The 288,358-nt window shown below is 38.3% G+C and overlaps 1 protein-coding gene and 1 long non-coding RNA gene across 5 annotated transcripts; one reads left to right on the top strand and one right to left on the bottom strand.

Moving 5' to 3' along the window:
* Positions 1-132,183: 132,183 nt before the first annotated feature.
* On the top strand, positions 132,184-285,309 carry COL8A1 (collagen type VIII alpha 1 chain). 4 transcript variants are annotated; one of them, XM_032351181.1, is made up of 5 exons: positions 132,184-132,413; positions 231,295-231,415; positions 278,045-278,375; positions 281,022-282,943; positions 282,975-285,309. In XM_032351181.1, the coding sequence occupies exons 3-4, from the start codon at positions 278,048-278,050 to the stop codon at positions 282,929-282,931; spliced, it is 2,238 nt and encodes a 745-aa protein (XP_032207072.1). In that variant the 5' UTR covers positions 132,184-132,413; positions 231,295-231,415; positions 278,045-278,047; the 3' UTR covers positions 282,932-282,943; positions 282,975-285,309. The 4 variants fall into 4 exon arrangements, with proteins under 4 accessions (XP_032207072.1, XP_032207082.1, XP_032207061.1 ...); XM_032351191.1 differs by adding an exon at positions 207,848-208,022 and having other exon boundaries at positions 281,022-285,309; XM_032351170.1 differs by having other exon boundaries at positions 281,022-285,309.
* Positions 244,742-245,556, bottom strand: LOC116595152. Its single transcript, XR_004287540.1, has 3 exons — positions 245,497-245,556; positions 245,009-245,081; positions 244,742-244,821 (listed from the first exon to the last, which is right to left on the bottom strand). It is a non-coding gene; the product is annotated as an uncharacterized LOC116595152 (long non-coding RNA).
* Positions 285,310-288,358: the final 3,049 nt, after the last annotated feature.

The raw sequence follows: 288,358 nt of genomic DNA, 5'->3' as shown, positions 1-288,358 counted from the left end.
TGATTCAATCTTCTTTACTAGTAAGCAATGTATTCAGATTTTCCATTTCTTTATGATTCAGTTTTGGAAGGTTGTATGTTTCGGGAATTTGTCCATTTTTATTCTAGGTTGCCCAGTTTGTTGTCATATAATTGTTCATAGTATCCATAAAATGCAAAAAAAAAATACTTTTGTGTTTCTGCATTATCAGTATACCTACTGTCTCATTTCTGATTTTATTTGAGGTCTGTCTTTTTTTTTCTTAATGAGTCTAGCTAATATTCATCAATTTTACCTATTCAAAGAACCAGGTCTTAGTTACATGGAGCTTTTCTATTATTCTCTATTTTCTTTTTTTCTGTTCTATTCTTTGTAATTAACTTTTTCTATTAACTTCAGGCCTTGTTTGTTCATATTTTCCAGTTCCTTGACGTATAAGTTTAGTTGCTTATTTGAGACTCTTCATGTTTCTTGAGAAGTCATTTTTCCTCTCAACTTCCCTCTTAAGAACTGCTTTTGCTGCATCCCACTTTTTTTTGGTATGTTGTTTTTCCATTTTCGTCTCAAGAGATTTTTCTTTATTTCATTTTTGATTTTTCATTGATCCGTTAGTTGTTCAATAGCATGTTGGTCTACACATACTTGTGAATTTTTAGTTCTCTTTTTAAAATTTATTTCTAATTTCATAGCATTTTAGTCAGAAAACATGCTTGATATGAATTGGATCTTCTTAAATTGGTTAAGAACTGTTCTGTGGCCTAACATGTAATCTATCCTGGAGAATGCTCCATGCACACTTGAGAAGGATGTGTATTCTCTTGCTTTTGGATGGAATATTCTGGATATATCTGCTTTGTCTTTCAGATCTAACATGTCATTTAAAGCTGATGTTTCCTTCTATATGTCTGTCTGGATGATCTACCCATTGATGTAAGTTGGGTGTTATAATCCCTAATTATTTTGTTACTGTCAATTTCTCCCTTTAGGTCTGTCTTTATTTGCACTATATTTTTAGGTGCTCCTATATTGGGTGCATAAATATATACAAATGTTCTATCTTTAATCTGTAATGTTCTTCTCTGTTTCATATTGCAGTCTGTTTTGAAACTATTTGTCTGATATAATAATTATCTAGGCTTTCTTTTTGTTTCCATTTTCATTGTATATGTTTTTACATCCCTTTACTTTCAGTCAGTGTATGTCCTTAAATCTGAAACCTCTTGTAGGCAGCCTATGGACAGCTCCTATTTGGGTTTTGTTTTGTTTTGATTTTTATCCATTCAGACCCTCTGTGTCTTTTGATTATGGAATATTTTGACATTTAAATTAATTATCAATAGGTATGTATTTATTGACATATTGTTAATGGTTTTCTCACTATTTTGTAGCTCCTTTGTTCCTTTCTTCATCTCTTGCCCCCTTTCTTTGTGGTCTGATGACTGGCTTCCTTTAGTGGTATGCGTCCTCATTATCTTTCATATATTTACCACAGATTGTTGCTTATTGGTTCCATGAGGATTATAAATAACAACTTCTAGCTATAGCATTATATTTTAAGTTGATAACAGCTTAAATTCAAATATATTCTAAGGATCTATACTTTTATTTCCCCTATGTTAATGTTTTTGATGTCACATTTTATTTCTTTTTATCTTTTTTTACAAGATTTTATTTTAAAGTAATCTCTACACCTAACATGGGGCTCAAACTTACAACCCCAAGAGCAAGGGTTGCCTGCTCTCCCAACTGAACAGCCAGACACTTGTCATTTTGTGTTTATCTTTTAGCTAATGATTGTAGTCAGTTATTTTTATGGCTGTTGTCTTTTAACCTTCATACTAGCTCTATAGGTAATTAAGCCACTACTTTTACTATATATTTATTTTTATGTGTGTGTGTGTGTGTGTGTGTGTGTGTGTGTGTGTGTGTGTATTTATTACATATATTATTCTACAGTGATTGAAGAACCAGACTTACTCAAGATAACTCCAAAGGGTTTATAACTTCAAGGAAACTACAGAACTAAGACCAACAGGACAAGTCCTGGTAGGAAAAAATTTCTGACACACCTGCTCAAATATGGAATATATTGGTTTTTAAAGTTAGTAATTTCCTTTCCTTAAAAGAAAGCATTCAGATTATCTCTTATACCCACTGAGCCACCCCAGATTATCTCTTATAAAGAATGTATATAAAGGAGATTTTTAAATGCAATGAGTATAAGTATGAAATAACTGAAGGTCTTATCCAATCTAATGAGTATATTTTTCAGTAATCATGTGATACTTGTTTGAAGTTTCATTTTTCTGAAACTCTGAAAAAAATGGGAGGGATTAACAAATATGCAGAAGGAAATAGGATCAGTAACTACAAAAGAATATTTGGAATCAATTTGGTAATGTTTCCAAGAAGTTGCATTTGAACAGTTTGGGTTGTTTTTGAATTTTGTGTCAAACTGAAAATTAGATTTTAAGATTTTATGAGTTGCAGACATATTAAATTTTTTACATTGTTTCTTACACTTGACATTTATAAGAAATCATAGGCAACTGAAATGAAAGTAATACACAAATATAATGTTAAGTAAGGCAAGATTGTTTTTGATATAGTGGAAACCTTTTAGAGTTTTGGTGAAATTAAAGAGAAAAATGAATATTTGGAAAGGTAATAAAAAGCTTATACTGTATGGTGGGCTCAGTGTTGACAAACATAGTAATAATTCCCAGGATAATCAGTGGGGAATTAAGATGAACAATAATTGTCTTTAATTATATAATAGGCTGCATACAATTAAGATAATAAACTTAAATAGCAAAGGAAAATTTATGGGGATATAACTGAGCAACAGAAACACATAGAACTGCCTGGTAAGGAAATTAAAAACCATCAAAATCTCAACCATAACAATCACTTGCCTTCTCTAAAAGAGGCAAGCACTAAGTACTGATAGGAAATCATCCCAGAATCAGTTTACTCTGGTTTTGTAGAGTTCAATCAATTAAATGGCTAAAGACAATCAATTCAGAAGCTAAGAGGTTCACATATTCTGGGGAGGAAATAATAGTGCCAGATACAAAGAGAAGATAATTAAAAAGTTGAATTAAAATTTTCCAGGCTTTATCTATGATTCTTGGCAACATAATCAACATCATTTAATACAATAGCATGTTGTGTGATATAACAGACATATACATACATATACATATGTCTATATTATAAACATGTGCTATACATATACATATACATATATATATACATATACATATAGTTTTTTTCCTGTCATTCCCTTTTCCTTTCCACTCATCACTCAAGTCTACACTTGAATAAAATATGGGAATAAAAATAGAGAACTTGCTCATATACATGAAAATTTTAAGTAATAGGGTTCATTTATCAGTTTTTAGAGTTTAAATAATATCATGACTAGGATTTTGTAGTCATGCAGGTTACAACATCAATGGTTTCCTACCCAGCAAGGGGAGAAGGAAGAATGGGAGACCCTTAGGTGTCCATCACAATGGTCAAATGAAAGAAGAGAAGTGGGGCAAGAAAGAAAGGGCCCAAGGTGAAGTTGTTAGAAAACACCTTTGACAAACTCTATTTTTCTTCCCACTTTTGCTTCAACAGATCCTGGTTTTCATAATGATCATTCCCAAGTCATCTATCACAATGCAACATGGTAGAGGTGATCTTACTTTAAAAAAAAAAAAATCAAAATAAATTTTAAAAAACCTTTAAACAATGGTTTGAGCTCCTCACTTCAGGTGGTCTTAAGGCACATACTAAAGAAATTCCCTCCTGTTGGATAATTCTTTAGTTTTTAAGAAAACTGCCAAAATTGCCTATTCATCAAAGTACCTGCTATATTATAGAAGTGATTTTGTGTGGCTTTGTATAAAAGATTCTCACAAATAACACCTTCTCCATTAAGCCTTCTCTGATCCCCCAAATCTGCTCCCCAGTCCTCACTGTTCATGTTCCTTTATGGCTCTCTAAGTCCCTCTCTTAGCACTTCCTTAACTCTAATGAATCATTTAGATTCATTACCCCAGTTAGATAGCAAACTTTTACATTCTCAACATGTAGCCCAACACTTGGCACAATGATGACATTGGATAACCCTCTGATATATGAATGACCAAATACCAAAAAACTTTTTACATTCTAAGTGCCTGTTCCTTGATTTTCTCCTTAGACCATGAAAGCTCATTGACAAATACATTTAATTTTAGGATAAGACTGCCCAGCAGTGACATTTTCTTCAAAGTATCTCCCTTGGAATCTATGGAATTATTTTCCCTCATAACTTAGAAATTTTAAAATCTGTTAACTAACCCTTAACAAATAATAGGTGGTAGTCCCGCACCACCAGGAAGATAGATTAGATAACTGATTTAGAGTTTTTCTTCTTCACAAACCATTTCAGAAGCATTAACAAATAAATATTATACTAACTGGCAATTTAGGAGGCAGTTATAATGTCTTCTTTGTCATCACTGCCTTCATTTCATTCTTGTAAAAATGTCAGTGTGTTTGGGGAGGTCCCAGGGAAATGAATCAAACTTTTAAAATCAGAACAACTGACTCCACATCCTCTTAGTCTGCAGACCAACATAGAAACCATTTCCCTCCTGCAAAGGAGCCTACCTTTGCCAAGCCAAACAGCAGGCACAAAAGCAAATGGAGCGGGTTCCCTGGCTTGGCCTCCTACCTTTGATTGGCAATAGGCGTTTTCTCCCTCCTTCTTATGCCTTTTACAGGATGCTCAATGATCACCCCTGGAAATTCCAAGTTCTTTGACAAGTGCTCATGGGGGCCAGATAGATTTCTCTAGAAGGGTTTAAATTTCTCCACCCTATCACCTAGTCATGAAGAAATTCAGAAGTTATGAAAGTTTTGGAATCAATGGCTTCTTTTTTATAAAAGAGAATATCTTACCATGTAACCACTGACCAAAATAGCATATACTTTAAACACCAATGAATGTCAATGTTTACTTTGGGATAGTACTGGATATTTTAAGACCTTGTGGTAGGGCTGAAATGTGTTTGCAACAACTCAGATGTATCCTACACCTTTTGCTATTACCTATAACTTATCTTTCTATAGAACACCTATTAAGGCAAGGAGAAAAACCCCTACTCTTCAAAACTAAATGATTTCCTTGGGTTAATTCAGTAAACTTTAAGTTTCTTACTTCTTTAGGGGTTCCATCAACCCACCTCTACCTTTTGAAAATGGCATCTGGGTACAGGAGAGGCTTCCATATCCTTCTTGCTCTTTTCTTCCCTCTCTAGTATATAGTCTTGCCCCTAGGAATGCTTCCTTGATATCTGTTGAGATTAAATTGATCCCTGGTGTGGCATCAGTTTAGCAACTTTTGCTGATTTCTTGTCCTGATTCAACGCTTAGGTGTCTCCTACCCAAAGTGTACAGAAGTACTTAGATCCCCTAAAGACCATACCAAACCTACAGGTTACCAGCACATCAGGTCTAGCCTATCTGCCTTGACATAGAACTATTTTAAAATGCTTCCTGGATGGAACCATAATGCTTCGGCATTTGTAGAAAGAAATAAATTCTCTAAGGGACTGGCTTCAGTATTGTCTAGAAATAAGGAGTAAGGCCTTTGCACAGGGAGTTTCCCAAAATTATCTACAAATTTCTGCTTCTCTCTTCTAGTTCTTGGGATTTTTCTCCAAAAGAATTAAACTAGGACAATAACACCTGACTTTTTTTGTCTTCCTCCTGTTTCCCAGTCACCATGGGAAAATAAAACAAAACCAAAAACAAAACCTAAGTACCCTAATGGGGACTTTCCTTACAATAGACTCCTGCATTTCTATAAAATGACTTATAATAAAACTCTATGGAAGCACCTGGGTGGCTCATTTGGTTAAGTGTCTGACATTTACTTTCACCAAAGGTCATGACCTTAGGGTTGTGAGATTGAGCCCTGCTTTAGGCTTCATGCTGAAAGGAGCCTCCTTAAGATTCTATCTCTCCCTGACCCTCTGCCCCTCCCACCACCACCACCTCCCCCCTACCCCACTATTGCACATGCATGGTCTCTTTGTAAAACAACAACAACAGCAACAAGTATGCAAAGCTTGTTTTTTTATATTTATAGTGAGGGAGAACTGTAAATTTAAAAAATTCTTTTCTTTAAAAAAAAAATAGTTTCAAAACCAGTCTATTACTGTGGACTTAAAAAGTCATTTTAGAGGGGCGCCTGAATGGCTCAGTGGGTTAAAGCCTCTGCCTTCTGCTCAGGTCATGATCCTGGGATGAAGCCCCATGTTGGGCTCTCTGCTCTGTGGGGAGCCTGCTTCCTCCTCTCTCTCTCTCTGCCTGCCTCTCTGCCTATTTGTGATTTCTCTCTATCTGTCAAATAAATAAAATATTTTTTTAAAAAAGTCATTTTAGAGACTCATTCCAAGGGGTGGGGGGAGAATTACGGTTTAATCTTACAGGAGGGCTTCAGGAAAAGATGGTTTAAAACAGAATACAAAAAATAAACTCAAAATGGATTAAACACCTAAATGTGAGACCTGAAACCATAAAAACCCTTGAAGAAAGCACTGGTAGTAATCTTTCTGACACTGGCTGTAGCAATATTTTTCTAATATGTCTTCTGAGACAAGGGAAACAAAAGCAAAAATAAAGTATAGGGACTACCTCAAAAATAAAGGTTTCTCCACAGCATAGGAAATAATCAACAATATTAAAAGGCAACCAGCCTACTGAATGGGAGAAGACATTTGTAAATGACATATCTAATAAGGGGTTTGTATCCAAAATATATAAAGAAGTGATACAACTCAATCCCCAAAAAACAAATAATCTAATTTAAAATGGGCAGAAGACATGAATAGACATTTCTCCAAAGAAGACATAAAGGTAGTCACTAGACATATGAAAGATGTTCAACATCACTCATCATCATGGAAATAGAAATCAAAACAACAATGAGATATCACCTCATACCTGTCAGAATAGTTAAAATTAAAAAGAAAAAAAAAAAAGAACTAAGAAACAAGTGTTGACGAGAATGTGGATAAAAAAGGAATCCTCTTGCTCTGCTATTGGGAATGCTTATTGGTATAGCCACTGTGGAAAAGAGTATGGAAGTTCCTCAAAAAACTAAAAATCGAACCACCCTAAGGCCCAGTAATTGCACTACTGGGTATTTACCCCCAAAGCTCAAAAACACTAATTCAAAGTGATACATGTACCCCTATGTTCACTGCAGTATTATTTGGGTTACGCAAACTGTCAAAGCAGCCCAAGTGTCTGTTAATAGATGAATGGATAGAGAAGACATGGTACACACACACACACACGGAATATTATTCAGACATAAAAAAGAATGAAATCTTGCCATTTGCAACAACATAGATGAGCTAGAGAGTACAATGTTAAGTGAAAAAAGTCAGACAGAGAAAGATAAGTACCAAATGATTCACTCACATGTGAAATTTAAGAAATAAAGCAAATAAGCAAAAGGAAAAAAAGAGACAAACCAAGAAACACACTCAATTATAGAGAACAAACTGATGATTACTAGAGGGGAGGTAGTGGGGGGTAGTGAGGGAAATAGGGGGTGGGGGTTAAGAGCACACTTATCATGATGAAAAAAATAAAAAGAGAAAGAATGATAAAATACCACTGTTACATATTTTCAAAATATTGACACATATTTTAGATGTCTTCCCAATAAAATAAGAAACCACCAAAGCTTTATATTAAACCACACCTTCATTCTCTACAATGTAGTCTTCTCTAGAGAGTTGATAAATATAAATAATTTCCCTAAAAGCATTTGGATGTGATGTTCTAAAGTAAAACCTACAATTTAAGGAACAAACCCAACTAACATGGGTAGGGTCTGCCATAAGGCACTGGAGATAAAGAAATGAATAAAGATCATAGTCATAATCATAGCCATGTTCATGTTTGTTCTCTGATATTATCTTATCCCTTTTCAACTATCCATCTAATTATCTCATATATACACACAGATATCTATATCTGATAATAATTGCAAAGCAATAATATCCTGTTTTTTAATTCTTATGACAAACACTGTGAAGAGAAGAGGTAGCATTTATAACCTCATATATAGACAATAAAATTGAATAAATAAAATTGAATAAATAAAATTAGGCAATCTGCCTAAAGTCACCCAGCTTATGAATAATAAGTTGAGACTTATTACTAAGTATTTCTCTTCATACTTAGTTTGCTATTTCTTCCACGCACCATTGCGCATCTCTTTAGCGGGAGAATCTCCCCAAAGAAAGGTCTAATTTTCCCCTAAGGGATCAAGAAACACGCATTTCAGAACTCCAGATAACTAAGCTGATGCTAGGATAGTGGGGAATTTAAAAAGGTAAAGCTAGATACCCTCTTCTAGTATATTCTGCATACTGCTGCCTGCCAGGTTGGACACTTCTCCCCTAGTATTCTTTTTTACACTAATAGAACCTCTGAATTTTAGCTGGATGCCTGGCCTCTCCACTCCTGTTTTCTGCAGCAGACTGGGGGAAGTGGAGGAAAGCTGTCATGGATCATGTGGACTGTACCTAGGACTAGTTTTAGGGATGGTGAAGCAGCAGGATAGAAGGGTCATGGAGCTCTCACTCTGTGAATTCAACCTACCAGTAAAGATTGTTTTAAGCCTAGCCTGTCAATAGACTAAGAAATAAAATTTAATCTTCTTTAAGCCATTGTAATTGTTGGTTCTCTTCCACCAGCTAAATCTGCACTTTCACTAATATGCTTGTTTTCCAAAATCACTCTTTAGCATATGTTCATATTTAACCATTAACAGTTCTCTATTTCTTACAGAATGAAATCTGAACCTGGCATTCAAGGGCTTTTACAATTTGGCCCCCACTTACCTTCCCCACATTATTTTCACTATTTCTTTTCATTCCAGCCATATTGATGGACTCACTGTTTCTTGAACATTCTTCCACTATCCCTCCGCCCCAAAGGCTCTTCAAAGAACTCTAATTTCTAAAACTCATCTTATTCTTTCAATGCATTGTGTATAGCCTTTGAACCACAGTATCTTTATGCCTAGAAAATGCTTAATAAAGACTCTTGTTGAAAAAGAGAAGGCAGAGAAGGAGAGCTGAGGAAGGAGGAAGAAAAGTAAAAGGGGGAGTAGAAGAACATAATAATAAAGAGGAGAAACAAAAACAATTGGAAATGGGTGAATCTTTTTTTTGTTAATGTCGATAGTAATGGATGTGATTGGTTCACACCTGTAAAAACTATGAAAGCATGGAAGGAAACCCTGTGGCCATGACCATGTCTTGTACCTTTCATGAACTCTTTATTTGATTGTTTATTATTTATTCCTTGGGAAAACAATTAGGCGAATGAGAAACATTAAGAAATTGGTTTCCATTCATTTACAGAGCTATTTTCTCTTCATACCGAGTAATTTGAATAAACCACAAATTAATTTTCTATCGATGGTGCCAAAATGTCTCAGAGCATTTTAGGATATTCAGAGTGGTTATTTGAAACTGTATTTATTTTTCAGGGCAGTCTTATTGAGAGTAAAAGCCCCAGCATATTGGTATATTTGAAAGGAATGCTATTCTGTTTTCACTTAGGACTCTGTGTTGTTTTCCCTGACATAAAATAACAGCTGTATCTAGGCAGCATCCTAAATAACCCCTATTATGAAAGAAAGTTTATATGAAATATTGAAAAGGAGAATATTGGTAAGGAGAACTAGCAGAAGGTTCCCATGAGAAAGACTAAGTTCAATTAAAGGAAGACTTTGAAGTGATTGTTAACAAAATGCTATGAACTTCATCCACAGTGTAAATAAGACTGAACCTTTGCAATTTTTTTTCTAACTACAAGTTTCCAAGTCCTTATCCCTAGCTTTTATTTCTAAGTATTTTCAATGTTCTTGAAGAGTGTGAGAGTGTACCTTCATGGTGATTCCTATAGGGAAAGAAGTTTCCTCCCATAACCCCCAATAATGTCTCTCCCCTATGATAGCTGGAAGAATTAAGTACTATCTGTCTCTCTACACAAAGAACAGTTTCTCTTGTGAAGCACTGGACTGAAAGCAACTGCTTGTGCAGTCTCCTTTGTACCAGATTTAGCCCAAGGATAAATTTAGCCAGAAGATATTGTAAGCCAACTTGGGGCAGAGCCAGGGAGATCCTCTTGCTCTCAGTGACCAGGAAATGCGCAAGCCCCCTAAAGAGCAAGATTCAAACCATGCATCTTACTGTGTAGATAACAAAGTCTGTCACAATACCTTTAAATTAGGTTGCCTGCATTCCAAGTTTGCTCTAGATTTGTTTTCCAGGCCCACTACATTCTACCATGATTTACTGAGATATAAATCAGAGATACAAATACCTGACACTCCCTACTTCACAAGACTAAAATTATGATTCATGATTTAATACCAACAACTCTTGCTATGTTACACAGGATTCTTTTAGAATAACATCTTACATTTGTATCACATTTTACAGTTTCACATTCATTATTTCAAAATGCAGTGTGTTATTCCTTTGTGATTGCCTTGTTAAACTTTTGGGAAATGTGTCGTTTTGTGTTGCCAATATTTTTATTTAATACACATTTAATTGAACAAGCACTAATTGAGCACCTACTATCTTCCAAGCCTATGTCATACTCTAAACACATTTACTAAAGTTAACCAAACTATTTTTCCATTACAACCTTAGATATGTGGATCCATTATATCATCAATCTCATGTCTACCTCATTAACAAACTATGCTTCCCTATATAACTTTCCAGTCAGAGAAAGGAGGTTAAGAACATTATCAAGATCAATTAAGCTTTGATGACTTTTTTTTTTTTAAATATGGTTCTATAAACTGGGGTAAGTTTATAGGCTCTTTCTGCTTGAAGCAGCTACCCATTTCCAATCACCAAATACATCATAGAAGAGCTCTGATGTCATGTTCAACGTAGATTACCAAAAACTGTATTGCAATAAGGCAAAAGCAACATCGTTTTCTTTTACACAAGGGAGTGTTTTCCTCTGATACTTTGGGTTTGCATAAATCTCTGGATGGTTCTCACAGCCGGAAGCTATCCTTACGTGCCCTCAGTTTTTGTAACTACTTACTACCCACTGTTCTTGTTCCACAGTCACGCTTTCAGGTCTTTTAGCCAATTTTTGTCTCCCAGTTGACCCCTTCCCTGGAATACACCCTAGTCTCGTCTTTTGCTCCCAGATAATCTGCTCTTCTCCATAGACAGTATGTCCAAACAACTCCAATTTGTATTCCATGACCTTTCCAACAACCCACACACCCTCTTAAATGAATGTTTTACTCATATAATCATGATGCTTTTATTTCCCTAGGATTTTCTATATTAGATAGTTTAGAGAGCAGTGTCCTGGTTTTTAAATCATAGGCTTAAGAGCTAAGATTTATTGGATGCTTGCATTGTGCTAGGTGCCATGATAGAAATCTCATTTAAGTTCTATTACAATTTTGGAAGTCCGTATTAACGCCACAAAATGAATGAGAAAACATCCTCAGAGACTTAAATGACTTGCCCAAGCAGATTGCTCATGATGGGTCAAAAGTAGACTTTAACTTACATTTCTCAGATTCAGCATCATTCATGGTACAGCCAGAGGACAAATTCCTGTTCCTGGTAATTGGTTGTTTTTTTTTTTTTAAGATTTTATTTATTTATTTGACAGGCAGAGATCACAAGTAGGCGGAGAGGCAAGCAGAGAGAGAGGAGGAAGCAAGCTCCCTGCTGAGCAGAGAGTTTGATGCGGGGCTCGATCCCAGGACCCTGGGATTGTGACCTGAGCCAAAGGCAGAGGCTTTAACCCACTGAGCCACCCAGGCACCCCATGTTCCTGGTAATTTAATAGAGGGAGTTTTCTTAGGAATATTTGTTACAGAATAATTAGAAGAGCCCAAACAGAAAACACTGAAGGGGAGGCAACCAGGAATTTCTAACTACAAGAGGCTGCAATTATCCCCAGAGTTGGATGGGTAAAGGGATGTGGTGATGTCACCAGAACTCGGGGGCTGAAGACATGCAGAAGCTGGAACCTAGCAGGCTTGGAAAATGGGAGTTGGGGCCATAGAAGAACAAGCTGTCTGGCAGGAGCTGAAGCTTCAGAAGAAAGAGTCCCTATTAAAGATATCCCTGAAGCAGAGAGAGGTGAAGACAAGTATCTTTTGGATTATCCCTTGCTCTATCCCTCCTATTTCTTGCCAGTGCCTACCAGTGCCACCCCTAGGGAGGAGCTGAATGGCAAAGTTTGGGAAATAACAAGGACACCTTCTCCATAATACAGAGGGGGAAGCAGGGGAAGGACAGGAAATGGATTTGAGGATAAACAGGCAACTGATTCCAAAGTCCATTCTAACTTCACTAAGACATAACTGGGGCCCTCTATCATTTGCATCCAATACTGGTAACAGAGTACAGCCTACAGCTGTGACAATCATCCATTAATGCCCATTTCTCATCTTAAGCACTGCCAAGCAACTCACACAGCCGCTAGAACATAGTGGGCACTCAGTGACAAACAGTCTGTTTTCTTCTCTCTCTCAAAAGTGGACTAAGACAATCAAATTATCTACAGCTATCCTAACGTAAACATAAGACTTGGATCTTGAGAGCAACTAAAAAGAGAGGTAATTCTCATGATTCAAGGAAGATAAGAGAACAGAATTTTTTTTTCCCATTTTTGGCCTTAAGTGACATTAGTTTATGAACTTATTGCTAAATCAGTTCCATGGCTCAGGTGACTAGGAGTTTACCATGCAACCCAAAAAGCTATCTAGGTAGCCTGGGAGGCCTTCAGAAAGTTAACTGTCACTTACTAGCTAACCCTAACTTCTCTCCTCTGAAGAGAAGAAAACACCAATTTAAGCTGACAAAAGTCACTTGCTCAGCTTCTTCCTTACACCAGTTGATATTATTGTTGGAATACGTTACTTCTCAAGTGTCCCCTCTTTAATCTATTTCACATTCATAAGAAGTATGTAATCCAAAACCAGCACAGATTCAATTATACTCATTACTTGATCTTAAATGTAATTCCCTAACATATGGAAGAAGGAATATTTGTGGAAAATGTCAATGAGTCTGGAGCATCAGAGTGACAGAGTTCCCAATGTTGCATACTCATCCAAACATATTTAATCCCCTTCATTATAAAAATTACAAGAGAAATTTCATAAGAACCATCTTACTAGCAGAATTCTAGGTATTTCCTGTTCCCAAGGGCAGAGAAATATTGCAAAATCAACATTTTTTTAATGACATTTCAGTACTGTCTCTCTTGGCTGAAAACAGAAAAAGCAAGAGACACATAAAAATGAAAAAGGGAAAAAAAGGTTAATTAAAAAATTTCAGTCCTTAAATAGCTGATTTTTATCTTAAACCTTTAGGCCAATTTGTATTTTATCCAAACGAGCTTGCCTATCTGTGGTGACAACATCATGAATAAATAAAAATAAACGTATATGCCTCCTCTAAGTCTAATTCTTCCATGATAACTATAGTAAGACATGAATATTACTATTTCAGTGTGAAGACTGAGCACCACTTGATTGAATTATTTGGTTACTTGTACACATTAGAACAAACCTCTATCTGTTACTACTCATTTGGAATACAGTCTTAGATTAGCTCATTTGAACTTGTGGCAAAATCTAATGTTTTATTAAAGTCTGTGAAATAAATTCATTGTTGAATATGATCCTTTGGTCTGAAAACCGACTATCAAGCCAGCATAAACTTCAACTCTTCTGGCAAGAAAGTTAAGAATTTCTCTCAACTTCAGACTATCCGCCACCCCCCATCCCTACCCTACAACACACACACACACACACACACACGCACACACGCACACACGCACACACGTACACACACACGTACACACACACACACACACACACCTTTCCTCCATCATATTACCCAGAAGCCTACTACTGCAGGGAGTGTGTTGAGCCTTGGTCTGTTGGTCTCAAATCCATTCATCTCCTTTCCTCTGCACCTTTCTGTAACAAGGAGGTGCTGCCCCCTGCAGGTTACATTCCCTGAGTTTTCAGCTCCCTCTGGCTTCAGCTAAGGAGAGGCAGCTTGTGGGAACATTGGAAAGCAGAAGAAAAGGAAAATCCTGGGCATTTCTACCTCTTTTTCTGCCTCAGGCTGCTTCTCCCACATGGCTTCATGGAAAGAAAAGTCAGTTGCAGTTCTAAATTCCATTTCATGACCGGAACCCTCAGGATTCAGCAAAAATCATATTGCAATAATACATAAATGTATCAAATCAACCCTTGTATGTATACCTTACACTTATACAATGTTATATGTCAGTTATATCTCATTAAAAAAAAACTCTCCCTTTTTTTCTCCTATTGTTGCTTTCTATTTTGCTCCTAATCTCTGGCTTGCCACTCTATCTCCTATTTAGCTTCTCAGATCTTCCATCTTATCTTCAACCAATTCGTCATATTAAATTCCTACTATTTTAAATACTTCTGGTGATTTGTATTTTCCTCGTTAAATATTGACTGATGGGAGCAGTTTAAATTAAAGTTTATAGGGGTTATAACCCACTGTTTTCTATTATCCCTCTCATAGGCTTCATAGAAACCAAAACCCTGAGAGGAAGAATAGAGGAGAAAACAGGGCTGGACAGGAAGGGAAAAGGGAAAGAGAGGAGAAAAGAAGGGAAAACGGAAGAGGAGAGAAGAGAGGAGAGAAGGGGATGACAGGAGTTAACTCTCTTCCCATGTGACTCCATAAAGTTCAGTGTTGTTCTCTGGAGAGATTACTATCTGGCTCTTTTTGTTTCTTCATCACTTATTCCAAAATGGAAACAAGTCTGGCTAATACTGGCCCTAACATCCCCTACCACCACTGTATATTTTCTTTTTTCTTCCTATAATCAGAAAAGTCCAGCCTTCAACACAGTTCCCACAAAATTTCACTTCTCACAGCAAAGAAAGGGACATGGCTGGCTGGTCCATCTGAGGTTTTGTGCTAGAAGCCATGTAGCAAGAATCCTCCATGAATTTCAAGAGAAAGTTCAACTCCATAAAGCTATAGCATGATATCCTGGGAAGTATACCCCCAGGCCTGAGAAGCCCCACTTCTGGCACTGCTAACTCTAAGAACTCCAATATGCCTGCCAAGAGAGCGGCCCCCTGCTTTCTGTCTGCAGGTACAAGACCATTCCTACCTAATTCTGCATCTCACTTTCTAACTGGGTTCCAAGAAATTTCTGCCAGCCAGAATCTTCAAAACTCTCTTAAATAGCCAGTTCTTTGGCACTCCTGCAATAGGAATTGCAAGTAATCCCTGAACCAAATAGAAGCAGACGATCATCCCCTCTGTTCCCCCACTTTACTTGCTTAGCCCTAACAATTCTTGCTCCCCACATCTTCCCCCAAAATGAAAATGACAGGAAATATCAGGAAATGTGAAAGTTCCTTAGTAACAATAAGTAATTGAGAAGGCAGAGGACACCATGAGGTTATTTAAGATCCAGTCTCTGACCTCCACATATTCCTGCATACTGAGAGAGATGAACCTATAATATGAGTGGTAAACACCAACAGGGCTCTATGTACAAAATGCCTTGGGCCAACATGGAAGAATCCAGGCCAGCTGTGGGGGCAGAGAGAGTGGGCCTCTGTTCTTACCCTTTTGCCAGATCACTTATAGTAAACACTGGGGATTCAGAGAATATTAGAATATCTGGAGGCAGGGGTTTCAAGATGGAGGGTTAGAAAGATAGGAGAAACTTATAGAATTATAAGTTAAAATTATAGAATAATTTTCCTCTGAAAAGGATCTGAGAACTAGATAAATAGCATTCCCACAACAGAAGAGATGCAGAGACACAGTCTCCCCAGGCTCTCACCCCAGAGGTGGTGATCCTATAATCAGAAATAATCCCCAAAATATGGAACTCTTCCTTGAGAAGTGAAGGGATTGTGCCACATATCAGACACTCTGACCCTGGGAGCCAGCACTGGAAAGAGAATCCCCCCAAAATGTTTATTTTTGCAAATCAATAGGGATTAAGACCAGGAAAATCCTAGGACTTGAGGGAATAAACATCCCACTCTTAAAGAGTTTGAGAGAAAACCCACTCACTCTGAGATCAAGGTAAAATGCAAGATTGAAAACCATCTAGACCATAAGCAAGGAAGACCCACTTACTATTTTTATACCAACTGCTAGAGAGGTAGGGACTTATAGGGAATTTATCCAGTGAAAAAGCACTATTGGAGTCCATTTTTACATTCTCATCCTAAGTTGCTGGTGACCAAGCCCATGAGCACCATGTTTGGTCCTCTCTTTCTAGCCTGCTAGCACCAGAGGGCATGATCTCCCTACCCCACAACATAGCCAGGATGGGCAAGTGTCCCAAGGGTTATGAACCCACCTATCCCTCAATAGGGCCAAGTAAGATCAAAGTCCCACCCAGCCCACCCAGAGACTGAACTGCAACTGGGACAAGCAAGCATCCCGAGCCCCATCCACTGCAGGCAATAGAAAGACAAAAACGAGTGAAGATCCCACAACCAGGACAGGTGAACACCCCAAGCCCTGCTATCCCCACACAGCAGTCATCTCAAAACTAGACTGGGTACACAATCTGAGCACCACCCAACCTATACAGAAAATGAGCCCCATCCAACCTGCACAGACAGTGAGCTGCAACCCAGATGGGCAAGTAACTTGAGCCCAGTTCTACCCACAATGACAAACCATAACCAGGCCTGAGAAGTGCTTTGCCCAAAACTCCACATATAGCAGACATGGCCCTATCATAACTGGCAAGTATATGCCGCCATATGAGGGGTGAACATAGAGTGGTGGACAGGAGAGATTGTACTGCTGTCACAGACTACAACTGCTATACAAGACCACTTCTTCAAGAGAGGAAGGTGGCTAATTAATCTAACACATATAGACAAACACAGAAAGAGAAGCAAAATGAGGAGACAGAGGAATATAAGCAAACTACCAGAATAATGGTCATAATAAAGCCCACCAGTTTTGGGAGAAGAATGGGTGAACTTTCCCAAAGATAGAAATTATAAGAAAGAACCATACAGAAGTTATAACAAAACTGAAAAATAAGCTAAAAGGGTTTCAATGTCAGAATGTATTAAATAGAATCAGCAAGCTAGAAGACAAGGCAACAGAAAATAACCAGACAGTGCAACAAAACTAAAAAAAAAAAAAAAAAAAAAAAAAGGAATTAAAATAAGTGAGACTATTTTAAGGGACCCCTGGGACATCATTAAGCAGAATAGCATTTGCATTTTAGGGGTCCCAGAAAGAGAAAAGAGAGATAAAGGATAAGAAAAATGACTTGAAGTAATAATAGCCAAAAGCTTTCCTAATATGGAAAGGAAACAGACATCCAAGACCAGGAAGCCCAGAGAATTCTAAATAAGATGAACCCAAAGACAAACACACTGAGATACATTATAATTAAAATGGTAGAAGAACATTCCATCCAAAAACAGCAGAATAGACATTCTTTTCCAGTGCATGAAACATTCTCCAGCATTGATCACACGCTATGCCACAAAACAAGTTTCAATAAGTTCACAAAAATCTTTTGACCACAAGAATGACACAGAAATCAATTAAAAGAAGAGAAATAGAAAAAACACAAAGAACCTAAATAACATGCTATTAATGAACCAATGAATCAATAAGGAAATTAAAGAGAAAATTTTAAAAAATACCTTGAGAAAAATGAAAATGGAAACACAAAGTTTCAAAAATCTTTGGGATGAAGTAAAAGCAGTTCTAAGAGGAAAATTCACAGCAACACAGGTAAATCTCAGGAAACAAAAATCTCAAGTAAGCAATTTAACTTTATATTTAAAGGATCTAGAGAAAAACAAAGCCTTACATTAGTAAAAGGAAGGAAGTAAGAAAGACCAGAACAGAAATAAATGAAATGGAATCTAAAAAGACAGTGGAAAAGATCATTGAAACTATGAGCTGATTCTTTGAAAAATAAACAACTTGACCAAGCTTTATCCAGACTCATCAAGAAAAAAAGGAACCCAAATAAATAAAATCAGAAAGAGGAAAATTACTATTGGTATCACAAGAAAAAAATCATAAGAGAATACTATAAATAATTATATGCCAACAAATTAGATGACCTAGAAGAAATGAAAATATTCCAAAAACACAATCTTCCAAGACTGAATCATGAAGAAATAGAAATCTGAATAGGCCAATTACTACTCATGAAAGAATCAGTAATCAAAAAAACTGCCAACAAGGGATGCCTGAGTGACATAGTTATGCATCCAGCTCGTGGTTTCGGCTCTGGTCAGTGATCTCAGGATGTGGGACTGACCTCAATGTCTGACTCCACGCTCACCATGGAGTCTGCTTGGGATTCTCTCTCCCTCATTCCTACTCATTCTGTCTCTCTCTCTCTCTCTTTATCCCAAATAAATAATCTTTAAAATTAAACAACAAACTGCCAACAAACAAAAGTCCAAGTCCAGATGACTTCACAGGTGAATTCAGCAAACATTTAAAGAAGGGTTAATAACTATTCTCTTCAAATTATTAACCAAAATTCTAGAGTAAGGAACATTTTTTTTTAATTTCTTTTCAGTGTAACAGTATTCATTGTTTTTGCACCACACCCAGGGCTCCATGCAATCCATGCCCTCTCTAATACCCACCACCTGGTTCCTACAACCTCTCACCCCCCACCCCTTCAAAACCCTCAGATTGTTTTTCAGAGTCCATAGTCTCTCATGGTTCATCTCCCCCTCCAATTTCCCTCAACTCCCTTCTCCTCTCCACTCCCCTTGTCCTCTATGCTATTTGTTATGCTCCACAAATAAGTGAAACCATATAATAATTGACTCTCTCTGCTTGACTTATTTCACTCAGCATAATCTCTTCCAGTCCTGTTCATGTTGCTACAAAAGTTGGGCATTCATCCTTTCTGATGGAGGCATAATACTCCATAGTGTATATGGACCACATCTTTCTTATCCATGAGTAAGGAACACTTTCATACTCATTTACTGAGCCCAACATTATGCTGATACCAAAATCAGACAAAAACACTAAAAAAGGGGGGGGGATTAAAGGTCAATATCCTTGATGAAATAATGCAAAAATCCTCAACAGAAGATTAGCAAACCAAATCCAAGGTTACATGAAGAGCATCATACAACTTGACCAAGTGGTATTCATTTCAGGAATGCAAGGACAGTTTAATATTTGCAAATCCATCAACAAGATAGATCACATTAACAAAATGAAGGATAAAAATCATACAGTCATCTGTACGGAGAACAAGCATTTGACAAAATTCAACATTCATTTATGATTAAAAAAAAATCTCAACAAAGTAGGTATAGATGAAAGCTACCTAAACATAATAAAGGCAATATACAAAAAGTCAGTACTTAACAACATATTCATTGGTGAGAAAATTAAAGCTTTTCTTCTAAGATCAGAAACAAGACCAAGATGTCCACTTTAACCTTTGTTACTCAGCATAATATTGAAAATTCTAACCAGAGCAATTAGGCAAGAAAAAGAAACAAAAGGTATCCAAATTGGAAAGGACAACTGTCCAGTTGGAAAGGTACAACTGTCATGATGTGCAGATGATATGATAGTATGTGGAGAAAACCCTAAAGATTCCTACCAAAACCTGTTAGGACTAATACATGAATTCAGTAAATTTACAGGATACGAATTAAATATACACATCAGTTGCATTTCTATACACTAATAACAAACTACTAGAAAGAGAAATTAAGAAATTGATGCTACTTAAAATTGCATCAAAACGAATAAAATACTTAGGAATAAATCTAACCACAGAGGTGAAAGACCTATACATTAAAATCTATAAGACGTTAATGACAGAAATTGAAGTTGGCACAAATAAATGAAAGACGTACTATACTCATAAACTGGAAGAATTAATATTATTAAAATGTCCATACTACTCAAAGCAGTGTATGGAGTCAATGCAATCCCTACCCAAATACTAATGGCATTTTTCACAGAACTAGAACAAGAATCCTAAAATTTGCATGGAACCACACAAGACCCTGAATAGCCAAAGCAATCTTGAGAAGGAATGAAGTTGGAGGTATCACAATCCTAGAATTAAAGACATATTACAAAGCTATAGTAATCAAACAGTATAGCACAAGCACAAAAAGAGACATGTAGATCAATGGAAAAGCATAGAAGGCCCAGAAATACATGCATGCTTATAAGGTCAATTAATCTATGATAAAGGAGGCAAGAATATTCAATGGGGAAAGACAATCTCTTCAATAAAGGGTCCTGGGAAACCTGGGTATGTCCAAAAGAATGAAACTGGACCCTTTCTTACTCTATACACAAAATTTTTAAAGTCTAAATAGATTAAAGACTTAAATGTAAGACCTGCCATTAAACTGTTAGAAGAAAACGTAGTATGCTCTTTGACATTGGTCTTGTCAATATATTTTTGGGTCTATCTCCCAAGGAAGAGGAACAAAAGCAAAACTAAACAAATGAGATCACATCAAACTTAAAAGTATTTGCACAGCAAAGGAAACCATCAACAAAATGAAAGGCAACTTACTAAATAGAAGATCCTTGCCAACAATATATTTTATAAGGAGTTAACATCCAAAAAATATAAAGAACTCATACAACTCAATGACAATAACAGAAAAAAAAAAAAACCTCAATAAAATATATGTGGAGGACCTGAACAGACACTATTCCAAAGATGACATACAGATGGCCAACAGGCATGTGAAAAGATTTTCAACAGCATCAGAGATATGCAAATCAAAGTCACAGTGAGATATCACTTCACACTTATCAGAATGGTTATTATCAAGAGGGCAAGAAATAACAAGTGTAAGCAAGGATATGGAGAAAAGGGAACCCTCATACACTGATGATGGAAATGTATTGATGTAGCCATCATGGAAAACAGTATGGAGCTTCCTCAAAAAGTTAAGAGAAAACTACCATACAATCTAGCAATTTTACTTCTGGTATTTGTCTGAAGAAAATAAAAACACGAATTCAAAAATCTGTATGTACCTCTGGGTTCACTACAGCATTATTTACAATAGCCAAGATATAAATGTTCTCAGTGTCTACTGAAAGATGAATACACACACACAGACACATGTGTACACATGCATGTGCATACACACACACACACACACACACAGAGGCATATTACTCAGCCATAGAAAAGAATAAAATCTTGCCATTTGTGACATCATGGACAAACACACAGTATATTATGCTAAGTGAAATAAGCCAAACAAAGAAACACATAAACTTTATTATTTTAGTTGTATCTGGAATCTAAAAATCAAAAACTTACTCAGAACAAACTGGTGACTGACAAAGAGGAGGAGGGGAGATGGGCAAAATAGGTAAAGGGGATTAAAAGGTATAAACTTCCAGTTAGAAGGTAAATAAGTTATGGGGATATTCTGTACAGCACAGGGAACATAGCTAATAATATGGTAATAAATTTGTATGGTGACAAATGGTAATGAGACCTCTGGAAGTAATCATTTCATAATGTATCAAAATATCAAATCAATATCTTATGTATCTGAAACCAACATAATATTGTATGCCAATTATAATTCAATAAAAATTGTTATAGCTATTAAAAAAAAAAAGCAAGTCTGACATTTATTTAAAAATCTCATTTACTGGGCACCTGGGTGGCTCAGTTAGTTAAGCATCTGCCTTTGGCTCCAGTCATGATCCCAGAGGCCTGGGATTTAGTCCTGCGTCAGGCTCCCAGCTCTGCAGGGAGTCTGCTTCTCCCTCAGCCCCTCTTTCCACTTATTCTCTCAATCTCTCTCTCTCTCTCAAATAAATATATAAAATATATTTTTTTTAAATCTCATCTACTTTAGCCATAGGAATTAAAAGAATTCAATTACTCTTTTATGTTTCTCAGTTCCCTTGGGGTTTTTATTGTCATTATTTTTATTTATTTTTCATAAAACTTGAATTCTATGGGAAAATGCTAAGTCTATTTACTGCACACAGATGTTCTTATTGCCAAAATTTCTTGCTGTGAGAAATACTACAAAGTAGAAGAATCTGGTAAAAGACAAACTAATTCTGGGTTCATGGACCTGATTATATATTTCTATTTTGAGAGGCTTTAATGAAATTCTCTGATTTCCTTTCTTCTGGTGGGTTTTCCTCTATTTTTAATAATAAAGGTGTCAAAATTTATAACTTACTCATGACTGTGTTAATTAAATATAATAGCATGGACATTCAGGTCTTGAATATCCAGTTGGTCCCAGTTTTTGACTAGTCAGTTGATTATTAGATTTAGCACTCACAAACTCCTACCTGTTCTCATCCAATGAATTCTTTCTTGTTATTATTGTTCCCACTGATGCTGTAAAATTCCAATGAAGGCATAATCTTTAACAAACACATAGTTAGAATGCTTTATTCCTTAGCTGCATGAACATTTAGCTTATGAAAAAGAACGATACTCACAGTAATGTGAGGAACTTCCGGAAGGGTCTCTATGAGCCTAGATTTCCATATTAGTCCTTTTTGGGGGGGAAAAAAACAAGTCTAGGTTGCATACTTGAAATGTTTTCAATCGGCAGCTTCACATGCCAAGCTAAATCCGCTTTCTACTTCCCTGGTCAAATCTCTGAGATTTGTAAGGACAGTAGACTTTTTCAACTGGTCAGTCCCTTTATGAGGTCAGATGTTCTTATCCTAAGCTCTCAGTCAGTTTACTAGGACAAAACTGGCCACTTAGACCGTGGACAGCTTTCTGTCTGGTGGGTTTATGTGGGCTCAATCTCTAGCATATAAACTTGGATTGGGGTATTTGAAAAATCATACCAGGGCCTTCTCTGGAACTCTGAGTAAGTCCATTTTTTCATATTAGGACCTGTACTGCAAAAATTATTATGAAAGCTAAAGATTTTAAAAACTAAGACTGACAGTTGCTATTATTAGTAGTAGCAGTATTGCATTTCAAATGGAAAAAATAAATAGATTTCTATTAAATAATAGTACAACTGATAAAATATGCAGATGGGAACATAGAGCAGACAGATCTCTAGGCCCAGGCTTCACCTAGGTACCAGGAGAAATTCTGTGTCCATGCTCTGGAAAGTCTATATAGCCTTCCCTGAAAATGCAAAGAACACACTGTTGGAATGATATACCAAGAATGATCTGCAGTTGAAGATGGTATGAATAACATAACACTTTCAGCCCCCAATCTGATTGAGTACAATAGCAGCTTTTCACTGAATAAGAGAGAAAAGAGTCTTTTCTATTTTAGTGATGGACAGTGTGATGGCTGGCTAGGGTTGGGAAAAGTCCACGGCTTGAAACACAGTGGCGTTCACACTCCAGACTACCTCAAAATCCATGAGTCGGGTTTCACAAGAACAATATTTTGGAAGAACAGTTGTCATCTTGTTATTTAAACAATATTTTGTTTTTATTTGTTTTGGCTGATTTTTAAAGCAACCTTCCTAACTTTACTCATAATTTTTCTTTTCTTATTGATCTTAATGAGTATTCCTATAAACAACTTAACAATTATATGCATAGTCATGGATGCGTCTATTAGATAAGGGTTATAAGTAAGGGAAACACATGTGAAAGTGCTACAACATCCTTGCTCTTTTGGCTCTTCTGACAACTATGCTTATCTTCAAATAGCTTTCCCAGGCACATGGCTCTGAACTCAGTTTAAACTCAATAAAATATTCTGGAACCTCTGCTGAAATTAAGGACACACTCTGCCCTTTTCTAACTGACAACATTACAGTTGTTTTGGAAATTATATTATTTTCCAGTCATCAAATCTTCCCATTATTACAGACCAGACAGGTATATACTAACAAATGCTAGAACCATCCTTCAGCTCCCGGTGTAGGTTCATGTTTGAACACTGTCCGTATAACAGCTTATAATTTGTAGGCAGCAAAAATGACACCATTGAGAAAGATAACCGTAGGCCACAAATAAAACAGTAAATTATTACCCCAGATGTTCCTTCTGAGTTTTCAAGTTTTAAATGAGTCATTTACCCAAGGCTATAAGGTTTATTACAACTACAAAGGTTTCATTTTTAATATATAATGAAAATATTTTTTATGTCTATCAAACCTATAGTATCCTCCAGATGATCCTGAATCATCAAGTTTCCAATGTGTTTGGGCATTTTGCCACATGAACGTGGCATTTACTAGGCCAATCTCTGTCCTATACCAGGAAAGGAGGGGAGGTTGAAATAGAGTTGAAAAAGCCACCAAAATGTCAAACTAAAAATATAATGGCCAGAGTAAAAAACATTCAGGTAGAATTTTTTACCTACATGGTAAAGATCAGTTCAATATTTCAGATATCTACTGAGTAGTTCAGAGCTAAAAACTATGGATAGAAATTCAGGGCCAAGAAATGTCTGTTTATGTATAATGTGACACTTAAGGTCATACCTTAATTACACTTAGAAAACTTAAGGCCAACTGGAAAATGAGCTAGCCTAATGTTCAGTAAAATTGAATGGATATTTTAGGGGAAAATAATGAACAAAACTGTCCCCACTGAATCACTAGCTGTAAACATTTTTACTGAATATTCAGACGTCTTTATGCAGCCACCAAACATATATCTATTTCCATTTTTACATAAATAATTTAGAAAAATTCACCTAACATGACATTCATGACTTGGGACTCAAATCTGTCTCTTATTAAGGTAAGCCCAGAGGAGACTCTACTATTAAATAAGTAGCTTACACCTGCAATTCTGGAAGTTTGATCCATGGTCTTGCAGCATCAGCATCTCCTGGGAACTAGTTAGAAATGCAAACTCTAGGGCCCCACGTTGGACCCATTAAATCAGAAGCTCTGGGGGTGGACTTAACACACTGTGTTAGAAACAACTTAAAAGAGGTGCCTGGGTGGCTCAGTGGGTTAAGCCTCTGTCTTCAGCTTGGGCCATGATCTCAGGGTCCTGGGATCCCCAGATTGGGCTCTCCGCTCAGCGGGAAGCCTGCTTCTGCCTCTCTACCTGCTTGTGATCTCTCTGTCAAATAAATGAATTTTTTTTAAGCAGTTTAACAACCAGTGGTTTGCAGACAGTTAAGATTGCAAAGTAAGTGTACTTCTACTTCTATTTTCTTCTCTGAAACTAGCTGAAAAGAACAATAAGGAAGAAAAAGAAGGAAATTCCATCCTAAATGATAATAGCTACTATAATAACAAACCAAAAACTATGAGGAATACAGTAAGATTTGAATTCAATTGAGCATAATAGATGCATACCTTAACAGACCTAAGGCAGGGCATGGAATTCTACAAAGGAAGGAGACAAAGCCCTGAGGCACCTGACCAGTGATTTCTTGTTTGAATCAGCAAGTGGTGGAAAGTGACAGGCAATGTGGAACCAAATGAAGAATGAGGTAGACCTATCATCTTTGCAACTAGTAGTTTGGCAATACAGCAAAGAGATGGGGACTGACAATCAGTTGCTATTTTATAGTTTCTATTCAAAACTGGAAAAGTAAAATTAATAAATATTACATGAATTCAACTTAAAATTTACACAATATCCCAACACATTGCTTCATTGCAAGATAAACAAACTGAATGGGCATATCCTTACAGAAGTAGACAAAATTCTGTCCTCTAGCAAAAATTTTAGAAAGAGAACTGAGATAGCTTAAGTATAATAAGACTGTCTTCTACCCAGCTTACTCCCCAGTCCTTTCTCGAACTGCTGTTCAGCAAATGGCTAGCCCTGAAGGAGTGACCCCATTTAAAGATGAGAAAAATAGCAGAAAGAGAATATTATAAAACCCACATATAGGGATATATGAAAAAAAATGAAAAATACAAAAACACACAAATATCACACATAGCAATTATTGAAAAAGAGATGATTCCCCCCAAATACTTCTCAGTGACTTTTTAAAAATAAAAGAAAACAGTCTTTTTGAGGAAAAAAATATTTAGAACAAGAAAGAATGGCTCCAAAAAGAAAAGATAAGCCAATAGAAGGATATTAAAAGTGACCTGGCATAATTCAGCAAGGAAATAGAATAAATAAATATGACCTTTAGCCATAAAATCCATTTTAGAAGAGAAATTTTTAAAATGGATACCACCAAAAATACAGACTGATCAGACTTGAGAAAATGAAGTAAAATGAACAGTACAAGAATAAAGATTTATAAAGTATTAGAGAAAACAACTAAGAGCCATTTCAAAGGGTATGGAAGACAAAGAAGTTCCCACATGTACATATATTATATTCTCCATGAAAAAAAAGAAAACAAATAACAACAACAAAAAAGTTATATTAGAGCAAAACATTTCAAAGTCATATTACTAAATAATAAAGTTTGAATTCAGGGCAAAAAGCATGAAATTAGCCTAAGAAAAGGATTTCATAATGAAGAAGTATACAGTCTATAATGAAGATCTAACTATCCTGAATTTATTTTAAAAAACATAGAGGGGTGCCTGGGTGGCTCAGTCAGTTAAGCAGCTGCCTTCGCCCTGGGGTCATGCTCCCAAAGTCCTGGGATTGAGCCCTGCTTCAGGCTCCCTGCACAATGGAGAGCCTGCTTCTCCCTCACCCTCTGCCCACCACTCTGCCTACTTGTGCTCTCTCTCTCTCTCTCTCTCTGTCAAATAAATAAATAAAATCTTTTTTAAAAATACATAAAGCAAAAACTTCTAAAAATTCAAGACATGTGTACTGTACCCACTTCCCAGATGTCCTTGTATCTGCTACTTTCTCTGGAATTGTATTTTCTAATAAATGACATTTGAGAAAAATGAAAAAAAAATTCAAGGAATATACATAAATGAATAGTAATAGAAAACATATATAGTCTCTGACAGATGGTATACATTAAAAATTAGTACCAACACAGAAAACTAAAAGCCATAATAATGTGAATGTGTCACACACACACACCCCTAAATAAAATTTATAAGGCAATATTTAAGGATTCATGGAAAATAAAGTTGGCAGTTTAACAAGCCCTAAATAAAATCTCAAGCTTTCCAAGTGAAATACTTAGGCAATATTTTCTGACTAAAATGCCTTGACATTAGAAATGTATAATAAATGTATAATAAGAATTAATCAATATATTGTATACCTACACCTTACACAATGATATATGTAAATTCTATCTCAATATAATAATAATAAAATTAAGGCTACTGCATCCATAAATGAAACATTCTCCAACAACTCTTGAATCAAACAGGAAATTAAACTGAAATAGCCAGATAAGGAGACCGAGACCTCAAGGATCCTTAGCTCTATTTCCCAGGAAAGGCCACCAGGTAAAAGCCTGGAAATAGTTTCAAAAAGAAAATAAAGAAATAAATGAGATTAGAAATAATAATGTTCATATATAAAATTAATTGCTGTCCCATAATAACAATGAACTTTAAAATACAAGAAAATTTCATTTTCAATAGCAATTTTGTCAGGGCCTAAGTAGCAAAATAGAGTCCTGACATAATTAAATACAGAGAATAAAAGAACTAATTGTGAAGGTATTAGAATTGCTTAAAGAGCAACATGGAAAAGTGTTGCCAAAACATCAGTAATAGCACAAAGTTGCTAATGTCCCTAGTCTGGAAGGCCAATGGGAGGGGATGATATTCCTGGAGTCTAGGACCTGTGCCAAGGAAACTGAACTTGACAGGACTGCCTGTTGGAAGCTATGTCTATGGAAGGAGCTAGAGTCACAGAGGAGACTCAACCAGAGAAATCATCAGGAGTATATGGTTGGGGAGAGCTACCCTAGCCTTTTTCCTGCTTCTTCTTTCGATTGTCTTTCCTATGCCTTCCACTAGTCAAACTGAAATAGAAGACAACTATTAAGGGAACATAGGAATGAAGTTTACATGGTGACCTACTCCATAAATGCAAATTCAGTAGAAAGGAGAGAAATGGATCTGAAAGCAATGGATAAAAAACCAAGCACAGCAACCAAAAGAAAGAAAGAAAGAAAGAAGGAAAGAAAGAAAATTAGGAGAGAAAGTGGAAATTAGCTCTATTTCCCATACTTAAAGACCCTCAATAGGATATATGTGATAGACACTGCACATGTTTATTTAGTTATTTTTAAATATGAAAAAAGCACATTGTATAAAAATGGTATATATAAGAAGTGAGTTTCTCTGTCACCCCATACCTTCAGTATCTATCCACAGAGGTGGCCACTGTTAATTATTTTGTGCATACTTGTGGAAAATTTCCATATATATGTGAATATTTGTAAATGTCCTCAAGCACAATATACATACTATTTTTCCTCAGGTTTCTTTTTCACTTAACAGTTTACATTGGAAACCTCATAATAATTCATTTTTCAAAGTCTCCATTTGATGAATGTTTCTAGTTTTTTGTTATTGTGAACAATATATCATAAGGGTGAGGGAATGCTGATAAAACTGTTCAGCTTTTGACTTTACATGTCAGGTCCCTGAACTGATTCAGTGAGCATGTGTTGGGCCAGAGGCAATACAACTGAAAGTAGAACGTAAGTAGAATATGGGATTTAAAATTAAGTCACTGCAGCATGGAGCTCATTTCATATATATCACACAATCAGTGTTACTTATGAGTCATATCCATATGTAAGAGAGTATTTAGAAGGACATGCAGATGTAACCAATATGTGCATCTTTACTCCCAAGGCATTTACACATACCAATGCTCTTATGCCTCCGAAACTAAATAAAACCTGATCCCCTCTGTATTGGCCACATCAATGCGCTTGCCTCTGAAAATTTTTAGGTTTTTGAGATTGCTTGGCTGGACAAGGCTTTAATTTCTGTGGTCCTGTTTCCTCATGATTAAAACAAGGCTGTCTATTCCAACTCCTAAAATTTCAACAATTCTGCTTTTCCCAGCTCTCACTGTTAACATTTTTAAGAGTAAAGAAGAAATGAAATGCCCTCTCCTTTCTTTTCCCCACTTTTTTTTTTTTTTTTTTTTTTTTTTTTTTTGGATTAAGTTTTAAAGTTAAGGAGAAGAAGTCTTGGGAACTGATTCCCTAATATTTTAGGATTTTTACACTGGCCTCTAACTGTAATCCCTGTATTCTCTCCCTGATCCTTGTGAAGCATTAGAGGTTCTTTAAATCTCCTCTCAGGAAGGAAATTAAAAGAATAAAATGTTGGAGAAAGAGACCATGAGGGTGAAACTTGAACATTACCATAATTTTCTATTGCTGTTGTTTTACAGTCTTCAAAAATTATAATGCAGCCTTAAATAAAAGCTCTATATGCAGTCAACTGCAGTCACATGACAGGTCATGCTGAATTAAGGCAAAAGAAATTGCCAAATTTCAGAAAATATCATAGAAGATTCAAAGTTAAGAGTTTAAGGGAATATATAGGTCTCAACATATTATCAGGCAAATTCTAAGCATCTGGTCATTTAAAGCTCTTAAGAAGTTGTTTAATTTCCAGTGACTTGTAACTCAATTAAGAAAAAAAGCAAAAATTTGAGTTTAACCAAATAGAAAATTAAAATACAATTCTAGTAGCCCTTAACACATTTCAAAATCACTCAATCAATTCTAAAGGTATAACTGCCTAAATTACCAGTATGGATTATGAAAATCCATATCATGACTGCAAGCACTACTACCAAAGATAATCCTATAGAATCTTTAGGAATATGAAAAAAAGCATAGAACAAATTTTAAAATGTTAAAGAAAAGTGGTATGTAGATTTTCCTTTAACAGTTAAATATTCTTAATTTAAAAATTGTGTGTGCATTAACTATAATGTTTTCCCTAGAAAGACTGTATTAAATAAATATTTAAGTTTAGAAGAAATGACAGTTGGCTGAGATATGTTCCAGTGGCATATTACTGAGATAGAAAATCTAAAGAAATACAGTAAGGACATAGAGTTGGCAATCTCAAAGGAGTGATTCATTAATTCAGCTCAGGAGAGTCAAGAAAGTTTCAATATAATATGCCAAATTTTAAATACATTTGGAAGGATGATACATAGATTCCCAGTCATAGAAGAGGGGAAGGGCATTTCAGGAAGAGAAAATGGAAGGTACAAATGCACTGAGAACTGCTTGGAAAAAAAGGGAAAAATTTAGTATAATTTCTACAACATAGTATATGTGTATAGCAGGAAGAGGCAAGGCAAGAATATATGGTAGGACCATAATGTATAGTGGAGTTTGACACACGCTCAAACACCCTTACTTCTTTAATAACAAGCAACCATGCTAAACTATAGACCCATGTGTTTTATCATAGCATTTAATGACCACATGTTAAAAAGGAAGTTGAAAAATAACCATTGGCTATGGCAATGACTCAAACATTCTCTATTTCAGTCTTCAGAGCACCAGCATGCAAGACGACATTTGGGAGTATAATCTCTCTCTCTTTCTCTCTTGCTCTCTCTTTCTCTGTCTCTCTTTTCTTTTTAATTTGAACGTAGTTAGTTAACATGCAGTGTAATATTGGTTTTTGGAGTAGAATTCAGTGGTTCATCAATACATACAACATCCAGTGCTCATCAGAACAAGTACCCTCCTTAATCCCCATCACCTCTCTGGCCCATCTCCCATCCACCTCTCTCCATCAACCCTTAGTTTGTTCTCTATCATTAAAAGTCCCTTATGGCTTGTTTCCCTCTCTCTTTTTTTACCTTTCCCACTTCCCATATGTTCATTCGCTCTCTTACTTAAATTCCACTTATGAGTGAGATTGTATGTATTTGTCTTTCTCCAATTGACTTGTTTCACTTAGTGTAATATATTTTTACCTCCAACCATGTCATTGAAAATGACAAGAGTTCATTCTTTTTGATGGTTGAGTAATATTCCACTGTGTGTGTATGTGTATGACCACACACACACACACACACACACACCCCACATCTTTATCCATTCATCAATCAATGGATACTTGGGTTTTCTCCATGGCTTGGCTATTATTGATAACACTGCTATAAACATCAGGATGCATGTACCCCTTCAAATCTGTATTTTTATAGCATTTGGGTAAATACCTAGTAGTGCAATTGCTGGATTGTAAGGTAGTTCTATTTTTAACTTTTTGAGAAACCTCCAAACTGTTCTCCAGAGTGGCTGTACCAATTTACATTTCCACCAACAGTGCAAAAGTGTTCCCTTTCTCCCCATCCTCGCCAACACCTGTTGTTTCTTGTGTTGTTAATTTTAGCCATTCTGACAGGTGTGAGGTAGTATCTCACTGTGGTTTTGATTTGTATTTCCCTGATAATGAGTGATGTTGAGAATCTTTTCATGTGTCTGTTAGCCATCTCTATGCCTTCATTGGAAAAATGTCTACTCCTGTCATCTGCCCATTTCTTAACTGGATTATTTGGTTTTGGGGTGATGAGTTTGATAAGCTCTTTATACATTTTAGATACAAGCCCTCTATCAGATATGTCATTTGCAAATGTCTTCTGGGAGTATACTTTCTTTACATCATATTAAAATAAGCAAAAGCCCAGCTATTCTAACAAAAGTTAGATTGTAGATTTCCATATCTTTACAATGACTAATGGAACTGCATCCACGAGGTATGTAGATAACACAGTAGTAAAAAATCCCAAAGAAATTAAAATCCCAAAAGAAATTAAAATAGAGCTTCCCTATGACCCTGCAATTGCACTACTGGGTATTTACCCCAAAGAGACAGATGTAGTGAAAAGAAGGGCCATCTGTACCCCAATGTTTATAGCAGTAATGGCCACGGTCACCAAACTGTGGAAAGAACCAAGATGCCCTTCAACGGACGAATGGATAAGGAAGATGTGGTCCATATACACTATGGAGTATTATGCCTCCATCAGAAAGGATGAATATCCAACTTTTGTAGCAACATGGACAGGACTGGAGGAGATTATGCTAAGTGAAATAAGTCAAGCAGAGAGAGTCAATTATATGGTTTCACTTATTTGTGGAGCATAACAAATAGCATGGAGGACAAGGGGAGATGGAGAGAAGGGAGTTGTGGGAAATTGGAAGGGGAGGTGAACCATGAGAGACTGTGGATTCTGAAAAACAATCTGAGGGTTGTGAAGGGGTAGGGGGTGGGAGATTGGGGGAACCAGGTGGTGGGTTTTAGCGAGGGCACAGATTGCATGGAGCACTGGGTGTGGTGCAAAAACAATGAATACTGTTACGCTGAAAAGAAATAAAACATTTTAAAAAAAGACAAAGCAAAAAAAAAAAAAAAATCCCCAAACGCTCATGGTCTCAAGACTTTTGAGCTTCTGACACCAAAAAGTAGCTTTAACTTTTTTTAAGACTCTATGTGTTTTCTCCAGCTATATTCCCCCTTTCCCTAGCCTATTGGTATATTTACTCTTACCCATACATAACCTGGATTTTGCCAAATTCTGTGTTCCTACTATTCTCAAAATCTTCTTTGCCTAATCTATCTGCTCAAATTCTACTGATTCCTCTCCCCTTAGCTTGAACATTACTGAGCATATACAGGAAGCAAGAAATGTGTTTGATGGCATGCGGTGATGGTAAAAAAAGAGGAATGGAACAAATATATACTGAATGCCTAGAACACACCTATCACTGGAAAGAGTTTCAGATCATTAATTTTATGTAATCCTGTGCTAAGAACTATCAGTGCTCTGGAGTCTAGAGCCAAATGCCTGCCAATTTCCCCTTCACTGTTTTAGTCTTATGCAACTCTATCCTCTCCCTCATATCCCTTCTATGATGCTTTCACTAGATTTATTAATATTCTTATGTTCCCTACTTCCTTGATAGCAATTTTTTCTTCAAATACTCCTTATCCTTTAGTGAACTCAAACTTTTCCATGGTAACCTCAAAGCCCTAAAAATATATATCTAAAATTAAGGATTTTTTTTGAAAAAGCATTATTGCTACCATTATAAAAGGTTCCTATGATTCATTTCTGTCACCTAACAAAAGAAGAAATTTTCAGGATCATTTCACTAGCCTTTCTTGGATATTTGGTAGTAAATAAGAATTTTTGGCAAGACAAAGAAATAAAAGGCGTCCAAAACAGAAAGGAATAAAGTTATCACTGTTTTCAGATTATATGATTTTGTGTATAGAAAATCCCAAAGACGTAACCAAGAACAGTTGGAACTTATCAACAATTTCAGTAAATTTGTAGGATGCAAAATCAACATATAGTAGTCAGCTGCATATCTATATACTAACAATGAAACTTCTAAAAAAGAAATAAAGAAAACTAGCCCATATGCAATAGCATAAAAAAAAAAAAAAAGACTCGGGAATGTAACCAAGTGAAAAATCTGTACAATGAAAGCCATAATATTTTGCTGAAAGAAATCAAAGGTACAAACAAATGGAAAGACATCTCATATTCATGAATCAAAATTAATGTGGCTAAAATGTCCAAACTACACAAAGCTATCTATAGATTCGATATAATTCCATCAAAATACTAATGGCATTCTTCACAGAAATAGAAAAAACTATCCTAAAATTTGTGTGGAAACACAAAACCCAAATAGCCAATGCAATCCTGAGGATAAAGAACAAAGTTAGAGGTATTACACTTCCTGATTTCAAACTATGCTACAAAGCTATAGAAATAAAAACGGTATGGTATTGGCATAAAAATAGACAGGGACCAATGGAACAGTATAGAAAGCCCAGAATTAAATCCCAGAAAATATAATCAACTATTATCAGACAAAAGAGCCAAGAATACCCAAAGGGAAAAGGATAGTATTATCAAAAAATGGTGCTACAGGGGCACCTGGGTGGCTCAGTGGGTTAAAGCCTCTGCCTTCGGCTCAGGTCATGATCCCAGGGTCCTGGGATCGAGCCCCGCATCGGGCTCTCTGCTCAGCAGGGAGCCTGCTTCCTCCTCTCTCTCTGCCTGCCTCTCTGCCTACTTGTGATCTCTCTCTGTCAAATAAATAAATAAAATCTTTAAAAAAAAAAAAAAAAAAAAAAATGGTGCTACAGAACTGGAGAAAGACATGTAGAGCAATAAAACTGGATCTCTATCTCACACTATTCACAAAAATTAACTTGAAATGGTTTAAAGGCTTAAACATAAAACCTGATACTGTACTACTCCTAGAAGAGAATGCAGGGAAGAAACTCTTTGCAATTGGATATGACATCAAAAACACAAAGAACAAAAGCAAAAATCAGCAGATGGAACTACATCAAACTTTAAAACTTTTGCACAGTAAAATAAACAATAAAATGAAAGGCAACCTAAAAAATGGGAGAAAAATTTTACAAACCATAGACCAAATAAGGAGCTAACGTCTGAAATACATAACAAAATTCATTCAGCCCAGTAACAACGAAAAAAAAAATCTGCCCTATGACCCAACAATTGCACTATTGGGTATTTACCCTAAAGATACAAACGTAGTGATCCAAAGGGGCACGTGCACCCGAATGTTTATAGCAGCAATGTCCACAATAGCCAAACTATGGAAAGAACCTAGATGTCCATCAACAGATGAATGGATCAAGAAGATGTGGTATATATACACAATGGAATACTATGCAGCCATCAAAAGAAATGAAATCTTGCCATTTGCGACAACATGGATGGAACTAGAGCGTATCATGCTTAGTGAAATAAGTCAAGCAGAGAAAGACAACTATCATATGATCTCCCTGATATGAGGAAGTGGTGATGCAACATGGGAGCTTAAGTGGGTAGAAGAAGAATCAATGAAACAAGATGGAATTGGGAGGGAGACAAACCATAAGTGACTCTTAATCTCACAAAACAAACTGAGGGTTGCTGGGGGGAGGGGGTTTGGGAGAAGGGGGTGGGATTATGGACATTGGGGAGGGTATGTGCTTTGGTGAGTGCTGTGAAGTGTGTAAACCTGGTGATTCACAGACCTGTACCCCTGGGGATAAAAATATATGTTTATAAAAAATAAAAAATTAAAAATTAAAAAAAATAAGCAGAGGAACTAGACATTATTCCAAAGAAGATAAAATGGCCAACAGGTATATGAAAATATACACAATATCATTAAGCATGAGCAAAATGCAAATCAAAACCACAATAAGACATCACATCACATCTGTTAGAATGTCTACCACCAAAAAGACAATAGAGAACAAGTGCTGGTGAGGCTGGAGAGAAAAGGGAAGCCCTGTGCACTATTGGTGAAAAGGTAAATTGGTTCAGACACTATGACATGGAGGTTCATCAAAAAATTAAAAATAGATCCATGATATGATCCAACAATTCCACTTCTGGGGATATACTAAAAAGAAATTAGACAGAATACTAAAGAGATATATGCGCTCCTGTGTTTGTTATAATTTTCACAATAGTCAAGATATGGAAATAATCTAAGGGTTTACCAATGGATGAATAGAAAAAAGAAGATTCTGTATATATCTATACAATTCAATATTACTCAGCCATGAGAAAGGAAGACACTCTGCCATTTGTGACAATATGAATAAATCTGGAGCATATTACACTTAATGAAATATCAGATGGAGGAAGACATACTGTATGTTATCACTTATATGTGGAATCTAAAAAGACCAAAAAAACACAAAAAAACTTTAAAAGCATAAGCTGGTGGTTACCAAGATATGGGGTTGCAGGAGATAGCAAAGATGTTTAAGAGTACAACTTGCAAGGTATAGTACATAAGCCCTAGAGATCTAATGCACAGTGTGGTGAATATAAACAATGATATTATATTATAAACATCCAACTTGCTACAAGACTAGACCTAGTCATTCCAAACACTAAAAAGAAAGGTTCATTATGTAATAGGATAGAGGTACTTATTATCACTACAATGACAATTATATTAATATATATAATTGTATCATATTAACATGCCGTACACCTCAAATTTGCAAGCTATATGTCAAGTATATTTCAATTAAAAAATTAAGAGTTCCCCTAAAGTTCAGTGTAATCAATACATTATGGTCCTGATTTCTTAGAAATGATGACTCAGTCACTTCTTAATGAATTCTGGAAGAGAACACTAGGTATGTAAAGGGTGAGGGCACTCTAATCATGATATTATACTTCAAGGCCAAGATAATCATTCATTCAAGTGTTTCAGACTCCAAGTATTTTCCCTGCTGGGTAAGTCGACAAGCCACAGGGACTCATTCAAATGACAAGTGGGACCCAAAGATATTAAAACTGACATCAAAGATCAGATGGTTAGGGTCAATGGCCTATTGAGTATGAACTTCTGCATTTTGATGATGAGACTGGGCCATTTTGAATTTCAAAATCTGGTGAAGTTAGGTTTTTAAAACAGTAGTGTTTGTCAGACAAAATTTGTTTTAAGGACTTGGTTACAAAATCTTGCCAGAAACCAGAATCTGGTCTCTAGAGAAATAATAAACTCTGTTTATTCTAGAGTCACATGAAAGCATATTCCAGTGGGGGAAAATTAGTATTAGTAAAATCAGGTAATAAATGGTTCTTCAGAGACTGTGGTGTGAATCATATGAGTCTGCAGTATTTCTGCAACACATTATTGGTTGAGACATCTTGTCTCATTTTGGCCATTGCTGTCATGCCCCCTCTATTTTTCTGTCATCTTAGAGACTAAAAAGGTAACTATGAGAATTTTTTCCATGAGAAAACCCCAAACCAAGGAACTATGGAAGTTGAACTTGAATTTTTTAATCAAGTTTGAGGGTTGTTGGGCAACACAAAGGTAAAGCTGACAAAAGCATGTGTTGGAATAGAAGCAAAAATGAAAAGCAAAGTCATTTCCACACTTTCCACAGACTCAAGAAATGAAAGCAGCTGAAATGAGAACAATTCTCCTTGCTTACCCTTCAGAGACAAAGCAGCAGGAAATTGTGAGATTCCTCCCAGAGCCCCACTTGCGAGGAAGCCCATTTAGCAAGTGGTATGAGTTGTGGGATCTGTTGTTATTGGTTTTCTTCCCTGAGAACACAGCACATTGGGGATTCAGCCGTACCACAAAACAGTCTCTAAACCCTCAGACTTGTCAAATGCAGACTGAGAACTACTCCTTATGGGTTTGCAAAGAGCCATAACTCTCCTTTTTGGCTCCTCATTCTTGGCACTCTCGAATTGCTAGAAGAAAGCTTTTGAACCCAACTTGGTATTATGGGCCACCATTAGCTCAGCCTCCTAACATCTGTTCTGTGTTTTTGTTGCATAGGGAACCTGAAGACTTCAAAATGCAAGTGACAAGCCAGGAACTAAGCCAGGGAGATTCTTCAAGGAGAGAAGCCCCCAAATATAGTTTCCATCTTACTACTTACCAAAATTAAGTCACAGTTTTCATACTTGACTGAAGTTCTTCTAAATACCAAAAGGAAACAGGGGCGCCTAGGTGGCTGTCAGTTAAACATCTGCCTGTGGCTCTGGTTATGAGCCCTAGGACTGAGCCCTGCATTGGGCTCCCTGATCAGCCGGAAACCTATTTCTCCCTCTCACTCTGCCCCTCTCCCCAACTTGTATTCTATCTTGCTCTCTCTCTCTCTCTCTCTCAAATAAGTAAATAAAAATCTGAGTGGGGAGGAACACCAAAAGGAAAAAAGAAACTCCAAAATAATTTACTAAAACAGAAATATAAATAAAAGCAATTCCCAAAGGTATATATTTCAGGGGGTGGGGGGGTGGATTTCATTATGTATAACATCTAACATTTATTGTTAGTGCCTGCTATAAACCAAGCACTACTATAAGTATTTTATGGGTATGAACTATGTAATTCCCACAATAAGCCACAATAAATTAGCTGGGTGGATATCGGTATCATCTCCGTTTTACTGGTGAAAGAACTGAGACACATCTCATGTCGAAGGTCCCAAAACTAAAAGTAGCAGAGCTGTGACTTTAACACATGTATAGGCTGGTTCCAATACCCATATTCCTAGCCATTTGACCATACTGTCTTTCCTGCTTACAAAAGCATAGAAAGTCAAAGAAATGAAAATCAAGTTCAAAGGTTTAAAAACCTCCTAATTTTTACATACTGGTAATTACTCCCACAGGAATCTATGAATATCCAATTTCTTTTTTTTTTTTAAAGATTTTATTTATTTATTTGACAGACAGATCACAAGTAGGCAGAGAGGCAGGCAGAGAGAGTGAGAGAGAAGGAAGCAGGCTCCCCGCCTAGGAGAGAGCCCAATGTGGGGCTCGATCCCAGGACCCTGAGATCATGACCTGAGCCGAAGGCAGAGGCTTTAACCCACTGAGCCACCCAGGCGCCCCGAATATCCAATTTCTTTTCAGGACTCCATATATAGATACACAAGCCGACTGAAAGGTACAGAAGGCATCTTTAGGTTCCTTCTCTTTCACAGACGGGGCATTGCTGGACCACAGCAGGCAGTGGTAATTCTCACTGTGCTACCCAGACTTATGTGAGAGCAAAAGCGAAGGGTTAATATGCAGCTGGAGAATCATTCTCTTGTTGATAATAACCATCTCCATTAGGAACTGTGTCTCTTTGGTTCACTCTTTGTACATCAGTGTTCTTTAGAGAAACGGAATTGATAGATTAGATAGATGATAGAAAGATTGATAGATCGATCCTAGTAAATATATGCATACACGGATTATGAGGAATTGGCTCATGGAATTGTTGAGGCTGTTGAGCACAGTCCACCATCTTCATGTTGGAGATCTAGGAAAACCAGTGGTATCATTCCAATCTAAGACAAAACACCCAAGAACCAGGGGAGCAGTGGTGAAAATCCCAGTCCAAGGACAGGGGAAGACAGATATCCCAGTCCAGGCAAACACACAAGAAGCAAAAGGGTTAAATTCCTCCTTCTTCCAGTTTTTTGTCCTATTCAGGTCCTCAACAGATTGGATGATACCCACCCCCACTAGGGAGGTCAAGCTGCTTACTGAATCCACTAATACAAATGCTAAGCTCCTCAAGAAACATCCTCACAGGCATGCCAGATATCATGTTTAATCTATGCACCCTGTGGCACAGTCCAAGTGACACATAAAATTAACCACAACTGCTGTATCCCCAGTGTCCAATACAGTGCTTGATATATAGTAGCCATTCAGTCACTATTTGTTAGGTGAGTGAATCCAATCATGTGTGTATATGTAGCACATGGATGCCCCATAGGGTGATCTGGGATTATATCATGCACCTGTATCTTTAATTTATTATGGAGAGTTTTAGACAATTGTGCATTCACAGAAAATGCAAACATTACACTTGGTGAAATGCCCAAATAGAAGCAGACAAGACTGTGAACATAATATTTTTAAAGGAGAAGGAATGTCTGTTTAGATCTAAGTGAAATGAGCCTGACATAGATCAACAGGAAATGGTAAAATATAGATGCTACCTCATTAAAGCATTTTTAATATAAATTACGGATGCAAAATAAATTAAGAGTCTCTTCTTATAATTTGTATCTGCCAACTGTTTATTAGAAAGATTTAACTTGGAGATATTGTTTTTACCATACCATCTTTACTGCCAACAGTTTTGAAAAATATAGTTGATTAAAGAGGATAATTATTCCTATTGAAGACTGCACCAAAATGGTAAAAAATATATCAGTTGTATGTCATCCAGAACAAAAATAGATTAAATTTACCTCATCCCTGGATGTGGTATTTGGCCCCAATGGCATTTTTGCAGCAGGGTGGAGTTTGAGATCAAAAACACAAGAAATATTATGCATTTAATGAAAGCCAATCTTCTGGCAACTAGGCTAAGCACTCTTTTGTCCTATTTCTGTGGAATTTTGTTCATATTCCAGAGAGCAGATATTCTTTATTCCTACAGAAATATAGCCTGAAGAAAGATGGACACCATATCTGCAGTAATATTTGAAGGCCAGGTTCTTCATTTGTGAAATAAAAGTACATATGAATACTCAAGCAGAAAACATTATACATTTAGCCCTTTCACTTTAAAAATGAACACAGAAGGGGCAACTGGGTGGCTCAGTCGGTTGAGCGTCTGCTTTTGGCTCAGGTCATGATCTCAGGGTTCTGGGATCGAGCCCCGCATCGGGCTCCCTGCTCAGTGGAAAGCCTGCTTCTCCTTCTGCCTGCTGCTCCCCCTGCTTGTGTTTTCTCTCTCTCACTCTCATTCTATCTCAAATACTTACAAATCTTTTAAAAAATGAACATAGAAGTTTTTCCTGAAAGAAAAAGAAAAAGAAAAAGGATCATTATTGCCTGTCAAAACTATAAAACCATTAATATTTTTAGAGCTCAGAGGACCTTGGAAATAATCTAGTCCCATCTCCCATCTCCTTGGAATAATCTAGTTCATAAGCAAAGAAACTGGAGTACTAAAAAGTACAATGATTGATCCATAATCTCAGACCTACTGGACAAAGCTGAGACCAAGATCCAGGCCTTCTATGTATAGTCCAGACATTTTCTATTGTCATATGCTGTCTCCCTGCAGTGCTTTCTGTCCCACCCTCACACGATTGCTAAGTGGCTTGGTATCCCCAGTCTCTAGTAAGAGTTTCAGGACTGCTTCTCATGTCCAGAGACAAGGCAGTGCCCTGGAAACCCGGCACCAAGTATCCTGGGGTCTCTTTAGAGTTGTTGTCAGCACCACCACCAGGACATTGACCAGTATATAGAAGTTTTATTTCCTTACAGTTTCCTTATAATTCTCATTCCTTTGTGAAACCCTGGGTCAGATCCACAACATAACCATGTTTAATTTGTTCTATTTTATGAAAGAAAGAGTTCTTTAAGACAATGACCTAAAAGGCACCTTTCAATTTCAACTTTGTGTGTTGAGTGTGTGTGCGTGTATGTTTTCCTGAATAGCCAAATTTACCCACTGTCTGAAAAGAAACCACTTAACAAACTGCCCTCTGGATAGTTCTTTCACATCTTTTTTTCTTTCTTAATATCTCATTGACTTTTCCTGGAAATCAAATCTATGATAGAGCAGCACATATCGGAGTCAGAAAGACAAAACTCCTGTGCAGCAAAGAAGCTGTAAAGGCTTGAGTTGATTTCCATGGTGCTCTTCATCATATGATTTAAACTGAACCACAATCCCCAAGTCAGGCGGGTTGATCCTCATGGCATCAGGCCACTAAGATCAACTTTGTCCCCACTGACGTTCCTGGTGCTCTAGCCTACAGATGCCCAGTGTTCTACAATGCAGTGATGGCTGGGTAGTAGGCATACTCATGTCCATGTGCATCGAACTACTGACACTCTCATCTAGAAAATAAATTCCTTGTAGAATAAAGAATTAACTGGATCTCCTTTATTCTACAATAACTGGAGATTAATAGAATGGAACAAGGTACAACATATGTGATTATAATGAGGAAAGACCCCCTAGAGCTTAAAGTGAATCCCAACACTGTTTTGTAGTAGTTCGATTTCCTAGAACAGATGTAGGTACAATTTAGAGATGCAAAAAGCTGGAGGCTGTAGTAACCATCAACAACTGCCTCAACCCTTGGTTTTGATTGAGCTCCAGGGCTTCAGTTCTGAGAACTGAGGGACTTAGATTATGATACCAGCCTGGTTTCTCATGTGCCTGCCCACAACAAGCCCCTTCATGGTCACATGGTTTTCATATCTACCAACAGAATATAACATCTGCTTTCTCTCAAAAATCCATGTAAATTTTGAAAATCAGTGGGAAAAACGTCTCTGAAGCATGGCAATGTCAGGATTATTATTGCAAATTCTCAGTTCTACCTATTGGATCTTAACAGAAATTCCAGTTTCATAAAATAAAAATTATTGGTAAGGGAGACTAGAGTGACATTTACAAGTTCTTTCCATAACACTTTATGGTTTTGCACATTATAATTCAGTAATAAGGAGAAAAGAAGAAAAGACTGCATATTTTCTCTCATAACTATTCAGAATCTTCAAAATTCTTATGAGAAATTACCAATTTCTATTTTTATGAAATAACCTTAGCCACAACCCATTCTATAAAGGTAGTATTTAATTAAAAATCATTTCCAAATTACTGTAATTATTGACAATAATGACAAATAATTCTCCAGAATATTCTAGCAGAAAACTGTGGAACTTCATTCTCTTTTTCACATATTTAGCTCTTCATTTACTTTAGTTTTATTCTTATAATTTATAACGCAGAATAGTTATTGTGATTCATTTAATTTTGTGCTTATTTCAATCAAGGTCCACACAAAAGCATTCCCCAAACTTTTTTTTTTGTAATCTTATTTTATTTTTTTCAGTGCTCCCCAAACCTTGTAATTTGTTAATAATTTTCAATTTTTTTTTAAAGATTTTATTTATTTGACAGACAGAGATCACAAGTAGACAGAGAGCAGGCAGAGAAAGAGGAGGAAGCAGGCTCCTGAGGAGCAGAGAGCCCAATGCGGGGCTCGATCCCAGAACCCTGGGATCATGACCTGAGCCGAAGGCAGAGGTTTTAACCCACTGAGCCACCCAGGCGCCCCAATAATTTTCAAATTTTTTAAACTGTTTGCAGGAGGTAATTCACAGGTACAAAAGGAGCACTTACCTTAATATGCAGAAATATCTCAAAAGGGATAGCAGCTAACTTAGCCAACTCAAAATGAATCAAGGTATCTAAACCTGATGTGGATTTGAGGTTGAAGAGGAAGAATCATACTGATTGGGGTGGAGGAGTGTGGTCTTTGTAACTATCAGGAATTCCTCTCATTACTTACTATCGCTATCATTTGTATTATGTGCCAAACTCTGTATCAAGTCCTTCACATGGAATTTCATCACTCAATTTTCACAATAAACTCTATGGAATAGGTTCCCATTTTACTGATGGTGTGCTTAAAGATCTAAGAGGTAAATTGTCCACTAAGCAACAAAGTCAAGAAATGAACCCAAGCTCTCTGAATCCAAGATCAAGATCTTACCTTCTCAGAGTAGGTAAGTCAAGTAAAAAAAGAAGACCCACTCTATCCTTTGACAAAATTTAATTACTAGGAACTGACTGCTACATTATATGTTGATATCTGGGGTGCCTAGGTGGCTCAGGCATTAGGTGGCTGCCTTTGGCTCTTGAGATGTGATCCCAGAGTCCTGGGATCAATCCCCACATCAGCCTTCCTGCTCAACGGGAGGCCTGCTTCTCCCTCTCCCACACCCCCTGCTTGGGCTCCCTCTCTCGCTATGTGTCTCTCTATCAAATAAATAAATAAAATCTTCAAAAAAAAAATCAAAACTAAAAGATGTTGAAAACTTAAATGGTCAGTTTCAAATAGGTAAGTTCTAAAGGTGGTGCAATGACCCTGAATGTGAGAAAAGATGTTGATTCTCTACTAATTAGGACAATGCAAACTGAAACAGCAATGTATTATCTGTTTTTTCATCCATTACTTTTGGATTTAAGAGTTAAAAATGTTAACAATATCTGATTTAGGTGAAGATGCTGGCAAATGGGCTTTTCTTCCCTGTACTATTAATTGTGACTAATGCTAAGTAAGACATTTTTTTAAGAGGAAATTCAACACTTGCCGTTTAGAAAGACATTTAACATTTTGGATGGAAAGAAAAAAATGAAATGTTGATGAAGGATAATATTTCTCAATATTTACCTATTTTCCCTGCATGCTCTTTTACAATTTTTACTCTCCATATTTCTGGTTATCTTACTCTTTTACAGGAAGAATATAGTCATATTAACCTTATGTAATTTAAGACATTTAGACTAAAGAGTAGATCATGAGGGTTCCATCAGCTAAATTGTATCTACTTTTCATTTACCATATTCTTTAATCGCCATTTCCTGTTATTCCTGGGATATCTGGGAGAGATTCCAGCTTCCCCTTTTCCTGACAATCAGAAAAAGTGCTAGTATCAGGGTTCCCTCAGTCTGCTAACACAAAGACCCCCATGGCTAGCCCCTCTATCCGTCCTAAATGGAATGAAGATACTGAAATTGATCTGAGTTGATTTTCTACTGAAATAGACATACATCAGAAGCCCCTAGAAATACCCACTCCTCTGCCATTGTTGCAAGACTGGGTGGGCTTTTAGGCTTTGTAGTGACATGGTATCTGTTCAAGGCTCAGGATGACCAACATGCTCCCAGGAGAGAGCCCTACACCCTGATCAGCAAACACTTACAGGCTGTGACTCTGACTCTAAGGTTACTTCTTTTCTACCTGCCAAGTTCCAGGTTTTAGATGGTTTATTCCTTCCTGTCAAGTGTCTGCTTATTCCTTCCTTCCTTTGGCACTCAATACTGCTATCTAACTTACCTACAGTGCCTACAAGACTCTCCTTCTCACACAAATTCTCCTGGCCACCACTGCCCCTGAGGGCCTGCCAATCCTCATATTCCAGACTTTGGGGCTTCAAGAATCTGTAAATTAAACACAAAAATAAAGTAGAGAATTGGCAGAAGGTGGCCAAAGTACCAAGTTTGCCAGGATTGTAATCAGAACAAGTAATACCATCTATTGTCACCATCATTTTATGGAAGAAAGGCATGCTAAAATGGAAAAAGTTTGTAATCTCAGTAAAATAAAAATCTATCTTAATTACAACAATTAGGTGACTTTGGGGAAAGATCTGAGGTGGTGTAGGGATACACAACAAGAAGCTAGCTTACTGAAAAAATAGCCCAGACTATTTGTCTAGCATAGGGGACCCTCTTGGAACCTAGATGGAAGCCATGGGGAATGCAACACCTCCCCTCACAGCTTAAGGTCAATATCAGTGAGTTCCCCGTGCTAAGTTAAGGAGTCACACTAGTTGCTCTTCTCTCTCAGAAAACTCCATCTGTCCATTATCAGCTGCCTGCAGGCCACACTGGAAAATGTCTAGAAAAAAGAAGCTCACTCATGCCCAGAATTTGCTGCCCCCTTCCCCAATTCAAAGGCAGCTCACAGACTCTTCTTTGTGTTTTACAGCCTGGAATACTTTAAGCCCCCCTTGAAGAGACTCTTGTACAGTTCTTGTCCTGCAAAAGGCTGCAGAGGTATGGAGGAAAAGCCCCAGCAGAAGTACATGGCTGAAACTAGACAGTGGCGCCCCTGCAGTGCTCATTCTTGTAATGGACATGAACCTGTCCATGCAAAAGTTTTTAGGGCAATCACTGATACATGACCACTGTGAGACTCTAAAGTCCAAAATGTACTTACTACGGACATTTTCTTTTTAGGTGAACGCAGTTCTTGAAATGCAGTTCTTTTACATTTAATAAAATCTATTTTAATATTCACCCTGGTAACTCATCACATATTTGTTCTAAAGTCAAAGGCTAAGTGCCAAAGTGGCTTTTTTTTTTTCCTCTCTTTCCTAAAAGCCTAATTTCCAACTACTTTACCTAGATTGCCAGCAGTAGAAATATCCTAACCCTCTCAGGCCTCAGGGAACCATATCCCTGACTTTTTATCAGGAATCTGTGAAAGGGAAGAAAAGGAATGGGGCTAGGCCCAGAGCCAAAAAGGAGTTTCAGTTATGAGATAATTGGTCAATTTCAGTGCACACAAGAGCGTCCACAAAGGACAGATTGCATAGATGCTCCTCACTTCCTTGTACTGCAAGGAGATACTAATGGTCAGTTTTTACAGTGGTTACGGCTTATTTGCTCCAGTAACATTTGGTGGAAGAGGCACTGCCTTCCACCCAGGCTTATTGCTAAATAATACAGAAGCTAGAAGGAAATGCACCAAGAAAGTTGAGAATGTGAAACATGTGGTGAGGTCAGGACACAGACTCCCACATGCCCCCATAACACATGACTTTGCACTTTCCTCTATCACTCTGAACGTGAATGCCATTTCTATCACCATCATTAATTAAAATAAAAGTTCTTAAAACTTGCTGCGCCATTCATCTCTAAAGCTAAGTAGGATTATTCCAGGCTTTCAGCCTGAGTTTTCAAAAAGCCTTGCTGATTGGAAGGCTAAACATTTATATTTTGCCAGCACTGACTACACTGATTGCTAGCAAGTGTTTATGTGATAACCAAGGCCTAGCACAGAGATGCAGAAAAGGACAGTGAGCACAATACGCATATGTAAGGGGTACCCAACAGGAACAGAGCTGACTCCTCTTTGGCAAAGGAAGGAGGTTAATTCACAGACTTTGAGGCACTTTCTAGAGCTAACATTTTCTGGCTCTGATTAACAGCCAACTTTTCAGAAGGCATCTACTGCTGAGTAATAGGAGGTTCAAAATCATTCAAAGGCTGGTTATCAATTCTTAGTGCCCCATATTCTTTTTTTTTTTTTTTTCCTTCCTGCCTTTTCCCATGTACTCATTTCTCCTTGATACTGCTAATTAAAGAGGAAAGAAAGAGTTCTGGTAAGTCAAATCAAATGGAATAGAAAGCTGAAGTTCTGAGGTTACCACAGAGTTCTCTACATACTTAAGTTCTCTGAAAGACCTTTTTCTTCTGTGACATCCAGCAGAAAGAATTAGCTGGGGTTGGGACTCTACCAACGCCTAGAGATTTGTCATAAAAGTACCTCTGAAGGAAAAATCTAGGAGGTAATGCAGTCTACTTCTGCGAGAGACCCCACCACAGCTGGCAACTGGGAAATCCGTGGGGTTTGCGATAAGAATGAAAGCAACCAATAGTCTTTCCTCTAAAAAACAAAACAAACCCTGAAGCAATGACTTGCAAGTTTATAGCAAGCTTATCTCCTTCAGTTCAGGACAATTTGTCTGCCAACTAAGTGTTACTTGTTACAAATACGAAGTTAAATCAACAACTTTCTTGGCATTCATGACACCGGTAGGTAAAAGAACCTGTGATATGTGGAATTAACTTTTCAGGTTCTGAAAGGGATTCATCAATTTTAGAAAAATAAACCATTTGATGAGTGTTTTGCTGGCTCATTTACACTCCATTCCCAGTCATAACTGTTGACTCCCCAAGCAAAGAAACCGAAAGGAAGTGTATTGTGTTCAGAACAGAACTGAGTGCTACTTGGAATAGGGGTTAAACACATATACATTTATTTTTACCATTACTTCCTACTACCATTGTTACTATTATTAACGTTGTACATTAAATAGTTTACCAAGTGCTTTCACATATTTTTCCCATTGGTGCATGACTCTCCCAATCCTGTGATGTAGATAAAATACTTACCTATCTCTAGTAATTTAGCATCTGTCACCATTCCCACCACCACTGGCATCTAGTGACCACTAACTGCATCCCAAGTTGTACACTCAATTTTTTATGTGGATCATCTCATTTAATCCTCACAACGACCTTAAGCAACTGCGAGTATTATCTCTATTTTAAAGATGAAAAAACATGGTTGATTGGGGCCTGGAATCTGGGGCTTAGGAGTCCAAGTCCAGTGTTCTTTTCACATTGTTTTAATAATAGAGTTAAGAAAGAACAAAGAGAATGCTAAAGTTTCCAGTTCATTTCATATCAGTTCCCTTCAGACAGAAATAAAGCAAGAAAGGGACCATGAAAAGAAAGTTAAATTTGTAGCCTCTTCCCAAAATAAATACTTACAAAAATGCAGCAGGCAAAAAGTATTTGCCAAATCTTCTGGAGCTTTTATAAATTGCAGTAATGTTGCAACTCCACTATACTAGCAGCTAAATGCAAAATTCTACTTTTAATTCTCTTCCTGATCAAAATACCAAACAAACAAGAAAGCTATTAAAATAGAAAATAAAGAGGACTTTGTTAAGAAGCCTGACCATATGGGGTGGCCTACCATGACTGATAAAACTCTTGGGTTTTCAAACCACCCCGGTTGCAGCCTGGTTGGTCTTTGACTCTACCAGATTCAATTTCTACTCAGAAGTATTTAACAAGCACCGATCGCATGTGTGGTGTTGTGGGATATAGAGATGAATAAGACACTTATTATTCCTGACTTTTTGGAGGTTATTATGAAAGAAAGACAAAGACAGATAGGAGACTAATTACAGTGTAATAAGTTCCAGAATAAGGGATTTATCCCAGTACTGGGAATTAGAGGAAGCTTCCCTGAAAAAAAGTGGCATTTAGATGAAACCTGAAGGAACACCAGAAGTTAATCTGATGAAGAGGTAGTGTGAAGACTCAGGGGAGAGGGAAGCTGAAAAGCAAGGTATCCTCCACAAACCTGAAAGATAATCTATATCCTCCAGGAGGTGGAGGTTTCCATCATCTACCCCAGAATGTAAGTTCAGAAGAGAGCAGGTTATATAGAGAGTCCATCTTTAAAACATTTCTCTTACTCAGCCAAGAATTCCCATACTCTTAAGGAACTAGCTTGTACCTCCACAGCTCTGAAAGGACTGCAAAGGAAACGCACTGATCGTTTCTCAGCTCATTACAGCAGTACTTTCACGAATGTCAGAAAAAAGGGAGGAGATGAGATAGTCATTTAACAGGAAAGGGGAGGAGGGTGCCTGGGTGGCTCAGTCATTTAAGTGACTGACTCCTGATTTCAGCTGAGGTCATAATCTCAGAGTCTTGAGATCAAGCCCAGTGTCAGGCTCCACACTGGGCATGGAACATGCTTAAGATTCACTCTCTCCTTCTCTCTCTCTCTAAAAAAAAAAAAAAAAAAAAAAAAAAAAGAGAGAGAGACAGAGAAAGAAAAATAATTGGGGTAGGGATGTAGAAAAGGAAGGCATACCCTAAAAGAAATAGACCACAGCAATGAAAAGTTTAAGAATTTAATAAGATGAGCTCTCAGTTACCTACCTCTGGCTTAAAGAACTTATAACACATTATTCCAGATTCATTTATACTGTACTTGGGACCACCAGTGTAGCAGATTTACTTTCCTACTTTCTGCTTAGGTTTGTTAAGCATGTGGATGAGAAGCAACATACTAGAAGCCTTTGTTTCATTCCTTTACTTGGTACATCAGTTCCTTAATTCATTTTAACACTCACACAAGAATTAGTGGTTTGTTTTGCTTTGTTTTTTAATATGAATTGCTAAGGACACCAAATGACAAGATAAGAAAACAGCCCCAGGAGCACTAGGAAAGAAGTAATTCATGTGCTAAATATTCTCCATCTCTCCCTCTAGATACACATATCAATCTTTTCCACCCTGCTCTGTGTTTCAGAGGTTGACCTGCCTCAAGGAGTTCCCGTGAGGTTTCAGTCAGCTGTGGTCAATGGGAGGCACCAATAGGAGATCAGAGAAGAGGGATCCGCGATTTTGAGGTACTTTGCCATCCCTCATTGGTTTCCATTAACCTTGCTCACACCTTGAAATAGCCCCTTCGTTCATCCCTCCTTACTGGCTTAAGTTGCATCTGCCACTTCTCTCCCCAACCCCCCCCCTCAAAATGGAAAAAGACACTTTAGTCACACAGAAGTACAATGCAAGCTCAGGGAAAGCATGATTGGCAAGAAAAAGGTATATTTATGAGAATAGTATGTTAAAGCAAGAAACCCATTTGAAAATGTCTTTGGAGCATATCCATTGAATTCCTCCTCTGTAGCAAGAAGAGAGAAATAACAGTGCATTGGGAGGAGATGAGAAAAGATACAGCCAGAACAATTTTAGACAATGATTCAGGATAACCTCCAAGGGATAGGACACCCAGAGGAAATATTTGGGAGGAATTGATAAGGACACGGGACTTTTCTGAAGCCCCCCAAAATAATAAAACCTTCTAAGTATTCACCTCTGCACATTCCAGAACTCATTTCCCTCTTGGACTAAGGTAACCCTGGCTAAGACAACCTCAGTGGCCTCACTCTAACCCTTCTTTCCAAAAATGAAGATTTTATAAGAATACTTATCAATTCAGCAATGATTTTGTTAAGTTATAGATGTCAGGCTGTTAATAGTATTGTGAGAAAAGAAGAAATTCTTATCTCTTTATTACAACAACTATGGTAAAGTTCTACTGGCTTCCTCTCAATTACATGCATTAAGGAATACAAATTTAGCTAAATGTCAAGTACTAGTCAATCAGTGAATTCCTCTCTAATGGGCTTGAGCCAATCACCAAATATTTATTAACTATCTCTTTTTCTTAGATGAAAAAACACATATTACACTATTCAAGGTAAAGCTGCTCATTTTAATTTCTGCCATCTTCCTGTGCCGTTCCTTAAGTAACAATGACAGCTAAATTATTTTTTCTCAGCCCAAGAGTAATGTGTTGGGCTTCCTTTTTAATGACAACAATCTTTTTGTTGCCAAATGCTTCACGTCTTAAATAATGGCTTGAATCTTGGCTGCAATTATAAGATAAGCTTGTTCTCATAACCTTTTCACAATGGATTTTCATCAGCTCCTTTATAAAGGAAATTAAAATTTGCATTTAACTTCAAGTTCATGTGTCTGAAATTGGACACACCATCAGCACATTCAGACATGGCATTTATAAAGAAATAATAATTGGTTTATATGGTTTTGATTAATATTTTATCTCTCAAGGAAAAGAGAAGGAAAATCTAACTGAAATTAATGAGGAATCAACAGAGGTAGAATGAGAGGGTAACTCAGAAGTGAAGATAATGTATTTCTGTAAATATAATGTGCTAACTTCTAAATACACCTCAAGGAAAATCTATTTACCTTCCAAAATTACTCAGTAACATCTGAGATCCAGACAACATAACCACAAGCAGGTTTGATGTATAACAGAATGTAATTTTGCCAGACAATAAAGGCCACAATAGGTATAAGTTCTATACAGTGAGTGACATGACATCCTCATTGCTCAGGATAGACAGCACGAGAATAGCTATGGTCTAATAAAAGCAAGATGTCCCCAGGAATTAACAAGAAACTCCTTTCAGACAACATTTTCAGCTCATTTTTTCCAGAACCCAAGCTGGGACTTTGCATAACCTGAGAGTAAACATCCCTCATGCCAGGACTTGAGAAATACCAAACTCCAAACTTGTGGAGAAGTATCTATCCATGATCCAGGACTCCAGCTCCCTGGCTTGCCCCAAATGTCTCCTTCCTTTAATGTTGAGCAAGGACTGCCAACTTTGATAGTAGGTGGGATTTGCCCATAATACAGTCTCAAACAGGAGAAAGCATTCAAAACTAAATGAGACAATGGCTAATTCAAAGGCAACATCTGTGGGAAATATGATTGCAGACTAGGAAAGCAAGTTGTCTATCAGGAGACGAGTGATTCATAAATGTTTCTGGCAGGGTCTCACACAGATGGAGTCGTGCACACATGCTATTTTTTTCCTGCTAGGATTTTTGCCCAACAGAGTAAGTGATTGCAGACCTGAGTGACTATGCATTGTGATCGAAAGCAAATGTAATGAACTTTCTGATCAAAGCACCATTGAATCTCTTTCCTTGTGATATTTCCTACTCTGGCTCCTTCCCTTCAGTAGGCAACTTGGGGAGGTTCTTGACTGAAATGTTTGTGCAGATGCAAATGCTGTGACTTCCCTCCTGGCAGGAATTTCAACCCCAAGAGGATACTGCGAAAAGAAAAATCCCAGTATCTACCTCCGCGCAGCTCTGGAAAAAAAATGCCATCAGTCCTGTTTGGGCCAAATGAAGTACAGGAGTTGGTCTCTAGTGCAAAGATACTATGCACACAGAATTTGAGAATGTTAGAATTGGGATCTTAAGGCTCACAGTCCAAACTTCTCATTGTACGGTGACTGAGACCCAAGGAGATCAAAAGGACTTGCCAAATGTCTCCTAACTACTCAATGACAGAACCAGGATTACAACCCAGTTCCTTTGATTCTAAATTTAGTGGGCTTTCCCTCCATTGTGACATAGAAATTTTTTCATTCATTAATTCATTTATACTTCAAAATATTTATTCAGTGCCCACCATATGACAATCAATGTTCTTAGTGCTAGAATAAGAACAAGGAACAAGAGAGAGAAAATCTTTTACCTCAATCAGCTTACATTCTAGCAGGAGAGAATAACAAAATTCAGATAAACAAATAAATATATAATGTTATGTCAGGTAGTGGCAAATGCTTCAGAGAAAATAAAGTTAAGGGGTGGGGTGGGGGCAGCTATTTAAAAAATGGTGCTTGGGGAAACTCTCAGCAGTGATATTTGAGCGGAGTCTGAGTGGAGTTATGGTGTATGCCACACAAATAGCTGAGGGAAGAACTTTCCAGGCAGAGAGAACAGTATCTACAAAGTTCAGGAAGCTGGAATGACCTTAGAGTGCTTGGGTGGTAGGGAGGGGAAGGGGTTTTTGCCTGGACTAAATGAAAGGGAACAGTGGGAGTGAAGTCAGAGAGGCCACTAAAGGGCTTTCAGCAGGGGAACAACTTGATCTTTGATTTTTTTTTTAACAGGTTTGACTGTTACGTGAACAAACTGAAGAGAGGGGAGACAGAAAGGGACCAGAGAGTCCAATAAGAAGACACTTCTGTAAGGCAGAATTTAAGTTCTTGGAGAGCAGAGATTTTTATGTAGCTTGTTCACTGCAAATCAGCACCAAGAATAGTGCCTGGCACATTACTGAGGTGTTGGAGATGCTTGCTAAATGGACGGATGCCTGAGCCGTGAGATAGAGGGAAAATTGACAGTGGCTTGGATTAAGGTAACAGCAGTAGAGACAGTGAGAAATGGGTAGATTTGGTAATATTTTGAAAACAGAAGTAATGAAAAGCTTCAATGTTGGATATGTATACTTAGTAAGAAAGAACTGAAAAGTTGCTCCTAGGTTTTTTGACTTAAGCCTTCCAGGTGAATAGAGGTAAATTCTCAGAGAGAAACAGATTCCTTGGGGAAAATTGAGAATTCTGTCTTGACCATGTTAGATTTGGCCTGTATATTGCTCTTTCAAATGGAAATACTGCGTTGGGTAAGCAGCTGGACTGTCTGGAACTCATGGAAGATATTAATGTTAGAGATATAAGTGGATACCACTTAAAACCACTGAACACAACAATGTCACCAAAAAAATAAGTATTGATGAGGAACGGATAGCGTCCAAGGAGTCCAGAACATCCCAGTGTTTCTGGGTGGGTAGTGGAAGAAGAACCAGCAAAAGCTTTTGGCCTAAGATGAAGTGGTACAGGCAAAAAAAGCCTGACAATAGGAAAACTTTTTGGTTTACATCAATTTTTGTTGAGGTATCCCAGAAGCCAAGCAAGGAAAGACTTTGAGTGATAAATTGTTTCAGTTATTCCTGAAAGGTCAGGGTGAGGTCTGATAGTTAATCATGGTATTTGTCCACACAGGTCATTGGTGACACTAACAACTCTAATTTCACTGGCATGATAGAGACAAAACCCTCACTGGAATGAGTTCAAAAGGAAAGGAGAGAAAAGGAAGGGGATGGTATAAGAATAGATCATCTTCCTCAGTAATTTGCTATAAAACGTATAAAGACATGAGGAATGATTTGGAGAAGATGAGGAAATCAAAGGAAGGTTGGGTTTATTTTTTAGGTGACAGTCATTACAACAAGCTTGTATGCTGATAGGAAGATCCCTTAGAAAGGGACGAGTTCATGGACAGAAACAGGATACATAAAAGAGAGAAGTCCAGGTTAGACAAAAGAAAATGAAATCCACTACACAAGTAGAGACCTTACCTTTAGAACAAGAGCAGGTTTAGTTCATCTGGAAGGGAGGAAAGGCAGAGAACTGGTGAAGGTAGGATTCGGTGGCACCAAAGACAGCAGGTCCCGTTCTGAATGTTGGTTTGTTTTTCTTAGGTTTTTTTTCCCCATGAAATAACAAGGTCATCTACTGAGAACATGGGGAAGGAAGGGGCATCTGAAATTTAAAGAGGAGGAGATGAGGTGGCAGCTGTAGGAGACTGATTCCCAGCAAGATACTCTGTGCAGCACCAGCACAGAATGGAATACCATTAGAGAATATTAACAGTCATCCAGGTTCCAAAAAAAAAAAAAAAAATAGTACCACTGGCAGAACCAGGTGTGGGCAGTTAGGGGAAAGAAATGGCTCCAAGCAAAAAAGACATGTAGAAAGAGGCAGCAGGAGGTGTTTTAAACAATACTGTAGCAGCCTTATAAATTTCAAAGAGAACGTCAAGATGGAATAGATCAATGTTGCTTTTCATGGAGATGCAAATATTAAAGAGTAATAAATCATTTTTTCCAGGAGGAAAACATTTGCTACCTGAAAGCATTAGTTCTTTCATTTATTAACTTGCAGTGAAATAAGACAGAGCCACACTTTGAACCAGCAACCCTGCATACGTATTAGGACATTTAATTATATAATAATATATCCTGTACAGGACAGAAGGTTAATAACTTGTTAAGTTGAAGCAATTATCTAACAATAATAATTGCAACAGTGACAGAATTATATGTTCAGAGTGCTTAAGAGTGTAGGGACTGGAAACACTCATTTAATCTGAAGAGTTCTATTGTTTATTCTCTATGGTAGTTTTTATTTTTAGCTGCCTGCTTTTTTGTGGAAGGTTTTAATTAATCCCTTTTACTGTTTTAAAAATCTCTCTCTTAAGTACAGTTTTAGATAACACTGCAATTCAAATCTTTGAGTAGTTTGAAGGTTTCCTTTTTCCTTCAACACTTTTAAAACACATAAGTTCCACTGTGAGAGATCCAAAAAAAGCAATATAAATAGCTTAACAATTCTGGACCTTCTTTGGGTTAAAGGAACCATAACACTGCCTTTTTTTTAATTGGTTTCTCACCCTACTTTGTGAGGGAGGTATCAAACCACACACACACACATACACACACACACAGTCTTAGTTCTATCGGGCTGTTACAACAAAAATATCATATACTGGGTAGCTTAAACAATAAATACTTAACATTTATTTCTCATAGTTCTGGAGGCTGGGAAGTATCAGGGCAGGGTGCCAGCATGGTTGGGTGTCTGGTTCAGACCGTTGACTTCTTGCTGGGTTTTCATATGGTCGTTGCACATGGTAGAAGAGGTGAAGGAGCTCTCTGGGGCTCTCTTTTATAAAGGTTCAAGTCATGAAAGCTCCATCTTCATGACATAATCACTAATCCTGATTACCTGCCAAAAATCACATATGCTAATATCATCACATTAGAGGGTAGGATTTCAACATATGAATTTGGGGAGACACAAACACTCAGTCCCTAACACACACACAACACACAACACACACACACACACACACACACACACACACACACACACACCCCTTACAGCTTTTTTTCCAAACTCAAATGTATTTAGGGCAAGTAACTGCCTATTCTTTAGATTTCATTGCAAGGAAGTGCCCTCATAATTTACTTTTGTTTTTATTCTGAATTTAAAAATGAACTTTCTATTTGAAACATCTTGTATTGTGCTAACCCAGGTCTTAATAGAATATTTTCAAAATGGTTCAGTATATTCTACTAAGTTGAAATTTTTTTCTTTCAAAAGAAAACCTGTTCTTCATTTCCACTATTAAATGTCTTTCTTTTTCTACTGATCCACTATCACATTGAGTTTCTGGAAGAACATCACTATCACCTTCATAGATCCATCAGATTTCCTTGGATGAAGTAGAAGCCCACTTGTCCCACACAATCAAGACCATGGCTAGGTGACTAACTTTTTGAACGAGCGGATCTCAACAGGACAAAAAACACAAAAGGATTATTGTTCTATGGTGTTCACTTCTGTTGTGATCAATGTCCTCTCTCTGTGCTGCTGTAATCAAGTAAATTGCACAATCTCAGGGCTAACCAGGAATCTGAGAGGACAAAGTGGGGAGGGGGAGGCAAGATAAAGGCTTACAAGTCCAACTTAGTTACAGAAACAGGCCTGGATTGGGGAAATTAGCTAATAACCCAAGGTTACATCATGTTAAAAGGTTAGTGTTTGGCATCGGGCCTATATTCAAGTCCTAGCCATACAGTTTGGTGGATGTTTAACCTTTAAAATGTCATTAATTTTTTCTGACACTAACTGTCAAGTGAAGATAATGGCCTTACCTCAGAGACTTGTGAGAATTTTAAAAAGAAGAAGAAGAAAAAGATGTTTCATGTAAGGAATTAGCATAAAAAGCCTATGTTATGATTTTTTTTGGCGGGGGGCTCAGTTTGTAGAGAATGGATCTCAGCTAATACTCAAAACAGTCCTACAGGTAGACTCTATTATTACCATCTCTGTTTTATAGACAAATAAGTCGAAGTACAGAGAGTGTGAGTAAATTACTGAAGGACACAGAGCTAGTCAGAGTTAGAGACAAAATCTAAACCCAGATACAGAATGGTTCTGGAGTCTGTCTTAACCTCTATAATAAACTGTTCCTCATAGCTCTTTGTTCTGAAAGATCTGTTGAAATAGGAGTTAAAACTGTGATTAGAGTCAGTCAGTTGGTAGAAAACAGTGATAACAGGCAGAAGTGAACTTTAGCACCCAAATAGGCATTATGTGCTATTATGGGTGATATGTACATACAAAAATGGACATCAGACAATAGAATAAAACTTCAAAGCCATGAATACACATGCAGACAATGTTTCAACTGTAGGATATGAGGGAAGAAATCTTCTCTTTATTGCCCTGCACCTTAAGTCTGATTGGTGGAAGAAATGACTTGGTACACATCAGATAGCTACAGACCTCAAAGAAAGAGAATCAAAGTAAGGACGGACACCATCCATAAAATAGCAAGATTTATTGAGACATTTCCCATCAGCAGCATATTTTATATTTTCTTTCCTCTGTTTAGTACTTTATGGTTACAGATGTAGAATATTAGCCTGGATATGCTTGGCTGAGTTTGCTTAACAGCAACATGACTAGTAGTTCCAGATGAGACACAAATGATTATGCTGGCTTGACCTTTTTTATAAACTGCTGAATGCCTATATTCTTTTGTAGAATTTCCACCCTCTCTTCTTAAATTGGACAGTAGCTTGTAACTGCAAAGTTGCAACTAAATTTCCTTTGATTATGGTTCTGACTTCTCAGAAAGTTGTTTCCTTCAGTGGTTGTTAGATACATGGCAAAACAATTCCAGGACCAGGTTGTCCCTGATTTTCCTCGCATAGTCAAGCTGACACTGGAATTCTCTCTTGATTAGCTGCAAAGGGACTAGAAAAAAACAGCTGCTAAACTGAACATCTTTACCCAGTTCATATTTACACCTATGCTATTCCTCTCCATTCCTTTCTTCTCCCCTATTCTCCTCTTCTCTCCTCAGATGTCTCTAGATAAGACTCACCAAGACTACCATCTGATTAACACACACTTCTGTTCCCTGTAGGGCAAACAAGCTGTGGGCAGTCAGCACCAAAACCAGGGACAGCTCCTTTCCCTGGGGCTTCCCAGCCTGGTTCCCAGTTGTGGTTTTACTGCAGGGCTGTAGTTGGTAGCTAAGAGGTTCTCCAATCTCCCACCCTCACTGTGGCTTTTAATATTAGAGTCTGTCTGAACTGTTAAGTTTATCTGCTATAATATTTTCAGAGCTCTCGAGGTCTAGTGATAGATCAGTAGAGTCAGCAGGCAATTACAGGAAATGCTTGATCCAGTCTTAAGTTAGCATTTACAAATCAAAGCTTCTCTACTCCTATTTGTTAATCTAATAAATCTCATATGGTTGCTTGGGTACACTCACAATTATGGAAGGGGTGGGGAAATAATAATTTCTGCATCAGTGTTTCAGAGTCTATCCTGTATGAGTTGAATTTGCTAGGCTGAGCTCCTGGAATACCTACCTCACTGTTTCTAGGGTCTCAACAAGTTCTTCTAATGCTTATATAAACTTTTAAGAGGACAGGAGTTACAGTTCCAGTACTGTCTGGACATAACTTAAAAACTTAAACTGGCAATTCTAGAGTTATCTGAGCATGCATTGGGACATACCCTATGTTTGGGGGGATATTTTAGATAGTCTCTGGCATTCCCATCATCTCAGACTTATATGACAAAACTACAAGTGACTGAGTTGGAATGTGGTTCAGATGCAAGGGATGTTACATCTTGGAGAGTCGGTGTTCCCTGGGGAAGCTTAGGGAGCCACTTAAGACTTCATTGCTACTAGAAGATACTCTAGTTTGGGAACATTAGTTTCTCCAAGTATAACACAGAGTACTGAGTTGTTGCTGAGTAATCACTAGATTCTTCAACCTACCTGCCCTAGCTCATGGATAGCTTTGTGTCCTGTCTTAAGGGGATTTCAAGTATTTATTTATCTTTTTCTATCAGAATAATAAAGCACTTGAAGATTCTTTTTAGAATCTCATGCTTAGGTCTAATACATGGATATATACATATATATATGATATATATATGTTATATGATATGACATACATATAATACACATCATAATATCATATATAAATGAAACTAAGCAGGAGCACACCCAGTATGGACTTCATTGGCTAAAAACAGTTTCTACACCAAATGGCTTTCCCAGATTCAATGTGGTCAGCTGAGACCATGGCAGACAGTGCCAAGTGGGCAGACTGACATTTGCTCTCAAATAATACAGGATTCAGTTACGGTAACATGTTTGAAGGGATTCAGAAAATGAGAAGAAGCTAGATACATCAGCTAAAGGACACTGAGTTTATAGTCACGGATCAAGGACTCAGTGGTATGAGTCCAGCTATAAGAATAAGCCCTGTTTAGGGGCACCTGGGTAATGCCATCAGTTAAATATTCAACCCTTGATCTAGCTTAGTCTTGATCTCAGGGTTTTGAGTTCCAGCCCCACACAGGGCTCCACACTGGCATGGAGCCTACTTAAAAGAAAAGTAAAAAGAAAAAAAGAATGGGCCTTGTTTGACCATATATAGGTTGAGGAGGGAGACACAATTTATCAATCTCAGGAATTCCAAGGAACCTCTAGATCTAGATTCTCCTGGCCAAGGTAAATCTTGATTTAGAAGTATTTACTACTGCTGGTGGATCAAGGCATTTTTCAGGGACAGTATATGTCCAACTATAGGTTACTGTATGCTCCAGAGATCTCAATAGATGGAGAAGGGCCTCCCTTACCATGTACTTTTACTGAAGCAGCATATTCGTATTTGGCTAAGATGTGGCACACTCACAAGTGAGTTTCTTCTGTGAGATATCATGAACTTATTACAAAGTAGGTACTGTACAGCATGGTGATTGTGATCCTAGATTTTTAGGATCTACTCCTAGATAATTCCAGAAATACCACCTAGGGGAAAAAGTTTCTCCTACAGGAATTAGACTAATTGTGTCAATATTTTCCACATACACAATGATAACTTCTTCATATGTCAAAATTACTTGAGGTAATATCTTTGAATGTTTTTACAATTCAGCTGATTCTAACATGAAACCTTCTGTAATCTCAGACATGGTAAGGGAAGGCCGGAACTAGTGAAGGTACATCCATGGAAACTGACTTGACTATAGATGAAGTCTTGGCCAGACAAGCTGAACACATTTATTTTAGAATTATAAGTATAGATACTCTGCCAGACTTGACCTCTGTTTGAAGTCCCTGTGAACCCCAGAAAGAGGAGACACATGGATTTAGAGCTCAAGACTAAAACCAGAGCTCCAATTATATCTTTCATTTCATTGACAAAACAAGGTAAGTTTCCAAAATCTGACAGGGCCAGGAAATGTCTTGAAAAGCATAAGTGGATTTGGAGGGCCTGTCAGTCAGTTAATACTGCAATAAATCTGCATAACAAACCCACAAAACATCACTGACAGAGAACAATAAGCACTTACTTAGCTCATGCAATGCAAGTTGACTGGAAGTTAGCTAATTCAGATTGGACTTGGCTGGAAGTTCTGTTCCGCATGTCTCTCAACATTCTCCTGGGACTAGCATTAGTCTGGGAATGTTCTCATAAATACAGCAGAAGCACAAAAAAGCAACTGGCACACTGGACTTAGCACCCAATGCTATTGCCCAAAACAAGGCTTGTGACCAATCCCAAAGTAAGGGGACAGGGAGGCAAACTGTAGACCTTTAATGGAAGAAACTGAACATAGCAAAGAAGATGAGTACAGGGAAGTTGATCAGCCACAAAGGTGATCAACAAGCATACTGAAAGACAAGGGACCATAATGGGACTTCTGCACAGATGTAAAGATTACCAGCAGACGTGCTTTCCCAAGTCAGAGGTGCCCCTGCAAAATGAATTCCCTTCATGTGATACCTGGCCTCTATTACTACTGACTCTAGAATAAGAAGAATGAATATGGGGCGCCTGGGTGGCTCAGTGGGTTAAACCGCTGCCTTCAGCTCAGGTCATGATCTCAGAGTCCTGGGATCGAGTCCCGCATCGGGCTCTCTGCTCAGCAGAGAGCCTGCTTCCCTCCCTCTGGCTGCCTCTCCGTCTATTTGTGATTTCTCTCTGTCAAATTAATAAAAAATAAAAAAATCTTTAAAAAAAAAAAAAAAAAGAAGAAGAATGAATATGGAGTTAAATTTCCTCTGGCCAAGGCATACCTTCCAAAACAGCTCTTTAAGAATGAAATGGTGTTCGTTGTTCCCCTTAAACATTATTCTTTAAATTCACTTAGCATACAACTAATATGTGAATAAGTAAAAATATTCCAAATACCTTACAAATCCTTTATTATCTGGACTCAGAGTGGTACACACTAGTTATTGTACAATATTTACATGGAAAATAAACAACCACTATGTCTTTGCCAGGCTTTAACAATCTGACCATCTGGGTGTGGACAGAATGAACTTTGAAATTAATCTTCAGGGACGTCCAAATGCATTAAATTCTCAGTAGGCTTGGCAGTAATTGTAGAAATTACTGTGTTATGACTACCAAGTAAGAAATCTAGGTCTATCATTTGGATACAATGAAATTATTATAAAATTAAAAGGAATTCAATAAGGCTTTGGCAACCTAATATCATGTCCTTGAATTCTGAACAGTGTGTGAATCCATGCAAATTGGCCTTCTCTAGTATGATTTTGTAGAATCATAGAGGAATTAAGACAACACTTGACATTTGATTTTTGGACCATACCTTAAAGATTGTTCTGTGTCTTCACAAACTTTCGTACTTGTTTTTCTCTTTTATGTGTCTTGCCAGAATATTTTATCTCAGAATATTTAACCAAGTGCAACTCTGCAGCTGTTCTCAGTTAATATCTTCAGGTTAAATCAGTACACACACTGCAAACTAAACCTGCTTGGGGTGTTTGTTTTTAAAGTCAGCAAGTGCATGCACAGCTTTGAGACTTGTATTTTCCTCCCAGCATTCTCCAAATCAGAATGTTCCAAAGAGATCGAATAGGTCATTGCACCTAGAAGAGTGGGCATATATTTCAAGGACATAATCATCATTAAGGAAAAATATGATGCACATTGTGTTGGTTGCCCAGATTATCAATGATTGTTACTAGAATAAACGGATCTGCCTGTGAAGCCATAAACACATCTAGAGATCATTAAGTTTCATTCTTTAGATAATCCCCTTTATTTTTCTAAACACAGCATGCCACCTAGCCTTAAATAAATATTTAAAAATATTTTCTCTATCATGGCAGCTAACAAATATAAGCTGACCCTATACAGCTAAATTATATGCAGGTTATTTTGACATTTTAATATTTGTTAAAGTAAAAAGTTAGGCCAGCAAAAAATTCCACAGGGCATTTGTGACAGTGCAAGCAGAAGTCACAGTGGTAACAAACTCATCAGTCTATGCACCCACTGGCCTAGAGCAGTAGCTTCCACTCTTTGACTATGACACACTGTAAACGCACATTTAACATCACAACTCAATACATACGTACTCACATTCTCACACACACACATAACTGAAATAATGGTTTTAGGAAATGGTACTTAAACTCACTATATGACGCACACTCATAATTTTGCTTCTCTATTTCATTATGTTTTCAAATGCTGATAGCAATGTACTGAAAATTATTTCATAGCCCCCTAATAGATTGGGACATTTTTTTGAGTTTTGGAGAAGTTGTGCTTTCATGGATGTGAAAGCCCAGGTTTTCTGGAAATCCGACCCCATGGCAAAGCTTTAGTGGTTTGGAAGTTTTATCTCAGGAAGGCAAGAGAGAGGGGAAAAGGAAGAGAGTCAGGGGAAACAGAAGAACACATATAAAATGGTGCCTTACTGAACTGGCTGCAGCTTCATAGGACCGCACAGCTGGTTGTCTTGTCACAGAGGACAGACATCTCCACCAAGTCTGCGTGGACCGATCTGTGGAGCATGAAGGAGGAAGGCCAGCTATTAATGGCTGGCTCACTTCCATGTGTATTCTCTACATGGTCAAAATTTGCTCCATTTCAAAGCCCCCCTCCCCACATTTCTGCATTATGTCACCCAGTTCTTCTGGGGCAGACTCTCTTCCACTAAGGTTAGACCCCAAGCTAAGACTGCTGGGGCACTGCTCTTGGAAGAGATGCTGATATTCAGATCTTGCCCCCAAGGGTGCCTGAGATGAAGGGATGAATATGACAGCTGGTATTTTAAGAACCTGGAGATGCCTCAAGTTGTCATTGTTCTCTAGCCAGGAAGCGGGATGGGTAGCCAAGGTCCAGGAGTCATAGAGGGCTGACCACACCAAAATCAGGGCCACAGTATGTGGAAAAGCACAGATCTTCGAGGTGGAAAACCTAAGTTCATATCCCTCTACCTCCACTTCCCATGTATGTGATATCTATGTTAGTTGCTTTACCTCTTTGATGGATATTAGTACCCTTGCAGAGTTGCTATAAAAACTAGAGATAATGTATAGTTTACTCCAAAAAGACCTTTTATATCTTTTATTAGACTTAGTCCTAAATAGGTTATATTTTTACGCTACTATAAAAAGAATCTTTTTCTTTTCATTAATGCAATTAAATTTATATACAGCAAACTTGCTAAGAATTATTCATTTCAGTTTTTATCTGTAGTTTTCTATTCTCTATACAAAGAATCAATATCTGTTAATGACACTTTTGCTTAGTACTTCGCAATATTAATGTCTTTTTTTCAGTCTTCCAAAATTCATTGTTAATGCATCACACCCAGTGCTCCATGCAATACATGCCCTCCTTAATACCCAATACCAGGCCCACCCAATCCCTACCCACCCTCCCCTCCAAAACCCTCAGTTTGTTTCTCAAAATCCACAGTCTCTCATGTTTTGTCTTCCCCTCTGATTTCCCCCAACTCACTTCTCCTCAGTTCTACTTTCTGTGCTACCTAGAGCCTTCAGTACAACATTGAATAGACACAAAAATAGGCACACTTGTCTTATGCCTAATATGGAAGGGAAAACTTCCAGTATTTCATTTTAAGATTTTATTTATTTGAAAAAGAGAAAATGTGAGAGGGGAGAAGGTCAGAGGGAGAAGCAGACTCCCCATGGAGCTGGGAGTCCGATGCGGGACTTAGTCCCTGGATCCCTCCAGGATCATGACCTGAGCCAAAGGCAGTCACTTAACCAACTGAGCCACGCAGACACTCTCAGTGTTTCATTAAATTTGTTATGTGCTGCACACTTTTAAAAAATTCAATTTAATCCAAGGATGACAAACTCCTTTTCATTTCTAATGTGCTAAGAGGTTTTTATGGGGTTTTTTGGGTGAATGGTTTTTGAGTTCTAAGCAATTATTTTTCAGTAAGCATTGATACATGATTAATTTCTTATCTGTTAATGTGGAGAATAACACTGATTTTTCTCTTTTTTAAAAAATACTCTGCATTTCTAGGATGAACACAACTAAATATCTATACTGTAATTTTTTTAGACATAATTGAATCAGCTTTCCTAATTACTGTATCTATATTCCTGAATGAGATTCACCAGCAATTTTTCTTTCTTCCATTGCCCCTATCAGGTTTGGGGGTTCAAGGTTACATGAGCACCATAAAATGAGTTGGGAAATGTTCCCTCTTTACCCTATTTTGGAACAGTTCCTGTAAAATTGAAAGTATTTTTTCTCTGAATGTTTGGTTGGGCTCCATGGTAAGACCACCTAAGGCCTGAGTTTTCTCTATGGGAAGATCCTCGACTACTTGTCAATTTCATTAGTGGTTAGATGACTTTTCATGTGCTCTATTTCTTCTTGACTCAGTTTCATTAAGTTAAATTTTCCTAGGAATTTATCCATTTCATACAAATTTTCAAATTAACTGGCATAAAGTTGTTCATACTATCCTTTTATTATCTCCTTAATGCTGGCAGTTACAATTACGATCTTCGTATTGTTTAGTTGGAACAGTTCTTTTTTCCTGATCAATCTTGACAAAAATTTGTCAATTTTATTAGACTTTCCAAACAACGAATTTTTTGTTCATCCTTTTTATTAAATGCTTCTTTTCCATTACATTAATTTTGGCCCAGATCTTCATTATTTCCTTTCTTCCAAATTATTTGCATATATTCTGTTCTTCTTTTCCTATCCTCGTAATATACCACTCATTGGGTTTTAATCTGTGTTTTTGTTTTAATATAATCATCGAGAGTTAAAATTTCTAACTGCTGCTTTATCAGCATCTCATAAGTTCTTGAGAGCAACACTTTCACTATCATTCCATCCTAAATGTTTTCTAACCTCATTATGATATTTTCTTTGACTTGTGCTTGATTTACTTAAATGTATTTTTTTTAAACAAGAGGGAGTCGCTCTGCAATAATAGTTTCCTTTTTTTTTTTTTTTTTAAAGAGTATGAGAGGGTGGGGAGGAAGGACAGAGGGAGAGGAAGAGAATTTTAAGCAGGCTCCACATGCAGCTCTGAGCCCCACACAGAGCTTGATCCCACAACTCTGAGATCACAACCTGAGCCAAAATCAAGAATTAGATGCTTAACTATCTGAGCCACCAAGGTGCCCCACTTAAATGTATTTCTTAATTTCTCTCCATATGGAATCTCACTGGTTATCTCTTGGTTATTGATTTCCAGCTTAACTACAGTGTGTTCAAAGAACGATACAGAACTTTGAAAATTATTGAGACTCGCTATATGATCAATTTTTACAAATGTCCTTTGTGTTCTTGTACTGAACGTATATTATGCATTGCGTGGGCATGCTTTTGTAGATGGCCATCAAGACATGATTTTTAATCATATTCTTTACTTTGCTTACTGATTTCCTATCTGTACCATCAGTTTCTGACAGGTATATTAAAACCTTCTACAACTGTGAACTTATTTATTTCTTTATTAGTTCTGTCAATTTTTGTTTTATTCATTTTGCGATATGCCATCAGGTACATACAAATTTTAAATTATTATATTTTCCCAGTGAATTAAATGTCTATTACTAGGGGAAGAGATTAATTATGTTTTATGCTTTAAAACCCATTTTTGTGATATAAAAATAGCTACAGCATCTTTCTTTTGGCTGGACTTTGTCTGATTCATTTTTCCATCTTCCTTTTATCAACCAGTCTAACAATCTTCATATTTTAGCTAAATAATTTATTTCATATAAATTGACATTTTTACTTAATACCTACTATTTTGATAGGTATTTTCTATATATTCTGTTTTTTCCCCCATTCCTTTCCTTCTCATTTATTACCTTTTAAAAAATTGATTATTTTTTTTCTCACTTTTATTTTCCTTTGGTAGCTTGTGTAGTGTTTCTATTTTTTTTAGTGGTCTTCCTAGAAATTATAGCAAATATGCCATCAAAATCAATGTCTTTACTCCTCATATGACACAATTTTAACTTCAGTCACTTCCCTTCCAACTCAAGTTCTATCATTTTCCAATATATTACTTTTGCTATTTCAGTATTTTAGTTTTAACCTACTTCTCATCCTCATCTTTAAGTTCACCATTATCTTTGTTCACTTTTCTCTTACTGAATCTGATTTTCCACCTAGAATCATTTTCATCATTCCTGAAATATATCCTTTAGAAATTACTTTAGGTAATCTTTTGGAAGTAATCTTGATACAGGTTTGCCTGCAAATGTTAGTCTGCCTTTGTTTTTATAGGATACTCTTACTGAGTTAAGAATTTCTAGGGGCGCCTGGGTAGCTTAGTCAGATATAGTCAAAGGGAACTTAAGGCTTCAGGAGAGTCACACAGATATGGCCAGTTTCTAGAGGTAATTTCTGTATATTAAGATCATTCTGGGAACTTATTAAAATGCATATTCTGGGGGTGCATGGGTGGCTCGGTTGGTTAAGCTTCTGTCTTCAGCTCAGGTCAAGATCTCAGGGTCCTGGGATTGATCCCCATGGCAGGATTTCTGATCAAGCAGGGAGCCTGCTTCTCCCTCTTCCTCTGCCTGCCATTCCCACTGCTTGTGCTCTTTCTATCAAATAAATAAATAAAATATTTAAAATAATAGTTTTTAAAAGAATTTATTTTTATTATTATGATGATTATTGTTATATACTACTGAGAACCTGAGTAAATCTCTCGAGAATTATTTTGAATGAAAAGTCTAACCTCAAAAGCTTAAATACTGTGCTATTCCATTTATATGGTATTCTTAAAATGACAAAATTATAGAAATGAAAAACATATTATTGGTTGCTAGGGGTTAAGTAGGAACTGGAATGTGGGAGGAAGTAGGTATAACTATAAAAGGGCAATAGGAGGTATCTTTGCAGAGATGGAAACATTCTTTACCTTGACTTCAATGTCAACATCATGGTCGTTGCTACTCTATATGGTTGTACAGATTTTAATATGTTATCACTGGGATAAACAATGTAAAACATATAAGGGATCTCTCTGTAGTATTTCTCACAACTATTGTTGTGAGATTTGGAAACTACAACCACATGAAAATTAATGTTTAATTGAAAAATGACTTTAAAATGCATGATGTATACTACTACCACTTATAGGAAATTAAATATGTGATTACTAAAAAATAATTCCTCATTGGCAATTATTTCTTCTTGGCAAACTGAAGATACCATTTCACTCGCTTCTGGCTTCCATAACTGCTGTAAGAAATAAGCTGTCAATCATCCCTTTTTAGTGACCCATTTGTTCCTCCTGACTGCCTTACAGATATTTTCTCTTTTGTGTTCTCTGGTTTCAAGCTAATGTGTTTTGGTGAATATTCTTCTTTAATACCTGCTTTGGATTCATTGACTTTATATATCTGAGGATGTATGTCTTTCAATAATTCTGATTCTCCCATTCTTTTTATTGGCTCATTATGAAACTCAAATTAATCTTGTGGCAGATATCTCACTCTCTCCTTTGTGTCTCTTAATATTTTTCATATGCTCTGTGCATTTGTTTTTAAGTAGGGGCTAGCATTTTCCAGTTCCCTTTACATGGAAGGGAGGCAAAGTGCTCCTGTCCCAGCTTTTGGAAAGAAAGTCCTAGTCCTCTGATGGACTTCACATCTGCATTTTGTTTTCTGTCTCATAACTCTAAAAGGAAGCTGAAGCTGAAGGTTACTAGGTTCAATAAATATCCTCGAGACAAAACTAAAATTTAGAGAAAGCTAGCTCTCTGGATTTCTTTTTTCACCTGCCTTAATTTTAGCCTGACAAGTCCTAACTTTATCACCTGCTCAGTGATGCTTTTAAACACCATTATATAGCATTTTTAGTAGTTTTCAGTGGGAGGGTTTCCCTGAGTACCTGGCCTACCATATTAACAGAAACAAAAGGCAAAATTGTTTCTGTAAATTTTCAGGTACAGACAAGGAGTTCAATAAAATTACCTGTATTATTGTTAAACTTGATTCTCCTAGCATGTCTGTTACTTTCTTTCCTTTGTGGAAGCATCATTCATTAAAAAAAATAATAATAATAGATGTTTTTAAATCAGTAAGGAACTAATTCTTCATTGGTTTTCCTATTAATAGAATGCCAAGGCTAAGTTCTGAATTCTAGTAATTTGAACCAGAAAAGTAAAAAACCATAGTTATACATGTGTCCCACGGTTCTCTAATAAGACAGGAAAAAAAAAACCCAGCTCCTTTATTTTAGGTTTGAAAACAATACCTTTGATCATGAAAACACAGTGAAGAGCTGAAAAAAACAAAACAAAATACAAAATATAGACCAAATTATACAGCAAAATTTTTCAAAAAAAAGAAAACAAGAAACCTATTTTTCAAGTCATAAATATTAGTTGGTTAATATAAAGAGGAATGTGTTTTATGAATGTGTGGCTGTATCTGATCAAAACTCCAGTATTTGGTGAATGTTGCTGTCTCTGTCTAGAGGAATGGAAAAGAGGTTTGATGCTGTAATTTCAGAACTTCTAAACCAAACAGGGTCACTGTAAGGATACATGAAAGTCATCATAATCTTAAATCACAAAAGTAAATATGAACATGCCTAAATGCCAATATCTCCTTACTATTATCTCTTGCCAAGTTTCTGCTGACAGAACTAATTAAAGGAAAAGTGACATTTTCCACATTTATCTCATTGGTAAAATATCAACCATATGACTAGCTTTTGAAGTGTCAGGATAATGGTAACATTTAACACTTCTCAAGGGAATATGACAAAGAGAGACCCAAACTGTTACTTAATACTGTTGCCCCTTTTCAGATGCGAAGCTATAATTCCAAGGACAGCAGTACTTCAAGAGTGGCACATCTGTAAAAACAGAATCAATCATGATAGAATAGTTCTTTTATTTGTTTGTTTGGTTTTACCATATTTGTTATATGGATCAAAATGTTATTGAAACCCTAAACTCTTATAGCTCTGAATTATGAAACAGTCATTAGTTATCCTATGGAAGGATATGAAAAGTTATGAACACTTGGATATTTCTTCACAAGTACAGGAACCAAAAGGAAAGAGAAGCTTGGGGTCATGTAAGGTGCATCCCCATTCTCAATGGAGAGATGGCCAGTAAAAGGAGGGGAAGTAAGCCAGTCAGGAGACAGTTTGGAGTTAGTGTGAAGTGTACAGAACCACTTGTTTGCAAGTTCCCAAAACCAGCCCCAGGAGAGGAACTGATAAATGGAACTAGAGGAGATCAAAAGAGTGAGGAGGCAGACTTCAGACACCTGCCTGTCATATGTTTGAACTTTATTCTAGAGAATCAAAATGCAACGGCAGGACCAGGACCACCATGTACAATCTGCAACAGTTATAGGAGGACAAATATTGGTAACTAGATTGAACACCAGTATGAGTCACACTAAGGGAAAAGCACTGGTTATGCATAATTATATTAAATTTTTGAGAAGCAGATATAATTGCAGAGTTTGCTGATTTCTAAACCTGCTCCTACTCTTAAACCTGAATCATAAGCTAATGGGTGGGGCATTTGAATCATGAGCCATAAGGACTCATAGTTTATCCTAGTTCCAGAACCAAAGTAGGAATTCTGTATTTTAAGGGGGGGGGCAACTCATCTTTACCTATAATATAAATTGAAAGTTAAACAAGGAACCAGAAAACATTCTTTAAAGAATGCTTTCCAATGTACATAAAGTCCTTAGCTTTTCACTCTCTAACACTGCGTGCTGTTGAACCAACAGTATTGTAAAAACCATTCAGTTTAGAAGAACAAATAGGAGCTGATACCTAAAGTGTGCCAAGAAGTCTTCACAAGACAGACAAATAAGACATGATCCTTACCACTGGAGAAAACATTCTTTATCAAGAGGCCATAAAGCCTCTTAAAAGGAGCCTTGTACAATTTCTTACTTTTAGTATTTAGTGTTTGTATCCATGTGACTCTAAGACATGTAGTCACAAGGCAGAGGCACCATAAATGTTATCAAATGAAAAAGTACCACTCATTTGGCCTATGTATTAGTTTTCTATAGCCACTGTAACAAATAACCACAAATTCAGCAACTTAAAACAACAGTCACTATCTCACAATTCTGTGGGTCAGAAGTTCAGCATAGTATCTCCCCAGGTATCTCTACTAAGAGATCGTGAGGCAGAAATCAAGGAGTTAGCTGGGCTGGGATTTAATCTAGAAGTTCTAGGGAAGATTCCACTTTGAGGTAATTTCCCTGCTGATGTAGGACTAAGATTCTCATTTCCTTGACATGTGGCCCTTTCGTCTTCAATCCAACAATAGCACCTGAAATCTCTGACTTACTCCTCTGCTAGAAGGCAGAGAAAAATGTCTACTTTTTAGGGTTTATGTGATTATATTAGTCCTGCCCCAAATAATTCAGGATAATCTCCTTATTTTAAGTCTAGCTGATCAGTGACCTTAATTATATTTGTAAAGTCCCTTTTTCTATGTAACATAATATTCATAGGAGTAACATCAGAGAACCAAAATGTTCTGCCTATCACAAATCATTTGATTCCAAGTGATATAAATTATAGTTTAAGCCAAAAGGGAGCTTATTGACTACCTGGGAAGTTAGGAAATGATGCTGCCTTCATCCAGGGCAAAACAATGCCTGAAGATTTAGAACTCTGAATCTATCTCTCAGCTTTGTCCCCTGGTGGGTATGGGGGAAGGGCTTCATTTTCTCCTACTGTAGATGGATTTCCTTCAGTTCCTATTTTCTATGTTCCCAGATTAGTGACCCACAGAAAAAGGGAAATTTTCTATTCTAAAGTCCACTCAGAGCTCCATTTTCTGGACTTTGAATTTAAGCAGAGTATTTCAGTAATGGGAAAGTGGTTGGTGCTCATTTATTCTAATACCATAATAACTCATTTTTATACTGAGACCCACTATATCTCTTGGAGCACTCTGGGTCATGACCTTTCCTGACTCTTACCTTCTTGCCCTCCTATAGTAGATGCTGTGGTACCGCATCTATATCTCTTTTACCAGCTGGTGTATTTACTACACAGACTCTAACAGCTTTATACCTGCAACTTTCTCCAGAATATTGCCCTTGTCTGACTGGGATATCTCATTCAGAAATGCCTGGGAGGGTTCAGTATCCCCCACTCCAAGGCAACCAATGATTGACCGATAGGGAGGCATGAAAGTCCAGTCTAAAATACACACTTCCTAACTAAACACAGACTTTACCTAAGACCACATCCTTGTGTAGCTTTGTTCTTACCTAGACTACTTTCTTCAGTTTCTTACAAGTTTTCCTGAAGAGCAATCCCTCAATAAATCATGGGAACTTCAATCCCCATGTCAGGTTCTGCTTTTAGGGAACCTACCAAAATACTTCCTGACTTTAACTGCCTTGATACCCCACCCAAATTCTCATTTTTGCTCACCTCCCCCAGAGTTCATTTCTATTGCCTAAAATTGAAGAATTCCAACTAATACTCTAAAATAGGGAAAGGGAGGAGAGAGTGCTTCATGACCACACCACCACTAGGGCCACATAAAGTGAAAAAACAGGTTGTGGTGAGAAAGTTAGTTATTTTTGAGTGTCTTAAATCCCTGACTAGTTCGTATGATTCAAGAGAGCAAGAACCATGTGCTAATCACCTTTTATATCTTCCAGAGCATGTAGCACAATGTCTTGAACAAAACAGATGTTTAATAAATATGAGTGGATCAATTTCACAAAGGTAAATTCTCTAAAGTGATTATGGTATCAAAAGATAATGTGGAAACAGGTCTGTTGGAAAGGAATGAAAGTGCTTTTCTTATATGGGTCATATTAATTATAATATTTACCTAGTAAATTATAGTTCACAAAGTTCATCTGCATATATTATTTAATTTACCCATTTCAACAATCATGCAAGTTTGAGTTTTAATAATAGCCCCACTTTACAGATGACCTTCAAGGAAGTAGACTTGCCCAAACAGCATATTTCATAAACATTTAACAAGAATATCTGCCCCCAATCCTGTATTTCTTCTTCTGAGCATGATCTCCCTGGCAAAGCGGGTCACCCACACACACCTACATGGTCTTGTATTTTTCCAGAAAGGACCTAGTGCTTGCTGTTCTTGACACCTGAGATGAAAGAGAGTGACTAGACTGAGGTGATGACAAAGTATGTGGTGCTCTGCAGTCTGTCACTTTTTTTCAAAAAGGAGATTAACAGCAGCAAAAAGTCAAGCCATAGAGGATGCCTAAATTATGTGTGGAAGACAGCAAGGGATGAAGCAATCAGGAGTATATGAAAAAGCAAGGAAAACTTTGCCCCATTCACAGCTTTCAGTCAGATTTTATTATTGCTCTCTTCTCATTCCTGGCATCTATTGTTTCAGCTGGTGAACACTCTGAGTTTCTCCCCCTGCAGAAAAAAGCAAAGCCAATCCAATTTCTCTTCAATTAAAAAGTTTCACTCACATTCTTTAAAACATAATTAATGAGAATGGCGTGTGGCCACTTCCAGACCAGGAGCCAAAACTTTTCCTTTAACCATTAGGAAAACACCTCTCACCCAGAGAGAGAGCTCTCCTTCCTTGTTCTCAATGTCAAAAAGCAGAGAGTGAGAACAGGTCATCTGTCTCAAGTCTATAAGTATCATATGGGCCCCTTGTCTGGTCCTTGGGGTCTTAAAAAACACAGAATTTATCTGAGTAGTTGTTGGAAAATTCTCTGCAAATCTGTTTGAAACTGTCCGCTTGCTGGAGCTTTCACATTCACACTGATGGTGTCTGATTTTCCATCCTTGTTTTTAATAAAACTTTCCAACTAGGGCCACTGATATCAAGCTAGTTGATTCTAGGGCTGTTAGGCTTCATTCCAGCTGAAAAAAACAGGCAAACCTTTCCTGGGTACGACATTTGCCCTGTCAACCCACCATCCACCTAAAGACACCAGAAGTCACTCTGTTCTTGCCTGGCAATGTCCTCAATGTCAGCCAGAAGATCCTACCAAGTATATTCCAAGCATACACAGAAGACAAAAATCATTCTCCTTGATATATTTGTCCTTTGACCTAGAATTTTAAAGCACCTTCCCAAGAACCCAAAAATGAAATCTCCTTCCTAAGATCCCATTTTATTGGCCAGTATTCTTCCAGCCAAAATGGTGTCAGTCACACATTTGCTTACATTCTGATTTAAGGGTCAAAGAAGTTAAGGGGTGTACTCAAAATCATCCAGGGGCTCAGCAGTCAAGGGTAGAGTTTCCTGTCCACACTACCCTTCCTAAGTCTTAGCATGGTTGTTTACAAAGACTATTTTCTTTGAAAGAGCTTGTAAGTTTTTTTCATAAGTCAAACCAATAATCTTAGTGCCAGATTCCAAATATAGGGACACTTCACCACTTTTTTTGTCTTTTATCTTCTCTATTTAAGAAATTACTACTTTTAACTACAAGAACATCTAATGATGTTATTTCATGGAGAGAGGATGTAGGGTTGAGGAAAGGGAAATTAAAATCCATTGGTGGTCCCAGCAAGAAAGTAAAGAGCTACTCAAAGTAGAATAATTCAGAGGGAGGTATTTCAGCAAGATGATTCACTAATGCATGGATTTAGGAGTTACAAAGGTGAGTGCAATAACCTGGGGACAGTGACAGCTGAGGTTTCACCACCAGTGGACCAGAAGAGAAAGGAAAGGAAGCAGTTACCAGAATTCAGCAAAAGAGTTCTGTGTAGTCCACTATCTTGTGAACAATTTTGATGTTATGGTAGAGGGACACAGCCAGGTCTCACAGGGAAGGGGACAAGGAAGTATATCCCTGAGCTATCATCCCCCTCACACAGCTTCCTGCAAGGGCTTCCCTTTGGCCAAACCTGAAAGAAAGCCTGCAGTCTTGGAGAGCCCTGATGACATAGTTCATACAGCTCAGCCTCTCATGGCTGACAATTTTGCTAGGTTATGTGATGATTGCAAACAATAATAACAAAACTGTGTATAGCCTTCCTGATATGTACCAGGTACCCCTACTTTATTTCTTCTAACCCCTCCACCATCCTCTATTACAGGCATTTTATATCAGTCTTAGAGATGTGGAAAGTGAGTTTCAGAGACTTTCAATAACTTGCCCAGTGTTGTTACACAACTGGTAAGTGCCCTTCTGGTTTTGAACTTCATTCTGTCTACCACCAAAAGAACTATTCTCTCTGGTATGTCCCATAGCATGTTAAGTACCCATCATTGTATTTAGTACATAATAAGTTTCAGTAAATGATAGCTTGGCAGATAATACCATTAATGATAACAAAAGAGCTGCCTCTTATCATGCAATCACTATGTGCTATGTGCTGTGCTAAACCCTTTATATATCTCAGTTAATCTTTATAACCACCAATAGATTTTGTCATAGAAAAAAAATTTCACTTATCACTGGAGAGATGCACAAATTTTTAATCATGGGCTGTGTTGGCCATTAAAATATACTTCTCAGATCTCCTTCTTCAGGAGCATAATTGACTAAGAGTCCAGGGCTGCATTCTGAAATCTCACTATCTTTGCTCTGAGGTCACAATTTCCACCAGCTACTCCCAATCAATGACCAAGTGCAATAGGGACACTAAAATCGGACCCTCTCCTGGGAGATGTCAAATTCCTCTGATAAATTACTTTGACTTGAAGACTTCTCCGTGGCCTCACCAAACTCTTCTTAAACTTACAGTTTGGTCTAAGATGTTTCTGGCCAAACTTCATTACAGGTCAGACATGCATTATAGTCTGAAGTTTCTCCCAGGCTTTCCCAGCTTCTTCCCCTTTTTTTGTTCACAGGCATTTTCCCCTAAAATTTGCTTACAAGTTTAATTCTGCCTTGGTATCTATTTTTTTTTTTTTTTTGGCAGATCTGTTTCTTAGCAGACCCTGCTAACACAGTAGTCTCACTGAAATTATAGTCTCAAATATAGTGTTTTATAGACAATTATTGAGTATCTGTTGTTTACAGAGTTGTGTAAAAGATAACTTAATTCAGCACCTATCTACAAGTAGCTTACAGTCTAGCAATACATTTGGTATGTCCAAAAATATGCTGTTGCTGGTTACCTGATATGCCAGAAGGAGAGACCACCGTGGGCGGTCAGATTCCATCCTTTTGTGTTTTGTTCTATTATCAGTGGGAATTCCATGCATGTTCCCTGGCAATGTGTTTCTTTGAAAACTTGGTTCTAAATCCAATATCAAATTGTGGTTTTTTTGAATTATAAGTGGAAATGGCTTGGCAGAAAGAAAAAAATGAACCAGCTGTCCTTGTCCAACTGTTTGAAATATGTATTTTCCAAGTATCCATTCTTTCCACTGTTTTTCTTTTTCCCCCAACAAAGACCCCACAAAATATGTATACACTCAGGAAATCCTCCATTCCTCTGAGGTAAATGAAGGCAGAAACAAAGTCACTGACCTAAAGCGTTCTTTTTATTTATAGAACAGTCTACTATCTATGTGCATCCCACCACCAAAAAAAAAAAAAAAAAAAAAAAATCTTTCCCTGAGATTTTCTTATGTAGATATTTAACCAGTATTCTTTTCTTTCCTCATAAAAAGCTTTGGGATGTATAGATGTATGTAACACACACACACACCAGAAACACACAAAGAGAAAGATAATTCTGGTTGCCTCTCTTTTTGAGTCTGAGAATTTAAAAATGGAATACAATTCCAAATTTCTATAATTTTCTTGCCTTAGGGAAATCATGGGATTTTATTTTCAAAAAAATAGCCATGAAGTCCTAAAAACTAACAAGCACCTTTTTAACAGGCATGAGTCTGTAACAACTGATGAATCATTCTGGAGGCAGGATGAAGGGTGATATAGCTCACTTCAGTAACCTCTAGTTATGCTAAATTAGTTTAGTGATTCAACTGATTTCTCACCTTTGATATGTTATTGAAAAACAAACTCATAAAAATTTAGTCAAACTCAGGGCACCTGGGTGGCTCAGTGGGTTAAATCCTCTGTCTTCAGCTCGGGTCATGATCCCAGGGTCCTGGGATCGAGCCCCCACATCAGGCTCTCTGCTCAGCAGGGAGCCTGTTTCCTCCTCTCTCTCTCTCTGCCTGCCTCTCTGCCTACTTGTGATCTCTGCCTATCAAATAAATAAATAAAAATCTAAAAAAAAAAAATTATTCAAACTACTGAAGGGAAAGAAAGCCTCCAAAACTTTAAGATGTCTTCCCATGGACTGAGGTACCTCTGTTTATACCGAAAACAGCCTACCAAATGTAAGAGGTTAATGGAGAAAGTCTCTGTTTTCTAGGGCTCTTTAAATGATCTGGCCATAGGTCTTCAGTTATATTTGTGGCATCTAGCTGATTCTGAGAATCCCAGCATGAGTTCTGATAAGTACTCAAAGAAACATGGGTCTCAAGTTGTTACCCCTTCAACAACTGAAGGGATCTCAGTGATATCTCACCAGCCTGACCAATCAGAGGTCTCTGTCAGTTGCATGGCATGCAGGACACCTATTCAGCTGAAGGAGCAGAATCTGCTCTATCTTAGGTTTCACTCCAAATAATCACCCTTATTTGAAAATAATTCTTGACAGAAATAGAAGAAAAATAAGAGAGTGTTGAAAACAATGAAATGAGTAAAATTTCATGAACTTTATTAAATCTCAAGAAAAGCCTCTGTCTTTTACAGAACCTTGTCTCCCTTCTCTGCGGTCTATAAACTTTCACGGTCCTAGCACATACAGTAGTTCCCCCATATCTGTGGGGGTAATTTCCAAGACCCCCAGTGGATACCTGAAACCTCAAATAGAATCAAACCCCACATATACTATGAGTTTTCCTATACATACATACTTATGGTAAAGTTTAATTTATAAATTAGGAGTAAGAGATTAATAACAATAACTAATGATAAAAGAATAACTATAGTATACTATAATAAAATGTATGTGGAGTAGTATGAATAAGTAGAGGTAAGAATGACCCATGCATGGACTGACCAAAGCCCACACTCTGCCACATGCCTGTGTCCAGTGCTTATGTCCACTGTTGTCACCACCATGCCCAAGAGAAAGTATGAAGGAGGATGCTAAAGGAGATAGAGCCAAGGGGAAAGATGAGCCACAGAGAAGATCTGCAAACTTATCTCCTAAACCTGTTCCTCCAAAGCCAGAGCCTAAACCTAAAAAGGCCCCTTCAAAGAAGGGAGGGAAGGTACCCAAAGGGAAAAGAGGGAAAGCTGATGCTAGCAAGGGTGGGAAGAACCCCACCAAACAGAGATGCCAAAACAAACCAGACACAGAAGGCTGATGATACTGGAGACACTACGTGAAGCATGTGCAGTTTTGATAACTGTGTACTTCTGATGTCTCTACGTTTGAAATACTATTTTTTATCAAGTTTTATAAAAATGCAGAATATTTTTGGTGGGTTTTTTTAAAAAAGATTTTTTATTATTTATTTATTTGACAGAGAGAGATCACAGGTAGGTAGAGAGGCTGGCAGAGAGAAAGGGAAGCAGGCTCCCTGATGAGCAGAGAGCCCGATGTGGGACTCGATCCCAGGACTCGGAGATCATGACCTGAGCCGAAGGCAGCGGCTTAACCCACTGAGCCACCCAGGCACCCCTGGTGGGTTTTTTTTTTTTTTTTCAAGCTATGTTGTTAGCCCCAGAACATTTCATTGCTATCTTGGGGAGAGGGCATATGTCACTAATAGAATAGCTCCAAAGCTAGATTGATGCAGGAGAGAAACACCTTTCCTTTCTGGTTTTGAGAAACTTCCTCTTGGTTCCCAGGAGGAGGAATTCCTTGGTGTTGGTTCACATTAGCCACCTTGGCACAAATGTCTTATGGTGTGGAAAAACTAAAATTCATTCTTGTGTCCTCTTTGCTCTCTGCCTTCAGCATAGATTTGATTCTCTTAAACCCAGAGACCTGTTGGAACTTGATGCCGAGTAAGGTTCCCAGTGTGTCAGGTAATCTGGAATTTCCAGTGTCAACCACTAGTGTCAACCAGTGTCAACCTTAAAAGACTTCTTTTCTTAGCTTGTGGATCTTCAGATTGATAAATCTGCCATTTTCACGTCATTTCCTGAAAGTCAGGGCTGGCTTGTGAAATGTGTTGAACAACATGCTAAATGTGAACTGTCCGCCCTTACTCTAAACTTTCCCTGCTCAGAGCATCACATGAAGACTTCATGGGGTTTTTTTTTTTTTTTTATTTCCAGCATAACAGTATTCATTATTTTTGCACCACACCCCGTGCTCCATCAGAAAGGATGAATACCCAACTTTTGTAGCAACATGGACGGGACTGGAAGAGACTTCATGGGGTTTTATGGTGGCTTTCTGATTTTGGTAGTCCACTGAAGAAGGGCATTTGAAAGCTGCTGTATACTCTTTTTTTAATTAGTTTCAGAGGTAGAATTTAGTGATTCATCAGTTGTGTACAACACCCAGTGCTCATCACATCACGTGTCTTCCTTAATGCCCATCCCCCAATTATCCCGTCCTCCTCCCCTCCAGCAACATTGTTTGTTTCATAGAGTTCAGCATCTCTTATGGTTTACCTCCTTCTCAATTTTCATCTTATTTTATTTTTCCTTCTCTTCCCCTATGTTCATCTGTTTTGTTTCTTAAATCCCACATGAGTGAAATTTGTTATATACGCTTAACGATTGACTGTCCATGTCCTGCCTGAAATACCATGATTGTTTATAAAAAATACCTTTCATAAAGATGGATACAGTTTGAAAAAAAAAAGTTGCATGAACATGTCTCCTTTTCTCAAAATACTGTATTGTATTCACACATCCTGTGATGATGTGAGATGAGAAAATGCCCACGTGAGGAGACGAAGTGAGGTGAAAGATGTAGACACAGTGATGTAGCATTCTGCTACTAATGACCTCATGAAAGGAAGTCAGAAAAAGGATCACCTGCTTCCAGACAGAAGCTGACTGCAGGTAACTGATATTGGGGGAGGGAGGCATGGGGAGAGGGGGGAGCAGCAGGAAACTACTATAATTTAGTCCCAATCTGTTTTAAGTGAGCTATTCTTATCTTCCTTTACCTTGAGTGTAGGAATCAGCATGTGTCCTCCATCCCCATGATCCATCCCACTAGGAAAATATGCAGTGATTTGCACATAAACCAATAAATAGAAAATGAAAATTGGATGGCCTAGGAAAAATAAATCAATTATTTTTGCTTTCACATATATTTTAACTTTCTGGACTACTGGTGATCAAATTAGTAAAAGAGAAATATTTCAAAAATTCACAAAGTTCTTTTCTATAATATATATATTATAGAATATAATATATATGTGTGTGTGTGTGTATATATATATACACATACACAGATACAGACATTTGTAAACTGAACAATATTTGTCTTTAAATTTCTATGACCAAACTATCTATGTGACCACAGAATTGTTAACTGGTTGTTTTTGTCATGTAGAGTCTTTTTTTTTTTTTAATCTCTTTCTTTCCTGGCTCACCTTCTTTCCTTAAGTCTTTCTGGGAAATTTCCCTTTCAGATTAGGTCAAAAGGCCGTGGACTTTCTACTTTCTGTGAGACAGCCCGCTGGAGGAAAACACTAACTGACCAGGATGCGCAGAGATAAGATTCCCCTGAGGAATATAGCTGAGCTTCAAGAGGCATTTCCCAGGGTTATATGGCATGACATTTCAAGGTGGTTAAGTCAGAATTGTAGCAGTTGGAAGGAATCAAGATTCTAGCAGGAAGGTTAAAGCACTTAAGAGCTGAGGCAGCGGTGATCAGAATTTAAGGGGCCATCTGGGAAGCAATTCTGACTCCACAAGCAGCAGTCTCCAGCCTACCCTTTTTGTTTCATGCCCAGAATTTTTGGAGCCGAGCTGATAAGAGGAGAAGCTGTGCAGGAAGAAAGAAAGTGCTTGCCATGCCAGTGGCTTTTCTCTTCCTTTTATGCTCCTTAACTCAGCAACAAGCCATAGTCCTTATTAAGCACAAATACAACAGGGGTCATTTTCACCTGACAAGAATTGCACTCTGTAACTGAAAGCTATCATACACTTTTGCTAGCACATTTAGTATTACTAATGACCTGGAATACTGAAAGATTTTTTTCCAATCCCTCAGACAAAAACAGAAGTGGCCACATCAGTTAGGCAGCACTACAGAGAATTTTGAGCATCTGGATATTTAAGTAATTAAGATGGCCCAGAATACTTCAGTCTATTATTAAGTGCAGACCAAAAAACGAAGTAGCTTCCACAGTTCACAGATATATCCCCTGCCTTATCTTACTTGAGTATTCTGCAGGCTGAGCACTGGACTCAGAGTCCCAAGAACTGCAAATGAGCCCTGATATCACTTACTATTTTGCAATGTGGGCAAATTACTTAGTCTCTTCAAGCCTGATTTTTCCCATCTACAAAACTGAATTATTTTTATTTGCCTTAGAAAAAGATCTTGTAAGGCTCAAAAGGGGTCATAGATTTGAAAGCATCTTACAAATTCTAAATCATGATGCAAGAGATGTTGTTAAAGGAATTAGCTAGTAGTGGGGGTCCTTTGCTGATCTTTGCTTGAGTTCCATTAACCATCTAACATTTGGGTGGTCCTGACCTGACCACTATGCAGTCCTCAGGCAGACCTTTCATTGTCTGAATCCAGTATTGGGTGGAGCACAAATGAACTGAAATCAAATCAAATCTGCGTTCCGCTTGTTCCTGACAGACCTCCTGGTAATTAGCATTCCAGAATTGTTTTCAAAGATGAGAATTGCAAGAGAAATAAAAATCACATGGCTTTAGGTCCCTAAACTATAGGGAATTGTCTTTCCCATGTATTCTGTTATTTTGGACCATCCAAATTAAATGATATCAGTTTATGTATTCCGTAATACATAAACTACATAAATATTCATGTTCTTTGCTCAAGTTCTAAAAAACTGTAGGGAAAAGTTTTCCCTTGCTCCTTGGATCTCAGAAAAGATGTTTTAGCCTTCCTACTAAATCATTTCAAATTATGTTCCATGCCCACAGTGTGCATTATATATCCTGCCAGTCAATAGCTAGACTGCAAGGGCACTCATCCAGATTCTCATTTTTACATAAATGGCTTTAAAACACGTTCTCTATATTACATCCTAATCTCATGCTGGCCCAGCAAAATATACATGATTCAATATAATGCAAATAATATTATGATGAGAAAAAGTTACCAAGGAGTCAAAATGGTGTTATAAAGACTTACTATAAAATCCATATGCTCACTCTGAAAATGTTCCAAATAAGCCCTAGAAACTGACAGTTTAATGTGGTACTGAAAAGGTCAGATCAAGAAGCAGGAAGGCTCATGAAACCGAAGCACATGCAAAAGAAATAGCCGAACGAGTATCATGACTCCCATAAAGAATTCCATATAACATGAGGTCCAAATTTCTAGTACCAAACTTAATTTACTTCTGTTCATATCAGAGACAAAATGTCTTTTATGAGAAACACTGGAAAAGCAGAGAAACGTAGCTATCGTGTTTTGCGCTAATCTAAATCAATGGAAAATATAGCCACAAAATACCTTCCTTAGAATAAATGTGAACACCTACATTTTAAATCTCCCCACATACCAAAATTTTACATGTCCATCTGCCATTTAATTCAGTTGTCTGATGAGAATTCTCCATGTGCATCACACTTGACTATGTTTTCTATATAGTTTGCAGCTGGCTTTCTAGAATAATGTTTCAGGTATGATTATTGGTTTATATAATCTGGTGTTTTTTCAGAATGTACATCTTAAATAATTTTTGCTTACATAAGTGTAGCTTCAAATATGCATCTTTTAAAAAAAGATTGAAAGATTTGCCAACACCTTCTAATTCAAACTTCTGGCCTATCACACCATTCCTGTATTGTATCACATTCCTATAGTCCAGATGGAGAAACTGAGGCAGAAAGGGGAGACTCTGATCCAAAATATTCAGTGATTGAGTCCAGCAAAAGAACTCCTGTTTTCAAATTCCTTTTATTATAATAGTTTTCTTAAGTTGCCTTAGAAGATCTTCCTCCAGGCATGATCAGAACTCTGACAAACAATGAACTACTTTGAAAAACAACAAATTGTCTGCTGGAATGCCTTCAAACTGGCATATGTGAAATCAAAAGCCAATAGGACCAAATAACCTTCGCTCAGGCTGCATGACCATTCCAACAGTAAAACTCTGAAACACAAACATGCAACCGTTCAGAAAAAAATAAGAGCTTCAACATTTCTCTCAATCCAACATAAATCAAAACAAACAATAATGGTCATGAGAGGCTTCAAAACCATCCTGGACAAAGCAAATCACTAAGCTCCAATGTAAAATAATTGCAGACAAGCTCTCTTCTCTGAATCAAGCAGCAAACCCAGGGGAACATATCCCTTCCTCTTCTACTTTTCCCACCAATAGAGCCACCTAATCAATGTGAACTGGGGGTATACCCACTCCAGGGGGAAGTGGAATCCAACCCCCACCCTGCATTTAAATTATAATAGGGGCCAACAAAATATTTGACCACATATTTTTTGCATTGAAGGAAAGCACAAGAAAATCAAAAAGGAACACAGAAATCATAGGCAGAAAGCAGGCTAAGCCAGCATTCTCCTAACTCTAGAACGAGAACTTGGAACAATGACAGGGAAAGATTGAATTTTGAGGATACTCTGGCTTGTGGCTACTGCTAAGTACCCTTATATTTTGATTCAAAAGCTATTTATTAATTCTCATAGCAACACTAGTAGCAGTGTGCACTTAGGAATTTGGCCTTCCTTTTAAAATCCAAAATTGATAGACTATTTCTGTCTCAAAAATATAAAGTGAGAATCAGTAAAAGACAAACAACAGTGTCACAGCAATCAGTTATAAGTCAGCAAAAATAGTAACAAAGGAAACAAAAATCCTCACTTGCTAGCTGAGAGACACCACTCCCTCCCTTCAATAATGTTTGTTACAGTATAAGTATAATTTTATGTTTATGTTGCAATTACTTCATGACAAGTTCTTCCTCAGTCTAGGAGTCATTTTGGAAATGTTTTGAATGGCGAAGTGTGTTTTGAATCATTCAGGAATTCATAGCAAATTAAAGTATGCAAAACTAAATTTCATACATCTTCTAGACCTATTTCTAAACTGAGAGTCATTCAAAGAAATTATGTGTTCATGTATATTCCATCTGTTACAAATTCATGACTTTTTGAAAGGAAAATGTTTATAACCGGCATAGAATCATAGGCTTGTAAGCTAAAAGGCTTTGGAGACCACCTACTACAGTGTACTCAACAGAAAAGGAGATGGGGTTAATAGGCCAAACCCTAACCTTCAACATGACAGTTTCAAATAGAAAATAAATCTATTAAGACATTGCCAATTACTTTGTAAATCATATTGCAAGCTATGACATTAAAGCCTTGTTCCAATCCTTTCTCACTAACTCCAAAAGAGAAGTCAGATTTGATATTTTATAATTTATTTCCTAAATATAAGAAGCCATATGTACACACAGCAATCCCTTTATAATTCTGATTTTCATATATTATTTGTATTTTTTTATTCCTGATGATAGCATTTTCAAAATTGTGAGTAGGAAATATGTGTTTGTCTTTAAGAAATATCGTGTGCACAGAGGAAATTTGAGAAGGTGCCTCTCTGTAGCCTCTGCAGAGAGCAAGAATTAATATTCATGGTTGCATGTAATGAATTTTCACTGTCAAAATCATTGTGACATTTCAAGGGGGAAAAGTTCCACAGTTTCTGAATAGCTATAGTGAATGTACAATTTATGATATTACACCAACTGATTTATACTTTCTTCCTGCAAAGAGAGTAAACTGAATGGGTGGGTGACAGCAAACGTATCAAAATGGGCCATTTCCTGGATCTCCTTTCACTCTAACTGATAACTAGTCTTTTATTCCAAATAAACTCAGATCTTAAGAACCCTTATTTCAGTAGTTAAAGGGCAGATACAAAACAGCCTGATTCCTGCCGATCCTTCAAAATTTATCTGTTAAGGAACTGCCGAATCCTAAACTTGAGACCATCTTGTTCAACATCTTCGTTCCCAAGATGAGAAACCTCCATCTAGAGAGACAAAGAGCCTCGCTCAATGCCCCAGACAATAAAGTATGGTTTAGAACTAGAACTCCAAAGGCCAGTGTTCCTGATTGGCTCTTCTGAATGATAAGTGCAATAAGACAACATAAGAGAAGAGGCTAGGGGGCTTCCTCCTCAAATCAGAATGTGACCTCCATGTATACTCACATCTTTTCATCTGTCATTTCTGGTTGGTACTCAACTATCCCATTGAGTTGATATTCACATGTTTATAAAATAAACCTAAATTCAACTCCTCTAGACTATTACTACTTAAAACACACATTTTGTTTCTTCAAACTCCGAAACCTTGCTCTTAAAACTTTCACGTAAAAGTCTCATCTCTGTAATTTAAAGATATCGTACATCCGTCTCCTCCAGGATGATTTCCTACAGGCTTCAGCCAAAAAAGGAAACTTCTAAGCCCTAGGATATCCCACTCACACCTCTTCTTTAGCATTTGTCACATGCTTCTTCTCTGTAGTGATGTTTTCTATGTGCATTTCATCTGCCCCACCTTGTCTAAAACACTTTAAAGTTAAGCCAGGACAGTATTCCTCCTTCAGTTACAGTCTTAAAGCACACCATTTATCTTTTGGGGAAGCCTATCAGCCCCTGTGAGATCACAGGGACTGATGTGTATTACAGTGAATTATTTATGAATCTGGATCCTGCAATAAATTAAGAAGCCCTCATTCTTTGGGGTTATGTTTGTTTTTAAAAGCTCTCATTACACTTAATCTATTAATTAATTAATCTTTATGGACTTTTACCTAAAAATCACTCGTCTGTACAAAATCGTACAATAAAATCTACGAGGCTTCTCTTGGTATGGGGTTAGGGGTACAACTTCAAAAAAAAAAAGACAGTATTAAAAAAGAGATAGGAAATAATAAAACAATGGTAGCACAATTTTATACATAAGTGGTTAAGAAATACATAAATACAATAGATATGGCAAAAAAAGACCTGACATTGGCTTGAGGAAGTGGGCATCAGAAGCACTGTCACTTGTGAGTTATTATAAAGTGGTAGAAGGAGGGTTATCTGGAATCAGATGGAAAGTTTAACACCAGATGTAGACGGGTGTGGCGCCTAACGCACACAGAGAACTGAGGTAGTTGGAGATGTATGAGGTGTCTATGTTTTGTGTTTTCCCAGGCAGCTTGGTTCAGCTGGGTGCAGTTTCCTGCCATCCCTTAGTATTTCTTGCAAAGGAAATTGTGCATAAGCCAAAGCAAAATTCATGTTATGCTCAAAGTGTTCCCTAATATATCAATTGCATTGGAACAAGTTCACATTTTTAAAGTAAAGTGTTATAACAGAAGTAACTGCTTATGTACCTTTAGATGCCAGCGCTTTCATTCCTATGGATTAGATTTCCAGGATAAAGATTGATGGGTTGATGGATTTGTGTCTGTGTTTATTTTGTTTTGTTTTGTTTTGTTTTCTTAAATATTGCCAGATTGCACCCCAAACAGTTTTAACAAGATATTTTCTATTTTCACAACCTTAGAGAAAACAATTCAATCCCATTACCATACATCCCGTGTTTTTCTCAGTTTGAGATAACAACTGTGTGACTGAGTGAGATTTCCAGGAAAGGATCCTGGATCCTGCTTTGTACTAACCAAAGCAGCCAAATGGTTAACTTAAAAGAACTAAGCTTTTCCTAGGACAGCTAGGGAAAAGAGTTACTCCTACTCATCTGCCATTTACCTCCATCTATATAACTCAGGACGGAAAGAAGATTCTTAGAAGATACTTCAGACCCCAAGGTACTTTTTAAAATAACGTTTTTCAGGTTATAAAAATTTGAAGATTCTCTTTGGTGAAGTGCTAAACATATTTTAAAAAGAAAGGGAAAATAATATTTACTTATGACTCCACCAGGTGGAGATAGCCAATTTTAATATATTGGTGAAATCTCTCATCTGTTGACATAATGACATTTAATTCTACCTTTACTATTTTCATGTCACAATTATTATTAAGGTATTTTATAATTAGCACTATATACTTGTACAATACCCCATTTTATAATACATCTTAAATTTAGACATTTTTCGGGCGCCTGGGTGGCTCAGTGGGTTAAGCCGCTGCCTTCGGCTCAGGTCATGATCTCGGGGTCCTGGGATCGAGTCCCGCATCAGGCTCTCTGCTCAGCAGGGAGCCTGCTTCCTCCTCTCTCTCTGCCTGCCTCTCTGCCTACTTGTGATCTCTCTCTGTCAAATAAATAAATAAAATCTTAAAAAAAAAAAAAAAGAGATGGAAACCTACCATCTTAGCATTTAAAAAAAAAAAATTTAGACATTTTTCTACCATTAAAAATTAGATTTTTTTCAAGTGTATTCTATTATAAATATCTCTTCCATTTTTGTGTACATATAAATATAGGTATTTATATGTATTTATATGTATATATATATACACACACATATATGTAGTCTACATATATTATATACATGTAACTATTTCTTTAGAATACTTTACAAGGAGAATTCCTGGAGTAACATAAAAATATGTTTAAGGCTACTGACATACTTTGCAAAATTCCTTTTCCAAAAAGGTACACCATTTACAATTCTACTAGTCCAGCCTTATTAGATTTTAATATTTTTTGTAAGCCTATCCTAACTTGAAATACTACATTTCATTTAATTTGCATTTCTATTACTTACAAGAATAATTTCTTTTTTTTTATTTCTAATAGTCACTGTCTTTTTTTTTTAAAGATTTTATTTTTATTTATTTGAAACAGAGAGAGAGATCACAAGTATGCAGAGAGGCAGAGGCAGGCATAGAGGAGAAAGCAGGCTCCCCGCTGAGCAGAGAGCCTGTTTCGGGCCTCGATTCCAGGACCCTGAGATCATGACCTGAGCCGAAGGCAGAGGCTTAACCCACTGAGCCACCCAGGTGCCCGTCACTTTCTTTTTCTGAAAATTTTCAGGTTCTATTTTGTGCCTTTTAATTTGAGACATACTTAATCTTGACATATTCATTATATTAGTCCTTTGTCTATTATATTTACTGCAAATATTTTAACAATTTGTTATCTTTTTATATTTTGAAGTTTTTTATATTACTGACATTTTACTAAAGTTTTAAATTTTTATCTCATTAAACTTATCAAAGTTTCCCTTGGGTCATCTCAACTTCTTTGCAATTTGAGATTTTTTTTTCCATTTACGGTCTGTAAAATTCACCCTTGGTGATGTAGAGTTCTATGGGTATCAAAAAATAAACGGAGCCCTTTAATACCACCACAGTTGAGACAGAAAACATTTCACCACAGCATTTCCCTCACGTGCCACCTCTAACCCTGAGCCCTAATTCCTGGCAATCACTGATCTATTTTCCATCCATGCAGAATTCCTAAGATGTTATATGATGGAATCACAACATGTAACCTTTGGGGTCTGGCTGCCTTCAGTTAGCAAGGCAAATTTGAGATTCATCTTTGCTGTGTTAGTCATAATTCATTCTTTCTGTTGCCCAGTAGTAGTTCCTGGTACAAATGTACCACAGTTCGTTCATCCGTTTACTACATGAGGGACAACTTAGTTGTTTATAGTTTGAGGCAAATATGAATGAAGGTACATTACCTTCATTACACATTACACATTACCACACAGACTGTGTGAATGCAAGTTTCCACTGCTCTCCGATAAATACCTAGAAGGCTTTCTACATCATATGGTAAGTTCATGTTCAACTTTGTAAGAAACTGCAAATCTCTTTTCCAAGTGACTGTAGGTTTCTGCATATCTATGAGCAGCGGCTGGCAGTGGCAGTTGTTCTAATCAAGGTCAGTACTTGGTATTATCAGTTACTTGTTTTTAGCCATTCCAATATATAAAGTGGCCTCTTACTGTGGTTTTAATTTGCATCCTCCTAATGACTAATGAAGTTGAGCATATTCTCATATGATTATTTACCACTGTGTATTTTTGGAAAAGGGTGTGTTCAGAGGTTTGTTGTTGTTATGGTTACCCTCAACACACCTCATTCTTCAAATACTTTAACAACACCTTTAGGGTACAGACACGTTTTCTAGAGGGATTTTTATCAGTATCTCATCATCCCTCAGTCTTAGACGACCCTTTGCATTTACCTCAGAGAAGGGATGGCTCCATATTGTTGCAACCAACCCCACCTCACCCAGGAGTTTTCAGCTGGTATTTGTAACTTGATACTCAACTGCACTGCAGGAGGGGTGGTATGGAAGCTTCTGTTCTAATGAACACTTGGTGTTAGACATGCTCTGTGTCACTGGGTCTGGAATCTGTGTTACTTTCAGTGCTCCTATCCCTTCTCCAGCCATAGTTCTAGACCTGGGACAAATATATACATGTGCTTCCTTCAGAGATAGAGGATTTTTTCTGTTCACTTCCGCCAGATGCAAAAGCTTTTTACCATTGCCCTTCCCCACACACACATTAAGGCTTTTGCTTTATAGAGGATGTAGGAAAGAAGTGTCCTGGTGAGGTTTTGGTCATTCTGCAGTGACAGTAGCTCTATCAGTCTTGGGGAGTGAGATCCCATACTGTTGGACTTAGACATAACCTCCAACCCTGGCACCATAGCTCTTTGTGCCAGTCCTGGGAGACCAGTGACAAAGGCTAGCTGACAATTGGCCAAGACATTGTGTCCATTGTGTTTAGTACTGATTCCTTGGGTGATGCCCTCTGGTAAGAGTTAACATTTCATAAAAGGACGTTCATACTATTTTCCCACCTGCTAGTTCTACCCATGTGCCTCTTTCCCAGACATCCTTTTCTCTAATATCCTAATATTTCTCCTTTCACCATATCTACCATCACCCTGGTCCAACCACCGAACCATTAGCTACAACTCAGAAGTCCATGCATTTCCTTATCTCTGGCTGCTTTTCTTTATACACAAAGTGAATTATGGAAGCTCTGCTTATTCGGAGAATTTTCCCTCACTACTCTCTTTCAGAGTTATCCCAAATGGGATAGCAGGAATCCTTTTATAGCCTGCCTTAATATATCAAGCCTACACATATGTGAAATAAGCTCTGCTTTCATTCTCCCTCCTTTGGTTGATCTTAAGGAATACCTCATGATTGTAAAATGAATGAGAGGCTCTGAAACAAGTTTTAGATGGCATGTGTCTATGGACAACCAGTTCATTCCTGACCCTAGATATGCTACTCCCTTCTTAAAATGTTTTACTGTTTTCTGGCTGACCTGATAGCTTTATGAGTCTGATATTATTCTGCTAAAGATGAGCAGCCCTTGTGACAAGATCACCCTATGTCTCAAGGTAAGACAATCTACCTCGACTCATACTCAGCAGCAAACCAAGAGCTATTTCCAAATGGCTTATAGTTCTCCACCACAAATGCATTACAACATCTACTGCAGTACAATAATTGTAGATGGTATGTCACTATTTCAAAACCAAAGGTCTACATTGTGATTCCCCTACTGGAGCTTTCCATAATCTCCACGGGATATCTTCTCCTACCACAGATACTTTATGACCAAAAGGTCTGCTGAACTGCAGGCCCAAGTGGCAGGGCTTATAAAATAGCCTGAGCTGCCACCAAAGCCTTTCCTCCTCTGGGCTTCACTCAAAGCCAGCAGTCTTCTGTGTCAGCTGGGAAATGTTATCACAGTAGTATGTGTGAAATATGAAAAGTATGAAATATACTGCCTTTGAACCAGAGAGGCCATCAAGGTACTTTGCTTCATTCTTAATCATAGGAGTTTCTTTCATATTGGAGGGATATTCTGGTCACCTCACTAATGTGCTGGGAAAATGAATGAATCTGCAGAGTTTATTTCCTACCATGTATGTTAGCAAGGCCTCGAACGTACTTGTTTGGTCCAAGTAACATGGTATTATCAATAAATAGGTGTGATATTTTATGAGACGTCCAGGTGGTCCGGGTCCTATTGGACCACATTATGACAGAAGATGGTAAAGTTAACAGGACCCTGGGGTAAGAACAGAGATGTATACTGTTGTTTCCCTCATGGGAATTAGACCTGCTTCTATCTTCCTACTAGGTATAGAAAATAATGCATTTTTCAGATCAGCCTTGAACCTAAGGTTCTGCTCTAGCAAAGATATGGAAGCTATAATTGGAACTACCCTTTGGTTGAATTTACTATCCTCTAAGATCCAATCTGGTTTTTGTAGGGGCCAGAGAGGTGAATTAAATGAAGATGTGATAAGGAACTCCTCCTCTGCATCCTTTAACTCTCCAAAGGTGACATTAATATCTGTCACCACCCCTCTACTCAAGATATATTTTTTAATTCACAATTTTGACAGTGGAGTGGAGGACAGTTTCAGATGCATCCACTAAATCTTTTCAGTGGAAATTATAATAACAGTTTACCCCACAGGCTTAGGACCCAGTATGTATACACTGCCAGCTACCAAGTATGTCTATTCCAACTATACATTCAGCGACTAGGGAAATAACAAGGTGACTCTATGTCTCCAGTGAATCCATGTGATCTAGTCCTAGATCAGGACTCCCTCTCTTACCTGGCCTCCACTCTGACAAGGGTACATGATGATGTTTCAGGTACCTAGGTATCAATGTCGACTGGACACTGTCCACCAGTTCTCAAAGTGTTTAGGTACTACCCATTTCCCAGTGGACAGCTACCTGTGTAAATAGTCCAAGTCCCTTTGGGAAACGATTAAGGGAACTATTACTGTATATAATTGCCATGGTGTTGTGGACTCCTTCCTCATGGGGCTCAGGCTTCTACCTGTGTCAGTGGGTCTTAAAAGTACAACTTTCTTTTGGATGTCATTGGCATCTTTGATCATCCATTCTTGATTTCTTTTTTTAGTATAAATTAATATTCTTATAAGAAATATTCTACCCATCTATCTTCCCCCGAGCTCTATCTTGCACCAGAGCTCTATGCAGGTCAGGTCCCCCGGCTGCCAAGCTGACCATGCTATTCATTAAGATAACTACACATACCTTATTTAGAGTTCAGTGCTCCCACCTGGTCTTTTTACCAGCCTGTACTTAAACAGGACAGTGATCAATCAGCTTCTCATCCATGCAGGTGCATGTCTTTCAAATTCCTCACCACTTTAGTGAATAACATGTCCATCAGGTCTTCCTGAAGTATAGTCAGCTGGTGGATGTTTCAAACTTAATTTAGATATCTACTTGAGCAAGCCCTGATCTCCCAGCCTTTTGATCCCTGCCTCTGCGGTCTGCCATAGGAGTCTAGACATTTCTACTTCATTTAACATGGGTTCTCATTTCTCCCAAGATTCCAAGAGCCATCTGAGCAGCACATTTTCTTCATCTTCTGAGTTTCTTGAAATGTGTTAAATCTTATAACTTGGAGGAATGTTCTCATGTAGATAAATTCTCCCTTATCCAGCATGATGATCTACCTCTACCCCTTGATCCAGCATCCTCAGGATATAAATATATTACACACACCCTCCTGGCTCCCACCAGTACATATTAACCTGGACCTATAGTTCCTTGGGTATATATTGTCTTTGCTCCTTTAGTAGACCCAGCACTCCCTAGCTGGATTAAGTTGTAAATTAACCCTAGTTCTTGATCCAGGAATGTAGGTAAGGGTAGTTCCTGAAGGGAGTGTGTGTTGTCTTTGAAATCCTGTGTGTCATCTTCAAGAAGCAAGGAGCACTAGCATTTAACAGTGTGGAATGGGCCACTTTCATGGTTCCAGAGCTAAGAAGATCTGAAGATTCAAGGCTTCTAAAGACATAAACACAGATATCCCCATTTCTAGTCTCAGGATCCTACTGCTTTCTAACCAGAGCCCTAATCTTGTTAAAGGAGACTTGTTGGGGTTGAAAATTCAACCTTCTCTGAAGTTCCACTATGCATATAATCAAACCCTGGACTTGATCCTCAAATTTTTCCTCCTCTGGTTGTAAGAGATAAAAATTCTCTGCTGCCAAGGCAGTCCTCTGGTTTGCACACTATACCTTAAATTTGTGATTAACCATCCTTAGCTTTTGTTTTTTTTTTCCCCCAATGCATCGTTTGCACATAGCAAAAACCAGCCGATTTCACTGGCCAAATAATCGCTAATTTACTGTAACTTCTCAAATGCCTGAGATACTGATCCTACCAGAATATTCCCTTTCTTTGTATCCCATCTCAATTCACCACTTGAGAATGTTCTAACTGCATTGCTACAGCATGCCAGAGGTTCAGTGTCTAACACACCATTAGAGATGGGGTTGTCATTGTCCTCCTGCCAGTAGTGATTCAGCTCCAAAATTCCATTGTAGAGTCTCAGACCACTTCCGACCAACTAGTATTTAAGCTGGGTTCCCCAGAAAACAGATGCACAGGCTGAACAACACTCACATATGAGTAAGTTGAACTGTAGTACAGTTGTAACAGGGGCCTTAGCCAATCCTATAAGAAGCCCTGGAGCTAAAATATCTATTCAGAGCTTTCTAGAATTGAACCAAGGAAGCAGAGTCTTTGTACCTCCACATAGGTCAATGTGACCTGTCTCCAGGGACAAAGGTACCCTTAAACAAGGCAGCTCCCTTTGTTCTAAAGCAACTTCCAGAGATACTCAGGTGTAAGGCGTCCACAGCCATTACTCCCCACAGGTGTGGGAATGGGTGCCACAGACCCTTACAGGATGAATCTAGATGATACATTAAAGTACTCATTACACACTTCCACAACAACAACAAAATTGTAGTTGGAAGATATTTCTAAAAGTCAGTATACTCTCTCTCCAAAATAAATAAATAAATCTTTAAAAACAAAATCAGTTTAATGATCAGGTAGGAGAACAAATAATGTTCTAAGTGGGGAATTTCACATGCCCAAGCAAAAGCGGGGTCTGACTATTACAATTATCAGGAAAAACCATTCATAGAAGTCCACAAAATGAACAGGTATGAGAATAACTGTTATAAGTGGAAAAACTAATATCATACAGTCACTAGTAAATAAAAATAGGAAGGGACCAAACAAACGCATGCTGAGAGATGCGCTCTCATGGCACAGGAGGCAGTGTTCGTCACACAGCCTCCGCCAACCCTGAATCCATCTCCACCTTTCAGCTGGTACACTGGGTCTAAACAAATAAACGCTGCCTATCTTCCCTGCTACCACTGCCTGTGTTCTCCCTCAAGGGCAGGGCAGTCATGGTGGGAGGTCTGATTCCAAAACGGATATTGTTCTGCGCAATTACATCAACGAATACTCTTCCGTCGGCTCTCTACTTTCACTGGGAAAAACCGGCCGAGAAGAGATGGGGGAGGGGCATCTAGCTGCCGGTTCCTCGCGCAAGTAGCTTAGAAGCCACCACTCTGTCCCAACCGCAAGCAAAAAGCTGAACAGACTTAAAAATCAACATCTCCTCTTGTATCTGTAATAGAAGAGAGGGCACAGGGCAAAACGCTGCCTCCAAGATTAGTCAGAGGCAAATAGTGGGAGTGACGGCTTCCTGGAACAGAGACCTACCTTGGAAACCAAGTGCGGCCTAGGAAACAAGGAACCGTCACGGTCGAATTGTCAGAGGCTCCGCCCAGACAAGTCTGAGAGCTAAAAACTCCACAGGGATCCGGTCATAAGGGGACACCACAATATTGTGAGAGCATCCAGGAGCACCGAGCAGATTCCCTCAGAAAATATCAGGGGGAAAATCCTCTTCTGCTTCCAGCAGAGAGGAAGAAAGGAACCATTTTGAAATACCCCAGCATGCTCTCTGTTCTTCTCGGACACGGAAGGGGAAACACCCAACGTCAGCCCACACTAGCCATCCTGTACCACCTAAGAGGGTAGAAAAAGACCGGCAAAACTCTTGTGAAATTCCCGGTCCAGGGGCAGAGGCTCACTCAAAGACTGAAACCTAATCATAGGACTGTGGAATGCTTCCCGTCCCCCACGCCCAACCATCACCTTACTAAAGATTCATTCTACAGCAGTTTCTTTTGTCTAGTACATCATGTCCAGCTACAGAGAAAAAATTATAAAGCATACCAAAGAGCAAAAAAAAAAAAAAAAAAAAAAAAAAACCAATTTGAAGAAGCAGAGCTAAATCAGAACCAGACATGGCAGGGGTATTAAATTATCAGCCCAGGAATGGAAAACTATTATTAACATGCTAAGAGTTCTAATAGATAAAGTAGACAACATGCATACAAGGAAAAATAAACAGAGAGATGGAAATCCTAAGAACCAAAGAAAAAAAAGTACTAGAGCAAAAACACTATAACAGAAATAAAGCAGGACTTTGGGACACCTGGGTGGCTCGGTCAATTAAGCATCTGACTCTTGGTTTCAGCTCAGGTCATGATTTTAAAAAAAGAGAATGCCTTTGATCGGTTTATTAGTAGACTAGACACAGCTGAGGAAAAATCTGTGCGCTTGAGGATACCTCAATAGAAACCTTCAAAACTGAAAAACAAAGAGAAGCCTTAAAAAAACAATATCCAAGGACTGCATGACAATTACAAAAGGTGTAGCTCTTGTGTAATGGGAATACCAGAATGAGAAGAAAGGAACAGAAGAAATGTTGGAAAAAAAGACTGGCAATGTCTCCGAGTTCATGTCAGATACGAAACCACCAAATCCAGCAAGCTCAGAGAATACCAAGAAAGATAAATACCGAAGAAAAGAGACTGAAATTACTTGAGTCCATCCCTTCCCTCTGTCCAATCTGAAGGTTATTAATCAGCATAGATTATAGAAAGCATGCATTTCAAAATTCTGACCATTATCTAGATCAGTCTTCTTCATTCCGTTTGATGTGTCAGTTACTCTAATCAGAGACTCCTGAGATCCACCAACCCCACTTCTCCTGCTGGCCTTGCCAAAGAAACTTCTTAGCCCTGTTAATGGTAGGAAAAGTACAGTTTTAAATAAACAGAGCTGAATGAGGTGGCTTCTGAACTTTATTAAATGCATAGATAAATTATCATGCTACAAAAAGCATAGAAATTTTTATATTGTAAATATAAATATTCTACTAACCCATTCAAGGCCAACTTTAAACTCAGAACTGGCAATGTGGGCCAGCAGTGATCTTTGGCTTTAAATAAACCTAAATTCAAGTCCTGGCTCTGCTTCCCTATAACTTTGTTTTCATGGGCAAATTATTTAACTGGACTAAGCTTCTGTTGCCTCATCCATAAAATAGATACATTAATGACACCAACTTCACTGAGTGCAATAAGGATAATTTTGCAAAAGCATATGCAAATAGCACTGGACACAGCACTTAACTCCTTAATTAATGATACCTATGCTAATTTATTATTATTGGTATTACTATTAGCCACTATGTAAGCAGTCTCCTTTCCCTGTGTTATGGGTTTGTCAGAACACAGCCTACCAACAACAAGAGTTGGTTTTTTAGTATTTTAAATTGTGACCCTCCAGAGGACCAGGAACCCAACTGTTTGTGTTTAATGTGGTTTGTTCTGCACCATATGCGTGTGGGCTTTTAATAAATGCTATTTGATGATGATGATGAGTTCCTGGAGACAGAGCTGTGTTCGGCAGAGTCACTACATTATGCTTGGCCTAACATTCTGCTACTCAACTCCAGGAATGCTCTTCTGAACAGTACAGAAACTTCTGAAATTTCCATTTGAGGTGAAGTACCACTGCCAGGAAACCTCACAAAGGGAGTCATTAACCCTCACCTTTTCTTCTTGTGGCCCCTTCCAAACTGACCCTCAGAAGAGCTTTCTCAGCAGGCTTCCCTGGAGCTCTCAGCAGTCCTGTGCATTCCACAGCCCTGCTATCTGCATGCTTCCCGGGAAAGCAAGGGGCTCAAAGCCACTGAACTCAGTGCGCCAACTCCCAAAGTCCAAACTGTGGAGAACAGTTTATGACAACTCCACCAAAAGGAAAAACACAACCAAGGACTCAGACTTCAGCCCCTAATCAATACAAAATGAGTTTACAGCTTCAGGGATTAAACTCAAACAAGGATTAAACTTTTTAAGAACAATGTTTGCATTAAAAACAGTGATGTATTAAAACACCAAGCCTGAAAACTAAGATCAAAAGACTTTTTTTCCTCATAACTTACATTAAAGTGACTGAGGCAGGGGGGCAGGTAGGAAGGGCTTTTTATCCAATGTGGATCAGGCCCTTTAAAGGGCACAAGCTCTTTTCATAAGTAGTTCGTATTCCAACCCAGGAGGGCTTGGGTGTTCTGTTGGTAAGTTCTCCTCACTGCTATAAAACTAGATATGCCAGCTACATTTGAATTAAGTCTTTTTGTTTCAGATGTGCCCCCTTTATTTTTGGAAGATAAAGAATTTCTTCTTGGGTGAAATGTAAAATTTCTTAACCTATGAAATTTCTACCCTCCTGCCCAAAAGTTGAGTTGGAAAGGGTCTAGTGACCCCTGGTCCATCCTTTCCAAGTAGGATGCTTTGAACAGAGTGCTGTCAATGAACAATGCTTCCTTTCAGACAACCTGGCTTTTCCAAACATAGAGATAGCTGTGATGCTTTGCCAGACCAAGAGAGAGCCCTGAGTTTCACAGTGATGACCTGGACTTGAAGCAAAGTTATGAGCTTTGCAGACAGTCTGTCTATGCAAGCTTAGACCTGGTTCCCAAGGTTCGTTGAGTCTACTCCTTATAGCAGGGAAGAATGAAAAGAGATTCAAGAAAGTAGAAGGACATCAAATTACATTTGAGGGCAAAGAAGATACAGGGAGTGGCCTGAGATCACTTGTCTCTCCTTGGAAAACAGCAAGACTATGAATTTAATATTGCAAAAGTCATAGAAAAGAGAAATCTTGCCTTAGTGCTCCTAAATTTATGTTTGTTGTTATATTCCAAGCCATTTAATCAAATTTTACAGTCACTTGATCAATCATTTCATCAAGTTTTTAAATTCATCCACAGAGATTTTGCAACAATATCCTGGAGTTGGGGGTTTTTTTTTTTTTTTTTTGGTTTTTTTTTTTTTTTTTTTTGCATTGTGGACGAGTCTGTTGTTACTGGCAATGTGTGTAGGAACTAGTCCTGGTGACCTCTCTGTGAACCCACCAAAAGTCAAAATTTGCAATTTCTTGTTCAGTGTAAAGCTGAGCTTTGACCTTGAGGACTTTGTTGTGGTGGCTTTCCCCAGGAAATCAAAGAGACTGGTCATTTCCCAAGTCCCCAGAAGCAGTTCTGTTGTCAGAATCTCTTAGGGGCCTCTGAGTAAGCATCTTTCAACTTAATGGTTCAAGTACAAATTTTTCATTGGTATAGAGAAGCTAGCTTCTAAATTTCAAGTCTTGCAAGAGGTATCAGGAAGACAAAAGGAAGTAGGGGAAAAAGGGAACTGGTTTTGAGAAAAGAAGTGAGAGGCTATAAAGTATGAGAGGAGGGGGTCTCTTTGTGCTGTATCAGTCTTTCCATCTTTTTTATTCCAATCTTTTTGGAATGTCTCCCTTCTTTTGTCACGTACCTTCCATTGTTCTTGCTGGCTCTTCTCAAGTAGAGAGTAAATACTTTTCCTGCCAATTACAACTGAATGTCTCACACCTCTGCTGAGAACATTCTGTAGGTTGGACTTCATTCCAATTTACTTGGATGCCCTTCCTGTTGACCTTATTTTCCTTGTGTCTCCCGTATCAGCCCTCCCCAAAAAGTCAGGTACTGCTAATCTACACCTCACTCAGATGTTGACATAACTTTTGTCACCAGCGATTTTACTTGTCAAGAGCAGTTGTGCGTGCTATCAGATGTCCAGAGCCCAGAGGATCTTCCTTAGGATAAACTTCAGTGAGACGCTCAATTTGTAGATTTATTCACCCATTTCCTCTTTCTCTTGTTTACCTGGCCCATGGGACAATTTTTCTCTCTAGGAAGCACATGGCTTTGTGAAGGCCAACATTAGTAAGACCGTATTAATTGAAAGAGCATCCATTATTTGCCACACTTTGTGAGAAAAACAAAATGTACCTCATGCACAGAGCTGAAAAGGACCTTACAGCTTCAGTCTAAAAGTATTATGTCTCAAACAAAGAAACTGGGATCCAAAAAATAATTTTTTCAAATCATCTTACAATATTGTGGTAGAACTAAATTAAAAAACAGTTCTTATCACAGTTGCTGGTCTCTCACATGCTCATGGGTCTTTCAGTTGCAATGACAAATTCTGTAACATTCTTAAATTATGTAACTTTTTTTAATAAATTAATTTATTTATTTTCAGAAAAACAGTATTCATTCTTTTTAAATTATGTAACATTATAGGCTATTTCCATATAAACTCACATGGTTCCTCTAGTTTAAAAAAAAAATCTATGCCGTTTGAAAATGTTTATTGATGGCTCATCTTCCTGATGTTCTCTATAAAAGCAAACTCTAAAGAGTTGATGCATTATTCTATTCTTTCCAATATTCAAATTCTCACAGACCTCATAGGTCCCAGAAAGTCCTTTCTATCAACAGTCCTAAAAGAGTCATAAAAGAACATACAAGTCAGCAGTGACCTCAGTGAATATAAAACTGCATATGACAGGAAGTCTGAATGGAAAGCTTCAGAATTATATGTAATAATTGAAAGATGGTAACTCTTATTCTGATCAGTAAAAATTATGGTAAATTAGGCTTAGTAAAGCATTCAGTAGTGTCCACATTTTTTTTTAATTTTTTAACAAATTTTCCAGGTATTTTTTTCATTTTTTTAATTTAAATTCAATTAATTAACATATAATGTATTTGTTGGTTTCAGAGATAGAGGTCAGTGATTCATCAGTCTCATATAATACACAATGCTCATTTCATCACATGCCCGCCTTAATGTCCACCACCCAGTTATCGCATTCCTCCACCTCCCTCCCCTCCAGCAACCGTCAGGTTATTTCCTATGATTAAGGGTCTCTTATGATTTGTCTCCCTCCCTGGTTTCATCTTCTTTTATTTTTTCCTCTCTTCCCCTATGATCCTTTATTGTGTTTCTTAAATTCCACGTATCAGTGAGATCATATGATACTTGTCTTTCTCTGATTCACTTATTTTGCTTGCCATAATACCCTTTAGTTCCATCCACATTGTTGCAAATGGTAAGATTTCATTTATTTTGATGGCTGAGTAACATTCCATTGTGTGTGTTTGTGTGTGTGTGTGTGTGTGTGTGTGTGTGTGTATATATACCACATTTTCTCTATCCACTTACTCCAAACATTGCTTCCAAATTTTTAATCCAAATAATCCATTTACTACTAAACACATGTGTCTCAAGTCTGTCCAGAATTCCTTTGAAGGAAGCATGTGTGTATGCATGCACATGCATGCATGAAACTTTCACTTAGTGAGACTTTGTGGAATAACTACAACATGTAGAATAGAGAGACTTAGAGAAAAAACAAGAAAGCACATTCTCTGTTTTAGAAGCCATGTTGCTCAGCCCTCAATGTACCTGCCTTCATCCAAGTGTCTCATCTTTTGACTTGGACTTCATACACCCCAGGTGTTGAGAAGAAAACATATAAATAACAGTCCTCACTTCAAGTTTTTCCTCCCAATACCTAGTCTATGCTGAAGTTCATTCTCGCTTCCAGTGTGTGTGGTCCTACTTTGCACATCTTTTGAGTCAAATTCTCAACTTCTTGTACAGACTCTTGGCCAATATTACTAATGCTGTATTTTCTGATACTATCTGGACCCTGAGTTCTTAGAGTCTCTCTATTTCCTGGCTTGTGTTCACTGTCTCAGCAGCCCCCATTTCTTACTGACTTTAACTCAAGATATCTATTTGCTATCTGTAGTCTTCACCAATGGTGCCCTTGATACTATCATTGCTAGACCTTTCAGACTTTCCAGTATCTTCTATTCCTGATATTTTAAAAAGAAATTAATCTTAACAAATAAGACATATGAGTGAGGTCTTAAAAAATATCAAGGTGCATCTGATCTAAAAAAAATTTTTTTAAAAATCAAGGTGTAGAAGAAAACCCTCTGGGGCATAAGCATGATCAAAAGTCATTCATTAACATTTAGAACTGCCCATAAACTAGCAGACCTACATAACTCTGACTTTCAAACAATCCAAACATTTGTGTAGTATTTTCAACATTTTTTCAGAAAGATTAAAAGGCATTAAAACAAACTTACATAAGGAATTTGGTCTAAAAATTTTCTCCCAGATATATGTCCTAGGGTCAGTATATATTCAGAATGATCTCTTGTATTCTATCTAGTCAGTTCCAGAATCTCACACCAATGAGCCTAGAGCAATGACAGGATTAAAATGGCCCTATGGCCTCACATAGACAAAAAATAGTAGCAGACATTGATGTATGTTGAAATAATTTTCAATACTAAAAGTTTGATCCATTTATTTTTCAGAAAAAATTAGACAATATTAACTTCTAACATTCCAGCTAAGATTTTTAAATATTGAATACAATGGAAATCTATTATAACCTGCTGTATTAAATACTTGGGTATCTGAAAAATGAGTGTCAGTTCCCTAAAATATGCCTGTGTTGAGATAATATCACTAATCCTGCCTCTACCAGTAATTATATTTTATCAAATAATTTAAAGTCTTTAAGCTTCAATCCTCTCATGTGTAAAATAGGGAGGTATTTGTTCAAGTGAATGAAATTTAAAGTCCTTCCAATTGTGAAGTTATTTGATTATGTATATTTTATAACATTATTTGTGCATCAGCCAAATTTTAGTCCTGTCCTTTGGCAAAAATAAAAAAAAAAAATTTAAATAAGCATAAAGTGAAGTTTCATATAATGTCTCCATGTGCTAAAAGCCTGTAATTCTCATTGACTCTGAAAGGAGTTCTGCAGATGTGGAAGGAAGAACATAAATACTGTGCCTCTGTGAAGTGAAACTGAATGACTGTGAACCAGCCAGCTGCATCAAGAATGACTTCACTTGAGTTGTGCTCTGGTGCCTTGCACTCAAACCAACTGTGCCACAGTCTTGTATCCAATTTTATTTAGAATGAGAAAGTGTTAGGAGAGACAAGAGAAACTATTTGCCTGCAGAAGATGAGAGATTAAGAGATATCACAACTAACTGGCAAGTCATTGGTGATTAGGAAATTTCGCAGAGACATCTGCTAGGTTTTTCTGTTTTGTTTTATTTTGTTTCAAAGTAATATCCAGTTGAATATCAACATATACCAGACTCCATAGGAACAGAAGGATAAATAAGACCTAACTCTTGCCTTCAACTCTGTATGGAAATAAGACATATACAAATAGATATAGCACAGTGCAGTAGAGACTGATCCATAAATAACTGATAGAACATTCTCCAAGAACTCCAAATGGGTCTTAGGCTAATCATCAAGTCACTGTGATATGCATCACATGTACATAAATGATATACACACACACACACACACACACACACACACACACACACACACACTTATTGTAAGCCAAGAAAAATGACCATGGTAATTAAATATTTTTAAAATAAAAATACTGAGCTGGATAAACTTGGGGAACATTCAGTGAGGCATATAATTATAACCTCAATGACCCATTTTACCTCATTAATAAAAGTGTTGGCATTTGTTGTTCTAGCAGAGATCAATAAACCTGTTCAAAGCAGACATTTCATACATGCCCTTGTATTAAATGAAATGTTTCATGGAAACACTAACCTAAAAGCAAAGTGAGTGACTCCGACACACTGTTCCTTGGAATTCCTGATAATCTTGTTTAAAAATTAAAGCATCAGAGGGGTGACTGGGTGACTCAGTCATTAAGTTTCTGCCTTCGGCTCAGGTCATTGTCTTAGGGTCCTGGGAATCAAGCCCCGTGTCAGGCTCCCTACTCAGCGGAAAGCCTGCTTCTCCTTCTCCTTCTGCCATTGCTTGTGTTTCTTCTCTCGCTGTCTCTCTCTTTCTGTCAAATCAATAAATAAAATCTTTTTTAAAAAATTAAAAATTTCTAATTTTTATTGTTCTTTTCATGTATATAAGTTTTCAATGGAATCTTTAATATCTAATGGAAATGGCACATTTAGAGGAAAATACAGAATAAACCTGAATGTCTGTAACAGTTTAAACTTCCTTGTAAGACTGGCCACACACATATAACTCCTCTTTCCAACAACATGCTCAAATGTCAGTAAAGGAATAAAAAGATGTACATATTAGAAAAACAAAAATAATGAGAAAGAGAAGAACAGAGTGTGAGAGAGTTCAACAACTTATTAGAACACTGCTGGGCAGTGTTTATTAAGGTAATTAATAACTGATTAAGGAATAGTAATTAAATTAACTACAATCTGAAGTGCTTGCAAAGGAGGGCCTGAAGTCACGTTCCTTAGAAGTAGAGACCGAAAGAGGAATTCCTGCACAAATCATTTACTGATAGTCCACTCTCAGGAGAAACTTATAGAGGCAATGAAGCTAAATCAAGCTAAAGTAGAAGAAAAGGCAAGTCAGCCATGTGAATTTAGAGGACGTCTAGCCTCACCCTGATTCCACAGAGTACACTGGAGGATAAAGTGTATTAAAAGGTTCTCCTATCCAGAAAGAAAGGCTGGGCTGTTATATCCCTGCATAGTTACTGCATGGCCATGGGACTGTCCCAGGCAGAGAGAGAAAAGTGCCATCTCCCTCAGTCCTGGATCATTCTGCAAAGAACAATGTGCATGTGTGAGCCATAAGCAGTCAGAATCTGCAGCAGCAGGGGGCCGGTGTACATACACTCCTAGTAAAAGCGATCGGAGAAGGGTGCACACCAGCATCTTGTACAGTCCTACCCTTGCCCAGCTCAGTCTGCTGGCTTCTCACTTAAGTTTACCCCATCTGGTCCCTGCTTTTCCAAGATTCTAGTTGGCTGCAGTTTCCAATACAACTTACAGGACAAGAGTTAGTGGGATGAGCTATTGTATCCCTGCTAAAGTTGCCCCAAAATCATAACTGACATACATCTTCTTCTGCTATTGATATATACAACAATGCAACAACATGGCTGAAATTCAGCATAATTATGCTAAGTGAAAGAAGACATACACACACCAAAAAAAAAAAAAATAGCACAAGTGTTATGAATCCCCTTATAAAAAACTCTAGAAAATAAAATCTAATTACTAAAAGAAAGATTAAGTGTTGCCTGGAGAGAAGTTATATGGACAGAAGAAGGAGGAAGTGATTTTTTTTTTTAAATGACCAGCATCCTCCCATTTTCTTTTTCTTTTTTTTTTAATTAATTTTTTTAAATTTTTTTATAAACATATAATGTATTTTTATCCCCAGGGGTACAGGTCTGTGAATTGCCAGGTTTACACACTTCACAGCACTCACCATAGCACATACCCTCCCCAATGTCCATAACCCCACCACCCTCTCTCGACCCCCCTCCCCCCAGCAACCCTCAGTTTGTTTTGTGAGATTAAAAATCACATATGGTTTGTCTCCCTCCCAATCCGATCTTGTTTCATTTATTCTTTTCCTACCTCCCAAAACCCCCACATTGCATCTCCACTTGGAGGAAGAAATTATAAGGGAGCAAGAGGAAATTTTGCAGAGCAATATATGTGTTCACCATCTTGGTTGTGATGATAGTTTCATGAGTGTACATATCTAAACTTATCAAATTTTACACTATAAATATACACAGGTGACTGTAGTCAATGAAAACTCAATAAGGCTCTCAAAAATACACTCAAAAATGAATAATTTTTAAATAAATACAGAAGTAAATAACCCATTTTATTCCAATGTCATTAATTCATTCATTTGATGGTTACCATATAGTTCCATTCTGTGAGACATTGTGCTAGATGTTGGGAGCAGAAATATTTCTAGGTTATGATTTCATTTCCTAAGGACTTCACAAATTTCTGAAATAATAGTCACCTAATATTTGAGAAAAATGAGCTATGATATTTGTTTCAAAGACGGTAGTTAATGTTCCTTACATTTCCCTTATATCAAAATATTGAATAAATTCAATAAATAATGTTAGCAGTCCTTTTCACATAAAGCCTTCTTGTATTAGTAGCTGTTTCTGTGTTTCACTTTACTAACCATTGCTCTTGGGGTGTCAATAGTATCTTCCCCTTTTAATGCTAGTATATTTATGTTCCAAAATTATCACAACTTATTGACCATCACTAATGATGCAGCCAACTCTTGATCCATATTTTGACAGTGGATTTTCTGGAAACCTAGCTTTGGTCTTTGCACCCTTCTGCATTTGGGGACATTTCATTGCTTGTTAGCTCCTCCATCAAGGGTATTCATTAGGAAAGAAAAAGCAAACAATCCATCCAAAAATTCTGCCAAGAATAATAAAATATTAACATTGGAAGTAATCTCCAAAGTAATCTATTCCAACAATTACGCAGTGCTAGAACTTCCTCTAGCCTGTCCCTGATATAGTCATCCAAACTAGATCCTGCTTGAACATTTTGAATAATAACAGAGCCAATGCTTGTTTACTACATTAAGAGCATTTACAGTGCCCTGGTTTAGCTCACCTTCATGTTAGCAGTTCAAATAGAAGCTCCAAGGTGGTTGGAAACAATTTTAAATTTGGTTAGGAAATAGTAATAGGTATGTTAGTTATTATACATACACACACACCATCACACAATGTTTGGAGGAAGGAAGGAAGGAAGAGAGAGAAAAGGAGTGAAGAAGGAAGGAAGAAAGAGAGAGAGAGGTTGGGAGGGAGGGATGAAGGAAGGAAGACAGGCAGAGAGATGGGAGGAAAGAAAGAAAAGAAATAAAAAAAAAGAAAAGAGGAAGGAAGGAAAGAAAAAGAGAGATAAGAGATAAAGAGGAAGGAATGAAGGAAGATACATAGATAGGAGGGAGGATAGAAAGATGGAAGGGAGGAAAGGGAAGGAAAGTGAGGGGAAGGGAGAAAGAAAGAGGGAGAAGGAAGGAAGAAGGAAGGAAAGGAGGAGAGGGAATGAGGGGAGAGAGGGAGGGAGGGGAGAAGAGGAGAGGAGAGGAGAGGGGAAGGGAAAGATGGAGGAAATGTTAAACTAAAGAACAAGTCCATTAGTTCTATGGGCTGAACTGTATCCCCTCCAAATTCTCTTGCTGAAGCCCTAATCCTCAATGTGACTGAATTTGGAGATAGCGCTTTTGGGTTCAAAGAATTTATAGGGGAAATTTCCTAATGTGATAGGATCAATGGCCTTATAAGGAGAGGAAGAAGAAAAAGATCTCTCTGTCTCTCTCTACTCTGTGAGGACACAGCAAGGAAGTGGCCATCTGTAAGGCAAGAAGAGGGCCCTCAGCAGAAACTGACCATGATCTCAGACTTCCAGCCCTCGGAAATGTAAGAAAATAAAATTTCTTTTGTCCAAGCCACTCAGTCTATGATATTTTGTTATTGCAAAGCTCCAAGGTGGTTGGAAACAATGGTTAGCTTTTTACTAACAAATTCAGTCTCAGGAAAACGTTTTGGAAGTCCATTAAGGCATTTGAGAGCTCAAAATACTCTTTTGTATACCTCAAGCCAACTGAAAAAATGTTTAAGATTCACTTTTGTTCACACCACTTACTCAATCTTAACTTGATTTGGGGGTGGGGGGAGAAAACAAAAAGAATATGGGAGAGAAAGGAACCCGTAAAAGGGGAGATTGGACACCAGGATCCTGGACAATATCCTCTGACATAACTGATGCTCAGTTGCTCTTCTATAAAATGTACGGCTGAAATCTTAAGTGACTCCAAAGCTTTCCTCCATTTATAGACTCTCCAAAACTTTCAATCTTAAAGGACCCTGTAATATTGGAGGAAAAGGAACAGATTTATAGCCAGTTTGGCTAAATGTATAAAGGACTTTCTAACCAGATAAGAGGGAATGATAACTACTTACTAACAATGAGCATTATAGAATTCTCCATAAGGAAGCTCAATTTCTCCTATTAAGGATTAAAGTGCTCTAAAAGTAAACCTTATTATTATTTGAAGCTCAAGTGTGAAAAGAAAAATTATACTTGAGGCCTCCAAAAGTTTAGCCTGTAATTTCCCCTTCTATATAAAATGATTCAGTCATCCAACATACACTAGAGACTTAAAGTTAGCTTGATTCCAACACTGAGAGTCAAGAACTGGAAAGCACTCTATTATTAGTTTTTCTAATGAACTCAAGAAATATTAATAATTGGAGGTATGTATATTTTGATGTACAAATATAATCTTTCTATTTAATATAAAAAAATATGTGCACTGAAAGAGAAGGATACCCTCGATTCAGGGAATTTAAATGTGGGAAGACACTTCAATTACACTCTTTCCTGAAATCACCTCAGATGGCTTCAGAGATAGCAAGGTGCCCCCTTGTTGGAGCTTCCAACAAGGAGCTTCCAACTGGAGCTTCCAGTATTTGATTCTCTCCCCTGTAACTGCATCTTGTTACATTATAATATCCATTTAAATATGTCTAGACAGTGTGGTGCCTGGGTGGTTAAATGTTCAACTCTTGATTTCAGCTCAAGTCATGATCTCAGGGTCGTGAGATCAAGTGCCGTTTCAGGCTCTACTCTGGGGCTGGAGCCTGCTTAAGATTCTTTCTCTCCCTCACTTTCTGCTTCCCCACCACCACCACCACTGTCGCTCAAGCTTTCTCTAAGAAAAAAAAAATTTTTTTTAATTAAATATCTGTAGATATTAAGAGACATCAGACACAGGCACTAAACCTTATACATCTTTGTTTCCAGAAACTTGCACCACATCTGAGACATAGTTCGTGCTATTTTGCGGATTAAGAAGAATAAATCTGATTGAATAGGATGAGGCTGACGCTCACAACTACTTGTCCAAGGTCTAACAGACAGATGTGACAGAACCAGATCTAGGCCCCAGATCTAAGGCTCAAAGTTCAGTTTTCCTGCCTTCAAAATAGCATGCAGGAGGGACACCTCAGTGGCTCAGTCAGTTAAGCATCCAACTCTTAGTCTTGGCACAGGTCATGATCTCAGGGTTCTGAGATGGAGCCCAACACTGTGCTGAGCTTAAAGCCTGCCTAAGATTCTCTCCCTCTCCCTCTGCCTCTTCCTTACCTCCACCACCCCCAAAATGAAAAAATATCATGCAGATAAGAAACTGGTACCTCACTCAAACCCCACTTCTGTGTTCACTTGAGAATAACTAGGAAAACTGGCAATATAAAGAAAAACAACAAAATTTAAAACAAGAGGAGATGGTGTAAAAAGAAACTGATTTGAATAGAAACTTCTCTAATAAAGAAGATATAGAAAAGACCAATAAGCATATAAAAAGATGCTCAGCATCATTAGTCACCATGGAAATCCAAATAAAAACCGTAACAAGTACTACTTCATACTCACTTATATGGCTGTAGTCAGAAGACAAACAATAGGGTCATAATAAAAAAGGTAGCAGGTGTTGACAAGAATTTGGAGAAATTGGAACCACTATGCATTGCTCGTGGAAGTGTAAAATAGTGCAGCCATTTAGAAAACAGTCCAACATTTCCTCAAACAGTGACTTGTTACCGCAATGCATAGGAACTCCACTCCTAGAATATACCTAAGAAAAATGAAAACATATGACCACACAAATCACATACCTCAATGTTCATAACAGCCAAATAGTGGAAACAATCTTAATGTCTATCAACTGATGAATGGGTAAACAAAAATAGGGTATATATCCATGCAATGGAAAGGTAGCATAGCAATAAAAAGGTGGTACAAAGTACCAATGCTAAGCACATACATGCTACAACATGAATGAACCTTGAAAACATATGCTAAGTGAAAGAATCCAGACTCAAAAGACCACAGATTGCATGATTCCATTTATATAAAGTGTCTAGGACAAGCAAGTCCATACAGAAAGAAAGTAGATTAGTGAGTGGTTACCAGGGACTTGGAGAAGGACAGAATGGCAGGTGACTTCTAATGGTCTTTTGGGAGTGATGAAATGTCATGTAATTAAATGGATTACACAATTTTGTTAATATAACAATCACTAAAATATCTCAAAAACATGAATTTTATAGTATGTAAATTATATCTCAATAAAAAATGTCAAAAAAGGAAAGGAAACTACATAAAATGGCCAAACTTATATGAAATAAATGTCTTTATGAGATAATTTTTTAATGGTGCTCTGTAGAATCTGGTACAAAGTAAAATGAAATATTAGTAACTATTAAGTCTCACAAAAGAAACTGAAGGAACCCAGTGTTCATTTAGAGCCTGATTATGCCAGTCCCAAGATAAGGACATTTTCTACATTTATCTCATTCATCTTTTGAGCACTATATTACACATTTTATAAACAAGAAAACAAAGTCTCAGATAGATTAACTAATTTTCCCAAGATCACACAGTAATGTAGGGGAGACCTGGGAATCCATTTCAGATATACCTAACCCCAAAGCACATATTCTTTCCACTCTAGCACATGCTTCCTCAGATAGTTTTCAAATTCTATAAAATTCCATTTCTTGTAAGTTCCTCCAGAAGTTGTGAAGTAAACTAGAACAAACTTATCTTCAAAGGCCTATACAAATCCTGGGCAAAACTGATAAGCTCAATGCACTCCTTTATTTGTCCTACCTGCCTTCTTGATCATCAACTTCATGATTGCCAAAGTTGGGGAGAGCAGTTTACCACAAAGCCCCTTCCCATACCTGTATCCCTGCAGGACATCTAGTTCATCATTATGGTTCCCAAGCCTTTAACTATACTCTGCATTCAGTAGGAGTTCCACATGTAATTGTGGCAATTGAATGAATAAACCTTTCCTTCCCTTTACGTTCTCGTAATCCTTTAGGGAGAAAAGTTGAGGCTATAGTAAAGTTAACCATTTACTATTTCAGGACCAGATGCATCCCAACAAACTTTCTTTGCAGGAACACGTAACTATGGACAGACTTTGTAGATGGGAAGTCGTTCCCCAGTCCTTCTTGTAGAGGGTTACAGACTGATAGCAATGGCCATTGTCCACGTAATTGATGGGGTTATACCCTTTAGTCCTCTCTGGCAGGACCATGTGGCCAGTTCTGGAGAACAGGATGAAAGTCAAAGGAACAGATATTACCTGTTGCTTGAACATAATTCCTGATTTCCTACACACCTCTCAGCAACTGCTGAGGTGGTAGCTGCTCCCTCAGGCACAGGAAAAAGTGTAGAAAAGAGCCCTCAACTGACTCACGTGGACATTTCATTAACCACTGAAATACTGAGGTTGTCTTTCTTTCTACAGCATGACCTAGCCTATCCTGACTAATTCAAGACTCTGAAGTCAAGATTATGTGTGAGAAGAGTGAGCAGTACAATTTAACCGGAACATGCTTGACTATAAAGAACTGGAGAAGGCAGGGTCAGGAAGATAGCTTGGGTCAGAAAATGCAAAGTCTTGAAACTCAAACTAATTTAGAAAATGTTTTGAAAGAGCAAAGTATTACAAAAAGGAAGAATAATTAGAGAGGTTAGAGAAACTATTGGCAGAAAACAAATAAATGAACAAACTTAAAAGAAGAAGAATGCACAATCAGTAGCAGACATCAAGACATGGGAGATGCCTTCGCTTTGAAAGCCAAGAAGGGTTAAAGGTAGACATCTGAGGAGAGAAAGCAGGCAGGCATTAGGCAGAAAATGCTAAAAATCAATCTGAAAAGTACAAAAGGCCGTGGCTGGAAACAGAGCTGCGTTAATTGCCTATTGCTACTGTGTCAAGTTACCACAACTTAGTGCTTTATAAACATACAAATGTATTACTTTACAGATCTGTAAATTAGAAGTCTGACTTGGACCTCACTGTATAAAATGAAGGAATCAGCATGTCTTTGTCCCTTTCTAAAGGCTCTACAGGATAATACATTTCCTTACATTTCTTAGCTTCTAGCCACCATTTGCATTGCTTGGCATGATCTTCAAAGTTCGCAAGGTAGCATCTCTCTGACCTTTCTTCTTTTGTTCACATCTTTTTCTCTTAACACAGCTAGGAAAGGTTCTCTCTTTTGTTAAAAATTAATTAATTAATTAATTAATTAATTAATTAATTTTATTCATTGTTTATGTACCACACCCAGTGCTCCATGCAGTACGTGCCCTCCTTAATACCCACCACCAGGCTCACCCATCCCCCCACCCTCTCCCCTCTAAAACCCTCAGGTTGTTTGTCAGAGTCCACAGTCTCTCATGGGTCATCTCTCACTCCAATTTCCCCTACTTCAGTTCTCTGTTTTTAAAGGCTCATGTAATCAGATTGGGCCCACTCAGATAACCAAGATAACCCCATCTCAAGGTGCTTAATGACATCTGCAGAGTCTCTCAAGCCACACAAGGCAATGTATTCACTGGATTTGGGGATTAAGATATGGTCATCTTTGGGAAGCCATTATTCTGCCTACCCCTGTAACCAATCATAAAGAGTGAGAGGAGTCAAAGAACCAAGAAACAAGACTGAGGTACTAGACAGGAGAATGGCTCTATTTTAATGTACTCCAAGCTACAGCAGGCCAGCCCACTGTGCACGGTGGCTCTTACTCTGAGTCCCCAAAACACGAAGTTCAATGGTTGGAATGAGAAGGGATTAGCTTCTACTTTGGTAGTAAAAGGGAATGTGTAGCACAGACAGCAGTGTCCATGATGCCCTGAGATTAACCCTTGGCATGCACGACACATAGGTTCCAAAAATACAGGCTGAATGAATGGATATATGAATGAAATGTTGACTAAATAAACAGGACTCAGCAGTAGTCTGGATACAGAAGGCACCAGAAAGAGAAGAATAAAAATATTTGACAGTCAGTGAAGCAACTAGGAGAGGTACAGGGCTAGACTTTAAAGAAAACACGGGAGAGAATTACATGGAATTTCTTCCCAGCTGCGCTCTGAAAATTTTATTGTTTTGCAGAATTTAATTTCTTCTACATAGCTGAAGGAGCAGATATGCTGGCAAATAGATGTAAGCTAGAGAACTGTAAGAAATCATATTAACTATATGTTTAGAAAAGGATTATTGGGCACATATTTTCCAGGAAACCAAAACTAGACATAATATTTGTGAGAAAGAATTGGGGAAACTCCTAATTAGAAGAATGGGATCATTTTTAAAGGAGATTTTATCTTTAAAGAGATCTAAAGAGATAGGACCATGTTTTAATTATGAAACAATGTTTCTGAATGCGTGTGCCTTAGATCTCTCCAGTGGAGGTATTCTGCATCTGGGTCTATTGACTCAGTAACATGTAGTGAAAACTGAAAACTATAATAAATCACAATCCCTGTGGGCAACACCCGATTAGATTTCTTTCTGGCCTTTGCACGATGGTGGCAATGGCTGTAACCCAAAACATAAACAAAAACTCACATGGAAGCAACAAACACATTTTTTAAAATTATATTATTCCCCAGTCCAAAGAACTTTTTGTCTAAGACTTTGTCTGTGGTTTATTTATATTACTGAGTAACTCCACCCAGTGAACATAAAGCACAGATGACTCCAAAAAGGCAGCATTTATGTAGTCTAATGGTTCCCATGTATGGATGATAAATGTGCACTCCAAGAAGTTTGGCAATTCCTTTTAGGAAATTGACTTAATAAGATGGTGACAAGTGAAGTGTACACATGGTCAGTCCCATGATAACCCAGACATTTCTGTTCTCATCTCAGGAAAAGCAAGCCATTCGTTCTCCATTACCAATGTGCTGTAAAGCAACATGTAAATAATGGGAAAACTGCCACAAGTTAGATTTGCTAAAAACAGTCCCATGGTATAAATAGAAACCAGAGCTACAACCATTGCTAATGCAATATGATAGTTGATGAGAATGACACAGTCTTAAACCTCTTGTTTCTCGAAACAGTCTAGAGAACTGACAAACGGTGATAAAACAAGAACCAGAAAGAATCAATTTGGCCTGTCGCTTGAATTATGAGTTTTTCCAGACATCCACATTCGTTATCCTACTAATGTAAATTGTCTCTGGTTAAACTTTAACCTTACAATGGTTTTCCCCACCACTCAATATATTTCTTGTTTACTGGGCATCTGGGTATGACTGTGCTACTTACCTAGGAGCACTACCTACATAGGAGATAAAATAAGATTTATATTTCAAGTTGGGTCTTTCTATGACTTTATCAATGTCTAACGGGATTTGCCTAACTGGGGATGTTATAAAGATTAATCGAGAAGAACTGGCCCCCTACTATGGAATAGTTAACAAGCACATGCAAGGGTACATGCATATAACATACAAACATGAGAGTACTTAGCTGGAGTTTACCACCAATCTATCAAGACTTTAATAAGGGTAGCTAGACTCTAAACACACCCTTGGTCTTCTTCTGTTCCGTTTCCAACACTATGTCGCTTCTACTCCAAGCAAAATTTGGTACAATGAGGTTTCATCTTTTCATCACTGGTGCTCTCTCAGACTGGTAGCATAACACCCAGATTCCCATCTTGCTTCTTACTTCCAGACATCCACATTCGTTATCCTACTAATATAAATTGTCTCTGGTTAAACTTTAACCTTACAGTGGTTTTCCCCACCACTCAATATATTTCTTGTTTACTGGGTATCTGGGTATGACTGTGCTACTTATCTAGGAGCACTACCTAGCACCTGTGTCATTTTTATTTATCAATACATACTTTTCCATAAATATTTATTGAAAATGACTGTGTGTACAGGCACCATGGCAGGTACTGGAAATGTATTGGAGAACAAGACACAGGTGTTTGACTCTCAACTTTCCCTCACAGTTTGAATCTTAGCCTGATTCTTCCACTTATGCCCCCTCCTCATCTCAAATAGTTCAATGCCCCAAGAGGACTCCATGGTGCACTACCCCAGCACTGATCATTGGGCAAGCATCCCACCCAAGATGCCCTTTTTCCTCCAATGGGGACACAAAAGACATTTGTACAATGACAGGACCTCTGCCCTAGATTGGCACTGGACTGTCTCCCTTTGGTGTTGAGGCAGATGCTATGAAGCATTTGTAGCCACTCACCCTGTAATTTCTCAAAGGTTAATGTTGAAACTATGTTGAAGAACTCCACTGCACTTATTTTTTTTTACATTGGTAAATTTTTAATTTGTGCTCTTAATAGTTTTATATAAATGGATGTCATTCTGGAGCATCAGGAGATGGTTCTCTTGTGCACTACTGACTCCCCTTACACAATACCAGTGTCTTCTGCTTCAAAGGGAGGGGTATGTGCATGGAAGAAATGGATTATGTATAGAAAGAAATGCCTTTTTAGATGTCCAGAAGACTCACAGTCCCCTTCCTCTCTGTCTCTCCAAACATCCCTTCAAGGGAAAAACAAAAACAAAAAACTCTGGTTACTAAACCAAGTCTACAGACTCAGATAATTAACTGCTGCTTAACTTTTGCTTGCCCAACATGTTTACACCCATCCAGAGAAAGTAGCCTCATGTTACTATCAAATGGAAAAAAAAATCATACACAATAATGAAAATTTAGTGCAAACTACACATATCCAAAATATAGGAATTTCCAAATATAAATTAGGAAGAGAGGGAAGTTTCCAAGATTTTATTTATTTATTTGACAGAGAGAGAAAGAGACAGCAAGAGAGGGAACATGAGCAGGGGGAGTGGGAGAGGGAGAAGCAGGCTTTGCTGCTGCACAGGGATCCTCATGTAGGGCTCAATCCCAGGAGCCTGGGATCATGACCTGAGCTGAGGCAGATACTTAACATCTGAGCCACCCAGGCACCCCCAAGGTAAGTTTCTAAACCATCCAGTGAGTTGTCTATGTTAAGAATTTCTAACAAATATGCACAAAATTCTCTTCTATAATAAAAATGCTTTGACTAAATTTCAAACCTTGTCTCCAATTTTCTCCTAATTATATTACAGTCTAATACTGAGTCAGTCTGTTTTACACAGACAAATGTCATACTGACATGGAGTCAAATTACCTGTAGTCTATCTCCCTCCACATGGGACAGTATCTGAAATTATGTGGATATTACCTCACAAAGTAGAAAACATTTCTCTGGGCAGTGTTTAAAGGGAACAAAATGTTGGCAAAATAAAAGCAGGAAAAAAATCCTACCCTTACAATCCCAAGGATTCTCTAGCCATGCACCTGTGTTCTCTTTACCTCTACCCAAACCAATGATTTTCTGACACACTAAGGCAGAAAATACTGAAATAATGTATCTCTTCTCTCATCCACTGGGCTTCCCTACATCAATCACAGGTAATGAAAATGAAATGACATAATACATATGAAAATGCTTTGAAAAGCCTTAAGTGCTATCTATACTTAAGAGGGAGTGGAGATAGTGATGTTCCTAGAGGCAGGAATGTGGCAATTTCTTTGACAGTGTTTCCCAATTTAGGGCATACAGAGAACTAGTTTTGTGAAAAGACCCTTGGAAAGGCAGTTCAGTGTGGGGTTGCATCAGTAACCAAATGATCCTAGAATTAACACTATGTAGAAGCCAGATGGTGGAGGAGTAAAAAACTGATATAGCATTAGGTCCCAGGAGTTCAGCTGGTAGTTATCAAACCATTCTGAACACCTACAGGTTCCTAACTTAATAGGATATAGAAGAGAAGAAGAGCAGCAATTCTAGAAACAGAAAATCAACCACTTTCAGGAAGGTAGGATGTGCAGAGAAGTGAATCTGAAGCCACAGGTAGATAGACCATGGAGGGAGGGGCTGGCTCCCTGCAAGTGGTGGAGCAGCAGAGCACAAAATCAGAACTTTTATAAGGCTGCTCACTGAAGGACGTGGCTCCAGAAGCTAAGTGGGGGTGGAGCCCTTGCAGAGACAGTGTGGGCTCAGAACCAGCCAGGTCACAGGAAGACCGGAAGTGACTGAGTGTGGCAGAGCTGTCAGGTATCAGAGCAGAGAAGTGGGCTACAGAGACAGAGCATAGCATAGCAATGCACTCTCAGCTCGGGATGACCTTAAACTGTGATCCAAGGCACAGTGAGGCCACTGCTCTTCGTGCAGGGACCCCACAAGTGGCAGATCTGGGGAAGCTCACCTTCTTCCTCTGGGAAGACTGGCACAGAAGCATGGCAGGAATCTGCTGGGTTTAGAGATGCCAAACAAGGCCATGCACAAGAGACAGAAATGCTGGGTCACAGGCTGGGTGAGCACAGAGTGTTGCCAGAGACTAGAGAGATAGAGGGGATTGACTGCTTTTCTCCGAGGGCATAGTGAAGAGTGGAGCCCTGACCTCTCAGCTCTTACAGACTGGAGATTCAGAGGCCACCGATTTCATTCCCATCCTCCAAAGCTCTACAGAAATTGTTCAGGGAATAAAAGCTACTAAGAGTGAACCCAAGCAGATTACTTAGCTGGCCCCGGCAAAGGTGGTGCAATTCCGCCTCCAGCAAAGACATTTGAGAAGCACTGCAATAGGCCCCTCCCCCAGAAGATCAGCAAGAACATCCAGCCAAGACCAAGTTCACCAATCAATGAGAACTGTGGAACTCCAGAACTAGGGGAAAGCAACACATGTAATTCATGGCTTTTCCCCCATGATCTTTTAGTATTGGAAAGTTAATTTTTTTTTATTTTGTTTTTTTCTTATTCTATTTTTTTAACCTTTCCTCTCTCCTCTGTTAACATTTTTTAACTATTTCATCTTATCAATAGCTTGTTTTAAAAAATCCTTTTAGATTTTCAGCATTATAGTCATATTTTATCCATTCATTGTATTTAACCTTATTTTTTGTAAACATTTAGGTTTTGTTGTTTTTTGTTTTTTCTAAAAGTTTTGGGATACAATTTCTTCTAATAGATCAAAATATACCTTAAATATAGCTCCAGCCTGATCACATTCTGTCATTTTTTTTTCCAACCAACTTATCTTATCAATTCCTTTTTTTACAGTCTCCTTTAATTTTTTTCTTTACAGTCATATCCCATCCCTTCATCATCTTTACCCTTATTTTTGTGTCTATATATAAGTTTTTCTTTAATTAAAATCTTGAGAGGTAGTTCCTTCTAAGAGACCAGAATACTCCCAAAATCAAGTGGGTGGCTCTGTTCTATTCACCAGTCTAATACATATTTTATTTATTTATTTATTTATTTTATTTTCTCCCTTCCTTCTCCCCCTGTTTTGGGTCTCTTCTGATTTCATTAGCATATATTTTTCTGGTGTCTTTGTCATCCTTTTAGTATTTTACTCTCTCATTCATATATTCTTTTTTTTTTAATATTTTATTTATTTATTTGTCAGAGAGAGAGATCAGAAGTAGGCAGAGAAGCAGGCATAGAGAGGGGGGAAGCAGGCTCCCCACTGAGCAAAGATCCCAATGGAGGTCTTGATTCCAGGACCCTGAGATCATGACCTGAGCAGAAATCAGAGGCTTAAACCCACTGAGTCACCCAGGTGGCCCTCATTCATATATTCTTATCTGGATAAATGACAAGGTGGAAAAACTCACCACAAAAAGAAGAACTAGAGCCAATATCTACAGCTAGGGACCTAGTCAACATGGACATTGGTAATATGTCAGAACTAGAGTTCAGAATGACGATTCTCAAGGCGCTAGCTGGGCTTGAAGAAGGCATGGAAGATATTAGAGAATCCCTGTCTGCATAAATAAAATTCCTTTCTGGAGAAATAAAAGAAATAAAATCAAACCAAGTTGAAATTTAAAAAGCTATCAATGAGATGCAATAAAAAATGGAGTCTCTTACTCCTAGGATAAATGAGGCAGAAGAGAGAATTATGGATATAGGAGACCAAATGACAGAGAATAAAGAAGCTGAGCAAAAGAGAGACAAACAATTACTGGCCCACAAGGAGAGAATTCAAGATATAAGTGATACTATAAAATGAAACAATATTAGAATAATTGGGACCCCAGAAGAAGAAGAAAGACAGAGAGGGGCAGAAGGTATATTGGAGTAAATTATATTAGAGAAATTCCCTAATATGGCAAGGGGAACAAGCATCAAAATCCAGGAGGCACAGAGAACTCCCCTCAAAATCAATAAAAATAGGTCCACACCCCATCATCTAATAATAAAACGTACAAGTCTCCTGAAAGCAGCTTGGGACAAGAGATTTGTAACATACAATGGTAGATAGATTAGATTGTCAGCAGACTTATCCACAGAGACATGGCCAGCCAGAAAGGATAGGCATGATATATTCAGAGCACTAAATGAGAAAAATCTGCAGCCAAAAATACTATATCCAGGTAGGCTGTCATGGACAATAAAGGAGAGATAAAAAGCTTCCAGGACAAACAGAAACTAAAAGAATTTGCAAACACCAAACCAGCTCTACAGGAAATATTGAAAGGGGTCCTCTAATCAAACAGAGAGCCTAAAAGTAACAGACCAGAAAGGAACAGAGAAAATATACAGTAACAGTCATGTTACAGGCAATACAATAGCAATAAATTATTACCTTTCAATAGTTACCCTGAATGTAAATGGGCTAAATGCCCCAATCAAAAGACACAGGTATCAGGGGGGGAAAAAAAAAAAAAAAAAAAGGACCCATCGAAATGCTGTCTACAAGAATCTCATTTTAGGTCCAAAGACACCTCCAGATTTAAAATGAGGGGGTGGAAAATAATTTACTATGCTAATGGACATCAAAAGAAAGCTGGGGTGGCAATCCTTATATCAGATCAATTAGATTTTAAGCCAAAGACTATAATAAGAGATGAGGAAGGACACTATATCATACTTAAATGGTCTGTCCAACAAGAAGATCTAACAATTTTAAATATCTATGCCCCTAATATGGGAGCAGCCAATTATACAAACCAATTTTTAACAAAATCAAAGAAACACATCAACAATAATATAGTAATATTAGGGGATTTTAATACACCCCCACACTGAAATGAACAGATCATCTAAGAAAAGATTAACAAGGAAATAAAGGCTTTAAATGACACACTGGATCAGATGGACATCACAGATATCTTCAGAACATTCCCTCCCAAAGCAACAGAATACACATTCTTCTCTAGTGCACATAGAACATTCTCTAGAGTAGATAACATCCTGGGTCACAAATCAGGTCTCAACCAGTATGAAAAGACTGGGATCATTCCCTGAATATTTTTAGACCACAATGCCTGAAGCTAGAACTCAATCACAAGAGGAGAGTTGGAAAGAACTCAAATACATGGAGGCTAAAGAGCATCCTACTAAAGAATGAATGGGTCAACCAGTAACTTAAGAAGAATTGAAAAAATTCATGGAAACAAATGAAAATGAAAACACAACTGTTCAAAATCTTTGGAACATAGCAAAGGCAGTCCTGAGAGGAAAGTATATAGGGATACAAGGCTTTTTCAAGAAACAAGAAAGGTCTCAAGTACACAACCTAACCCTACACCTAAAGGAGCTGGAGAAAGAACACAATGGAAAACCCCAAACCCATCAGGAGAAAAGATATCATAAAGACCAGAGCAAAAATCAATGCAAAAAAATTAAAAGAACACTAGAACAAATCAATGAAGCTAGGAGCTGGTTATTTGAAAGAATCAATAAGATTGATAAAGCCCTGGTCAGACTTATCAAAAAGAAAAGAGAAAGGACCCAAATAAATAAAATCATGAATGAAAGAGGAGAGGTCACAACCAACACCAAAGAAATACAAACAATTAAAAGAACATATTATGAGCAAAAATACACCAGCAATTTTGACAATCTGGAAGAAATGGATGCATTCCTAGAGACATACAAACTACCAAAATGGAACCAGGAAGAAATAGAAAACCTGAACAGACCCATAAACAGGAAGGAGATTGAAGCAGTCATCAAAAAGCTCCCAAAAGACAAGAGCCCAAGGCCAGACACCTTCCCAGGGGAATTCTACCAAACATTTAAAGAAGAATTAATACCTATTCTCCTAGAATAAATGAAACAAGATGGAATTGGGAGGGAGACAAACCATAAGTGACTCTTAATCTCACAAAACAAACTGAGGGTTGCTGGGGGGCGGGGGGTTGGGAGAAGGGGGCGGGGTTATGGACATTGGGGAGGGTATGTGCTTTGGTGAGTGCTGTGAAGTGTATAAACCTGGCGATTCACAGACCTGTACCCCTGGGGATAAAAATATATTATATGTTTATAAAAAATTAAAAATTAAAAATTAAAAAAAATACCTATTCTCCTAAACCTGTTCCAAAAAATAGAAATGGAAGGAAAACTGCCAAACTCATTTTATGAGGCCAGCATTACCTTGAACCCAAAACCAGACAAAGACCCCATCAAAAAGGAGAATTACACCAATATCCTTGATGGACATGGATGCAAAAATTCTCACCAAAATACTAGCCAGTAGTACATTAAAAGGATTATTCACCACAACCAAGTGGGATTTATTCCAGGGCTGCAAAGTTGGTTCAACATCCACAAATCAATCAATGTGATACAATACATTAATAAAAGAAAAAAACAAGAACCATATGATACTCTCAATAGATGCTGAAAAAGCATTTGACAAGGTATAGCATACTTTCTTGATCGAAAGTCTTCAAAATGTAGGGATAGAGGATACATTCCTCAATATCATCAAAGCCATCTATGAAAACCCACAGCTAATATCATTCTCAATGAGAAAAAAACTGAGAGCTTTTCCGCTAAGATTAGGAGCACAGTAGGGATGTCCATTATCACCACTGCTAATCAACACAGTACTAGAATTCATAGCCTCAGCAATCAGACAACAAAAAGAAATTAAAGGCATCTAAATCAGCAAAGAAGAAGTCAAACTATCACTCTTTGCAAATGATATGCTACTTTATGTGGAAAACCTAAAAGACTCCACTCCAAAACTGTTAGAACTCATACAGGAATTCAGTAAAGTGTCAGGATATAAAATCAATGCACAGAACCCTTCTACACTATTGGTGGGAATGCCAGCTGGTGCAACCACTCTGGAAAACAGCATGGAGGTTCCTCAAAAAGGTGAAAATAGAACTACCCTATGACCCAGCAATTGCACTACTGGGTATTTACCCTAAAGATACAAACGTAGTGATCCGAAGGAGCACGTGCACCCCAATGTTTATAGCAACAATGTTTACTATAGCCAAACTATGGAAAGAACCTAGATGTCCAACAACAGATGAATGGATAAAGAAGAGGTGATATATATACACAATGTAATACTATGCAGCCATCAAAAGAAATGAAATCTTGCCATTTGCAATGACGTGGATAGAACTAGAGGGTATCATGCTTAGCAAAATAAGTCAAGCAGAGAAAGACAACTATCATATGATCTCCCTGATATGAGGAAGTGGAGATGCAACATGGGGGCTTAAGGGCGTAGGAGAAGAAACAAGATAGGATTGGGAGGGAGACAAACCATAAGTGACTCTTAATTTCACAAAACAAACTGAGGGTTGCTGGGGGGAAGGGGGTTGGGAGAACAGGGGTGGGGTTATGGACATTGGGGAGGATATGTGCTTTGGTGAGTGCTGTGACGTGTGTAAACCTGGAGATTCACAGACCTGTACCCCTGGGGATAAAAATATATTATATGTTTATAAAAAATTAAAAAAATTTTTAAAAAATCAATGCACAGAAATCAGTTGCATTTCTCTACACCAACAGCAAGACAGAAGAAAGAGAAATTAAGGAGTTGATCCCATTTACATTTGCACCCAAAACCATAAGATACCTAGGAATAAACCTAACCAAAGAGGCAAAGAGTCTGTACTCGGGGAACTATAAGGTACTCAAAAAAGAAATTGAGGAAGACACAAAGAAATGGAAAAACATTCCATGCTCATGGATTGGAAAAACAAATATTGTGAAAATGTCTATGCGACCTAAAGCAATCTACACATTTAATGCAATCCCTATCAAAATCCCATCCATTTTTTTAAAAGAAATGGAACAAATAATCCTAAATTTTATATGGAACCAGAAAAGACCCCAAATAGAGGAATGTTGCAAAAGAAAGCCAAAGTTGATGGTATCACAATTCCAGACTTCAAGCTCTAATATAAAGCTGTCATCATCAAGACAGTATGGTATTGGCACAAAAACAGACACACAGATCAATGGATAAGAATAGAGTACCAAGGAATAGATCCTCAACTAATCTTCGACAAAGCAGGAAAGAATGTCCAATGGAAAAAAGACAGTCTCTTCAACAAATGGTGTTAGGAAAATTGGACAGCCACATGCAGAAAAATGAAACTGGGCCATTTCCCTACACCCACACAAAAATAGGCTCAAAATGTTTGAAAGACCTCAATGTGACCTTCATCAAAATCCTTGAGGAGAACACAGGCAGCAACCTCTTTGTTCTCAACTGCAGCAACTTCTTCCTAGAAACACCACCAAAGGCAAGGGAAGCAAGGGCAAAAATGAACTATTGGGACTTCATCAAGATCAAAAGCTTTTGCACAGCAAAGGAAACAGTCAACAAAACCAAAAGACAACTGACAGAGTGGGAGAAGATATTTGCAAACAACATATCAGATAAAGGGCTAGTATCCAAAATCTATAAAGAACTTACCAACTCAACACCCAAAGAACAAATAATCCAATCAAGAAATGGGCAGAAGACAGGAACAGACATTTTGGCAAAGAAAACATCCAAATGGCCAAAAGACACATGAAAAAGTGTTCAACATCACTCAGCATCAGGGCAATACAAATCAAACCTCAGTGAGATACCACCTCACACCAGTCAGAATGGCTAAAATGAACAAATCAGGAAATGACATGTTGGTGAGGATGCAGAGAAAGGGGAACCCTCCTATACGGTTGGTGGGGATGCAAGCTGGTGCAATCACTCTGAAAAACAGCATGGAGGTTCCTCAAGAAATTGAATATAGAGCTATCTCATGACCCAGCAATCGCACTGCTGGGTATTTACCCTAAAGATACAAATGTAGTGCATGAGAATGCTTACAGCAGCAATGTCCACAGTGGCCAAACTATGGAAAGAACCAAGATGTCCATCAATAGAATGGATAAAGAAGAGGTGATATATATATACAATGGAATACTCTGCAGTCATCAAAAGAAATCTTGCCATTTTCATTGACGTGAATGGAACTAGAGGGTATTATGCTGAGAAAAATAAGTCAATCAGAGAAAGACAATATTCATGTGATCTCTCTGATATGAGGAATTTGAGAGGCAGGGCAGGGGGTAGAGCAGGAAAAAATGAATCAAGATGGGATCAGGAGGGAGACAAACCATAAGAGACTTTCAATCCCACAAAAAAAAATGAGGGTTGCTGGGAGTTGGAGGGGGAGGGATAGGGTAGTTGGGTTATGGACATTGGGGAAGGTATGGGCTATGGTAAGTGCTGGGAAATGTGTAAGCCTGATGATTCACAGACCTGTCTGTACAGGGACAAATAATACATTATATGCTATGGGACAAATAATACATTATATGCTATTATATTATATGTTAATAAAAACAGTTAAAAAAAAAGAATTAACACTATGTATAATGTCTACCTTTCAGAACTTGAAAAGACAAATTAGCCATTGAAGGTTTGGAATAGCCCTGCAATGATGAAATCTGCCTAATCTTAATAATTCAAAATTTCTGCAACACAAATGCTTTCAACATATTTTTTCTACATAACATTTATTAATATTCCTAGGGCTAGGGGCGCTTGGGTGGCTCAGTCAGTTAAGCATCTGACTCTTGCTCTCACCTCAGTAGTGATCTCGGAGTCCTGGGATAGAGCCCCACGGTGGTTGGGCTCCACACTCAGTGGGGAAACTGTGTGAGAATTTTCTTCCCCGTCTACAGCCATACCACCCTGAACGCACCCAATCTTGTCTAATCTCGGAAGCTAAGCAGGGTCGGGCCTGGTTAGTACTTGGATGGGAGAATTCTCTTCCCCTCCCTCTACCCCTCCCCCTGCTGGTGTGCTCGCTCTCTCTCTCTCTCTCTTTCAAATAAATAAAATATATCTTAAAAAATATTCCTAGACACTGGACTCCCACAGAGTGTTACTAATATTATTATTACTATTATTATTGTTATTATTATTTATAAGGAACAAAGAATTAGATTCTTACCTCACTGAATAGGCCAACTTCTTGCCCTCATGAGACCCCAAATTCTTGCCTATACTAACAACATGATAGGTGGAATTCTTAATTTATGAGTTAAATTAGTGAGCCTGATATTCCCATGGGGCGCCTGGGTGGCTCAGTGGGTTAAGCCTCTGCCTTCGGCTCAGGTCATGATCCCAGGGTCCTAGGATCAAGCCCCACATCGGGCTCTATGCTCAGCGGGGAGCCTGCTTCCTCCTCTCTCTCTGCCTGCCTCTCTGCCTACTTGTGATCTCTGTCTGTCAAGTAAATAAATAAAATCTTTAAAAAAAATAATAAATTAAAAATAAATAAATAAATAAAATTAAGACCCAGATTAGGACCTAAAAGCGTTGTCCCAAAACCCAAAATTGATCATTTTTTACGCATATGCCTATATATATTTTTGTTATAAAGAGGAATATTCAGATGAAAATATATTCATAGGTATATTCATGGATTTAAAGATGGTAGTCTTCATAATCTCAAAATGGAGATTAACCAACAAAAGTTTACTAGTGCAGTTAACCCTATGCTAGTGTTTTGAGCAACACAGTTTTCTGCTTTCAAGGAATTCGCAGTCTTTTTGACTTCTCAAGATGTGGAATTTATAATCTAGAAGGCAGAAGTTAGCACAAGATAACACAAATTAAAATAGCAAATAATATTCATTTGTGTTGATACAAATATGTCTTATCCTTATTAATGTCCAGTAAGAAACCCTCTCAGTCTAGTCAGTGAAAGTGGGAATGGGGAAGCCCACCTGATCCTGAACAATGGTCTTCCTGTGCCACATGGCCCGATGCGATATCCGTATCCACCTGAAACTCTCTGATTAGTATAGCATGGAAGTCTAATAAAAATTAAGATTCCAGAAGGGATGCAAAATATACACAACAAAATAACCTAAACTGAAAACCAAGAGAATGAAGAATTGAACACGAAAGAAATGAGGATGGGAAAAATCAGATGAAACCAATACAGAGTGACACACTCCTTCTCTAATGCCTAGTGGAAACGAAGCTGTAAGAAACAACTTACAAGAATTTCAAGGGATCACTTTTTGCACAGAAATTTAAGTCTCACTTTTTAACAGGTCATTTCTCTTCCAACCCCGTTTCATAGTAATCTAAGGCCCATTTAACCAGGTGTCAATAACTGTGATGCTTTTAAGGTTTCTTGCACATAGACTTAACCATTTCCTTTTGCACTGAGTGAAACTCCAAGATTGTGACTTTCCTTCTAAAAAAACAAACAGGCTTCCAGAGATGAAGAGATCTGGTATGGGCATACTGAGTGTACTCACAAAGCCATATGACGGCCTTAAGCAGAGGTGGCAAGGGATAACCATTATGTGTTCACATTTAAGAAATAAATTATGAATAACATAGTAGTCAAGATATGTAGGACTCTAAATTGCTCCCCTTGTTGTCATGGAGGCTCTATAAGGACATCTTGTAATATGTTTCCCTTACAAGGAAATAGATGAGAACGATAAACCATGAGATGGTATTTAGCCATCTTGGAGGGTCCAAAAATAAGTGGCCACAGTTCTTAAGTGCATTCAGCATTAGCTGCAGTCTATTTTCCATTCATTCAGTCAATCAAAAGGATTATAATGTGGGACACCTGGGTGGCTCGGTGGGTTAGGCCTCTGCCTTTGGCTTGGGTCAGGATCTCAGGGTCCTGGGATCAAACCCTACATCGGGATTTCTGCTAAGCAGGGAGCCTGCTTCCCCTTCTCTCTCTGCCTGCCTCTCTGCCTACTTGTGATCACTCTCTCTCTGTCAAATAAATAAAACCTTAAAAAAAAAAAAAAGGATTATAATGTGATGGTGTATGCCAGAAGAATACATTTGGCCCCTTTTTATTTCAAAGAAATACTGAAACACATCTGCTCAAATAACACTTGTACTTCTACTGACTTACCAGTCAGGAAGACTCAGTTTTTAGGCCAACATGCAGACTGACCCTCCTTATTTCCAATGAAAAAACATAAAGCATATATTCTATTTTCACCCTAACAAGTAAGGACCAAGCTTTTCTTTTCTGTGTGTTTCTTGATTCCAACTTCTGACTTACATTTTGCATTCCGAGTTATCATCTCAAAGCTCCTGGTAATGAGTAAAAACCTCCTCTGAGCTCCTGTCATAGAGCCCAGTATTTATCTTGCCCACAGAATTTGCCATGTTGAATATAAAGGATCCATTTACCTCTGCCTCCCTGACAAGATTTTAAATTCCTCAAAAGTGGGAACCAAGCAACTTGGTCTTTGGGACTTCAGCTTGTACAATGATGCCAGAAATATACCAACAGCTCTAAATGTGTTGTTGTTGTTGTTGTTTTGTTCAGTTTTTTTGTGTTGTTTTGTTTTGATGAGCTAAATAGGGTGTAAGGGGCTAGGAATATAGAATGGTAGGAGAGAAGTTAATAATTAATTTTTTTTTTAAGTTCCACAATCCACAAACTTATATTGACTACCCATTCTATGCTAGGCCTAGTGTCAGGAAAAGGGGTTAAACCTTCAAGAAGAAGGCAGTGAAGTTAAGGAGAAAAGAGCTGAGCATATGTATAAAACTCTAGATAGCAAAAAAATTTCATAAGAGAAGTGCTTACTTTCCTGGGAGCTTCAGAAAAAGGATCAGAAAACATATCTTCAAAAAGGTGGTATTGAAGTAATAAAGGATGTGAGCATGGGTCCATATGTGGTTCTGGCAACAGGAGCTCCAGGCACCACCACATGGAAGATGAAGAGTCAAGCATTATGAAAAGCTAACTGTCTCTCCTAACAGAAGCATAGGGTATGTGAGTGAGGCTGGAAATGAAGACTGAGCTTGAATCACTGGGCAGGGGGTGGGGGTGAGGACCTTGAATGTCAGAATACAAATTCAGATTTTTTAAAAAAATATATTTTATTTATTTATTTGACAGACAGAGATCACAAGTAGGCAGAGCAGCAGGCAGAGAGAGAGAGAGGAGGAAGCAGGCTCCCTGCTGAGCAGAGAGCCTGATGTGGGGCTTGATCCCAGGACCCTGGGATCATGACCTGAGCCGTAGGCAGAGGCTTAACCCACTGAGCCACCCAGGCACCCCCAAATTCAGATTTTTTAAAAAATCAAATAATGTTCTGCCATTAATGATGTCTGAATGCAGATATGGCATAATCCTTGCGGGATTTAAGGTCATTGCTCTCAAGGCAACATTCAAGGTGATCTGGGGACAGCACATGGCAGTCTAAGGCAAGGGTACTTCTTAGATCTCTCATCGCAAATAAACATTTTTTTTTTAAGATTTTATTTATTTGGGGGGCACCTGGGTGGCTCAGTGGGTTAAGCCGCTGCCTTCGGCTCAGGTCATGATCTCAGGGTCCTGGGATCGAGTCCCACATCGGGCTCTTTGCTCAGCAGGGAGCCTGCTTCCTCCTCTCTCTCTCTCTGCCTGCCTCTCTGTCTACTTGTGATCTCTCTCTGTCAAATAAATAAATAAAATCTTTAAAAAAAAAAAAAAGATTTTATTTATTTGACAGAGAGAAAAAGATCACAAGTAGGCTGAGAGGCAGGCAGAGACAGAAGTGGAAGCAGGCCCCCCGCCGAGCAGAGAGCCTGATGTGGGGTTCAGTCCCAGGACCCCGAGATCATGACCTGAGCCGAAGGCAGAGGCTTAACCCACTGAGCCACCCAGGTGCCCCGCAGATAAACATTCTTGCCTGTCAGACTGGAGTTCTCCATGGAAATCTTGTATTAAGATGTAACTAACTCTGATCAGGAAATAGGGGATTTATTATAACTGAACATGAGGTAAATATTAACAAGTACTTAAGAGAGCAAACCACGATCAGAAAGAATGGAGAATAGAAGTTAAAGAAAAGTTAAGAGTTATTTAGCAAGGGCATTCTAGAATCAAGACAATTCCCAGACAGCAGATAGGGTCTAGGGTGCCATAAAGTAAGGGTGAACTATATTTTACTAGTACCCTGGAAGGCCTATACTTTTCCACTCCTGAATAAGAAATAATCCCTGGATTATATCACCCTCTCTTTGCTGCACTGGCCCCATGAAAGAATTCCTACAATGAAATTTTTTTAAGGTATAAAAAAAGAATAGTGACTCTAGTTGTCACTGGTTATGGGGAAGGTGAGAGCCAGAAAAAGGCTCACAGACCCTAGTAAAAATCTAATCATTCGGGAAACTAAAAGAGCTATAAAAAATTTAGACTTCATTGAAAAGGGCAACCAAGATTTTCCCCATTAAGGAAATAAAGAGGTAAGGCACTGGGGAGAGAGAGGACTATCTAGTGAGAGACCCTTAGAGAGATTCTTAGGAAATTAAATCAATTAATTTGGATATCAAGTATATCTTGGACAATGGACAGTGTTTCCAGAAACCAGGGATAGGTGTGGTGTGGTCCCATTTCCAACAGGCAAAATGAGAATTACTCCTTGATTCAGAGAAAGAGAGTTAAAATGCTTCCAGGTTTAGAGGCTGACAGCTAACGTAGGAGACTTCCACCAGTCCCTACCACTGAGAGCAGCAGTGCTTACAGGTAAGGGCTAGCTAAGTGGCGATGGTACACCACTCTTAGGGATTCTGTACCTGAAATACAGACAAGGTTTGATATTGGGGTGTAATCCTCTTATAGCAAACACTGGATTCATGCATTATGAACTCTTACTCCCAGGCGTAAAGCTAAGCATGTGCATCACTGAATGTTGGGTTGACTTCACGAGGAAGAATAAAAGGATCATCTACCCGACTGGCACAGAGCAGACCTCTGAAGGGTGGCAAGACATTTGGAGAATGCCTGGTTAAGCCTTCTTATTTTGCATACAGACACTAAATCCAAAAAAGGATAAAACACCGTCCCAAGTTTTCACGGGTAGTTAGTGGTTGAGTTGGGACTAAACCCCAGATTTCCTGACTCTCTGTCCAGTGCTCTTTACAAAGCCAGCAGGAGTTGTGAGGCAGTCTTCTGTAGGATCACCCGAGTCAGCTCTCTACCATCTGGGCCAACAGGAAAACAGTGACTCACAGAATCCAGCATTCCTTTGGAGTGCAGGAGAGGTGTGCCTTTCTTCTACATTCTGAGCCTTTTCAATTTCTGTAAATAAAACCCTATTTTAAATGCTCTGGGAGAGTTGGCAATCGTGAGTTCCCCGCAGGTCAGGATCATATTTAGAACATTAGAACAAGCTTAGGCTGACTGACTGATAGATCCTTTGATAGATGAAGAGCAAATGTCTGTACATCAAACTCCAAATTGTCAATAATTTTTGCTTAGACTAACAGCCATGTTCATGCATTTTGAAGCACTTAGGAGTGGCACAAAGAATGAGAGACTGAAATTTGCCAAGGGTAACACATGTAAAATCATTGCAAGTTAGCTGTTTAGAAGCATACATGTGAAGGTATAGCTTTTAATGTCAGGTTCCACTGTTCTTTAATCCAGGACGCCTTGAAAACTCATGATCTCATTCATCAGACCAACTATCAGAGAGTGGGTACTTTCTGAGAGCTTTAAAACTGCCACAGTTAAATGACACACAGAGCGGACACCACCCTTCACATTAATCGCATCCATCATCCTGGCTGTACTCTGGGAGAGCCCTGCCTTTCTCTCTCCTTACAACCGCACAGGGCACTGATAGCAATAGAGTCACCACTCTTTCTGCCACCTCTCATAGGCCTCCAAATCCGCAGGACATAAGACACTCTGATTTCTTTATTTCTAAGTATGATAGTAACCCTAACCATATCCCTCGCATGTATCTGCAAAGCTACTATAAAGACAATATTCAAAGAAGAGCAAAATTTAATAGTATGCCATTCTACTGTTCAAAAGTGTTCAATGACTTCTCACTGCCTACAGTACACAGCTCAGACTACTGAGGTGACACATAAAGCCTCCAGCAGGCTGATCCTACCTCTCCTTTCCTGTTTCTTAGCCTCATTATTCTGCTACATAGACCCTTCCCTCTTAATCATGCTGGTCAATTCACTGTTCCCCCAAATAATCTTGTGCCTTCCTCAGCTGAACACATCCTCCTGCTTGCCCTACTGTTCATCACCCATGTATCCAAATGTGACTTTCCATGGCTCAGCTCACTGCTAACTTCTCCTCTTTGCTACCCAACTAATAAAATTTCATGCTTCTTTTCTTCCATGAGAACAGATCTACATTCTTGTTTTCTTCTGCTTTGAATATCCCACACTATCTGGTATCCATTTTTAATAAACATGTGTCAATTGATTAATTCCAAAAAGGGGGTTCCATATTTAAGGCTCTTCAAAATATGGTAATAATCTAGAGCTGTTATTATATTATCCACACAATGGAAACTTCAGAGCATCTAGTATGTTGTCATTGGATTCCTTTCTTTCCACAGAAGACCAAACTAGGTCATTTCAAACCTCAGTCACCTTCAGAGAGATTCTAGGAGGGCACGCTAAGAACCAGCAAAGAAATCACATTCCTGGATTCCTTACTTGTTGTCCAGATCTGCTACTGAATCAGTTTCAGGCAAGTGTGAACTGGAGAAATGAACTAATCATTAGCACCAACCAAACAAAATGAAAGGAGCTCTTTTGTTATGTTGGCTGGATATTCAGGTTTGAAAGGAGGGAGTGAAGGAAGGAAAAGGAGAAGAAAACTAACAGCCATCAACTGTCTTCCCTTTGAATGTACCTTTCTTGCCTTTTCTGTTTATTTTTTTTTTTACAACTATGTGATAGAACTGGAATATTTGGAAGGCATAAAATTGGGATTGAAAAGGTGATTTGCTGTAATCTAATGAGGATAATTCCTAACATGTTTACCACCCAGATGCTCTTCTAACTGGGTCTTGTTTAGTTTGCCCAGAATACATTTCTTTGCTAAATTAAAAAGTGCCTAAGGTGGTACCCTGCCTATAAAATGACATCTGATTTCAGGAGTCACGCCAGAATAGTCAATGCAGTCCTGCTTGTAGGTCTAGTAACAAGGGTTATTTATTTCATAAATTTAATTTCATGGGTTTGGCCACATCCTTAAAAGACAAACATACTATTTGGAAATAGGAAAACTGAGTTATTAAGGATGAGAAAAGAATAAAACCAAAGGGCAAACAGGCAAAAAAAGTTAATGTGAATATTCTAGCTTCCTAAGCATTCATTAATTCTTTTTTTTTTTCATTCATTAAACTAATAAATAGTAGTCATTTTCTATGTATCCATGTTCCATAGTGTCATTTGTTCAATTATATTATATATATCCATTGAGTACTTGTTTTCTGCCAGCTAGTTAACCACTAGATATAACTTCTTTGCAGCCTAAAAGTTACTGAAAATAATGCAAATTTGGGGATATATATGAAAAATTATAAATATTAAAGAAACAATTTCCAAAAAAATCATACCATCTGGAATAATTGTTCCAAGGTCAAATTTGTCTATGATAAATTTTAAATTTTTCATCTGGTATATCACTAATCTTTCTTCATAGCCCCAGCACATGGGGTTCTACTTTGTTAATTTCCACATGTATCCAATTGAGAATAAGCTTAGTTACAAAAGAAGCAATGGAAGCCTTGGGCTCCAGAGGCAAACAGATGGGAATATGGCTATGGGAAAAACTAAATCCAGTGTAAACTTCGCGCATGTAGCATGTAGCATGTAGTGTTATTTTTACCCAAATGCCACTGTTGGGCATTTTCTTAATGGAATTCTTTTATTTATTTATTTATTTATTTATTTGAGAGAGAGAGAGAGAGATCACAAGTAGGCAGAGAGGCAGGCAGAGAGAGGGAGAACCAGGCTCCCTGATGAGCAGAGAGCAATGCTGGGCTGATCCCAGGGTCCTAGAATCATGACCTGAGCCACCACGGCACCCCTTAATGGAATTCTTTAAATCCTGTTTTTAATAGTTGTGACCTTCTTTAGACCAATGATTCCTATAGGGAGGAGAGAATTTTGCCTCCCTACTCCAAAGACATTTGGCTAAGTGTAGGGACATTTTCAATTTCACCACTTAGGAAGGAGGAAGATATTGGCATCAGGTCTGTAGAAACCAGAGAGGCTGCCCAACACTCTGCAGTGCAAGGGGGGAAGTCCTCACAACATAAAATTATCCAGCCCAAGATGTCATAGTACCCAGTTTGAGAAACCCTGCTCTTGACCATCATTTTTCCTTCTCTTGGAGCCTGGTAACCCTCAAAGACATCAGGATCTAACCTGAGACCGGGCTAGGTGTTTTGTTTTGTTTTGTTTTGTTTTGTTTTGTTTTGTTTTTATGACAGTCTGGTGCCGAGCTCACAAGCTTTGAAAGCTCAGTAGCTGTGACACCTTTTAAGTTTGAGCTAGTGGCTTAATCCCTTTAAGATTCCGTTCTTTAAAAAACAAACAAAGTGAAGCAAACAAACAAAAAAACACTACATAATACCTCATAAGGTCGTGGTGAACACTGAATCAAGTTTTCTATCTATCTATAGGTAGATGTATTTATGCAAAGACCTAATCAGTGAAAGCCCTCTCATTCTTCCGTCCACTCACCCCACCCCGACTCCTTTCTTTCCCCTCTCAATATCCCCCATCTTCAAGGCTCAGGTTCTCCCCTTTAAAATGTTTTAATTCCTTTGGTGGCTGAAATCAAGTTTGGGCTGGGAAGTGAGTCACCGCTCAGCAGCTAAAGGAGCTTGTTTTTCTTTCTCTGAATGTATTTCTTAAGAATTTCAGCCTGATCCTTCAGCCGTTTGCTGGTCGAATCCTCTCTTAATGTTCAAGACACACAGAGAGTGAGCTATGGCACTAAGACGTTTTCCAATTGTTAGGAATGAAAGTTTTTTAAATACCGAAAATAACCAGAGGGCAGAGTCCTGAAATCCTGTTACATAAGCAGACGTTGGAAGACCGAGGTTGGTTTTGAGGTTCCTTTCTCCACAAGCCAATCTCAGCTGATCCTCCCCAACCTTTGCTGGATTTACCTTAATGCTGCAGAAGTCTCAACAGGGGCCTCTGGATGCTGCACGCTACCGGCAGCACAGGGAGACCTTTCTTGACAAATAAGCACTGCCGGGAGTGAGGAGCGGAGGCGGGTTTTACCAGCGGACCGACCGGGGCTGCGGGCGCAAGCTGCACCCGCTCCGCGCCGCGCGCTCGGCTCCGCGCCCTGGGCTCCGCGCCGCTGCCGGGCGGGCGTCCGCCAGCACTTGGGCTGTGCTCCTCGGACGCCCAGCGGCCCCTCCTTGGCCTCGCTTAGGAACCCTTCCGTTTTCCTGAACCGTTATTTAGTTTTCCAAATTCACAGAAAACACCTTTAGTGCTAACAGTCACCCACAAAAAAAAATAATAATTTAAAAAAAAAAGAGTCACACAAAAGCAAAAAATAATCCAGTTCTCCTTTCCTTCCAGACCTTGCGTGTTAGTCTCTCTCTGTCCCCTATTCATCTTCTCCCCAACCCATTTTCCGTCTTTGGTCTACATCCCTTTCTCTGTTGTTCTTCGTTCCCCCTTTTTTCTTTCTCTTTCTCCCTCCCTCTCCCGTTTCCATTCCTTCCACCGCTTCTACAGCCTCCTCCCGTCGCGTCTCTCCTCCCTCTTTCGGGCTCCTGCTCTGCCCTCTCCGCCCCTCCCCAGAGAAGAGTGTCCAGCTCCTCCCGGGGCTACCCGCCCGCTGCTCCTTTCCTGCCCACCTACTATGAGGAGCAGCTCCTCCCACCTGCCCATAAAAGCCAAGTGCATGTTACCAGCCGCGGATCAGAGCACTTTCCCGGTCCTCTCCTGTGGGAGCCCCCTGAGCCTTTCTCCTGGATCTTACGTGCTCAAGGTAAGACAACACTTCTGCAGGCATATGACCTACTAGGGGTTGCTGCGGGGGTGGGGAGTAAGTCTCCTCTGGTCAACACGCTTACTGTTTGGTTCGAGCTGACTCCTACGGATGCCAGATCAGCTGCTCCTTTAACTAGCAACTGGTTTAAAAACAAACTTCTGTTTGAACGGTAAAATAAAAGTTCATTTTGGGCAGAAACAGCAGCACAAATACTGCAAAAACCTTCTCTTTTTAAATCACTTTTCCCCTTTTGCCGACTGTTGCTGAAGTTAAAATATATCTGTGTGGGGTGTTTTACTGACGTTTTTCATTGTAAATATTTCCTATATCAGTGGGGGCAAGGAAAACTTTGTCCCATTGTCAAAAATGTACTTTAAAAGAACACAATTAGTTTCCTAAAAATAGCACAGTCAAAAGGTCTGCTAACAATTTAGCAATGTTTTCGAACCCCCAAAGACAGCTTCTGTGAGTCCTTTAAAAAAGTATCTTTCCAGGTTTAAGTGCTTGGAAAAAATGATGTGAACGGGTGCCCTTTGCACAGAGACTGTAATCAGGTGGCTGGTAGATAGGAAAGAACAAATCCAAATTTACAAGCTGGGGCAAAATGTGCTCTCACAAAGCTATCTTTTCAAGACTTTTCTAAAATGAGAATGGTGTTGGAACCAAGAAAGTATATAAAAGAACTTCATGAATTTCTATACATACACCTAAACATAAAGCGTTTCAATATGTTTCACAGCAAGAGAAAAATACAGGCCAGATTATACAATTCTTCTGTGTACACCAGACGGTTGTAAAGAAAGATCAGCTCAAAGGCTTTGGAAGTTTGAACCCTACTTGCCACCTTCTTTTCCCTCATCTAGTAAATTAAAATCCACCTGACTAGCACCCGGTTCTCAGCGTTATCCAGTGTTTAAGTTCCATCCCAGGTGAAGACTGCTGTATCTTTCCATTTCTGAGGTCAAAGAAAGAGTCCCATGCACCTGTGACAGGAAAAACATACTCTACAGCTACTTCTGTAAAAACCAGACACTTGGTCCATGAAGTTTGCCGTCAAAATCTGTGGGCTGTGTGGGATGAAACTCTCTCATGTGGGAGAAAAACCCTCTTCAAATATTTCCTCTGGGGAATTAATTGCACAAGACCACATAGAGACGACAAACCAAAGCTGGCAGTCAGGAAACCAAACCACTATTTCAACCCTTAAGGTTCTTAAAGTAAAAGAGGAAGAGATTCACTTTTTTTTTCTTTTTTGTTTGTTTATATCATTTCACTTAAAAAGGGGAAATTCACCAAAGCTGTAAATAAAACTTCACCATTAAAGAAAGTAGAATCATCAGAAGTTTAACAGAGGGTCTTTCAAAGCTATTCTCCATATCTTTTGCATATCAAAAGAAATAATAAAGATATACTAAAATTCTGTTGGCATGGAGGGAATTCAGGGCTATTATTCAAATGAAAGACTTACCCGGAAAGCTTTGTGTCATGCAAAATTTTGCTTCATTGGAAAAAGTTATTGCGAGGAGTATGGTTTCCTTAAAGAAAATGATATAAAATTACTATTGGCCGATAGTATGTGACCTGAGCATATTAAAATACCTTTCATCTGGAGCCACAACGCAGACTGCTTGCTTCATATCTGATGTTAACTGGGTAATCAACCACGACAAGAGCACAGGTATGGGACCAGGCCAAACCAAATGTGTGGCATGTCCAAGTTAATTCTTCTTTTATGGTAGTACCGAACTCATGCTATCATCACAAGGGTGAAAAGACACTACTTCATTCACCAGATTTCCCTTGAGGGAAGTTATCTTTCCTGAAAGAAAAAAAGAGACAGAGAGAGAGAGAGAAAGTGCTCCCAACGTAAAAGAGCTCCTGTTATTCCTAAATTTGAGGATGAAAAGTGTTCTCCCAGAGTTAGCTTCTGCTTTTCCTGGCCGCTGATCCATTCTACCAGCTATGAACCACTTAAGAATAGCGGCCTCCCCCTTGTGCCATCAAGTTCAGCACCCTAAATAACCGGGTGAGATCATGGAGATCACTCATGACCTAACTTTCCCAGGGCACTTTACTGGACTCTTAAAGTGATTCTTTCCCTAGCATACACATCAGGCATGATGATTCTTCTCTTAAGTTTTTAGGAAAAGCAGTGCCGGGGTTTCATTTAGTTACCTCAATATCTCCCTTTTGCACCCTGTATGGAGACCTCACATGAGTCTTCTCTTTGTGCCATTATATAGCTGCTCCTGGATTGGGTTCATGGCCATAACCTAAGTGACACCATTCCAGCAGGCTTGCTGGCTCCTTTAATGGTTCTCAAAAAAGGAAAAAGGAGCAGCTGCCTGTTTCACTAGAGACACAGGGAAGGTGTACCACCGATTGCAAGGGCCTGCTACACCTAGGGAAACACACATTTGAGATTTTCTACGACTCACAATTCTAAAATGATATTCTTTCCATGACCAGCAAGTATATCCCACTTTCTTCCATTCATGCTACAAAAGTCAAAGAGAAGAGAATGGGGATGAGAGCTGAGAGTGAAGCCAGGAGGAATCTCTCATAGAAAGTGCTCTAGAAGAAGAGAAAGAGCAGAATCTCTTCCCAATGCAATTTTTTTTGCTTTTACTGATGTGGGACATGAAGAGATGCAGAGGGGCAAATATTCATATGTGATCTTGGCTTCTGTCTTAAATCAGTAAAAGTATTTCTACTAATACATCAAAATCTATCTCTGCCGTGTCCTTCTGGAACAGAGGAGAATAGCCCAGTTCTATGGACCAAACGATTTCAGGTCTGCCCCCCATTAAAACCCGTAGGACCTTAACAGTTACAATTTTAAAAACTATACAATGAGTACAAAAATCCTCAGAACATTAATGGGTGGTTTACATCAACAAACCCACTTTCCCAAAGGGCCCAATGGTGGGTAATTATTTGCAAGTGAGAAGTTAGTACTCCTTTTTATCTGTGGTCACCCACTTCTGGTATGGCAACTTGCAGAGTGATGGAGATGTGGACCTATTTCCCAACCTCTGTTCCTCCCAGTAATCCTTTCTTCCTGCGTTGGCTTCTTTCTCTTCCACTGAGGCTTCATAACCATACATACACATAATTTAAAGAAAGTACAGATCTTGAGACTAGAACTCAGTCTTCTGAGGTGCACTGTTCTCATTTATTGAGTGAAAAGGAAAACAAAAGGAGAGGAGAGGAAAAGATGAAGGGGATGAATGAATGTTCTTTGGAACTTAGAGAATGTTTTACTTTAGCATTTTGTGAAATGGACCTCTTAGTAACCAAAGCATCCAGAATTTTAAAAAAAATAAATAATTTTTTTAAAAGATCAACTCACTAGTTGCTACAAAATGCTAAGGTTATAATGAAAAAGATCTTCAAGACCTGGCAATCATTAACAGCAGTTTACACCCCCAGTACTGAATGAAAGCTCTGCGAAACTTGCCTTTTCCAGAGTGAAGAGTGAGAAAGAAAATTAACCACATTTCAGCACCGACAGAGAAGCCACTAATCAAACATTCCACTATTGCTTTGGTAACTGTGTTTGCTGTTTGAGGAAGGAGGTTCTTTATAGTCTATTCTCAAGCAAATAGTTGTGCAGTAAAGGGATTAGAGGGGGCCCTTAATCTGGGGGCCCTGTGGACACAAATCCACAAAGCCACTGAAATTGTGTGACACCCACTGAAGTGACTGAAACAAAAATGTTCCTGAAAACTGATTACAGAGAGTAATTAGCTAAAATAATACTGAATTCTAACTGTTCAATGTGGCATAACAGCAAAAGCACCTCACAGTACCTCTAGCTGATTATATATGATATTAAAATACACCTGAGGATTCACCTTCAACCTCCTCTATTAATTTTGGGTTCATTGCCATCCTTCTTCCTAGAAAATGAAAACTTCCATTCTCTCCTTCAGCATAAGATCTCTCTTCAATTACTACAGATTAAGTTCCTGGAGTACCACTCATACTTGTGGATTTTCTCATTACCAAAAGTCTCATACTTTCTCTTAAACAGGATGTAAATTTTCACTCCAGCAAGTAAGAAGGCTTTACATTTTTGTAAACCTTAATTCATCTATCTAGAAGAAAGGTAATTTAAAATTGCCATTGCCTCCAACAGGCCCTTCTGAATGACGTTTCTAAACACTCTAGTCCCTATTCTAATTTCTTGGGTATTATACTGAGAGAATAACAGAGTATAAACGCTGGAAGGATCTTTGGAGCTAATTTTAACTGACGTTAATTTAACAGGTGAGAAAAGGTCAGGGAGGTTGATGTCATGCCGAAGTTCACCCAGACATGTGTAGCAGAACTCGGGCTCCAGTTTAGGTAGCCAGACTCTTTAAACAGTGCTCTATCTTGGCTAACCAGAGTGTGTTTTCCCAATACAGTATGTGTCAAAGCTGTCTTAAAGTCTCATTAAAATATTTATGTGACAGAACAAATGTATTATTTTGTGATGGTTTAATAGCATAACATTCTTTTCTCCCACCCAGTAGACAGTGTGTTGGCCTTATAATCACCTTACTCCTTCCCAGGTCTTTAATGAGAAAAAAAGGCAAAATATGCATAAAGAACAACCAGAGGAAACTTTGAGAAACAGACAGATTGAGGAGTATAAGCATGAAATATGTTCTGTCAGAGGAGAGGGGTCAATGACCCAAGAATATAGAGACAAGATAGTGCAGCAAAGAGGGCTCATTCCATCTTAGATAGAAGAGGGAGAAACTTGGTAGAATTTTGAGGTACTAGAGAAGAGATTTTTAATATGCCTGATCCAAGAGTCTCTCAAATGTTTGGGAGATAAAATCCTCTTTGGGTCAGGCTCCTTTCAGTACAATGCCATTTGAGGACTGACTCACAGGGGTAAAAGCTTAACAAGTATTACATCTTGTTAAAATTCTTCTTAACACTTGACTGGGAAAAGAGCCTCATTTGACCTCTAATTCAACTGACCTAACATACTAACTATAGATGTCAAGGCATCAAAATGTTTTTCTGCTAAGATAACAATATAATTTGGGGTGATACATAAAGTTATTCCAATATAGAAAATGATGAAGGTAGAAAAGAATATTCTTGTATCATTTCTGGAAATAATTTACCCTGAATAAGTGGACAGATGTTACCCCAGATGCTTCTTCACTTTCCTCTAAAGCCTGACAATTGTTTGCATATCTTTGAAATAGTACTTGTGTTTCTGAAATTGATTTATTGTATGTTAAAATTTACATAGTCTATGACTTAGCATCATCGCGAAAACATTCTTTTAAGTAAGTCTCTTGAAGACTGCCTCTCTTAAGCTCTCTATTGATGTGTTTACATCATATGATATTTAGGCATTGGCATCATTTGATGTGCTGAGATTAAAGACAATCACTTCATGTGCTACTTTTCCAACTCTAACTGAATAGGCTTGGGTGTGGGTGTCAGCTGTTGGCTTCTCCGGGAAATAAAATGTGTCCAGCCTGTTACGGCGCTTCCCCAGTCCTCTCTGTTAGCTAGATAAAACAGCTGTTTTGTCACTGGGCCAGTGATCTCCATACTTCAGGCTTCGTAGTACCAGGGCAACTATGGCTGGTTTATGCAGAAATTTTATGCTACCCAGCAGCAGAGTGGGTAAGTCACAACTGCCTTCAGATCAACAGGAAGAGACAGTGAATCCTAAGAACTGGTTTGAGAGCATTGTCCTGGGGCAGCTGGGAAACATTTTGGCAACTATTATCCTGTTTGGTTCCTCCAGCTATCCTGCCATGCGCACTCGAAAGATAATCTAAACTTGGTTCATAAGTTCAAAGTGATGACTGTACATTATTCTATCTCTTTAAAGATCTTTACTTACTGATAATCTAGTCTTAAAATCCAGCCGTCATGGTGTTCATCCATGCTATAAATCCAAAGAAGTGGCCTCCTGTTAAAAGGCAGATGCAAAGTAAGCCCAAGACTGATGTGAAGCGAGACACTAGGTTGGGCTAAAAATCTGTGGCTTAGGTGGCCAAAATCGAGGTTGGGAAAAATAGCAGATAAAAAGAGAGGTACAAAGAAAGTATGCTATTGGATCTATAACTCCTGATTTAACCGGAATTCCCTTCCTAGCTCCCAGTTTATTCTAATCCAATGTTCAAATGAGTGGGGAGGAAAGTCAATGACCAGTAGAGGGAGCCGCGGGGCTGAGTGTCTCAAAAACAAACAACAAAACAAGCAAAAAACCTGACTTGTACCGGAGGGGGCCTTTAGAGTTGAATTTTTCCTGATAAAAGGCAGTGACAGGTGTCTTTTGCAGCCAGTGGCTAAGATATACTAAAGGAGTGTATCACATTGGTGGTTTTCTTTAAAAAAAAAAATAATAATAATAATAATAACCAATATAAGCCTCTAGGAATAAATCACCTGCATTTCAGCAATGCCAGAAATGTCCAGGCTTGTAGAGGTTTGTTTGAAAGAAAACCAAAGCAATCTTAGAAAATGGTCTTTCCAAGGCCACCACTAGCCAAGACTAAATGCCCACAACTAAATGCTCAACTCAGTAAAAAACAAACCCTGGCAGCTGGGGGTCGGTGAGAGGAGGGCAGGGAAGCTCAGGCGCTTGAAAGATCATGAGCTAACAAAGGGAGTCCTGGTGCCCTGCCATGACTAGTCCTTCCTGACAACAGGAGCAGGAAGGGATCTGGGAGGAAGAAAGAGGCAGAAATGGGCCAAACAAGGTTCTCTGAGATGGCCCCAAACCTGCACTGTTGGATCCAGGTCTCTCCAAGGAGAGGCCAGGGCCTTGCCGAGACCGAAGTGAATACCTTTCCGTTGAACATTTCCATTGCACAGCTGTGTTGGGGATGGCTTGTTAAGACTTGAGACACTTGCATAATTCAGAACCCTTTGGGGGATAGAGATCAATTAGGACCATAAAAGAAAAATCCCTGGCACACCAGAGAAGGGCTGCTTGCTTTGTACAATTTATGACATTCACAGGAATACAGAGCAATCCTCTAAGTCTATGTCTGATGTCAGCAGAGATGAACCTATGAAGCTGGTACGCAGAGGCCTACGAAGTCCCCATTTGAGAAAATCATGTGTTTTAATCTCAAAAACACCTTGACTCTTTCTGGGGTCTTAGGAAAGTCATTAATCATCTCTGTGCCTTAATGTATTTATCTTAAATAGGAGAACAGTTTTCAAATAACCACTCTCTTTATCATTTAGAGACACTTGAGGTCTTGCCAGTTATTTTACGGAATGATACTACTTAAAGCATACATTGTTTCTGTTACTTATGTAGTGAGTGGATTATACTCAGAACACCTGGTAATGGATCACAGTGTTGTAAACAAAATCAAGTCAAAATGGAATAAAATTCCAACAAAGCACTTAACCTTTCAAGACACAGCACAAGCATTTTTGTTTCTTAAAATACAAAGGACAATTCCTTATGTCTCAAAGAGCCAGACAAGGTCAAGTGTAAGTAGAAAAGGGAAGAGAAAGAATTAAATTATGGCTTAAGAGTCTCAAAAGACCTCTGTGTTCACTTGTCCATAGTTTGACATTAATTAAAAACTAATTCTCCCTGCACAAAAAAGTTTTTTGTTTTAAAATTCTGTTGTAACTATGGGACACCTGGGTGGCTCAGTTGGTTAAGCAGCTGCCTTCGGCTCAGGTCATGGTCCCAGCGTTCTGGGATCGAGTCCCACATCGGGCTCCTTGCTCGGCAGGGAGCCTGCTTCTCCCTCTGCCTCTAGCCTGCCACTCTGTCTGCCTGTGCTTGCGCTCTGTATCTCTCTCTCTAACAAATAAATAAAATCTTTAAAAAAAAAAAAATTCTGTTGTAACTAAAGAAAGATGATATTTTTAATAATGATATTATATTATGTAAAATCTGAATGTTGCTTCTTCAACATTTTCCGAAGTGTGTTTCAAAAACAGCAGTACCTGGGATATTAACATGTGTTTATACAGAAAAAGCTTCTATGGTCAAATAATTTTAGAAATACTCAATGAAACAATATGATCAGTTCAATTCACTGCAAGTTTCACAAAGACCTTAATATACTAATTATATTTTCATTTTTCAAAAATGTGACAGTAAATAGTGTGCCCTAAACTTATTTGCTGACAAATCTTCCCAACCTGAGAGCATCTCTTGGGACTGGTATTCTGTAGAACAACTTGGGAACAGTTTAGGTATCACTGTCCTCTTCATTATCTGAAGATCTACTGGGACATGGTAATTTCAGTGTTGCTAGTTATTATGTAATACACATTGAGTTAGTATAGATTATGTGCTATGCCAAATCATAAAGTAAGGAACTATCCCAATGTAATGTCCATAACCAGTTGAAAAAGGAACAAAAGAAGATGAACGTGTCTTGGTTCAATGGCTCAGTTCTTCATAATAAAAATAATAGCAGAAATGCCAGAATAATTTAAGTGTTTTACAAATCTAGAAAGATAGATGATGGAAGAGAGGAAGGAAGGAAGGAGGAGGGAAGGGACATTGGACAGATTTAAATGATCTATTCCTTCCTTCTTCTTTCCCATTGTCTAGAGATTGTGTGTAGAGAAATGACCATCAATAAGCAATAAATTCAGTAAACGAGGAGCCTACGTAATTTCACAAATTAACTCAGCAATCTCTGATCTGGTAATTCTGTGTCACCTTAACCACTGGTAAGGATCACTAGCCAAACTTCTTCCTTGAGCATTTACTTTCTCACCATAAATAGGAATCTAATTCCCATAACAGGATCACACTTACTGGTATCCTAGTGTATCTTGCTCTATCAGAGATTATTTGGGTTATTGATGACACTCAGACCTCCAACTCCTATTAAATTTCCTGTTTCTCTTAGGGCCATACTCTGGGAATTCTCTTTCCCCTCCACAAAGATAATGCCCAGAGGTCAGTATCCTAAAAATGTGAGACTGGAGCATCCTCTCCTTTAAGAACATAAGTATTTCACAGTCATCCAAACAAGCAACTCAAACTAATCATTAGTAGTTATAAAAATAGATACTAACAGGATCTGACATTGTATCATTATCTAACTATCATTAGTAGTTATAAAAATAGATCTAACAGGATCTGACATTGTATCATTATCTCTGTTCCTTATATGAACCCTATGACAGCAGTATTATCATTCTCAATTTTCTTAATTTTTAGTTAATTATTTATTACAGGGAGAGAGAAAGTGAGCCCAAGTAGGGTAGAGCAGAGGGAGAGGAAGAAGCAGATGACCCACTGAGCAGGGAGCCAGTGCAGGCTCGATCCCAGGACCCTGAGATCATGACCCAAGCCAAAGGCAGGTGCTTAACCAACCGAGTCACCCAGTCTCCCCATCATTCTCAGTTTAGAGATGAGAGAAATGGAGCCTCTACTTGGCCAAGAGGCTTGCCCAGGGTCACACAGCTAGCAGGTGGCAGAGCCAGTATTCCCATCGAGGTCACACTCCACACTGCTCCTCCACACTGCCTTTCATAGTGCCTTCTAGTGTCATAAAAGGGAGAAAAAACATCAATTCCCTGTGACAATGCCTCTGACTCATAAAGAAAGTGAGAGAATTCCAGTGGCTCTGTTCCTAGACACTGCCGACTGGCTCTGTTTCTTGTTTAGTGCTGTGATTTTAATTTCTTTCTCTTTTCTGTATTTTTTTCCTAAAAGCATGCTGTCATTTTGGAGCCAAAAAAGTAAGGGCTGTGTAACTAGAAAAACCAAAAAAAAAAGCTATCTTTTCTCCCTAGAGTAATTTGTAAGGGCTAAGGTTTCTCCATAAATTCTCCCCAAGTGATCCCAAGTTGCTTGGCATCAGTCTGGAAGAGAGAGTGACAACCTAGCATTTCATTCCTAAGGCGGTAGAAATTCCCATGATTATATGAGGAACAGACAGAACAAAAGCATTACAACACGTTAAACGAACTTGAATCTGGCTCGTCAGATCATTCTCTTTGGCGTTACTTTTATTATCATCCATAGCCAGATGATGAGAGTCAAGACAACTTAAATGATTCCCTCAAGCCATGAGAGTCACCTAGAAAAATGTCTATATTGTCTACACCTGTTGCTTAACTGATATATATGGGTATATATGGAAATAAGTATACCTCGAAGCCTTCCTCTGTGTCATGCCAAAGACTCAAGAAGAAATAAGGGCTAGTTCTTTCCATATGGTCACATTCTGCATACTTTTTTTTGCCTTTGTCCTTGACCTTCCCTTTCTGCATGTGGTTTTTCCTAGTTAATCTACAAAATTAAGATTCCTCCTCCAAGATTCAGATCCTCCAAGATCTGAATCAGGTATCTTCTGCTTTGAGAAGACGTGCTTACTCCCCACCTGCCCCAGGGTCCACTGTACAGCTCTGCCATGCTCCCTAGCCCCCTGGGCATGGCCCTGTCATGGCCATGTCCACGCTGTGATAGCATTGGCCTCTTCTATGTGCAAGACTGGGAGCTCTTTGCCAAAGGCTTCAGGTCCTGCTTATCTCTGCACCCTCAATACTTAGCACATAATAGAAACCTAATAAATGTGAAAAGGAGGAAAGGAAAAAGGGACCAGGCAATAGAATACAGTGATGGTGAATGAGAAGCCTTTAAATGCTCTTTTCTCTATCTCCATAGATTGTTCCAAGAAGACACAATTTTACCTAAGTCCATTCACACCCGGGCACACATAATTAGGTTACCAGTATGACATTTTTTATAGTGTTAAACTTCTGGAGCTAACCATGGCGCATGGGATGAACTTCCATTGGCATGCTAATATTAAATATTAACCTTCTATCTACTAAATTACATAAAGAAAAATTTGCTGGGTGATGCCACAATCCCAGGACTGTTAGTACTCTGTTCATAAATATTAGTGGCATCATGAAACATGGAACAAACACCTTAACTTGCCAGTTAAGCTCAGGTACCTCAACCTCTCAACCCAAACCACCTTTCCATCTTCAACCCTCTCCGGTCTACAGCAGGAATCAGTCCTAAACCACAAACATTATTATTCCCCAAAAATCCTCTTTCCTTTTCTCTACTGAATGTCCCTCATTGTTCTTAACACTTGACAAAATAACCATAAATTCAAGGTCTCGTTAAAGTCTTCCCAAATATTGCAGCCTGCACTGATTCTGGTTTATTCTCAACTGACAAGCAGTTGCTACAAATGTCACTTACATGTTGCCTGTACACAAATCAGAGCTGTCTGCTAGACTATTCTGTAGTGAAGAAATGTGCCCTATCTGAGCTGCACAGAATGATAGCCACCAACCACATACTGGGAACTGAGCACTTGAAATGTGGCTAATGCAAGTCAGGTCCTAAATTTTTAAATTTTATTTTATTATAATCTCCTTAAATTTAAAATCAAATAACCACAGGTGGATAGTGCCTACTGTATTGGACAACACAAAATATTTACATTTTCATGTGCCATGTCTTGTATTCCTTGATGACCACATAAACTACTGAAAAGATGCTTTTCTGTATCCTGAGTGAATGTCACGACCACAGTAGTGTTCTTTAAATATTGTGTTCAGTGCATGGCTTTCCTACCGTGCCTAGCATTCCTGCCTCTAATTGTTACATTATCTTAAGGAAGTCCTCTTCCCTACATATATAATTTTAATAAAATACTACAAATGGTATTTCCTTTTTTTTTTTTTAGTTGCTTTAACTCACAGAGAATGGCACTGTAATGTTATCTAGATCCTTTATCACTATACAAACAAAATGAGATAAAGAATGATTTGAACCGAGTCTTTCAAAGAGAAAGTTCCATTATACACTGCCATCTCTTTTCCCTTTTATGGGAAAAAACACGTTTTATATACCTGTTCATAGAATTGCTTCAATTTTCAATATGACTATTTCTACAGATAAAAACTGTCCCGGGGTATCCAAAACAAGTTCAGTAAGAGATTTTTGCCTTTATCTCCCTCTGAAATCCCATGACTCTCTGAAGGAAAGTAGTTCTTTATCATAGATTTTCCCAGAGCATTTTTGTCCCTATTTCTAGTGATCAAGCTGACACTCTTTGAAGAAGGCTAAACCCTCTACCAGAAGGTCAAGGGAGGTCACATGTCTTTGGAATTTAACAATGATGTGCCCCTGGCACTTGCTGGCTTACCAACGGCCCTTCAGGAGTCAAACCACACAATAAAATCCTGTGCCTGGCAAAGCCAAGAGCAAAGTGATCAAACAGTCTGGCTGCAGATTAGATTCTAACTTATTAATAAGCCTTCAGAAAATAAACCAGAGTGAGTCTTAAACAGCAACAGTTTACAGGAGATGTTTAATGATTTCGGAGGTCCGCCACACCGCATGCCTTCCTTCTGACTCAGGGAAGAGCAGGATAGGGCAGAAGACACGCTCAAGAATCCAGAGCCATCAGCTGTATCTTTTCCATTTACAGCTAAGTCTATCTGGAGTGACTGGAAAAATTTTCAATGAAAACTTTTTTTAAATAATAAAATAAAAGAATTTACCCAGCTATCATGAGCCAGACAACATCAAGAAATAATTATGAATGTGTATTTTCCCCTGCCTTGTAAAGTATTTACAAATTATAGCATGAACAAACTCTAAAGTAAATGGTAAAGATAGCAATAACATTTAACTTGTAAATTTTTTATATTTAGCCATAAAAGAATCACCATGTGTTTAAATCACATTTGAATACATATAAATAAAATTCTCATCTGTAGACATGAGCCACTGGCTGCAGAAAGAATCCATGACTCCTTTTTAACATGGCAAGAACACTGGAGAGGCTTAGTACCTGGTTTTTATAAAATAGAATTCATTATCACCAGGCCAGCAAAAGTGTTAGTAAGTATCTTAATTTGGAAACTTTAAAAAATGAAGAGAGTGATACTGATAATAATAAACTCTGTAGAGAAATTTACTGTTTATGACGTATTTTATATACATTCCTTCATTTGAATTAGACAGAGGAAGATTTTATCTATGTTTTACACATGAGACAGTGGAGGCTTAGAAAGATTAAGTAAATTTCACATCATTTAGATAGTGAATGTTTTGAGCTACAATATGAAGCTGAATCATTGAATCCTCAAACGGACCCCCCGTGAGTGCATATCCCCAGCTCAGGGCTCAATCCTAGAACCCTGAGGTTATGTATCTCAGACATTCAACACACATACATATTAATGTACAAAAGAGTAAACTTTTAACTGATATTCTTTCAAGCAAAATTATTGTGAATTTTTAATTTTGTTGCCAGAGAGATGCAATTAATACTAATGGTCCTAGAAAGGATACTGAGAGATCCCAAGGTCCTGGAATAGAGTCAGGTTCTTTATTTCCAATAAATCCTTGTTGGATGAAAACTATCTGAATCACTGAGAAAAAATAACTTTTCCCAAGCCAAGTCGTAAATTAAAATGTATGTAACGTACATTTTCATAACCTAGAATTTTAATTTCTGAAAACTTCAGCCCTACAGAATACAACTGAAGACAAAAAAGAAGTCAAACATGCTCAGTGGTTGAAACAGAGTGGTCCTTAAGGTTCATACTCATAAGCCATTACATGAACTTCTCACTTCAAAACTATTTGCTTCCACTTTGCAAGTCATCATAATGAATTTGGTTCTCTGAGTCCTAAGATCAGAGCTGTCTTGAGGTACCTCATTAGAATAGGGAAAAGGGCTACAATAAATAAATGCAATTCCATGGAAGTTTGGAAGCCTAACAATAAGGGAGGAGAAAAAGAAACTGTAAAAAGATAAGTGTTTCTAAAGCATAATGGCATTCATTGAGGAGACAAATAGCCATATAGCCTTAGGAAGTTTTTCTTTCTTTCTTTCTTTCTTTTTTTTGGGGGGGGGGGGTGTATTTTATTTATTTATTTATTTAAGAGAGAGAGAGAATGCATGCATGCACACACACAAGTGGGAGGGGCAGAGGTAGAGGGAGAGAGAAAATTTCAAGCAGACTCCCCGCTGAGCCAGAGCGTCTGACATGGGACTCTATCTCATGACCCTGAGATCATGACCTGAGTCAGATGCTTAACCATCTGAGCAACCCAGGCACCCTGTCTTAGGAAGTTGCTGAGGGAATCACTAAATCACAGCTGAATATAATTATTGACATACTTAGTGATGTCTTTAAGAATTAAGAAAATTTCATGTTTTTAAATAGATCCTATCAAAAGAAACATCTTGGTGCTCACAGATGTAAAAATACCAGCTTCGGGAAATGTTTAATTATCCAAAATGTCTCATTCTCTAAAGATTTGGGGCAGCTGAGTAAGCACATACATCCACAATTATGCATATGAATTATATGAAGTAGAATTCATGGTAAACTAGAAAATTTCATGTCCCTAACACAAAGTATAACGGATTATTAACTTTTTGGTTGTCAGCTTCCAATAAAAGCATGATCAAAGTGGTTACCTGGAATCCAAAACCTTGAGTTCATGCTTTCTTTTCATCTACTGCAGCCGAGACCAGGGAAATTACCTCACTGCTCAGTGACTCAATTTATCTATTTGTATAATGAGAAAAACAAAAGCTTACCTCACAAGGGTCTGGTGGTCTTTGTTCCTGTTTCAAAGCTTGGAAATGCTTAATATAAATCCCAATAATAGCCTGGTTTGGGGTTATTATTTTTTAAGCAAACACCCCTCACGGAAAAGATGCAAACTAGTCCTTCCCTGCTTTTCTTTCCTTACAATCTTTCCTTTCCAAAGATCACCACAAAGAAACAAAGAGCCAAACACACTGACTCACGTCTTTTTCTAATAGTGTTGTGGTCAATTTGCTCCTGCATAAAAAAGTAGTAGTGCAGCTTTGAACTCTGGGTTTTGGAAGGCCAAGAGTGGAAAAACGTCTTTAGCAGCAAGAGCGGCACATTCCAAATCTGTCCAAATCTGTCCAGTGTTAGAAAAGTCCGATTGAGTGTGCAGTTCCCATCGAAGTCTTTTCTGTTATCAGAACTTTCTGACAGAAGAAGGGGCTGAATTTTGCCTTTTGATGAAATGTTGAGTTGGGTATTTTTTTGTCATGTCAGACCTTACTCATTCAAGCCTTAAGATGGTTTCTCAGTTTGAACTTGCCTTTAGGACTGATGGGGAAATGGAGTGCCTTTATGCCTGGAAAAGCTGGCTCCATCCTTCTTTGGGAGGAAAAGTTCTACATGGTTCAGAAAGCTGAAGATGTACTAAGAGTCTTCACACAGATTTCTAATTCTAATTACATTCCGTCATTGATCAGATGTCATGCTTTTTTTTTCTTAGATGTTGCTCTCTTAAAGTCTCTCACAATCTAACATAGTCATATAACTTTATAGTCCTATAACTTTATGAGAGTACATTCGCAATTGTAAATATATGTGTATATAAGTCTTGATACATTTCTAAGTGGCTGGTGAAGTTCTTTGTCTATTAAGGCTGAGCAGCTGGCCTATCCTACATATCACCCAATTGAAGAATTTATCTTAGTACTAAAATCTTACCACCTAAAGTACTTGAAGGATATCTCGGGTGTCTTCACTCTTTTCTCCCTGGGAGGAAATTTCCATAAAAACACTTTCAACATACTGTTCCCCACCACATACCTTACCTGCAGACCATCCTGCCCTTTGCCCCTTCCCTCCTGTTACAGTGGAAGAGATATTCCTCCGATATTCCCTGGGTGTTCCTTAGCCACCCTGCCTGCCTTCTGGGGGGTTCACTCTGAATCATTTGCATCACCTGTCTATGATAGCTGTAGTGCTCTTTTTCAGCACAACCCAGATAGTGACTCACCTCTGTTTGAAATCTTTAAGAGGTATTTCATGGCTCTCAAATTGAGAGTCTGGACTCTTACACAGGATTTACAAGACCGCTTATGGTCTGGGCCCGCCCATCTTTCCAGATCCTTTCCTTGTCATGCCTCCCATTGTCCCCAACCCCACTCTACAGTCACTTTCTTTTCAGTGACATAGCTCTTCTATTTTAGGGTTTTCTTCCACACTGTCCTGTCGTTCTGCCTAGAACGCTCTACCTTCTCATCACCTCCCAACTACCTGATCATTCCAGAAGTCTTCCTTAACTCCAGGACTGGATTAGTTGGCTCCGTTGTAGGCTCTCACATTGTCCCAACACCTCTCTATGGCATCAAACACTTTCACGGTGAATGTTTCCTTAACTGACTGTCTCTTTGGCTGGTCTATAAAGGCTGTTATTACCTGAATTGAATCTGTCTTCTAAGCAGTGTGTCCCCAGCACAGGAGTCTGAGTACAGATTTTCAGTATTTGTTGAATGACAAAACAAATGAAGGATATATAAATGAGAGGATATATAAACGAGACTGCTTGGAGCCTATGACCATAACAGGAAATGTTGGTTTTGAGGTGAGCTTCTTTTCCTCAGATAAGAAACACAGTTAAGAGACAAAGCAGTAGATCTGAGGATTAACCAGAGTTTTAGAAAAGGAGAGTGGTCAAAAGTCTGGCCAAGAAGTCAGAAATCAAGAAGTCTTGCAACCAACAGTGCAAGGTTGGAATAAAAGGTCAAAGACAGGTTCTTAGCAATAATATATTGTAAGCAAAAACTGATAATCACAATACCCAGCCAGACTCTCTTATCCGCACCTTGGGCAAAGTTTCCTAGAGTGCGTCATGGCATGGCCCAAGGAGTACTACGTCGGGTCCACACCCCTCAACTTGTCCTACTGACTCAGTATTTCATAGGGCGGGCCAGAAACGTACATTTTAATCAGTATCCCTGGGGATACTAATGCACCTAAGGTTCTAAGCTTGAAGTGAGGACAGTTACAACAACTGATCAAGTAGGAAGAACAAGAATAAGAAGCAAATACCCTTCCCAGTGGTGGCTGAGTATTGTGAACTTCCAGCTGCTCTACATGAGGTATGTGACTCCTGTAAAAGGACATCTTTCACTTGGTTCATTGACGGGGAGCAAATGCATATCTGTCTCATGGTTGGCCCTTAGAAGTTCCAACAAGAGTCATATGTATTGGCAGAGGGCTGCTTTCATGGCATTTTAGTCATAATTCCCACTTAACTTCTCACTGTGACCTCCCTTCTCCTGTTTGAATCATAGCCTAGTCTAATCCATATATGCATTCCATCTGGACTAATGAGTACTTAACCAACATTCAATGAAACAATATTTCCTTGTCCATGACCTGGACAAAGGGCTAATAATAAATAACTATGAAAAATTCATTGTAAGCTATTACTTCTCTGAGAAAAACAAAAATGCCCCCTTTATCCCCAATGAGCCTGTGGTTTTAAAGGCCTTTCCAATTTTGCATTATTGTCAAAGAAAAATAATTAGATATGCCTGACTAAAAAAAAAAATAAAAAAATCTAGAAAGCTCTATCTGAGGAAAAGAAGCTCACCTCAAACCAACATTTCCTGTTATGGTCATATGCTCCAAGCAGTCTTGTTTTTTCCTTTGGGTTTCACATATAGTTTTGTCATTTATGGGCATGGCTATAATCTGTCATGCTCACAATGAGTCCAGAATAAACACTGACTTTTGTTGCTATTCTATCATTTATAGCTTAAGATTACTCTTCACCTTTCTCCCAAGACTCTGTTCTATCACTGGCCATTTGACGTCAGTACACTGTACCTTCAGTCCTCCATAAACCAGAATGTATGTGATGTGGGCAGAGAAAAAACTACATCTTGACTTTCCCAAAGTAGTTTGAATCAAATGTTTTAAGTATAATTGAAAACATATTTTTATAAGCAAATAGAGCCAATAAACTAGAAAAGCCATATGGAAACACCAGGCCCCACTTCTCTGGTTTTTAATCAACTGCAGCAGAGGTCCTTAGGAAGAGTGAGACACTCATGTGCCAGCATGGAATCACACAGAAGGACAAGTGCTCCTCCACCAGCATGGTTTATCTGTTGCAAGTGCTCTGGGCGGAAACTTTAGCAAGGAAAGAAGAAATATGAAGGCCACCATGACTTTTTATAACCTTCCTAATGTCAGTGTGGGGATCTCATGGGGCCTTACACAGCTAGTATGATTGAAGGGGAGAACATGCCTGCCTTTGTCCCCTTCTGGTCCCCAGATATAAAACCCTTATTATCTTCCTATAATTAGTACTTTAAAAAATATAACTACAAAGGAAATATCCTCTGGACCTGGTCCTTTTCTCAATCGCTGTGACATGACTCCTACCAAAAGCGTGGGTCACTGTTGCCCTTCATCCCAATGCTAGCTGGCTTGGCCTCTCTAGTCCCTAAAACTAGAAGTCTCTGGTGCTGCAGTGGGGCTGGCAATGGGAAAGGATTCTGGGCTAAGAGACTGAATCCTTGGCATACACTGACTCATCTGGCATACTGATCTCCTCTATAATTTCTCTCACTATGAACTGGAGTGGATTTATTTACTCAATTTATAAAACGGCACCATTGATTAAAGTAAATCACTTGAGGTAAAAGAACTAATTATAGAGCTTTTAGTCAAAGTAAAGTAAAAGCTTTTACCTCTAGGCCTGGGGGCTCAATGTCTGAGTTATAGGTTTTTACTGCATGTGTTAAAGTTCCAAGGGACATGATTTGACCCAAATTTGTTGAATCACTAACCATGATGTAACAGGCTCTTACTGTTTGAAAAACAGAGTAGCTATGTATAAAAATATCCCTATCAATGTCTATATCAATTTTTAAAATCTGTCTTATGCAGTGCTGACAAGGGAATGGAGATGGGAGAATGGTCCTACATTTATTGGTAAGATTCTAACTTGATACAACTTTCAGAAGTTAAAATAGCAATTCCACCCAACAATCTATCTTACAGAAATACTCACATGTTTGCCTTGGGTCATAAGAATAATAATGTTCATCAAAAGATAAAATTCAGAGTGAAAAGGAAGCCTATAGAATGGTAGGAAACATTGGTAAATCATATAATTGATAAGGGGTTATTAGAGAACTGCTACAACTGAACAATCAACAAAAACAACAAAATTTTTAATGGGCAAAGGCTTGAATAGACAGTTCTCTAAAGAAGATAAACAAATAGCCAATAAGTACATGCATAATGAGATGCTCAGCATCACTAATCATTAAGAAAACACAAATTAAAACCACAATACGACACCCTTCACATCCATTAGCATATCTAGTATTTAAAAAAATAAAACCGAAAATAACAAATGTTGGTGAGGATGTGGCGATATCAGAACCCCACACACTCTTGGTGGGAATATAAAATGCATAGCCCCTGTGGAAAACAGTATGGCAGTTCCTCAAAAAATTAAAAATAGAATTACCATATGACCCAGTATATACTCTACCTCTGAGTATATACCCAAAATAATTAAAATTATGATCCCAAAGATATATTTGACACTCATGTTTGCTACATAGCAGCACTATTCATTCACAATAGACAAAAATGGAAGTAACCAAAGTATCCACTGATGGAGGGATGAAAGGATAAATTAAAGATGGTATACATATATAATGAAATATTATTTAGCCTTAAAAAAGAAAAAAATACTCACACATGCTATAACTTGGATGAAACTTGAAGACACTACACTAAGTGAAACAAGCCAGCCACAAAAAACAAATATTCTATGATTCTACTTACATGAGGTACCCTTGAATAGTCAAATTCATAGGGACAGAGAGAAGAATGGTTGTTGCCAGGAACCGCAAGAGATGGGGAATGGAGAGTTATGGTTTAATGGGTATGTAATGATAGTTTTGTAAGATGAAAAGAGTTGGGGATTGATTGTACAACAAAATGAATGCACTTAACACTCCTGAACTATACACTTAAAAAGTGGTTAAGATGGTAAATTTTAGGGGCTCTTGGGTGGCTCAGTGGGTTAAGCCACTGCCTTCGGCTCGGGTCATGATCTCAGGGTCCTGGGATCGAGTCCCGCATCGGGCTCTCTGCTCAGCAGGGAGCCTGCTTCCTCCTCTCTCTCTGCCTGCCTCTCTGCCTACTTGTGATCTCTCTCTGTCAAATAAATAAATAAAATTTAAAAAAAAAAAAAGATGGTAAATTTTAGGTTGTATTTTACCACAATTAAAAAAAAAAGAAAGAAAGAAAAATGGTGTTGATTATAGTAATAGCACCCATTGAAAAGATGTTGTATATATACATGTATTAACTTAGAAGAATGTACTGATCTATGTTTTGAATCAAAAATCAACTTTTAGGACATGATTATAATGACTGTATTAGTTTGCTGGGGCTGCCATAACAAAGTACCACAAACTGGGTGACTCAGAACAATAGAAATGTATTGTCTCACACTTCCAGAGGCCAGAAGGCCAAGATCAAGATGTCTAAAAAGTTAGTTCTTTTGGAAGGTTGTTAGTGAGAACATGTTCCATGCCTCTTTGTTAACTTCTAATGGTCTTCTGGCAATTTTCAGCATTCCTTTGCTCGTAGATGATGCATCACCCTCTCCCTTTATCTTCACGTGGTATTCTTGTGTGCATGTTTAGCTTTGTGTCCAAATCTCCCCTTTGTATAAATAAGGACACCAGTTGTATTGGATTAGGGGCCCACCCTACTCCAATATGAGCTCATTTTAACTAATTATATTTGCAGCAAACTTATTCCCAAATAAGGCCACATTCTAAGGTATTGGGAAGGTTAGAAGTCCAACACGTGAATTTTGAGAAGACACAAGTCAACTCATAACAATGATGTCATATATGAATATATGAAGGCCTGAATGGTACCTATCAAACCACTAACTTGAGTTACCCCCTGGGAAATGGGGAGTGAGGAGAGTGCATAGGCAATCCTTACACTTTAATCTCCACACTTTTGAATGGATTGAAAAGTGTTCAACAAGCATGTATAACTATTGCAAATATAAGCAAGCAACTTAAAAGCTTTTAAGGCACTTTGTAGATGTCCATCACGATAGATATTAGGCTGCCTTGGAGATAAGTGGGAACAGCAAAAATTAAGTGATCCAAAACTGTTAGAATACTTTTCAGATATCAATGTGCAAAGCAGTAGTATTTTATATGTTCACAAAAAAAAAAAAAACCCAAAAAATGGAAGAAGAAAGAAAGAATGTGAGTCAGTGGTAGAGTGGAAATAGCACTGCACTAGAGGTCCAGAGAGCTAGATGGAGTTCCATTTCTGGCAGTAGCTGGCCATGCGACCTTAGGTTCTTAACCACACTGGAATTTGCATTTCTGTCTTTAAGTATTTATATAAATTTCAGATATGCAGTACCTTGCCCTACGTTTATTCACATCTGGCTGATACATGTATGTTGTGCATCAGCACAAAATTTGACTGAGCCTAAAAATATCCAACCATCACCTCTAGACAATGATCTGAATGAACATAGCAGGCCACTGACCTGACCTACACGCTTGAAGGACAGTATTTCGATGTTGTATGATCAGACAGCCCAATTCTTCTGTTCTGCCTCTGCAAAGAGTCTATGCCACTTCCACTATTGCTAAGGGAAGGGCAGGTTCCACCACAGACCCATATGACAAACAGCTGAATTCTTTAAACTTGTGTCACTCCTCCAGAGCTTCTCTTCATTCCTCCATTTAATTGGGAAATCATTATTAAATACCCACTATAATAAGCCAAGACTATACTAGGCCCTGGGGATTTGATGATCAGAAAAAATAAACTAGGCCCTTACTCAGTTCCACTAAGGTCAAGAAAACAATGTGAAATGCATTTTGGTAAAGGAATTACACGGTGTCCTGGGTGGGATGGGGAGAACGGCCTGCTCTCTGCATTCGGGGCTCCTAATGCAGACTTAAGACTTGAAAAGTTTTTCAAAGACTTCTCTTCCCAGAATGGCATCAACTCAAGCTTTGAAATCATGAGGTAACTTAGCTTACTCCCCACCAGCTTTCCAAGAAGTCTGTTTTCCAGTTGTCTCTATGGCTCCTAGAGAAGGACATGGCTAGAGCTGGGAGTAACCAAGCCATTGTGGTTCAGCTGCTCAAAGAAAGACAGTGGCGTCTCTGACCAAAATGTATTAGCTGTTCAGGTAGGAGAATCCATTCTGCCGAGTCCAGGTATAAAGGGTTTCAGGTATTTGAGCATAAGACAAGAGAATAATGAGGAATACTGATTCTTTCCTTGTCAAAGTCAGTATCTACCATAGACTAGCCTCACTTTTACTAAACATTCCATCAAACACAAAGCATCCATTTGGAAGTCCTCAGAGTACATGTTTATCCATTTCTCCAGGCATAGCACATACCAAGGTGATAGGGCTCACATCCCTTCTCTGTTTTTCTCCAAGTCGCTTCAGAATTCTTGTTTCCTGTCCTCATAATGTTTTCTTTAACATTGGGTTACAAAGCTCAAGTAAATACACAGTTGTTGATTTGTTGTTGTTGTTGTTATATTTCTTTATTTTTAGAGAGAGAAAGTACTAGATCAGGGAGATGGATAGAGAGAAAGGGAAAGAAAGAATCCTCAAACAGACTCCCAATTCAGTGGAGAGCCCAGTGTGCGGGGCTCAATCCTAGGACCCTGGAATCATGACATGAGCTGAAATCCAGAGTTGGCCGCCTGATCAGCTGAGCCATGCAGGTGCTCTGTTGTTGATTTTTGAAGGAGTCATGATCAAAGAGGTGGAGGCAGTGTTTTGTTTTGTCTTTCCACTGCAATATGCTTGATAAATTTACCAAATCCTAATTAAGCTTATGTCTAAGTCTTTGACATTTAACTCTTATTTTCCAGCAACAACCATTGTCATTTTTTCCTATAATTGATTTCTAAAATCATGAAAAACTTACACTAGAGGAAACAAGCTTGATGAGAAGGGGATGAAGATGGTTACGTTTTTGGTTTTTTTTTTCTCCCTCAGAAAGAGATTGACCTGGGTCCCTTACAGAAGCCAGGTTTCTCTGAAACTTCTAAAAATTTAGAATATTTTTTAAAAATTTTCCTAACACACATTTTTTTAAAATAATCAGTTTAAGTTTTTTTCTAATCCTGTTCCCATTCTGTAAATTCATCTACTACTGTTTTGTTTTGTTTTTTGTTTTTTTGTGGGTTTTTTTATACAGCAGAAATTACATCAAATTCATTTATTTGGAGATTCTGGGTGCCCCTTCCTGCAGGCATTCTCAACTGTCACATGAGGTTCTTGGAGCTCCTAGTTCTCTGGCCTTTGGGGAGTGGAAAGCATCCACCAGCTCCCTCCTTCACACAGGAAAAGCTTCTTACCATGAGCACCGACTCCCCCATGAGCTGATGTTCTCAGTTTCTACCTCCCCATCTCAGGTCCTACCCACTTTCTCAGATAAAGTGGGATTGGGGTGAGGGCTGATGGGGAGAAGGAGAAATGTTAAGATTGATTACCCCATGGATGGTATTTCTGGGGTCACCTTAGTCTGGACACATTGGGGTGTGAGAAGCAATTGGTGAATTATTTTATTACCACTTCTCTGTTTTCTGCTGGGACCCTACACATCAATTTCAGTGCAACAGGAAAAGTCCCATCAACATCTTGATATTTGTGGTACAAAAAAAATGGTCTGTCTTTTATTCCCGTCACTCAGAGCCTAGCATAGTACCTTGTTCTGTGAGCAGTGATGGAAACACTCAAAATACTTTTTAATTCTTATTATGGAATTAGGTATTTGAGACAGTGACCAGAAACTCTAGATCTCAACCTGAAAAACTTGCTGAAATTAGATTGTAGGTATCATGTAATGTATCCTGATGAAGTCACAGAGACATCCCACCCAGGAGGGAGTTCCTAAACCCCACTCTGATCCTTCCCAGGATTGTCTCAATCAACAGAAAAATCTCCCATATGGAGAAAGAACAGGGGCCATGTTTTAAAAATGAAATGCATGCTTACTGAGAAATGAAAAACAGAAACTTGATGAGACCATCTTTTATCTCTTTTTGAGCAAGCTCCTTGAACTTCAGAACGTTTCCTTAGCTCCTGGAATCTAATGTCACCAGAGTCCCAAATGGGAAACATTTTGCCACAACTCACAATTCGTAAGTAAGAATTCTCCTCCTTAAGATTTGATTCATATTGTGGGCCTCCTCACTGGGTTTTCTCCCTTTCACAACTCAGATAAATAAAGTGTGTCTGTCCATGTGGTTGTATTTTCATACTCACAGCTTCAGTGAACATTTTTGGGTCATCACTGAACACATTAGATACATCCCTCTGTAATGTATGCACTCAGAGAACAAAAACAAACTAGTGTGGAAGTTTTGGGAGAGGGTGGATTTATCTAATTTTGTTGGTTTCAGCTTCCCATTGAAACTCATTTCACATCCTTATATAAACCAGTTTTCCTCTCTGTACTTCCCTCACTCTCCCAGTAATAAGGGACACATCTACTTTTATCAAACAAGTGCCACAGCAATTTAAGAAAAAAGTAGTTTGGGGACACCTGGAGGGCTTAGTTGGTTAAGCACCTGTCTTCAGCTCAGGTCATGATCTCAGGGTCCTGGGATCAAGCCCGAGTCAGGCTGTCTGCCCAACGGGGAGCCTGTTTCTCCCTATCCCTCTGTGCTCTCTCTTGCTCTCACTTTCTCTCAAACAAACAAATAAATAAATAAATATTTTTTTAAGAGAAAAAAAGAGTTTTAAAACAAAACTGAGTTTATGGAAGAAATCCTCTTTGTTCCATCAAAAATTTTGCAATTAACCATGTGCCCCTGGAACGTCTTCACCTCCAGTCTTCATTTTCCTCATCTATCAATGTAAAGCTAAGCTAATTTATTATCCATTGATTGCTTATTCTATAACAGTTTCCATGGGGAGCACTTACCATATGTTACCATTTTTATTTTGTATTCACAATAATGCTTTATGAAAGGAATCCTAATCTGTATTTTATAGATGAAGAAATAGGTGCAGGAAGGTTAAGTAGCTTGCACAGCACGTGAATAATTGCAAAACCTGATTTCAAACCCTCATTCATTCAATTCTAAAGCCCTGGTTCTATGTGCTATAATGTGCTATCACCTAATTGAGCTCTGTACTCCCTAAACTATTCCTTTAGTTCTAGTTCTGAGCCATGAACTCATTTCAAGAGGCATCATTGGTAAATTAGTATTGTTGGTTTTATTTATAATAAAAATAGTATACCTTAATATTTTGTAACAACTGTCATGCCATGAATGGTCGGGAAAAAAAGAAATATACAGCCTCCTCAGAAGACCATCTTTACTGTTGGGAAGAGGTTTTTCTCCATCTGTGTCTCCCTTCTATTCCAATTTATTGTTTGTACTTTAGAGTGAATTTGATCATTGTTTCCTATTCCTCTCTTATGATGGGAAATACTAGAACAGGATGCGCTTAGGGGGAGATACAAAAATATTGTATTGAGACACCGCAAGGAATGTTAATTCCTTCTTTCAGTCACCGTTTCAGGAGCTGTCTGTACAGATTAAAAATAGAAGGAACGAAATGTCCATAGATGGACACATGAGGAGCCCAAGGCTTATGTAAAAGGGTTCTTCATCATCTACTCTTCTTGTTTTTTTCAATTTTTTTTTCTTGTGACGAGAACTTGCAAGATCTCTTTTAACAACTTTCAAATATGCAGCATTGTATTAGTAACTATAGTCAGTTTGCTGTACATTACATTCCATGACTTATTTATTTTCTAACTTGAAGTTTGTTCCTTTTGACCCATTTAGCCCACCTTCCGTCCTCCCACCCCAACTCTAGCAGCCACCAATCTAGTGTCTGTAGCTATGCCTTCTTCTCCTCTTTTAAATAGCAAAAATTCAGTATCATCTGTGCCTGCTTTTTTTTGCCCTTGGAGAAATAATGGTTAAGGAAGAGGGTGGAGAGGAAGGAAAGGTAGCTCCAACTGATAATTAACTGATTTAATCACAAATTATCTAATGTGCTTAGTAAGAATTATCTTCTCCATATGTGCTGGCTCAGAAAATGAAACACATCTTGTCCATCATGATTTTCCTATCAGCTAAACACTCGGTGAAAGGGAAGAAATATTTGTAAAGATAATACAGCACTTAAAAAAAAATAAGAAATGAATGAGAATTTGTAGACCTCTTTTTTAACTTTGGCAAAGCTATTATAAATAGCATTTTTAAAAACCGTCTGGCTAAAACAAAACAAATGTTTCCTGTCAGTATGGAAAAAGAAATTCCTGTCTAAAATTATGTTATCATGTTATCTGGCTTTTAGTCCACTTAATTAAGAAAGCTGTTAAATGTCATGCTACATGTCATCAAATGCCCTTTTTAAAACTGATTTCAGTTTTTCATGAGTTCATTCCAGTTTTGTGTTTTCACTACTTAATCCTTTAGGGTTTTTTTTAAGTAAAGAATCATTTTTAGAAGTCAAAGATACACTAGTCTTGCCATAATTACTTTTTGCATATCAGAGTTTAAAAGATACCCTAATATAGAAATACACCGAAGACCAAGTCGTCTACTAAAATATGATATAGCTTCACACATAGTATTATTACTTACTTTTAAAGAAAAAAAAAGATACAGAAATTGCTTGACCTGAGTTGAGCTGCATTAAGTCTAACCCTCTAATTTTTCACATTAAAAAAAAATTGAGGTTCAGAATTTGAATGAAATAAAGTTACAAAATTGGTGGCAGAAAGCTGAGTTCCTTTTTGCAAGTTGTGGACTTGCTTCATGACTACAGTCTTCAAGAAACTTTATTAAGCCACTACTATGTGCCAGGTACTGGGTTAGGTTCTCATGATACAAAAGTAAACAAACAAACAAAGTAAACAACACAGGGCATCCAATCTGAAGAAGCTTATAATCCAATGGGAGAGTAAATAAATAAATTGATAATAAGTAAGTTTTTATTTAAGAATCTACTTAAAACCTTAGCAGCTTAAAACAATCTGCAATATACCTTTGTTATTTCACAGATTCAGTGGGTCAGGGATTGGGCATGATTTAGCTGATTCTCTGCTTCAGCATCTCTCACAAGGCTGCAATCAAGGTATCAGCCAGAGCTGAGGTCTCGTCTGAAAACTCAACTGGAGAAGGGTTCACTTTCAAGGTCATGTGGTTGTTGGCAGGATTCAGTTCCTGCAGCCTTTTACACTGAGTTCCTCACTTTCTTGCTGACTATTATCCAAAGGCTACCCCAAAAACCTTACAACATGGATCTCCTCAACATGGCGGCTTCTTTTATCAAAAAATGCAAGTCCAAAGGGCAACAGAGAAAGTCTACTAACCAAATGGATTCAGGGATAATTGGCGCCATTTTAGAGTTTATCCATCACAGAGTTTCATAGTAAAACATGATTAATGCTGTGAAAGAGAAAGGCATGAGGGCAGTGGGAGTACAGGGATTAGACTTTGAACCAGACTAAGGAGGCTAGGCTGTCATTTGAGTTGAATTTAAAGGATGAGTATTTATCAGATCAATGAAGAGGAAATGAAAGTGACTCTGGACAGGAGCAAGGTCTGTAAATGCATAGTATAGACTCTAGATGGTGAAAAAAGTCTCAGAGACATTAAGGCTAGCATATGGTAAATATTTAATAAACATCAAATGAATGAACAAAATGCTTTTGTAGCACTAGAAATGAGATTCCTCTCTAATATGCCACATAATAACCATATAAGTCAATCTCCATATCTTTAAGAAAGATAGAAGAGAGAAAATGACAAGTGTTAGGAGATAGAAGGAAGATATGTTTTATAGTCAGGAGAATTCTTGAGAAAGCCAGAAACAAATGAAAAAGGAACAAAGTTTAGATTTCAATTCTAATATCTACTTAAATAAAAATAAATGAGGGAATTGCTGTGGTGTCATACCAGCTGGCTCTTTGCGGGGAGGGGAGGCATGGAATGTTTTACAGGAACATAAGATCATAATGAAATCTTTACAAATAGTTGTCACTCCATTGCAGGAGGAAAAAAGTTTTCTAAAGCCTTTTCGAGCTCACCAAAATCCTGTACAATTTCTGACTCAAACACATAGGTAATACATCACCTCTAGGACCCAAGACAAGAGATGGTGTATAGTTCACATGTTTATATCAGACTTAGTATTTTGCCTTGATATGCAATATATATATTTCTACTCTAGCTGAAGAGCATATTTTTCAAATAAGGTTAAAAAAAAAGTATTATCACTTATATTAGCAGTAATTACATAAAAGGCTAATATCTTTAAGTTATAACCATTATAGAAATGTTTTGATTGAAAAGCTGAGTGATAATCATATTTCTTTTTGCATGTCAAGTATGATTATATGAAATATATTGAATAGGACTACACATTATGGTCCTTCCATTCATATAAAGTCAGACTTAAAATATTAGTCAAAGTTAGTCATACTGTTGTCCAATGGTGATGGGTAATCACACGTGGCACCAGTTTTCAGAAAGAAAGCAGCAGGCTCTTAGAGTCCATTAGTGAAGATATCCTCTTTTTACTGCCTCTTGGAAAGCTGGATTCTTTGTCTTCTTTTCTTCACCATTGTGGCACACGCAATCTCTTCTGATTGTGTGTGTGTGTGTGTGTGTGTGTGTGTGAGAGAGAGAGAGAGAGAGAGAGAGGGAGAGAGAGAGAGAGAGAGAGATACTTTGTAAGTGGGCATAGAGAGAAATTTAAAAAGTACAGTTCCTTTCTGCCAATTCTCCACAAATCTGCAACAGAACCAAAATCCTTGAAGTAAAAAAAATTTTATAGAATATGGAGCATGGACCAGTGGGAAAGAAGATAATTTCATTATTTTTAAAATATAAAAATAAAGGTAATATTTAAGACATAGGTGATATCAAAACATTCTTTGAGAGTATTATAGAAAAGACAAAATCTTCAGGTGACTTAAGGTTCAGAAATATTTTTTTATTTCTTTGAGTGATGTTCTAAGGTAGAAAACTTAACAGCTCTTGATTATGTACACCAAATTTTGAAAGAACTATGTATTCAATTATGTAGACTATCTCTCTTAAACCTGCTATAAAGGAAAAAATCAGGACTTTGGGAACTTTAGCCAGTTTATTAATCTATAGAACACGCTAATTGAATTATAAGGAGTTAATCCATTTTAGAGCCTAAGAGCTTTTAACAGGGAAAAGACACAAGTAATCTAGAAATGGTAAAACCTAGAAGGCTCTGGTGAGGCATACACAAAACAAACTAATCCATAGGGAGTCTCCCCAGCTCAGGGTAGGAAAATTTATTTAATAACTCCTGCATTTTGAAAAAAGTTATTGAAAACTTATTCACTATTTCAGAGTCTAAATTTCCTAGATGACATCACTTGTTTTATGGAAAAAATAACTATTGCTTTGATTTATAAGTAAGATTTTGTTCCCTCTGTTAGATGTGTGTTGAAGCTGCCCATCCCTGACTTCCATGCTTTCTTAACTCCTCTTTTCCATCTCTTTATGTCTTCAGATTGCATTTTGAGTGCTTTCCTCATGCCTTCAGTTTATCTAGTACTTGGTTTAGCCCATCTCTTGAGGTCTTATTTTAATAACATATTTTCATTTTTAACAAACACATGGCATTTCTGTAATTGGTATTTGATTTTTTTTTAATCTGCCCTTCTTTTCTTTCATGATTTTCTTCATTCTTTTATCACTAATCATTTTTTTTCATAGTTTATGTGCTTTTTTTTGTTTTGAAATGTCACTTTAGGGGTGCCTGGGTGGCTCAGTAGGTTAAGCCTCTGCCTTTGGCTCAGGTCATGATCTCACGGTCCTGGGATCAAGCCCAGCATCGGGCTCTTTGCTCAGCGGGGAGCCTGCTTCCCCCCTCTCTCTACCTGCCTTTCTGCCTACCTGTGATCTCTCTGTCAAATAAAAAAATAAATAAGAAATGTTACTTTAAATATTTCTGCTATCATTTATTCCTCACAATACTACATGTATTTTTTAAGGCTTTAATTTTTATTGTTTTTATTGGATACTAAATATATAAAAATAACTGTGACTTGTGTGTAAGGCTTAAGAATAACAATACCATGAACATTCCTATATTCACTCTCTAGTTTTAAAATGACTGTTAATCAGAACAAAGACTTGGAGCCACATTCACTGTGTGGGTCTCTCCAGTTCCTTCTCTCTCTCTTCTTCCCCAGGTAACCATGATCCTGAATTTTATGCTTATTTTTCTTTATGATTTTATCATTCCTAACACAATTATTTTTACATGTATTTCAAGCATCTTTTAGATAACTACACTATCAACAGTTTAATTTATCTTATAGAATCCTTCCATTGGTTGCCTCAACTAACTCTCTCTTAAGCAGGGAGTTCCTGCTTGTGCCTTATAATTTCTGTCTGTGAGCTTGACCTCAGAGACAGCTGCCTCTCAACATCATCCTGATTACACCCTGAAGTATAGAGATGGCTTTTGGAGACTAGCTTTGCATTTCTTCTCCTGGAGCTCTACAAGTTTCTCCAGTTCACCCCAGCTTTATCTTAAACTGCACCACTTGGATTATTCCAGTTCAGGTCCCACAGGCAGCCTAGACTGATTTCCAATTTCCAGGGGTCCTTCTACCCATGGCGCAGAGCAGACAATCTGTTTCCATGCTGCATCACCACGCAATATACCAGGCCTGTCTCTGGACCAGAGTTTCCTAGCTCCCTCGATGAACTGAAAAAACTATTTCCAGATCTATTTCCCATTGTACAAAGAGCTTTAGACATTAGCTTATATATCCATGCAACTACCTTTAACCTGCCTGGCATCAATCATCACTCATTATAATGAATTAAGTTCTCTCTCTTTCCTGCGACTTAGAGATACTCTGTTCTGACATTTAAACTCAGCTTTATAGCTAATATTTTATAACTTCTTTTGTAGCTTTTTTTTTTAATTTTTTATTTTTTATAAACATATATTTTTATCCCCAGGGGTACAGGTCTGGGAATGACCAGGTTTACACACTTCACAGCACTCACCAAAGCACATACCCTCCCCAATGTCCATAATCCCACCCCCTTCTCCCAAACCCCCTCCCCCCAGCAACCCTCAGTTTGTTTTGTGAGATTAAGAGTCACTTATGGTTTGTCTCCCTCCCAATCCCATCTTGTTTCATTTATTCTTTTGTAGCTTTTATAACTTCTTTTATATTTCAAGTTAGAAGATACCTTCCTTACATCTGCTTAGTCAACCAACCTTTCCAGAAATCAATACTGGAACTAAAAAAGTAAATTTGGGGATCTTTATAGGATTTTGCTTAATACTTTCTTGAAGTACTGCTTTGTAAGAAATAGACTCATTTATCTGAATTATCAAACTTCCGTTTCTGTTGAATCTTCTGGGGTTTTTTGTGAACTTCTTTTTTAACATTAAGAAACACTGTTGGGACACCTGAGTGGCTCAGTCAGTTAAGCGGTTGCTTTCTGCTTAAGCCATGATCCCAGGCTCCTGGGATTGAGTCCCACATCAGGCTGCTTGCTCTCGGGGGAAACTGCTTCTCTCTCTGCCTCTCTGCTTGTGCTTCCTTGCACACGTGCTCTCTCGCTCTCTCTCTGACAAATAAAAAAGAAAGAAAGAAAGAAACACTTTGTTGTGAAAAATGATACAAGATCTTAAGTCTGTTTAAATTACTACATGTGATTAGTAAGTGGCCAACACATAGTTGAATATCACTTACTTTGGCACACAAAATATGAGGGAGAAGGGCTTGCTTGCCCTTCTTCGTTAATAATTCAAATCTTTAAGTCTTCTACTAAAGAGAGATCTGAGTGAATTTTCGGACTCAGATATTAGGGACATCCTTCCTCCTTTCAAAAGCCATATGAAACTACCACCTATGAATTTGTCTAAGTCATTTTATATATCTTTATATATCGAAACAGTTTTTGCCTTTGGTGTGACTAACATGTCCAGTATTCACCCTATTAATCTATTTCCCTATTATAAGTCCTTAACATAAATATGTGAAAGTAGATTTTGAAAAACACTACTTTGAGAGAAAATATTTTTCTTCTTGTTTTTTACTATTATTTTACTTTCCTGCCTTCTGATTTGGGGGCAATTGCTGATTTGGGGGTATTTCTTCTAAAAATCTCATTTTATGTGCCATTTTTTAAAGAAGTAGCAAGCATATGTGTTAAGATTCCCAGTTCTGGGGACACCTGGGTGGCTCAGTGGATTAAGCTGCTGCCTTCAGCTCAGGTCATGATCCCAGGACCCTGGGATCGAGTCCTGATGGGGCTCCTTGCTCAGCAGGAAGCCTGCCTCTCTCTCTGCCTATGCCTGCCTCTCTGCCTGCTTGTGTGCTTTCTCTCTCTCTTTTTCTGACAAATAAATAAATAAAATCTTTAAAAAAAAAAAAAAAAAAGAAAAGATTCCCATTTCTGGGGTCGGACTGCTTATGTTTCTAATCAGCCTCTACCACTTACTATGAACTGTGTTACCATAGCAAGCTTTTTATTTTTATTTTTTTTTTAAGATTTTATTTATTTATTCGACAGACAGAGATCACAAATAGGCAGAGAGACAGGCAGAGAGAGAGGAGGAAGCAGGCTCCCTGCTGAGCAGAGAGCCCGATGTGGGGCTCCATCCCAGGACCCTGGGATCATGACCTGAGCCAAAGGCTTTAACCCACTGAGCCACCCAGGCATCCCCATAGCAAGCTTTTTAGCCCTTGTGTTCTCATATTCTGCATCAAGAAAATAGGAATGATGATGCTAGTGATGATAGAGCCTACCACATAGGGTTGTTACAAGGACTAAATGAATTAATACACATAAAGCACTTAGAACAGCCCTAAGTTTATGTTAATTATTATTATTATACTTCAAATATCTGTAACGCTTTTTGCACAGGCATCTCTAGAAAGTGTTCCTAGCCATAATCTAGCCTAATGATTTTGTAGTTTTATGGGAAATCTCAAGGCACAATATCTTGAGGGATATAGAAACAATTCTGTGTTACCACTTTTCATGATCTCTTGCTTTTTTCATGAATGGATGCCTTAAAGGTAATGAATCCAAATAACCCTCATTTTTTTTTTTAAATCAAAACCCTTTGTTGAGACTATTTACAGGAACTCTCTTGGGAATGGAGGGAGTTGAGGCAACAGAAGAACCCTTCAGCTTTGTGGCCAGAGAGGGCCCTCACCCCAGCCCTACTGGTCCTGTGGGCCAAGATAAACATGCTTGGCAAGAAGTGCCTTGCTCACTCCACCCTGTCAACTCAGAGGTGAAGGTTTTGGACTGTGGTATTGCTACTCCACCCAACTTCTGTTCCATTTTTAATATACCTTTGTGATAAAATGTATTGTACCCATTTAAAAAAATGTCTTGAAGGTGTGGTTGACAAGAAGAAAAGCAATATCCTGCCACTGCCTCAGACATGAAAGGCACTCCAGCCCCAGCTCATGGCCCACCCTCTCTACTTGGCTGTACAGTTCAGACTCCACATCTTGTTCAATAAAAGCAACAACATTCACATACTTCACCACCTGGGAAAATGCCATAAATTGTCCCAGTCATGCGTGCCCTGGCAAACACCCAGGTATTTCACTGAGCCCTCAATAGCCAATCACAGAAAGAATATCAGCACACCTTGCTTTTCTTAAAAAAATGTGTTGCTAAAACTATATGAAAATAAGATGTTTGCAAGTTAAATCACTTCTTAAATGCATTAAGGATTTTCTGCTTAATGAATTCTTTGGAGGACTATTCACTGAATAATAAAATTCCTTTGTAAATTAATAGTGACCTTATTTTGTAAATCTGATTTTCCTTAAAGCATGATGTACCAATAATTCTAGCTTCTCCAGTGTAGGTGTCATGTAATCTTTGGGTGATCAGTTTTCTTTAGGGGAATATTAGGGCACAAGATTCAATGGCCTCTGCAAGTAACTTCAAGCTCAAAATGCACTGTCTTCCTAAGGCAGTCTAGGAATAATTAGAGGAATGTCCTTTTGTTTGCTTATTCTTTCTGATTTATCATTCTCTCTGTAGTCCAGGGAGTGTGAACTTTCTACTAGCAGTTTCTCAGACAGCTCCATCTGATACTTCAGGATGGGACTGGCCCGAATGCCTTGAGTACATAAGAGAGAGAATAAGAACCATGGTAAACTGACATTCTGTGGCTCCCTCAGAAATCTCTTTCCATGACTATCTTTCCATTTTGGCACAAAGAATAAATCATTAAAGGTCAGGAGTGCCTTTAACAATTTTATAGGTTAGGACCTTCTTTCTGGATGATTCCAGAAGCATAAGATATTACATACAATATTTCATCATTTGCCATGAGCATCGGTGATGTCCAAAAGGAAAACTGAATTAACTCCCCTTCAGATGCTGGAAAAAAGTACCATGAGGTAATTAGGTTACTTGCCCCAGAGGCTAAAGATGCTGAATTTTGTGACAGAATTACTAAACTATGCTGCCTGATGTTGAAATGTCTGACACCAGAAGAATTTTAGTTAATAACTTCCTCTGTCACCCCCACTGAACATCACACTCTTCATGCAGGAATTCATAAATTCACCCACTCACCACTGGAATAATCTCAAAAGCAAAAGACAGCTGAAAAGGTAATATTTTAAGCATTAATGAGATATTGGTGAACCTCAGTTCACCCAAGCCACAAGCCTCCAAACACAAACATAACTAGTATTTTAACTCCCCCTCGGCTAAAGAAACACTTCCATTAGTAGAAACATTTGAAATCACAGAGATAAAAAGAATGTGTGATTCACATAAGTATTATTTCATCTCATCTAATGACATAAATAAATGTGATAATCAATATGAAATGGCTTGGCAGGCTTCAAAGAATGAAGAATCATTTTTGGCATTATTAGTAGTTGTATGAATAATACCATTGTAAACTATAGGCTGACATTAAAAAGACTATTCAAAGATATTATAAAACACTTTATGCCAGTAAATATGACAACTTATAAGAAGGTATTATCAAACTGACAAAATAGGAAATCTGAATGGTTCAATTACATTAAAGAATTTGAACTTCTTTTTATAAACCTTTCCACAAAGAAAACTCTACATCAAGATAGTTCACCTGTAAATTATCACAGAGCTTGAAGAATAAATAACTCCAATATAACACAAACATTTCCAGGGATAGAAGAAAAAGGTAAGAAACACTTCTCTATTATGTATGAGCCCAGCATAATCCTGATGCCAAAACCTGACAAAGATGTTGCAAGAAAGAAAAACAGCAGACACATAGATGCAAAAATCATAAACAATATTAGCCTGACCTAGTGGGCTTTATTCCAGGAATGCAAGGTGGTTTATGATTCAAAAACCAATGTAATTTACCACATTAACATTAAAAAGCAGAAAATTACATACCAAACTCAAATTCAGAAAAAGCACTTGATAAAATTCAACACCCATTGATGATAAAAGTGTCTACAAACTAAAGGGAATTTTTTAATATGATAGCATACTTAGCAAAATTTCTTCAGCAGACATTGTCCATGCTTGTAACTTTGGGGACAAAACAAGAATGCCCACTATCACCAATTTTTTTAAATTACACTGGAGGCCCTAGTCAGTACAATAAGGAAAGAAACAGGAATAAAAGGTATAATAATTGAAAAGTAAAAATATATATATACTACTTCCATTAATCATTACTGCAAGGAAGAAGTGCATTTATCATGTCTATTGGGTACAAGGGCCAATGTTCAAAAAGTGATTAGCTTCTATATACAAACATTAGACAAATAGAAACTGAAATTTTTAAAAGATGCCATTCACAATAGCATTGAAAACACCCATTTAGCATGTATGTGCAAAGGAATTTAAAAAATAAGGATCAAGAAATTACTATTATAAGAGTAATAATAATCTGATGAGACCAGCGCTTCAAAATAAATCCATATTCTGGGAAACGGTATGGAGATTCCTCAAGAAGCTAAAAATAGAACTACCATATGACCCAGCAATTGTACTACTGGGTATTTACTCTGAAGATACAGATGTAGTGAAAAGAAGGGGCACCTGCACCCCAATGTTCATAGCAGCAATGTCCACAATAGACAAACAGTGGAAGGAGCTGAGATGGTCTTCTACAGATGAATGGGTAAAGACGATGTGGTTCATACATATAATGGACTATTACTCAGCCATCCAAAAGGACAAATACCTCCATTTACATCAACATGGATGGAACTGGAGGGCATTATGCTAAGTAAAATCAGAGAGGGAGAAAAGTCATGACAGACTCTTGACTCTGGGAACCAAACTGAGGGTTGCAGAATGGGGGGCTGGGGAGATGGAGTAACCAGGTGATGGGCAGTAAGGAGGGCATGTGTTGTGATGAGCACTGGGTGAAATATGCAACTAATGAATCATTGAACACTACATCGAAAACTAATGATGTATTATATGTTGGCTAATTGAATTTAAACTTAAAACAAAATTTCTGTAAACATAACCAATTTTTCATAATTATTTTTTAAAACCAATATCCAAATCTTTCCTTTCCTCCTCCTCTCTTTGTTTTCTGCTACATTTCTTAAAAGCAAGATATCACAGTTATTTGAAAATTCACCAGTGATTCCCTAATGACAGCAGAAAATAGAAATGGAATTCAGGAAACTTTTCATAGAAACCACTGTTTTTAAATTGGCTTCCTGTTTTACAAGGAGACTACCAAATAAGACTGAATTAATCTATGACAGTCACAGGTTACTCTGGCTTTCTTAGAAGTATAATCCTCCACTTAATCAGATAGCTTCTTCATACAGAACATCTTATAGTATATCTCATGAAAGTATACAAGATGTCTAAAGAAGCAATTTTGAACTAATAGATAACTTCTGAATACCACCTTGGGCGAACTCTACTCAAATATTTTGTGACTTTCTGATGAAGATGCTGGACACTGAGGCCTTCTGTACTCTTCCATACAATTCTGCACTCAGAACAGCTCCAGCTGTCTATGGGAAGCCTCTGAAAGACAAAGAACTAGGATTTGGCTGTTTACACATAGAGCATAAATGAATTACCCAGAGTGTGTTGGCAGAGAGATCTGAACTTAAGGACATGGGACAATCTGCACAGGTTGCCAATGGTTGTGAGTTGTGAGAATAGAAAAGAGAAAATTTTTTTAAAAATCTCGCTGGCGTAATTTACATTGGACCACATGAGCACATTCCAGTCAACCCACTTCATAGACATGATCTCACTGGTCTCCCCAACATCCCTACAAGGAAATGAGGGGGACAAGTGTGACTCCACCCTTAGGCCAAAAGCCCCATCCTTCCCTCCCACTTGTGGCTAGGAGTGGGTGGAACACATTTATACAGAAGAGCAAATTACCATCTTCCTTGTTTTCGGTCCCCTCAACATGTGGGTGAACAAGTTTGCCTTTCATTGCTTGAGGCCATACAATTCCCAAAACAACTTGTCTGAAAAGTTGGGGGCTGAGTCACTGGCCAGTGATAATTCTCAAACAACTGCTGGTTTGTTTCTCAATTATTGTTTGGCCTTGCTGACTTAGATTCAATACACCATGTAATGTAAGTGGCTGGGATGAAATTTTCCTCATTGACCTAGAGGAGGTTTTTGTTTTTTGTTTTGCTTTGTTTTGGTTTTTCTGAAAAGTAGCTCCTTAATGTTTTATTGTTGTTGTTGTTGTTGTTGTTATTTGAATATAGCTGACACACAATGTTATATTAGTTTCAGGTGTAAAACAGAGTGATTCAACATCTGTCTATGTTATGCTATGCTCACCACAAGTGTAGCTACCATTCGTCACCAGGCAACACTATTACAATATTATTAACTAGGTTCCCTGTGCTGTACCTTTTACTCCCATGACTTATTCATTCCACTGAAAGGGAAGACAGTAGTGAATTTGGAAGGTGGGACACTTTACACCTTTGCCCAAGAGGATATGTTGATAGCCCTATGCTCATCTAGAAGATGAGATTTAAAACCAGAAAGTAAATACATTGGGCGTCCAGAAGTTCTCCCAAATGATAGACTTAGTCTCCATTTTTCTGTTGTTGGGGTTTCTTTCTGTAACTCTATCAACCATTCAAAACCTCACTCTCCTTATGGGTGATTAAAAAAAAAAAAATCTGTGGCAGAATTATTCAAATTCTCCATCAAAACCTATACTAGTAATTGTAATTTTGAGGAAAGGTCATTGAGAAAGAGAAGAGCATATCAAAAATATATATATATTGGATAGTATTTTTCACATTGGGAAATACAAGTTAATTTATTTAAAAACCAACTCCTTAGGATTCATGTTTGATCTCTTTTACTTAAAAATATGTTTGGATTCTTCTTTATCCCACTACAAATAAAAAATGTCTCAAATATTAAGGCATGAAAAGTACAAAAGATCATTTTCCATACAAATATTGATACACATACTCACTGTACCAACATATGGCTATGTCTTACAGATATAGAACTCAGCAGCATAGAGCAGTTTTCTGAGATGAGCACCATATGTGACATAATAATGCATTATTTCACTAAAGCTTTCAAAGCTTAAGAAAATAGCCTGAGGAATAAGACTGCTCCTTTCTGAGCCAAGGTTGCAATCTTCTAAGTCCAAGACGTGCTTGAAAACGGTCATTAGGTAATTGTAAAAGCCAAGGGAAATCAGTTTAAGAATATGAAATAATATTACTACTGACTGCCCTTTTCTGTGTTCAATCCAAATGGAAGCTGGGCACGTGGGAAGTGACATTTGTAGAACAGCAAAGAAAAAGAGAAGGAGCAACCTTCCTATCTATGCTTTCTTTGTAGGGATTTATTACTATCTGCTCTTTCTAATGCCCAGAAAATGGGACTATTTTATCTGTTCAATAAGTTATGGAAATCCTCCCTCTGTATTTTTATGGCATAGTTTTATTTTATTGTTAGGAAATTTTATTTCACATATCAATAGTAGCCTATTAGCTTATTCAAGTCAACAACATGAAAAGGATATCTTGGTATCAAATAAAGAGCCTTCAGTGGAAGTCCGAATAGTTCACTTTCACTAACTTGGTGTATGACCTTGAGCAAGTCACTTAACATCTCTAAGCCTTGCTTAACTGTCTGTCAAATGATAAAGATGAAGAAATTATCTCCCCTGGTCTTTCCAGAATTGTTCTATTCTATTCACAAATCAATTTCTGTTTGCAGAAAGAGTTCAATCTGTTTCTGGCACAGCAATGACCAAGTAGAATCTCTATTTGGGATAGTGAGAAAAATAGTCCGTCACATTTACAAGATGAATTACTGCGGCCAAAAGATACATAAATATGGACTGAGTCTATTTTTAATATCCAGAGAAATTTCCATCTCTGAATTACTTCATTAGCAACTGTTACTTCACCTATCCCTGGCTGAGATTTTCCAGTAACACCAGGTCAGCAATTGTAGACTCTATTTTCTATGAAAAATCTTTATTTTCCATCTGCAAAATTTTCACACCAATGGTCTTGTTCCTTAAGGGTCCAATGGAGACTGAAAGATTAGAGGGAGAGAAAAAACAAGGTTTATGTAGAAAGAGTTTCTCACTTGGGAGTGTATTTAGTCCAGAAACAAAAACTCTGAAGTGTGGCTGGCTTGGTAAAAGTCATCAAGAATATGAAGGACCAGCTGCTCTATATTTCCTCAGAGACTAGAACCTGAGGAAACTGCTTTCAATTACAGCAGAAGGCCGTGCTTTGAGTTGGACCCAAAGAATTTCCTAGGTTAGGTCTCTGAAATAAGTCATTAAGGGAGATTTTCATCACCCTCAAGGGTATCTTGAGACTTGGGACAGCTATCACCAAGTGTTAGTCCATGTGTGTTCAGGGCTCCTATATTCAGCCTCTATACCAAGCACATTGTTTTTGCTATCTACTTTTTTTTTCCTATTATTTATTTTTAAATTTAAATCCAATTAATTAACATATAATGTATTATCGGTTACAGAGGTACAGGTCTGTGATTCATTAGTCCTATATATTTGCTATCTACTTTTATCAGCATGACAGCCCAGGAGAGAAATGTTATTGTTATTCTCACTTTATTGATGAGAAAACTACAGGGTTTTGAGGGTGGGGGGTTGTTTTTTGTTTTTTGGTAGCCAGCAAGCAGAGGTGCTGAGATTTTGAACCCAGAGCCGGGTCTGTTCACCATTAGCTTCTAATGTCTCTCTGCAGTGGATTGACTCTCACCTACTTAGTTGCAGTTTTATTGGGAATAACAAAACGAATCTACTGGATTTGACCAAATGTAGGAACACCTTTTATACAAAGAAATACAACCTGATGTTCTTCATCTCTACCAATTCCAAAATCACTGCAAATTTAGTGGCTTGGAGTTGTATAAAGACCACAGAACATGATAATTTACTAGCTTTGTGACCTCAGGCATGTCACTTAACCTCTCTAATGTTCAGTTTCCTCTTTCTTTTTTTTTTTTTTTTTAAGATTTTTAAAAATTCATGTATTTGTCAGAGAGAGAGAGTATACAAGCAGAGGGTGTGGCAGGCAGAGGGAGAAAAAGGTTCCCCACTGAGAAAGGAGCCTAATTCAGGACTCGATCTTAAGACTTGGGTCATGACTTGGACCAAAGACAGATGCTTAACTGACTGAGCCACTCAAGGGTCCCCAGCTTTTTATTCCACCTATTCAACACTATTTACTGAGTACCTACTTACATCAGAAATTCAATGGTGAATAAAATATGGAAAATGAAAAAAAATACAAGTACCCCCCACTACATTGCTGTGTTTCCCATTCGGTCAGTGTGCCTTCCTTTCCCACTATCCCTCCTACACGAGGGACTTATGTCATGGAAGGAAGAACTTCCTGACATTAAGTATTGTGAAGTATGCTTCTAAATATAGAAAGGGAGAAGAAAGAATTGTTATCTTCTGAATGAAAGGTCCTTTTCCAGAAAAAGTCCAGAGAGAAAAAACACCAGCAAAGGTTTATTTCCTTTCTCCTCTGTACTCTCAGAGAATGTTTTCATCTATTATACTGTTTGTCATATTTAAGTTATTCTTTTTCATGTCTTCCTTCCTCATGAGACTCTAAATTCTAGAAGACAAAGTCTATCCTTTGCTCCTTTCTGTATTTACCAAGATCATACCAAGCCCTGGGTCTGGCACACCATGCACACATAAAATATTTGTTGAATGAATGAATAGATAAGTAGGTAGATGGGCGGGTATATGGAGGGATGGATAGATAGATAGATGATAGATACAGTTTCCCGATTAGAAAAATGAGAATAAAATCACAAGAGAGAAAATAAGAATTGAAACTTGCTTCACATGCTAAGACTAGTAGACCATTTGTAGTTTTTGCTTTATTTCGATGTATAAGAGCTATACCTAAGCAAGATACATAGTGTCTTTCATGAGTGTTTGAAACTTCCAGAATTCCCTTCCCAGCAGTGTTTGGAGGGACAAGATAAATTCTAGTTTGTGAAAGGAGTGGGTGGTCCTACTGGGAAGCAGGTGGATGGAACTACATGATTTCTTCCAGCCTAAGAGCATCAGTGACTCAGTAATTCCAAATGAACCCTCAGGAATCCTTCCAATCAAATGATTTTTTCCAGTTACTCAGACTGGGCCTTAAACAAGCTCACCTTGAAAGAACCCAAACATTTAACCCCATATTGTTATGTTGCAAAAATTGTTTTTACATCAGTGATTTCCCTAGGCGAGAGAAAGTGCTGTGAATGTGGGCAAGGAGAGGCTGTGACTTTGTCTCTAGGAAATCAAAACAGGCTGAAAAATTGAACATTTCATGAAATGAGATTTGGAAGCCAAGATCTGAAATGAGCTAGTTTTTTTCTTTTTAAGTGAATTCATGAAGTAAACTCTTCAGAACAGTCAAACAGGTTGGAGTCCTGGGACCTCATGTCAGTGACATCAGATCTGAAATCCTCCAGTCTTCCTGCATTCACACAGGCCATTCAGCGGCAGACGATGCAAGCCAGCCATACCAACAGGGACCACACTTAGAATATGAATTTAGAAGAAGGACTCTCTTCTCAAGTTTAATCACCAGGTATCAAGTGCCTCCTGAGTGCCTAGGGCTTTACTAAACATTTTACATATACTGTCTAGAACCCTAAAAACAATTCTAGAAGGTAGGGCTCATTATTCCCATTCTATCTGGAGAAATGAGGCTTCAGAAAGGTGATACAAACTGCCAGTGCTCCCCAGCCACCAAGTTAGAGTCAGGATTTAAGTCCAGTGAATCTCTCTGCTTCCCTTCCTAAATTAGTTGGCAGATTGTTGGATTATTTACAAGCATTTGAGCTTAAATGCTGTGAAAAGATAGACCAGTAAACCCAAAGCCTTATTTTATGAGTCGTTGCTATTCTTTAATAAGAGTTTGTCATTTGGTTCAAACCAGTTGTACATCTTTTTCCTACTGAAATGGAGAGTTGTCGAGCCTCAATAACCCATTTCCCGCTGCTATTTGCAAATTGTCAGTATTGTTTTATGATAGAATCATTTCTTAACATAGAGTTGTGTGTTTGCTTTTTAATGTCTGAATTTGGCACCTTGTAGAATAATTTTCTGAACGGGAATTGTGCTTCCATTACCTAATTGCAAAAAGTTGCCAAAATTTTAAAAGGCTCTGGGAAGGGGAGGCAATACAAGAATTCAAGTGACCTCAAGGTCTGCCTCTTAAAAGAAATGGAAATATTTTTGGACTGGATCTTCATCCTATTTGTTGGTATAACTACAGCTGGAAAGGGAGAAGAAAAGGCAGTATTTTTCTCCCCACTTTCTTCAGTGACACCTCGGGCTGAATTATGCTATTCATAAAGAGAATATTTCCAGGTAATTTGCAAATTTTACCATCTTCTAAAAAAATGTTAATGTACTCATTTAATGCCTCACTCTGAGGAAAAAATAAATTTAGTCTTAATGTAATAAAGACTCTAAGGAAAAAATGCAACCAACTAAAGTGAAAGCTCAGGGAGTAAGAAGACAAAAGTGAGTAATGCAAAGTATGGCGTCAAAAGCTGATGGACAGAGATACCGTTCACACTGTCTTGTTATCATCAAAAGAACAGAGAGGAAAGAATCAGAATTTGCATAGCCTTGATGTACCCAAAACATGAATATCCTCCAAATGCAACACATTTCGGCCTTTAGTTGGATTTTATTTATGTACATACCAATGAAATAATATTAAGTTAATCACATTCTACTGGATAATAAAATTAGTATGTTATTATTTCCATCCTCACTAATCTGTCTTTCTCAGTTTCCTAATGAACTTAAAAATTTGCCAAATAAAAATGCGTCAGTACGAAGAAAAGAAATGAGACAAACCCTTCCCTGTACAGTCTATGACATACCTTATGCCCATTGTGCACTTTTCTCCCCTTTTCTCTATGTTGTAGAATTTTAGAGTTTTCTTAAGAGTTTTCCTGTATTGGTTTTCTATTTATAATTCTTCTGATGGCTTTCCACCAAGAATAAAAGATTTTGCCCTGATTACTAAATGCCTATGTCCAAGTCATGTTGACTTTACTTATTTAAGTCTGTAATATCGTCACAAATTAAATAGGTTCTTAGTAAGAGGACTAATTCGTCCACCAGAGCAGTTTTCTGTGACTAAGAAAATGTGGCTGTAAGGGTCGGGCTACCTTATCCATGTGAGGTACTCAGCTGGGGAATTAAAAACAGTCTCAATCATAGAAGTGCTTTTGGTTTTGTCTTTTTTGTTTTCAATATTACATAAAAGAGTTTTACCTCTAATAAACATCTTAATATCCTTCTTCTTCATCAAATGCTGGAGCAGAAATCCCCCAAAGGTTGCTACTTTTAAAAATTTCACAACCTCGCTTCATTAGAACTAATCTTGTAGCCCTAAATTGATCCTACAATTTCCCAGAAAAGGGAAACATTTAAAGAACATGTTGCATCTTTAAAGCAATAGTAAAATGAAGGGTTATGTATTTTACCAAAGACCTGCACTGAGCTTTTAATAGGATTACCACAATACCATATAATATTAGTGATAAAACTTGGTATTTGGTGTAAGGACCATTTTAAAGCATATGCAAATGAAGAAAGAGAACAATTAAGGAGTTGATCATTTATTTCACTTTCATGTTGGTTTATTTAATAGGTTTCAGAGATGTAAGTCTATAAAATGGTCCACAAAGTAAGAAGCAGAGGAGCCTAGGGAAAGGATTGTACTAAAGCCAGAAGCCAGAGAAATATTTTCTTCCCCTAGCCTAAGAACAGTGAAGTTTCAAGAGGAGACCTCCGAAGATCCAGAGGCAGAGAAATAGAGTCTTAAAAGCAGGAGAACGTTAGAGGCCAGCTGTCTGAGCCACATAGTGGGGCTCTCCTGTCCCAAATGTTCAGTGTGACCACCACAATGTACTTGGCTGAGTTCTAGCCCTGTCCCTTTCTGCATGTCCAAATGCCTATGAAGGAAAGCTTGAGTTAGCTTGAGTCTATCCACCAGCTGTTACACCCACCAGCATATGCTCATCTGTATGATCATCGATGTTGATGCAAAACCCCAAAGTGCCTCCCATACCCTTAGAGAAAAATGTCCCAAATAACTATCGGTTTAACTGCATTTTGTGTTCTAATACACTAAAAATCTGAAATCTGACCTTCCTGCTTCCCTTTTCTCAGGACCCTTGCGGTTAGCTTGGGCCCATCCAGACAATTCAAGATAATCTTCCCATCTCAAGATCCTTAACTTAATCACATCTGCAGAATCCTTTTGCTATGTGAAATAATACATTCCCAGGCCCCAGGGATTAAGTCATGGACATTTTGAGGGTCCAGTGTCCAGCATACCACAGATAGTTTATTGTGTTATCATTACTTTTTCCCTGAAGGAAAAGAGTGCATTGGAAGCATTAAAAATTTGGTCAAATACATCAAGTGAGCCTGTGATTGAGCTCTGCAGTCATTATGCCGAGTTGTTCCTGCCCTGTCAGTCTAGCCTAAGTTCTCTCACGCTTAACACTATTGACATTTAGGGCTAGATAGTTCTTTGTCATGGGTGGCTGTCCCATTCATTCTGGGAGTTTTAGAAACATGCTTGGTGTTTACCCACTAGACGCCAGGAGCTCTGCCCCCTCAGTTGTGACAACCAAAAATGTGTTCCTATATCACTCAGTGTAGCCTGGGTGGAAAAGTATTCTCAGTAGAGAAGTATTCATCTAACAGAAAGCAGCCAAATTATTGTAATGGTCTCTTTGACTCACAGAAGGCAAAAGATCTGGTGGAATTTTTTTAGATTGATTTATTCATTCTGGAAAGCATGAGCAGGTTGTGGAAGCAGAGGGAGAGGGAAAGAAGCAGACTCCCCACTGAGCACAGAGCCCAACACAGGCTTGATCTCAGGAGATCACGACCTGAGCCAAAACCAAGAGTCCTACACTTAACTGACTGAGGCACCCAGGTGCCCCAAAAGATCAGGTGGGGTATTAATTGATGGCCAGTCTTAAGGGGCCAAATGCGGGTTATTTATCTCAGCACTGTAAGCTAAATTTACCACTTACTTTATTTGTCCCAAAGATAAAAACTCAGAGTTAAGTCCTATTCATTGACCCCAACCCATCTATGTAATGTGTCCAGTGTAGGTTGTGGCAATCAGGCTGAGAGTGGCATCTCACTATGCTCTGTCTTCCAAAAGTTGTGAGCCCTTCAGTGGTAGAAACCGTGTCTTATTATGCTTCTTTCCATGGACCATAATCTCCTCAATCTACGTGCAGGAACTTTTTCATTATACTAGGGTGCTCCTCAAACATACGGATGTTGGTTTTTCTAGAAGGATACAGGCCAGGCCCTAGCATTTGCATCTTGGCTAATTCCCCAGGCATTGGTCAGCAAGCTTTAACCATTTGTACTCCCTCTTCACAATTTCTTTTTGCCATTTTTTACTTGGCATTTGTCTTCAAATCTACGTATGTTTTTCAAACATAAATTCTACTTTAGCGATTGTATATATTAAATCATGTTTCAGAATGCTATTATAATTTTTCTAAAACGCATTAAATTAAATATATAACTATAAAATATTTCTTGTTTGTCCGTGTGCCATTTAAAAGAAGCTCACTGTTAGATACACATATGATACTTCAAGACATATTGCAGTAATGGACAATCAGGTAGGTGAAGGGGATTAAGAGGTGTAAACTTGCAGTAATAAAATAGACAAAACATGGGGATATAATATACAGCATAGAGAATATAGTCCATAATATTGTAACTTTTTGTATGGTGATGGATGGTAACTAGGCTTATTATAATGATCATTTCATAATGTGTACTTATAAAAACTCTGCTGTACACCTAAAACTAATATAATATTGTATGTCAGTTATTATTCAATAAAAAAAATACATTGTCCTGGAGACAACTAACTTCAGCAAAAGCAGACATTTATTTCTAATTCTAAAGATGTTTTCCCATCTGTTCAACTTCCTCACAAGTGAGGAAACATCAAAGTACAACAAACCATTCTGCTCACAGAGAGATGGTGTAAGTTCTCACAATGGAGGGAAAAGTTCAGGCTACTATTTACACTGTTTCTTAAAAATATTCCTTCTCATTTTTCTTTAAAACATTCAATAGTTAAAATATATGCCCTTAAAAAACAGTATTACCAAGTAGTTTGTCCTGATATATTTAATGTAAGATATTAGCCAGATAACCACAGAAAAAGCAAACTAAAAAAAAACTGGGAAAAGTAATCCAGACCAGTGTTTCCCAAAGTGCATCTCATAGAAGAGTAGTTCTACAAAATCTTAATAGACATTACATGAAAGAAAGAAAAAAAGATAAGGGGGAAGTTTGGGGGAGATCTACAGTCATATAATTTTGGGAAATTCTTTTAAACAAAATGAAAAGAACTTTTTTATTGCAAGACTTTTCAGAGATTTTCATATTCTAATGTGCTTTGTGAAACTTAAGAGAAGTGTGTATTAAACAGACAGTCCTAAATTTACTTAATGACAAAATCCTTTTTTATTTCTTGGGGCTAGTGTTCTAAGGAATGTATTTTGGGAAATGCTGATCTATCTAGATTAGAGAAAATTTTGTTTTCCTGAGATGAAGAAGAACAAACTTTAGGGTAATGGATATTTAAAAATGCATGCTATCTTATTTTTCTGAAGTATATAGAAGTGTAGATTATCTTTCCTGGATTAGTTTTGTTAATCACTACCTTGCGCCCCCAAGGACTCAGAAGACCATTACTGGATATTAATGATAAATGAACATAAAAAGCAACATGGAAATTCTCTTACTGGCTATAGCATGGTTTATATACCTCTTTGCTTGAGAAGTAATTAACTTCTTTTTATATTAACACATAAAGCTCCACAAAATATGGGCCCTGACCATCTAAAAACCCTTGCTGGTCTTGAATGGCACAGTTGGTTGAGCATCCAGCTCTTGGTTTTGGCTCTGATCATATCTCAGGGTGCTGGGATAGAGCCCTGAACTGGGCTCCCAGCTCAGGGTGGCGTCTGCTTGGGGTTCTCTCTCCTCCCAGTGCTCTCCTGTTTGTGGGCTCACACATGTGCATGGTCTTTCTTTCTCTCTCTCAAATAAATAAATTAATTTAAAAAAAAAAAAACACTTGGGGGTGCCTGGGTGGCTCAGTCTTTAAGTGTCTGCCTTTGACCTGAGCCTCAGGTCCTGATCCCAGGATCCTGAGGTCAAGCCAGGCATCGGGGCTTCCTTCTTGGTGGGAAGCCTCCTTCTCCCTTTCCCACTTCCCCTGCTTGCGTTCTCTCTCTCACTGTGTCTCTCTGTGTCAAATAAATAAATAAAGTCTTTAAAAAAAAAAAACAAAAAACTTTGCTGAAGCTGATATCACCTGAATAGCATTGATGGACAGCTGTTAAAATTCATGGAATCAAAAAAAAAAAAATTCATGGAATCAGCAAATAGGAATTTTCCTTAGCAGACTCTTATTTTCTCTCCATGCACAGTGTATAAATATGCAAGTGTCATTCTAAATGAAGATTAAGTCCATGAATTGAAAATTAGTTAATTTGTCAAATTTAATATTTCTAGCCACTACTACACAGGGTTTGACATGATACGAAAGTGAATGAGATAATGTGGCCAAAACACCTAAGCCCAGAGGCTCCTAAGAAATCTGAAGCCACCAAATATTGTCACCTAGAGTGTTAGCATGGGGAAGGATCTCAGAGATGTAGAAGAGACATTGTCATCAAATTTGTAGTGCTAATATCAGGAATTCTTGTACAGGGTGCACCATTCAATTATTGTGTGAGTTTGGGAAAATCACTTTGCCTGTGTAGGACCCATTTTTACCTGTTGAATGAGAAGGCTGGGCGGGGGGGAGTTCATCTAGCACCTTGCTCCTCAAAGTATGGTGCCTGGTCCAGTGGCATCAACATCACCTAGAATCTTGTTAGACACGTAGAAACTCGGGCCTCACCCCAGATCTACTGAGTCAGAATCTTCATTTTAACAAGATCCCCTGATGAACTAGTAAGACTGGTTTTCTAGCACTGTTCCTAGCACCTCAAATCACCCCTCTCTACAAACCCTCTCTACCACCCAACTACCCTCGTGGACAGGGAACCTAAGGGCAGAATCAGCAGAAGGGATTAATTTTTAAAAAAAGCTCTGGTAAAACCCTCTCTTTAGACAGATAAGAAAACTGAGACCCAGAGAAGTAAAGCAGATTTCCTGAAACCACACAGTCAATTAGCAACAGAATGCAGATTTTATTATTAGCTTTTCCAGTGTAGTTAATTGTATTGCTTCACAAAAAGGTTACTAAAATGGTGGGATTAAATTGCCAAGTGTTAATGTTACAACAAAGGAACAGGAGTGCTTTTCTTTCTCTCGGAAAAAACTTCTTTTTCAAGTTTAAAAATGACTGCTTTTTAATGAAATTATGTTATTCCTGGAGGTACTTAGAGAAGAATCAAGTTACAGGGTGTCTCATTTCTCTTCCAGGCAGTAGAAAGGCCTCTATACTCAGGCCAGACACTTACTCGCCCCTTTCCTCCCTCTCTCAACACCCACTCAACCCTCCCACGCACCCGCACGTGCACACACACACACACTCACACGCAGACAAATACTCCACAATGATGACATATAATTCAATTATGAATAACTACAGAAACCACATGAGCCCTGATCCAGGATGCCCACAAGTCCAGTTTTAGTGAATAACCTCTTAGCAACCAGCAACCTTGTCTGAAACAACTAAAACCTCTGTGGCTTGAAAACCAAATGGATCTCAAATAACCACGGGAAATGGATGAGAATATTATGGTTATGTTTAAACAAATTTCACTAATTGAACACTGAGTTATACAGTAGTCCCTTCTCCCTTACCTAAGACCCCCAGAGGATGCCCGAAACCAAACAGGACCAAATCCTTTTATATGTAATATACCATGTTTCTTCCTATACAGACACACATATGATAAAGTTTAATTTATAAATTAGGTACAATAAAGATTAATAAGAATAACCAATAATAAAATAGAACAACTTTAATAATATTCTATAATAGAAGTTATGTGAATGTGGTCTCTCTTGCTCAAAAGATCTTATTGTACTGTACTCACCCTTCTTGGGAGGACATGAGATGATAAAATGCCTACGTGATGAGACCAAGAGAGGTGAATGACATAGGCATGGTGACATAGTGTTAGGTTACTGCTGACTTCCTCACAATATTCAAGAGGAGGATCATCTGCTTCTCGATGGAGGATAACTATGAGTATGGGAAGAGAAACTGTGGAGAAGGGCAGACTACTGTAATGGGCATTTGTATGTGCCCCAGAGACAATATTTTTCTTTCACCTTGGGCGATCTTTTCTCTTCTGTTTTGTTCCCACTCCTCTCTTCACTATTCTCACTGAGTGGTGGCCTGGGAACAAACGATCTTAGACTGTCAAAGCCAGGAAGAATAATAAAAACCATTTGAATGAACAATTGAGCATATTGTATCTGCCCTTAGTAATACTGTCAGATACTTTCTTTAATTTGCCTCCAGACTATTCTGGATTTTGCCTGGAATTAAAGTTCCAGGAACTATATTTAAAACAAAGCAGAGGGGCACCTGGATGGCTCAGTCAGGTAAGCACCTGCCTTACGCTCAGGTCATGATTCCAGGATCCTGGGATTGAACCCCATGTTGGGCTCCCTGCTCAGCAGTGAGTCTGTTTCCCCCATGCTCATGTTTCTCTTTCCCTCTCTTCCCTTTCTCCCTCGGTCTCTCTTTCAAATAAATAAATAAAAATCTTTTTAAAAATGGGAAAAATAATTACATGGTGCCATGTTTACCCTTTGAAAATGATTTTTTCATTTCCTTCTCCTTCATACCATTATATCATCTGGGAAATGTCAAACCAAATGTGTCAAAACAAAAGTTAATTTCAGTATTTCTTTCATGTTTGATAAATCATAAATATCCTTCTCACTCTTCAATTCTTTACTCTCTATAAATCCTTGTAAGCATGGGGGATTCTTGTTCTTAATCTCTTTTTCTTATATAAAATTGTGAGGTTTTTTGATAGACCTGCAGCAATGAGCATGACAAGATTAGGTCACTAACAAAGTAAAGCCAAATAATACAAATATCTAGCATATGGACAGGAAGCAAGGAATAGATCATAATGCATACTCCCTCTTTTCAAGAAATTTTTGTCTACTGGCAGAAGTAAAAAACTGCAGTGGATTTTTTAAAAGATGTTAGGGGATATAATTAACATCCTCTCTAACCAAATTATATATTTGTCTCCTTTTTTGTAGTAATTGTTAGGGTGTACATCTTAAATTAGAATACATCTAAAATAAACAAATTTCATTTCCAAGATTCTATAGAAGTCAACCCAATAGAAATGTGAGAGTCTTACAACCACATTTAAAAAATAAAGTGAAACAGGTAAAATTAGTTTTGGTAATATATTTTATTTAATTCAGTATGTCTAAGATATTATCATTTCAACATGTAATCAGAATTAAAATTACTAATGAAGTGTTTCACTTTAGTCATAGTAGCCTTGACATAGCATGCTAATCTTACAAGATTAGCGGGAGAAAATTGTTTATAATTTAGAAAAAAAAAAATGTAGGATTTTAAGCTTGCCCTCCTGCCTGACATATGAGAATCACTCAATACTTGTTAAAAAAACTTAAAAAACAAATTAAGGAGCATCAGCTAGATCAATTTAAATTATAGGCAAAGATCTTTTTTCATTAACAATATACCTAGAATTCTAAATATTACTTATCCTAATGTCTGAATTGGGGAAAAAAAAAAAAAAAGCAGAGCAAGTCAATGTATCACAATTTTCAACTTCAATTGGATATTTTAAAATAATTTCTTCTTCCAAATGTCAAGATTAACAAGATTTAAAGCTTGTCTGGGTCCCATACCCCCAGGGTTAGGAAGGATCTGCTAAGAACAACTACATGAGAAGCCTGGACCAAGGAGTACAGTTCCGAGAGTTGAGATACTTCCACCCAGAGCATCCAAGGGCAGCTCAATCAGGGAGAAACCCTGAGACATGGTCAAGGTGGAACCAAAACAGGTCTGAGTGAACATCTGAATATCTGTCTGAGAAGACAGACAGAGAGCACAATGTCTAGAAGTGTTGGGAGCCTGTTTGCATGTAGCCAGTGGCTCACCAGAGACTAGAAGTGCCAGGTCCCTCTGCACAGACACCCAGAAAATCTCTCCTCGGGCCCCAGGGTGACAGGGTTACTGAACCATCATACCAGAAATGAACACCAGCCATGCTCACACCAGATTATGACTACCAGACCTTAAGGTGGTAACCAAGGTAAAAACAGGAGTATTTACTTTGGAATTCATGTGACAGATTTCAGCATAACTGATTCAGAGCTGTTCTGTCATACTTTCATCATCTTCCTCTCTGACCCACTTTTTTCTTGAGTTTTTTCATTTAAGAGATTTCCTATATAGTAATTTAGTCAGTTTGCCACTCACCTGAAATATACAAAGACATAAAATCACATATAAAAATCTGCAGGCCTATTTGAAGTTTGAAATATTTCCTGTCAACCCCATGAGAAATTAAAGGATGATTACATCTGTTAATAAACTTTATAGGTTTATGTCTCAGAATTAAATTAGTCAGATTAGAAAGTTAAAAGGAAAATAACCAAATTGTTTAAAATGCTGGCATTACTAAAAGATCAGGGAAGCTGAGATAAAAGCATGTTTTAGGGGAGTTTACTGGAAATACTTGGCACAGAGAGGTGGTTTGAGAATCTTTCAGCACCTAGGAGTGACTCTAGCTTGAAAAATATACAATTCTAACAATGAGGGTTATAAATTCTCACTGACAACAGAAAAAGGAGCCTGGAGATACTCAGGAGTCATGTACTGCTTACATCTAGAAGGCCAGTTTCTTTGGGAAGATTTGTGAATACACATCTGTGCATTTCTTCACTTCCTAACATACAATCCTCTTCATACCAAACTATATTTTCTTCCATAGTGATACCACTACTGCTATCTGGCCAGCAAAAAATACAAATATTAGTATATAGGAAATACCAGAGTTGGTCATAGAAAAGGATCTAGAGTAAAGCATTCAACAGTCATTTATTCAAAAAAGAAATCTGATTAAGATCTGACTCTGTCATCAGTAGGCTATACTGTTATGAAAGGTGCCAAAATAACATAGAACTGGCCTACCCCTGGCAGTGACTAAATGGCTCAGATGTTTGAGCATCCAGCTCTTGGTTTCTGCTCCGGTCATGATTTCAGGGTTGTGGGATCGAGCCCCTTCAGACTCCACACTCAGTGAAAGCAACTTTATAGAAAAAAAAATAAATAAAGCTGTGTGGGGTGGGTGGGTGGGTAATAGGCTGATAGATCCATTTTATATCACTGTTTTCATTGGGCCCCAGAGAATATGATCCAACAGGCGTTACTAAAAAACTTGGAAACCAGCTCTGCTTAAAATTCTCTCTCCCTCTTCCTCTGCCCCTCCCACCACTCTTTCTCTCTCTCTCTCTCTCTCTCTCTCTGTCTCAAATAAATAAATCAATCTTAAAAAAAAGACTGACCTACTCTTAGGAACTTATAGTCCAGTTGGGAGAGAGAAAACAGCTACAAGCTAAAGCACTCCATTAAAAAAACCTCAGTTTCTATTACATCACTTTGTTTTATTGTCACTATGTGAAGCTGCCTTATATATTTATTTATTGTATCTTTATTTGTTGCTTATGATGTATCTCTCCCATCAGAATGTAAGCTTCATGTGGAGAGGGACACAGTCTGTGTTCCCAGGGCCTGGAAACAGAACATTAGTTGGATGAGTGTATCAACAATGAATGAAACAGACCACCTGCAGCTGTATATCATTAAGTACTTGATGAGTTGATAAAGGACAATAAGAGCTCAGAGCATTTGGCTTAAGAATAGAATGAGATTTTATTGTCGAGGAAGGCTCCATAGAAGAGGGAAAAGCCTTTGAAGATAAATCCAATTTAAAGAAGTGGAGAAGGAGGACCATTGCCAAGTGAGGTAGGAAGTTAAAAAGAGAAACAAGTACTACTGGCAGGATTGCTGTAGGTAAGCTCCCGAATTTCTCCACGTGATAACTGTTTGGTGTTAAAACCTCCCCTTGCTTCATCCCCTCTGCTCTTTAAAAATGCCATTGTTTACACCACATATGCTCACAGCTCTGTGGCCACCTAAGATTCTGTCCACCCTTCATTACTGCCCTGGAGGCAAGGAGTCCCCAAGTTCTAGAGAAGACTACTCCAGCAGTCTCTCATTCTTCTCTACCCTCTCCTCTACTCACACTGCCAACATCTTGACCAAGCCCTCATTAGCATTTATTTGAACCGGTCTTCAAAACCCCGAATATTACTTTCTAAGACGTGATTGTTTATCCCAGCTCTGTCTCTACCTGTGTGACTCTGGATGGAGATCACCAGTCGTCTAAGACTTAGTCTTTTCATCTGTACAGAGAGGACCTGGGATGGACTAGAGCATCTCCATGGTCCCTTCTTATTCTCACACCTTAGAATTTTAGACTCCTTGGATATCTGTCCTCTGCAAACCAGCATTGTGCTTTGGAAAGAAGGAATGTGATGAGGGAGCAGGAGGCTGGCTGAGGACAAAGCAAAAGCTGGCGCCTTGCACCCCCCCCTTCATCCGCTCCCCTCCATATGTGTAGCATTCCTCAGGCACCCCTGACTGCCATAAAATGATAAATAGTTAACTTGCTGAGATCACAATCCTGCAAGACAGGAGTCTCCCTGGTTTGCAAATTTCCTTGAGATTACAACAAAGAAGTTACCTTATCAATAGCCCAATTTCCAAAGACACAGAACTCAGTTCCTCAAGCCTAATGTTACCCTCCCCTCCATAAAAACCGAAGGAGGTGGAAGTAGAAGGAAAGTAAATAAAGTTAAATTTCTTCTAAACTTAAATCTCATTAACAAGGATGCTTGATAGCAGGAATGTAACATTCCACCAGAACTTCCAATTGTCTTTACTTGATAGCAACTAAGCCTTCAATATCCTGATAGTATTCTTTGCCTCAATAGCCCTTCTGAACACCCCTTTGTCCTCACCTACCCAACTCCTGTGTATATAACCAACCACTCCTCACAACCGGGGCAGCCGCATCTCCGCCTGCCCACGGGCTCTGTCCCCGTGCTCTAATAAATCACCTTTTGCACCAACGACGTCTTAAGAATTCTTTCTTTAGTCGTCGGCTCCGAACCTCCTCACCCACCGAACCTGACTTAGGTTCTGGGACTTCATCAAATGCACAAAGTTTATTTAATAATTAATTATTAATTAAATTGCATGTCATTTTTCAGATACTGCTGAAAAATTATTTTAGAATTTCAAATCAAAGACCCTTTAAATAAAGGGTCCTTATAAATATTTTCCTAGGCTTTATTTTACTTTTTCAAATATATTTTCACTCTAAGAACAGGGCTATCTCTATTCTAAGAAAAACAAGTTTCATTCTAAATAAAAAAAAGTCAAGTAAAAAAAGTTTAAAAGTCTAATTTTTAAAACCTGGCTATTTCTCTATTTTACATAAAAAACTTCTCCCACAATTCTCTATTGCACATACACATGCACACACAATCACACACACACACACACGTTCTTACTCCTTTTAAGTGTAGATTTTAATCTAGTCATGATCAATATAGAGTCATGCTTATAATGTGTTTAATGATTTTGATTAAATAAATTAGATGAATAAAAAAGAACATCAGAGCAATGCCTTTTAAAACATTAATGTGCACATGAACCATCTCTGGGTGTCATTAAAAGACAGATAGTGATGCACTTAGTCTGGGCTGAGGCCTCAGATGGCATTTCTGATGAGCTCCCAAGTGATATTGACGCTGCTGCTCCAAGAACCAAGGTGCTAGCAACAAGGTGTGAGAATACGGGGACCTTTAGAGATCATTATACTAAACTTCCTCATTTCCACAGGAAAGTTGAGGCCTAGATTGGTGAAAGAGTGTGCCCCAGTCCCTCCAGAAAAGGGAGCCAAGCACAGATGCACAGACACACAGACCTCCCACTGGGGCCATGCCCCCATGCTGCCAGCACAGAGTGCCACCGTGCACTGCTCCCCCATATGACCCATGTGGTGTGAGAGGTTACACTCTTGCAAGACAGCATGTTTCTTACCACCTTCAACGGTGAGAGGAGATAAGTCCTCAGATCTCATCTTCTTCACTTACTAGCATTAACCTCCAACCCACCAAAGGCAGAATCAGAAGGAATATTCTTAATTCTGCCCAATCAGCTGAGCTGCTTTTTCTCTATTTTTATCAAAAACTTGATAGAAAAATACGACTTCTTGAATTGCCAGATTCCTTCTCAGACTGCTTCTGAATCCATGACACTGTAACCTAAGGTATTTATGAAAACTTATGGCCACTTCCTTTCCCCCTCCTTATATAAAAAGTAGGGGGGCGCCTGGGGAGTACAGTCGGTAAAGCGTCCGACTCTTGGTTTCAGCTCAGGTCTGATCTCAGTATAGTGAGCTGGAAACCCCCCGCTTTAGCTGTGCTCAGCCTAGAGTCTGGTTGAGTTTCTCTCTCCCTCCTCTTCTGCCCCTACCCCCACTCATGTGCTTTCTCTCTCTCAATAAGTAATCTTTTTTTAAAAACCTCAGCTATCAACTTGCACTTAATTATGGAACTCTAAAGATCATTAATTTTAGCTCTGGAAAATCATTAGACATCATATCACATGCATGTGGGACTGAGGCCTTTAGCAGTGAAATAGTAATATTTCTTAATTAGAGGCAGGGTCAGAACTTCTAACTCACAATCCTATGCTGTTTTCACTGTATCCGTTTTACAAGAAAGAATGAAAGCGTTAACTGGAGAGTGCTTTGGTGTTACTGGAGTCTATTATTGACTTCTGCCCTCCCATACCTGTTATTCAGAAGGAGTAAGCTTGTAAGTTAAGAATGAGGTGATTGAGGGCCAGGAATTCTCCCAATAATGTCACTCAAAGTGCAGTGGGAAGATTTGCTTCTCTGCCTCCCCAGTTCTACCACATTCAACAGCTTCTACCTTTAGGGATTCTGAGCATCAGGTTAAGTATTACTCTGTCCCTACTGTCCTATCTTCAAATTCAAACATTCTGAGAGAGATGATATTTTTAAATCACTAACAGCTAACTTTGAATTTGTTTACAGGGCAACTTCTCTCCAGGATGGGAGAAGTAAGACTTAGTCTAAGTGACAGAAAGCTCAGTAAAGAGAGAAAAGTTAAGGGGCACCTGGGTGGCTTAGTGGGGTTAAGCCTCTGCCTTTGGCTCAGGGTCATGATCTCGAGGTCTTGAGATGGAGCCCTGCATCGGGTTCTCTGCTCAGCGGGAACCCTGCTTCCCTCCCTCTCTCTCTGCTACTTGTGATCTCTCACTTTCTCAGTCAAATAAATAAAATCTTAAAAAAGAAAAAGAGAGAGAGAGAAAGGTTCAGAAAGAGAGATGAAGTATGCCAAACTTCACTGCTTCACTCTTACATAAGCCAGGACTTGACCATATTAAAACCCTGTTGACATGTCAAAATATACAAGGCACAAAATCCACATAGATTCTAGTTGCCTCTAGTACTATAGCTAAGGACTGACGAGTACCCAGAGAGATATAAGATCAGTAGTCATCTGCAATTGAATCAAAAATTTTTTTGACAACTAACATTCCAGAGAAAATCCAGGGGAGATTGCACTTCATGTGAGATAATTAATAAGATGGTGATGACAGTGATAACAACAGGTACCCTCAGGTATGGCAGGTACTATCTTGAGTATATTCATTAATTCATTTATTCATTCATTCATTCATTAAATGCTCATTCAGTACTACTTTCTGTGTGTAAGACATTGTTATGGATCCTGAGGATTTAGTGGCAAAAGAAAAAGAAACTTCTTACCTTGATGAAGCTTGCATTCTAATGGGAGGCAGATAATAAGCAAACAGTTAGATGCATTACATGTCAGGATGGTATAAAGTGCTATGGAGAAAGGAAAGGAAACAAGTGTTGTTAGGTGGAATTGCTTTATCTTTTTTTTTAATTATTTGATTTGTTAGATAATGATAGGAAAGGAACAAACAATAGGCAAACATCCCAAGATTCCTAAATTTGGTTACGTGCTTTTTTTTTACCTTTTTAAAAAATTTTTTTAATTAATTCATTTTATTTAAACTAAAAAAAAAAAAAAAAATCACCCACTTCTCACACTTCCATCTCTTATAAACCGCAATCTGTTCTCTGTATCTACGAGCTTGGTTTTTGTGTAGTTTTTGGATTTTACAGGTAAGAGAGAGCATATGGTATTTGTCTTTCTCTGATTTATTTTCACTTAGTATAATGCCCTCAACGTCCACTGTATTGTTGCAAATGGCAAGATTACATTTTTTTATGACTGAAATATATATATATATTTACATATATACATATATATGCACATTCATATACATATGTATATACATACATACATAAAGGTATGTACATATATACAAATACATATGACTAATATATATACATACACATACATCATAAATTCTTTTTCCATTCATTCATTGATGAACATAAACACTGGTTCCATATCTTGGCTATTGTAAATAATGTTGCAATGAACATAGGAGTGCGTATATCTTTTGAATTAGTATTTTCACCTTCTTCAAATAAATACCCAAAAGTGGAATTGCTAAATCACATGGTAGTTCATTTTTAACTTTTTGAAGAAACTCCGTATCATTTTGCACAGTGGTTACACTGATTTATATTCCCACCAACAGTGCAACAATTCCCTTTTGTCCACATCACCACCAACATTTGTTATTTCTTGTCTTTCTAATAATCGCCATTCTAACAAGTGTGAGGTGACATCTCACTGTGGGTTTGATTTGCTTTTCTCTGATGATTAATGATATGGAGCATCTTTTCATGTATCTATTGGCCATTTGTATGTCTCCTCAGAAAAATGCCTATTCTGATCATCTGTCCATTTTTTAATCGGATTGTTTGTTTCTTGGCTATTGGGTTGTATGCAAATTTTTATATTTTGGATATTAGTCACTTATCAGATATATGATTTGCAAATATTTTCTCCCATTCAGTAGGTTGCCTTCTCATTTTACTGATGGTTTCCTTTGCTATGCAGAAGATTTTTAGTGTGATGTCCCACTTATTAGCTATTAGTTTTTGCCTTTGTTACTTTTGCTTTTTGTGTCAGATTTAAAAATCCATCACCATGATCTATGTTAAGGAATTTACTTGCCTATGCTTTCTTCTAGAAATAGAACACAACAAATTTTTGTGTATTGATCTTGTATTTTACAACTTTACCAAATTCATTTTTTTAAGATTTTTAAAAATTTGACAAAGGGAGAGAGTATAATCGGTGGGGGGGGGGGGGAGGGCAGGCAGAGGGAGAGAGAGAAGCAGATCCCCATGGAGCAGGGAGCCCAATGCAAAGTTTGATCCCAGGACCCTGGGATCGTGACCTGAGCCAAACGCAGACACTTAACCAACTAAGCCACCTAGGCATAACACCAAATTTGTTAATTAGTTTTAATAGTGTCGCGGCCAGGGCGATGAATTGACCAGGGTAACCGTGGGGCTAAGAGGATGATGAAGAAAGGGTTAAGAGACAAAGAGATGGGGCAGGAGGGACACTGAAGATGATGTCTAACAGTGCCAAATTTATTCCACGTCTACAAGCATTTATAAGCAGACCAGATAGGAGTAGACATTACATCAATACCTAGTCAGATGACCGCAAGTTCCTATAACAAGTTTACATTAACTACAAGCAAACCTCATGAGGGCCAGGTAGTTTAGGCTAAACCCATTAGCAAGACAATCAACCAGGAGTGGATCATGGGAGGTACAGAACAACAATGATTAACTAAGAACTCAGGACTCTGGCCACATTGTTCCCTACTGCAGGAGAGTGTGTGGGAAGTCTCGTAGGCAAGCGCACGACCCATAGCACAGACCCTTTCTCAGTGCACTCAACTTTCCCGTCCTTAACCTTTTCAAGGTGTCCGGACTTTGAAGGAGACACAAGTCAGGGCCTGTTTTGATCCTCGACTCCAGCCATGCCGTGGCCTCCAACAAATATTTTTTAATGGAGCCTTTAGGATTTCTATATGAAAATATGCCACCTGTAAATAGTGACAGTTTTACTTCTTCCTATCCAATGTGGATTACTTTTATTTCTTTTTCTTGCCTTAATTACTCAGGCTAGGCTTCCAATGCTATGTTGAATAAAAGTGATGAGAGTGGATATCATTGTCTTTTTCATAATATTAGAGGAAAACTTCAGCTTTTTACCATTGAGTATTATGTTACCTCTAGGCTTGTCACATATGGCCTTTATTCTGTTGAAGTACATCCTCTCTATGCTCTCTTTGTTGAGTTTTTATCGTAAATGAACATGAATATTGTCAAATGCTTTTTCCTGCATCTATTGAGATAATTACATGATTTTTATCCTTCATTTTGTTAGTGTGGTGTAACACATTTACTGATTTATAAAATGTTGAACAATCCTTTCAACCCTCGAATAAGCTTTACTTGATCTTGGTGTATAATCCTTTAATGTATTGGTGAATTTAGGTTGCTGATATTTTGCTGATGATTTTGCAACATTCATCAGAGCTACTGGCCTGTAATTTCTGTGTGTGTGGTTGTGTGTCATCTATGTTTGATTTTGATAACAGGATCATTATAGCTTCATAAAATGTATCTGAAAGACTTGCCATCCACCTAATGTCCCCCTCTCTGACCCTGTTCTACTTTTTGGAAGACACTAAAAAGGGTTGGTATTAATTCTTTGAATGTTTCATAGAATTAACCTTAGAAGCTGTCTGGTCCTGGAATTTTGTTAATTGGGAGAGGGTTTTTGTTTTTGTTTTTGTTTTGGGTTTGTTTGTTGTTAAGATTTTATTTATTTCTTTGAAGAGAGAGAGTGAGAGAGAGCATGAGAGGGGGAGAAGGTCAGAAGAAGAAGCAGATACCCCATGTAGCTGGGAGCTTAGTGGTGGGACTCCAGGATCATGACCTGAGCCAAAGGCAGTCACTTAACCAACTGAGTCTCCCAGACGCCCACCTGGGGGGTTTTTGATTACTGATTCAATCTCCCTGCTAGTAAATTGCTCTGTTCAGGTTTTCTATTTCATCATGATTCAGTCTTGGTAGGTAGTACATTTCTAGAAATTTATCCATTTCTTCTAGGTCATCCAGTTCATTGGCATATAAATGTTTATAGTAATCTCGTGATCCTTTGCACTTTTGTTAAGTAAATTGTATCATCTCCCCTCTTATTTCTGATTTTATTTAAGTGCTCTACTTTTCTTATATCACATAAATTTTGGTATATTACATTTCTATTTTGTTTGTCTCAAGATATTTTCTGATTTTGATCTGATTTCTTCTTTGATCCACATGGTTGTTTGTAATATGTTGTTTAATATCTATATATTTGTAAACTTTCTAGTTTCTTCATGTTATTAATTTCTAGTTTCATACCATTGTGGATGGAAAAGAAGCTTAGTATGATTTCAGTCCTTTTAAATTTATTGAGACTTATTTTGTGGCTAACATATGATCTATCTTGGAAAATGTTCCATGTGTACTTGAGAGGATGTATATTCTGTTGCTCTGGGATAGAAATGGTCTATAAATATATGCTAAGTCTATCTGGTCTTAACATATCATTATAAGGCTGATGTTTCCTTATCAGTTTTCTGTTTGGATGATCTATCCATCAGTAGTAGAATATGAAGTCCCCTACTAATATCATATTGTTGGGCATTTCTCCCTTTAAGGTCTGTTAGTATAATATATATATATATATATTTAGGTGGTCCTACATTAGGTGCATAAATATTTACAAATGTTATATCCTTTTGTTGGGTTGACACCTTTATTGTTATGTAACGTCCTTCTTTGTCTATTAAACAGTCTTTGTTTTAAAGTCTATTTTGTCTGACATAAATATAGCTACTCAAGCTTTATTTTGGTTTCATTCACATAGAATATCTTTTCTATACCCCTTCATTTTCAGTCTGTGCATATCCTTACACCTAAAGTGTGTTTTTTCTAGGCAGCATCTAGATGGGTCTTATTTTTTTATTCACTCTTCCACTATATGTCTACTGATTGGAGATTTAGTCCATTTACATTTAAAGTAGTTATTGATAGGTATGTGCTTACACATAATTCTGTTCATTGTGTTCTGGCTGTATTTGTAGTTCCTCTGTTCCTTTCTTCTTGTTTTGATCTCCTCCATTGTGGTTTGATCATTTGTATTCTTTATACTTTCTCTTTGTGTATTTTCTGCAGGTTCTCACTCTGTGGTTACCATGAGGCTTATATATAGCATCTTGTATCTATAATAATCTATTTTAAGTTGATAATAACTTAAGTTTTGATCCCATTCTATGGTTTAACATTTTCACTCTCCTCCACCCTATTTCTTATGTTTATGTTGTCACATTTACATCTTTTTGCCTTGTGCTTTCTTAACAAATTATTACAGTCATATTATTTTACTATTTTTGTCTTTTAACTCTCATACTAGCTTTATAAGTAATTGATCCACCATCTTTACTATTTTTTTCACTTTTCCAGTGAGATTTGCTCTTTCATTTGTGTTCTTGCTACTTATCAGTATCCTTTCCTATAAGATTATGTCTTATAAGATCAGTTTAGTGATGATAGATTTTGTTTGTCTGGAAAACTCTCCTCTTGCAATTCTGAATGGTTTTCTTTGCCAGGTAAAACACTTTTGGTTGGAAGTTTTTTTCTTTCAGCACTTAGAATATACAGTACCACTCCCTTCTGCCTGTAAAGTTTCTAAATTTTAAAAAAAAATTTTTTTTGAATGCTGATCATCTTATGGAGTTCATCTGTATGTAAGAAATTGTTTTCCTGTTGCTGCTTTTAAGTTTCTCTCCTTGTCTTTAACTTTTGACATTTGGTTTATAATGTGTCTTGGTGTGTATCTCTTTAGATTCATCTTATTTGATTGAAACTCCATGGGATTCTGAATCTGGATATCTGTTTCCTTCCCAAGTTAGCCAGTTTCAACTATAATTTTTCAAATAAGATTTCTTTACCTCTCTCCCTTCTCCTTCTGGGAGTCCTGTAATGCAAGTGTTAGTCTGTTTTATGCTGTCACATAACTCCCTTAATCTATCTTCATTTTTTTATTCTTTTTTCTGCTCTGATAAGTTCTACTGCCCTGTCTTAAATTCACTAATTCTTTCTTTTGCTTCATCTAAAACCCCTGCTAGTGCATTTTTTTCAGTTCAGTCATTGTGCACTTCAGCTCTGTGACTTCTGTTGGTACTTTCTTGTGTCTTCCAACTCTTTGTTGAAGTTCTCACCATATTCATTCCATTCTTCTCCCGAATTCTGTGATATCTTTGTGACCATTTAAAATCTTTATCAGATAAACGACTTACCTCCATTTGTTAAGGTTTCTTTCTGAGTTTTATCTTGTTCTTTCACTTCAAACATATTCCTCATTTCTTTCATTGTGCTTAATGCCTCTGTTGTAGTTTTAACAGAGTATATGAAACAATCCCTCTCCAAGTCCTGAAGGAGTGAAACTCATGTAGGAGATGAAACTTTTGTTCAGCCCTACCCAGCTCTTGGTCATTTTTAAACCCTTATGTCTGTTTAAGTGGCTTAATATATTGTTAATAGTGCCTAGTAGCTGAGAGTGTGCCAAGACCTGTCAGCATCCCAGAGGGGAGGGTCTTAGCACCTAGGTTCAGGCTGACTAGAAGCTATACCTACAAGGAGCAGCTTAAAGTACACAAATATATATGTCCTGAGAAGCCACAGCATAATCCCTGCTGGCCACCAGAGAGAGGCAATCTTGAGGTGTTCCCTTGGTAACAATCACAAATACTGGGGCTCCAGTGTATAAGCAAGCTTCTCTGAAGAGCTAGAACAAAGCAAAGGGAGAGTACCAAGATGGCATCCATAGCCTACACTTCTTGAAAGTAGCTCCACTAAATGTGTGCCAAACCTGAAGCTTACCTCTCAGTCTGAAGTCCCAGGACAAGCAAAAATAATCTCCTTCACAGAAAGATTGGAAGGTGTGCCTCAATCCACTATCTGTGCAATGCTGTGGAAGTGGTAGCCTGCCAAGAACTGTCTTGCTTGTCTTTTGGGGCCCAGGAACATAAGCCTTTCTGGCAACCAGAGCTAAGTGATCAAGAAGCATTCCATAGGTATTAGCAGCAAGAAGTAAACACCAGATGTATGTAAAGTTCACCCAAGGAGATAGTGGCACTCTGGAACCATGGCAGAGAGTGAGCATGAAGATATCACTCACCCTCTGAGGTCTCTGAAATAACTGTAGTCAGTCCTTGGGTGTGTGTTTAATTAGAAATCTGTCATTCGGGGTCATAGTCATGATGATTACCTAATATGCCTCCCTCACAGAAAGAGTCATCTCCCAGGTCTGTTGCTTCTTGCTGTATCCTGGAAGGGTGCTAGCTGTTTAAGAAACTCTCCTCTAATTGGTTATTATCCTATAGGACCCATGAGCATAAGCCCCACTGGACACCAGAGCCAACTGATACAGAGGAAACAGTCATAAAACTCAACATACCAGACAGGGGTATGAGATCCTTTCCTGGGTAACCAACTATTACAGTCACATGTGACCAGGAACACAAGCCCCCCTGACCTCCAGAGTCAGGCAACCAGGAGCATTCCCTGGACAGCACAAGCTCTCTTGTAAGGGTCTCTTCCAGAGGATACTGGTGTTTTAGAGTGTGGCAAAAGAACAATTAAAAATTGTACCCACCAACTAGTCTCTATCTTTGGAGAATACTCCAGCAGATCCCAGATGTGTGTATTAAATCAGAAGGCTGCCTATCAGGCCAAGGTTTAATATAAACAGGCGAGCCTCATCTACTTCAGCTCTAGGTGGGATTTGTTATCTCTGAGCTGGGCCCTGGGCTGGGTGAGTCTGAGCACACAGGGTCCTTTAAGATCTGTTTTCCAGATTGCCATTTTGTGGATTTTGGCACATCTGCCCCATTGATGTTCAAAATTTTAGATGTTTTAGGGTAAAATAGATGAAGGGGATTAAGAGTACACTTACTGGGACACCTGGGTGGCTCAGTAGGTGTGTCTGCCGTCAGCTCAGGTCATGATCTTGGAGTCCTAGGATCAAGTCCTACAATCCAGCTCCTTGCTCAGCAGCGAGCCTGCTTCTCCTCTGCCTGCTGATCCCCTTATTTGTGCATGCTCTCTCTTTCTGACAAATAATAAATAAAATATTAAAAAAACAAAAAGTACACACTTATTGTGTTGAGACTAAGTATATATATAGAATGACTGAATTCCTATATTGTGCACCTGAAACTAATACAACACTATACATTAACTATACTAGAATTAAAATAAAAATAAAATAAAATTGATATTTTGAGGATTCATCTCTCAAATGCTTGTCTTAAATGTTGAGGTGCCCAATGTGAGGTTTAAATACTTCACTTCCTCAGGGAGAAGCTCCAGGTTTTGAGTTCCCTCCAGTTGTGGGTGAGTGTGGTAGAGGTGGGGGTTATGACAAGATTGTGTCCTCAACCTCTTCAACAGTCCTTGATGTACTTTTCTTCTCATTTGTTCAAGGCATAGTTATCACTCAGTCTGATTTAGGTTTTTTTAAGAGAAAATTGTTCCATATGTAGCTTTAGACTCAATGTGTCTGGAGTACATGAGTTCAGAAACCAGAACCTGAAGTTGTGTTTTTATAGACATAATCAAGGAAGGCCTCAGTGTAAAGGTCACATTTAAGCAAAGATCTAAAGGAAACAAAGGAGGGAGCTCTGAATATTTCCAGGGAAGAGTGTTTTCAAGAAGAGGGAATAGCAAGGACAAATCTCCTGAACAGGGGTGTATGCTTGGTGTGTTTGAAGAATAGCAAGAAAGCCAGAGAAACTAGAGTTTCATAAGCAAGGAGAAGAATGGTAGAAGCTGAAGCCAGAGAGATCCAAGCAGATCCTTATAAACCATCACCAGGACTTTGGCTTTCACCCTAACTGACATGGGGATTCTGTGGGAGTGTTGAGTAGAAGAGTGATTGGATCTGACTCATGCTTTAAAAAAATCACTCTGGCTGCTCTGTTTAGATTAGACTTTAAATATCTAAGGACAGATGCTTGTATTAACTCACGAAGTATCATGAGTTATGAGATTTGTGCTATTTTCCATTTTGCGCATGACAAAACTGAGAAAAGACAGATTGTAACTGGCAAAACCAGGATAATAGCCCAGGCCAACCTGGTTCCAAAGGTCATGTGTTTAATTTCTCCACTCTAACCACTTCTCAAGATAGACATCAAAGGCTGAGGGGAGGAAAATTTATGCAAATGTCATTGGAAGGAGACCACTAGGGGTAGTCCTAATTGAGACATTTTGCTTCATTCCACTCCCATTATCTCATGGACTGTATTGCACTTTGTAGACAGTGAGTCAGAAAGACATGCCTGGGTCAAATTGTTTTTTTTTTTTTTTTAAGTCTATTACAAGTCAGGAATATAGGAGTTATTGGCAGAACCAAGTAATAACTTTGTAGCAGGTATCTAACCTGTCAATTACAAGAGTGGAAGGGTACCTTGTCCATTTCCTTGCTTGCACCTGTCCAAAGTTAAGCAAAACATGGAAAGGACGAGATTCCTTTTCAATGATCACTCTGTCAATATTACTTATAAGGGATTCTCACCATTCATTCCCAGATAACCCAGATTTCTCCAATTATTTAAAACTTATAAAGAAATTCTTCACAAAATTTGGTATTATAATTCTGCCAAATCTCCTCTATAATACTTTTAAAGGTAGACCACCTGTCAAAATTTTGATGAGAAAGTTATCATCATTAAATCTTTTTACCAACCACCCTTGCTCACAAGGAAGCATAATTAAATTAGCTCCTTCTGTGATATCCCAGAGTTTTAGATCTCTCAAAATTAGAATTCATAATATTATTAAAAAAACCCTCTTTTTTACATAATAATTATGTAAAATGTTTATCTAAATTGTTATGTTAAAATGTGGTTACTTATACATAAATAATTATGTAATAAAGGTTATACTTCAAGCATGGTGTTTTCTTCTCATTCATTTTTTAAAGATTGCCAAGTCAATTAAGTAAATCCCACCACACAACAAAACCCAGTTCAGCTCAACGAGAATCTGCTGAGTGCCTTAACACTTTGAAGGAGACACTAAAAAAGTACTACATGGAGGGTTTTCCTAAACTCAAGGAATTTACAACCTGATCACAGAGCAAGTGTATATCAAAAATGAGGAGGGGTACCTGGGTAACTCCATTGGTTAAGCATCTGACTCTTGGTTTCAGCTCAGGTTGTGATCAAAGTGTTGTAAGATAGAGCCCCACATAGGGAACCATGCCTCAGTGAGATGTCTGCTTAGATTCTCTCTCTCCTGCTCCCCCTTGCCCCAACTTGCACAAGCACTCATGCTCTAGCAAAAAAAAAAAAAAAAAGGAAAAATGCAAAGATAGTAGTTAATAACAGTCTTGAATATGCAGTTCAGCTGACCCTGTTCCTCAGAGCAGTCCTGGACTCAGCTTCCAGGTAGCTCAGCGCTACCTCTGCATTCACTCCCTCCTGCCAGCAGGATACCTCTATTCTCTCTCCAAGCCTACAGACTATGGACAATCTGTTTCATGTCATATTATTACACTTCTGCATTATCCTTCTGAATCTTGAAAATTACATACATACACCTTAGGAATGTGCCTCTTTCCTCTCTCACCGTTAGAGCACCCCTCCACTGATAGAACAGGAGTTTTGATAGAATTGAGAGAAGAAAGAGGCACCAGTACTTTTGAACATGGATACCAAGAACAGGTATCCATCACAGTCCGCGGCCAGGTACGGTGGAGGCAGCTTAGGACAGCAAGAAGGTAGGTGCTAGTTGTTGGGAGTTTGGGAAAGAAGATATTAAAAGATAAAAGAGTTACCCAGCAAGGCATGTAGGTGGGTGTTCTTTCAGATTTGACAGGCAGGACCCTCTACCTAGGAAACAGATAGCAACTTTATATGTTATTCTGCTCCTGGTCCCCACAAAACAAGCTAATGGTAGAGTTATTTGATTCCTAAACCTGGTTTCCTATTACAATCCTCAGGTAGTTCTAGTGGACTGACTCACTGTGAGAGTTTATTTATTCATTTAACAAATGTATGGATCTCTATTATGAATTAAGTATGCCTCAGTGAACCAGATTGGTGCCCAACCTCCATACTTCTATAGCAGTCAATGTTTCTGAGTTCCCGACCACTGATTTCCCAACAACCATTGGGAAGTCTTCTCAGAAAGTAAATAGAGGGTTTTCTTATATTCTTTCTCTATTAGAATTTGCATGTTGCCTTCTTAATTTAAGGACATCACGAAAGTCCAGAAGAAGGGTACACCACTTGATTTTATTTATTTCTCTCCCTTTGTATTTGAATTATTTGAATTATGGGAAAAGCTCATGTGACATCATTTTTTAAAGATCCCAAGACAGAGATCTATCACAGTAGGGATTGAGAAAACTGCAATACAAGGCAGATCATTTGATTTCCATAGTAGTCTGCCCATAAAGAATATGGTTTATGTTTTAAAAATCGGAAGAAGTCATAAGTTCACTTTTCTTTAAAAAGCAGGATTTCATTCTGATTTGCTTGAATAAACCCCTGCCCCCAGGTATAATCTTTTTGGGAGCATAATAAACAAAGTAAAAGATGAATAATTTTTTATTTATTCAATTTACCCAATTTTAACATCTTTCCAGCACAGAGCAAACATTATGATAAATAATAATACCTATTTTTAAATGTCAGTATATTTTTCATAGCATACAATATTTTTTTTTTCTCTTTCTATAAACATCTTAGGCATTTTAGGAAAAGTCCAAATTGTATGGTTCTTAATCATAACTATAGTGAACTGATGACAGGTAAGTAAATTACTGTTAGGTCAGGAAAAAATGTAGGCCATGTACATACTTAAGTGGAGCAAAGGGCAACCTAGTCTTGTCCTCTCTACAACCCCCCAAAAAACCACACATATTTGTGTTTGCAGTTGCCCTCATTAGTACTGGAAAAACAGTAACTGCGAACTCTTGACAGAAACATCAGAAAAGATGTTAATCTCCAAGTTCAGGTCTTCTATTTTCCTAACATAATCTTATTTGAAAGAGCAAGGAAATTTTTCTCAATGAAAACCAGCTTTGTTTCCAGAGTGGTTTTCTCCTCTTCTTTTTTTTCTCCTTAGTTAGAACCCAGCTAAGTAGAGTGGAAAGTTCAGATCCTTTTTCTAAAACACAGTGTACTCAACCATACTTGATATGGTCATTCTCCCAAGGAAAAATGGAGAAAAGTTGCTGAACTCTGGACAGTATTCCAGAGTGAGAATTCCAAAACTCTAAACAAATTTTCAGACTGATGGCCTTGTGTTCTTACAAGATGACCCTTCTGTTTGATCATTATGAACAGTTGTCCTTAACTTGGTTAGGACAGTTAAGTTTGGAATCAGCCAGCTGCCATGTCCATAGAACACAAGTTACATCAATTCAGTCACCTAAATGTGCATATTTTCATGTCATTTTAAAATAATTAACTCAGACCTTGGACATTTATACCTCTACACTGGTAGATTTAATAACTACTTAAGAAAGGTATATAAATGTGGCTGTTCACTAGTAATAACTGGATTTACTTGATATCTCTGCAAAGGGGACTTTCTCATATAAAATGCCAAGAAAGAGAGCTAAATTTATGTAAGGGAGTTCCCAGGATCCTCATCAATCTCACTGAATGACCAACACCTTAGATTGACTTAACATAATATATGTTTTTTAAATGTTTTGCCTTCCCTGTTCCTTGGGGCAGCTTTTAATGAAGCAGACAGTGCAGTAAGATCGATTAGGTTAAAGAGAAAGGAAGAAGAGGAGTCAAAGAGGAAATAGGGGTAGAAAAGTAAAAGGGAGTGTGGAGAAAGAAGGTACACCAAATGCACATCATGACAGGCTGTATAACTGTGAGGGGTAGGTCATGCATCAGGCCTGGATCTTCCCAGCAGACCCTGTGCAAAGGGAAACACTATCAGTTATAAAAATTTCACACACACACACACACACACACACACACACACACACACACACACAAAACTAACCCTTTGCTCATACCATTGCTGATACCAAGAGGTAGAGCTGTGCTGGTGTGAGGAGAGGATTACAGCACACCAGTCTGGGCCAAAGGAACCAGGACTCTCAAGCCCTGAGATGACATCAGGTGTCAGTTCAATTTCACATCCCACAGAAGAAGACCTTCCTCTTTGTAATTCTGGTGAAACCCAAACTCCTCAAAACCTCAGCAAGCTGAGCATTATCCTCCTTCTTCATCCTGTAGGCAACCCATCATTTCTTAGAAAGAGCAGGTGCACATCTCCCTCCCAGAGAAGCCTTGTGGGCAGCTTCAGGAAGAGGTCACTGCGCTGTCTCTTGCTTTCATTTTGTTTTGGTCCTGATGCATTAGACAGGGGTGTAGGAAAGTCACTCTGATCCACATGATGGGGCCCAGGTCCTGCTTAACATGGGGCATTATTCCATGAGAGAAATTTGGAGAAAGTGCCAACAAGTAAGGAAAATATAAATAAAGAAAAACAAATAAATAACTAAATTAAATGACTGCTAGTCTACATCAATGTACATATGTTTAACAAAATTATAGTAGGCACCTATTAAGCACTTCTTGGTGCACATACTGCTCTAAGAACTTTGCATTTATTCATTAATCCTCCCGACAGCCCTGTGAGGTAGATATACTATTACATGTTTTGCAGATCCGTACCTGAAGCACAGAGGATGGGTTTTCTCCACAACTCACACTGTTAGTAAGAAATGCAGCCGGTTTAGAACCCTACAGGTCTCACACCAGAGCAGAGCTTTCCCATCTGTGAACTCCAATATCCACTTCTCCTCGTCCTTCAGCCTCTGACACACATTCCTGAGGCTGCCACTTCGGACCTCATTTCTTCTTGGGTTAGCCTGATTTCCCCAACATTGAAAAAAAAAAAAAAAAGAAAGAAAGAAAGAAAGGAGGGGTGCCTGGGTGGCTCAGGTGGCTAAGCCTCCTACTCTGAATTTCAGCTCAGGACATGATCTCAGGGTTAAAAGATGGAGCCCCTCATGGGGCTCCCCACTCAGTGGGGAGTCTGCTTAAAAATCTCTCCTCTGCCCCACCTCCCAGCCACACATACACACACACACACACACACACACACACACACACACACAGGTGTGCCCTCTGTCTATAAAAAAAAAAAATTAAAAAGAAGAAGAAATGTTAAGAGAAAACCTTAGAGTGTTATTTGTGCTGCCCATACATCATCCCCAACATTCTTCTCAAAGACACAGCTGCTGGTGATATGTAATGAGCAGGCAACTGAGGAAGGACTGAGCAAGTTCTGTTCTAGAACTGGAAACTGCAAAGAATGCCAGAGACCTCAAGACAGTCTGTGGTTAGGGACGTAACTTGGATGAGAGTGGCTATCCCTAATTCTTTATTTCTCCTTCACTGCTGGGTCTCCATTCCTCTTTGCCTCACATGATAGAACTCGGAGATTCACTATTCTCTCTTGGCCCAATGACCTGCCTTGCCAGAAACTCACCAGCTTGAATTCTTCTGATGGCAAAACTTCCTCCTGTGGTAGAGCCCACTTCTTCTACCCATCTTTGATCTCTGCAGAATTTTTCTTTTTGGAAAAACCGTACAGGCAAACACAACAAACTTCTTCCACATACTTGGAGATTCTACAGCAGCTGTTTTGGAAACCCCACTGAATTTTACATGTGTCAGTAGAGCTCTGATGGAGAGAGCCCCCAGAGACCTGTTGACACCTCACAGCAGAGTTTCACAAAATGTTCTAGGAAGAGATAATTTTCTGATTATACCACCAAATCCTGCTTATGAAGGCATTTTCCAACCACTTCATTTCCAGTGATGGGATGTCTGAGGGTGAAATTAGACCCGGGGTGCATACTTTCCTTTCTCCCTGTCATTTTTTGGTGTGTGCATGTGTGTGTGTGTGCGTTTCCATTTTGGTGTTAGGAAGTTCTGCCTGAAAAGCTAGGCCTTGCTTCCAAGTGCTCACCTGAGAAGGCAACCCTACACAATGTTCTTTTTCTCAAACATCTGGAAGCAATGGAACTAGGAGTTTCTCCCTGGACGTACTGTGTTCAAGTCCCCCTAGAAAGGAAGTCCATCATTCTGTGTCCCTTTTGCCCCTCTGTAACATATTTCTTCCTGCTCTTGCCTGACTGGACAGCTCTTCTCCAACCACCAGTTAGAAAGGCAACTCCTGCTCACCCCTTAGACCTTGGTTGAACTTCAATACTCAAGGCAGCCTTTCCTGAGCCACTCCAGCAGTGTTTCCAAAGTGTGGCCCATGGACTACTACATAAGAATGACCAGGGACCAGAAAAACAAATTATAATAAATTCCTAGGCGATTCATATGCACAGGAAAGTTTAAGAATCTCTGCTCTATACTGAATTAATTCCCATGCTCTACCCTCCCCTAGTCCCTGTCTACTCCTTCCTCATACTGGTAATTGACTTGTTCAACATCCTCATTCTATATCAGACTATAATATATATTCAGGGACATTCCTGAATTTTAAGACTTTGGCATTTTCTAGTTTATAGTATATGTTCAATATATATTTGTTGAGTTGAACTGAAGCAAATCAATTTCTTAGAACTGTTCTTTTAAGTAATCTTCAATTTGAGGAATTAATCTACTTCCTTTTTTTAAAGATTTTATTTATTTATTTGACAGACAGAGATCACAAGTAGGCGGAGAGAGAGAGGGAGGAAGCAGGTTCCCTGCTAAGCAAAGAGCCAGATGTGGGACTCGATCCCAGGACCCCAGGACCACGATCTGAACTGAAGGCAGAGGCTTTAACCCACTGCCACCCAGGCTCCCCTCTACTTCCATTTTTAACAAAAAGTGATAAAGCAAATAAAACAACTTGATATGAACAATTTAGTCAGATACCAGAACCAACAGGGTGATCATGTCTTTCTATGTTGAATTTGACTTCCCATCCATTCTGTTTGGTCTATGTGATCACCACCAATGTTCTGAATGGCAACAGAGGCATTATCTGGTAATTAAAAAGTAATTTTTACCCAGAAGATAAACTTTTGTCATAATGTATTTTGAAAGATTTCAAGAACAAAGCTTAAACAAAGCATTTTTTTTAATGAAAATATAGTTAAAGAATGACAGTGATGCAGAAGGAAATTCTTTTTAATCACACATCCAAATCCCGTTTCTTATGTGAGGAGAGACTGGATATTTAACTCACTAAAATGTCATAGCTCAAAAATTAACCAGTCAGGAAATAAGAGGTGTTGGCAAGGATTAAGAGAAAAGGGGAACCCTCCTATACTATTGATGGAAATGCAAGCTGGTGCAGCCACTCTAGAAAAGAGTATGGAGGTTCCTCAAGAAGTTGAAAATAGTGCTACCCTATAACCCAGCAATTGCACTACTGGGTATTTACCTTAAAGATACAAATGTAGTGATCCAAAGGGGCACACGTACCCCAATATTTATAGCAGCAATGTCCACAATAGCCAAACTATGGAAAGAGCCTAGATGTCCATCAACAGATGAATGGATAAAGAAGAGGTCATACACACACACACACACACACACACACCGCGCGCGCGCACGCGAATACTATGCAGCATCAAAAAGAGAATCTTGCCATTTGCACAATGTAGATGGAACTAAAGGGTATTATGCTAACCGAAATAAGTCAATCAGAGAAAGATAATTATGTATGATCTCACTGATATGAGGAATTTGAGAAACAAGACGGAGGATCATAGGGGAAGGGAGGGGAAAATGAAACAAGATGAAACCAGAGAGGGAGACAAACCACAATAGACTTAATCTCAAGAAACAATTTGAGGGTTACTGGAGGAAAGGGGAGTGGAAGGGATGGGGTGGCTGGATGATGGACATTGGGGAGGGTATGCACTATGGTGAATGCTATGAATTGTGTAAGACTGATAAATCACAGACCTGTACCCATGAAACAAATAATACAGTATATATATTTTAAAGATTTTATTTATTTATTTATTTGACAGGCAGAGATCACAAGCAGACAGAGAGAGAGGGAGGAAGCAGGCTCCCTGCTGAGCAGAGAGCCCAATGCGGGGCTCAATCCCAGGACCCTGAGATCATGACCTGAGCTGAAGGTGGAGGCTTTAACCCCCTGAGCCACCCAGGCGCCCCTACAGTATATGTTAATTTTAAAAATATCAAAGAAAAATGTCATAGCCTAGAAACAGAATTCTGGATTATGTATTAATCCAGAGAAAGATGACCAAGGAATTCTGAAGCAAAGCACTGTCATCTACGAATCTGGGATAATTCCCAGACCTTGATGGGGACTCCCCAAATATTCTCTCTCCACACACCAACTCAAAAGGAAAGTAGCGTCCATGGGGGAGGAGCAGGTGGTGACAGAAGAAAAACCACAGTACATATAAAATAAACCAGCTCTGTTTATGTCCTGTATTCTCCAAGTACCAATAACAGGATTTAGTACAGAAAAATAACAAAATTATAAAAAAAAAATTTTAATGCTAGTATCCACATAGATGTAAATGGTAAGTATTCACCCTTTCTGGTGACTGAGTAATATTCCATGGTAGGTAGATATATAGATATAGATAGCTATAGCTATAGCTATAGCTATCTATATCTATAGCTATAGCTATAGATATAGATATACAATATCTTCTTTATCCATTCACCTGTCAATGGACATCTCTGCTCTTTCCACAGTTTGGCTATTGTGGACATTGCTGCTATAAACATTGGGATGAATGTGCCCTCCAGATCACTATGTTTGTATCTTTGGGGTAAATATTATAGGAAATAAACTGAGAGTTGCTAGAGGGGAAATTGGTGGGTGGTGAAGTAATTGGGTGATGGACATTAAGTAGAGCACATGATGTGATGAGCACTGGGTGTTATTTTTTTTAAAGAATTTATTTATTTGGGGCACCTGGATGGCTCAGGGGGTTAAGCCTCTGCCTTCGGCTCAGGTCATGATCCAGGGTCCTGGGATTGAGCCCTGGATTGGGCTCTCTGCTCAGCGGGGAGCCTGCTTCCCCCTCTCTCTCTGCCTCTGCCTCTCTGCCTACTTGTGATCTCTGTCAAATAAATAAATAAAATCTTTTAAAAAATAATTTTTTATTTATTAAAGACAGAGAGTGAGCAAGCAAGAGAGAGCAAGTAAGCACTAGTGGGAAAGAGGGAGAAGAAGCAGACTTCCCACTGAGCAGGGGGCCCATATGGGACTCAGTCCTGGGACTCTGGAATCATGATCTGAGCTGAAGGCAGACATTTAACTGATTGAGTCACCCAAGCACCTGAACACTGGCTGTTATATGCAACTGATGAATTATTGAATGTTACATCTGAAACTAATAATGTGCTATATGTTGGTTAATTGAATTTAAATTTTAAAAAAAGAAAAAACCAATATTGCACTATATGTTAACTAAGTAAAAATTTAATTTCACTCTTTTCTATTTCTATTTTAAATAGAATAGATTCTTTTCTATTTCTATTTTAAGTGAAATTTTTAAAAATAAACTAAACTAAAATAAAATGCCAGCTGTGTCCAAATTAGAAGGACTTTGTTACTGGACACTGTTTCCAGTACCCCATAAATAAAATCCCCAAAACACAGAATGAACCAAAGCTGAAGAAACACAAGCATAGAGGGAGAGGTTTTCACTGACCTTCCAAGAGTTAAATCTACTTGGTAGCTATTGTCAGGAGGACCAATCAGTCTGCTGACTTTTAATAATAATGTTAATAATGTTAATGTTAGTAATAATAATGTTAATAATAATGTTTGGGCCAGGCACCAGAATTATTATTATCATTATTACTACTACTCTTGTAATTATTCTTATTTTATAGGTGAGACAATAGAGTTAGAGACTCTAAGTATCTGGCCCACAGTCACACAAATGGAAAGTGGTAAAGTTAATATCCTGGCTCTATGAGACGAGGGCCCATGCTGTCTGCACTGTGAAGGACTTGGGAAACTTCCGCTGTTAAGTCATAATTTCTTGATGAACTGGGGAAATGTGAGGTAGGAAAAAAAATACCATATTTTGTTCTATGATTTCTGGTCCCCTCTGGGGTCTCACCAATGGGAGATGACATTCACCATTTTGGAATTCTTTCCGGGTACTAAAAGGCAAACCTGTCCTCAAGTCAGAAATGGTGAAAGGTCCTGAGGAACTTTGGTTGCCTAGGCAATTTATTATGACAATTCTAAGACTCTTTTCTAGATATTTTTTCCCCCAATGTCAAATCTTTGCAGTTGATGGGGCACTGATTAAGCACTGCCCTTTCACTTCTTTATCCCACATATGAAATCACATCCTTTTCTGGTTCAGGATTAAGAAGGCAATTTTTAAATCTTCTTTTTTGACTTGGAGAAACAACAATAACAAAAGTGAGAGGAACAAAGAAAATGACTTGTGATAGCCATTCAGTAATTACAGAAAAATGGAATTAAATTTTAGTCTAAAATGCAGAGAAAGTGAGCCACCTTAATAGAAACAAGTGTAGTCACCATATGATTAATTGTTTTGTTTTCAGCCCTCTAAAACCCTTTGTCTTGTCTTCTCAAAACCCTTTCCCCTTTCTTTCTTTTTTTCAAAACTCCTGGGATTGTTTTTTGCACATCTGCAAAACCAGTGTTAGTTCCAGGTTCCTATTCTGGTGATGAACCAATCTGGCTTCCAGTCTCAGAAAAGAAGCCAGTTCTGGCCAGACAAACAAATGGAGGTGACCTAATACCTGGGGGAAGTGGGAGGTGGGGCCTCTTACTGATAAACTGCAAAGGATTTCAGGCCCGTCTGGTCCTCAGACCACGGACAAACTGAACCACATCAGAGCTCAGAGGCCATTGATGGGGTTGTGGAAAAACAGGTGAATTTTACTTTCAAAGCAGAGGGAGAGAATATGGCTAGAGAAAAATTCTAAGAATAAGCTAGGAGAATAGTTCTTTTTTTTTTCTTCAAGTCTTTATTTAAATTCCAGTTAGTTAACATACAGTGTATTGTTAGTTTCAGGTGTACAATATCTCCATAATGATGATTTATGCCTTCAAACTAAGGCTGATTTAAAACAAACAAACAAACAAACAGCATTTGATGCTATCAATAAAGAGAAGTAATGTTCTTGGTTTGTGACTTCTCTTTCCACTAATAAAAATATTTGAGTCTGTCAGGTTTTTGTTGGCCTCTATTAAATTCAGGTAAACTTGGAAGCGAACAAAACTGAAAATCTGTACTCTTTGGAAAGGGACAAAATTATACTTTGGAATAAGAGATTTTTAAAGGTCAGAAGAGAATGCTCTTAGGGCCATTTGGGCAGAAACCAAAATCAGGTTTATTCTCCTCACCAGTGAAGAAAAACTAAGCTATTTGTGACTATCAGAGTGGTACTTTCTTTGAGGAAAAAGATTGCAAACAATTCTTGGAAACGCTACCTCTCTAAGAAGATGGCATTTTTATGAATTGAGGGGAAAGGCATGAGCAACATATGGAGTACATTTCCCCTTATAACACTGATCTGTTTAAAATTGAGGGAAAAACCTCTTGGCAAGGTGTACTGGCCAAGCCAATGGCAAAAGTCATTTCAGTTTATCCTGATTCCTTTCCATGGTCCACCTCCCAGCCTGCCGGACATCCGGGCCCTTGATTTACAAGCACTGAATTAAAAAACAAGCTGCTGTAGATGCCTAGAGCACCCCTCTTTCCCTTGGCCTGTGTTGTGTTTTTGCCCCATGTCTGCTGATGATGTAAGGGAAAAGATCTAAGGATTTTCCAGAAACAAAGTGAATTTCAAAGAGCATCAGAAGTGACTGGTTTTTGAAGTGTTGCCTAGCCTAAGGAAGACCTCACAGAACTGGGAATCTGGTGTGGGACATTTCCAAAGGCAGTGACTGCCCAGTGCAGTTTGCCCTGGTCTCTCCTGGTTTTGGCACTGAAGGTCTGGTGTCCCTGGGAACTTCTCAGTCCCAGACAAACTGGGACAGTCAGTCACCCCAGGAGGAGCCTCTGGATGTCTTTGTGTCTCAGATGTTGAGAAAGAAAAGTCTTAGCAGTGATCAGAACAACTTGTCTAATCTGAACAAGGGAGAAAATAGAAATAAAAACTTTGAGAATAGCAGTTCACATTCATAGAGTCCTTGTTTTGTGTCAGGACTCTGCTGGGTGCTTTGTAAACATTATTTCAGTTATTTCTGCTTACATCATTGAGAGTCATTTATTATTGTCCCCATGTTGCAGATAAGGAAAGTGAGGAGCAGAAAAATTCAATTAACTTGCCCAAATTCACACAACCAGTAAGGAGAGGGCCAGAATGAATATCATGAAGTACCCTGAACTAGACCAAGAGTGATCTCTCCCACCCAAATTCAAAGTCTCCTCACACCCCATGTGCAGCCTGTTTAAGCTTTAAGATGGAAATGGAACAGACATATTTCTTCTTTTTTTGCTATCCTAGGAACTGCTAAATGCCAGATGCTCCCTAAAGGACAGAATCCATAAGTTTCTATGGAAGAAAGCTCTAAACTCTTACAGCAAGTTTACTTGAGTTCTGCATCAGTTAAGACCTTCAGTACCTTCTCTCTGAAACATTCTTTTGGTTGTTGATCCTGGGCACTGGGCAACCTCTTGAGAGCTAAGTACCCTGCCAGACGGCTGCCTGGGAGCCCTGTGTAATCCCTCTCTCAAGGAGCAGTGGTGTTGTTTGAGTAAAGTTGCCACCATAATCCCTTGGCTTACTGTTTAAGAGTATTACGGGCTCTTGGAATAGACTTGTGGAGAAAATACAATTTAAAAAAATGTTAACAGTGTTGTATTCGAATATAGAATGTGTAGTTGAGCAGGAGGAGACAGCTTACCCCAGACTGGCCACCAGAGGATTTACTTAGGGAGAGAAGTTGTTTTACTTAATCTGGTTTCCTACATAAAAACAGAATGCCAGGAGCTTGTGGCTCCGATAGGAGGGAAGGAGAAAAGGCATTTTGGATGTTTCTCCAGGTTAACACTTAAAATTGGGCAAATGGAAAACACATCCAACTGGGAGTCTAACCATAGATATGTTTGAATGGCAAATTCAGACTTTCACATTTTAAATGAGAGCCCTTGACATCTCTCTCTCTCTCTCTCTCTCTCTCCTTCTCTACATGTCTAAAAACACATGTATCGATGACTCGTGGGCCAGAGACCACCACCACGCATTTGTGGTGTAATGCAAGTGGCTCTATTCTTTTTTGTATCCAGACCATCTGTTTTTGACTTAGTGCTCTATTTGACTTCCGAAAACTTGACCCACCTCAACGTCATGACATTCTATTTCCCCCAAGGGCACCCTCCACTATGAAAGTAAAGCAGAAGCATTAGGAGCAGCTGGCTAGAAGGAAGCACTTTCTAAAGCCAGTCTCATAAAGTTTCCAGATTCTCAAGGAAACAAATGACTCATGGAGCTCTTGGTGTAGGCATCTAGTGCTTCCCAAAATTTCCACAGACGTAATGATGAAATGGAATCTATCTGAGGAACCGACCTTTGTTCTGGGGCTATTACAACTTAAATACACTTCTGCATCTTACTGGCCACCTGTGAGCAGCTCCCTTTATGTTTGTTGGCCACAGTCTCAGGGATCTATTTCCATCCATCTGTCTGTCATTCATCTCTCCCTTCACCCACCCATTCATTCATTTAACAAACATTTAGGGCCTGATTATAGGTGCTGGGAGTATAACAAAGAATAAGACAGATAAGGTTTATTCTCTAAAGTAGCTCAGAGTCTAGTAGAGAGACATTAAACAAGGAAACAATTAAATAAACAAAATGTTTTCAATTAAATAAACAAGTGCCATAAAGAACAAATAAAGGGAATGCTATAGAGAATGATGTGGGGGAGAAAGAGCCTCTTTACACAGGGAATGCCCTTTTAAGGAAATGACATTTGGGTTCAGATGGGAATCAATTAAAATTTTGAAAGATGGAAATCACAGGCCAAAGGAATTATAAATGCAAAGTTCTTGGGGACAGCAATAAGCTTGGTGAGTTACTGGAACAGCAAGAAGGTCATCATGATTATAGGAAAATGAGCATAGTTGAGTCAGGTATTCGATGGAGCTGGAGGTTCATATAGGGCTTTTTAGGCTAAGGGGAGTTTGCATTTTATTTTAAGTGCATCAAAAATTCATTAAAAGGTTTGGGGGTAGAAGAGTGATATGATCTAACTTATAATTTTAATGATGCTATACAGCTGCTAGGTGGAGAATGAGAGGTCAAGTGTGATGGGGGTACAAGAATGATTGAAGGAAGAACATCTAAGACACTATTAGAGTAAACAAATGAGAAATGACAGTGACTTGGACTTATAGTAGAGACCGTAAGAAGTGAATATGTTAGTAATAGGTTTGAGATAAACCTGACAGGTTTACCATGATCTAGATATGGGAAATGAGACAAGAGGAGAATCAAGGATTACTCTGACGTAGTGGGTTTATGCTCTTGGGTAGGTGGTATTGCCATTTCATTGCTCCCCATCAAAAATCTTAAGCGGTAGGTAGAATGAGTCCTGCTAATTTTTCTCCCCTTTATTCCATGTGTCTTGGGATGCAAGAGGCTATTTATGCTTCCTGTGGTTAATATCTATAGTGAAAGCCTTCCAATGCAACCTTTTTCTACACATATCTCACAACAAGCAAAAACTTGTTGGGGCCAGAGCTACATAAACTGTCAACAGAAAGAAAATACTTTTTTCGTGGGATCTGAGAACATGAGAGAATGAACAAAGGGTGGCATTCTGATTCTGCAGTCCTCCTTTGCTCCTTGAAAGAAGTAATTTGATTGAGTCATTAGTAAGTGGGAATGCTAAAAGTGACATTGGGCGACAACCTGAAATGTTTTTTCTCCAGACTAATCTCCAAAGCCTAAGAGACTCCCAGAGACTGCTTCTCTGAAGAAAGTATTATATTTCCATATTTCATGTAGTTTAAGAGAGAATATAAAAGGTCTTGTGCATTCACTCTGGGGGCACTTCTCAGATTGCCTTTATTAAAATAATTACTCTTCATACTAGTATAACCCTTTTCTTCTAAAGGTGGAAAATTTTGTGGTCTGCAAACTCCTTACTATGTGATATCCATTTGAATCTAAATTAATTCCATTTTACCATACTCTGGCACTTACAGAGGTTGGTAACCATAGACCAGAAGTAACCCGGTACAGGAATAGTTCTCTAGTAGACTTATGAACTGCAACCAATTGGTGCATGAAGTAGGCAAAAGACTTCTCTGAGAGCATTCTAAATTCTCCTGTTGGTTGGGAGCACCCTGTTTATCTGAATTCCTTCAGCAAAATTTCATCCATCAGCTCAGCATCTTGAATAAGCACCCAGGGAGTTGCACTGGAAAAAATTACTTCTAAGACAAACATTCCATCAGAATGATTAGAACCAAAATGCAAAATCATTGACTCCATGAAGATAATACCTAGAGCCATTTAATAATCCTGGCAGTGGAATTTTTATATGCATGCTCTAAAATGTGCCACAAAAAAGAAGGCTTTTTAAATAGAATTTCAATCTGCATGCCTTGTCGACAATGTTGGAAAAAATAGAAACCCAGGTAGAAAATGTAATAGGTAGCCTTTCTGATATAGCAGATGACTCATGACCACCCCCCTCCTCAGAAATCTCTTAAAGGCATATGCCACAATTATAGCCAGTCCTCAGCATTGCTTTGCATGACATTTGAACTTAGAAAAAAGAGTATTATGCTAACCCCTTGGTGCTGAATGTTTGACCTTGAGGCTTACTGTTGCTCCTTTTTTGTCTCAATCCTCGTGACTGCAAATGCTATTATTAGTCATAAGATTGCTCAGTCACTTTTAAATTCCAGCCATGGTATTTGACTCTCTGGCCTAAATATATAAGGGAACTCAAACTCTTAATTATTTCTAAGGGGCTAATTCTTTTAATCTTTCCTATATACTCTAAATTTTCCCAGCTCCCTATGGAACTGGGAACATAGTTTTTAGCAATGTATGCCATTAATCCTTCACTGAGCAGAGAAAAAAATGCAGAGGACATTCAGCATTGATACCAATGAGTTAAGTTACTTGAGGAAAGTCATGAAACCCCTGTTTCACATAATAAATAGAAGATAATATGTACATGAAGGGTTATTATATAAATGATATATATTACATGTAAAATTCCTGGCACACAAAAAAGCATTCACTAATTAGCATATATTAGTGATTATTACTATATCGTTTCATTTATGTAAAGGTAGGAGCTGACTGAACATGATTTTCCATTTTAGTCTATGTCTGGTAAGGCTTATTTTAGCCTTAAAATCTCTTATATTATGACTTTACTTTTCATGACCACACAAAATCATAACACATTCAATATGCTATTTAGAACAATCTGTTTAAGAGAAACTCTGTTAACTAAGTTTAGTCTGAAAGTCTATCCCAGTCCTTCCATAAAACATCATACAAGTGCAAAAATGCAAAAAGAACCATGAAGTCATGAATCTTAGAGTTCAAAGTATTGTTAGAAATCAAATAGTTCAAAGCCTATTACCTACAGATGTTGAAACTGAGGCCCTTTATAAAGATAAGCAACTTTTACAAGACCATGGGACTTAGTGGTGAGATAATATCAGAAGACTAAGCCCCAGTTAGGTTTATAACTAGAAACCTCTCCTACTCTTTTAACCTAATGATAATCTTTCAGAGAGCTTGACTTGCATGGTATTACAAATCAGTGATAAATTTGGGGCTAGATCATTTGTTATCAGTGAGAATTACCCAATTCAGATACTCTCCAAGGGCTCATCTAGCTCTAAATATTTTATTATTCATCTGTTTGTTATTCAAGGATACCCTTCACAACATGGACACATGTTGTTCATCAACCTCCAAAATATTCTGCTCTTCTAGCCAGACATTGTCTTTATGATCCCACAAATATTTATTCCATTGCCAAATCTTTCCCCATATGCATAATGACCTCCACTTTCTTCTTTGTTTATACAACTCCTATTCATTCTGCAAAACCCAGTTTCCCACCTCCTCCCCAATACCTTTCATTTTTCTGGCTTTCATGACTCTTCCTCTCTTCTGAACTCTTATAGTCTCCAAGGTGTGTCTATATAACTAAGAACACAATTATCTACTGTGTAGGACATCCTCCCCAATTGTTTCTTGTGTACATCTTATCTTCCCAAATAGATTGGCTGCCCCATGAAGACAAGTACCACAGTTTAGGCTTATCTAATTGCAGTAAAGCAGAACACTGAGATGAATGCTCATAGCAGGTACTCAATTAACATTCAGTTGTTGGGCAAGGGGACAGAGAGGAGAATAAACATTTTCTTGTTTCTCTAACCATTCTCAATAAACTTGAAACAGCTAAGTTTGATTGAGGTTTTGAAATAATTACAACTAATAAGGAAGGGTAGGGAAGAACAGCACTTAGGCTACTTATAATCCTATCCTACAATCTTTTCTTTGAAATGTAGAGAATACTCAGTTGAGAATGCCCAAGGGGCTGATAGTTGTTTCTAAAGGAGGTGTCCACTTCTGCATCATCAGTTTCTGGTGATAAGTCTTACCCTTGGAAGTATAACTTATTTTCTGGGGTAAGAAAAACCTTATTGAATCCCATGTGATGAAAGATGAATAATATGGAGCTCTATGAGCCAAAATTAGTAAAAGCAAACAAACAAAGCATACTCGTTCATATCAGAATGCCACACCTTCATTATATAAGCATGAAGTAGCATCAGGCACATCTTAGGAAAAGAGTTCTTATTCCAGCTTCTTTTTATTTTTTATGTATTTACTGAGTGCCTCATGATAATAATAATGGAATATTAAGTATTAAATAAATATAATTCAAAAGTTAAGAGGCCCAGTGCAAGACTCAAACAGTCTTGTATTCTGGGCCTATAACTTGGTAACTGTATGGGCAAGTTGCTTAACATGTCTGTACTTTCCTCACCTATAAGTAGGAATAATAATAATACTAATTTAAAGGTTTGTTGTAAAGATTAAAATGAGGTAACACATGAAAAAACATGGAATTAAGTATGTAGCACTTAGTAAACACTCAGTAAATTTTATTTATCATTATTAGTATTAAATATAATGTCATACACTGTGCTTGGCAATTAGTATATATTTATTAGATATAAAATCTGTAAAATTTTATGAGTGTGCTTGTTGATATATTCCAACACTAAGAGGAGATCCTAGCCCATGGGAGGCACTGAGTGAATAATTGTTAAATGGATGACTGGTTTCATTTGCTCCACACAATGGCCTTACAATATGGTAGTCTCTCAGAATACAACGCTGAGCAAGACAGAGGCCTAACCTTCAGGTCTAGTGCAGAGAAAGAGAAGGACATGCAAGGAAGGCAGAGAAGTCAACAGATGAGTCGTATACAGGGTAAGCGCTCTGATAAGGTAATATAGTGCATTTGGGTAGAGGTATAATGAATACCTAATTTAAACTCAAGGGAACAAACAAGGCTTTCTGAAGGAAATGACAGCCATACTGACATGTAAAAAATAAGTAAGAGTTTGTCTGGGAAATTAGAATTACAGCAGTCCCCCCTTATACAAGCGGGTTATGTTCCTAGACCCTCAGTGGATGCCTGAAGTGGTGGATAGTATTGAGCCCTATATATACTATGTTTTTTCCCACCCATACATACCTATGATAAAGTTTAATTTATAAATTAGGCACAGCAAGAGATTAACAATCACTAGATTGTTAATCACCAGAGCAATTATAACAATACACTGTAATATAAGTTACAAAAATGTGGTCTCTCTCAAAATGTCTTATACTATACTCACCCTTCTTCTTGTGATGATGGAGATGACCAAATGACTGTGTGATGAGATGACATAAGGTGAATGACACAGTTGTGACATAGCATTAGGCTACTGTTGACCTTCTGACCACACACATAAGAGGATCATCTGCTTCTGCACTGCAGTTGACCTTGGGTAACTGAAATCCAGGAAAGCAAAACTCCAGATGAAAATCCTGCAACAGCATAGAGTCAGTCCAGAAGGTGAGAGAGTGGGTCACTTTCTTTAACTGTATGTAGCTCAGTATAGATGCAGTGAGAGGGGAGAGAGGAGAAAGGACACTGCAGAGGTCAGCAGGGTGCTGAGTATAGTGCCAGGGATGTGGACTTGATTCTGATGGCCATGGGACTGCTTCAGTGGGCTTTAGAATTGTCACTGATGGCTTCCTCCCTTTCACTGGGTTCTCAGAGTCCTAACAGTGACCCTGAGCTAGATTAACCTTGGTATTCATTTGCATATTTGTGAGTCCACATTGCTAGAATTATAATAGTTTATGGCCTATTTTTTACCATCTTTGCGTTAGAGATCTCTAAGACCAAAGCTATCTTGAGTCTTACAGAGGTTGGTGGTACTTATCAAGAGTAGATCCAATCGAAAAAAAAAAAAAAAAAAAGAGTAGATCCAATCGGATCTGTTACTCGTGTCACAGAACTTGTCACTTGGCTATCTCACTAATACCATATTATGATTCAGTCAGTTGATCTCTCTGGGCTAAGTTTATAGCAAGGGTGGCAAGTTAACTTATTGTTCTTGGTTGATTCAGCCTCAGAAAGAGTATGTTTCATATTATTTTGTAGTATTAAATGTCAGTGGAGAATTTTCAGGGAAGAAAGTGAGTGACAAGATGTGGAACAAAAAAGTTCCAGAATCCTGTATACCTTTCATTTAACATGTCCTTGATGCCAAGCTTTAATGTGCATGAATACTGTATTACTCTGGATGACTTTCTAAGTTGTCCTCCAGCCAGCCTGAAATTCTCTTTATCAGAATTCAAGGTGACAATGTTACGTAAGGAGAATACTGACAGACAGATCTTCAGCAGGGGATTTCGAGGGAATTATATTCACCAAAAGCAGACTTTCATGTAAATGGATCATATAAATTGGCATAAATATCTGACAGAATCTAAATTAAAACAATCCTTTGCCGTCACCCTGAGCCATATGTGAACTGGTGTATCATTGAAGAATGAGCTGGTTACTGGTTAATGTCTCGGGAAAATTAAAGAACAGGGCATGTGTTCAAAACTGGAATCTGGTCCTGGACTATGAGCTAAGAAAAGGCAAGCTTTGTTTCTGGAATTAAAAACTGGGGGTAAATATCATATAAGTCGTGACCTTAGAAGGATGATGAGGAGGAGCCTGTGGTCAGTCAAGCGTCTGCCTTCGGCTCAGGTCATGATCCCGGGGTCCTGGGATTGAACCCCACACATCAAGCACCACCTTGGCTCCCTGCTCAGTCGAGCTCCCTGCTCAGCCTGGGATCCTGCTTCTCCCTCTCCCTCTTGTGCTCTCACATGGGTGTACTCTTTCTCAGATAAATAAATAAGATCTTAAAAAAAAAAAAAAGGATGGTAAGGAGCTTCAGAGAACCTAAACAAATAAGGGGGAAAATCCTTTTGATGATTTTCTGAGCCCCACTTGCCCCTCACTATTGGGTTTTGATTCCAGAGTGATGAGAGGAAGGAGGGCTGGGAGACATAGGAGGGAGCACGGGTGGGGAGCTGGAGGTAAAGAAAGGAATGACAAGATGAAGGAGTGGTGGAGAGCATTCTCTAAACCATTCAGAATTTAGGGAGTAGAACTGAAGATAGGGGAGCGCAAGCGTGCCATTCCCCTTGCTCACCACCAACACGAACACCAAGCCAGGAGGCACACCTACTGGTTGAAAGTACAAATGTCACTCAGGGACAAGTAGGGTCAGCTATGTGGTGCGAGACGGGACAAAACATGAGAAGAACCATTAGAAATGTCAGCTGACGGCTAAGAAGACCCGTCAGCCAGCCAGTGAGTCCAGAGCACTTGCTTTGTGTTCCGTTGCTACAAAAGCCACCACTGCAGCCTCCATGGACAGGGCTGAGAGAGGCCTGAGCAGAGGAGCACGGTGAGGCCCAGAGTGTGGGGGAGGCAGTGGCTTATAACCCAGATAGATGTGTTGTTTGAAGCAGGCAATAAATTGCTAGCACTCTCCTAATAGAAAGAATGGCTCAAATGTGTACAATTTCATTCATCCCATTTTGATATCTGGAATATGATAAAATTCAGATTTCCCTTGTTTAATTAGCCATTAGGCTTGATGAAGAACATTTTTCAGGTTACACAAAAAATGATGGAAAAGTAAGGTGTGTCTGCCAGAGAAGGGGCAAAGGAAGGCCAGCCTGAAAAGGCAAAAGAACAGAAGAAAATAGCCACCTTTACTCTAAAATCCCTGAGAACATTTCAGCAGACACTGGGTTTTTTAACTGAAGGAGGTGATATGGCTAATCCTGATGTGCCTTCGGATGCTTAATTCAAAGTTCAGCAAAAGTTTAAAAGGAAATGAAGTGAAAATTGATCACTTGGTATATAATCACTGGAGAAAGAGATCCACCCCAAAAATATTTCTGCCATGGAATTTTTTCAATGTCCTACTTTTGAGAATTCTTTCAATAATAGAATTTTTTTTTAATTCCATACTAAAGTGTTTGAAATAAAGGACTTATCTTTTAAAGGGAACTCGCTGAGTCATTGTATTCTCAAAATGCTCATTTTGTTTGTATGTGCTTTAAAAGATTACAGGGCATAAAAGATGGGGAATATATCCATGGGGATAAAGATGGAGAATTACAGACTCCTTTCCAGTAGACTGGAAGCTATTTAATAAAAATACCCATATATAATATCAGTGGCCTTGCAAAAACATTTAGGTAGTAAACTGAAAAATGATTTATCACAGGGAAAAACTTGTATCCTTTGACATTAGTGCATAATATAAGCAGGAGTATGTACCCGAGAGGACTTGTGTTAACATATGTAAGTAATACCGTAATAAAAATTTTTTGAATAGTAACTAGAGGTTCTGGCTTGAGAAATCAGTAATAGGGTGATGCACATTGGCCATTGTGAATAAGAATCAGGGTAGTTAAGGGGGAATAGCTCTCCTTTTTTTGGCCAAAGAACTACTTAAAACATAATCTTAGCCTTTTGGAACATTAAAGGTGATTAAGACTTTAAAATTATTTTGTTCACCTCATTTTATAGTTGTGAAAAAAGGCAAGGCATTCCCCGTGTTGTGATATCTAGAGGTAAATTGCTTGCCTGAGGTGCTAAGGGCTAGGAAGCGGCCATTAATAGATTGAGACTATCATCTCGCCCTTTCCAAGAAAGCATACAATATAAATTCCAATGTGCTTCTAGATTTTCATGACCTAATACATAAGATCTGATTGAAATTACAGAAATGGGACATCTTAACATGTCAATGTTTGTAGAATGAACCTCACAAAATCATTATGGAAATACATAATGTTAAGGGATCTTACCTTGAGAAAACAGAAGCCAATGGTGGGGGGGAAGACATTATAAATAGATAACATCTGAAACAGAACTCCTTTAGGTCCAGAAAGGAAGCCTGAGGTGGGTATTCAACAGCTGTATTTAGAGGAATGACTACTGGGGGTAGTACTCTCCTCCTAATGAGGAAAGAAGAGGAAATGAATTTAAATTACAACCAAAGGAATTTAAGTTAGATGGAAAGATCTTATTGGCAGTGAAGGTTTTATGAACCCTGGAAAAGATTCCTGGGGAGGTTTTCAGATTCCCTATCTGGATATATTTAAAAGAAGAGAGATATCTATCAGCCCAGGGTGGTTGAGGTAGAAACCTGCCTGGAATTCGCTTTCAGCTGAATTCTGTAAATCCAGATTAACTCCTGACGATGCTGACGATGTCAGAGACCGTAAATGCTAGGCAATGGCAAGAAACTTGTCCCTTAAAAAAACAAAAATCTCACCCAAAGTAATCATTTCCTTGGAAAATCAACTGGCGTGTGCTAGTTGGTTATAAGTGGAATGAACAAGTATAATACATTCTGGCTTTTATTTTCTTTTTAATCTGGTTTCCAATGGAAAGAGGCCTTATGAAATCTCTCTGGCAGTCTATGCCCTGCTTAATGCATTTTTAGTTTTCTTCTTTAGGCTGGTTACAACCAAATCTCTTAGAAGAAACTAGCCTAGATAGCGATATATGTGCCCCTGGAGTAAACAATTTCAGAGGAAATGACCTCTCCCCACACTCTAAAAGAAAACTTCTTTCCCTCCTAATTGAAAGAAGCGTGAGCAGCTGATTCCTCTACTATTATCATCTCTCCTTCCTTACCCTCACGCAGGCTCCAGCAACTTCTCTGCAACTTACAGAATTTCCCGTTATTTCCAGCGTATGAACAGCACTTGCACTCACAGTTCATAGCAAAATTCTCTCATTTGTTGTACTTGTCTGTTTATACAGCTGTGCGTCTATTTGCCCCATTGTGTTAACCCCCTCTATTGTCTGTTTTTTATTGTGAGCTCCTGGAGGCGAGGAATGAAGTCTGTTTAATTTGGTTTGCACAATGCTGCGTGGACACAGGTGGACCCTGTGTGACTGTGCTTGACGGTGATGGTTCCTGGCATGACTAGATGCTCCAAAAAATAATGATAAAATGTAAAACGTCATGGGATAATCAAAGTTGGAGAGAGAGGACTCAATTCAAAGAGTCTGTGTCATCCCATGGTCCTCCTATATGCAGTACACAAATGACATAATGGGTGTCAGGGACCACATTAAGCAGTGTGGACAAAGGTCCAGTCAACGACTGGACAGTCTATTAAGTAAGGGTCTGAAACCACAGAAAACAAGATTGAGTTTATTTGGAAGCTCGCCCTCCATCACGGCCATCCTTTCCCTTGTTACATAAGCCCAGTCTTGCTGGGATTCACAGCTCAGAGCATCATCTGTCAGTGCCCACTGCCATATTTGACACTCCATGGAAGACTACCAAGGTCATACAGTATCTTGACCTTCTGACTTCTTTGCTTATACCCCAGAAAGAACAAAAGTCATTTTCACCATAATTAATAATTCTTCCTTCCTACCAATCACTGCACAACCCCCTCCAACCTAACTTAACACCAGTCTTCCTCCCTGACCCAAGAGGAGAGAGACAAGTTGATCCATGATTCTTAGTTGCGTTAAAAATTTCCTGTGCCTATTCATTCCTAAGAGTCTCAAAGTTACATCAAAGAGCAAAATGATTGATGAAAACCCTTCCCTCAGGGGATGCACAGGAAATGACATTTCATTTAATTCAACAAATATTCTCTAGGCACCAATTATTTTTAGGCACACTTGTTGTGGCTAGGGAGGGAGAAGGGAGCAAAACATACTCAATCTTCAAAATATGTGTGTGTGTGTGTGTGTGTGTGTGTGTGTGTGTGTGTGTGTGTCTGTGTGTATATGAGTTAATTTAAGGTTTAAACAATCTTAAATATAATAAGATTGCTTTATTGTAGAATCATGGTGAACATTAGATGATGCAATATATATGTAAAATATAGTTAGCACAGAGCCCATCACATAAGTCATTCTCAGTAAGTAATAGCTGTTACTATTATCACTGAGTTATGGTTTCTTTTAGAGTCATTTCTTTTAGAGGTCTCCCTTGGAAACCAAACTTGACTTTAGAATATGAGCAATATAACTTGACAGTTATACGGTTAGGGGAGCCATCACATTCAAGTGCAAAAATAACCTATCATCTAGAACATGGAAGTAAATATCTATCCACCAAAATTGGAGCTCAGCCATGTCTTGATGTCCGGAGACAGTCTGGTTCTCATCCTGTTTTTCCTATGAAGCTTCTGGAGTGTTTCAGAATCTCAGTCATATCCCCAAAACACACATATTTTCCTTCCTGCTTCCTCCTACATGCTTTGGAGCATGGTTATTCCATAAGACAAGTGACTAGAAAGACACACTTACTTCAAAGGTATATTTTTAGGGCATGATTTTAATTAGTTGGCTGTTACTCAATCAGTATCATCAATTCGAGTTAGACAAGAATTGGTCAACTTTTGAGCCACCTAGGTGGCTCAGTTGGCTGAGTTCTACCTTCAGCTTAGGTCATGGTTCCAGGGACCTGGAATTGAGCCCTGCATCGGGCTCCTTGCTCAGAGGGGAGTCTGCTTCTCCCTCTCCCTCTACCCCTTCTCCCACTTGTGCTCTCTCTGTCTCTCGCTCTCTTACTCCTCTCTCTCTCTCTCAAATAAATAAATAAAATCTTAAAAAAAAATAAAAGAATAAATCAACTTTGGGGGCACCTGGGTGGCTCAGTTGGTTAAATGTCTGCCTTTGGCTCAGGTCGTGATCTAAGAGTCCTGGGATCCAATCCCATGTCAGCCTCCCTGCTTGGCAGGAAGTCCGCTTCCTTCCCACCCTGCTCATATTCTCTCTCTCTCTCTCTCTCAAAAAAATGAATAAAATCTTCTTTTTTTTAAAGAATAAATCAACTTTTAACTGGAAATAAAACAAAGTCAAATTTTAATCACCCGATATTTTTTTTTTAACTTGCCCAAAACAAATTGCTTCACAGGTCAACTTGATGAGGTATAGTGCTTAACTTACCAATTACTCAATTGCATAGTTAAACATATGAATGGACCATAATGCAAATGACAGGATGATTGAATCCAAGGATGTCATAACAGAGTTAGCCCAAACAAAAGAATCCACTAACTTTGTATTTTTTGGTTCAATTTCAGCAGTGCCCTTTAGTGCCAAATATCTGAATAACCAAAAAGAGACTTCAAGCTAGGAGAGCTCATACGTGTACTTCATACATGACCACACCTTAAGTCACCATGATAGTACCAGTATTTTATCCTGTCTGAAGTTTTATCCAATGGCTTCATATGAAAAGTGCTATAATTTCTTGGCAAGGACAAGGAATTTCTGGGAAATACTTAATATATTTCTATCTATTGCAAAAGTATTAGAAAGATGACCTTGAATGAAAATATCAGACCATTTTCTGTCAAATATCACCTCTTAAGATGTATGAGGAGGGCCTAATTTTCAATTTCAATGCGTGAAGTTGCAGCTCTACAGTTTTCTGAACTAAAGTCACTATTTCTCAATTTATTCATCTATTGAAGTGTTAATTTCTCACTTCTACTTTCCTGATTCCAAAATAATAGAATCCAACGATTTCAGATATACTTTAGCTATTTAGATCTTTTCCATCCTTTCATCTATCAGATCATTTAGATTTGGCTTCTTTGAACTGTGTGATCATAACGTGGATCTTATAAACAAAGGAAAATCTCCAATGATAATGTACTTAAAAGAAGACCAGTGATCCAGCAATGTAGATCTTCAGTAATGGCTTTGTACAACCTCAGAAGATTGTTTTTTTCTCTTCCAATTTCTCAGGACTCGTTGATAATCATAGTTGATCTTATTTTAGTAGAAACGGAACTCACAATCCTCGTTTTTGTCTTAGGAATACAAGCTTAAGTTTTTGTAGAAATCAGCTGAAGGATGAAGTCATTCCTTCGAAGAAGGAAGACTTGGGGAAGAAAGGGAAATGAGCCCTTATACCCTCCAGTTCTCCAAACATTATTACTGAAATCAAATCAGACACACTACTCTATGAGAAGATAAAAATAGCTTCCAGATGAAATCAGAGAGAGAGGCAAACCATAAGAACTCTTAATTATGGGAAAGAAACTGAGGGTTGCTGGAGGGGAGGAAGGTGAGAGACTGGGATAACTGGGTGATGGGCATTAAGGAGGGCCCTGATGGAATGAGCACTGGGTATGGTACGCAACAGATGAATCACTAAACTCTACTTCTGCAACTAATAATACACTATATGTTAATTAAATTGATTTTAAATTAATAAAAACAGAAAGAGAAAAAAAATAGCTTCCAGAAACCCCAAATTGCCTCACCCAATTGTCTTTTTCTAAACCCTGGCATTTTTAAATAATTCAGATGCACAGTTTTAAGAAACTCAGATGCCCAATTTAATAACATTATTAATCAATGAACATTTACCTTGCTCCAGACAACTGCCTGCATTAGTAAAGTAAAACACAGTGTTGAAAAATTTGGAACTAAACCCTGGGATAATGTCAGTAGGATAAGAACAGGCCGTTCCTTCATTTGCCAATTCCTGATTCACTGACCTTCTTCCACATTGTGTAAAAGAATAGGATCTGTCTTCTCATTGCCTTTACTCATTTTTTGCACAGTTATAAGGATTAAATGAAACCATACAGATAACACAATTAGTACAACTGGCCCAAAAGACATGTTTAATAAACATGTATTTCCTTTCTCTTCAAGAATCATAAGAATGTGGCCAGCCTGCTTTGTGGAGGAAATTCAAAACTGGTGAGGACAGACTATGTTGAAACACTTATCCAAACTTGCGCCTGAGTGTCTGAATGTTATATAATTTTCTGAAATGGTATGGCATACCTATAAATAGCAATTCAGATTTTTCTCATGGATTTTATAGAAATGGATCTTATTACTGTAGAATCTGTGATTGTCCCTGACACTGAGGCCCAGCCACTGAGGGCTTGCCATCCCCAGATTGAGTGACAAGAGGAACATTTTTAACTCCCGTCCACCCAACGGGATATTTATGACATCTCTGCATTCTAGAGGCTTGTATTTAACCAGCCTCAAAACAGAAACCCTGTTTTCAACACTTTCAGTGCTGAAAGAGGATCTTTTACGAAGACTTGTTCCCTATCCAGTAAATAAATCACATGCCTTGTAGCGGTAAAAATATTGGTAGGAAGTGCGTATCCTTCATTTCAAAGCAAGAAGCCTGTTGAGTGGTGGTAGGGTTTTAAAAGTATCTGATTTGACAGGAGAGCTCTCATCACACTCCTGAAATAATTTTACACTGTTATGATTTTGTTTGCGGTTTTTTCTTTTTTCAAAATTGAAGCAATGTACTTAACTTTAATCAGAACCATCAAAGCTTTAAAAAATGCCCATATAACTTAAAATTTCTGGGCTTTTTTTTTTAATGATGTCAAATCCTGTTTCTTTTGCACTGCTAAGCTATGTTTCCAAACTACAAGAAGTATTTCCAATGCATCCAGCAAATATTTGTGGAAGGCCTACCATGTGCCAGGCCTACTTCTCGTTGCAAGGGATGTTTACATCCCTTGCAGGGAACACACAAGTTCCCTGCTCACAAGGTGGGGTGGAGAGAGAGGAAGCATTGGTGTTGAGGCAGATTATAAATGAGTAAAAATGTATAATTAAGCAAGGACAATAAAACTGCTACTCTGCAACTAAAGAAGATTAGATTAGAGATACATGAAGATGTGCCGTTGACTTCAGGTTGAATGGTGAAGAGAAACCTCAGACAAGGAAGAGCAAAGGCCTGAAGGTGGGGCCCAGCAAAATGTTTTCTATAAGGAGAAGACCAGTGTGGCTGGAGAATAAGGGACAAGGGGCAGAAGGGGTAAAATCAGGAGGTGGGCCAAGTAGGAATCATATTGGTCATGGAAGCCAGAAAAAAAGTGTAGGTCTGTTCTAAGTGCTATGAGGAGCTATTGGGTGCAAGGGGCTGGGGTGGTTAAGCAGAAGAATAGCATGATCTGATTTACTTTTCCAACATTCACCCCATCTGCTGTGTGGAGATTGGGGCAAGAATAGATACATTTTTTTTTTTAATGCAACTAGAATCATTGAAGGATGGTAAGCAAGAAAATTGATGGGATTGCGTTTGCTTTTGTTTTTGAGATTTCTCTAACGTGTAAGGACAAGACAGTGGTGGAAAGCGATGTAAAGAGTGAACCAGAGTGGAAGAAATTTTAGTAAACTGGGAATTAATGTGAATTTGGATATGGAGCTCAGATGATGCCTCAGATTGTAAGAAAAGAAACAACACATATTAAGAAACTACTATGCTTATTTTTACAAAAGTAATCTCTTTTAATTATCACTACCACCAGTGGTATAGTTACTTAGCCCCATTTTTCTTATCTGAAAACTGAAACTTGGGGAGAGATAAATCAAATTTCCAAATATCCAGTCAAAGTAAATGGCAAATCTGTGATTCAAAGTTTGGTCTACGTGACTTAAAGCCCTGGTATTTTTGTACTCTAATATGGTATCCCTAGGTCAGAATCAACAAAATATCTTTGAAATTTTATTCTAAATAATAAAATAATATTTTGTATTATAAAATACATGGTTTCTTTAATGGTACTGATTGACATTTAACTTGTTTCTATATTTTTGTTCCTATAAACTGTGAAAAACGTTTTATATGTTATTTTACTTCATTTCTGATTACTTTCTCATCCAAATTCCTAGATTCTAGTGGTATCAAAGAATAGGATATTCTTAAAACTTTACTCATGTAATATCAATTTATTTTCTAGAAAACTTGTGCCATTTAAACTGCCACTTAACCTAAATCAACATTAAATACAATTTTTTATCTTTGCCAGTTTGATAACAAAACTTTTAACTCTATTACTTAATTCACACTCGCTTTACTTTCTAATGAGATTGAACATTTTTTACATGTTTCTTAGCCTTTTCATTTTTCTTTTGTGAATTTTATGTTCACTTAATTGTCCATTTTCCTACATGGTATTGCTACTTCTTTCTTGGTGATTTGTAAGAGCTCTTTATATAAGAAGAATACTAAGACTGCCTTTAACTAATCAACTTTTGCAAATAACATCCCAGAGAATATTTCACTTTAGTTTTTAAATTTTCATTGTAAAAATACCATACATACAAGAGGCTATGCTCCAGTTACCTATTGCTGCATAACAAGTCATATCAACATGCGGTGGCTTCAAACAAACATTTTATTTTTATCTCATAATTTTATGGGTCTCGGCTGGTTGCTTCTTCTGCTCTTATGGCTTACTCGCCTGGCAGATCGGCTGTTCCAGAGAGCCCCAAATGGCTTGACTCATAGGTTTAGTGATCTGGTGAGGGTAGAAGGAAGACCGAGTTCTGCCGGCCTGGTCACATGCAGCACCAGCGCATGGCTGCCCAGCCACGTGGCCTCAGGGGGAGTGACACGTGTTCCTTAGAGGCCCAGGACTCCAAAAGACAGCATCTTAGAAACCAGGAAGCATCTTTGTTGCTGGGCTTGTATGAGCCTTATATGAGCCAAGCTCACAGGTCATATAGTAACATCTCCACTGCACCCTATTGGTATAAACAGTCACTAGTTCTCCCAGATTCGATGGGAGGGAACACAGAGAAGGACCAAAGAATTTGTGGCGATGTTTTCAAACCCTCGAGAGGGTATCAAATTGCTTAAAGAAGTAAGCAAACTCCTCTTTACCTTTTAATTTTGTTCATAATTTTTTTTAATTTTTTAAATTTCTTTTCAGTGTTCCAGAATTCATTGTTTATGTACCACACCCAGTGCTCCATGCAATACATGCCCTGCATAATACCCACCACCAGGCTCACCCAACTTCCCAACCCCCGCCTCCTCAAAACCCTCAGATTGTTTTTCAGAGTCCAGAGTCTCTCATGGTTCCTCTCCCCCACCATAATGTTTTTATATGCAACTGGTTTTTAAGAATTTATATCACTCATCTCTTTTTTCTTTGTGATATTTTCCATTGCTTTGTAATTCATTTCTTTAAATTATTTCCAAAGTATCTGTCTACAAAATCAAGGACATTATCAAATGACATATTTGGAGAAATGACTTTAAGGTCTTTAGATACTTTATTATGTATTGTAGCTGGATTCACTTAATTTAATTCATAATCCTTTTCATCCTTAAATTGCCATCACTGACACATTTGAAAATTCAATTAAATATGCAGGTTGAACCATACATCTAATTATGCGGTTGCTGTGTGGAGGCAAAGAAAAAAAAAGAAGTCTAGCTAAATAGTTCATGCTTAGTACTTGGCCACATTTCTGGCTCATGCTTCCGAAATGAACTAAAATACAATGAGCTACTTTTGGCCCATGTAGCCAGTAGTTCTTTTCAGGTCTTACAATCCATGTTTGAATATTGAATAATTTGATTTATTTTTTGAGTGGTGATGGTAGCATACTCTCTTACAGTGTTTTAATTGGCAAAGAAAAAAAAAGTGTTATCCATAACAGCAACAAAAAAGCAATAATTATTTTAAAGGACATTCTTCTGGCTACTAGAGAGGAAAGAACTCATTTTAAACATGTTGTAAACACTCAATAAGTGCTAAGTGATGATACTCATCTCATGTTCTAAAAATGCCATTGGGGTCTTTTCTTTTATTTTCTCTGCTTCCAGAGTTGCATTTCAAAAACTGATTTTGTCATCTATCTGGGTGCGGAACCATGAAAACTACAGAGAGATGTAAAAGGAATAAGATGTATGACACACACCTGATAGTGATGCTCAGCATTTCTGTCCATCCTGTGTATCTTTCTCCTATTTTATTTTCATCGTATCTAGGAAAAAATGAATTTTGGAAGGAGATACTGGAAAATAATACAGTTAACTACCATGAGAGCAGAGGGCTCTATTTTTTTCCCAACATTTATGCACTGTGCCTCGTACATAGCAGTGCTCTGTGAATATTTATTGAGGAATAATTTGGGCAAAGGCACAGAAGAATTATCAGTCTGCTCCTCCTGTCCAGTGTGAATCTGAAGAGTTTCTTTTTCATGGAGGCAGCTGTTGGGCCAGTATCTCCTTCACGCCTGTCCTTGTTAACTACCAGTCACACTACACAGCAACAAACTGGAAGTCAATCTCTGAGTCCACTTACCATCATTGACCTTTATTGCAAGAGATCATTTGAGATCCCGTAGCTTTCTAGAGTCTGTGTTCTCAAGTTACCTGTGGTGAACCCAAACTTGAGTCTGAGCATCCACAAGTTGAGCCAAAGTTCAGAGTGTTGGTGCATCCAGCCATCAGGCCTATGTACATGAGTCAGAGCCCGGGCCTTGTGTTTTGGGAACACTTAGGTTTTATTGACATTTAGCGGCTAGAACACATTCAAGTACTTCTTCATTTTATGTTAAATACAGAATACAAAAAAATTCTAGATCTATAGTCTCCATTAGCCACAAGTAGATCTTTCCATTTAAGTTTATTAAAATGAAATAAAACCAAAAACTCAGTTCCTCACTCATACTAGCTACGTTTCAAGAACTCAGTAGTCATATGCAACTAGTGGCTAACACAGAGAATAGTGAGTTACGGAACATTTCCCTTATCACAGAAAGTTTTACTGACTATTACTACTCTAGAATATATCACATATATCACACTGCAGAAATTCTAAATTGGATACCCAATTCTCCACTTACTTCTTTTTTTTTTATTTCTTTTCAGCATAACAGTATTCATTGTTTATGCACCACACCCAGTGCTCCATTCAATACATGCCCTCCCTAATACCCACCACCTGGTTCCCCCAACCTCCCACCCCCACCCCTTCAAAACCCTCAGGTTGTTTTTCAGAGTCCATAGTCTCTCATGGTTCACCTCCCCTTCCAATTTCCCTCAACTCCCTTCTCCTCTCCATCTCCTCATGTCCTCCATGTATCCAACCAATAATGACTTTCAAACCTTTTTAATTATCTAAATGTCTGAAGTTGTTCCTGTTTAAATCTTTTTTGAGAAACAAATGCAGAGAATATTTCCTAAACAAGTCTCTGTGAAATATATCAAAATAAGTTAGAGAGTATCTATTACACAGTTAAATTTCTGAAAATTGAGTTCATGTCGAGAGAAGTCCATATGATTTGTAAAAATCTAAATTACAGATGACTTAAAAAGCACATTTCATTAATTAAATTACAGCAAAAGCTCAAATGAAAACCTGAAAGTGTTGCCAAATTAAAGTTCTATCAGATCTGACTTGATAAATAACAAAGAACAATTTCTAACTCAAATGCTGTTGTATGCAAATTAGATGGAAACCTGTTGCTGGAAAAATTTACTTTTCTTAAATAAGTTTAACTTTTCTCCCTTAGGCATTACTTCCTCATAAATTTGCTTCCTCTGTAGCAAATGCCAAATCCTTTCTAAATTATCTTAAATCTGTATTAATGGGAATTAAATGAATGAGAACTTAACACATAATATAACCATGAAAACCAATAAAGGCATACAATAGATTGATCATCTGGACAAAAACCTCTATAAAGTACATGTATTAAAATAAATAAATCTATATTTGTATATGTAGAAACACAAAGAATTATTCTCTCCTAATCACTTTACGAGAATCTCTGTATCTTCTAAATGTACACTTACATTTTGGTAAATAATATTTTTTACCGAAGCATGTACTTATACAATCTTATTATATAATTTCTCCTTTGACCCCAAAACAATATACTTTGATAATTACTCAGCTTCTTGTTGTCTTCCAAATGAGTAGAATTATCTTCTTTTTTCCTACCTCAGAAGCTATTCTGGAAAGTGAAGCAGCATCTGGAGAAGAAAAAGAAACCAGCTGTAGGCGTGCCACAAGAAAGCACAAGCAAGGACACCGGTTCTTGATTCCACAGGCTGGCCAAGTCTAAATGTAAGTGTGAGAAGCAATGGTGGGTGGTGCAGTGGCCCGGCCCTGGGTGGTCCACAGGCCAACTGTGGACTGAAGTCACTATCCCTGAGCACAGGGGCTATTGGCAGACACTGGGGTATCCGGCCTACCTGCAGTTCCTATGTCCCATCCACATCTTCACTGCCGCAAAAAGCCTGGAGACCATCACTAATGCCAGGTTTTAAAATCCCCCAGGGTAAAATACATGTGCAGAGTGTGATTCTAGCTGATTTTTAAGCCCAAGCATGTTGAATAGAGTCTTAAAATAATTACTTCCATAGGACCTGACTAGGTATCCAAGTGTTCACCAGATGCTAGCAGCTAGATTTTGCAGAGGAAAATTGCTAACTTAAGCTTCTTTTCATGATTCAGCAGAGGGTTTTAAGTAATAAAAGATCTGGAGATTTGTAAAATAAATAATTCCAGTGCAAATGGGAAAATTAAAATAATCTTATCATCTCCCAGTCATGTCTGTATGTGCTTTTCTACCATTATCAAATTTCTCTTAATTGGGCCAAGGTTTTGTTGGCTTTTTTTTGGGGGGGGGGTCTGGCTGATACTTTATAGTTTTGAGTTATGAGCTGAAATGAAGAAATGATGCCTTTCAGATGACTGAAGTGACATGTATTAAATTTCCCTAATGACAATCTAGGATGTATGAAACAGAGTGAGATATAACAAGTGCAGCTTTATTCATATAATATTGAATATATCCACAATTAAAAACCAACAACATGCCAATATTTCTTATTCTTTGATTGATCTCTTAGTTGAAACAATTAAAACATCAAGTACACCATTAACTTTTGAACTTTGACTGGAAAAAGGAAAAACACCATTCATTTCTGACAAGTAGACATTATTTCATAGTATCCGCAGCCATCCCATGGTTCTTACCATTGCCTGGTCTTAAGTGTGACTTTTGGATACCCAACTCAATATTTCCTGATATTCAATAGCACAATGGCTTTTCATAGTCTATTTCATTTTATTTGGTAATTTGAAGACTAAAGAGTTAAGATTCCTCAGATTTTTACATCTTTGCTCAAGGTGCACTTGAACAAAAAGAAAAGCATAGCATCGGACCCTACAGCTAATGCCACAGGACCACATCCTGTCTAGAACGAATCCGTTCAGAATTTTTGAAGAAATGCAAATACTTTAATGATTTTCCTAAGGTATCACATTTTTACTACAGGTACCTCTAATTGTTTTGGCTGGATTCCATCAAAGCCAGATGTTAATCAAATGAAATATTTATAATGCAAAACCATTGAGTAAAAATAGATGTCCGTTTAAGCAAAGCTTAGAGGACTCAAACCAATCATGTATTTTGGAAAAGCTGATGAAGGAGGTATGACTCTGTTACATTCATAATGTCAGGGTAAGGCTCTGAACTCAATCCAAAGAAATTTTATAATTGTTGCAATCAACTACAGGCTCGGCTTCTGGATTTCTGCTAACAAAATCTTGCTGCCAAGGACATTGATGGGCTCACCCAGTAAAAAATTATAATAATAATGTTAAACTAAATCATAAAAATACAGGAGGTGGTTATTATAGGGTAGAGGAGAGGAACTGCTTGTAAAGTTATGGTGTAAATATCAAAAATACATTTTATTGGACTTTTTAAAAATTAAGCTTTGTTTTTACACTAGGGTGCAAAAGCAATAAAATGTAAAGGTTACTCAAAAAACGATTTCATTCAATAGTCAACAGCAATGATTCAGCAAATGAAAATAAAAATTACATTCATTCAACATAGTCATCAACTCAGGCAGGCCAAAGCTTATATGTGATAACTTTCTAATAAAAATAACCAGCTGAAAGTCATTTTAAAGAAAGAATTTTGATAGAGAAAAGAATAAAGAACTTTTTGAATGGGTTTCTTCTCAGTGAAAACAAACTTGGTTTGTACCTAATTTCGTATAGTATACAGCTCTAGATATTTTGTGTGGTTTTTCAAGTTCCATGAAGAAATTCATTTGAAATGAATTTAGAAAAAAAAATGTAAATATAAAAACCATGATAGACTTACAGTTAGAAAAATGGAAATAACTCATGATAGCTAATCCTCTGTGTGCTCTCCAAAAGTAAAGAATGCTAATTTTAAAATTATTGAATAATCTGGAGTTATCCTTCAGATCATCTTTTTACTTTCTGAAAATATAGATTATGGAATCATATGTCATAGACATTTTGGTAGAGATTTCCATATTTTCTTCAAGTTAAATAACATATATCTCTTAGTGACAATTATCATGGAAATAAACTGCTTTCACTCATTAAAATACCTAATGGGCCTTACACACACTTAAATAGTATGGATTGAATGGAATTATTCTCACTTTCTGTTCAGAGATAAATGTATCTCTTGCATTGACACTAGAGAGGTATCTCACACGTGAGAATTCATGAGCTATATCTGTAACCGAAAGTATCCATGGAAAATCTGCTGAATTGATCCATATCTGTTTCATTAATCAAGCCCACTGCAGAAGGGCTTTCTTGTGGTTCTACTATATTTTGGAGGTAAATAGAGTAGGGAAACCACAGTTCAATTTAGAAGTTGTCTGAAATATTGAAGAACATAGGGTTTTAGACTATATGACAGCAATAAAGTCCAATCCTTGATGGTTGTAATTCTGATATCTAAGTATATAAATATATGTATCATTTTAACTTCAGAACATTATGAAAATTGTCAAGAAGACCTTAACTATTTAAGATGGAATTTACTTCTTACTGATCCTCTCTTCCTTATTTCTTTTTTGAAGTAGAAAAGTTTGGAGGTTTTTTATTTTGTTTTGTTTTTCTAAAGCTGGCTTGGTACGAACGGCTTTAGTTGAAGCAGATGGCTAGAAGTCAGAATCCCCAGATTCTATCCTTGATTCTCCTACCAACGGGGAATGTGGCCTTCGGCAAGTCATGAGAGTAAATCTACAATAACAGGGCTAATAATGCCTTACATATGTATGGTGCTTTCTGATCTAACAGAGCACTTACACACACAGTATCTTATTTAATCTTACACCCAGCCTCCTAAGAGGAGTATTGCAGTTACTAACAACCTCCATTACAGAGAGCAGAAATTTGAGGCCCAGAGACACTAAATCACTGTTCACAGCCACTTCGATATCAAATGTCAGAACCAAGAACAGGCACACAAGATTCCAAGCTGGTCTCTGTCTCCTCACCTTTACGCCATGCTGCCAGCCTCTGGTGCCTCCAAAGCTGAAATGATTAGAGCAGCACTGCCCAATATGGTAGCCATGAGCCACATGGCTTGAGCACTTGAAATGTGGCTAGTCCCAGTTGAGACGTATTGTGAGTGTAAGACACATGTGAGATTTCTAAGACTTTGAATGAAAACACAAAGAATGTAAAATATCTCAATACCTCTTATATCGATTGTACATTAAGATGACCATATTTTGGGGACGCCTGGGTGGCTCAGTTGGTTGGATGACTGCCTTCAGCTCAGGTCATGATCCCGGAGTCCTGGGATCAGGTCCCGCATCGGGCTCCCAGCTCCATGGGGAGTCTGCTTCTCTCTCTGACTTCTCCTTGCTCATGCTCTCTCTCACTGTCTCTCTCTCAAATAAATAAATAAAATCTTAAAAAAAAAAAAAAAGATGACCATATTTTGGATATCTTGTGTTAAATAAAACATATTTAAATTTATCTCACCTGTTTATTTTAACTTTTTTTAAAAAAAGATTTTATTTATTTATTTGTCAGAGAGAGAGAGCACAGGCAGACAGAGGCAGAGAGAGAAGCAGGCTCCCTGCCAAGCAAGGAGCCCGATGTGGGACTCAATCCCAGGACGCTGGGATCATGACCAGAGCCGAAGGCAGTTGCTTAACCAACTGAGCCACCCAGGCATCCCTGTTTTAATTTTCTAATGTGGCTACATATGGAAGATATATGAGAATTACCAAATTGATGACCAAATTACAGCTGTGAATCTGCATTGTTCTATGTGTGACAGAATCATTGGAAATTTGTCTCAAACATATCAAGACAGATGCATAAACAAGCCCAGTACCGTGAAATTCTGAACATTGGAATCTTCTAGTCCAGCTCTATGGAATCTTCTAGTCCAGCTCTATCCGGTAGAAACGATGAGAGACTTTCAGACAATAGAAACAAAGAGAAACATCTAATGTGAAGTCCTATATGTTTCTCTTTGTTTCTATTGTCTGAAAGTCTCTCATCGTTTCTACCGGATAGAGCTGGACTAGAAGATTCCAATGTTCAGAATTTCACGGTACTGGGCTTGTTTATGCATCTGTCTTGATATGTTTGAGACAAATTTCCAATGATTCTGTCACACATAGAACAATGCAGATTCACAGCTGTAATTTGGTCATCAATTTGGTAATTCTCATATATCTTCCATATGTAGGGGAAATGTCAGGCATCATTAGCTGATGCTTCAAATTACTCATTCATTGAAAGGGGTCATATTATACTTGCTGAATGCTTGAAAGGCTTAGAGTACGAGAACCATGGAAAGAACTATAAATTATATTTATGACTCTGCAGCACACTATTTTAAAATATGTTCCCATTAAACATTATAAGTGAATGAGACATTGGAGTATTAGGTGATACAGGCAATTACATATAAATTTATTATAAAATATGGCATATTTTATTCTCCCTACCAACTCTGTAAGACATTTTATATATAACCCCTGAAGCAGGAACTTATTCCTGTTTTGAAAAATCTAACTGCAAGTCCTCAGGAAAAAAAATGGATTCTTATTCAGGAGAAAAAATATATATATATAGTAAAAAATAGCCCAATCACTGAAAGCTAACATCTATTTGGCATTTATTATGTGGACTCAGCACTCTGCTGAGAGTTAGACCAAGATTATCTCATTTGGGAATTTGAAAATCCACAGTGGGAGCAGAAGCTAAGCTCTTAACCATTGCTGTCTGTTACTGCAATGCTATTAGGAATCACAGAGAAACCTATTAAAAAATATTCAAATATTTGGAATTTATTCTCTTTTATCCATTTTAAATCCACAAGCATTTATCCAGCAAATACAGTGGATCAGCTCTAGACATTGAAGGAATATTGAGTCATAAGACCAGAGCCCTGCCCTCAAAGAGTAGAGAGTTGGTAGGCTTGAGAACAGGTTTTTGAAAAATACATAACACCAAACAAGATTATATGAAGGTGGAGTTACTTTTTACTTTTTAAAGGTTGCAATAAAAATCTTTGTTATTTTCTTGATGTTACAATGTTTTTTTCTATACGTTATGACAGAAATCTTTTTAACACTGCTCTCAGTGTGTTGAAACTTGCCGTTGTTTATAAAGCAAAGGTCTCATGTTAAAAAACAAAAACCCACAAAACCCCAAAACAGTGTGGTATGAATTTCAGAGGTGCAATTCCCTCTCTATTTTATATCTACTTGGAAGGAAGTGGGCTCAAATGATCTTAAATATTTTCTGGAAAAAGGAGAATTAAAACGAACAAACAGAGAGGGACTTAAATCAAAATGGCACTGAAAATCACAAAACAGTGAAAACTAAAGAGTTTTATAACTTTTTATACGATGATAGTAATATGTTACCTTTGAAGGTAGGGATTAAAAGTTGTGTAAATTAGCTAATTATATATTAATTTTTCAAAGAATTTGTCAAATTGCCAATTCTCTAATGTTCTTGCTTACCTAGAATAAAAGAAAAACAAAATAACCAACTGTGGGTGGCAGAATTGCAGACATCTCAATGTCCCTAATTACACTTTTCTGTAATAGTTTCAGAATAAATATACATTGCTTTTATAATAAGTGAGTAGAAAAACTTCTGTAATCAACTCCAAAAGTGCCTATAAATGAGAAAGGCAAAAATTGAGAGGAGTAAAATGCAAATTTTGTTCTTAATCACAAAATTTATAAATAATAATACATTTTATAGGTTCTTCTTTCAGGCATTATTACCCTTCCTTTATTGAAGATAAATCACCCTGTGTACTATTCAAATTCTCTAGACAAGAAAGGTGAAAATTGGGTTAGGTTTTCTAGACTTTCTTAAGAAAGTGGTTTGCCCTCAGCTATGAATACAAATGTTAAGATCAAGGTCACAATATGAGCTCTGAAGCTCTGAACGATTATTGCAGCAATCAGAAAAGGACAGCACCGTGTAAAATGCAACTTGTCCCCCTTGAAACAAATTTACCATTCATCATTGCCAAAGGCGTCTGCCTAAAACTGGCCTTGGTTCTTAGGCCCGGAGATGTGTGAAATGTCATGTGAGAATATATCATATAATCACATCTTTGAGCCGGATAGATTCTTAGAGATCCTCAAAGGTGAAATGTAAAGTATTTAGGCATCCCATTTAAAAATTCCTGGAGAAATATTTGGTTTGAAAACTTCTTTTATGGAAACAAAACTAAAATTTTACTACAAAAAAAGAAAAAAAAACCTCAGAAATGAGTTCTTTGGGCCATTTAATCATTAAATCATAAATCCACCGAAAGGAGCCTTCTCGATTATCTCATCCAATATCAATATTTTGCAGATGAGAAAACTAAGGAGCAAAAAAATTAATTTCTCAGGAAATTCCTTGAGTTAAAAAAGAAAGGCTATCAAAATCCTCCTGATTTTATGCATTTATGAAAAATACGCTTATAATAAAATTATATGTATTAAAAACATTCCTCTCACCTCAAAACTATATACTTACTATGCATTATGGAGATTGTTGTGGAACAAGTAAATATCAAAACTCTTTTTCCAAGTTCAATGTCTGTCTAAGAAATGGAAAATAGTAACACTTGATTTTAAGGAAAACAGAACAGTACATGTGTTTCTATTATCATCTATAAAATAGGAATAAGAGTAGAGGATCACAAAGTTGTTTAAGAATTAAACTAATAGGGGTGCCTGGCTGGCTCAGTGGGTTAAGGCTCTGCCTTCAGCTCAGGTCTTGATCTCAGGATCCTGGGATTGAGTCCCACATTGGGCTCTCTGCCCGGCAGGGAGCCTGCTTCCTCCTCTCTCTCTCTCTGCCTGACTCTCTGCCTATTTGTGATCTCTCTCTGTCAAATAAATAAATAAAATCTTAAAAAAAAAAAAGAATTAAACTAATAATACATGTAAGATGTTTAGTGCAATACTTGCTGCATAGTTAAATTCAGTAAGTGTCAGCTATTAGTAGTAGTAGTGATGTCATTATTATTTATAACATGGTAATTCCTCCACATCCATACACCCTACCCCTCCATCAACCCCAACTCTTGTGATTCACCACACTGTTTCATGGCCCCACGCCCTTACACATGCTGGTCTCTTTTTTTTAATTTGGTCTCTTTCCCTGCTTCTCCTGGTGAATTCCTACCCACCACCCCGAAGTTCAGCTCTGAAGCTTCCTCCTCTTACATATCTTCCCTAAGATAGGTAAGATACTGTCTTTGCCTGTCTTATTTACTCTCATCCATTTTCCAGGGTACCCTGCATATAAGCCTCTCCTAGCAATTGAGAATGTGGCTTTTTTTTACTTGATCCCCTTGATCACTTCCAACACACACACGCACACACAAACACACACACACACACAAACAAACACACACAAACACACACTTAGGATTGAAAATGCATCACACTCCATTTTTTATCCCTGTAGAAATGTCAGTTGTAATGAATGAACCAACTCCTGTATAAGAAGATACTTTTTTTTTTTTCCCTTCATGAGTAGGAATAAGGCTAGAATGTGTACTTGGTAGCCTTAGTTGTGAGGGGGAAATTGGGTGAGGGTTGGAAAAACCGGGGAATGCAACTTGGCAGCCCTGGGACCTGGCTCTGCCACAAGCTTAACCCTGTGGTCTTTAGTGAGTCATTTAACTTCTCTGGACTCAGTTTCCTTCTCAGCAAAATGAGCGGGTTCTGCAAAATATCCTCTGAGGAACCGCCCAGTGCCAACATATATTTAATGTTGAACAGTGATTCATCTCAGTGGTTCCCTAACTTTAGCAGACGTCAGAATCATCAGGAGGGCTTGTTAAAACACTGATTCCTGGTCAGCAGGTCTGAGATGGGGAACAAGTATTTACATGTTAACAAGTTCCCAGGTGATGCTGAGAGACCCATTTGGAGAATCACTGATGAACCTTATTAACACAGGACAGGGACACTGTCCTGTAGTCACCTGGCTAAGAGCATTCCTGATACGCAAATTCACGATAGGATGGAGGCAGGGAAATGCAGTCTTCTGTGACACACCATAAGGAGGACTGGGAGCCTGTGGGTACGTCCCAAAAGTGGCCAGAGAAGGCAAATTTTGCTGATCGAAACTGTTCTGTTAAAGACCCACCTTGTGGGGAAGAGGCAGCCTGAGTTTGCAACGCTGTGAGGCATTGAAAATAGACTCCAAGGTTTGACCCATCTGCTAAAACCCACGGCTGCTGAAGTCACAGTGGATTACAGTTGCCATCTAGCGATGGTTTTCAATTACTACATCTAGAGACGACAATGAAGAGTTTTCTTTGGAACAATGCTTTTCCCCCCCCCCCAAAACTGTGTTCAAGATGAGAACCCCTAAGAATAGGTTCTAATGCACTTCAGTATTGTCAAGGTTTGTATCTAGGTATAAATGTAAATATGTATCTAGCACTTCCTAGGTACCAGGCGCTGCTCTAATACTTAATATATGTTCAGTTATACATAGCAGCCCAATGAGTTCGATACAATTATTATTCCTGTTTTCCCAGAAAGGAAATATAACAAGATTTTTTTAAAAAATTTTAAAAATTTAAGAACCTTGCCTGAGGCTGCCCAACCAGTAAAGCAGTACAGCTGGAATTGAACCTAGACCACTCCCAGAGAGAGATTGCTCTCTTATACTGGCAATTTAAAATAGTTACCCAAACAATCGTTACCTGTAAACAGTTATGAGGTCCCAGGTCAATGTCTGAAAAAACTCATAAAATATATTCTGACGCAAGAGTTTTTTCTGATTCTTCCAAATAAAATCAATTGATGTAGATAAAGACGTGCTTCTACCCACACAAAAAGAGCACCAACTTGGAATTAATTTCCAACTTGTTATGCATCCTTAGACAACTCATTTAACCTCTCTGGGCTCCACTTTCTTCATCTATAAAGTAGTGGGAAAATTAAAATGTAATTTACATTTTGGGGAAGTTCTTTAAAACAAGACTGAATTTTAGAGTTAGAGTTATCCAGGGTATGTGATCACAAGAGAAAATACCGAGAGGATGGGCAGTAACTGTATGGGTTTTTCTTAAATGGTCCTACATGTGGGAAAAGAGCCAGGATGGAAGATTTGATCTTCAGGTCTATTGCCCAGAAGTGCAGTAAATAGCAACACTCATGGAATTTGCAGTGAAGTGAAGAGCTCATCCAGTTTTGCTTGTCTTCTGGGATGCTGCCCTTGTCCTGTGCACCTGAACTCTGTGCTCCTGCCTGTTTCAGCCTCCCAAGAGTCCTCACCAAAGGGCTCCTGCAGAACACTCGTGTCTTTGCTGATGGATTGAAATTCAACCCCACTCACTTCAGACTCTTTTATTGGAGATTTGCTTGGATTTAAAAACCTGGCCCTTGCTAATTCTTTGAGCTTCTTGTGTAAGACTTCTGATACTAAACTATTTCTTACCTCAATAACCCAAACACTACAGAACAGTTACCAAAACAAAGTCCTAGTGGTTTCTTTATATTGTGTATTTATAATATGCTAAGATCTGCTGATATAAAGATTCTTGATAATGAAGGAAAATAAACATGTAGACAGAGCTATAGAAACAAAGGGTAATAATTTAAATAGAGTAAAATATCACTATCTCACTTTAATAGATTTTTATGTCATTCCAAGTATATGCATATATTTAAATCAACACAGCAAACTCAGAATTAAGCTAGAAAAAGTTTATTTGAGAACTTTATTTGAGAAATGAAGGAAATTGAAGCACAGAAATTTTAGATTATTGATTTATTTATCTGACAGAGAGACACACAGTGAGAGAGGCAACACAAGCAAGAAGAGAGGAAAGGAAGAAGCAGGCTTCCTGCTGAGCAGGGAGCCCAACCCAGAACTTGATCCCAGAACCCTGGGATCATGATGGGAGTGGAAGGCAGACACTTACCGATTGAGCCATCCAGGTGCCCCAAAGCACACAAATTTTAAATAGCTTCAGGAAAATAAGGTCCATATAATCCCAATTTTTAGGTCTCTGCTTACCCCAAAATTATGGTTTCTTTCAACAATAAAATCTTGACACAAGATGACTACGCTCTGACACTTTGAATGAGAAAGAAGTTCCTTGTACAAATATGGTAGAAGTAAAAGATTAATTAGACCTTAAGCATAGTAAAAAGTATTAATTCACTCAACAAACATGTGTTGAGAATCTACTATGTGCCTGGCACTGTTTTAAGTTTAGGGGATTTAGCAGTGAATGAAGTCAAAAATGACATTCTAGCTTCAGAGCTTACATTCTATTTAGTTGAAGAAAAGATAATAAATAGGAAAACAAATAAATATGTAATACTGTGTCTGGTAATGAAGAAAAAACATTACCAGGGGCATAGAGAGGATCACTTTAAATCGAATGATCCAGGTAGACCTCTCTGTGATGACATTTGATCAGGGGTCTGAAGGAGGCTAGCTTGTGCAGAGATCTGGAAGGGAATTCAGGCAGAGAGAGAAGCAAGTGGAAAGTCCCAGGGTTGGGAGCCAGCGGGGCTTGCTCCAGAATAGCAAGGAGACCACGGGCCAGAGCACAATGACTAACAAGATGGTATTCGGGAAGAGGGCAGGGCCATAGGATGCATGCCTTGTGGGCTGTGGAGGCAACTTGGAGTTCACAGAAATTCAATAGGGAGGCATGGGATGGTTTTGACAGGGCCTGGTCTACACCATTAAATCATCATTCTCGTTTCTCGGGGCAGACTAGACCGGGGCAAGAGTGGAAACAGAGGCTTCACTGAGGGATTATAACAATGATCCAGGCAAAACATGATGGTGCCTTAGTAATAGTGGCTCAGGTTGCATTTTTATGAAGAGGTCCTAAAACTGGCTGATGCACTGGCTGTGTGAGAGAAGGGCATCTCAAGCACAATTCCTATGTATCTAAAATAGTCCATTCATAGAAGCAGAACAGAATGGTGGTTGCCAGGCACTGGGGGGAAGAGGAAATGGAAAGTTGTTATTAATTATGTATAAAGGGTCAGCTGTTCAAGATGAGTAAGTTCTAGAGATCTGTGATATCATGTTGTGCTTATTGTTAACCATATTGTCTTACATTCCTAAAATTTCTTAAAATTTTAAAAAATTTCTTAAAATTTTATTAAGAAAGTACTAATAAATATAATTAATAAATTTATTTTGTTTATGAATTAATAAATTGATAGAATATAATTAATAAATTAATAAAATAATTTAAAAATTAAAAATTATTAAGAAAGTAGATCCCATGTTACTTGTTCTTACCACAATGAAGAAGAAGGAGGAGGAAGGTGGGGAGAAGGAGGAGGAGAGAAAGAAAGAGAGGAAGGGGAGAAGAAAAAAAGTGTTGTTGTTCTCCAAATAACACCAGACTTAAAAACTGCAGTAAAACTCTGAAAGAGTTTTTCAACATCTTCTTTTGTGAGTCATGCAATGTCATTTAATCATAGCTTACCTCAAAACTTAAAATTGGAATGTTATTATGCATTTATCAAAATAAATATAAATTTAAAAAAGAGCTATATAGGACATGGGGACTTAGAGTGGAGAAGGGAGTTGGGGGAAATTGGAAGGGGAGGTGAACCATGAGAGACTATGGACTCTGAAAAACAATCTGAGGGTTTTGAAGGGACGGGGGGTGGGAGGTTGGGGTACCAGGTGGTGGGTATTATAGAGGGCACGGATTGCATGGAGCACGGGGTGTGGTGCAAAAATAATGAATACTGTTATGCTGGAAATAAAAAAAAAAATAAATTAAATATTAAAAAAAAAAAAGAGCTATATAAACTTTCAGAATCTTTGATGGAAAAAAAAAAAAAAAAAGAATGTCTCCTAAACTTGGAGCCTGAACTAGAGAAGTAGTAATATCATTTTCCAAAGTAGGAAAGCCTGAGGTACAATTAGTTTTCCAAAACTTGTAGCCCTTTAACCCTCTAATTGTATTAGTTAATCTGATTTCAGAGTTTTAAATTCAAGAGTCTTTAAGCTACATTACCACTTTTTAAAGAATGAGCCATGTACAGCACCAGTGATACCAGGCTACCACAGGGAATTGCACTCTGAGAGAATTCTGAACCAGACAATTAGCCGGAGCTGCTGTGATATTTCTAAATGTTCTTTTGTAAAATAGTTTCAAAGACCCATGACTAGAGAATTATAAAACCATGCCTTCTGTTTACGACATGTTTAGAAATATGAATAATGGAAGCAGAGCTCTCCAGGCTCTCGAGAAGCACAAGGTACAAATCCACGGTTCAGTTCAAAGGAATGTTAAATATCGGCCTGAGATTTATACTCTTGAGAAAGAAATGCTACAGTGGAATCAGGGAAGAAATGTGCTGGGTTTGTGAGCCAACAGCTCTTTCGTGGGAAGCACCATCTTCATCTGGGTCAGGCAGCTGTGTGGTACTGAGATTGGCCTCAAAGGTTTGGGGACAGTGCCACCATATCACCCATGCCTGATTGATAAGAGCAAGAAAACACTTTTGGAGTGCAAGGACTTAACCAAAATCACCAGTAAATCTAGGATAGAGGCAAAACTGAGTGAACAGTAGTTGTTAAATGGACACAGAAATTACTGGATTCATATGTAGAGAAAACCAAAGGGACACTGAATTCCAAGGAAATTGGGACTATGGTTCCTTTGTCAGGTCCCCACTCATACAGAGAATGGCTCCTTTCAACATTTTCGCTTGCCTGGTGGATACTAACTACCTATGATCATTTTTGTAGAAGAAAAAGAAATGGAATTTAATGGCATATAAATTGTATAAAGACAGAGGCCTGTCTTTAGTGTTGTGTCCCCAGCAGTTAGAACTGTCCTTGGTACCCACTGAGCACTGAGCAAATCTTCACTGAATGAATAATTAAAACCTAAAAGCTGGAAAAAATGGTTAAATCTAAGGAAGGAAAAGCATCGTTTTATTTGTATAAAAAAAAAAAAAAGCCCCGTTGTCAGGTGAAGCCTAATTAAAATGACAAGAGAAAAGTATCTGTGGGAGCAAGACTGGCCTAATATACTCTTTACTTCTGGTGTCACAACAGAGTTCTCATTGCCCTATATATTTACGTCATTCACTGACATGGACCGAGCCTTAGTGGGTCTTTATCTTTCACTGGTTTTTATGTGGTTCACATTTCCCATCCCTTCTCCATACTCTTCGGTGACAGGGATTACCAACCTGAAGAGATAAAAAAGAAAACTGAACAATTGACTGGCTGTAGCTCTTGACCTTGGGTTTTTGGGTTTTTGGTGGTTTTTTTTGGTTGTTTGGGTTTTTTATGACCATTGTCTCGACTCTAAGAGTCTCAGATCTGTGTCTAAGACTCAAATTTGCCTTAAGCTTACATCACTTCATTCACCCTGACCACTTCTGACCTCATCCTCTGGGGCAGCCTTCTTTCCATTGTCATCATTCTATCTGGTCATTCTGTTGAGTGGCTAAAGATGGAAACGAGTAAGGGCAGAAAAATAAGAGCTTAAAAGGGAACTAAATGGGTTACATCCGTTCCCAGACCAAGACCTCTTCAGGAAAACATTGGCAGCCTCTCTTATAGCTAAGCTGGCCTGGAATCCAGTCTGGGTGTAAGAGGCTGTTAGCACTCAGCCTTGAGCAGGAATCTGTCCTTATATCAAATATTCTTCGAGATCTTTGCATCTAAGACCTTTTAGAAATGTATGTAAGTCATTCTAAAGTGAGAAAACAAATGGGATGCAGTCTAGTCTAGAAAGCCACGGAGAGATAATAAAATAAATCTTTCCCATATCCCTTTTTGATGACATTACACTTTACACTTTAAAAATAGGTACAGGGAGGAGCCCACAGGAGGAATTTCAGTTAGGCAAATTTACTTACAAGTAGAATTTCTTCCAGGATACAAGAGCCTTGGCAAACATTGGTTGGCACATTCTTCCTAAAAGGTAAAAGCCTTTTTTTTTTTTTTCTGGCAGGTTTTAAATGACACTTAAGAGTGTCAGACAAACCTTCCAAACCATAGCCAAAAAGCAGATTTATCCAAAACACACAACATCCTCAGCCAGCTCAACATCAACAAAGAAGTTAAGCCTAACCATTACAGAATGTTAATTGTGAAACAAAATTCCATGATATTTAGGTTCCATAAACTGGACAAAGCTACTCTTGAGTACTAAGAAATATTCCTTGCTGTGGGACAACTACTCATATTTGATGCTGTAACACGTGCTGCATTACAGAAAACCTTGAGTTGGTCACAATCTGTGCGTGGACGTGGTTCTCTACTTTTAATGGACCCAAGAAGGAACAGGAGCAAGCTTACAGAAAATGTGCATTTCTATTCCAGTCTCCACACCTATCCAGATGGATTCTGTTAGGGAGAAGACAGGAAAAAAGGAAAGCCAGTGAGTAAGGGGCAGATGATCCGTAAACCAGAATCGATTGAAAATCACTGCACCAGAGTCTGAAGTGAACCCCCTGAAGTGGGGACAGTCTCCACGCAACCCTTAACTCCTTGCACCTGGCCCTGACACTGGCACCTGGAAGATATTTAATGTTTAATGAATGAAAAGCAGTTAGCATTTATGGATGCCAGGCACTGTTCTAAGCATTCTATACATATTAACTCCTTTAATCCTCACCATAAGGGACTGTTACTCGCCTCGACACTTATTAGGCACACTGCCTGCTCACGGTCCAGTGTCCTATGGCTGGTTCCTTTGTTCTATTCAGCCGCCCCCTCCTCAAAAGACTCTCACTGTCTGTCTAAAATTGCATCGATCCCACTCCCATCCAATCACAAGATCCTGTTCCTTTCCTCTATAGCCCTTGCCTCTATGTAAAATTATCTGGTTTGGCTTATTGTTTGAATAATAAGCCCTCCACTGAAATACAAGCACCATGAAAACAAGAATCTTGCACATCTTATTTGTCACTCTATCTCTAATGCTTAATTCATAGTAGACACCAAAGAAATAATATGATAAATGCAAAACAAGGGAATTGTGTTTGCCATGTAATTCCTTAGTTCTCTCAGAGCTTCCACATTTTACGACGGTAAGTGTAAAAATCAAAGGAAAGACTTTCTAACCTTCCAATGTCCTCAAAATAACTCCCTAATCTCCTTTGTCCCAAGTCATAGCATGGACGTGAGGAAAAGTAAAAACTAAGTAAGTGAAAGTGGAAGGTTTGATAGATTTCTCACTCTATGATTTCAGTATTTTATTTGAAATGAACTCTTGGGACATCAGACACTCCCATGGTCAAACATAAGTAGAAAATACCTTCCAAGATCAATTTAGATTAACCTGTTTTTATTAGCTACACAATGACACGGCTTTCATAGTTCAGAAGACTCTCCGTGTGACACCAAAAGAGCTAGTTATAGCAGTGAAACACAAACCAATTACCTTAATAGTAAAAAGAATGGATATACCAATTCACTCCACATGGCAAATGTGTCAGAATCATTGATTTTATCCTGTGCCAACAAAATCAAAATCAGGAACTGACTGTAGACTAAGGAGAAAGGAAGAAACTCATTTTAAATGGGTTTCGCATGCAGTATGTCTCAAAACCATAGTTCCTTTGAAGAGAGTCACTTGCTAGTTGACCTCATATCAAAGCTAGCCAAGCCTGTGGAGGATTCTGACCGTGGATGTTCAAAATGATCTCCTCTTCATGTGTGGTGTAGGTCTCAGACAAACGAGAGCTAGGACAGAGGGATTGCTGCTGAATGAAGCTTTTTGTTCCAAGTAATTTTTACCACTTCTACTAAAATGCAAGAAAGTGAATGCTGTCGTGATGTTGTTGGATAAAGCACAATCAAAAGCAACTAGAAACTTTAAAAAAGAAGAAGGAAAAGAAGAAGAAGAAGAAGAAGGAGGAGGAGGAGGAGGAGGAGGAGGAGGAGGAGGAGGAGGAGGAGGAGGAGAAGGAGAAGTTTTCCTCATTTTGGGTTTTTTTGTTGTTGTTTTTTTGGTTTTTTGTTTGTTTTGTTGTTGTTGTTGTTGTTGTTGTTTTGGGAATATCTTTTCGCTGTGATCATGCAGGAAGTTAGCCAGACTGGGTTGGAGTCATTAGTCATCTCAGATAATGTAGTTAGGTCTTGGGAAAATCTTTTGATTTTTGAGGAATTGCTGATCCCAAATCATATTCTTTTAGGTCAGTCACTGGGTCTTAGTATGAAACTTGGAAGTACCAAAGTAGATGTGGGAACGGGATGGAGGAAGCAACGGGACCAACACTGAGGTCTCTTCCTACTACAGGAAGGTGAAGATCTTTTACAAAGACTTCACCTAGAACAAATTTTGCTGCTGCTCCTCCCCCATAATCGAAAAAGATTTAATCAGAATATTTTAAAAGATAGAGAAGAATTTATTTTCATCCTAAAAATGTACAAGTGCAATCCAGTCAAAAGCAAAGATGATTTCTGAATTCACTACCTAAGCCCTCAAAACCATCTGGGTTAACTCAAAGCCAGAGTTAGCACATTTTGCTTTCCATTTTGTGAGAAAAACATGATTTGGATTACAAATTTCTCAGAGATTCATGCATATAGCTGTGAGATGCTGTCATTTCCTTATCAAAAGCAACAGGAGAAATTCCAAATATGAGGAATCACAGAGATTTATTGCCTTAATTCCCAGCCTGACACTTGGCTCAGCACAGAGGGTAAGCAGCCAAAAAGAAGTCCTTTGCTAAGGTAGGAAAGGAATTGGCTGCTTGTGAAGTCCAGACGTGGGAGTGACAGAAACGGGGGTTTGGGTTTTTACACAGCCAGCAAAACCTAGTCTGCTTGAAGTCGGATCAATTGATTTCTTAAACATTTCAAATAAGCAAAATTCTGCAGGAAATGGAAGCCAGATGCATTTTTAACTCAGGAGATCCTTGGAAGACAGGCAGAAAGTAATCAAACAACATCCTTTCGTTTCATTTCGGCCGTCCTCCTAAGACTTCCTCTCCATGCTATACATCCTACATGATGTAGAGACAATGAATGACTAAGTCTGGGGAGGGGGAGGGGTACAAGTAGACATTTACTTTCTAGATCATTTAAATATATTTAAATAAGAATTTTAAATTAATTCACACGTTCATTTTAGTAAATTAAGAAAGGAAGAGTATGTGTTTGATATAAATGTATACCAATTTTAAAACATTATGCTATCTGGAAGAGGATCTGAAACATTTTAGGAAGCATCTGTTGGTGAAGCAGGCACTGTGCTGGCAAATTTCACAATAACCCCCTGAGGGAGCCTGTTAGTGTCATGGCGCACACAAAGAGAGAGGCTAACTGAGATTCTGGTGATTTGCCAGAGGCCACAATGATTATAAACAGAGAGGCTGAGATGGACTTATCAAAGGAGTCCCCCACTGAGCCTCAGGACTGAAATCTACATGGAAAGAATCTGGTTTTTGAGACTAGGTTTCTTCTACACTAGCAATTGCTGGTTTCCCCCTCCTAGTACATGGTATGGGAATCAACTAGCCACTGGTATTGAAGCTGGAATCACCAGGTTAGGAGTAGTTGATACTTGTGTGCATACCAGGAATACCACCATGCCAAGTAGGCACCTGTAACTCTCCCCCAGGAGCTCTACTGGGAGAAGGAAGGGCTACTCTCATCTGTCCAGTAAGCTTCGGCTTCAGACATTTACAGGAAATATAAGAAACCTGAAAAGAAGAAACAGGCTCACCCTGCCACGCCCAACTGCTACCTTGTTAACACCTTGTTCTTCGTACTTGTGACTTTCACAGAAGACAGAATAGTTCTTTCCTCTTAACTTCACATATGCTGTCCAGAAGCCCCCAGGTTTCCTGGAACTTTCGTTAAGAATTCCAGCTATTTCAGCAATAATTTTCAGACTCCAAGCTTTGGCTGACAGAGAACAGATAGAACCAATGTCTGGGGATTTTCCCTCCGCTTTCTTCTACTTTCTCTTCCAATGAAACTGTCCCATTATTGACTTTGATTTATTCACTGTGATCATACCTTCCTTTCCAGAGCCCTTTTTTTGCAAGACAAAGAAAGAATAAAAATAGTAATGGATAGTCATCCACGGTATTTTTTTAGTTTTTCTCGGCTCTTGCTTTTGAACTGTCTACTGTTTCTTGGCCACTTCTGTGTCAGTAAAGAAAATCATGGCCATGGGACTTTTTTTTAATGTGTACCTGCATTAATTGGGTCCACCCCTAATACTTGTGATGCTTTAGGCAAAAGTACAAATGGAGGCTCACATACTATACATTTAAATCTTTAAAAGTTATGAATCAAGCCAACTGTTACATAGTTTGTGTTCTATCCCTCCACCTTGGCCAATCCACATTCGTAACAACATGAAAGGCCATGTTCAAATTTAGAATTCTCTGACTCCTTGAATTGCTACAGCAGAATGTAGAGGCTCAGAGAGATCAGCCTACTCTGAGTGCATTTTTTCCCAACTCCAGCTTGGTCCTTGACTATGAAACATAGACCATGGAGGTTTCACAACCATGCATGTGAATGCCCTATCTGTACAGCCAACTGCATCCACGATCCCTAACAAACTGCTACTCCCAGCCTTGTTTAGGACCCAGAGGTTGCACAGCCCAGGAGGACAGTTCATCTCCGGAAGGTGAACCCTGAGAAAAAGCCTCTGTATTCACTGGAATGAGCTCAGGATCCTTTGGGTAAAGAATTCTAAGGTCTTGCATATCCAGAGTAGGGTCTAGAGGAGTATGGGCTCCGGACAGCACAACTCCTTGGCTCCTCACCCCATGGCAGTTGGAGGAGGCACAGTTTCAGGAAGGTCAGAGCAGAGGCTCCTGTTGGCCTTAAGTGGTCCTCAGAGTTAACATCCCCCTGTTGTAAGGGCTAAGTGAGAATTAACCTTATTGACCGGACACTTTTCATCCATAGCTTCCAAGTAAGAGTGAAAGGCCTCTGAGAAGAAGATTTAGAACCAGAGGCCCAAGATCCATACTTTCACATAAAGCAAGGCATCTGTACCTCAGTATCACTGAGAATTATGCAATTTGCTCTTTGAATTGCAAGTACAGTCATCTGATTTCCTGCTCCAGTTTCCATGGTCCCAGGCCAAAGAAGAAACAGAATCTGTTAAATATTTGAGAGGTGACATCATTAACAATGAATTATTTTCTAACATGGAAGTAACTTTAATTAAGAGAAGGGAGTACACACACATATTTCATTGTCATGCATGTCTTTAGAAGATGAAACAAGCAGGAATCAGAGAAATGTACTCTAGGAGATAAGAGGGAGGGAGGCACAGTTCCTTGGGTTTATATTTCTTCCATGTGAGGTAGGCTATTCTTCTCCCTGCCCATCTAATCCCCTGGACCCGCTCCTACCTCTATCAGAGGTGATAGCAACAATACTTAGCTAATACTTACATACCACTTACTCTGTGCAGGACATCACTCAAGGCGCCTTACCTGTTTTACTTATTTAATTTGTACAAAAGCCCTATGAGATAGGTATTTGTATTACTGTTTTCACTTTAAGAAGAGGGAATTGAGGCATAAGAAGATTTTTTTAAAGCAACAAACTTTGCCTGGGGCACCTGGGTGGCTCAGTAATTAAGTGTCTGCCTTCTGCCCAGGTCATGATCCCAGGATTCTGGGATAGAGCCCTGCATCAGGCTCCTTGCTCAGGGGGAAGCCTGCTTCTCCCTCTCCCACTCCCTTGCTTGTGTTTGCTCTCTGAGTGTCTCTCTCTCTCTGTCGAATAAATAAATAAAAATCTTTTTTTTAAAGATTTTTATTTATTTATTTGATAGAGATCACAAGTAGGCAGAGAGGCAGGCAGAGAGAGAAGAGGATGCAGGTTCTCTGCTGAGCAGAGAGCCCGATGGGGGGCTCGATCCTAGGACCCTAAGACCATGACCCGAGCCGAAGGCAGAGGCCTTAACCCCCTAAGACACCCAGGCGCCCCAATAAATAAAATCTTTAAAAATTTTTTTGAAAAACCTTGCCTAAGGTCATATAGGAGGTCCAGAGCTGAGATTTGAACACAAGAGGGCCCTTAGAGTCTGTGCACTCAGCCACATGTCCTGCTGCTTCTTGAGATGGTCAACCACACAGGGACTGGCCAGCTCAGCTATTAGTCACTCTCCACTCACCCTGCTTCTCCAAGGAAATGTGCATTTGCCCTTAGTAGTTTCAGGTTTGACTTGGAAGATCAGTTATCTCTTGGGCTAACCTGGAACTTTCCATTTCCTGTGGGATAAGGACAGCTTCCCTCTTCTAAAGCCCAATGGCCATCACCCACCAGGGGCACAGAAACCATAACAACCTCCAATTTTCTCAACATCTAACTAGACTTTTTTTTTAAGCTTTTATTTTTTTAGGGGTGCAGTGATGGGGAGGGAGAGAGACAGAGAGAGCAAAAGGTAGAGAGAAACCCAAGCAAACTCCACGCTGAGTATAGAGCTGAACAGAGGGTTCGAGCTCACAACCCTCAGATCATGACCTGAGGAGAAACCGGGAGTCAGATGCTTAACCAGCTGCACCCAGGCACCTCTTAACTGGGCTTTTCTAAGAGGAATTTTGTATATGAGAATTTACTTATTCTCTTGTCTTTAAGGTCCCCAAAAGAGTAGGGGTTGTGCCTTATTTTTATTTCCTGTTCTTATTAGTGTCCTTTATTTGTAAGAGGTGTTCAGAAGTATTTACATAAATGAGGTTTACTGTATTCTTCAATAAACCTTAATTTTAATCTGGCAACTCAATGAATATAAAGAGCAGAAAATTTTCAAATTCAAGGTGCCTGCATGGCTCAGTCAGTTAAGCATCCAACTCTTGATTTTGGCTTAGGTCATGATCTCAGGGCTGTGGGATGAAGCCAGATGTCAGGCTCTAAGGCTAGGCATGGAGCTTGTTTAAGATTCTCTCTCTCCATCATCTCCCTCTCCCCTTCTCCTCTCACCACCCCCCCCCAAAAAAAGTCCAAATTCAATCATTACAGGTGGGCATGAATATGGAAACTTCATATATATATATATATATATATATATATCTCCCAGAGTCTATTCTGTACTTGAAATTCCTATTCCAAGAGGTGATATGGCATGGTAGTTGGGTGCCTAGACCCTGGTGGCAACTTCCCTGAGTTCAAATTCCAATCTTGCTCCTTACTAGCTATGGGACTGGTGATAAGTTGTTTAAACCCACTGAGGGTCAGTTTCTTCATAGGTAAATAGGAATGGTTATGGTAACAGTCTCCATTTCAGGGAGATTTTTCTGAAGATTAAATAAATTAATAAACACAAGGTGATTAAATGAATTAATCAGTATAATGTGGGTTCACTACTACTTGTCAAATAGGAAGTCCTTCATGAATGCTGGCTGTCATACCACACCATCCCATAATTTAAACACAAAAACGTAACTTTTAACACATAAAATAGTTGTATTTTTAAGGGATTAGTAAAGTAGTTAACAATATTTTCTCTTTATGGTTATCAGAGAATAGTTATTATTAACAATAGTTAACAGGATACAACCAGGAATAACAGAATATAATCCCTGCTGCATTGGCCTCCAAGTGTAGGCATTGTAATAAGTTTGTAATAAGTTATATTATGAAAATATAGTTCACAGAGGCATGGTCTTGGCTGTCAGAGAATCAGCTGATTCCCTAACCTCTCTCCTCTGATCGGGCTTCACCTTCCTGAGCTTATAAGAAACAAGGATGAGGGCACCTGGGTGGCTCAGTCAGTTAAGCATCTGCCTTAGGCTCAGGCCATGATCTCAAGGTCCTGGGATAGAGTCCTGCATTTGGCTACTCGCTCAGCAGGAAGCCTGCTTCTCTCTCTCCTTCCGCACCGCCCCCCCATGCATGCCTGTGCTCTCTTGCTTTCTCTAAAATAAATAAAATATTTAAAGAAAAAGACAAAGGAGAAGAAGAAAGAGGAGCAGAAGGAGAAGAAGAAATGACATCAATCTCAACTGTAGTCAGCTACAATTGCTCCAACTCACACCAATAAACACCAAGGGGATAAACATTGCCAGACCAACATCCCATCCATTCAGCAAGGGTATCTTGTGAGACAGGTAACGCAATGGGAATCCACAAGCATGTACTTTTTTTGTTGACATTTTCTACAACGAAGCCAGATGGCATTACAGCAGGACAGCAATATTCAAAATGGACTAAAACATACACAACAGTTTAAATCCTTTTTTGAGCCCAAATTCCTTCCCTCATGATCTTGACCCTTGCTATACAAATTCTTCCCAAATTCCTTCAGAGGCCATTCTTCAAGGTGAAGCTTGGAGCATTTATTGTACTATACCTACTTATTGTTTACTTCATTGGCATGTGGTTTTTCTCATTATAATATCATTAGCATAAGTCAGGGGGTTCTTGCTGACAAGGTGACCAGAGTAATGTTTGGTTGGTCCTTTAAATCCTTCTGGTCACATCCATATTCTTGGATTCCAGTCTAAGAATGTTAACTTCAGTCTAAGAATGTTAGCTTCCTCCTATTTCTTTCATGTATTTCTCCATTTAGTCTCATTGGCCTATTACTGGTTTTCCTAAATTATTAACATTTCATTTTATTTTTATAAGGTATTCTCAATACCTTTGTCTTCTCCAACACAACAGATTTCTCTTCTGATGCCTACCCAAAAGCATGAAGGTTAAATTTTTCTTTCAGGAGAGCATCCCAAACATCTCAATGCAAGCATTTATATATCAGATGCTAGTTCAGCAAACCCAGATCAGATTATTTCTTTTAAAGATGGTTTTGTTTATGATTTAGCCTAAGGTACCAGAATTTGTTGTTAAAAGATCCATTAATATCCTATTGGTTCCTGGAACTATAGTCATAGCAAGAATGTAGAGCTACATAAAGTTTATTATAATAACTACCCTTTATTGAATTTCCACTAGTCGTCAGGTAACTGTCAGACATTTGTTATCAAATAATATCCCAATAAAAATGATCATTCTCATTTTCTAGGCTAGGAAATGGATGTTGCAAAAGTTACACACCTTGTAAATGACAGAGCCAGGATCCAAATCTGGGTGGTCCGGACCCCTCAGCCTACAGACTATCGCTATTTTGCAGGCTGCTTGTCAGCACTTCCCCTATCACTGCAACACACTTGGAAAGGAAGAACTGAAAACCCAAAGAGCTCAGCCCATCTGTGCATTCAAAGCTAGGAAGCAAAGGATCACTAGCATTAACCTAGAAATAAAAACTTAACTTTTTATATTCCTGATTCATTATATAATCCTTCAACAATATTTTATTTTCCTCTAGTGTTTTTCTTGAAAAAGATAATAAATCTCAATGGAAAATATGGTGCTATTAAAATTAATACTCACCATAATAATTGGATTCAACTTTTGGAAGCCAGTGCTACTGATGGTTAAAGATGATGTCCTCTAAGGGAAGAAACCCTCTTACAGCATTGCATTGCACATTTGTGCAAAGCATTAACTGCTTTGGTTCTTTCAAATGTTTTTTGTATGTATGCACTAGTTTAATAGTAAGTGTAGTACCATGAAGCCCTTAAAGAGATGGTGAGTTCTCCAAGCCTAAAACAATCTATGATCAATCTTTTTCCTGTGTGTTTTATCCCACAGCTGAGAATGTGACACTATGTCCAATACAACCCCATTTCTCTTAGAGATGTTTTTCTCTGATGATTTGGGATCTTACCTATTTTGCTACAGTTTATTAATCCTGGAGTTTCTTAGACACAAGGTTTTCATTTAATATTTAACTTTGGCACAGAGACATAGTCAAGTTTCTCCAGCCCAAAACTTGGAAAAGAGCTCAAGAAAAGTAGCCAGGAGAACTCTACAACAATATTTTTTAAAACTTCATATGTCCAGATTTAAAAATACATACATTTATCTTTTCTTCAGGAATAGCAATAACTCTTAGATGACAAGATTTTTAATAATCCTCTTGGTAACAGCTGGCAGACCCAACATGTTTTTTTGAAAAGGAAGGAAGGAAAGAAGGAAGAAAAAGGAAAGGTTGGAGGGAGAGAGGATGGAAGGAAAGAAGGAAGGAAGGAAGGAAGGGAGGGAGGAAGGAGTAACCTCAAATACCTCCTATTTACCCATGATGAGCTGGCTCAGTCCTGGAGAGAACTAGGAGCATTTATTTCATAAGGTCATGTTTCTTTTTTTTTTTTTTTAAGATTTTATTTATTTATTTGACAGACAGGGATCACAAGTAGGCAGAGAGGCAGGCGGTGAGGGATGGGCAGGAGCAGGCTCTCTGCTGAGCAGAAAGCCCGATGCAGGGCTCAATCCCAGGACCCTGAGACCATGACGTGAGCTGAAGGCAGAGGCTTTAACCCACGGAGCCACCCAGGCGCCCCATAACGTCATATTTCAATAGGATGAATGTTCTGCTCAACCCAGCTGCATTGCAGATCATCATTACTACTTCAATTGATTATCCAAAAGCAGATTGACACATAATGCCTTCTGCCACTGGGCCTCTAAATCATGATGTGCAAAGTATGGAAGTATATGATCTCTCAAAAACTAAAGAAGATGTCCCAAAATAAAGGAGTGAAAAGTAAAGACAATACTAATAATGATCATGAGATGTATTTCTTAGAATTAATGGGGATGAGAAACCAATACTACAAGAATGATTTGAATTCTAGGACCTGTGAAAAGAATATTGCCACATTCTCCTTTTGAATGTGAGGTAAGGAGATTGTCACAAACTATAAAATGCAGTGAAACTCATCAGCACATATTAAAATTTGGTTAAGATTGATGCATAATTAATCTCATTTCAAATGAGATAAGCTATTACAAATAGTTGAAAATTTTTATTTTTTTTCAAACTAAAAAATTGATTGGTAACATTAAGGTAAATTAAATGAGTTGTAAGAGTACAATTGAAGTTCCTTTGAGGAAAAAAAGATCTTACAGTCCTAGATACGGGGTCTCCACAAACCCAAACTCTAGAAAAGCTAACCTCCAAAAGATTCTACTCTCCTTTTCTCCTTTTTTCTGTGTAATTGTCCCCACAATCAAGCACCAAAACACACAGTCTGATTCTACCTATTCCTAAATGACCACATAAGTTGCACTGCTTGTAATCTGCTGATGGCAGAGGGGGACCCTCAGGTGGTTATGGGCAACTGCTCACCAAGAGCTGACATTCATGGATTATCAGCTACAAGGTACTATAAGAGCACTGTATACAGAAAAACCTCATGTACTCCTCACAACACCCAAGTGTCATATGCAGAGAGATAAAAAATTACACAAGGTCACACAGACTGTGAGCATCACAGGCAGCTGTGCCTCACACCGCCCTTCTAGTCAGCCTACCAGTCAGACTTCCCAGTAAACTGCCTTCTGAATACCTGATACAAAAATGTCAGTGTAGACCCAGTTCAATTAAGTCCCCAGACCATTGCCCTTACCTTTTTCATGGCCCCAAGCCTCTTACTCCACCCAGGTGTTCCCCCTGAAGGGCCTCACCTTAAAAAATTTTCCATCTGCCCAGCCCTACATTCCTACCCATAACTTTTCATGGGATAATGACTTCTATTTGAGAATAAATAAAAGTCAATCTTACCAAAATTACTAACACTAAGGTGTGGATGACTTAGGAGGGTAACTCTATCACAGTATTTGCATTTCAGAAAAGGGTTTTATTAACCCAGATGAATCCCTGGTGGGGGGGGGCGGGATTCTGTTATTTGGTAGTTTTATGGTGTCTATGCCATGAAGAGCACAGCACTTGGAGTCAGAAAGAAGTTGAAATCCTAGTTCTGCCAATATCAGCTCTGTAAAGTTAGGCAAGCAAGTCAATCTTCTGAGTCTTTGGTTTTTTATTCACTTGTTTAAAAAGGGCAATAACTTTTAACAATTAAATAAGATGCTGTATGTCTAGCACCTAACATACTATCTAGTACATGGTAGGCATTTAATCAATATCAGTCCTTGTGCTTTTCTGCTAGCACTTTCCAGAACACCAGAACTATGAAGCTAACCCTTGCCATAGACCATCATAATTTTACAGAGGAAACCAGACTGACAAGGCTTCTTGTTGTTGGTATGGGCAGACATTCTGCTATCTGCCTTGTTGGCAGCCTGCCCTCCATTCATGCACTTACTGAAAAAGGAAAATGAGTCAGCAGGGACTTTGAAAGACTGGTGAAATTACAGCTTTGCTAGAGATTAGTGTTCATGATGTTGGCATTGTGTTGGATTATACACCAACAGGGCATAACCTGTTTTTTAAAGAGATTCATCAGCATTGCCCACAAACTTAGCCATTCACTCAACAATATGTATTCACCAATGACTGTGTGCCAAATGCTGTGTGCCAAAAGCCCCCGGGAATACAGAAATAAAGGTGGATAAAAGTGGTCAACGAACTGCCATGTGCTACCTGATAGCAGAGGTGACAACAAAAAAGAGAATGGAAAAGAAGGGCTTCCTTCTAGAGGTGAGAACATGCAGGCGCACATACTCACAAGACAGAGTCATACCCAGAGAACATGGACTGCCATTCATGGTGTCATTCATTCAATTATTCATTCTCCAATCTTTTACTGAGTATGCAGCATGGGCCAAAACCTGTGGGGATACCACAGTGAACAAGATAGGCCAGGTCCCTTCTCCAGCAAAGGCATGGCATGGGAGACAGACAATGAATAAATCTCTCTTCGCCATTTGCTCTGTGTGGAGAGCAGTGTTTCCAGCCTTCCTGACAGTATTTGTAGTGATGGAAACAAACAACCCAAACATAGCAATGATCCTAGGATATATTTTAACTTAGTTGGACTGTCTTCCTTAAGCAATGATGGCTCTGATTCTTCTAGTAGCTTTAATCCAGAGTAGTCCTAAAGTGTGAAGCCACTGAAGTTAGGCCATCAGATTTGAATCCTGCTATGCTACCTACTAGCTGTGTGACAGTCTCAAGAAAGTTACTTAAACTCTTAGGGTCCTCATTTTCTTGTCTATAAAATGAATATAATAGCATCTGCCTCCCAGAGTTGTCTGGGTTGTATTAAATGACATCATTGTGTAAAGCACTTAATACAGTGTCTGGTACTTGTATGCACTTATTCAAAGTTTGTTACTCTTGATATTGTTAATATTAATAGAGTCAAACCGTGTTTAAAAGCCCACAAGAAATATGTGCTCAATGAATTAATAATAACAAGAATTCAGTTAACCCCCGATAGTGCCAGGGTCGGGGCAAAGGATAATACCTGGTTTCCATGTCCCAGTGAGCAAATTATTCCAGATGTTGAGGGCAGTGGTAGCCAAGAATGAGTCAAGCTCTCCTTTAACAAGATTCTGCTGCACTTCACATGGTGGTGCTTCTCTCATTGTTCTCTATATCTACATGTCTCATGAATCCAACAGGACATGAAATAAGTGAAAATCCAGGCAATTATAATTACTATTCACAAAAGAGCTTTCCTTGAGGATCTTTACTTTAAAAATAACTTTATAGAAACTTGAGCTCTTTGAAGGAAAAGCCTCACATAAACTGGAAGACATAACTGTATTTTCTGTGTTTATTCCAAAGGATCCTTTAACAGATGCTGCAAATACCCATGTCCATATGCAACCAGAGCTCAGAACTAAACAAATAGCCAACCTGTGTGCCTCTGTATCCCTATGACCACATTGATAACTACAGGTAGATGGGGAGAGAAATGATAGACTGGAAAATAAATAGGTAGTGGGAAGATGATAGACGTATCTAAGGAAGAATTTTCTTCTTTACGTTACGTTATCATTTGATTGGGGTAGAAGCTAAAATAAGTAAGGGTTCAGCAGTAGGAACCTAGTAAGATTCCTCTGGAAAAAAAAAAAATCCAGAGTATCATTATATACTAAATAACCCATAGGTTTAGCTCTTCTTTGCCTGCCTCAGACTACTTATGGATAATTCGCTTTTTTAATGTTCTTCTGTACAAGACCAGATGCTCATAGAGATAATTCAAAAATTATCTATGTTTGTTAGCCAATGTCTTGTATTTGCATTCTTTGTAAGTCTTGTTGAGACGGATATTAAAATAAGTTTGTTTTTTGTGGATACACATCAAGGACTAGAGTGCAGAAAAGGCCTAATCACATGCTGGAAGATGGAGGCAAGCCAGTGTGAGATTGTAAAAATGCTGGCAATTATCACGCAAGTAAGTCGGTCAGCCCAAGACACATGAACAGGAGTTGAATGTTTCCCTGTGACTAATTTCACAGAGATGGAAACTGATGCAGGGAAGGAGTCTGAGCAGTCAGTTCCTCAGCTAGCCAACCCTTCTAGCCTGTGAGTCATTCTAGGACAGGGACCTCATTCTCCACTCACTGTTGTGTCTACAGTACCTGGCACTTGCTAAGGACTGAACAGTGTTGAATGAATAGATCAATGAATTAATCAATTAATGGGTGAGAGCATTTCTCTACAGTCTTTTTATCTTGGATCTCTAATCACCAAGGAGAGCACTAAGGTAGGGCCTGGAGGCTGTTGTGCAAACAAAGGCAAAGGGCCAAGCAGGGTTTATCAGGGAAAGTTTACAGAGAGAGAAGCAGTAGCATGTTTGAGGGTGCTGTGTTGTCCTTAGCACATTCCAGGCTAGCATCATGCACAGATATCCGGCAGGCCTGGAAGTCAGACTCCAGGAGAAGAAGCTTGCCCTTTGGACTTCAGGCATGTAAACTGTATGGCAAGGGAAACACCAGCCCTTCCCCTGGTGTGATCAGAGCCCAAGATCAGTATCATATGGCAAAACTTTGGCTCCAGACCTCTCCAGGCTTCTCATCAGTCATGGCTGAAGAGAGTGCCAGCCCTTCTCCTAACTGGAAGACGGGGTTTGGGCCTTATAAATAATTAGGATTATTGTCTTAAGCACAAATTTCGAGCTGGGTTGTAACGAGTTTCCACAGAGCTTTTCTGAAGGTCAGTTCCCTTCCTGAGAGTCCAACCTAAAGGGGATCCCTCTTGAATGTATAAACTCTTGCCTCCTAGTGATAATGTGGTAGACACAAATTAGTCATGCCAGCATGACCAACCATTCTCTTCAGGAGCTGCTGACCTTGTGACAAGGCTAGGAGTCCTGCCTCCATTTCATGCTTCTGACTTCCCTAAGATACCTGTTACTTTGCTCCTCCACGTTACTCTCTACCCATTCCCAGCCAGACCCCCTAGAGAGCTCCAGGCCCCATTCTCCTAAATTCTCTGAGTCCTAAGTCCTTGGGCCCTGTTCTCCATTATCAATCAGCCACTTGTTAAAAAAAAAAAAAAAAAAAAAAAACCTTTGGAATGTATTAAATTTCCCAGATTCTGAAACTTCAACAGAAATTTTGGGCACTCAGCAGACTATGGCTGAAGTATTTTGGTTATAGATAAGGATGGGTGCTTTTTAATGCCACCCTAGTGATACCCAGTGATATTTATTCTTTGCTTATAAGAAGTATGCCCTTGAATCCAGAGAGAAAGGAAGGTGATTTGATCCATGCACCCACTGTGGCCCTTGAAGACACTAGTTTTTATCTGGGCTCAGGTTCAGAATGGGCTGAAGAGGTTATAAATTCCAGGTGAAACTCAAAACCTGGAAAAGAGCAAAGGAATTATGGATAGAGTTGGGAAAAGACAAGGAAAAGGGAACATATATGACAGAAAAGGAGGAAACAATGCCAGGAAGGAAGAAAGGAAGAAGGACCCATTTCTTTGTCTTTTTTAAATACATTTGTCATTGCATCGCATTGCCATTGAGGCAGAAATGACATCTTCGTCAGGCTTGAATCCTCTAGAGTTGCTAGCCTGGGGGTTCAAAATATGTTTATGAATGGGATGAACAAGAAAACTGAAGTGGAATGTAGGGATGAGCTTAGGTCATAATGACACCACCCCAATCCTCACGGCATGTTAGCTTCACTTTTTAAGCAAGCAAAAGAGAGAATTAATGAAAATAGCTTATCCTAGTGATAATTTCCATGACAGTAGCTGAAACCCCTGTCTCTGGGGATTTTTCCCCCCCCTCATATCCAGATTCTATTACTCTTAGAGCAGAGAAGCCTGAAACCCAGAAAAACTGAAACTGGCTTATCCAAGGCCACACAAAGGCAAGTGTCAGGCTCAGGACAAATACTCATCTTTTCCAACTCTCAGGGTTAGGACTGTAAGAAGAGGAAACTGAATCTCATAGGGTGTTCTGCTCAGAGCAGACAGAGATTAAATATAAGATTCAGATGAATTAATAAAATATAAAATGTGGGGAAATTAAAAATAAATTGCAGACTACACAAAGTTGAAATGGGATCATGATACCCGATCCGTAATCTGTTTGCTATTAGGGTGGAGAACAAGATCATGTTCTGCTCTTCTGGAATTCAGACACATTTTCTATTTATTATTTATAAATTTAAAGATTTAAAGGAATACGAGGAAAGCTCACATGGGCTGGACCTCTTTGTAATGTAAATACCTTTCCAGCGGGGTGGGGTGGGGAATACTGAAAGATGGTAAGTTTGTCTTCTGATAATATTTCCCAGACATTTTTTATTATTGACAAAGCTCTCTTGGAGTGTAACTAAGAGTTTCTGAGGAATGGTAATTTTAAAGCAAAGGAAAGGAAAATTTCAATAAGAACCAAACTACCCCAACTCCCCCTTTATTTTTAAACAGAACCATCAAAGGGCAGCTAACGGAAATATACTTAAGTGGCATTAATTCATCCCTAAGAGGACTCTCCAAGAGTTTTATTGCTACATAAGGGAAAGCCATAAACCAGCAGGAGGAGAAAGCAAAGAAAATAAGTCTGGGGAGTCGTCTTGTGTAAGAAAGTGAGCAGGTGGTCAATAATGTGTCCTTGGCTGGCTTCCACAGCAAGGAGACAGAAATTCATGGCAAAGATGTGGCCCACAAAAGAGGCAGTCACAGGAGAAAGAACCACTGAACTTCGAAAAGTACTCTTGAAGGGTTTCCATGAACATGAAAATGGTAAAATGCCCCATCTCTCCTCCTCTTCTCACCACCCACCCAGTTTCATATACTTGACTTCACAACCTGTTGTCTGCCTCTTGCTGGTCTCTGATATGATTAGGACAGATCGAAAAAGGACTAGGTTGGATACGGCCCAGGAGAATGAACTTTTAGACTGAAAAGTAATAACAATGATCATTTAGTCCAACACTCTTAAGTTTTACAGACAAGGAAATGGGTTCTCAGAGATGCTCTCATGGAGAGAACTTCAGAGATTTTCCCCTGAGGTCTAAAGCCCTAAACAGGATGTGAAAACTGGGGATTCAGAAAAATACTTCCATTATACAGTCATTCAGCTCAAGCCAAATCAAAGACCTTCAGAGTAGCCACAGAAAGACTGCAATGAGTGAAAATGATCAACAATCACAAGGTTATTTTACCTTCAACTAATACTTCCTTTTCTTTAAAAGGTTTTTTGTTCAATCAAAAAGGGCATTCCTCATTAATTTCTAAGGAAGAATGGCTATTAGGTAGGATTTTCCATTCTTGTGAGCTGGCAGCAGACACCTGGACACAAATTCAGGAGGATAAGAATGATAATAGTAGGCAGAGAGAAGAGTAACATTGATTCAGTGTCGGGAAACTGTGAGGTCCTTCACTCAGTCTTCCCACTACTCGAGATCTTATTTTATTAGAAAAGAGGGGAGGGCGGGGATGCCTGGGTGACTCAGTCAGTAGAGCGTCAGACTCTTGGTTTTGGTTCAGGTCATGATCTCTGGGTTGTGAAATTGATCTCTGCCTCAGGCTCCATGCTAAGCCCAAGGGTATGCTTGAGATTCTCTCTCCCTCACCCTTGCCCCTCCCCACATATGTGTACACACACACACACACACACACACACGTACTCTCTCTCTCTTTCTGTCTCTCAAATAAACCTTAAAAAAAGAAAAGAGGGGAGGAGATAAGGATGGAAATATGGCACCATTCATATATTCATTCAACAATAATTTATAAAGCCTATTTTGTATACAGTTATGAACTTGGTATGGAGAGAATTCTCAGAGATAAAAGTCTGATTGGAGTCCTCTAGACCCTTGAGAGAGCTCTTACATGAGGATTTCCTCCTCATAACCAGAATTTATGACCAAAATTCCTCTTTCAAAATAAAATAAACTATGGATTTGCTTCATTATTTGGGAAACTGATGTTCTCTATTTAAATAAGTGCTTGTGGCTAAACACAGTTTGGGATTTATTGGGCATTTTGGTTGGAGGTTACCTTTGCACTAACTACAAGTGAAGTGTGTGTTAAACTGAATCTGTATTTTTTGGGATACAAAACTCAGTATAGTTTTGAATTAAGCCAGGGTCTTGGCTTACTAGATCTATGATGAGGGGTGGGGTACAAGAATCTTTCAGACACAAGTCCTAGAATATGGTAAAAACAGTTATAGCAATATTGTTATTATTCCAATCTCCAAAAATAGCATGGAAAAGCTTCTTTAAAAAGTAACCATGAGCTGATTATTTCTCTGACTTAAAAGTCTATTACTATTATTATACTTGTAAATTTTACTTCCCTTCAGCAATAAAATTAGTTTAACCCTGCAGTGGCTCCCACAAGGCCAACCTGCTGCTATATCACCTGCAAGAAGTGGCTTAGGCTTTCTGAATTTCAAAGCCAAGCCCTTTGCAGTCAGTACAGAAACCAGTTTCTCAGGGGTCAGGTGACTGAGGGAAGTGGAAAGATATCCAACATTGGAACTAGAGATCTAGTGAGACAGGAGGGTAGGGCACAGGTCACACTGAGAGGCGGGAACTCAGACACAATACTTGCTATCCACTTATGAGGAGCTGTTTTTACCTAAATGTCCTTAGACTCTCAACTAATTTTCATAACGGGTCTGGGGCAGAGTGAGGACATAAGTCATCATCTTTCAAATCTTCAAAAAGAGGACAGCAGTAAAGCAAAGAAAGTGTCATGGAGTGTGTGCTCATGATCTCCTCTGCTATGACTGCTTCTCCTCCTCCTTCTCCTTGAAGTACCAGCTAACACCTATGAAGTGCTTCTATGTCTAGGCACTGTTTTAAGCATTTTATGTGTACCAATTCCTTTTATCTCCTCCGCAATCTCATGAGACATGTAATGTTATCAACATCCAGGTAGGCAATGGAGGCACAGAGAAGTCAACTAACTTGCCTAAGATCACAAAGCTGGTAAGTGACAGAATCGGGATTTAATTCAGGAAGGTTAGCTCAGTATTACCCTCTCTCCCCCACCCTCACAGCTGCTCTTTACCAGTTTTAAATGCCAATGCCTGCTTTTAGAAAATTTTGAGGAAGGACATGAAATGTCCTTCATTCACTCTCCTCCTTCTGCTGCTGGACAATTCTTATTTATTCATCAACCTTTAGTTCTAAACAGTGTCCCTCAAGGACCCTGTGTCTGACCAGTGCTATCCATCCACCCACTATATCCAGGTTAAGATGTATTCTACTTGAGTGAGACACTCATACTAGATCAAGATCTGACTTTCAACAGTTGACTGGAAACTTCCTGAGCGTAGATCTTTGTTTTACCTGCACTTATTTTTATATATTTCCAGCCACTAATGGGGTAGTGCTTAAAATTTCAATATAATATTGTTGAATTTAGTAATTAAACTAAGCAACCAATGTTGAGTAGAGAAACCATGCCACTTAGAAATTTAAACAAATGGAAGCATGGGAGAATCCCATACAGTCTTTTAGGACAAGAGAGATGTTTAAGACCATTTGGTATAAAAGTACCAGCCTTGGTTCAAAGCTGGATGGGGCAGAGCTCCCTCATTCATCACAAACTCTGGCCAGTCAGCTCCCTCACTCCTCTCTCTCCTTGCTTCTCCTCTCTCTCCTTACTTGGCCCCCTCTTCCCTTTGATTCATTTTCCTCATTTTATAGGTTAGGAAAATGAGGCCCTGAAAGTCTCACAAGGGTGTCATGTCAGAGTGACTATACCCCAAGTCTCTCATCTCTGACTCAGTTTTCTACTCATGCTGTAGGCCCTAGGAAATAACATTTGTGAAGCATGTTTATCAATGAAGTTCCATGTTTCTGTGAATTCTTGGGCCTCATAGCAAATTTCAGTCATAAAAAGAAGTTTCTTACCCACTCCCAGCCTCCTTCCCAGATGTATCCCCAAGAACTGGCATGGATTACATAATTCTTTGTCCTTTTCTCTCACCACTGCCATTTGCTCTGAAAAATGTTTAGTGAATTAACTGTGAAAACCTTGTGATTTTTCCTCCCAGACAGCACATCCATCTCTCTCTCCTTCAAAATAAATTCCACCCTTAGAAAAATGGAACTTTCAATACCAAGATAGCTGTGGTTTGGTTGCTTCCAGTGTTCTGCCTGTATTCAAAGGGCTGGATGTGACCACATGGGCTAATTACTTAGATGGAGCTGTGGTCGAAAAGTAGTGGATTTCAGAGGCCGTCCTCTGCATGGCTGACAATTTATCACAATTTGGTGTTTTAGGCTTAGCCCCAGCTTGAGAACTAAAAAAAAAAATTTTTTTTTAATTTAAATTCACTTTTGGGAACAGTCTTATGGAATGATCTCTGCTACTCTTGAACTGTGTAACAGAGAAAGAACAAATTCACATTTTTACTGACCAAGAAATTGTCGAGATTTTTTTTAGTTCTTTTACAGTTTGGAAATTTCCAGGGCTAAAGATCTCAACTCCAGTAGGGTTACTGTTTTGACTAGAAATTAGTTCAGGGTGGGTGTCGGGGGGCAATTTTGGAAGACGTTGATTAATTATTTTTATTTCCAAGTGCTGTTGATTTAATGTTTTGCCCATGTGGGATAGAAATTCTAGGGCTTGACTTTTAATATTAAGTCATTCAAGGTTATGTGGCTCAGGGCACTTTTAGCTAAATAAAACTTCAACACTTGAACCCCAAAAATAATCAGCTCAAAAATGAAAAAGAAAAGCCAGTAATTGGCTGCCTCATGCCCTGTACCTCTTGTCTTTAAACCCACAAAGACACATATGCACCACATAGTAATTTAATTAATAAATATTTCAGTATTATGGAAGATGGGAAAGGCTAGGATTTTGTTCCTTGGTTCAAGGAATTTTGTTTGTTTCACAGTTTTCTATAAAAATACCAAAATGAACTATCTACTGCCATAAAAGCCTGCTAATAAAAAGAAAATGCTAACACAGGATGTTGGCTTGCTCACTTAATCTTCTGGATATACTGATAGAGAAGTACTAAATGCCAATCAGAGTGGGACAGGGAAAAAAAAAAAAGATATTTCCATACTTTTCCATCCTTCCTTGTAACCATCCTAGGGAAGTACTGGCAGAAACATCTATGGTGGTAAAGGGCTTTCTCTCCTGCTTCCAGGAAGCACACATGTTGGCTGGGAACTGAGCACAACGTTCTTTTTATTTCAACTTTCTCAATTTTCAGAACTTTTGCCAGAAGTTTTCATTGTAGAACAACCACTAACTCATTTGAGTTTCATGTAACCTTTCAACCTTTCTTAAGAATAAGAATGCCGGGGTGGCTCAGCCGGTTAAATGGCTGCCTTCAGCTCAGGTCATGATCCCAGGGTCCTGGGATCTAGTCCCACATCAGGCTCCTTGCTCAGAGTGGGGCGTGCTTCTCCCTCTGCCTCTGCAAACCACCCTGCCTGCTTGCGCTCTCTCTCTGGCAAATAAATAAATAAAGTCTTTAAAAAAAAGAAGATGCTGAAGAATAGGGAAGCATCTAGAAGGCATACAGAATTATAGAAGAGTAGAAAAGGCAAGAGCTTCTAATACGTCAGTCTTTCTCAGAAAGCTGGAGTCCATAAGCAAGCCGTCTACTCCTCTCCTCCCTCCCACATCTAGAGGTTGTCCTAGGACCCCAACCTCTTACACTTCAGCACCTCGATGGCCGTTCAGGTCTATGTACTCCTGTCTTTTTGCCCAGCTTGGTTTAAACTTTCTATTCTCTACAACCTTAGATATTTCAGGAATGAGCATAATTTTATCAGTTTATTTTGTTCAGTTCATTTGTTACTTACTTACAAAAACCTACTTCGAACACAACTACTAAGTTTTAACTGTCCCTGTGACAAGGATATTGCTGAGTTCCGTTTGGTTGAAATTCACTCGTAATCCCATTGGTCTGAAGACGGGTTTCAGGGCGAGATCAAGGTGTTTGTAGTGAAAGGAAGCAAGAAAGCAAAAAAAAGGAAGGAAGGAAGGAAGGACAGACGGACGGTAAGAAGGAAAGGGAGAGAGAGAGAGAGAGAGAGGGAGAAAGAATAAGAGAGACAGAGAAAGAAACAGAAAGAAAGAAAGGAGAGAAAAAGAAAAACATTTGCAGTGAACAAATGTTCCATGGAATTTTTATTTTGTATAATAGATCATAGCCATTTGCTCTAAATAGTAATTTTACAATGTCCAGTTTGATGGATTACATTAGATGAACCTTTCCCATACATTGTCCCTTGCAATGGCCTAAAAACAGCTTTAGTTCACATTGTATGATTGACATAAACTGTAGTTGTACAGAGAAGACAGATGCTCTCCAGAGTGCTCACCAGGCCTCTTCGGGACTCTGCCAGGAAGGAACTAACTTTGCTGCATATCACCCGACCCATAGGATGAGGAGGACCTTATTCTTGGGATGCTCTCATCACAGCCACTTTACTACAGAACTACCTTTAAGTTTTACATCTTCAGTTTTTCTTACAAAATAAGCATTATTCCTCCTAAACACATGACTATGTCACACTATTCACTGCCCACTTCTTCTTCCCAAGATGCATATTCTGTATTCATTTCTTGTTTCTCTGACAAGAGGCATACATCAATACTTGCTAAATGACTCCATGGGAATTTCTGAGCTCACATACTGTAAGAAGTTTTGTTTTTGTTTTTGTTTTTTTAATCATTTGTAGCCACTTTTAAAAGATTTAAGTAAGCTTCAATTTTTATCCAACCTTTAAATATGTAATATATATATATATATATATATATATATATATATATATATATATAAATAAATCGGGGCGCCTCGGTGGCTCAGGGGATTAAAGCCTCTGCCTTTGGCTCAGGTCATGATCCCAAGGGTCTGGGATCCAGCCCCACATCAGGCTCTCTGCTCAGCGGGGAGCCTGCTTCCCCCTCTCTCTCTGCCTGCTTCTCTGCCTACTTGTGATCTCTGTCAAATAAATAAATAAAATCTTTAAACATATATATATATATATAAAGCAGATTTTTATCCCTAAACTTCATTTCTTATTGAGGTCCTCCTTTTTGTTTCTAGCCAGGTGTGGCTCATTTCATCAGAGGAATACTTAGGGGGAGAGACATTACTCAACCTCTTCCTGTTCCATCTCCAACTGTAAGAAGGGAGAGAGAAATGTTGAAAGGTAAAGGAAGTGTGAGATTAATTAGCTTTATGACATCCAAAAGGCTTGAGCCTGTACATTCATGAAATCATTTATCTAGGAAGTACGGGTAGGTATTTCATGTCCCCAGCTACCTTAGAATTTTAGAACTAGAGGAGACCTTGAAGTCATCTAGCCAGTGTTCCCATTCTGCAAATGAGGAAATTCATGCCTCAGCAGAACAGGTACCTACATCAGAACTAGAATTTAGGTGCTCTGTGCTCTGAGAACAGTGCTTGGTCATGTTATGGGGAGAAAAGCAAAACAAGGCTAAAAAAGGAAGCCACTTTAGAACTTTCTCTTTTAAGAATCCTCTCAAGTGGGGCGCCTGGGTGGCTCAGTGGGTTAAGCCTCTGCCTTCGGCTCAGGTCATGATCCCAGGGTCCTGGGATCGAGTCCCGCATTGGGCTCTCTGCTCAGCAGGGAGCCTGCTTCTCCTCATCTCTCTCTCTGTCTGTCTCTCTGCCTATTTGTGATCTTTCTCTCTGTCAAATAAATAAATAAAATCTTTAAAAAAAAAAAAAGAATCCTCTCAAGTATTTTATAAACTATTTGGCAGATGACATGATTCCATTTAGAAAGACAAAAGGAGTTAATTGCAGACTTCAAATATGTGAACTATTATTTTAAGAAAAATATTCTCCAGACGTTTCCTACCTCCTTTGAGAATGGAAAAGAGGAAATGAGTTTAAAGTTCAGCAAGAAAGATCCCGATTAGATATTAAGAAATGTAGGTCTATGAAATTCTACAGTTGGTTACTGGGGAATGTGGTGAAATTTCCTCTTCAGGAGAACTTGTGGAATGTGGGGATTGGTCATTTGTTTCAGAGGGTTTATGTGGGGGGCCCATTTCTAGAGGTGAGGACACAACCTAATGGACATCTCAAGTTCTGTAGGTCCCATGACATATGGTCTGCCAATAGCTAGTAGGTGAGCTTGTTTGCTGCTTTTGGTTATAGCAGATTCATCAGTGAAGCATTTAATTCAAGCTGTTTTATATTTATATCAGTCCTGATAGATGTAAATGGGCAGATTAATTAAAACTAATGAGTGCTTATGGGATGATCTTACCCATGGCCTTCACTGATAGGTTTATTTCTTTAGGATCTATCCTAGCATATTCACCTTGTTAGTGGCTTTCTAACTTCATGAATACCTTCCAAGCTTGTGTCCTTAATCCAAAAAGAACAAAGGAAGGGATCCAGTCCAGTATCACATCCTATATAACAGAGAAATTCTTTCTTTCAGCTAAAATGTCAGCCTTGGTATTTGGAGGACAAGATGGAGAAAAGTGACTGTATAGTTAGATCTGTACCTTGCAAAACAAAGTAAAAAAAATTGTTAGCTAATGTATTGGGTGACAGCTCCTTAAAATAATCATTTAAGAAGTTAAAAAAAAATTTTTAAGATTTTATTTATTTATTTGACAGAGAGAGATCACAAGTAGGCAGAGAGGCAGGCAGAGAGAGAGAGGAGGACGCAGGCTCCCTGCTGAGCAGAGAGCCCAATGCGGGACTCGATCCCAGGACCCTGAGATCATGACCTGAGCCGAAGGCAGCGGCTTAACCCACTGAGCCACCCAGGCGCCCCAGAAGTTAAAAATTTTAACTCGGATTCTAATAGTCTCCAATTTCAGTAAAATAGTCAATTTTATAAATACAGGACGGGAAGATTTCATTTGAGTTTAACATTAAAAAATCTTAGTAAGTGTACATAATAACAACAATAACATAAAAGCGTAAGTAAAAACATAATAACAATGTATTTGAAGTATGATCATGGTGCTGGCATGAAGTAAGTGCTCAAAAACATAGCCAATATTATTACAACTTTTATGTTCATTGACCTGACTCACCCAGCCATCCTCTGGTTCTGGTTTTCTGATATTCAGTCACCAATTTTACCCTTGTCACCCTGGAGCAGCACTGAACCATTCTTCCACCTAACTCCCCAAAATCCATCCCCTCAGAAGAATTAGGTTTTCTTCAGAACAATCAGGGTTTCTTCATCTCTGAGGATATAAAGGAGGGATTTACAACCTATAGCCTATAATAAACATAAAAAGCTTGTCTGAAACCAGTTTTTCTTTTCTTAACTGCTCCTCTACTGGCGATCTACCTTTTCTGGCACTCTCCTCCATGTTGCAATCAACTCTGCTCACATTTAATCTCCTCCAGAATCCCCCAGAATTTCTCCATCCTCTTTTAGAGTTGCTTCCTTTAAAACCCAGGGCCCAGCCCACTCAAGCACAGAAGACTCAGTTTCTATAGTAAAATGGGTTTCAAAGAACATAACCTCAACAAATAATAACCATCTACCTCCTTACCTAACCTCTCCTGCTTTGTTTTTCTCCATACTATCCAATGCTGCCTATATTTAGGGTTTTGGTTTTTTTGTGTGTCCCACACAGAATTCTCATTCACAAATGAACATGTCAAAGTTTTATTTAACATGATGACAAAGTGGGTTTGAAATAAAATATTATAAACCTGGTTTTTTTTATTGCAATGAGCTTGTGAAAAAGAATGCTGAGATAATGCTAAGTTAGATAAAATATTGGTTAACATAGGAAAGGGCAGTAGAACCAAATCCTGGTCAACATAGTTTAGAGTTAATATCTGTAATGTTAATCAATTATGCAATAAATTTCCATATCCCTAAGATGATCCTAAGGTGGGCTTATTGGCCTGATATTAAAAGGTCATGTAATCATTCCTTTTTTGCCTTAGCCAATTTGGTGATGTATTTTTAATGTTCCTTTCCCAGCTCCCACTAAAAGTAAGCCACATGTGCACTGCCATTCTGAATCAGCTGCTCAGGTAATAAAAATAACAACAGAAATTGTATGACATGGGGCGCCTGTGTGGCTCAGTCAGTTAAGGACTGACTCTTCGTTTTGGCTCAGGTCATAACCTGAAGGTCATGAGATAGAGCTCCACATTCGTTTCCATGCTCAGCAGGGAGTCTGCTTGAGATTCTCCCCTCTTCTCCCCTTATGCCCCTTCCCTATTTGTGCTCTTTCTCTCTCCAAAATAAACAAATCTTAAAAAAAAAAAAGTTGCACATGATAATAGGTTGCTTTATGAATGTTTCTACCATTATTAATATTCAAGTTGGAAATATGAGGGCTTTCTGTCAGCAACTGTTGTATACAGGATTCTAAATGCAGAGTGAGGCTGAAGGAGATGTTTTCTAACGCACCTATCAATACCAAGAGTTTCGACTGTCAAGCTCTTTCAATAAATATTGAGAAAATCCAAATAATATCACATATTTTCCTTGTCCTCAGGAAGTTTGCAATCATGTTGGGGTCCTGTGGACAAAAAAAAAAACAATAGGAAAAAACACACTGTTGATGAGCTGCATTTAACTTTTGTTGAATTTTCAGTAGGACAAGTAAGATAATGATGGTTAAGGTGGGGAAGACTTCGCAGAAGAGGTAGGAATTAGGTTGCTCTAGAGGAATGGTTGGTGATATGGGCTGAGTTTTGTCCCCCTCGTTCCTATATTGTAGTCCTAACCCTTAGTACATCCAAATGTGACTGTATTTGTTTTTGTTTTTGTTTTTTAAGATTTTATTTATTTGACAGACAGAGAGGCAGAGAGACAGGCAGAGAGAGAGGAAAGGAAGCAAGCTCCCAGCCAAGCAGAGAGGCCGATTCAGGGCTCAATCCCAGGCCCCTGGGATCATGACCTAAGCCAAAGGCAGAGGCTTTAACTCACTGAGCCACCCAGGTGCCCCATGTATTTGAAGAGAGGTTTTTTAAAAGAGGAAATCAAGTTAAAATGAGGTCAGTAGGAGAGGCCCTGACTGAACATGACTGGTGTCCTTATAAAGGAAAGATCATGTGAAGATCATGTGAAGACATGGAGAGAAGATGGCCATCTACAAGCCAAGGAGAGAGGTCTCAGAAGAAACCCACCATGCCAACATCTTGTTCTCTGATTTTTAGTCTCCACAACTGGGGGAAAACAAATTTTTGTTGTTTAAACCACCCAGTCTAAGATACTTGGTTATGACAGCCCTAGCAAACCTATACAATAGGGTTGAAATCTGGAGAAAGATTAAAAAGAAAAAAAGAAGAAATCTCAGGGGAAAAAAAAGAATACAATAGAGAAGTCAAAATGAGGATAGCTGAAGATGAAGAATTAAGTTTTAAAACAATGGTTTACATTAGTGAAGGTCACCTATAACTACCATTTTGATAAATAGGACTTTCTGAGGGTTTTTAGTACTGTGTCTTGAAAGACAAATAAGCCTCCCAACTTTCACATCTCTAGCCAAAATTTGCTTTCTCAAAGATGTCTTCCGCCACCCTTTCCAAAGCAGCATCTTCTACCTCGAGTCATTTTTGAACCCTTCCCCCTGCTTTGTCTTCTTCACAGCACTCAAATCTAAAATTGAAAAATTTATCTTCCAGTTGTTTATTATTGCCTGTCTCCCCCCACTGGAATGTGAGTTCAACTAATTCACTCCTTTCTCTAGTACCCCTCAGGGTAACAATTAATAGGCACTCCTTACATACCTATGCCTAATGAATGAATTGCTCCGAGAAATGCAAACAGGACAGAACTTTCTTTAAGAGGCATGGGAAAGCCAAGAAGACAATTCTGGTGAATATTGCAGGGGTAGTATTCTGTCTGACTGCCCCTTGCTTCAGGAGCGATAAATCTGAGGATGTGAGAAACCATAAATCCTGCGTGAAGGGCTGCCCAGCAACAGATGAGAGAAGCTTGTTCACAACACACACACACACACACACATGTGCGGATATGCACACAGTGTTAGCACCATGTGAAAGGTAAAGTTGTACTTAGGGCAAGAACTGAAGGTTCAAATACTTAAACATTCTTTTGCACAGCAAGCCAAAATCTCACAGGGATAAATGTACAAATAAAATGCTGAGGAGCGTCTAAAATAATATATATCACATTATTCTGTTATATACATTACAGGTCACATGAGGAAACTGAAACTCTCTGCAGCCCTTCCCAAATACAGGGAACCATTTAGGGCTGTTTAAAATGATTAGGATTGGCGATTCTGACACCAGAATGAATAACTGCCTTGGTTCAGCTGTTCTTTTTTGCCATTTTTAACAAGTACATTTTAATGGCCATTATTGTTTTATTCATGTTAGGTTTATCATTACTGCAGTTAACCTCACATTTATTTTGGCTAGTACCCTTCTTTGAAAGTCTTTGACATTTCAGTTGGTTTTGATTTGTCTTTTTGGTCACAATCCATTAATAATAACTTAAATTTGAATGGTGCTTTTCAGCTTACAAAAAAATTCATATTATCATTCGTGTCCTTGAACAGCTCTGTGGGAGAGGCTGGGATGATCATTTCTTTTTTTATAGTTGCTCTTTTATAGGGAAGGAAACTGAGGCTTAGTAAAGATAAGGGACTTGCCCCAAGTCATAGACACAGTGAATGGCAGCACTACAACTCAGCTCCAGGTCTTTGGTTTCTTCTACATAATGACATGAAACCCGTCACTGGTTGGGCTGACTGGCAAAGATCCACTGTCCACACACATTATGTATGTTTATGTTCATGCGTAGTCAAGTGCGCACATGAACACACACACACACATGCATGTTATCAAATAGAAATCTAAGAAAACAGTGACTGGAACAGCAACTAGAACACAAATCTAAGAAAACAGCATTATTCTGTTGCACATCCCCAGAAAAAGGAAAAAGAGGCAAGAAAACCCATTACCACCATTTCTCCCAGCAGAAATTCCAAGGCTCCTTCCCCCCACCAGGTGTTTGTATAGCATTAAGCAAATCTGATATTCTTTTGAGTGATTTGGGGAGAACCACCACACCACTTTGACCACCAAAAATATCCTCAGGGACAAGATGGAAATTAGTAAGGATAAGTCAAGCGGTAAATTCTAACCAGGGCCCCTATATAAATACTCAAGTTGAAACTGAACAAAGTTTATTTAAATAAAGAGCCAAAGAAATGGCAGATGGCAGACCAAAGGAGGTGGTTTTCAGGAGAGAAAGGCCAAGCCTGCAAGAGGAAATAATTGTAGTAAAGTAGGATCCCACTGGGCCATTGGTATTCAACTGGTCTTCTTCCCAGGCATTTCACTTCCTTCCAGTTTTCCAATGTTTCATTAGATTGTCCTGGTTTAAAGATTATTAAGTATAATCCAACACATTCACGGAACTGATGGAAAGGTGAAGAGCCAAACATGCTAGTTTATTCTTAAAGACATCTCCCCAAGTTCAGGATTTAGTAATTAAATTCTGTCATCCCCAAAGATAGAATTAAGTCCCAGCTTAGACATCACCAGGTATCACCATACATTTCTGGTCTGGGTTAGCATGTTCAGCTCTCTAGTGACTGCCTTAGACACTGAATGTTAAGGACGTTAGAGAACAACCGAGTCTTATTTTTAACAAATAAGAAAGTTGAAGGGATCTGTTCAGGTACATTAAACTGAGAAATAAGGTCTGAAGTTCCAGTTTTCGGAGTGGACAAAGAAAAGAATAGTGGTATGTATAGTATACTGTAATTTGTGTCCTAAAGGTGTGTGTAGTATATATGCATATTCTTAGAACATCTCCAGAAACATATGAGGAAAATGGGAAAAGCTGTTACTTCCAAGGGAAGGGATTGAAGCCACTAGATGGAAGAGGGTGGGAAATTTACTTTTGTTGTGGATATCCCTTGCTACTCATGAATAGTTTATACATCTGTCATGCCTACTAAAAAGTATAACTTCTGTGGGGGCAGGGCCCATTGACCATTTTATATTTATCTTTGTAGTCCCTGGATGGGTTTAGCATTGTGTTTGGTAAGTAGTTGATAAATTTATCGTTGAGTACTTACACATGTTCTTCTTTTCCCATCTAAAGTAAAACTGACTATTACCAACTATAAATCAATACTAATTTTGTAGCTCTTTCCAAATGGTTTATAGTAATTATTCTTAGACAGAAAATAACTGCTTTCTATCTCCTCCCATTTACCAACACATGTATTATTTGGAGCACATTTGAATCAAACAGTTCTTGAGACTATTCTGATTTATGAAATGGAGAACATTTTATAAATCATTTTGCTGACAGCTGTTTTGGGGGAAAATGACTAGTTAGTATACTGAGAAAAATTGTAAAGCAGTGACTTTTGTGGTAGAGATTCCATTAAATATTTTCTTAGGTGCTTTTTATTAACCAATTCTTCTTCTTTTTTTTTTTTTAAAGATTTTATTTATTTATTTGACAGAGAGAGATCACAAGCAGGCAGAGAGGCAGGCAGAGAGAGAGGAAGGGAAGCAGGCTCCCCGCTGAGCAGAGAGCCCGACGTGGGCCTCGATCCCAGGACCCTGAGACCACAACCCGAGCTGAAGACAGAGGCTTTAACCCACTGAGCCACCCAGGCGCCCCTTAACCAATTCTTCTGTAGCCTGTTCACACTCTTGGCATTACTCTTGAATAGGATGTTGCAAAGTCAACACATATTTTCTAAGAAGTGGAAAACTATGATCCAGAATTAAGTAAGACAGAAGCAAAGAAAACAAACTCACAGAATGGAAATTACAGTTATTTAGAGATAGGAGTTTATTCAAAGTTCTTACATTAAAAATTGCAAAAACCTTGCCATTTCTTTCTCCAGCATAATCATGACACTCCACTGAGGATTCAGATTTTCATCAAGACCTTTCAAAAGGTGTGGGAAGCGCCTTACAATGCCCAGTACCCGGGAGAACAGACTTCAATATGTGCCACACTTGCCCTCTAGTGGGCCTTTGTGGGCATTGCAGTTCCCTGGGTTTTTGGGTTTTCAGCCAGAGGTCTTTTTGAGGTGTTTTTTTAATAAACATAAGCCCCAATAATATTTATTCCATTAACTGTTAAATTGCAAAGGATGCTGCTAAAGGGATTTTCTAGTTTATTCTCATGAGTGGCTAAATATCATTGTTTTATTTACACAACTAGTTTGCCTTGTAAACTCCTTTCTTTCGTAAAAGTTTCTTTCATAAAAGAAAAACTTCAGTGCACTCCAGGTCCAATTAGGCAAATTCCAAATTAACGACTTTATAGTATTTAAGTAGAACAAAATGGCATTCCATTATGTGAGTAATTATAATAGTGATTTTTTAAATATTTTGGGACTGTCACATGAAGTACCTTCCTTCCAATTCAGAAGACTTGTGCAGTTTTCATTATTGTTGTTTGCTCGCTATTTAACACTTACATTAATTTGTGACCACACCAAAGCAAAGGACAGATGAAAAATCTCAGCCTATCAATTACTGTTTCCACTTAGAATAGAATTTCGGCACGTACTAACAAATTCCAACTTACCACCAAGTTTGCCTCCCTTTGGCCAACGTAACCTAACTATTAGGAATAAGTTTAGTGTAAGTGTGACACTCAAAATAACAGTGATTTAAAGATGATGATAAACCTTTAGCTCTTTATTGTGTAAACAAATTTCAAACCTAAGAATTAATAGGGGCCTTCATGTTCAGCAAAGGCTGAGGTTTATTCTAGCTTGTTACTAAACCATGCGCAGTACATGAATTTCACTTCCTGGTCCGTGGTTTCTGATCTGTTTCCAGGTAACATATCCACACAGCAGCCAGCAGCAAGGAAGAGGAAAAACAGGGCCACTCTTCTTTAGGATCCTTCTTGGAAGTTGTACCCATTACAACTACATCCAATTGGACAGAACTTTTTCACATCACCACACCCGGCTAAAATGTCTTTATTCTGGGTTGCTCTGTTCCAGCTAAAAAATCAAGAGTTCCAATACTATGGAAGAAAGCAGAATTGATATCTGGGGACACACAGCAGTATTTCCCACAGTTTATAATCCCACCGATTGCCTTCATTTGACAGTTCCTACTCTTTTCTGTTTTTTGCATGTTTTCTACTGAGAGGTAACACTGTTCTCCTTTTCGTTTGTCTTCCACAGGGGACGTTCTGATGATAAAAATTGTTTCCTTTTTCTCCCTCTTCTTTCTCTAAGTAAACTTGTCACTTGGCCTGCCAGTTTTCACCATGTTGGTGCATTCATTCCTTCCACAGGCGATGGCTGTACCACCTGGCCCTCTGCAGCTGCTGGGAGTGCTGCTTACCATTTCCCTGGGCTCCATCAGGCTCATTCAGGCTGGCGCTTACTATGGGATCAAGCCGCTGCCACCACAAATTCCTCCTCAGATCCCACCACAAATTCCACAATACCAGCCTCTGGGCCAGCAAGTACCTCACATGCCTTTGGGCAAAGATGGCCTTAGCATGGGCAAGGAGCTGCCCCACATGCAGTATGGCAAAGAGTATCCACATCTACCCCAATATATGAAGGAAATTCAGCCAGTGCCAAGAATGGGCAAGGAAGCAGCACCTAAGAAAGGCAAAGGTAACATCATATTCCTGTCCTGTTAGGAAACACCAGTTTTCCAAAATCTGAAACTATAAGATCAGGGGGAGAAGCTAAATTTTAGAAATTTTTATTTTGGAAAGTATTACTGACAGTCATTGTTTATAGTGCCCTCAACTTTATCCTTGAAAAGTTCAGGACTCAAAAATACAAACAAAATTACTGTTTTATGTTGTGCTTTATTATTTTAACAGCATTAAATGGCACAAAACATATTTTTACTCCCTTATTCATTATCTCTTCCAACATTTCGCAACTATTTAATGAGCATCTATTTTTGTGTCAGAAGCTGGGCCAGATGCGGGGGAATTAAAGCAGGCAGGGGTAGGGGCAGTGACAAGCCTACAGGAAGCTGCTGGAAGGTGCAGAGAGCAGGAGTGCTCTGGCCTCTTCCAAACTTGTCTTCCCTGACCCTGAGGGAAACCAATCCAGATTCACTCCCTCTCACTGACACTCACGCAAAAAGGACACCTCTGCTTAAGACGGTTGAAACTAGAGATGAACAGGTTATCAATGAAATTTTCTCAGCATCACACACGAAGCCCTCGAGTGAAAATCACACATGACTCAGTGCAGCAATATATTATCAGTAAGAATTAAAAAAACAAAAACAAAAACAAAAAAACAATGGACACTGGGGAGGGTATGTGCTATGGTGAGTGCTGTGAAGTATACTGTAAACCTAAAGATTCACAGACCTGTACCCCTGGGGCTAATAATACATTATATGTTTATAAAAAATTTTTAAAAAATTATAAAAAAGAAAAAAGAAATCCATTATCTTAAAGAAACAGCTTTCAAATGCTTTTCTGCGGTTTTTCAAGAGCACAAGATTTGAAATAGGAATAAATTCTAGTTCTTAAGAACCAACAGCCTTAAAAGATTTTGAGGAAACTTTACAGCATCATCTCGTGTACAAAGAAAAACTTGTGTTAGAATACCTTTTAAAAAGTATCTTTGAATACCATTAAAACTGCGTTTTCCCCAACAAGTACCTGGCTGACTTGTTTCTGCTTCAGTAAATAACTTTGGAAAACTCAAAATTAAAAAAAGTGACTAGTCAGTCTTCTTTAATGGGAGAGCAATGTTGTTAAAGACCTACTATGTTAGGAATATATAAATATAAATGTAAATATATATATATATATGTCTATATGAATGAAAGCACTTTGTGAACCAGGTGCTGGATAAATGCCAGTGTTTTGAAGAGTGCTTTCATTAAGCTACTACACCTGTTAACCAATAAACTGAGAGGAGACCGTGAAGGGTAAGGACTGAATGTAGAGATGACAATTTTTCCCACTGTCTTCTAGCCATATTCACTCGTTATTCAACACCTACAAAATGCTTATCACTGTGAGAGACACTTTCTCAAAACTTCATGAGGTTCATCTGGATTCCTAAGAAACTCAGCATTTGTAGGAAAGGAATTGCATCAACATAGCAATTCCCTTTGAGGAGGTAGAGGCCATTCCTACTGGTCCCTAAAAAGGCAGGAACTCTAGGTCTGGGGTACTAGTGAATTTGGTGTTAAGAGGCTTAGAGGCCAGAAATGAAAGACCTGGAAATAACATAATACTGTATGTAAACCATATTTCAATTAAAAAAAAGAAAAAAGAAGAACACCTCTCTGAAACTAGTTGTCTTCGTCAGTAAAGTAAGATTTGTTGAGAAAATCAATGGCATGGGTAATTAAAAATGCTAAGTAAATATTAAAGCATCATAAAAACTTTTGAGTTGCTAGAGCTGGTCATTCAGGAAACCCTAGCTAAGAACAGAGTACATGCCAGGCACTGTGCTGGACACCCAGGACTCCTGATGAGGAAGACATGAACCTGCTCTAGATGCTCTTGATATCGTAGTATGTCCTACACACTGCTTAGAAATAACATGCTGTTATCGTACTAGACTGTCTACTTAGCATAAAGGAAGTATTCCCAATTTGCTTCTCTTCGGGAGCTGATATTCCACTTAGGGGATTATCTCAGCCATTTGTTTCCCTTCCTTTCTTGCATCATACTATATTTCAACACAAAAGGAAATATTATTTAGCCACAAACTATTATATAAAAAAATCAAGGACATGAAAAAGTACAGCATTATGTAGATAAACTAATAAAAAAATAAAAATGGAGAATGACTCCATTCTTTAAAATACACACACACAGACACACACACACATACACACCCACACCTAGAACACATGAGATGGAAATACATATAAATATCAAGTGATCATAGGCAAATTTGATTTTTCTTTATCTCTTTTTCAATTTTCCAAAATCCCCATACAGAACACACCATAACAAAAGTTTTGTACTTAGAAAAATGTTTCTTCGTTATTTTTTAGCTTTTCTCCTTAACCAATGTTGATAAAAGCAGCTACAGATATCAGTTCTCAAACACTATTTCAAACATAACAAAGCAATTATTAGCTTGATTGTTCTAAGTACTGATAGTCCTGGAAGACGAACACATTATTCCTAGTGTTTCCTCTCGATAAGTGATAGACTAAGGTGTCAGAACTAAATAATGATCATCATGACTTCCTTGAAGAATAATAACTATTAATTTTTCTCTCTTTTTCCCCCTTCTCCCTCCTCCCTCTCCCACTCTCTCTCCCAGTAGAAATACCATTAGCCAGCTTACGAGGGGAGCAAGGTCCCCGTGGAGAGCCTGGCCCAAGAGGACCACCTGGGCCCCCCGGCTTACCAGGTCATGGGATACCTGGAACCAAAGGAAAACCAGGGCCACAGGGATATCCTGGAATTGGAAAACCAGGTATGCCTGGAATGCCAGGAAAGCCAGGAGCCATGGGAATGCCTGGAGCAAAAGGTGAAATTGGACCTAAAGGGGAGATCGGGCCTATGGGGATCCCAGGGCCGCAAGGACCTCCAGGGCCTCACGGACTTCCTGGCATTGGAAAACCAGGTGGTCCAGGGTTACCAGGGCAACCAGGTGCAAAGGGAGAGCGAGGGCCAAAAGGACCACCAGGACCTCCAGGCCTTCAGGGTCCTAAAGGAGAGAAGGGCTTTGGGATGCCAGGTTTGCCAGGCCTAAAGGGTCCTCCAGGGATGCATGGCCCTCCTGGTCCTGTTGGACTTCCAGGAGTGGGCAAACCCGGAGTGACAGGCTTCCCTGGGCCCCAAGGCCCCCTGGGAAAGCCAGGTCCTCCAGGGGAACCTGGGCCCCAAGGCCCTGTTGGGGTCCCAGGAGTTCAAGGACCTCCTGGGATACCTGGAGTTGGGAAACCAGGCCAGGACGGGATCCCTGGCCAGCCAGGATTTCCAGGTGGCAAAGGGGAGCAAGGACTGCCAGGGCTGCCGGGACCCCCAGGCCTTCCAGGAATTGGAAAACCAGGCTTCCCAGGACCCAAAGGTGACAAGGGCATAGGGGGTCTTCCTGGGGCTCTAGGACCAAGAGGGGAGAAAGGACCAATAGGTGCCCCTGGAATAGGGGGTCCCCCAGGAGAGCCAGGCCTGCCTGGAATCCCAGGTCCTATGGGTCCTCCAGGTGCTATTGGTTTTCCTGGACCCAAAGGAGAAGGTGGGGTTGTAGGGCCACAGGGGCCACCAGGTCCCAAGGGTGAGCCAGGGCTTCAGGGCTTCCCAGGAAAGCCAGGTTTCCTTGGTGAAGTAGGGCCCCCTGGCATGAGGGGTTTGCCAGGTCCCATAGGGCCCAAGGGGGAAGCTGGTCATAAAGGTTTACCAGGGCTCCCTGGTGCTCCAGGGCTGCTGGGACCAAAGGGAGAACCAGGAATCCCAGGCGACCAGGGCTTACAGGGCCCTCCGGGCATCCCAGGGATCGCAGGCCCAAGTGGGCCCATTGGACCACCTGGAATGCCAGGCCCCAAAGGAGAACCTGGCATCCCAGGGCCCCCTGGGTTCCCTGGAGTAGGGAAGCCTGGGGTAGCAGGACTTCATGGGCCCCCGGGGAAGCCTGGTGCCCTTGGTCCTCAAGGCCAGCCGGGACTTCCAGGGCCCCCAGGCCCTCCCGGGCCCCCCGGGCCCCCAGCTGTGATGCCCCCTACACCACCACCCCATGGAGAGTATCTGCCCGATATGGGGCTGGGAATTGATGGAGTGAAACCCCCCCATGCCTATGGGGCTAAGAAGGGCAAGAATGGAGGGCCTGCCTACGAGATGCCTGCTTTTACAGCTGAGCTGACTGCGCCTTTCCCACCTGTGGGGGCCCCCGTGAAGTTTGACAAACTGCTCTATAATGGCAGACAGAACTACAACCCCCAGACGGGCATCTTCACCTGCGAGGTTCCTGGGGTCTACTACTTCGCCTACCACATCCACTGCAAGGGGGGCAACGTGTGGGTTGCTCTGTTCAAGAACAACGAGCCCATGATGTACACATATGATGAATACAAAAAGGGTTTTCTGGACCAGGCGTCTGGGAGTGCGGTGCTGCTGCTCAGGCCAGGAGACCGAGTGTTCCTCCAAATGCCCTCAGAACAGGCTGCAGGACTGTATGCTGGGCAGTATGTCCATTCCTCCTTTTCAGGATATTTATTGTATCCCATGTAAGAAAAAGAAAGAAAGAAAGAAAGAAAGAAAGAAAGAAAGAAAGAAAGAAAGAAAGAAAGAAAGAAAGGAGATTTAAAGAAGAAAATGGCACACTGAAAAAATCCAAATGAAAAACATAATTGCTTCAAAACATTTATATAGTTGGAAAGTTATATTTAAGTGAAAATCTAAACCATCATGTACAAATAAAAACTAAGATGCATGTTGAATGCTCTGCATAGCAGCCTGTAATTAAAAATGATGGGATAGATTTATGTATCAAGTACTGACACTTGTGTTGTACCCACTGGAATCATATTAGCTGTTGTATTGTTATATGCTTCCATGATAACCTGCTTATTCAGATCAGTCAATATATTTCAGTATGGAAGATCATACCTAATGAAAGTCATTTGCTCATACTGTTTAAAGATTTCTAAATATGGCTTAAGGAAATGTCCATAATAACAATTACCGTATTTATTTGCATAATTTCCTCTGTCTTTGGGCAGATGTTTTGCCAGGAAGGTGGGGGAGGAGTCCTGTTGTGTGATAGCCCCAGTGGGAGGGAGTCAGGGGAGCAGGTTTTTAGCCCAAAGGCTATTTCCCTCCTGTCAGAGGCTGTGTCTTTTATGGACACAAGTCCTCCTCAGAATTGTGTATCTCCTGTCTCTAAAAGAACAAGTAAGCCAGTCACCTGCGGTGTAATTTACTCAGTAAATTCTGTGTGCATCACACTGGATGAGACATGTGAGGGACATAAGACAGTGCCCCAAAAGGAGCTAAAAAAAACCACTTGGGAGATAGGAGCCATAATTAACTCACTTATTTCTCAAGGATCTTGTTTTATTTTCTATAATTTTTTTCCTTCCTTCCATGTAATTTCCATGATGACTCAACTAATATAAACTTGTGGAAGTCGTAAGAAAAAATAATAACTTTCCAGTTTTGTGGAATGTTCATTATCAACATCAGTTTTTAATTGTGTTTACATGGGTATAAAAATTCCCTTCCTTTCCCTACCATTCAAATGACTACAATGAGGTTTCACCCATGAAGGGGCTATTGCTATTTTTCAGTAGCGGTTGAATTTTGAAGAAATTTCTTGGTGTAGTATCTATGCAAATTGGAATGTTGTCTCAGGTTCCAAACTCAATTTCCAAAATCCAAGCCATTCTTTATTTGGGGAAAAAAAAATTTTCAGAATTACATAGGAAAATAACTTTTTGAAGAAATAATTTCTTAAGTTTTAAATTTAAAAATGGACCTACTACTTCCGAGTGTAGGTACTAAAACTGTAGGAAAAGAAGTTTGCTTCTTTACAAGCAAACTGTGGAAGAGCTATGTGAAATGTCAAAGGGCATAAGAGCCCGTGCTGCTTCTGTCACCTTATACTCAGCACAAGTCAAGAGTCAATAGAAGTTTAAAGAGAAAAATAAGTATCTTTTTTTCTAGGTTTTTACTTAGGTACATACTAACCACTGCAGGCATTCAAATCTGGTTTCAAAACATAGGCAAAATATTTCAGTCAGCTATGAGTCTGAGGCTGATACTACAAGCAAAGGGGGAAATGATGTGGGGCTGTGGTGGTAGAATCTTCTATCTGTTTCTCAAAATTAAGAGTGAGAAGTTAAGGGGAAATATACAGATGGAAAAATACACAAATAAATACGGTATATACACACATGGAAATGTGTATCTGTCAAATCTGAATCACTTTAACCATCAAGAAAATTCTCGTTAACCTAATAAGTGTCTTTCCCTTATATGGTATATGAGCACCATTTCTTCTCAAATTCTTAAGAAGAGAAATGAGTTCATTACCAGAGGATTTCTTATTCACTGCTTTTACATGACAAACTTTTTTCATTCAAAGATATCTGACCTAACCTTCATTTTCAAAGCAGACAGCGTCTATGTGGTCAAACATCCTTCAAGTTGGTCTTGAGGATACTGGTTTTGGACTGATGACTATGGGAGGCAACAGGGATCCATTGGGCTCCTTCTGCTGTATAGCTGCATTGAAACGGCTTGGAAGCAAGTCTGATCAGCTGATCTGTAAATCCGTATTTATCTGTACATGTATGGGCTTTTTATTTCCACCAAGTTAAGAGAGACAGTACCTCTTTAGTTAAGATCAAACTTCTTTTAAAAATACCTTCCAACTTATTTATTGGTTGTTACTCAATTGCATATATATATATATATATATATATATATATATATATATATATATATATAAAACTGTGCGTGAGTGTGTTAATTATCAGGCATATGCTTCTAACTTTTAGATGGGGAGGAGCAAAATCTATGCCAGATACTGTGTATTCTATAATGGTGCTAATCTCAGAGCTAAATGAATTACTCCATTTAATTAAAAAAAAAAGAGTTTTAAATAATTATCTATGTGTCTGTGTTTCCCTTTTAAGTGTTGCACATTATGCTAACACGTTAGTGTAAAAGCAGATGAAACAACCACATGTTCAAAAGTCTAGGGATAGTGCTTTAATCCCTATTTAATTCAAAACCAACTAGAACTTTTCCATGTGAAATGGACCAAACTGGCATTATGTTATTTAAACACAGAGTATTAATGCAGTATGACATCCCACAGAGGAAAATAATGTCTGTAGTGGGTGACTGTTCTCAAATATTTTACAGAACACCATGAAAGGTGACCAGACTGGTGACTTTTTTGAGTTTCCATGATTAGATTTGAGACTTGTCAATAGCAAATCATTTTTGTATTTAAATTTTTGTACAGATCTGAAAAAAAGACATATTAAATATCTTTAAAAGTATGTTTCTCATCTTGTTCATATCACTGAGTGGACACTGAACCTCATACTTTTTTTATCCCGTCGTATACTGAAGAGCTGCTGAAACAGAGACCAAAAACAATCGCAGCTTAAACAGGACAGTTATTCCTCTTTGACATAATAGCTCTGAGCATCAGCAGTCCAGGGCTCATGTAGTAGTACCTTGCTGCTTTTCTGCCCCAAAGGTGTTGCCCTCATCCCCAAAGTCAGGACAGCTAACCATCACAGCCACATTCCAGCCATTGGGAAGGTGAAAAAATCAGGAAGGGGAGGGCATGCTCCCTAATTAGAGAACTCAAGTCAGGGGTCCCTGGGTGGCTCAGGGGGTTAAGCCTCTGCCTTTGGCTCAGGTCATGATCTCAGGGTCTTGGGATGGAGCCCTGCATCGGGCTCTCTGCTCAGTGGGGAGCCTGCTTCCTCCCTGCCTCTCTGCCTACCTGTGATCTCTATCTGTCAAATAAAGAAATAAAATCTTAAAAAAAAAAAAAAAAAAGAAAGAACTCAAGTCAGTAGCTGCTTAGTCCTTCCTCCCACATTCTATTGCACTGAATTTAGTCACACTGCCCAAAGCTGCCAAGAAAGTGAGGGAATTTGAATAATTATTCAGGGTAACAACATGTCCAGCTGAAATTCAGGGACTCCCTTAACATGGAAGAAGGGAGAATAGATACTAGGGGATAATTAGCTGCTGCTAATTATCTGTCACACCCATCATAAAAGAAGTGCCACAAACCTCTCTTCCTCCAGAAGAAACCAATCTTCAAATACTCTATTCTATTTTAATTGGCCACAGTACAGCCTGAGGGGAGAGAGTGGTGAGCAGAGGCAGACCTGCTTCAAGAACCTAAGAGTCTTAAAAAACATCATTGATAAGGAAAGAATTCTGCTGTGATGACTCATCAAGCTCAAGATGATTATAACTATGTCTAGAATATTATAAAAGGATTATTCAAACCATTCCAAAAGCAATTATCATGTCTGTGGCTGATTAACTCACTTGCTTAAGCCATCAATGTGGAAGCTTAAGACCATAGCTTCCATTCCCATTTAGCCCAATTAGTTCTATTTCTTTCCACAGCTAGAGACTCTTTTATAACATGGATCAATCATCTTGTATGTGCATAGTGTTGGTCACAAAAATAAACAGAAGGATTGATACAGGAGACACAGGCAGGGAAGATTAAACAGTTGGAATACGTAGTGCTAGAGGAGCAGAGCAAACCCATCATCACACATCACCCAGGCATTTTTTTATGTTAAAAGAAAATGCAAAAGTAGTCCCTACTTTGCACTCAATACCACTAGGCAATGTGAAGGATACAAAAGCAACAGAAAACATGACCCTTCTCCTTAAAACAAACAAACAAAAAATCATCTTCTGTTTGGAGGAAATTCAGATTTTTGTTAAAGAAGAAATTAACTTCCAGGTGACTGTGAGGTGGTGTGGTGCTGATTGGATGCACTCTAGACTGGATGCAGGCTAGATTTTGAAAGTGAAAGACCAGTTCATGCTGACATGTCTCCTCCATAATTCCTCCTCACCCCTCAAAACACAGCTCAAGCATCACTTCCTCTTCCCTCCTGCTCAGTGTTAGTCGCCTTCTCCCCTGTGATCATCCTGCCCTGTACAGTCTTCTGTCCCTTCACTCCTCCTGCCTTGTAACTGACCTATTTCTGTTGCCCATATTTGACAGAGCATATGGTCCTTGAGAGCAGGCACCTTCTTTCATCATTCATCCATGGCCCAACCAGAGTGCTTGTCCAGTACCAAGTGGGAGAGAAGAATGAAAAATGAATCTCTCAAGGCTGCTGTGCGTGGGAGGCAGTGCTAAAGCTGATATGAGTTGCAACTGAACCCAGCTCTGGGATTCTAAGATTATACAGATTATATATTCCAAGTTATTTAGAAATTCAACTGGAATGAAACCTAATAACAGATAGGCTTTTGGAGATGATTTTTAAAGAAATCATTTTTAATTTGATGGAATTTGAATAGCAAAGGAAATCACAAAAGGAATAGGCTCTCCTCCTCTAATAGAGAGGAGGAAACTTTTTTTTTTAATTTAAATTCAATTAGTATAGTACATCATCAGTTTCAGATGTAGAGAGGAAACTGGTATTCTGTGAGTGTGCATGTGTATGTGTGTGTGTGTATTTTCTGGGACAGGTGGGGGACAAGACCGCTGGGATAATGGATATGGCCTGAGTAGATCAGAGAATCTATTCAAGGACTAGTAGAGGAAATCAAGTTAATAACCAAAGAAAGGTCAAATGATATAGGGCTTTACATATAAGGAAGAGGCATTTATATTTTACCTAATATGCCCTAAGAAGACATCCCTTAAATGGGAAAATGGTATGAAAGTATTTTAGAAAAGTTACTTTGATGATTCTATGAAGAAGGTGAATTACAAGTGGTAAAACCAATGAGGAGATCAGATCAGCTTCAATTCAGAAAAGCGATAATGGGTTGACAGCAAAAAGTCCTAAATTAGTCTCATGAGTGAAGGTCACATATCAGGTCAGGTGTCAGGGTTTAAGGACTACAAAACAATGGAGCTATTTCAAGGGCAAGGAAATGGAATAAAGAAGAATGGAAAATTAAAGAGACAGTTCAAAGACTGAGGTG

This window comes from Mustela erminea, chromosome 1, assembly GCF_009829155.1.
Source record: "Mustela erminea isolate mMusErm1 chromosome 1, mMusErm1.Pri, whole genome shotgun sequence".
Classification (NCBI taxonomy): domain Eukaryota; kingdom Metazoa; phylum Chordata; class Mammalia; order Carnivora; family Mustelidae; genus Mustela; species Mustela erminea.
The sequence above is the reverse complement of the archived record's forward strand: the minus strand, read 5'-3'. Positions and strand labels throughout refer to the sequence as shown.

Coding starts and splice junctions, on each gene's coding strand:
- COL8A1 (XM_032351181.1), top strand. CDS start 278,048: ATGGCTGTACCACCTGGCCCTCTGCAGCTGCTGGGAGTGCTGCTTACC. Junction 278,376..281,021: donor AGCACCTAAGAAAGGCAAAG/GTAACATCATAT, acceptor TCTCTCTCCCAG/TAGAAATACCATTAGCCAGC.